Source organism: Monodon monoceros, unplaced genomic scaffold (genome assembly GCF_005190385.1).
Source record: "Monodon monoceros isolate NGI ecotype Baffin Bay Population unplaced genomic scaffold, NGI_Narwhal_1 Super_Scaffold_21, whole genome shotgun sequence".
In the NCBI taxonomy this organism is placed as follows: domain Eukaryota; kingdom Metazoa; phylum Chordata; class Mammalia; order Artiodactyla; family Monodontidae; genus Monodon; species Monodon monoceros.
Genome location: NW_021703778.1, coordinates 152,630,447 through 152,832,602, shown reverse-complemented (window position 1 = coordinate 152,832,602; position 202,156 = coordinate 152,630,447). Strand labels below are relative to the sequence as shown.

At 42.2% G+C, this 202,156-nt stretch overlaps 2 protein-coding genes and 1 pseudogene across 7 annotated transcripts in view; 2 read left to right on the top strand and 1 right to left on the bottom strand.

Moving 5' to 3' along the window:
- The first annotated feature begins 21,609 nt into the window (after positions 1 to 21,609).
- Positions 21,610 to 176,334, top strand: STON2 (stonin 2). 5 transcript variants are annotated; one of them, XM_029238559.1, is made up of 7 exons: positions 29,986 to 30,208; positions 55,971 to 56,251; positions 58,078 to 58,362; positions 83,903 to 84,097; positions 156,482 to 158,320; positions 164,171 to 164,373; positions 165,996 to 176,334. In XM_029238559.1, the coding sequence occupies exons 2-7, from the start codon at positions 56,164 to 56,166 to the stop codon at positions 166,077 to 166,079; spliced, it is 2,694 nt and encodes an 897-aa protein (XP_029094392.1). In that variant the 5' UTR covers positions 29,986 to 30,208; positions 55,971 to 56,163; the 3' UTR covers positions 166,080 to 176,334. The 5 variants fall into 5 exon arrangements, with proteins under 5 accessions (XP_029094391.1, XP_029094392.1, XP_029094390.1 ...); XM_029238558.1 differs by lacking the exon at positions 29,986 to 30,208 and adding an exon at positions 21,610 to 21,665 and having other exon boundaries at positions 164,171 to 176,334; XM_029238557.1 differs by having other exon boundaries at positions 164,171 to 176,334.
- LOC114904519 lies at positions 44,328 to 45,492 on the bottom strand (annotated as a pseudogene).
- Positions 176,335 to 201,528: 25,194 nt separating the features above from the next.
- Positions 201,529 to 202,156, top strand: part of GTF2A1 (general transcription factor IIA subunit 1) — a 54,212-nt gene continuing 53,584 nt past the window's right edge. For both annotated transcript variants that reach the window (XM_029238563.1, XM_029238562.1), the window contains exon 1: positions 201,529 to 201,961. In XM_029238563.1, coding sequence (XP_029094396.1) covers positions 201,932 to 201,961 — 30 coding nt within the window. In that variant the 5' untranslated portion in view covers positions 201,529 to 201,931. The remainder of the gene's footprint in view (positions 201,962 to 202,156) is intronic.

Sequence of the window (202,156 nt, the reverse complement as noted above, 5' to 3'; positions counted from 1 at the left end):
AAAAAAAAAAAAAAAAAAATGGCCTCAACAGAAAAAGAAAAAAATGGCCTCCAGGAGCTTTTTTTTTTAATTAATTCATTTATATAATTTTTGGCTGCATTGGGTCTTCGCTGCTGCACACGGGTTTTCTCTAGTTGCTGAGAATGGAGGCTGCACGGTCTTCTCATTGTGGTGGCTTCTCTTGTTGTGGAGCACGGGCTCTAGGCGCACGGGCTTCAGTAGTTGTGGCTCGTGGGTTCCAGAGCGCAGGCTCAGTAGCTGTGGCGCACGGGCTTAGTTGCTCCGCGGCATGTGGGATCTTCCTGGACCAGGGCTCGAACCCGTGTCCCCTGCATTGGCAGGCAGATTCTTAACCATTGTGCCACCAGGGAAGCCCCTCTAGGAGCTTTTGAAGACCAAAGCTGTCTCCATGATTTCAGTGCTTCTAAGTTAACCCCAACTGCTGCCAAGCCAATCTGTCTATAAATTTAGAACAAGACCTCCCTCATCCATTTACCTGAAACAGCTGAGCTAGTGAAAAGATTAATTAGAGCTAATGGAGGATTATGTGCTTGTGCTGCATTCATCATACCGGCTTTGTTCAAGTCTCCAAACTGCCTTCCTGCCTCCCCTCTGCCCCTTGGCCCCGCCCACTTTCCTCCCATCTCTGCTCAGACTTGCCTGTCCCTGCATTAAATCAAGTGCACCTGTTAGGCAGCCCTCCGTATTTTTCCTTTATAGCACTTCTTATCATTGATTATTTACACTATTTGTTTAATCTTGGTCTTCCTGTTGGTAAATACCTGGAGGACAGACACCATTTCTGTCCTATTCACCAGTGTACACCCAGAGCTTGGCATGATGCCTGACACACCAGGCGATTTGATTGATGTTTGAATTAGTGGATGGACTTAAAAGCAACGTTATAAAAACAGTTAAGATCCAGAGTCAGCTCTTGAGAAAACCCGCCTAAATGCAGATGTAATTGAAGGGTTTATTACTGTGTGATATACCCGCTTGGTGTAAGATTTCCCTGATCTCCCTGACCTATTGTTCCCCTCCCCACGCAGGGAGAGGAAATCCCTGCTGGGAAACAGCTCTAAGGCGAGCAAGAGGAAAGTACGTCTGGAAGTCGCTTTCGTGCGTGGCCCACGGAGGGCCCGGGAATAACAGCTCCCACCCCACAGAGGAGCGGCTGTTCCCCAGAAACAGGGGCAGGAGAGCTCTACACCAGAGGCAGCTCGTGGAAGTGACAAAGCCCTTTTTGCAGATTGAAAAGCAGGAAACATTAGTACATAAGCCACCACTGAAAAGAAACCAAGAAAACCTCTGAGTGGCAGTTCCACTCAGTACTGCCTGGATGCTTTTTATGTCCATGACCCTGTGCCAGGAAGGAGAAGCACTCAGACTGCAGGGGGCCGGGCGGTGAGGATACCTGGACGGCTGGTGCTGTATCAAAGTGTCCACGTGTATACAGTTACCCGGGAAACGGGCCTTTCCACACAAACCTTTCTTCATCCAATAGATGGATACCGTCATGAGAACACTGTGATGAAAAACTGGCAAAGAATATAGCTAGGGGATTCACTTAGGGTTTTTGCAGAAGTCTTTCCAAGTAATATTGTTACGAAAAACCGACGACTAAGAAGTTTTCAAATATCTCTTTATGACTGAAAGTGCCTCGCTCTTTTCTTGGGATATTGACGGGGGAGATACCCGGCCATTTTCATTCTATTTCCTTCCTGCAGGTAGCCTCCTTCGATTAGTTTTCTTTGCGTAAAGGGCCCGGCAGGACCGAGGAGAACCCTAAACCACACGCAGGCATCTCCTCCGACTCTGCCTGGCTTCACTTCTCTCGAGGGTGGGCGGTAAATTGTACTGGGTTATAATATAGACGCTCCAAGTTATGTTTGTTGTTGTTTCATTTCTATCATATGTCTCACCTAGCTAACCATTTTGAATCTGTGAATAGTTTCCTCTGAAAAGTAACTTTGTAGTTACCGCAAGTTCCCACAGGTTCCACTAGAGGGCGCCAAATGGCTACATCTGAGGGAAGATGAAGGAGAAAAAAGTCTTTTCTGGGAATAGGCCAGATCTGAGAGGGGTCTGCTCCCTGGATTTCCACAATAACATCATTGTAACTGCTAGAAGCATCACAAAACTTTAATAAGTACACTGGACCAGCAGTGTGAGTTCTGAAATGCACACCAAGCTTTCTTGTTGTGTCACTGACACGATGTCCCCTGCCACCTCAAATATTTTAGTCATTGTAGGGGGTCCAATGGTGGCGCCCCAAAAGACATTTTCATGTCTTAACCCTGGCACCTGTGAATGTGGCTTTGTCTGGAAAAAGTTAAGGATCTCGAGATGAGATATTCTGAATTATAGGGGCAGGCCCTAAATCCAACGACAGCTGTCCTTGTAAGAGAAAGGCAGAGGGAAATTTGACTCAGACAGAAGGAGGGAAGACACAGAGAAGAGAGTCCCTGTGAGGATGCAGCCACAAACCAACGAACACCTGGTGCCGACAGAGGCTGGAAGAGGCAAGGAAGGATTCTCCCCCAGAGCCTCTGGAGGGAGCACCCCTTGATTTTGGACCTTGGGCCCCAGGACTGTGAGAGTAAATTTCTGTTGTTTTAAACCACCAAGTTGTGTTCATTTGTTACAACAGTCCTAGAAAATGAATACAGTCAGCCTATACCGCACATTCTCAAAGGGGCTTATATGGCACCCAAGGAGGAGAAAATTGGTTTTTAGAGGGGGGCAGGGAATTCCTGAAAAGATCTTAGATACTGCAATGATTTGTCACCCTCCAAAGGACCACAGTACATAAATAGATATGCAGGATATCTGTGGTACTAAACTTTTATTCACGGAGGGGCAGGGAGGAAAAAGACAACCAAGGAAAAAACAAAATCTAAACAATGTTCCTTATGGGAATAGCCATTTTTTTTAAGCTGAGAATCGCTGCCCTACACTTATGCTGCATACATATCAGTGCTACCTTTAAATTTTAAGATGACATGAGGAAAAATTAAGATGTAACAAAAAAGACAGAAGTAAAATACAAGTGGAAACGATGAAATTTTTTTCCTCAGAGAAATGCATTTTAGACTCCTCCCTCTATTCTAGCTCCATAAGTACAAAGAACCTGTGGGCTGGGCACACAATATACCAATAAATATTCAAGCTCACTGCTCTTAAGAGACACACAGCCTAGAGAGGGGATGGACCAGGCCGCACCTACAACCCAATGGCTGAGGGGGATGGCGGAGGGGAGGCCAGGTGGGGTGCACAAGGGGACCCTACCCCTCCCGGCTGGGGAAGGGAGGTAGTAGTCAGGGCGGACTTCCTGAAAGAGGAGTTAGAGTGCATGGGACAAGTTGGACTCAGCCAGGAAAGGAGAGGCAGGGGCTGGAGGCAGAGAGAATACCCCCATATGAAAACAGACGCTTCCTCCGCGCTCTGTCTCAGGTCGTCCAGCCTCTTCATTTCTGCTGTTATCATGTTGCTTAAGATCTTCCAGTCCCATCAGTAGGTCTCCGTGCCATCTCTGCGCCCCTCCCCCGCGATCTCCGGTACCCCAAACTAATCTTCCCTAAACAATCTGCAACAAACATGATCAAGAACCCTCCATGGCTCCCCATTACAGGCTAAAGCCTTCCCCAAGCTTGCTGCCCAGGAGTCCCACAACCTGGCGCTTCTTTCTTCTTCTCTACCTCTCTCCCATCCAGCGAGTCCTGCGTTTCCCCAGACACTGTCACACTTGAGCTAAAAATTTGATCGCGTTGACAGTAACAAAAAGGCTATTTCTTTGGCTCCAGCTCCACCCTTTCTGTGAGAACCTTGGACCATCTCAAATTCCTTCCAGTTAGTTCCTAGAGTCCCCAGGCAGGCTCAGAAGTGGCCTTAGGATCCTCTGCTAACTAGAGTAACATCACCCGTGGGTGAGATTTCTTTTGTGTGACATGGGCCCCTGCGCTGACGAGCCTTGAGGTGCCCCGGTGGAGAATGTGTCCCTCCGCCCCGTCCCAAAGCAGCATCCCCGTAGCCAGTGCGCCCCCACTGGAGAGAAAGTTTCCTGGAGCAGCACCGCCGCCTCACCATGGCCCCGCAACTCCTGCAGGAAGCTGCGTCATAGGAACACACACTGAGGTCCAGACCCAACGGCTCTTCTTAAACTTGTCCCCTCGTCCATCTCTAGCCTGTTGTCTTTGGGACATATACTTTGACTGCTAACTCACAGTGCGTTCTTTCCTCTGAAGATCCTGAGACAAGGCTGATTCTCAGTAAATACAGTTTAGGTTCTCAAACTGAGGCCCCCTCGCGTCCATATATCTGGCTCTTGGGGCACACTGAAAGTGTTCCTTGACCCTCCAACCCAGTCTTTTTTCCAGCCTCCAAAATCATTGTGTTTATCATCTGGGCCTCTATTTAGCATCATCAATGCTGCCTCTGTGCACTGCTGGTACATAGTGTTTGTTTGTCTGTCTGTTTGTTTAAAGCACTGAGAGAGGAGGACAGAGGTTGTCTGACAGCAACGTGACAAGTCATCCTGTCTCCCGGGCTGTTGAGTGCAAAGACCTGAGAAACAAAGATCTGCCCCCGTAGGTCCATCCATGAGATGCTTCCCCAGACCTCCCGGTCTCTCGTCTTGCAGTCTTGCTCTTCCACACCCATGAGAAGCAGAGAGAAGCAGGCACTTGATGTGGGACACGGATGGTGTGCATAGGAAGAGTCTCTACTGCAGAAATGAGCCATGGGAATATCTGCTATATACAGTGATCCTATTTTTCCAACAAGCGTCTCCAGTGTTTCTTTAGTTTGCATTTCTTCTGTGAGTGAGGTTGATTATCCTCCGTGTACGAGAAGTCACATGCAGTTCTTTTTCTGTGAACTGATAGTCATGTTGTTTGCTCACTTTTCCTATCAGATTGTTGATTCTTATTGATGTCAATGAGCTTTTACGTATTAAGGAAATTAACCTCTTTCTGTAAAAGGAATGGCTGTGCTCTCCCAGTCTGATGTGTGTTTGACTGTGGTCTTGGTGGTTTTGGTCATGCGTAATTTTTTGTGACGTAGTCAAATTTGTCATTTTCCTTTATGGCTACAAGACTTTTTTTGTTTTTATTTATTTATTTATTTTTCTTTTGAAATGTGCATTTCCAACAAGAAAGAAAGGATATCTTAGAAAATACAAAAACTGATTAGGGCTGGACCCAGACATCTGAGTGCCCTGGGGAGGCTAACAAGCTAATAGTTTAAATATTTGTTCGAATTCCCTTACAGAACAGGGTGGAAGGTGAGGAGGCAGTGCAGCTGCCCTGAGCAGTTCAGCTCTGGCCCTGAACATGCATACCTCCCACAGGAAACAAATGTTCCATGTTAACGAGACCCAATTCCTGGAAGGCAGCTGGCAGCCAGCAGGGCTTTTGGAGCAGCCCCGTGGTCCTGCCCCTTTCCCCAGACACACCTGAAGCAGCCCTTTGCCAATCACATCTGTACTTTTCCTGAGAGGAACTCTTGTAAATGCAGTTTTCTTCACCTGGTTGTATTTCAAGGGTGGTTCTGGCATTTCAGTGACATTTTCTTGTCCCTTGTGCCCTGAGGGATCTGCCTAGCCAGCCAAAACCTCCACCCTGGCTCTGTCCTGGTGAATGATGAGAACAGACAAAGGAAGCGGGCTCAGCCCCAGGAAGTCCAGGCAGGGTTGGCAATCTTTTGAAGGAAGAAAACAAGTCTGATGGGCAGTGTGAAGGGAAGCAGCTGGGTGTGGTGAGGGACCTGGCCTCCTTGTCCCCTGTGAGCCACAGAAAGGGATTCCAAAAGCGACAGGGAGCTATGCGAGCCCCATAGGTCTTCAGGGATAAAACACTTGTGTGTTAACCAACCCTGAGCCAGAAGAGGACCCCTACTAATTTTATTTTTTTAATTTGAGGGCTTTTAAAAAAAGTTTCAACTTTATTGAGGTATAATTGCCATATGAAATATTTAAAGATATTTAAAGTGTATATCATGATGATTTGTTGTACATACACAAGGGGCAAAGGATTGCCCCCCACCGAGTTACTGAGCACACACATCGTCTCACAAATTTATCTTTTTTTTCCGGGTGGGGTGTGGGGTAGTGGTGGAGGGCATGTGGGTTCTACTCTCTTAGAAAATGCTTTACTCCCTCATGCCTCTTGTCCTTAAAGATTGTCAACTGTAATTATTTACATTCAAGGGAGGTTAAGAATAATAGTGATGAATAATGAAGAATAATAATGATGGTTTAGAATAACCATCATTGCTGGGAGTCTCCTGGTACTCTAGTGGTTAGAATTCGGTGCTTTCACTGCCATGTCCAGGGTTCAATCCCTGGTCAGGGAACTGAGATCCCACAAGCCACGTGACATGGCCAAAACGTAAATAAATAAATAAATAAAAATAAACCATCATTGCTGCCAAACGAGTAAATGAGTGGGGAGGAAGGAATGGACTTTTATTGAGTGAAGACGTTTGCGAGGGTTTTTTAAAATGTAGATAGAGGCTCTAAAATCAAGAGAAAACTTTGTTAATATTTCAAGCATTTCTGAGTAAGTCAAGAAAAAGGCAAGGTTGTCACTGGAAGGCTACGTTCACTCATTCAACCCCTGTCCTATAGGTCACACAGGACAGCAGAGTCTGAGGGAGGCTCCCAGGGTCCCCATGCTCCTGGTAAGACGCCCACCACCACCCCACCAGAAGCTGGAGTCTCAAGACCACAAGCCCTCGGGGATCTCTGACAGTCACCCTTTCCTCTTGCTTCCAGCATCCCGACTTTGCTCCGACATTAATGTGCACATTTCCAGGGGAAGTGCCAGGTCTGAGCCAGTCTTGCATCCTGTATCCTGTTGACAGTGGGGATTGAACTAATGCAGTGTTAGGGTTTCTCCACTTTTTTTCATTGCTGGCTTCCTAAGGAATCATTTTAGATATTTTTTCCCTAATTGCACACTCCTGCCCTCATGCAATTTTAATACCACTGATACAGTCATCCCTTGGTATCTACGCGGCATTGGTTCCAGGACCCACCACTGATACCAAAATTTGGGGATGCTCAAGTCTTTCATGGCCCACCCTCCATATCCGACTGTATAATGAATATGTGTTTATGTACTGTATGTATTGCTGTGCTTTATAAATAAAAAGAGAAAGATTTCTTTGCCCCTGCCAAGAACCCATTTTCAACCACTTTTGAAGGCAATATGATTCTCACTGAGAATGCACAGTGGAAGGGATTTCAACACTGTTGATAATCATAGCAGAAGACTGGAAATCACCTAATGTCCATCAGTAAGGATTATGCTACACCCAAAGAATATGATGCTATGTAGACACGCACACACACACCAAAAGGAGTCCTTCTATGTACTACTATAAGATCTCCAAAACATACTAAGTAAAAAAAAATGCAAGGATCGGAACATTAACAAAATGGTGTCATGCTTTTAAAAGCAGAGAGGAAGAATACGTATCTGTATGCGCCTAAATTATGACAGAAAAGATATATGTTGCACTAGTGACACTGGTGGGCTTAAAGGGAAGAAAACTGAGTGACAGAGATGGGGGATAAACTTTTGACTGTGTACCCTGAACCATGTCATTGTGTTGCCTGTTCAAACGTTAAATTAAGAGTAGAAAAATCTGACTGTAAAGTTAGTGCTTATGCTTTTTGGTGTATCTTCTTAAAATATTGGTGCCAGTCAAATCAGCCGTGTTTCACTTTCATATCACCAACTGAAGGAGTCTCTCGTTAGCAGGATTTAAGCACCTGAGAGACGAGCAAGTGGCTTCTGCCTCCATGTTCTGTTTCTACAACATTGGACTGAGGTTTTATCACCACAGGGTTTTCCATAACACCTCCATGATTGGAAGAAAATTCTGGTGGACCTCGAAAATGGAATTTCCCGGACTCCCCGTTTTCATCTCTCTACTCAAGCACTCAGGTAACTCCCGCATAGCTGTGGGTTGATTACCCCCACTGTGGTTTCTGTAATGCCTTTTCACACCTGCCACAGTAACTTCTGTCCTTGGGCAAAGTGTTCTTGTCCAGTTTGGTGAATATCCTGTGGCCAAAACTTCCCCCAAACATTCCTGCCTTTAATGACTCATTTTCTGGAAATGGAGAAGCATAAGCCAATAAGGAGCCCTTTACATATTCAGTTTCCTGGGTCCTTCCCTTTCTATCATTAAGGTTGTTACCCAGTTGGATGATGCTTCATTAAGCTCTTGTCTAAATTTAGTCATCAGGTTGCCACCAACAAGTATTCAATGAGGACTCATGGACTCAGCACTGGTTCCACTCCTGATAGAACCCGTGGCTTTAGTCCAAAAGTCACTGCCAGGGCATTCTGGTGATGATTAACTTGCACCGAATCATCAACAAAAATAAAAAAACCACAGAGGATCACTGCCATACTTTTCATCAGGTGTGGAAGCACTGTGAGAATAGTAGCATGTTCACAGCAGTTAGCAGTCAACAGTGGTGATGTCATTGTGCTGATAATTATATTTTCACCATTAGTTCATCAATATTCAATTTTTCAATGCTTACAAATTTGACCTTCAGAGATAACTCAGTGCTGCCACCTTAGGTTTTGTTAAAGGACTCTGGTTGATGCCAAGAGTGGGGATGAAATCTGAAGATCTGTGGGTGAAGGATGGGATGTGGCCCTTCCTGTTGAGGTGTTGGGGTCAGTGGGCTTTGTGGTGGGTCAGGAGCATAGGGCTGATAAGAAGGGAGGGACCATAGTGGTGTTGAGGGCCTAGAGTTAGAGGGGCAGCAGACTTCTGCGGGTCTCTCTTGGGTGATGGAGGACCCAGTCACCCAGGCCAGCCTGCTGCAACCATGATTAATGACTGAAGGGCTTTCGATGTGGGGCTTCTCAGCACCAGGATGCTGAACTTCTATTCTTCCAGCTTGAACAGGCACCAGTTTGAAGCTGTTTCACTTTCTTCACAAAGGGCCTCTCTACATCCTCACCTAACAGCTGGTGTCCCAAACATTTAGAGATTACCAAACTAGTCAAACTTCTTCTGAAGACAATTTTGTTCAATAACTGGGGCCTGGCTAATAAATGATGATACATTCTTATATGAGACATGTGAGACTACTAAAAAGCAAGACATTTTGCATAAGAACTACTGGAGATATCATATATCTAAAATGAATACAATGTTATATGGCAATTATACCTCAATTTTGATCAAATTAGCTGTTGGTCGTCATTTTGCCTTCCAGGGAAAAAGAGCTAGCTGTACATTTAGCAAGTGAAAGTCTTCCATTCCTTTGATGCTTATGAGAACTTGTTCAAATTTCCAAAGTGAAGCAGAAGTAAATTAAAATGTATATATTATCTTTTAGATTTATTCTGGAAATAATAAAAGAAAGGAATTTATCATGAGGGTATGGGGTAGGTCTCAGAATCACACAAAAGCTGAAGTTGCAGGCAGCTCTAGTAGTCCAGCTGATTGAAACTGTTAGCACAACTGTTGGAGATGATTCACATCTCTAAGCTGACCCCTCAGCCAGGATAGGGCAGGGCACTTGATTGACAGCCTCACTAAGGCTGTGTAGTTTGGGGGAGAAAGAGAAAAGGATCACTGTATACGGTGATGGATATTAACTAGGCATATTGTGGTAATCATTTCACAATATATACAAATATCGAATCACTATTTTGTACACCTGAAACATACAATGTTATTTCGACTATACCTCAATTAAGAAAAACACACCTGAAGCAGAACCTGAAACTAGGATCTGTTTGTGACTCTCCCTCTGACAGGCTGAGATGCAAGAATCTCCTGCAGTGATTTCCAGCTTTTTCTCAGTATGATTTTTTTTTTTTTAATTTCAAGGACCTCCATGTAATTCTTATACTTTTGTGTACAAATACAGTTAATGAACTAGGAATGCACAAATGCATTTACCTGCAGCTTGCAAAAACTCTAATTTCCACCAGGAGGCATCAGCGCACATGTTTTTAGCCAGAGTACAAAATGGCAAACAGTTTAGATTAGACTGACCATGTGACTTCTAATAATTCAACTAATTTGTTGACAGCTCTCCATGCACCATTAATGTAAGGATGGGCTTTAACTGTGTTGGAGACATCTGTGGAATAAAAGAAAAGACATGATTCTAGTTCTGCCTTTCTGTTTGTTGGCTGTGTGATCTTGGCAAATTATTAACCTCAAACTGAAATAACCCACACCCTGTCTTCCTCATAGAGTTGTTCTGAAGAGAAAATGTCTTTAACCTAAAGTATCATTCAGCTTAATCCTCTGTAAAACTCTCACCTCTCTCTCCAACGCGCTTCTTTGTGAGCAGTTAACAATAACAGATATTAAGTGCTCCTTTAGGGACAAATAGATTGTAACTGCTCCACAATTGTTTTCTCCTTGTCGCCTATAAATATCTCCCAAGTAAAAGAAAAGTTTGAAAGAAAGAAAGAGAGAGAAAGAGAGGGAGGGAGGGAGGGAGGAAGGAAGGAAGGAAGGGAGGGAGGAAGAAAGAAAAGAAGAAAGGTTCTAGACCTGCGCTGTCCAATATAATACCATTTGCCCCATGTGACTATTGAACACTTGAAATGTGGCTAGTCCGAGGTGAGGTGTGCTGTAAAGTGTAAAACTTTACACCAGTTTTCAAGATTTAGCATTAAAAACTGTAAAATATTTCATTAATAATTTTTATTATATGTTGAGATGATAATATTGTTGATATATCAGCTTGAACAAAACTATATTACTATAATGAATTTGACTACTAAAAACTTTAAATGATGTCTCTGACTCACATTATATTTCCATTTCCTCTTAGAGGGAAAAGAAGTTCCAGGTACACCTGGGACTTAGCTCTTCCACAAACTATCCTACAGAAATACACACGTAGGTACCTGTACAATGTGTGTATGTTTGTAGTATTTATAACATGAAGAAAAGAGCTGAAAACAACGTAGATGTTCAATAACTGGAGTCTGGCTAATAAATGATGATACATTCTTATATAAGACATGTGCTACTGCTAAAAAGCAAGACATTTTCCATAAGAACCACTGGAGATATATACCTAAAACGAATACAATGTTATATGGCCATTATATCTCAAATTTTCAAAAATTTAAAATTTAAAAAAAAAAGCCATCTGAGACACTTATTCTGATTCAGCTGGTCTGGGGTGAGACCTCTCAATCTCTATGTTTAAATAATGCCCTCAAGAGATTCTGAGTTCAGATGTTTGAAACATTGAGACACACTAAAATAATTTATAAGTATATGTAACTACATGGAAAAGATATCCATGACAGTGTTTGGAATAATATTACATGATGACTTTAGTTTATAAAATAGTATTTACATGTGTGTATGTGTGTACAAAGACGTATTTATGCATAGAAAAAGATTTGGAAGGATAAGCCCCCAGACTGTTACCTGTGGTTGTCTCGGGGAAGTGGAAGAGGAAGAGAAGACGGATTTTCCATGTTTACTTATATACTTCAGTAGTTGTTTGTTTACACATCATTTAAAGGGAGGAGAAGAACTTGTCATTTCATCATTGTTTCCAAGTGCTGGGGAGGGAGGCTGACTGAGGCTGTCAGGCGCGCTGACAGCCCAGGAGAGGCAGCTCTGGGGGCGGCCCATCGTGGGGTCCCTGGGTGGGGCAGGTCCTTTCCGGTATCCCTAGTCCGGCTCCCCCCCCCCCGCCCCCGCTCTTCCCCCTCGGCTGCCTGGACACAGTGGGGAGCCTGCAGGGACTTGAATCAATGACTTAGGAAGAGAGCTTTCCAGTTCGCAGCTTGGCCCGTGGCAGAGCCGAGACTGTGAGGTCACCCGGCACAGCTGCGAACTATTTCAAGGAAACAGGTGGTGGCTCTGACCTCTTCCTAGGCTGGGAGTTTGCTGCTGCGAGAGGCCTCTTCAAGGGCGACCTCAAAGCCCAGCCCTAGACGCCTCTGCGGTTGGGAAAGGGGAGCACAGGGTGACCTGGCGTCTTCCCTCCAGAACTGCGGCCTCAGCCCTGGTGACACATTCATTCACTGGGAAGATTTAGAACTCCTCTGCTGGGGCTGTACCCCAGATCTACAAAATCCGAAACTCTAGGATGAGGTCTGGGCATCAGCATTTTGAAGGCCCCCAGGTGATCCAATATGCAGCCAAGGTTGAGACCACTGGTCTAACCCTTGCAACAAAAGTCCCTGGATCTGCAGCATCCCTGGGAATTTTGTTAGAAATGCAGAGTCCCAGGCTTCACCCCAGACCTCGTGCATCAGAATCTGCATTTCCACAAGGTCCCGGGAGACTTGTGTGCACCTGAGGGTTTGGAAGTTTTGCTGTAGGCAGGGGCTAAAAGATACACAGGCTCTGGGGCCTTGCAAAAGGAATGGAATACTAGCAAAGCCCCTGCCTCCTGTGTGTCCCTGAGAGACCTCCTTAACCTCTCTGAGCCACATTCTCCGCATGGATACAATGAAGATAAGAAATGCTCCTCAGGGCTGTTGTGATGATTAAGCTCGACGATGCCTATAAAGTGCTGGTCCTTAGCAGCAGTAAATATGAGCTCCGAGTTTGTTAGGATCGTACTGATTTTAGTCCTGAAATGCAACCTGCCCAGTTGGCCAGCCTGCTATGAGTATGTGCTGGCCATGCTTCTTGTCCAGCTCATGCCCCATCCCACCAGCACTGAATGTCTTTTCTTTCCAGGGGCTCAGACATGGGGACCAGAAAGTCCATGGTTCAATCCAGACAGTGTCCAATTCCAGAGTTGTTTTTCCTGTTGAAATCATGTGATTGCTCCATCGTTAGGATAAGAAAAACAGTATAAGGGAGTAGGTTCTCGTAATTGCCATGTAAGCTGCAAATGTGGAGCGTTTCTGTGCCAGCTGGAGAGGAGAAGGGTTTGGGGAAGGGGGTTGCCAAATCTCCGCCTGCCTGGGCTTCTCAATAGCAGATCAACCTCAGCTGGAGAGTATGAGAAGCTGTGTGAAGGCCTGCAGGACGATTTGGGGAATGGTACATCATAAGGACAAGTAGTGGACAACATTCAGCAATGTTGTACTTTCAGAGACAGCACGGCTTCATCCAACAATGGTACTGGCTTTTTATAGCCCTCTTCATTCGCTTAACAAACAGTAAGCATTTTCTAAGTTCCAGGCATTGCACTATTGTCTCATTTCATCATCAAAATTACCCCTGGAGGCTGGTATTACTCTCATTTTATAGGTGAGAAGATAGGCTCAGAGATGTCATTCAAATAGCTGTTGAATGACAGAAATGGGATTCAGACAGAGGCTCTCCGGGGTCCACAGCCCACTCCGGCTCACTCTACCTACATACGGCTTCTCCTCAACCCTGGAGGATGTGGCTATGGGGGCTGGAGCTCTTTCCCGTTAAAGATTAGATTGTTATTCTTGGTGTTTTTTCCTCCTAGTGTTGAGAGGGCCCACCTGCCTAAGTCCTCTGACAATCCCTTCATCTTTTGAGAGGGAGACACAAGTTCCAGTATGAACTATGGTTCTGTATTTGTCTGCAAACTACAAGAGTTTCAAATCATCCTCCTTACTCTCTTTCACCTTTCCATTGAAGAAATATTTACTGAGGACATCGGGAAATACACAGATGAGTAAAAAGGAGAGATGAGTCCTATTTGAGGGTCAGGAGCATGAGAGAGTAAGCCTTGGCCCTGGGGGAGTGGAGAATATGTAGTGGTTTTATGGGCCAAAAAAGGGAGGGTTTTAGGCAAAGGGGCCAGCACAGGTAAAGCCACAAAGACATCAGATGTATCTTTGTGCTCTTCCCCCCACCCCCGCCAATCATCTTGAAATAAAAGCCCATTGGGATTTTCAAGAACAAACTTTATTTTGAATTTTTAAAATAATTCAAAATAATAATATGAATAGTATATAGTAATTCCTAACACTATGTGCCAGCCACCACCCTAAACACTTGATACACATTAACTCATTCACTCCACACAAGAACCCATTTTAGAGGTGAAGAAACTGTGGCACAGAGAGGCTAAATAACTTGTCAAGGGTCTCACAACCATTAAGTGACCTAGCCAAGATTCACACCCAAGCCTCCTGGCTCCCAACTCTGTGCTCTTGCCCACCTGCTGTATTGCCTCTCAAATGCCAGATATTTTGACAGACCACTGCAGCCTCTGGCAATCTCCCTTTAACAATGTTTTCTCATAACTCACTTTTAATGCACAGCAAGGCTGAGATCCAGGAGATCTGTAGCTCTGCTACAAGTATCTGTGTAGTAAAATAATAAGAAGATTAAGTATTTGTCAAGCACCTACTATGTGCCAGGCACAGTGCTAAATTCTTTATAGGCACCTCCTCATTTAATGTTCCCCTAAACCCTCTGATGTAGGTATATTATTATCCCCACTTTATAAATATGGAACTGCGGCTCAGGAACCAACCCAGGATGACACCAAGGAGGTGGCAGAACTGGATGTCAATCCCAAGCTGTCTGAAATCAGTTCTCCCTCTCGACAAAAATCCCATGGTGCCTCTTTATCTCGGGGGGTCATTTAATTTTCCTCTTTTTTAGCTTTCCTATCTGTCAAATGGGACTAATAAAAATAACTAATATCTCTATGCAATCGTGTAGATTATGAAGGATTCCCAGGTGTATAGTCTCATTTGAGTCTCAGCAACCTGATCATGGTAGAATGACACATCTTCCAACCAGGTCTTGGAAGTCCCAAGGTATGATGCTCCATGACAGCAAAAGGAGCTAGGCTCTTTCTTTCTGCTTTTTAGTCCTTGGGTTTTTGGCTTTATTTTAGGTTTGTTGCCTTGTGAACACAAGGAGGTTGCCACAGCTCCGGGTATCTCATCTTTAGAAAAGCATATTAAAAGAAGGAAGAAAGTAGACTGGGCTGAAAAAGAGGCTTTCATTTATATCAAGGAGGAAAATCTTTCTCAAACATTCCCTCCTCCCCATCTGGTAAACTTCCCCTTATATCTCATTGGCTAGAACTAAGCCACATGGCCATCCCTAGCTACAAGCAAGGCTGGAAAACTAGTCCACTATATGACTTTTTCAACCTCAACAGTGAAAAGTAGGTATACTACTGGCAGTACCGTCCTTAGACCAGGCAAATGGGGTGCTGACCCAGGCTCCAGGTCTCAGGGTCCTGTGTTTTGGAATGCCTTCCTCACAATTTTTCAGTTTTGTGCCTGAGACTGGTTGGGGCTGAAAGTGCTATCTGGGCAGGGTACCCTGAGCCTGGGTCAGTCCCCACCTGTTCCCACTTCTCCCCTTGTAAGCACTCTTGGGCTCCCTATGTGCACATGGAATTGATCAGAGCCCCAAGGAGCTCTTAGATTCATACTGCCGGGATTTTTGGTACCCTGTGGCTGGGTGCTCCATCCAGGAGGCTGGCCTGGAGCATGGATTGCTTCACTGGCCTGTGCGCTATTTCTTTTGCAGGATTGCACAAGATGGGCTGCCAGGATGGTCCTGGTGTACTGATTTTGGATGCTCACTCAAATCATACGCAGGATAAGTTCAGGGCTCTGGGCCACTGACAGTTCACTGCCGAATTTTGACTTGAGCTGCACGTGTGGGCCCCTGCATTGGTCTTGACTGGCAATATTCCAACTATGGTGCTGCCTCTGGTCTATGTGAGGCATTCTCTACTCTGTGAGGGCACCCAGGGCAGGGACCCCCTCCTTTTCATGGGTTCCCCGCCCGTCCTCCAGGGTGATCATCCCTATTTCCTTCTGGGGCTTTCCAGCCCATTGCTCCACAATGCCAACAGGCTTCTCTGGTTGATGTCCTCTCTTGTCTCTATCAATGTGGTGACATCGTGCTCTCCCTGATCAATCTTAAGCTGTATCGATGAGGGATGGACATTCGTCGTGTGAATGAGATTGTTCTTCTCATCCATCCTGTCCTCCCCTCTGGGCAGTACGTGGCAGGCAGGGGTGTGGTTGACATTGAAAGAGATCGCATTCTAGGAATGTAGTGAATAGAACCTGGAGTTCAAGAGAAGACCTGGCAATGAAGAGCCACTGAAGGGTTTTGGATAAGAGAGAGAGAAATGATAGCATTTACATGTTAGATCATTCTGATAGCTCTGAGAGGAATGGATCAGAGCAGTGTTTAGCAAAGAAAAAGCAGGGCCTCAAACTCAGAACTTTCAGCAGCCAACAGTATCCAGCTAAGATTAGATAACATGGTTTTATTTTCATTGTACTATTTTTGTGGTCAATGTTCTATTTATGGCAACTGATACTGGTATTCCACTGATGACAATGATATAAAAATTTCCTTTCAATAAAGTTGAGCAAAATGAGAGCCAGTTTAAAGAAACAGTTAAGTATATAATATCGCAGTTGATACATGGAGAATCAGGTACATCTGCAAGAAGGGTGACAGACGGTGAGACACAGATGACTGAAATTTAGGATACATTGGAATAGAAGAAAATAAGATTAAACACAAGAGACCAACGAGAAGGGTATTGCAATAGTACAGGTGAGACATTTTAAACTTCTTGAGATTAGAGAGACATATTTATTTTGTTTTGCTCTCAGGATTAAGCCTTGAGGGCAGCCAGAGTGACTGTCCAGTTAATACCCTTGTTAGCAGTGCAAACCGTTATCACAGATGTTGAGCTGGACTTTGATGTTAATGCATTCTTTCAAACATTGGTCCCCAGAGCTTTTCTTGACATACTGCCTCAAATCCAACTTTGGGAGGTGGACAGTATAAATAAGTGAAAAAATTTTTTAAGTTGTAAAGAAAAAAATAGCATCTTACATTTTAAAAAGTGATAATCATTTCACAGTATATACAAACATTGGATCATTATGTTGTGCACCTGAGACTAATATAATATATGCCAATTATACCTCAATTAAAAAAATAACATCTTACTTAAAAAAATATTTTAAAAACTCTTATTCATCTTTCAAATTTCTTCAGTTCAAATGTCACCTCCTTTGAGAAACTTTCCCTGATTTCTCTATGTATACTCATTTGTTTCTTGCCCTGTGCTTTCCATAAACCTTCTTACACATCTAAGCCAAACTCTGTAGAACAATTTCTTTGTGGGTCTTTTCACTAGGCTCTAAGCTGCCCAGTGACCCTGTCTTTCTTTTCATCCATGGTCCCTAGGACTATTCTGGCACAGAAATAAGCAGGAGTTCAATAAACATTTGTGTAACAAATGAATCTTGCGGTGGGGACACCACATTACAGAAGAACACTTAGAAAGTCATTACGTTCTATTGATTTCAAATTCAATGAGAGTTCACAGAAGGGAAAGAGCAACATGAACTGGAAGGTGTATTGAGGGAGTTAAGGACCTTAAAAGGCTTGAGTGGGAAACAGGAAATCTAAATAAAGATTCTTCAGCATCACTTCAGCATCTTTTTTCTTTCTTTCTTTTTTTTTTTTTTTGCGGTATGTGGGCCTCTCACTGTTTCTCACTGTTGCGGCCTCTTCCTTGCGGAGCACAGGCTCCGGACGCGCAGGCTCAGCGGCCATGGCTCACGGGCCCAGTCGCTCCGCGACACGTGGGATCTTCCCGGACCGGGGCACGAACTCGTGTACCCTGCATTGGCAGGCGGACTCTCAACCACTGCACCACCAGGGGAGCCCCACTTCAGCATCTTAATAGCAAGATTTCCCACTTGGAAGAGTATGTGTATGTATGAGTAGGAGATGTTGGAGGGAAGGAGGAAAGGAACCAGGTCCTTGTAAGGGATTTCTCTTGTCCCTTCATCCTTTCAGCCTTGTCAAGAACAACCCTTGGGAACTTGGCTGACATTGTCTACATACCTTTCTCTTCCCAGAATTCCACAGGGCGCTTGGTCCATAAATATTTATTGAATGGAAGCACCTTGCCATAAAGACAAAACTAAACACTGTATTTTGACTGAAGTTCATTGAGTTCTTAGAAGGGAGGAGGTTGGGAGGAGTGAGATGGTATTGAAGGATTTCTAGTGGGTATATTGTTGGGCTGGGCTTTGGGACATAAAGACACAGACTCTCCCCCTCGGATGCCTTCCAGTGTTGTTCCAAACTGCCAGTGAAGATGGCCCTAGCCCTCTAAACCAGCAAACGCTACCCTGTCAGTAAAGTAGCCACTAGCCACAGGTAGCTATTTAAATACAATTTAAAATTCAGTTATTCAGTCGCACTAACCACATTGCAAGTATCCAATAGCCACATGTGCCTAGTGGCTTTCATAATAAATAGCTCAGATGGAGAACATGTCCATTACCATAGAATGTTCATTTGGACAATACAGATCTAAGGAGTAAATCTCCTCTGGGTTGTGGAAAGCTAGAGTGTGAGGGGAAGACAGTCTGACTTTTAGCTGTTTTTCACAGGCTTTTCTGTTTCTCCACACTTTTATACTTTTAGCTACTACACTTTAGGATTTGACTGACATTTCCTTCATTGACAGTTTCTGCACCCTCAGAATGCATGGTGTGGACTTTTTTAAAAAAACAATTCAGGGACTTCCTTGGTAGCACAGTGGTTAAGAATCCTCTTGCCAATGCAGGGGACACGGGTTCGAGCCCTGGTCCGGGAAGATCCCACATGCCGCAGAGCAACTAAGCCCATGCGCCACAACTACTGAAGCCCACGCGCCTAGAGCCCATGCTCTGCAGCAAGAGAAGCCACAACAATGAGAAGCCCGCGCACCGCAACGAAGACCCAATGCAGCCAAACAAAAAAAATAAATAAATAACAATTCAGTGATTTTTAGTATATTCACAAAGTTGTGCAACCATAACCATTATCTAATTCCAGAATATTTTCATCACCACAAAAGGAAACCCCAGATCCATGAAGCAGTCACTCCTCATTTCTCCTTCCCCTGGCTCCTTGGCAACAACTAATCTGCTTTGTGTCTCTATAAATTTGCCCATTCTGGAAATGTCATCTAAATGGGATCATACAGTATGTGGGCTTTTGTGTCTGGCTTATTTCACTTAGCGCAGTGTTTCCAAGGTTCTTCCATGTTGTAACATGTACTGTATCAGTATTCATTCCTTTTTATAGCTGTATAATATTCCATCATATGGATGCACCACATTTTGTTTATCCATTCATCAGTTGATAAACATTGGGGTGTTTGCACTTTTCAGCTATTATGAATAATGCTACCATGAACATCTGTGTTCACATTTTTGTGTGCACATATGTTTTAAATTCTCTTGAGTATATACCTAGGAGCAAAATTACTGGGTCATATGGTAACTCTATGTTTAATTCTTTGAGGAACTGTCAAATTGTTTTCTAAATCAGCTGCACTATTTTATTTTGCATACATTTAAGAGAGAACTATTATGTTCTTTACCTGATAGTGCTTGACATACAGAATCTCCCTACTCACTGTTGGGTTGGATGGATGATCACTTTGGCCCACACTAAATATCCATTCAGTTTGGAACTGGAGGATGCCCTGTTGACCAGGATAGGGATGTGGCCCCAGTCTCCTTAATACTACCCTATTAACCTGTCAGCGATTTTAGTCAATCAGTTCATGTTTATTGAATACCTATTACTTCCCATTGCCCGACAGCCATGGGAACTAGAATGCTGTAGTGAGGATATAACACAGGTAGGGGGATGACTACCTTTGCCTGGGAGAGTTAGTGAAGGCCTCATGGAGGAAGAGCTACATTAGTTGAGTCTCTAGTGCTAAGTAGAAGTCGCCAGGGAAGAAATGCCACACAGGAATTAGAACTAAGCAAAGCATTCTGCTAGATGACACAGGGCATAGATGGATACATAAAGGGTTCCTGCCCACAGGAAGATTCCAGAGTGAATGTGATGGAATCCAGATTCTTCTTCCACTTATCCTTCCAGAGGGCTGAGTTTAGTGTGATGATACCAGGGTTGATCCATTTAAGAAATCATCTTGGGTCAGCCTAGTTCTTTGCCTGAAGTAGCCTTTCTTCTTTGGAGTGACAGTATGACCAATCCAAATGGAATTTCTGCTTTGGCAAAAGCCACAGCCATGGAAAGTGAAGAACTGATGCTTGGGGAGGGATGCTGGTGAAAGAAACTTCCTCATACGGTCTGTTGTGCCCTCAGGTTTTTACCAGGTGAGGCTTAGGCTTCACCTATGCCCAGTACATCTTTTCAATATAAAGTGAATTGATTGTCCATTGATATAAACTGGAGAAAACGGAGCTAATTTCCTCCAGGAGTCTTGGACTCCTCAAAGTAAATGTCTTTCAGCTCACGCGAGGGCAAAAATCAGGCTGTTTAGAATGGGTCAAGCTGGTTTTCACTAGGATCTTTTATCTTCTTTATCAAACTAAATTTCTCACTCAAGGGTTCTGTCAACATAGGAAGCTAGAACTGGGGGAAATACCTGCAGGAAAATGGTTACATACTTGCTGTCAGGAAGACATTACTGCAACCAAAGTCAAAGTTCCTGAAATAGAAACTGCTATTTATTTCTACTCATTGTCTATCTGGGTGTTTTGCGGGGGCGTCCTTTTATGAGCGGTAGAACAAAGTTCTGGGAGCACCCTGATTTACAGTAGTTTTTAATCTTTAGAAAGGTTCACTGCAGGTGGGAGAAAATGTTGGGAGGACCAAAGACTATGAAATGCAAGAAGAAATGAAGATGGAAATAATTTTATTCCCAACAATCCCTCTCATTCTAACTTGTGCCTCTCCATCGCAGTGTGGAGTTACTGAGTGTGTCTTCCAGATGAAAATCTCTCCATACTCAGAGCTGATGTCAGTTGTCCACACGGGACATGTGGACAGCCTTATGACAGATGTTTCCTGTATTTCTGAATTAATATATGTAAAATACTTGGAAAAGTAACTGGCAAATAATATGCGTCACGGAAACGTTAGGGTTGATGTTGTTGTTATTATTATTATTCAGGCTCATCTCCCTAGCTAGGTATAAATTCCTTGTAAAGGAAGATCTAGTCGTCCTTCTCGCCCTTAATAACTTGTTAACGTGATTAGGACCTTGGACAAGTCGCTTACTCTTTGCAAGCTCTGGTTGCACCACAAAAGATTGCGTGTCAAGTACGATTTGGGTCCACGAACACAATTTGGCACCCACTGTTTATAAGCTACTGCCCTGCGTCCTACGCCCTTTTTATAGTAAAAGTATTAAATGAACGTGAAGTCAAATGTAGGAGCGACACCGGAGAAGCAATGATCTCTACCGTCCTGCCTTGACACGCGGTGTGGGAGAGGCTCCTAGGCGATCTCCACTCCCTGCCATCCCCCTGCTACTTTGCAACAACGCTTTCTGCTCCGCCCCGTGCTTGGACTCCACTCGCGCGGAGAGGAAGGATCCCAGTTTCAGCGTCTGGATTGGGGCATCTGGATGCAGCGGAGATGCGAGGCTGCTGTGCGAGGGTCGCCGGGAGCAGGTCCAGTCGGCGCCCGGCCCGCCCCACCGCCCCGGCTCCCGGCTGCCCAATCAGGGCGCAGCTCGGGCGCGATCTGCGGCCAATCAGGAGCGGCGGGAGCTGCGCCGGGAGCTGGCGGGCGCAGAGCGAGCTCAGACTGTGGAGCGGGCGGCGGGGCTGACTGGGAGCGAGGGCGGCGAGAGCAGCACTGCGGACTGGGAGCCCCGGGCCAGCCCAGCCCGCTTTGCCGCGGCGACCTTCCAGCCGACTCTCTGGACCCTGCGGGCGGCGTCACAGGTAACCGAGTCCGCGCCCCGCACGGGGAGGGTGAGCGTGCCCGGGGAGAGGGGCCCCGCAGGTGGAGCGGGCGGGGGGCGACTTGGCCGCTAGGTCCTAGCGCCGCTGGCGCTGCCCGAGCCCCTAGCGCCCTGACGCCTACCTCGGCCGGAGACCCCGGGAGACGCGTTTCCACCAGCCGCCGGCGTCCAGGGGTGGGAGGGAGTGAGGTGAGTCGGCCTAAGGCGGGCGGGGGTGGAGTGGGGGAAGACAAGACACCTGCGACACCCACACTCATTACACAGACGCTGTTTGCCAGTGGGCGTCTTCCCCGAGATCTGAGTCCCCGGGACGTCTTCATTGGCTTGAGTAAGGGAGGCGACAACAGGTGTACTTGCGGACGGTGCTTTTCTCCCCCAACACCCCCGCCCCCGTCCCCCTGCGCCAGAAATCCCTGTTTGGCATTCTGCCCCACCTTCGGGCTGTCCGGAGACAGGACCCCAGCCTGGCCTCTCAGGCGCGCTGCCCGCTGGACAGCGCCCAGAGGCGGCCTGGACCCGGCGGACCCGGGCTTTGGATGGAGTTTCCTCCTCGCGTTGCCAAGCAATTTGCAGGACACCCGCCTCTCGCTGAGATGAAGAGCGTTGATGTGGTGTGTGTGTGTGTGTGTGTGTGTGTGTCCGTGTGTTGCAGCCTCTACTAAAAGGAGCTGCCCGAGGGCTGTGAGTGAATCATTAACCGTGCTCTTGTGCAGCTAGTGGCTTCTGCCTGTCTCTTTTTCTCTTAGGCAGGTCCTTCGTGCTCTGTGTGCCTCACTCTTCTAATCTGTAAAGCACGACAATGCTTTTACCTGCCTGATGGAGTTGTTTTGAGGAGTAAATGAGCCAATGCTGAAAAACACTCAGGACAGCGCTAAGTACTCATTAAACGCTGGCTCTTAGTATATATTACACGGAGTGGATGGTCTTTTAAAGAGTAAATCAGACGTGTCCAAACCGGCCCAGTGACTATTTGGAGCTCCGAACAGCTTTTTACACTTGAAAGGGAAAAGTACTGTTAATAATGTTAAGGATGGTATCATTTAAAGGTCCTGGGATTAAAAAAAAAACAAAAACCTTCATTGGAATGGTGAGAGAGATAAATGGATTCCAATTAGTATCAGAAAACTTTGTAACATTTGAAAAAAATGGTATGAATGTTCTGTGAAAAGAATATCATGGTACTTTGTTGAATCTTTCATTAATATCGCTGATTTGGGGGGAAACTGTGAAGGTTCTTATACTTCCTACTCCTCCCTTAAACAAGTTTAAAAAGAGAGAGAGAGAAGAAAAGAAGAACAGACAAACAGCCCAACCACACAACAGAATGCCAGCAGCTCATAGAAACCCAAAGTTGCACTTCCCACCTTAGGCGATTTTTTTTTTCCCGTTTTCTACCCGGGTGTTCTGGTTCAGTTCTTTGCCACTGTGTCACTTTCCTTGTTTAATATGAAAAGTCAGATAAACGTTTCACTCCATGAATTTGTCTTTTTAAAAGCTAAAGTATCAATGTGTATCAGACTTGCTGGATTTCTGAGCCCTCTGCTACTTACTTGCTTCCTACCCTCTAACAAACCCAAAAGGACCTTACCAATTCTCTAGGGTGATGTTAGTGGGAACCTGTCTTTTCCACCACATTACCCCCATAATCTGGGACCTGGGGAAAGGGCACAGACAAAGGGCCCCAGTTCTCCTAGGGTCTCCAGCGCATTTGCCAGGAGGCTTAGAATAAATACATCCACTTAGAGATAGTGATTATCTTCTCAGAGGGTAAGAAGCCCACTTCCAGATGCAAATCTTTCAAGTGTCAGATTAATTCAGCAGCCTTTTCAGGTGTTGATGAGGAGACCTACTCTCTTCACCTGAGTGGGAGGATTTGAAAGCTTCGTGCTGGAGGAGGGAGAGAGACGCGTGGGGCAGGGGAAAGATCGCTGAGTTCAGAGCCAGACCCACCCCTGGTGAGAACTCTGTCTCTGTGGCTGATGGCTGGGAAACTTGGACGAGTTGCTTTGTTTATCTGAGCCAAAGTCTCTCACATTGTAAAATGAGGACTCAAAAAAACATTTTTTTTGGACGAGTTCTAAGGATGGTGCTAATGAATAGAAAGCTCCTAGCACCGTTCCGGGCATGTAGTTATAGATCTGTAGCATGCAGAGGAGGTCTGCAAGGTGAGAATGATCAGCTGTACCTGGGAAAGGAAAAAAAAAAAAAAAAGACTTTACTGAGGGGATACACTTGAGCTGAGTGTAGACTAATGAGCAGTTCTCTTGTGCAAACAGAGTTGAGGTGGGATTAGAAGGAAGGGTAGGGCAGAGGGGAGAAGTCCAGATAGAGAGGATATGGGATATCAGAAGTGCTATAATAGTCATCTTAGGGAAAATAAACAAATATCCCCCAAATCTCAGTGGCTTACAATCACCAAAGTTTATTTCTCACATATGCTGCATGTCCAGGGTAGGTCACTCTCGGTTCTGCTTCTCATCTGTCTTTATTTGGGGGTCTATTAAGGTTTAAGAAACAGCCTGTTTCTGGGACAGTACTAATCTTGTTTATGGGAAAGGGAGAAAAAGAGAACATGACAGAACAGAACTATTATAGTACTTAACGTCTGCTTAGAAGTAGTAGTTCTCATGCTGTTGGCCAAGGTAAGTCACGTGGCCAAAACTGATGTCAGTGGCATGGGGACTCGTAAGCCTCCTGCAAACCCGTGAGGCAGAGCTTATTAGGAGGGAAAGTGCAGAAGGAAACAAGGCCAGGAAGGTGTCCTAGAGGCAGGTGATGCAGGGCCCTGGGTTGTGTGCCAGGGTTTTGGGACTTTATCCTATGGGCAGGGAACAGCCGCTGAAGGTTTTTTTTTTTTTTAATTGTTTAATTGAAGTCTAGTTGATTTACAATGTTGTGTTATGCTGAAGGGTTTTAAGTTGGGGTTTGGTATGATCAAATGTTCAGGCTGAGCACACATCTCTCGTAGCAAAGTGGGAAGAATGAAATAGGTGAGACTTACAGGTAATAGATGATGAGGGCTCGGACTAACACAGCAGCCTCAGATCTCTCATTATCTGTCACATGACTTGAGTCCACTCCTAGAAGTGGCTCATTTGGCACTTGGGTGGCTTGTCTTCTTAACAAGTCTTCTCCTAAAATGGATGTCTCTCTCATCTTAAAGTCCTTATTTTATAATTGTCACCTAAAGCAGCTGTTCTCAAAGTTTAGGGTGCATTAGAATCACCTGAAGGGCTTGAAAAAACACAGATTTCTGGGCCCCACCCCCAGAGTCTCTGAACCAGTAGGCCTGGGAACAAGCATTTCTGAGGGGTGCTCAGGTGATATTGCTGCTGCTGGTCGAGAGACCACACTTTGAAAACCACTGAATTAAAGGGAGAAATTAAGACATAGTTGAGGGAAAGGCCGGAATAGAATGGAAGGAGGAAAAAAATCTGGAAGGTCCCAGCATAATCCCTGTGGCAGTTTTGCTGAAGGCTGGCTCTGGCCACAAACAGTGGGGTCTGTAAGAGTGACTGAGTCTCTAGGTGTATATTGAATTGCAGATGCAATTCTCACAATGAGGAAATGAAAAAAGCTCAGATTCTGAGAGGTAAGAAGTATACAAGTGCTGCTTTATCCCCTCCCTTGTGATTCTGCCCTGACTCCCTGTCAGCGAGCACATTGCCTGGTTCCAGACCTTGCACTCAAGTCGGCCAGTGTATTTCCAACCCTGATCCATCTCACTGCTTGTCATCCCAATTCTGATATCTTTTGGAGCTGGGTTGGCCCACTGGGTGGACATTTGGCTGAATTTTAAAGTAGTCAGACCAAGAAATTGCTCTTTTCTCTTGAGGTCACATTCACGAATAAACATCTGTACCGTATGATCATGCAAATTGTGATCAACCCCCCTAGATAAATAACCCCCTGAGAACCCAAAGTCATCCATGGTTTGGCTTATACTAATGGTTGGCGCAAGTTGTGACAGTTCCCTTAGCTGTGACTCACTGCTCCTGTAATGAGAGAGCATTCCTGTAATGAGAGAGCATTCCAAGATCAGACGTTAAGGAGAAAATATGTTGGCATGTACAACGTGACACAAGAAATAAAGCATCGTGAGGGTTTGTTTTCTTTTTGCTGTATTTTTCTCAATCTTGGATGTGACAAAAGTTTGAACTCTACTGGGGTCTGGATAATCAGTGATATGCCTGCTCAACAGACACCATGTGAATGAATGAAATACTTTCAGGGTCAACATTTTGAGTGCGAGCTAGCAGGTTACAGTATTTGTTTCAAGGTGGCATGAGTGTAAAATGGTCCATTGGGGTGTTGAATATACTGGAAATTCTATGCCTATTAAATTTGTATAAAGTAAGAAGTGTCATGGTGGGCCTAAGCTATAATGCAAAGTGAGTGAGATTTGAAAAGATACTTTTCCTAATAGAGATTTTTTAAAAAATAAATTTATTTATTTTATTTATTTACTTTTTGGCTGCATTGGGTCTTCATTGCTGCCTGCGGGCTTTCTCTAGTTGCGGTGAGCGGGGGCTACTCTTCGTTGAGGTGTGCGGGCTTCTCATTGCGGTGGCTTCTCCTGTTGCGGAGCGTGGGCTCTAGGCTCACGGGCTTCAGTAGTTGTAGCACGTGGGCTCAGTAGTTGTGGCTCGTGGGCTCTAGAGTGCAGGCTCAGTAGTTGTGGTGCATGGGCTTGGTTGCTCCGCGGCACGTGGGACCTTCCTGCACCAGGGCTTGAACCCGTGTCCCTTGCATTGGCAGGCGGATTCTTAACCACTGCGCCACCAGAGAAGCCCCCTAATAGAGATTTGACAGACAAATGACACCTTAACGGTGTGCTCTTGGAGACGGGAGAATTCCCCAGGATTCTGGGTACCTCCAGAGGGGGAATGTGAAAGCTTGGAACCATAACCTCTGTCCAGCAGGCCTGAGGCCAACTCTGTTGGTCAGGTCTGTCTGTTTCCCTGTCCAGGTAATTTTGGAAGGCCAGCTGTTTCCCCTCTTCCTGCAGGGTTGGCCTTAGTGCTACCTTCTCTTGGTCAACTGTACGGTGAACTCCTGCAGTTCCCTCAATCTCAGGTCTCCAGGAAACTTGGTCTAAAGTTTCAAAAGATGTAGCAAACAAAACCCTAGACATGAGTGAGAGCCAGTGAGGAAAGGGACACTTAAACTAGCCAGGAGGGACTTAAAACACTGAACGTAGTCATTAGAAAGTGTTACTATTCACTGTTGCTTAGCATTTATCCAGAAATTTGATGTTTAAGTAACATACATATTAAATAACTAGAAAACTAGTATACTCTATGTTTATTTGAATAAATGCTATAATGTATACCATATATATATTCAATGTCTAGCAATTTCTGGTGGTAGATTTCCAGTGCTATTGTTGTCTTTCTGAAATACAATAACGTAGATAGAAACAACCAAAATTCTATAGACAGATAAAAGAAGGGCAGGATTGAAAACTCAAAGTCCCATGAATCTTTTGTCCATTGTGTACACCTCTGGCACTTCAGCCAGCCCTACACCAACGCAGACTTGTGTGCACTGAGGTGGCCTCACCAACAGGTAACAGATGGTCAATGTTCTTTACAATATTTAGTCACAATGAGGAGTGTGAAGCTACTTGGCAGATTGCTAATGGCCCAGTAAAATCTTTGGAAGGTGGCTTCATGTGAATGGCATTGAGCATCTTCTAGGTGCAAGGCTCCGAGGAAGACATTATGAGGAATTCAGAAAAGTGTAATACTTAGTCCTCTGACACGGCCTCTAATCTGAGAGAGAAAAGGCATAATATTTATGCAAAATTAATAATAGGTACATAACAGTGAGGCCAAGAGTAGCCGTATAATAAAAGGGGGTATGCATGCTGTGAATCCAGAGATGGGATCTTTCTGAGGTTGTCCTGGACGGGAAGGCTCATGGAGGAGCAGTCGCACTGGATCGGAGGTAGAAGTAGCATTTGGGGGGAGCATTGGGGTTTAGGGAATGGACCTGAGTGATCTGTGGCTCTGATGGTCAGCACAGGCTCGTTTAGGACTGTGATTCGACTTCTGTATCTGGAGTGAAGGGGTCAAGTAAGAGAGGAGAAGGGAAGCCTGAGCTTCTTGAGGTCTTTCTTTCTTGGCCACCCTCGGACCATCTAATCCAAATATTCTGACGGGGGCTTCCCTGGTGGTGCAGTGCTTGAGAGTCCGCCTGCCGATGCAGGGGACACGTGTTCGTGCCCCGGTCCGGGAAGATCCCACATGCTGCGGAGCGGCTGGGCCCGTGAGCCATGGCCTCTGAGACTGCACGTCCGGAGCCTGTGCTCCGCAACAGGAGAGGCCACAGTAGTGAGAGGCCCGCGCCACAACAGTGAGAGGCCCGCGTACCGCAAAAGAAAAACAAAAACAAAAACGAATATTCTGACGGCTTACACCTACTGACAAATTAAGCCATTCATTGATTCATTAGAAGATGAGTAACACTGGACTCTCATTTGACCTTAACATTTCATTTTATTAATAGGAAGGCACTTTGGAGCTAAGGATGACACACCACTTTATCAATACGATCTAATCCTATCATAAACTCTATCAAACTGGCAGGTGGTTGGTCTCTCTCCACTTGCAAAATGACTTGGGAAAGTCAAGTGACTTGTTTAAAGTCATGCAAGAATACCCTGGCACGTCCACATTCCTGGATTCCACCTCCCTGACATTTGGTGGTTCCCAGCATCATTTGCTTTGCAGATCTCCATAGGGATGGTGGCTCTAAGAACTTGGGTCCTTGACATTTAGTTAAGATTTTCTCCATCTATTATTGTAGCCCATGGAGGCCCTCAACTGTAACCCCAAGAGGTCCTCGTTAATTTTAATCTGGGGATGAGATAATTACGCCCTTCTCTTTCAGGCTTAATCCTGGCTCTCACTGTAAGAAAGTACCATTTCAGTGCTGTGGGTCTGTGCAAACACTCCCATCTGAATGAAACAGCAATCTCAGCACTTTTCATGCCAAATGCCAACCAGTATAGCAGGACTATCAGTGGCTTTCAATCTGCCTGAACTTTGAAGTGAGACACCAGACCCTTACCAGCAGGATAGAATCACTCCATTGGCTGCCTTTTGAAGTTAGCTAATTGCTTTAAAAAAAAAAAAAAAAAGTGAGATGCTTTAAATGAAAACAGATTTTATTTCTGTTTGCTTTAGAAACTGAATATGTTTGTCTGTCTTTCCTGACGTAAGTTTTTAAAAGAGGGAAATTATAATACCGTGGTTAAGTGGATAAGGCTGGGGTGATCCATAGCTTATTCAGTTATACATTGTTTAAATGTCTGTTTCGTGAACCCAGAGCTGTCAGAAATACAGTTTGACTTGTATCTTTGCCAAACATAAAGAATTTTTTAAAAAAATTAATTAATTTATTTTTGGTTGCGTTGTGTCTTCGTTGCTGCGCACGGGCTTTCTCGAGTTGTGTCATGTGGGGGCTACTCTTCGTTGCGGTGCACAGGCTTCTCATTGTGGTGGCTTCTTTTGTTGTGGAGCACGGGCTCTAGGTGCGCGGGCTTCAGTAGTTGTGGCTCACGAGCTCTAGAGCTCAGGCTCAGTAGTTGTGGTGCACGGGCTTAGTTGCTCCGTGGCATGTGGGATCTTCCCGGACCAGGGCTTGAACCTGTGTCTCCTGCATTGGCAGGTGGATTCTTAACCACTGCTCCAACAGGGAAGTCCCAAACATAAAGTATTTTTTTTGACATTACTCCTTGTCCCTCCATCTCCCTCCACTTCAGACTCTGAGCAGTTGAAAGGTGTGAAAAACTTTTTAAATCAAAATTATCAAAATCACTATCAATAGCTATTATTCATTGAGTTTTACTAATTCCAGGTCCTTTGCTAGCAGTTCACTCCGTATTATCTCACTTAATTTCTGTCTCAGCTCTGTACGGTTGGGAAGAGTGGGATCTCAGTTCACAGACGAGACAAGCAGAGGCTGGAGTTGAGTAGTTTGTCAAAGGTTGTAGTGGACCTGGGCTTTGAACCCTCTTTTAATCACTTAGCTCTAGAAACTGTGCCCTTAGTCACTATTGTACTGTATCTGGAAACAAAAGGAAAAGTGCTGGGAAGAGTTAACAGGGGCTGTCTGTGCACTCTGACCACACCCACGGAGATCCCTGTGGGAGGAAACGGCCCTTGTTTTTGCTCCCTCAGTTCACACTATCAGCAGGGCTGTTGAAGCACACTTCCTTCTCTTCTTTTCCCTATCTCTTCCTCCTTAAAATTTTTGTTATAAAGTATCATCCAGAAAGGGGGTGAGTTGGGGAGTGGGGATCTGTTAACGTAAATTCTGCGCGTCTCTGTCACTCACATCAGCCTGATTGGCATAGGTGGGCGGGCGTGTCTGCAGCAGCTCCTCTAGCTGCACCATCCATCACGCACAGCACTGTGCTCATGGGACTAGGGGCTCTGATCCCTGTCACTTGGTTGCTTCTCTCCTGTGAAGAGGACAGAGAACGTACAGCCAGTCCTGGCTGGGCACTTGGCAGAGGTAGGTCCTGGCCATAAGAAAGCCAGATAACACGGTAGGTTCATTTATGCGGACTCTGGAGCCAGACTGTCCAGGTTTGAATTGTGTGGTCTTGGGCATTATTTAACTTCTGTGTGCCTCAGTTTCTTTATCTAAATAAATGGGATAATAATAGTACCTACTTTATAGGGTTCTTTTGAGGAGTGCATGAGTTAGTTAAGTGAGTTGTAAAGCACTTTGAGATCAACGGCTGGGAGATAGGAGGTGTTACATACGTGTTTATCAAATAACACATAAAAAACGAAGTAGTAGGTGAACATCATTGTTTGTAGGTAGACAGTGGATAAAGCTCCATTGTCTACGATGGATAAAGCTCACCTAACTGCTTTAGTAAAGGTACTCATGATGAGTTACATGCAAATGAAATAATTATTAACTGTACTAGTGGAGTTTGCCATTTTAAAGAATCATATGAGAAATATGTTTGTAAACTGCCTTTTTGTGAAATGAACATGAGAGAAACAGTGTAAGAGGAAGAGGGAAGTTCAGGATGACTTGATTTTTTTTTTTTTTTTTTTTTTTTTTCCCCAGAGCTATTGGAAAGATAGAGCTGCCATCATCCTGGGTGGGGAAAGCTTCTGCTGGAGTGGTTTTGGGAGACAGAGAGTAGTTCGATTTTGGATATGTTAAGTTTGAGAGGCCTGTTGGACATTGAAGTAAAGGTGCTCTGTGGGCATCAGTGGTGTCAGGGGAGAAGTCAGGGCTGGAAACCTCTATGTGGTGGTTTATTCCATCTAGCTAGAGATGGCATCCAAAGCCATCGTGAAGGAATGGAAGCAGACAAAGAAGAGTCCGAGGGCTGAACCAGGGGGTATTCCAGCTCCAGTGGAAGAGTCAGGCTGTTTCCAGTTTTCTAGTTTGTTCTTTCCTTCGATTTGCAAGTGTGAAATGAAGGGTGGACCTACTTAATGCTGGTGTTTTCTTTGGCTAGTTTATCATCTTGAGTCCTGTTAATGCTTGGACTTCAGAGTCAATAGACTCTGATCAGATACCAGTTGACCTCATCCTAGCTTTGTGCATTTGGGCAAGCTACTTACCCTCTGACACTCTGTTTTCTTATCTTGAGATGGGAACTGGTAGTAAAAATGCCCATCTCAGAGATTTGAGGGCTCAGTAAGTGCAGCTGTATTAATGCTATGAAGCTGTTAATCGCTTTATCACTGTGAAATTCTCCCTGTTCGTGCCAATGTGTAAGAAGTGAGGAATTTTTAAAGCCCTTTGAATTTTGCCTGAGCTGGAAACCACATTTTAATTTAACCCACACTGCTGCTATTTTCCTTCCTTCTTTTTATTAAAAATAAAAGAGTGAGGTCAAGGAGGTACTGCAGTAAATTTTACATGTCAGCTACTTATACTTCCTCTGTAATTGAAACACTGCATCCAAAGATCAGATCTGGCCTGTAGATGTGGCAACTGGTATGTGATTCACAGACGCACAAGCCGTTAGAGACCTGAAAACAGAAACACGGAAAAAAATGGATATCCCTGGCAGTGTCAGTGTTTCAGTATTATATATGCTAACCTCATACGTGCTCTTTACCACTATGAGCCGGGTAAGAAAGTTCTCACTCTTTTCCAATAAATGAACTGATCCTCCCGACTGTTTTAAATTCGAGTTTTACACTTGGTTGGAAAATGCATCTAAGACACTGAGTTTTCACTCAGCAAATAATACAATTCTGAATTTTTTTAAAAAGTCTCACTCTCAAAGCTCAGTAAGAACCAAGAGATGTGGCGAATGAAATTCTGAAGTCTTGTCTCTCAATTCTCTAATTAGAATGTCTGCCGTGTTTGCATATGTGGTTTATATGCAACGAATTTGTGGCTTTTCTGTTTTGCAAGAGTTACTGTCAGCGAGACGTCTACCAAAAGAAATACTACTATTAGTGGTGACGGGACCAAATATATGTAACGTTGTGGTTGGTGTCTAAATCTCTGCTAGAATTTTTGAGAAACCTTCTCCAGATGGAGGTGGGTGGTGTGAGGACTGAAAGAAAACATTAGAAATAACCAAAGCAGAAGAATTAATAGGCAAGAGTTTGCAGTGATTACATTTTTCTTTCTGGTCTTTCAGGTTGAGGAAGTAAGGAGAATAGGCATAAACTGTGGGAAATTTCCGTCAACTTGGAAAAAACAATAGAATAAATAATTCTTAGCCATGAGGTGAGAGCCCAGGCAGTCACAAGGTCAAAGGATTCTGTCCCATTTGTCTGTGGTGACAGCCTCTGCCCCCCCCCTCCCCGAACCCAAAGGAACTCTTTACCCTTAAACAATAGAAGTGTCCCTGGGAAGCTGAAAAGGTGCATGCAAAGGGAATTTTTAGAAATCATATCATTTCAGAAGTACACCAGTGGTTATACTGGTTTTCTGTATTTTCTAAATTTTGTTTAGTGAGATTGTATTCCTTTTATAATAAATAAATAGGTAGGTAGATAAATAAAAATTAGAAAAATAAATTTAAAAGAAGGAAATACACGAGGAGTGCGGAGATGGGTGTGTTGTCACCATTTCAAGGTGCTGAGTTGCTCACATTTTATAATGTGAGGATTATTTTGTCTACAAGTCATAATTATCTGCTCTCTCCATTTACAATCTGTAAAAATGTGCCAGGTGTCAACAGTGAATGTCACCCATCAAAACCCAAGACCTGCTCTACAAAAGCAGGGCCAGCCCTCAGTGAACAGATACTTCTTCAACTTTCACACTGTGCGAGACCCACCCTGTGTGCCCTGTTCCTTGCCGCTGTCTCTGGCCATTGGAGATGCTCACGTACCCCTGCCTTCATCAGCAGTGTGAACTGGGAGGTCTCTTGTTTGTGAAGGGCCTGCTTCACAGGAATAACGTTGCAATCAGCCCAGGGCCCAGCTGTAGCTGCAGCCCGTGAGGCCCACTGCGGTAGCCTGAGTTTTTAGTGTTTGGCTGGGCTGTTTTGGTTTTATGCCTGTGTGTCTGTTTTGCTGGGGCAAGCGGGAGGGGAGGGATTCTTAGAAAAGGGAAGGAGATATCCTCTGCATTACTGAAAATGGAAATAAGGAATTATCAGTTCAGGGTCAGTAGAAGCCACAGTGCCTGGCTTCCTTCTGCTGTGCTCCTCTGGAATGATTTTGCTTAGTTTGGAAAGGTCTGAAAGTGACATGAGCTAGATAAATTGTTCTAGGGTGGAGCTTTTAGCAGGGAGTACGGAGATCCCTAGGGCATTCATGGAGGGACCTTAGGAAAGATGTCCTGAAATTAAACAGAATGTTGCATGTATGTGTTTTTTACCCAGAGATGAAGACTTAATTTATATCTCAAATAAATCCAGAGAGTCATACTTCAAAAAAAAAAAAAAAAACAACAATGGTTAAGAAGTTCTAGGGGGAGGCCCAGAGTGTATCCTGGCCTTGGCCCTAACTAGAGACCCCTTCCTGATGGATGAATTGCATATGTAGTGGAAGTACCAGTGTGTAAAACATCTTAGGTGAAGCCCCTGCTGCAGAAAGATGAGGAAGGTTTTACTTCCTCCAGTGCTGGAAAGCTGGAAATCCAGAAATGTACGACTCCTGCGCTTCTGTGGAATGCTTGCTGTTCTTCTCCCTCTCTGTGTCTTATCCTGGAGCCTACAGAGCTCCCTGAACTCTGTATTACCTGAAGAGTTCACTAGCTGAAGTGAACGCTAATGTCTCTTTTACCTGGCCTTCCTCTTGATTCAACCAGGTTGAGTTTCCCTGCAATTGGGAGGTTGACTTTGGCCCTGGCCTCCACAATGTGACAGAAGGCATATATAGTGAACTCCTGCCGGGCTCTTTATCCTGAGTCCAGCATGTAAATGTTGATCTTCCCACCCTTGGTTCTTGCTTCTCCTCATATTATACATTCTCTCTGGGTGACCTGTCAGTCTGTGTGATGAACGCTCATCTCACTTCTTCTGAGCGCTCAACCTGTCTATTGAACAGGACCCATAGACATCTCAATGTGGTTGTCCCGTACGCCCATCAAACTCATCAGGTCTAAAATTGAACTCATCATATCCCTACCACCCCTCAAGTATTCTTCCCCCTAAAGTCCTCATCTTGGTGAATAGCACAAAAATCTATCCAGTTTTCCAGGATCCTTTTTATCCACCCACCACTACTCCCTCAATCTAAATGAGCCCCAAATAGACTTTCTCCCCATGTCTTGATGATCTTACATCTTAAATGGCTCATAAAAAACATCCCCCCTTTTTATCGCTCAGCTTGCAATGCCTGATCACAATCCACCTTCCTCATTGCTTCCAGAATGATCTTTGTAAAATACAACTGAATCATGTTATTTCCTCATTTAAAATTGTTTAATTGATCTCCATTGCCTTTATGACAAAACCCAACCTTCTTGGCATGGCCTGCAAGGCTCTGTCTGACCTGACTCCCAGTCTTGCCAGCCTCTTCTCTTACTACTCTCCATCTGACTCATTGCTTCAGTCGAACTGAATTATCTATAGTTCAGAAAACATGTTTTTATTCATCTCCGAGACTTTGTATGAACACATTACACTTTATTACAGCTGTTTGGAGTGGGGGACTTATTAAAAACCATACACTTCAAGGTTCTAAGTCATGTACAAAACAGACACCATCACTTCAGCTCTGCATCACCCCCTCCTCACCTCTCACCCCTTTTCTAACACTAACCCTGAATCTCTGAACTGGAACCTCATTTCTCAGCCCCATCTTCCTTCATACCATGCCTTATCTCCAGATCCTAACCCATCCCTGATACATACTTTGGGAGTTGGGGTCAGTGATGTGTGATGTTTGGCGGGGGGTTAGGTAGGCGGGAGGTCTGGGGGTGAATGTAAGAGCCAGGGATGTCCGTTGTGCACCCTTTTTTGGTAACAAACAGTGGCTTTGCATGTTAACACAATCCATTTAAACAGGGCTAAGTAAAATGGCACCCTCTAATTGACCATATTGTATTGTCCTGTTTTGTTCTTATAGATGCCATTACTGCAAGTCCTTTCCCCCTGCCTCTACTTTCTGTTCACCTTTCAAGCCTCTGCCCAGGTATCATCTTCCCTCAGTTATTCTTCGCTGACCCCAAGACTGGGTGAGGTGCGACTCCTCTGTGTGCTCATGGCACTGCTGGGTTCCCCTGGGGTAGCTCTGATCACACTGTATTGTGATCATCTTTTGTTTGCCTGTCTCCCTCTGCCAGGCAGGGTCTGGGTCTTAGCCCTCTCTCTATCCCTAGGATTTCACTAGAATATGCCTAGCAATAGGTAGCTGCTGAATAAATGCTATTGAATGGGTGAGGAAATTAATGGGTGATGTCCTATGACACCTGCAGAAACTCAATGAGCACAAATAGCCCAGAGTTCAAAAAGACCTATAGATCATCTTCTCTGTGTTCTGTGTATGTGGGATTGCATACCAGCATTGATTCCTGCCTAGGTTTAACCTTCCTGTATTGGCTTCTGCTTAGGTACCACCTCAGATTCTCTTAGCCCCACCTGTCTCTTAGATGCAGTGGTGCCCAGCTCTACTGGCCTCTACCATCCTGCCATCCAAGGCCATGCTGGGGTTCCTCCCACCACTTCTGGACTCAAATGAAGAACCACCCTGCAGGGTATGGGATCTGGCCTCCCCATCTGCTGCCAAAGGGACCAGATGATACATCCCAATTGTGTGGGGAAGTTGGGTCACCATGGAGTGAACTTTGACTAATGGGGAACAAGAAACGGGCAGGAGCTGGCAGATTCATTCCCTCTGCTAGCACCATTTCCTCCGATGGAAGCTTTTGAGATGCTGCGGTTCCTAACAGCCTCTCTGGGGACGTCCCGTATGACCGAGCACGAAGCTATGATTCTTGTGAAGTCACAGCCAGTCCCACTCCGTCGTACTTTTTGCTGCCTCATTTCTCTTCTTCCCTGACTCTTGCTTCCCTGGGATTGCTCTAAAGCCCTGGCATAGAAGCTTGGTCTCAGGCTCTATTTTCTGAGGAATCCAGCCTAACATACATTCAAACTACCACCATTTCTCTAGAAAAACAGGCCAATAAAGGTAGCAGAGAAAGGAACACCACAGGCCAGGTGGTCTCTAGTGTATGGATCTGTCAGGCCTTAGCTGGGAGTCTGAGCCTTCAGTCATGCACCGCTTATCCTTCCTTGTCCATGCTGCATTGGACACCCTCATTTAGGGGAACTGGGAAGATGGGTTCATTAGTAGAAAAAGATCCATCATTTGGAACCTGTGACCTCATTCCTGTGCAGGCTGGCCATCTGTTCCATGATTTCTTATTTGAAGATATCTTTCTAATTAAAAAAACAAACATGTATCTTTAAATGTCAGTGATGCAGTGGAATATTATACATCTATGAAAATTGATCCTTATGAGGATTTGTGATATATTCTGGGTTTAAAGTCTAGCTCCACTTACTACTTGTGTGGCCTTGAGAAAGATCCAAGCCTTGGTTTTCTTATCTGAAAAGTAGACATTAATAATAGCACTGTTATAAACTGTGTAAAGCCTAGATAAGATTATGCATGTAGGGCTTCCCTGGCGGTGCAGTGGTTGAGAGTCCGCCTGCCGATGCAGGGGACACGGGTTCGTGCCCCGGTCCAGGAAGATCCCACATGCCGCGGAGCGGCTGGGCCCGTGAGCCATGGCCGCTGAGCCTGCGCGTCCGGAGCCTGTCCTCTGCAACGGGAGAAGCCACAGCAGTGAGAGGCCTGCGTACCGAAAAAAAAAAAAAAAAAAAAGATTATGCATGTAAGGCCCTCAGCACAGTGTCTTACAGAGGAAGCAGTCAAAAGATATTTGCTGTAGTTACTATCTATTTTTAAAATACAACTTGAGAATGAGAGAGTGTTCGTCTCTATATAGAAAACAAATTTAAGGTGAGATTTTGTAGTTCTTAGGTTTTATTGGGCTTTTAAGAGGTGTTTTCTTGGTAAATCTCAGTTCTAGTTTTAATCTTGCTAAAACAGGTGGGAGGGCCTGGTAAAAAGCTTCCATGGAAGTAGTGTTTACCTGCTAGATATTTTGTTGGAGAAAATGTGAGAACCACATAGAGTCTGAGACCAGTTAAGTCTATTTCTCATCTTCCAGGTATTTTCAATAAATTTATATCAATCCCCAATTAATAAATTTGTGGAAACTAAAGCAGAAAAGTTTTGCAATTTTGTTATGGTCATTCAGAGAATTCATGTCAGGGAAGATCCCAGGAAAGAGCTTCCCCCTCCCCAAGGCAAGTTTCAGTTTGTGCCAGGTAAATAGAAAAGTACTTCCTCCATAGATGCTTGTAATCAGGATTAACAATGTGTACGCTGGTATTTTTTGCCTTCTTTTTACAAAAGCTCTATTAAGAGTCGTAAAACTTTAAACTGTGATCATGGTATATTATTATTATTATTTTTAAATATTTAGTTATTTATTTATTTTTGGCTGTGTTGGGTCTTCGTTGCTGCACGTGGGCTTTCTCTAGTTGCGGTGAGCTGGGGCTACTCTTCGTTGTGGTGCACGGGCTTCTCATTGCGGTGGCTTCTCTTGTTGCGGAGCACAGGTTGTAGGCACGTGGGCTGCATTAGTTGTGGCACTCGGGCTCGGTGGTTGTGGTTCGTGGGCTCTAAAGCACAGGCTCAGTAGTTGTGGCGCATGGGCTTAGTTGCTCCGCAGCATGTGGGATCTTCCCGGGCCAGGGCATTGAACCCATGTCCCTTGCATTGGCAGGTAGATTCTTAACCACTGCGCCACCAGGGAAGCCCGATTGTGGTATATTATTAACTCCTTGCAATCGGGCTTCCAGTCTAGCTGCCTTACTTTATTCCACAAATGCTTGTTGCTTTCCTTCTGTGTAGCCAGCCTGGAGCTTTGGCAGTACTGTGAGAAAGGGCACGGACCATCCCTCAAGGAGCCACCACTCCAGTTAACTTTCTTAAGGGTCAGCAGTGACCATCCGTGCCCCATAACTGTCTCTTTACAGCATTTAACACTAGAGAAACTTACCTTCTTGAAAATTCTCTCTTGTCTTCATGATCCTAGAGGCCTCTGTTTTTTCTCTAACCATCTGACGGACACTCTGCCCCCCACACACACACTTTAGTTCCTCTCACCACACAATCCAAGAGTCAGCCATCTTTTTTTTGTCTTTTTACTTCCTCCATTGATAACCTATTCACTCCCTTGGCTTCATATATCTTCATTTTTAAAATGACTCTAAAATCGAACTTTTTACCCCTAATTTTTCTCTAGGCCCCAAATCTACATTTTCTACACCTACCTTCTGGTTTCACAACCCTTGAATCTCAACGTATCCTAAATTACCTCATTTCCCACCCCCAGTCCCAATTAATTCCACGCTCCTAAATTCTCTAGGCTATTTACTGGGACCTCCTCTGCCCTCAGTTCAGCTGCCATTCTCCTGATTACCCAGGCTTAATTATTATTTCCTATCACTGTTGCTGCACTGGTGAGTGAAGAATAAGCCCAAGGATTCTTATGGCCATAGCCAGTTACTTTCATCTTCTTTCCCAGTGGAGGTTTCCTCCTGAACATTCGACATTTCCTTTCTTTTTCTAAAGTGTGGATGTTGAGGTGGGAGGGCATGTGCTATTTCAGGGCTGCTGGAATTTACACCTGTAGGGCAGCATTCAGATAAGGGGCAGGGTCCCCATTGCTTCGTGCGTGAATGGCGCCACCCAGAGTTGTGCAGCACTGCGTTGTGGGAGTGTTATTTGGGAGAGGATGGAGTGCTCGGGAGGGCTTCTGGGCAGTAGGGATGCTGAACACTGCAGTAGAAAGACTAAAGAGGAGTTGGTAGTTCAGCCCAGGAGGAAAGTTTCATTTCCACAAAAGAAGGATAAGGATATAGTTTTCCTCTTTGTCTTCTACCTGGGGGGAATAAAGCTCTGTGTTTTTCTACACAAATCCATATTGAGCTCACTTTATTATAGAGCCACCCATTGAGCTTGAGATCTATGGCCTAGAGCTCTATTTCCTCTAATCCTTGTTATTCTTGGTATAGGGACCATTGGCAGGAGCTTCTAAAATGAAAGTTCCGTGTTCCTGTAGCTGTGCTGTAAATTGCAATAATCCCACATTCTGTTGTCCCAGCTGGACTCCTTTAGGTAGGGTTTGCATAAGGTCCAAAGAGGTTGGTGGCAGTGCAGGTAATACTGCTGCCCCGCCATGAACTGAGACAGCCCAGCTGATCTGGACACACCAGCAGCGGGACACCCTGCCTGGTGCCTCTCGCAGCGGAGTCTTCTGTTCAGGGACCCTTCGAGCGCCCATCTGGGAAGGTTGCTGCCTTCTGCTACACAGGTTGTGCGATACACACTGCATAGACACCACTCACGTAGGTGACCACATAAATGGGGTCCCAAAGCCGCCCAACGTGGTGTCCCGCCTATGGTACCTTCTTTCACTAGACCTTTCCAGGCCAACGAGTGGCCCACATCCAGCTGGGCAGGCTGTTTCCTGTCTCAGGCTGAAGCTCACACCACTACTTCCTTTTTTCCCCACATTTCTAAGATCTCCCCCTTCCTCCACTTTCACTTCCTGAATGTCAGGACCACAGGAATGAAATCAGCAAGTTCGTGCCTTGTTTCTCCTACTCACCCTTTATTAGTGGAAATAATAATGGTGCTACGTAACATTAATGGAGCACTTATGGTATTCACTGTGCTGAAAGTCTGACATGCAGCATCTTTTTTCATCCTTACAGGAATCTCTGAAACTATCAATACTAGGTGAAATTCAGGTTTAGAGAGTTTGAGACATGCCCATGTTTACAGTTAACGATGGGGGGACTTGGCCTGCTTGACTGCAGAGCTTGTGCTGTTCATTTTCCTAAGACCCAGGCTAGATATAGCCTCTTGCAGGAAGCCTCCCTGGGTGACCGCATCCCACTCCTGTGACCTTTGGTGGTCCTCCATAGTAACCCCTGGTGTTATTTCAAGTTGAGGACCTCTTAGACATAGGGGAGAAAGACCAATATTCCTTCCTGTTTCTGAGGTTTCCAGTATAGTAAAGACTGAAAAACTTCTAAGACAGGGTTAGAAAAGTATTGGGACCTTTTTTGTATATTTACATGAACCAAATTCAAATGTTCAATGTATACTCATACACATAGAAACCCACACTGTAATATAATTTTGCTACATACAAGGTAACTATAGGAGCTATAAATGATACTCATTAAACTCTCTGTGAAGGGTGGTTTGGTAATGGGACATGTATTTAAGGTTGGAGGCACATGTTTCAAACCTTTCAGTGTATTTCTGTGAAGAAACATGTGCTTTCATTTTTATTAGTATTTAAAGTCCTTTGTGAGTATGAGGCCATTGACCTTTCTGGATTCTGTATTATCTACTTCTCTATTCCTAACGTCTAGCACAGAGTCAGGACTTGGAACATAGTAAGCGCTTTTTTTAAAAAAAAATATTTATTTATTTGTGTTGTTTTTGGCCGTGTTGGGTCATCGTTGCTGTGCACGGGCTCTCTCTAGTTGTGGTGAGTGGGGACTACTCTTCGTTGTGGTGCGCGGGCTTCTCATTGCAGTGGCTTCTCTTGTTACGGAGCACGGGCTCTAGGCACGTGGGCTTCAGTAGCTGTGGCACACGGGCTCAGTAGTTGTGGCTCGCGGGCTCTAGAGCACAGGCTCAGTAGTTGTGACGCAAGAGCTTAGTTGCTCCGCGGCATGTGGGATCTTCCCGGACCAGGGCTTGAACCCGTGTACCCTGCATTGGCAGGCGGATTCTTAACCACTGTGCCACCAGGAAAGTCTACATTGTAAGCTCTTATTCCTTGTTGGTTGGTTGAATGAGTCAATGAATTGTTTGAGAAAAGTCTACAAAGTCAGAGCAGTTTTGGTTGGGATCCCAGCACTGCCATTTACTAGCTGTCTGGCCTTGAGCAAGTTACTTAACCTCTCTTTACTCAGCTTTGTCATCTCAAAAATGAAATTTTTTGATTAGTACTAAGAGTACCTACCTCAGAAGGATGGTGGGAGGAACAAAGGAGATGATCTGAGATGACAAAGGTGAGCCTGCACATACGTAGTCCTTGGGTCCAGGGCAAGGAGGTAGGAGATAGGGCTATGGGCATCACTGTTAGAAAGCAAGAGGCACTGCAGCTGCTCCCTTCCCTGTGCCTTTGCTTCCCTGACCAGCCAAGGGGAAGAATGGTTGGTGGCCCCAGGAGAGTCTGCAAAGCACCAGACTTTGTTTTCTGGGCCCCTATCCCTTTCCACATTCTCCTTCTTGATTGACAAAAATATGCAGAGCTTACTTTTTGAATCATGCTCTGCAGTCTACAGAGCACTCTCACCCACATTATCTCGCTTAATAATTATCCAAAATTGTAAAATTGTCTGTGGTTTCAGGAAATTCCTGCCCTTGTTATGGAATGCCTGGTACTTGCCCCTCTCCTGCTGATAGAGTTATCACCAAGGACATTTGTTTCTGTATTTACTGCGTTGTTTAGCAGCATTTTCATTTTTTCCACCCAAGCCTGAGATTCAAAGAATCTCATAGAGAAAAGCCGCATTTCCAACCTTTTTCTAAGCAGCTGGCTATAGTCCAGCCTGCTTGGTCCAGGACCTCTGGCTCCTACATGCCCTTGTATTGAGGGACAGAGCATGGCAGCTCTCCCTAACTTGGGCTCCCTTCTCTTTTCTGTCCATTTGGAGTCACAGGGTCCTAGGGCTTGGCTGGAGCGTCATAGTGTTAAAATATATATAACAAAAAATTTATCATTTAACCTTTTTTAAGTGTATTGTTCTGTGGAATTAGGTACATTCACATTGTTGTGCAATCCTCACCACCATCCATCTCCAGAGGAGCACTTTTCATCTTTCAAAACTGAAACTCTATACCCATTAAATAATAACTCCCTTTCTCCCCACCCCACTCCAGGCCCTGGCAGCCACCATTCTACTTTCTGTTGCTATGAATCCAACTACTCTAGGTACCTCATATGAGTAGAATAGTATAATATTTGTCCTTTTGTGACAGGCTTATTTCACTTAGCACATGTCCTCAAGGTTCATCCGTGTTATAGCATATGTCAGAATTTCCTTCCTATTTAAGGCTGAATAATATTCCATTATTTGTATATACCACATTTTGTTTATCCATTCACCTGTTGATGGATACTTTAGTTGTTTCATTGTCTTTTGTCTCAACTAGTACAGTAGCTTCCTAATTGTTCTCTTTGCTTCCATTCTTTCCTCTTCCAATCTGTTCTCCACTAAGCTTCTAAAGAGGCAAATTGAATTTTGTTACTTTTCTTTAAATCCTTCATTGGCTTTTCATTGTGCTTAGAATGAAATCTAAACATCTAAATCTGGCTCACAAGACCCCATATCTACATAGTTCATAAAGTGAACTACCTTTGCAACCTTATCCCATGCCCCATCCTCCTTGCTCCCTCTATGCTCAGTTCAAGTTTTTTCTTTTTTTTTTTTTTTCTTCTTGTTAATTTTTTCCCATCTCAGACTCTTTGTGTCTTTGGTCTTTTCTACCATGAATACACTCTACTTCTTGTCATGGTCTGGGTCTTCTCATCCTTCAGGTAGTAGTTAAATGTAACCTCTTCAGAGAGCGCTCCTATCACCCTATATATTATAGGATCCCTTGCTATTCCTTGTCTGAACCATTTATCGATTTGCAGGATTCTTATTTGTTTATAGTTGACTTGTCCCATCCCTGTTTTCCCCTCTTGGATAGAAACCTCTTGAAGGCAGGGTCTGTATCTATCTATTTTGTAACCTGAATATCTAGCAGGTCTTTACTAACAATTTGTTGGATGAATTAATACATATCCTATTTTATTTTTTGGAAACATTTATTTTTAATTTTTATTTATTTGATTTATCCTTGTTGCACCAGGTCTTAGTTGCGGTGTGTGTGCTCCTTAGTTGCAGCATGTGGGATCTAGTTCCCTGACCAGGGATCGAACCCAAGTCCCCTACGTTGGAGGGTGAATTCTTAACCGCTGTACCACCATGGAAGTACCTATGTATCCTATTTTTAGAAAGAGTTTGGTGATTCCACAATTGGTTCTACTTTTACTTTCCTTCCTTTGTGCTCACTCTTCCTTCATCCCACCTCTGACACCTTCCAAAATGCTAACATCCCTAATTGAAGAGTCATTGGCATGATATCATCATTCCTTCTCCAGAAAACTGGTTGAATGTTTGTTGGCCTCCTGATTTTCAACGGAAAGGCACCCAAAATTGTCGTTTAACATTTTGCACTGAAAATGATCACCCTTTCAGCTTTGCTCCTTGTCTCTGGAAAGGCAAGCTAATTTTGCAGTGGCCTAAGTAAGCAAGGCAGAAAAAGAAATTAAACTTTCTAGAGAGAGAAATCCATGTAATATGTTCCAAAGTGCTACATGTAAAGCTTAGTGGTATTTTGCTACTGTATTGTTTTTTAATTTACTCCGTACTATGGGCAATTTTTGTTGAAATTCAGTCCCTTATCCATGTTTGGAAATTGTCTAAAGAAGGCTATGCCCAGGCCCTTGAGATTCTGAGCTCTAGAATTAATTCTCCCATTTTTTTTTAAACAGTTTAACATTTTACTAAATCAATTCACACGAATTCCAAATTGTAAATATAATTAAGGACAACAGATTCTGTTCTGCCTTTTAAATCTTTCATTTTCAAATCCATCATTAAGACAAAAAGTAAACAAAAATTAAGTCTGCTGCAAATTCATGATTTTTCTTCTTGAGGGGAAAAAAAGGAACATTATAGTAAAAAGAATGCCACTGGGTATACAATAAAGCACCACGACACACGGTTACAAAATGGACTTCCTGAACTCTGCCCCACGTAGAAGACACTGTTCTTCCTGCTGCTTTGCGTCAAGCAGGATTTCATTAAAATAAAACTATAAAATCTCCTAGGTTACACTAAAGTCAGACACGGTCTGGAACACAGTGCTTAACGACAGTAATGTCAACTATCAGTGCTAACGTAAAAACATTTTAGAAGGTCAAAAACAATTAAACTGGAAACCAAAACCTTATTTTCCCTAGATGAGCAAAACTGAAAAAAATGAAAGGGTTCCTGCCTCCCACTAGGAGTGGAGGGAATCTTTTTTTTTCTTTTCTTTTCTTTCTTTCAAATTGGAGGCGGGGGCACGGTGTGGGCTGGTTCTGCAGTTCCTCAGCCTATGGCGACCAGCTTGGCCATTTCCTGCACGTAGATGCCTATACTCTTGCTGTCAAAAAGCACAAAATACACCGTTTTGATGGAAGAGGACATTGTTGACACGAAGTAACTGGAGATGGCCTTCAGGATCAGCTGAGCTGCCGTCTGCTTCGGAAAACCGTCTGCCGCTGCCGATGGATGGAAAGGCGATGGACTTCAGCTTCTTGTCATCCACCAGGGCCAAGCAGTTCTTCACTGTCTTTTCCAGAAGTTCCTCACACTGCACCCCAGATGGGACTGTTACAGTGGATCACAAACTTGGCGGGCAGGCCATGGACTGCGCTGACAGCGGCTCCAGCTACTTCCAAGGGCCCGTTCTTTTTCTGGAGTTCCAGAACAGCTTCCACAAACTCCTTGCCACCCTTCTTCTCCAGCGTGTTTCCTAGTTCATCTTTAAGGTCAATGTCAGCATTGGTAGGATTGATTATGGCCTCCACCTCAAAGCCGGCTAAATTACTGATTTCACTGTGAATAAGGTTTGGCTTCTGGCCGAGGAAGAGGCTCTTGGTGGAGAGCACAGTGAAGCCATCGGCGGGTGTGCCCTCGGTCGTGCTGTCAGCGCTGGCTGCCTTGCTGACTGCTCCCTGCTTCTTGGATTTCCAGGCCCCGTTCTTGCCCCCTGCTTTCTTAGACACGGGCTTCTTCTGGGACGGAGACCTGGCCTTTTTGGCTGGGGGTGGTGTGATGATGGCTTCCAACTTCCCTTTGGATCCTCGTTTCTTCGCTAGCAACTCTGGATGGATGTTTGGTAACACTCCCCCGCTGGCGATGGTGACTCCTTTTAGCAGCTGATTCAGCTCTTCATCGTTGGCCACAGCCAGCAGGATGTGCCGGGGCGTGACCCGGCCCTTCTTGTTGTCTCTTGCTGCATTGCTAGCCAGCTCCAGAATCTCCGCTGTCAGGTACTCCAGGACGGCGGCCATGTACACAGGCGGGCCCACTCCGATCCTGTACTTGGGGTGGCCTTTCTTGATGTACCGCAGCATCCGGCCCACAGGGAAGATGACTTCTGACTTGGCAGACCGGGACTTTTAGTGGACTTCTTCCCACCCTGGCTGGACATGGCGGTGGCCCTGGAGATGGGTCAGTAAACACAAGTTCTGGAGGCTGGAGAGTCCAAGATCAAGGTTCTGGTACAGTTCAGTTTCTGGTAAAAGCTCTCTTATAGAGCACACGGCCACTTGTCTTCACTTGACCTTTCCTCTGAAGAGCTTGCTGAAATGCAGATTCCTGAAATCCACTCCCAGAATTGATTCAATAAGTCCAGGTTGGGCCCCAAGATGTGCCTTCTTAACCGCGTCCTCTCTTCCGAGAACCTTAACCGCATCTTGTATCTTTTGTCCCATTTTTAAACTGTAGCGCTGGCACAGCCTGGGTGGATCCTCTGCCCAGTACGTGACAGGCTGAAATTAAGGGTTGGTCACTGTGTTCTCACCTGGAACTCAGGATCTCCTCTAAGCTTGTGACTTTTGTTGAGAGAATTCAATTTTTTGTGGTTGTAGGATTGTTGTCTCCTTTATCTTTCTGGCTCTCAGTTGGGTACCACTCTCAGCTCCTAGAGGCTGCCCTCAGATCCTTGCCCTGTGGCCTCCATCTCAGCAGTGGAGAACCTTCCTTTCACACTTTGAATCTTACTTCCTCTTCTGCTACCAGCCAGAGAAAACTCTCTCCTTTTAAAGGGCTCATTGATTAGCTTAAGCTTGCATGGATAGTCACCCTATCTTAAGGTCAGTTGATTAGTAACCTTAATTCTATCTGCAAAATCCCTTTTGCCATGTACTATGACATAATCACAATAGTAACACCAGGGTGTGGAGATTATGGGAGTCATCATAGAATTTTGCTTGCCACAATTTCTCTGTCTTATTTTATTAGAATTGCATTTGCCTGTAAGTATCAGAAAACTTGATTATAATAACTTAAACCAAATTTTTTTTTTTCACATAACAATATATATAGAGATGAGTGATTATTGATTCTGGTTCAGTGGCTCAATGACATCAGGATCAATGACTCTTTGATTCTCTTAGCCTTTCCTTGTGGTTATAGTAGCTCCAGCCAGCCATCATGACTGTATTCAAGGCAGGAAAGAAAGAGAACATGAGTAGGATTAGGACAGCATGAGTAATATCTGTTATCTTCATTGGGGATGCAAAACAGAACATAGATAAAAAACACTTTTCAGAGCTTTATTTCTGACCGTACTTCCATTTATGTCTCATTGGCTGGAACTTAGCCAAGTGGCCACCCATAGGTTCAAGGGAGGCTGGGAAAGCAGGAATAGGAATTATTGTGATTGGCTCAACCAATAATGACCTATCCTCCAGTGCTGGATGATAAGAGGAAATGGATGTTGATGATGTAGCTAACATATCTGTTATACCTGTTTTCTGGAAGGTAGAATGTGGTATAGTGGAAAAAATGCAGAATTTAGAGTCAAGAGACTTTAATCCTGTCCCACCTCTGTCATGGTTAGCTGTGTGACCTTAGACTAGTCAAGCAACCTCTCTGAGCCAGTTCCCTTATCTATCAAGTGAGAGAAATTTCTGCTTTACTTATCTTAGTGTTATTATAAAAATGGATTGAAATTACCCATGAGTTTCTTTGCATCCTGGAAATATATACTAATTGTGGTTTTTGGTAAGTATTTGGTATAAAAATAAGAATGTATTTCATGGATTCTAAGAAATATATGTATGTATATATACAATTTTTAATATTTTTTAATCTCTGAAATTATGACAGCTTCAAAGAAATATAATAACAATATTTTGTTAAGCTTCTTGGAAAGTTTTAGGGTTATGCTTAGGAAATATGGCCATTGGGACCCACAAGACTCCTATAGACTCCTAGGAAACTGACAGTCTCATGATAGAACATCTAAAATATAGATGAAAGGAAATTATCCACACCAACTTCCTACTTTCATACAGGGAGATATTAGTATCTCTATTCCAGATGTAAAACTGAAGTAAGCTGAGATGAGTTTACAAGATGGAGTAAGCCATCTTCTAAGAGTTCAAGGTGCTAGAAAGTATTCCACAAACTTTAAAGCTTGACCTCCTACCAGGGTTATTCACTGAATGTGACATACTGTTCAGCTACCTAGGGATGTCATTACGGGTCACTGCCTCAGGAATGCACCGAGATCAGAGGCAACCTGTTTTGCAAGTCAAGTGTGACATAGATCCTTGACTCTGAATGTGGAGCCATGAAGTTGTTGGATAGCACAGCCATCAAGATTGTTTATTTTGAAGAAAAATCACATGATAGAATAATTATCTATCTAACATGAATTCTGTTCTTTCACAAAGGAAAAGAATTTTAAAGAAGAAGGAAAAGAAGCAGTGTTCCAAGTCCTTAATCTGATTTAGGTCTTTGTTACAGGGTAATCAGGCCTTCCAGGCTTCTGCTTATTCTGAGAATTTATGAAGCAAGCAACATTGTTACTTTAACTTCCTGACTAAACTTTTGTGATTTCTTCTTTTTTTTTTTTAAAGATGTTGGGGGTAGGAGTTTATTAATTAATTTATTTTTGCTGTGTTGCATCTTCGTTTCTGTGTGAGGGCTTTCTCTAGTTGTGGCAAGCGGGGGCCACTTTTCATCGCCATGCGCGGGCCTCTCACTATGGTGGCCTCTCTTGTTGCGGAGCACAGGCTCCAGATGTGCAGGCTCAGTAGGTGTGGCTCACGGGCCTAGTTGCTCTGCGCCATGTGGGATCCTCCCAGACCAGGGCTCGAACCCGTGTCCCCTGCATTAGCAGGCAGATTCTCAACCACTGCGCCACAGGGAAGCCCTAACTTTTGTGATTTCTGTAGCCCACTGTGACAGAGGCTGCAGAGTGTAAAACCATGCTTGATATTATTTTGTGTGACTGTACTGAGCACAATTCTGAGTGCTTAGTAGATGCTCAGTGTAAGTTTGTTGAATGTCTTATTTTAGAAGAAAGTTCTAAAGAAATACAAAGAATTCACACAGTCTTATTTTTTCCCATTCTTCCTTTCTTCCCAGTTTTCCTTTTGACCTTTAGTTGCTTTTCCTTGACCAGGAAAAATTTGAGGCTTTACTTTGGAGTTTGGAATTGGCACCAGGATCTAGTTTAAGATGTATTTGCATAAACCCCTGATAGCAGGCTGGATAGCATTTGTCAGTAACCTCAAAACCCAACAAGTGGATGCGGAGATTTTTAAAGTAACTGTCTAGTTGAATACATATGACAAAGAGATATAGAAGGAAGATCACTAAATTCTCAGATTTAAATAACCTCTAACCAAGCAAGAATTATTTTATGATATTTTATAGCATAGCTAACCTAACAAAATAGAACATTGTCCCAGCTCTGAAGGGATGGATTTAATCCATATGGCTATATGAAACCCTCCTTTCCTTCTCATATGATTTATAAATGTTCTGTAAAACTTCTTATTAATATTTCCAGGACATTAGTATAAAATCACCCTAGTATAGATGATCTGCACTAGTGTCTTTTTCTTTTTTTAAAAATGAGCACAAGTCAGTAAGGAATGTTTCAGGGGAGGACTTTCAGTTCTTGCTATAACTGGTTAACAAACTGGTCCTTCTGCAGTAAACAACCACAAAACCAGGCAAAATGTATCAGGTAACTGTTTTCAGGTATTGGTCAACAGAAAGCACAGTATTTCCATCCTGAGTGAAGGAAAACTCATGAGGTGAGCCTGATGCTCACCTTGGCTGTCTTCCAGGGGCGGGTTTCCTGATTGCAGTGGAGTATGCCAGAGTCTCAGCTGAGCACAGCACTCCTGCTGAACTAAGGAAACACAGATCTGAGTTTGGGGCAATTGAAGCAGCTAGAATCCACAGGGCAGTGCACTAGAGAGGAGAGGGTTGCATAGGGCTGGGGGGGAACGGGACTCCCTGGGTACACTCTCTGGGTGTACCCAGGGAGTCCTTGGCCAGGCTAGAGTGCCCATGAACAGATCGAAACTATATGAGATTTACCAAAAATGGCGGCTCCAGGGTTGAGAATTGGACAGAGATACTAAAGGTCAAGCAGCTGATACCGAGGGACACTGGTGGTCCAGCCCAGAAACAGGGGAAAAACCTTTTTAACACCTTAATAATATCCCAAGCATCCAGAAGAGACACAGACAATCTGTGTCTTAGGGGCAAAAGTCTATGCTTTCAAGCAGGGTTGGTAAATTTCTTTTTTTTTTTTTTTAATATAAAGGGCTAGATGGTAATTATTTTAAGCCCTGTGAACCATTCAATATTTCTCATACCTACTCAACTCTGCTATTGTAGAGCAAAAGCATCCAAAGACAACATGTAAATGAATGGGCATGGTTTTGTTCCAGTGTCACTTTTTTTTTTAACAAAAAAAGGCAGGGCTTCCCTGGTGGTGCAGTGGTTGAGAGTCCGCCTGCCAATGCAGGGGACACGGGTTCGTGCCCTGGTCCGGGAAGATCCCACATGCTGCGGAGCGGCTGGGCCTGTGAGCCATGGCCGCTGAGTCTGCACGTCCGGAGCCTGTGCTCCGCAACGGGAGAGGCCACAACAGTGAGAGGCCCGTGTACCGCAAAAAAAAAAAAAAAAAAGGCAGAGGGCCAGACTTGGTTCATTGCTATAGTTTGCCAACACTTGCTGTAGAGTAAGGCCTACTTTAAATCTACCCTAACAAAGCTTAGAGCCAAGTGCTGTCAAGAAAAATTGCAAGGGAAATTGAGTTTGGAAGTTGAGTCCTGCGGTAGTTAGAGGAGGTTGGGGAACATCTTTGACTTTGCAAAGATTCATCCAACAAAGTGGAAGACCAAGCTTATGCAAGCCTATGCAAGATCAAGGTGGGCAGACAGTTTGACTTCTGGCAAAAATCAACTCTGCAGAGGAAGATCAAACCTAGAATGTCTTCATGTATCCTCAACAATTGTTAGGTATGCAAAGAAACAGGAAAATATTATCCATAGTAAAAAAAAAAAAAAAAAGTCAATAGAAACTAATCCCCAAATGGTCCAGATGTTGGATTTGGCAGACATAGCTTTTAAAGAAACTATTATAAATATGTTCAAAGAACTAAAGGAAAATATTGTCAGAATGAATGAATAGAAAGGCATCTCAGCAGAGAAATAGAAACTATAAAAGAATTTAATTTAGTTTGGACTAACCACATTTCAATAGTTACCTGTGTCTAGTGGCTGCTGTTGGAATTGAATAGCACAGTGTTAGATCAAAGAGAAAGGGGAATGGACAAGTTGCCCTATATCCAGGTTGTTTCCCAAGCTATCTTATACATAGTGTTTATTTATTTTTTATTTTTTTAAAAATTTATTTATTTACTTATTTTTGGCTGCGTTGGGTATTTGTTGCTGCGCGCGGGCTTTCTCTAGTTGTGGCGAGTGGGGGCTACTCTTCGTTGCGTTGTGCGGGCTTCTCCTGTTGTGGAGCACGGGCTCTAGTCGTGTGGGCTTCAGTAGTTGTGGCACACGGGCTCAGTAGTTGTGGTTTACGGGCTCTAGAGTGCCAACTCAGTAGTTGCGGCGCATGGGCTTAGTTGCTCCGCTGCATGTGGGATCTTCCTGGACCAGGGCTCAAACCTGTGTCCCTTGCATTGGCAAGCGGATGCTTAACCACTGCACCACCAGGAAAGTGCTACATGGTGTTTAAATTAACCTTTCTAAAACATTTGCCAGCTCAGAAGACCTGAAGAAGCTACCTACTATGTGGTAAAACAAGTTAATTTGTCCATTCTTTCATTCATTCGTTCAGCTATTTACTCAATAAACATTTCCTAAATGCCAGACCCTAGTCAAAGAGTTGGAGATATCCACAAGAACAAAATCCAGTCGCTTTCCTCAGGGAGCTCACAGGCTAATTGACATGATAGCCATATTAGCAAACAGGTTCATTATCATTTGATAAATGAGAGTAGGTAAGATACTACCAGCATACAGAAGACATGGTGGATAAGGAACAAGTGGGATTAGTGGGAGTCAAGGAAGGGTACCGTGTATCAGAGTTCTTCATTGCAAACAACAAAAACTGACTCTGGCTAACACAGGAAGAAAGGAGCCACTGAGGACTTTTTAAGCAGAGCTGTGGCATGGGCATCTTCAGGTTTTAAGCAGACCACGCTGGCATAATTGTTTGGATAATAGGTTAGAGGGGATAATGCTGAAGGCAGGGAGAGAGGTAATAGACTAGTAACTGTCTGAATGAGAGACATTGAGGGGCTGAACCAAGGCAATGGCTGTGGGAACTGAAAGGGTAGTTTCAAGAGTTCAAACTCATCCTAAAATTGAGAACTGTCACTGTCCCAACCCCTCCTTTTCCAGTGCACTCAACTCACTCCCACCCTCTTCAGATAAACAGAGCGTAACTCACTGTGAACTAGACATGCCATTTCTGCTCCTTCTTCCTCGAATGCCTTTGGCCCTCTGCTCATTTTCTCAGAGCCCTCCCTTCCCATTTAAGATGCAGCTCATGACCACCTACTGCTCAAGCCCTTGGTAGTCTCTTAACACCCTAGCTCTCTATAAGGTTGCTGTCATTGTTTTGATGGCTAACTTGTCACAGTAGGTTAAAGAGCCTATTGTGTTATTATGTCACTGTCATACCTCCCTGCATTCTACTGTAAGCTACTAGAGGCTAGTGATGCCGTCTCAGTCTTCCTTGTACTGTCAGGCCCTAGAATGGGTCCAGCACAGAGTACCCAGTACATGTTCCTGATGATGCTGGCCCCTGGCTCTGTGCGACACATTAGGGTCCTGTTGTGGCTGATAGCTTCCATCACCAAATTCCTGCTCAGTACAGTCTGAGGAATGTTTATCTCCCATAAGCACATCTCTTGGGTCACTGTCTGCTCGTAGACTTTCACCAACTTCCCATTTCCCACTGAGCTCTTCTCCTCAGCTGTTAAGGTCCATCAGTCCATTCTCCCCACATTTCCCCAGTAGATACCTCAGCAGTCATCAGACTGACCTCTTTACTGGTCCAAAAACAAGTCCCATGAAGGTCTGATTCTTAATTGTCACTTAGACTAACCCCTGTCCCAAGGATGTCCTTACTCTTCCCTTCCAGTGTTTCAGAACCAAGGATGTCCTTCAAATCCAAAAACCTGCTTAGTCCCTTATGGTTCCAGCCCTTGCAGATCTATGACCATACTGTCACGGCATTTCTGGTGTGTCTTCCAGCAAGCAGTTGTTTCCAGATTTGTTGTGTTTGCTATCCTGAGCATCTTCATCTCCACAGCTAGATTGCAAGCTGCTTGATCGCTCAATATCCCAAGGGTGCCAGATACGTTTCTGGACACCTAGGGCTCCTGAATGCATATTAGAAGATTGGCATAAGGCAGAACTATTTCTCGGACTCCCATCTTCTCAGTCAACTGCATTCTCCACCCGCCACCCCCACCCCCGCCCCATTTTAGCGTGTAAGGGAAGCCGAGGAAGAAGCTTCTCTCTGGAATGGCAGCCCAGAGACTTTAGTGAGATTTTTAGTGTCTCTTGGTCAGCACTGCTACTGATAGTGAGTCACTGCTCGTTTGTGGTGATTCTAAGCCTCACTTTATGATTCATGTTCTAAAAACGGGGTGAGGTTTTTACAGAGAAACCAATTCCGTTGTGAACGTAGCCTCACAATGATCAGGTTCCTTTGAGGGCTTCCAGCTGCTCGCCCAGCACTCCTCAAGGTCAGGCATCTCAGGGTTCACTGGATATAGCTGTTTCATGGCAAATACCTAGAATCCATTTCACAGGGTTATGATAGGCGGTTCCCAGTGATAAATTTGTTCCCCCAGCCTTTCTTGAGACTTTTCATGGTCTGTAACCAGCCATGTCTGGATCTGGGATGGGCAAGTTGAGGAAGGGTAGATAAACCTTGGGGGCTCTTCTTTTGTTCATACTTCTGAGTAGTAGTCTTGGTTCCTCAGCCAGAAAGCGCTTGCATCTATAAAGAGGGAGTTGAGTGCGTGACTCTGTTTAGCATCTGGGAGAACTGCTCTAAAAAGCACTGAAAAGGGAAATCACTAAAATCAGAATGTGTAAGTGACAGAAACGGGGTGGTTTTGTGAAATTTGTGTTCTGGTCCCAAGACTTCGACTAGCAAACAGTGTACCTTTGTGTGAGTCATTTACCTACGGCAGCGATGACCATAGTTGACATTTATAAAGAGCTTGGATTGGGGCCTGGCATACAGTAAGCCCTCTGTAAGCTCACCTGCTATGATCATCATCATTGTTACATAGGGTTTTCCAGTCCCAGTACTAAGCACTTGGTGTATGTTATCTTATTTAATCCTTAAAATTATGACATGAGTTTTGCTGCAGAGGGGTGAGCTGAGGCTTAAAGACCGTACAGTACTCAAATCCAGACAGTGGAACTCCCGAGCCCATTTCAGTCTCTGTTGTTACTATGCCTGATTTCCTTAGGCCTCAGTTTTTTTGGGTTTTTTTTCCATCTGTAAAACTTGAGAGCTGGACTACTGGTCTTTAAAATCTTGGAGCTCTAAAATTTCTAGATATTTTCTCCATTATTTTCACCCTTTTCCTTCTCTCCTTCCCCTTCCCCTCATCCACCCACACTCATCCGTGAATTTCGCTGGATTCATCATCATGGGATGGGCAGGATGTTTTCCCCATTGAGCTATGATGCTGCAAATGTCAGCACGTGGACTTGTAGTATTGTGGCTTTGTGGTGGTTGTTGGAACTGGTTTGCATGCTGCTGTTGTTGGGAGAGGGGGAATCTGACTCTTCAATTTTACTGTCTTATCTTGGCCTGCAGCCATTGCCACATTGAGTGATGCTAACATTTGACGGGCTTGAGAAAGGCTTAATGGGAGAAGCCCACTGGAATCAGCTCTTTGGGTCCGTGGGCCCTGCCTGGTTCTCTGGTGAGATCTGGTTTGGAGCACTCACTCTCCAGGCTGTTAGCACATGTCTGGTCCTGTGATTGGTAAGGATCTTAGGAGAGGAACTTGGAAGAGAGGTTTCTGGACTTTCCATTCTGCGCACAGCTTGGATTCCCTGGCAGATTTCCAGTGAGGAGTTTCACCGATCATTTCATTATGGTTCCATTGTCATTAATGTCTGTAAAGTACTTTAGTTGGTGGTAGTCTATATATATTCTCTAGTATTTTTCTTTGTGGCTATGACCCAAAGATTAGAGTGTTTCGGCATCAGAAGACCTGGGCTCAAGTGTTGCATCTGTTACTTCCTAGCTTGGTGCATCTAACACACCTGCTTGTTATGACCTCTACTTGATCATTTTTTTGGTGGTCTCTTACTATGGAATAAAAAGAGTCCATTTGTCACTATCCTAGGATGTGTGAATTCTTCCACTTAGAAACTTGGGAGAAACATCTTAGAATCTTAGGGCACCAAACAAAGGCTTTGAAACAGCAAAAGTGTTGGATAAGTCACTTAACTTCTCTCAGCCCAGATTTCTTCCTCTGTGAAAGAATTATAATAATACTTACCCAACTACAATGGCTATTCAGTCAAAGTATGGTATGAAAATAGGTTTCTGAAAATTATAGATTCTGTGGGAAACATTACTCGTTTTTAGGAAGCATCATGCAAAAAAACTAATTGTTTTAATTACCAAAACAAAAGCTATTAAATGTTTCTATTCTCTTTATCGTTAGCATAGATTATTTACTGCAGATAATAACCTGTAGTAAAATTTCAATGTTTTCTTTTTATTGTGCACCAGCTAGAAGGCTATAAGTTAAATTATTCTAGACTAAAGTGAATATTGTGAGTATTCAGTTAATAAGAACTGATGCTGTTCAAGGTGGATAGTAGCTCTTATGTGGAAACATTAATTCAGATTTTACTAATTCATTATAAGATCAAGAGTTAGGTTCCAGTTGTAAAAAGACATTAATTGTACAAGCAGTATTATGAGTCTATTAAGTATCCTTACATGGAACATAATTGCAATGTGAGTAAAGGCTAGACTTTTACATACTAATTCAAACTGTCCTAGAGTGAAAATGTGTTTCTTTAACTCACATTTTCCACTAAAGTAAATATGCCCTACCCCCTTACTCCAAATGAATAAGATGACTCCTTTTCTGTTTTTCTTGATTGGTAAATCATGCTTGGAGATACCATCTGGAGATGGTTGGGTTTCTGCCAAAGATTTAAATCAGGCTTGCAAAGAGCTACCTGCCTAAGGCAACAAACCACACTGATTTAATAGGAAAGAACATGCTTTTATTTTGCCATCTGGTAAAGGAAAGTGAAAGCACTTTGAAAAATTTTAATATTTGTTCTACAATGATGGCCTTATAGATAAAAGTATTTCCAAAATATAGTAACTGGGAAAATTGGAGAATCTAATTGCTAAAACCTGCGTGATTATTTATGTCTGATTTGAAGGCACATACAGAGATCTTGATGCTAAACGCAGATATTTCTGTAAGAGAAGTGAAGGCAAGACAGGGATAGAGAAAGGTAAATAGGTTGGAAACGACCCAGACCTCCTTGTGGGCAGTGTTGAAAGCTCAAGACCTGTGTGGATTGGTTATAATGTGATGGTTATCCCTTTTAATTTTTATTTTTTAAACAGATTTCCACTTGGCAGATTAACCAAAGGCAAGAGAGGCTAATCTGTCTACGTTCTGAGTGCCACTCTCCACGAGACCCCCATAACAGACCCCAGGCCCAAGTCCACTGTGCTACCAGACCCCCACCCCACCCCAGGCATTGCTCTGGGGTCTGCCTGAGGCCAGCAGTGTGAAGATGACCAGCACCTTCCTAGCATGACGACCTTGGACCATGTGATCGCTACCCACCAGTCGGAGTGGGTCTCTTTCAATGAGGAGCCGCTCTTTCCTGTCCCTTCTGAGGGTAAGGAGAACTTCCATCGCCTAAGTGAAAAGATTAACAAAGAACCACACCTGCTTGTTATGGCTTCTATTTCATCATTCTTTTGGGGGGGGATCTTGATACGGGAAACAGAGCCAGTTTGTCACTTTCTTGAGGTCCAGATTCTTCCACTTAGAAGCCTGGAGGAAACATCTTAGAACCTAGGGCCCCAAACAAGGACCTGGAAACACCAAAAGTATTGGCTGCTTTCTTCCAATGAACATTAACTTCCTATTTCCAAAGTACTTTATGCTCAGTCTTTTCGGTTATTATTCCCAACAGCAATTCGGATTGTCTCAATTTTTAAAGCATAATTGTCAAGAGTGACAGGAGCTGGAGCCAGATCCCTTGGACTCAAATCCTGGCTCCATTATGGATGAATGATGTGTCCTTGGGTGGATAATTGATTTAACCTCCCTGGGTGGTGGTTCATCTGTGCAGTACGGGTAATCACAGTACCTACCTCAGGGTGGTTGTGAGGATTAAATGAATTAACATGTAAAGTGCTTACAGCAGTGACTGGCACGTGGAAAGAGCTCATAATTGTCACCCGTGATCATGATGAAGGTGGCTAGATTGACTTCTGGGGAACTGTGCTGAGGGATGAAGGTCAAGGTAGGATGCGGGAGCTATTTACAGAACCACGTCAGCTGCTTCTGTTCCATGGCCGCTGCTACTGCCACCTGAAATCGTCCCAGCTTCATTTACAGCACCTGGAAAGTGTGAGTTTACAGGTGTGCTGTCCAATACAGTAGCCATGTGGCTATCGAGTCTTTGAAATGTGGCTAGTCTGAATTGAGATGTGCTATAAATGTGAAATACCCACAGTGAATTTTGAGGACCTAGTAAAAGTTAAATGTTTTATTAACAGTTTTTTATCAATTACATGTTGATATTACACATTTTCAACATGCTGAGTTGAAATACGTATTATTAAAAGTAGTTTTGCCTGTTTCTTTTTAGTTTTAAAATGTGGCTACTAGAAAATTTAAAATTCATATATGGCCCACCTTTTACTTTTTTAGGACAGTGCTTATCTAAATAATTACATTCAGGTAGACCTGTTTGTTTGGCTAGTGATGGGAGAAAGGAGTTTCACATCAGTACTTTTATTTTTTAAACACTTTCATACAGTAAAATTGACCATTTTTGGTCTACAGTTGATGAATTTTAACACACGTATAGGTTTGTGTAATCACCACCACAATTGGGATCTAGTTCTGTTATTTAAAAACAAATTTTTGAAGGCTCTTAAATGTTCCAGGACCAATGCAGTGATACAAAAGCTAGAGGAAGGGCCTCTGTGCCATATTTAGCTGGTCATTAGTGCGAGGTTTGCACATGGTGGCTCGCAGATGTGTGTTGTTTGGACGGCGCAGAGTTTGAATTTGAATGTTTTTAGTCCAGACAGAAGCTCTCCTGTTGAGCCACAGTCTCCACCATTCCCCATTGCCTTTCGCTTTTCTAATTTGACCTAGTTCTATCTGTTGCTCGGCCTCTGTAGGAATTTTGTTTGTGACCCCTAAGCACTGGAGTAGATGGTAGGATAAGAATAGTGAACAAGACTCCCAGTCTCAGCCTGCATGGAGACTGCTATGGACATCCTAGGGTATAGTTTTTATACATTTTAAGGTAAACACTCTTTAAGCATAGAGGCAGGTGGGCATGGCTGTTTTTCTGCCCTCACACCCTGTAATGGTGAGTCCTTTGATCACTGCTTGCCTGTCCTTTGTTTTTCCTCCACGAGACAGTTCTGAAGAGTGGCCTTCCTCGCATGATGTGATGGTAGTTTCTGGTATCTGTTTCAGGGGGCACTGAAGAGCACCTCCCAGGACCATCGTCTTCCTCAGACCAGTCCGAGATCTCTTCTGGGGAGAACCGTGTGGTGGATGGAGGCTCTCAGGACCTTTCCCCCTCAGAGCACGATGACTCTTCTGAAAAGATGGGCCTCATCTCTGAAGCGGCCTCCCGTCCCCTGAGCCCTGAGCAGCCTCAACCTGACCTGGCTTCAGCCATCAGCAGCTGGGTTCAGTTTGAAGATGACACACCCTGGGCCAGCACATTACCACCTCATAAAGAAGCAGGTGGGACAGGTAGGACAGGTGGGGTGCTGTGCTCACCAGGGACACTTTTTCATGAGAGGTCTGCAGGGCTGCCAGCATTCTGTTTTGCCTGCTCCAGAGCCCTGAAGCACTGGAGGGAGCAGACAGTGATCTCATCTGGCTTAATTCTATGACACGTTTTTATTAACATAGGCATGTGGAAGGATTTATGTGTTCTGGGCCATTTCCAGCCTTTTACCCTTGCCCTGGCTGTTAATTTCTCTTTGGAAGTATGCATATTTATTCATCTATTATGGACCAGAATTCTATTTACTTAGCACCTAAATTGTAAGCTCCTGTGAGTAAAATGAATGTCTCTCAAAGTGTGGCCCACCAACCATCTCTAATAGAGTCACCAGTTATACATAGATGTTCTTGTGTCCCAGACCTTTAGAATCCAAATCTTCAGGGGTGGGAACTGTCATTAATGGTCAGTCTCTTACTTTGTGGCATTTAAATGGCCAGAAGCTGCACTGGGAAGCTGAGTGAAGCCAAGGGAATGATTAGTTCCTAGCCTGGTGACCTGGCTACTTATTTTATTGTGCACTGAAGCATACCAAGGGTGATTGGGATAACCTTTGGGACTGTATTAGTTTTCTGTTTGCTGCTGTAACAAATTACTACAAACTTAGTGGCTTAACCAACACAACTTTATTATCTTACAATTCTGTAGTTCAGAAGTCTGACATGGGTGTCACTGAGCTAAAATCAAGGTGTTGGTGGGTCTGCATTCCTTTCAGGAGGCTCTAGGGGAGAATCTGTGTCCTTGCCCTTTCTAGCTTCTAGAGGCTGCCCACATTTCTTGGCACGTGGCCTCTTCCTCAGTCTCCAAAGCCAGCAATGTTGTATCTCTCTGTGCCTTTCTTCTATAGTCAAATCTTCCCCTGCCTGACTTCTGCTTTCTTCTTCTGTTTTTTTTTTTTTTTTTTTTTTAAATCTGTATTGGAGTATAACTGCTTCACAAGACTGCACTAGCCTCTGTCGCACAACAAAGTGAATCAGCCACATGCACACACATACATCCCCATATCCCCTCCCTCTTGAGCCTCCCTCCCACCCTCCCTATCCCACCCCTCTAGGTCGTCGCAAAGCACGGAGCTGATCTCCCTGTGCTATGCGGCTGCTTCCCGCTAGCTATCTATTTTACATTTGGTGGAGTATGTATGTCCATGCTACTCTCACTTCACCCCAGCTTCCCCCTCCCCCACTGTGTCCTCAAGTCCATTCTCTATGTCTACATCTTTATTCCTGCCCTGCCTGCCACTAGGTTCATCAGTACCATTTTTTTTTTATCCCATATATATGCGTTAGCATACGGTATTTGTTTTTCTCTTTCTGACTTACTTCACTCTGTATGACAGACTCTAGGTCCATCCACCTCACTACAAGTAACTCAATTTCATTTCGTTTTATGGCTGAGTAATATTCCATTGTATATACAGGCCACATCTTTACCCATTCATCTGTTGATGGACATTTAGGTTGGTTCCATGACCTGGCTATTGTAAATAGAGCTGCAGTGAACATTGTGGTACATGTCTCTTTTTGAATTATGGTTTTCTCAGGGTATATGCCCAGTAGTGGGATTGCTGGGTCATATGGTAGTTCTATTTTTAGTTTTTTAAGGAACCTCCATACTGTTCTCGATAGTGGTTGTATCAATTTACATTCCCACCAGCAGTGCAAGAGGGTTCCCTTTTCTCCATACCCTCTCCAGCATTTATTGTTTGTAGGGTTTTTGATAATGGCCATTCTGACTGCTGACTGGTGTGAGGTGATACCTCATTGTAGTTTTGATTTGCATTTCTCTGATAATTAGTGATGTTGAGCATCTTTTCACGTGCCTCTTGACCATCTGTATGTCTTCTTTGGTGAAATGTCTGTTTTTAAGGACCCTTGTGATTACACTGGGCCCACAAGGATAATCCAGGATAATTTCCCCATCTCAGGGTTTTTAACTGAATCACATCTGCAAAGTCTCTTTTGCCATGTAAAAGGACATATTCACTGGTTCTGGGGATTAGGATGTGGACACCTTTGTAGGGGAGCATTATTTTGTCTACCACAGAGACCTCTTAGCAAAGCCAGGTTGATGTTTTTCTGTTGGTGGGTTAAATGTTTTGCTAGCTTTGATGTTTAAAAACAATTCCTTTGCTTTTCAAACGTATTTTCAACATCAATAAAAATAAATTTTAAGAAAATATAAGGCATAATTCTACTGTATAACAAACATTTCCATTTTTATATAACAATTTGCACATTGATACACTTTTTCACATTTAAGCATCAGATTTCTCAGTGAATTGTTGGTGAGAAAGCCATGACACTCAAAGCAGCATGGGTGAAATGACAGGTCTAGACAGGCTTCCCAGTCTGGCTGGAGGGAGGACGTAGCCTTTACTGAACACCTAACACAGTAAGACAGTGGGCTGGCTAATTAAGCATTTGTGCATTTGAGGGAAAGTTACTGAACACAGGGCAATGAATCAGTACAGAAGTATGCTTGTTTTCAGTAAGTTACATTCATTAAATATTTATTCTCTCAGACACTGTGCTCAGTGCTTTACGTCATCTCATGAACTCTCTACAACGATCATATGAGGAAGGTATATTTAATATTATATTCATATTACACATGAGAAGACTGAGACAGATAGTGGTTTGGGAATTTGCCCACAGTTGTATGCTAGGAAGTGGCAGGAGAGAGCTTTACTACCAGGCAGACTGGCCCCAGGATCTTTGAACAGCCTAGGGATGCTGTGTGTGGTATGTTTGCCTTAATCTTCCTGCTATTGCTATAGTTTCCTCTGCTTCCTCATTCCCCGGAGGCAGGGGAGGCGAGGGATGGGTTGCCCTAAAATGGCCCTGCTTTCAGATCACTGATTATATTCAAGGCATTCAGATTCTTTTACATATTGTTCATACCTTACCTTTAGTTTCAAAGATCTCCTAATTGCTTAGTACTGTTTATATGACAGATGGATCAATTTGCTTTAACTCTTCACTTATTTTTGCAAAACTAACTTTGGAGTAAGTCATAATTATGTTGCCCCCATCTGACTGAGGATTTTAGCTTGTTATTGATAATGGTTTTGACCTTTAATGGTTTTAACCTTTAAATCATTAAAACCTTATCCTTTAAGGCAGCAGTTTTCAAAGTGTGGTCTATAGATCTCTGGAGTTTCCCAAGACCCTCTCAAGGGGTGTGTGGGACCAAAAGTATTTTCATAATAATTCTAAGATTTTTTGGGTCTTTTTTACTATATTGGCATTTGCATTAATGGTGTAAAAGTAATGGCAAGTAAAACTTATGGCCACTGTGTACACATAGTAAAAAAAAAAGTCAATTTCACATAATATCCTTCATGAAGTAGTAAAGATTATTAATTTTATTAAATCTGGATTCTTTTTTTTTTAAATAAATTTATTTATTTTATTTATTTCTTTTTGGCTGCGTTGGGTCTTTGTTGCTGCATGCAGGCTTTCTCTAGTTGCGGCGAGCCGGGGCTACTCTTCATTGTGGTGCGCGGGCTTCTCATTGCAGTGGCTTCTCTTGTTGCAGAGCATGGACTCTAGGCGTGCGGGCTTCAGTAGTTGTGGCTCGCAGGCTCTAGAGAGCAGGCTCAGTAGTTGTGGTGCACGGGCTTAGTTGCTCCGCAGCACGTGGGATCTTCCGGACCAGGGCTCGAACCCGTGTCCCCTGAATTGGCAGGTGGATTCTTAACCACTGTGCCACCAGGGAAGCCCTAAGTCTGGATTCTTAAGTACATCTTTTTAATATTTTCTGTGACAATTTGGGAAATATGCATAAAACACTTGTGTTCCATACCAAGATATAATGGTTGTCTTGAAGAAAAATGGCTATCTTGAAAAAAACTGGGTTTGAAAAATATTTTAATTTAAAAATTAAATTTAAAAATCAAAATTACTTAAAAATTATTTGAGAAAGTCAAAACAATGCAAAAAAAAAAAACCTTGATGAACAAAATATCAGCATTTTAAAGACAAAATTCAACCAATACCTTCATGACTGCCACCCTGCACCCTAATCCTAGCCCTGGTTCCAGTAAAACTCTATGTACAAAAATAGGTAGCTAGCCTGTGGGCCACAGTTTGCTGATTTTATATTTTTTAAATATTGTATTTAAAATGTTATTTGATTACTAAGTTTTTTGGTACCCTTTTAAATTTTGCACCTGAGGTGAGTGCCTCACTTGCCTCGCCCTAGTGCCAGCCTTGTACTGCACTAAGGATATGGGATTCATTGATATCACTAGAGAACAAATCAAGAAATGACAACTTCCAAATGTGTGAAAGCATAATTGTGGCCTGAAAACTGCCCAAACGTTCATTACAGTTCCATCTGTTTCCTCATATGAACATTTAACTCAGCTCTGTGGAGATGGAGCTCTCTGCTGCAGGAAGAGCCTGTTGGCTGGTTTCCCAGCAGACGTGAGGCCCAATGTGTAGGGTCAGCCCCACCTCAGCAAGTGTTTCTAACCCAGGGACCCAAGAACCATAGAGGACTCTGCAGAGCATCAGGGTGGTAAAGAAAATGGTAATAAATCCAAGGCTCCTATCTCAACTCTCCTGCTGATACCCAATTGCCCATCAAGGAACCCCCCAAATAAAGGACTGCCGGGTACATCCCTCATACCCAAACTAGCCTCACCAACTAGGCCAGCTCCCTCATGGGTTTCCTCACACAGACTGTGTTTAACAATAAGGAAGAGTGAGTGGTTGGTAGAGCTAAGACCAGGTGGTAAGCAGGAGAAACTAGGCTTCAGGTCACTCAACAAAGAAAATGCAGGCAGTTCCATCCTGGAGGCTGTTGAGCAGCTCAGATTTTAAAAATTTGAATCCAAAAGGTTTGAATACCTGTGCTGTGTCAATGATATCACATACGTTAACTGCAGGCATTACACCAAACTAGTGCAGTGTGGACAGCAAGTATCTTCATGGTGATAGAGACAGCCTGAGGCTTCTTGCAGTCACCGCTCCCTGCTCTATTCTTTGGATAATGCTAAGTTTTCCTGGTGTGGCAGGCCGAATAATGGCCCCCAAAGACATCAGGTCCTAGGCCCCCTGGAACCTGTAAACTTTATCTTATTTGTAGAAAGGATCTTTGCAGATTGATTGTGTTAAGGATTTTGAGATAGGGAGATAATCCTGGATTATCTGGGTGTGTCCTAAATACAATCACATATGTAAGAGGGAGATAGAGGGAGAATTTGCCCACACAGAGAAGGCAATGAGAAGACAGAACAGAAAGGGATTTGAAGATGCTGGCCCTGAAGATTGGAGTCATGAGGCCACAGCCAAGGAATGCCAGCAGACACCAGAAGCTGGAAGATGCAAGGAATGAATTCTCCCCTAGAGCTTCTGGAGGGAGCATTGCCCTGTTGACATCTTAATTTTGGCCCAGTGATTCTGATTTCAGACTACTGGCTTCCAGAACTAGGAGAGAATAAATTTCTGTTGTTTAAAGCCACCAGGTTTTTGGTATAGCAGCCACAGTTAATATATCACGTCTCCAAAATCTTAAAATGGAACCAGACTGAGAATGAGTCAATCTGGGCTAGTGGAGCATCTCTAATAGTGCAGGCCATTTACCAAGCAGATGTTCTGTGCTAGCCACTATGCGTCATCTCCAAAGTTTGCAGCCCTTTACAAACTTTTTAAAGTTTACATCACCATGCATGCAGATGGTGAAGTTCAGCCAGAACAAAGGTTCCATGGAAACTGATTTTCGGCTTCAGCCCTCTTCCCAGTCACATAAGTATCACCCAAACAAACGGACTCTTTCCTATAACGGAGTTACAGTTTCTCAGTTTATTCCCATTTTCCTCACGTTTGTCCTATTTGCTTCTAGCAAATGCCTAGCACCCTCTGGTCAGATGTCTTTGTGTCAGGAGAAAGGGAAAAATGTGTATCTTGGACTCATCCCATGCAGCCTTTCTATGAGTATCCTTTTATGAGAAAATCATCGTGGCCTCAGAGAAATAGGTGGGAAGACGACAAAGGAGGACTGATTAGTGACATTCCTAGTCTGGATTCCTGGAAGCAAAAAGTGGAGCCTTACTCAGCCAGCTTTTTTCATACCTTAACATCCTGGCTTGCAAAGAGAAGTTGGGAAAGAAATGATCACACACACAGGAGTGCCTAGGTAGAGAAATGTTATCTGGGATACTCCTTTCCCCTCCCCCAGTCCCCATTCCTCCACTCCTCCACAGTTTTCTTGACAGAAGAAAAGCAAAACAAAACAAAACACCAAAAAACCCCACAAAATAATTTATCTTTTAAGTTGTGCCACCTAAGAATAAAGTCAAGGGGGCATTGGATTTCAGCCTGGAAGGGGAATGTGCAATTTGCCTTCATTAAAATGCAGGAGGCTGTAGGCATGGGGAGTAAGGGACAAAGAGACTGTCATTAGTGTTAAATCTCTTGTTTTTGTGGCATTAAATGCCAGAAGGTGCACAGGGAACTTAGAGAAGCCAGGGAGTAGTTAGTCCCCACCCTGGTGACCTGGCTACTTTTTATTGTTCACTGACACATACCAAGGGTGACTGGATAGCCAGGAGTAACAGCTAGAGGGGAAAACAACTCCAGAGATGCTTAAATCCATCAAGGGAACAACTTTCTTTTGAACTTCAACTAGGGCAGGGTTTGAAGTGAGTAAGTGCCATCATGGTTGGTCTGGGAAAAAAGGAGCTACCTGATCTCCCTCAGAAAAATATGAATAAAATCAATTGAGTGACAGAGCCTTTCTATAACTACATATATAGGAAAGAGGGCTGGCACCAGTTCTTTGGACCTGAGGATACTAGGAATGAGAGAGCATATAAAATCATGCCTTTTGATTCTTTTGTAAAAATTGTTTCTTCCATTAAGACCCCTGAAATTTGGTGAAGGCCAAATGTAGAATTCACATATCTGATTTAACAGGACCACTTTGGCTCAGGCTGTGTTGATAAATATCCTCTTTTGAAAGATTTTTATTAGAATCTTAACTGTCAAACACTTAAACTTTGGACTTAAATTAACACAAGAGTACTGTTCACGCCTCCAGTTTGAAGATGCTGTGTGAACGATCTGGGTTACATGGTGAAAAATGTCAAAAAACTTAACTGAAAACTTGTTTGCCAAACTCTGAACTAAATGCACAGATATTCTGTTAAACCATGAGCAGAACCAAAGTTTTTTTTTTTTTTTAAACCTTATGGTGGATCTATTCAAATCAAAATTGAATCTTTATATTGTTCTCTTAAAGAAGTATTTTTGAGAATGAACCTAAACCCAAGTGTGTTTTATTCACATTGGTTCCTTTAGCAATAGTGTTTCTGAGGTTGCCTAGTTGCACAAAGCTTTCCTAACTTAGTATTTTGCCTGCTCTGACTTTAAAATTCTACCGTGCACCAGGAATGTAGTAGTTAGCTTCCCTGTCACCTAAAATCTTTACAAAGATTCTCTCAGACCCAAGGCTGATTTCACAGATGTGCATTTTACAGGTGTATGGGTATGCTTAGAATATGTTTGCAAATGCATGCAAATTGACTGACAGAGCAAAGGTCATCCCCAAATTAAAACAAAACAAAACAAAAAATTAAGGCACTATTATCCACATGAGGCTTCCTGTTCACTCATCATGTTATGCGCTGACCTTCATCCAGGGACATGGCAGTTTTGTGGCAAGGCCAAGGCTGAATTGGACCCATTATGCAGATACTGCAGGATATGCATAATTACAAACATAAAAAAAAATTTGATTTCCGGAACATTTGTCCCACAGCCCAAGCAAAACACTAGTATTAGCTTGTCCTTCAAATGTCTTCCCTCACAACTTGGACTGAGGCCTTCCCATTGTGTCTGGGGAAGCTAATTATTTGGGACCAGAGAAAGAGCCACTTGTTTGGGGGAGGACCAGAGATGCCGTCAGCCATTTAAGAGGGAGGCAGGGGTGACAGCTGAGAGACTTAATCCTGCAGAAGACTAGTCCATTGGTTAATTTCTGTTATGTTTTTCATTCTGGCTACTGGGGGCGGGTGGGTGAGTGGTGGATGGGGGTGGGATAAGATCCCAGCCATTTGGTGAATACAGAGACGAGACGCCCTGCATTTGACATGCATATATATTTCTCTCCTCAACAGAGGAGGTCTTATTTTCTTTTAATACCTTAAATTATTCTTCTCTGCCTTTAAATGTAATTAATGACCTTTCTGGAATCCATCTCAGACCATGATGCACTCAGGAATGAATTTAACAGAGCCCTTCTTCCTCAGGGGTCTGCCACCTCTCTGCCCCTCTCCACTGAGCTCCACTCTGCTCCAATTGTCACCTCTCCTGCTGTTCCCCAAAGTGCATTTCTGCTCTTACTGTCCCCTCAGCCTTTAAAGCTCTTCCCCTACATTTTCACTCAGAGCTCTGCTCAGCATCACCTCCGTTCACCAACTCCCTGCTTTTTCTTTTTTTTTTAGATAGATAGATAGGTAAATATTTTAAAAAAATAAAGTAAAAATGAACTTGCATCCTTCTGGGTGGGAAGTGTCCCTTTTTGATGGAACAGGGAGTTTCTCTGTGTTCTGGGTGAGACTGGGTGCTCTGGGAGCAGTGTTTTGGGGGGTCCCTCCTCAGACAACGTTCAGGGCCCAGCTGCCCTTGGGGAGGGGGTAGCTGAGCTATCGAAAACCCCCCACTCACCCCATTTTCAACTAGAGCTGTTCCAGCCATGCTTGTTTCACATGTTGGATGTCTTAAATGATTTCGTTTGAAGAAAGAAATATTTGGGGTTTAAAAAAAAGGGAGAGAGAGAGCTGGAAAGCCACTCATCTGAGGAAGAAGCACTAGGCTAGGAATCAGGAAGCCTGGTTTCTCTGCTTTTTCTGGCTTTATATGTCTTTACAGCCCATGTCTCTACCTGAAATTAGGTTGTATGCTTATTTGTTTACTGTCTCTCTTCCCCACTAGAGGAAAGGGACTTTGTCTCTCTCACTTACTCTTTATCCCAGAATACGGTGCATGGACCTTAGTAGGTGCTCACTTTGATTTATTGGATTAATGAATGAAAAGGTGAAAGATGTACATGGAATCTAAAGCAGAAACATTATTGTTTATGTGGGCAATGAGCAGCTAGTAGAACTTGAAGGATGGCTTCCTCAGTGAAGTGAATTTTTTTTTTTTTAATAAGCAAACTATAACAGCCTCTTCTCCATCATGCCTTTCTCTTATCAGCTGGTTGTTATCATCAGTTTTTGATTTTCCACTGTTATGCACATAGTGCATGTATAAACATACCACATACATATACGTAGATACACACATACACAGACATACACATGTAACATGTACTCATACACATACATTTACATATACGCACATATAACATGTACACTTACATATATACACATACACACGTACAACATATACGCCTAACATACATATTTTATTAAAACTCCAGAATTCTCCTCTTCCAGAGAATATGCTAGCTCACTCAGGGAGCCGTGTGGCCTATCTCACCCTCACCCTCAGTGTGGGACACAAAACACAATAAGCTGCCCAAGCATGCATTAATTAACTGGTTCATTCATGCAAAGAATATTTAGGTGCTGGGAATGCAATTATGAGAAAGTTGGACACCGTCCCTGTTCTCCCCAAGCTGAGGTTAATCCAGCGGTCGGGCAATCTGTTACCCATGAAGCCTTCTGGGGTGAGCAGGCGCTCTTCTGAGTCAGTCCTGGGGCAGCTGCTTTGTATTGCCAGCTATGAAATAGCGTGAAAGCCACAAATGAAGAGTCAAATTAGATCTATTTTGTATTCATGGATGGGCATGTTTACGGCATTGGAAACATCACTTAGCCCTGGTGAGTAAACATTCAAGTATAAATAAAGGACATGACATCAAAATGTATATAAGTATTTGAAGTTTTAGTCTACCCAGGATTCCAAAGTATAAAAAGAGAGAACAGTATTTGCTGTATTGTTTCAGCAGACAACTTGTAAGTTTATTATTTATTCAATCAATGGCGCTTTGAGCCCCCACTATTTACCAGTCACTGTTCAAGGCACCGGGGATACAGTGGGATATTCCTGCCTCATGGAGCATCCATTCTGCTGGGGAAGCCACACCAGAAACACGATCAAGAAGTAGATGCAATGTAAGTGTGTTAGATAATGTAAGTGGGAAGAAGAGAAAAATGAGGCAAAGAAAGGGAATAGGGTGAGGGAGGATGTGAAATTTTACAGAAGGTCAGGGCATGACTCTCTGAGCAGTAACTTTTGAGCAAAGACTTGAGGGGAGTGAGGAGTGAGCCTTGCAGAAATCAGGGAAGGAGCCTTCTAGGAGGAAGGAACAGCAAGTGATGGGACTCTGGGGAGGTGGCCGTGTTCGTGGGATGTGATTGGAGTGGAGTGAATTAGGGAGAAGTTCGAGAAGAAGATGAGACAGAGAAGTTGAGGGGTCTCAGACCACGTAGGTCCTTGAAAACACAATGAGGACATTCTCACCTTTACTATGGGTGAGATGGGAAGCTGTGGGAGGGTGTTGAGCCAGAGGTGTGGTGTGATCCCACTAGGCTTGCACAGATAATTCTATTAAGACTGTGTGGCTGCTATGTTGAGAGCAGACTGAGAGGACAGGAGACCAGGGGACAGCCACTGTGATGATCCAGGAGAGGATGGTATCTTGGACCAGGGTGGTAGCTTGAAGATGGTGGGAAGTGATTGGATTCCAGGTATATTTTGAAGGTAGGACTAACAGAAGCTGGGATGGACCAAATGTAAGAAGAATCAAGGTTTCATTCTGAACATCTGAAAGGGTGAAGGAGCTGGTGTGGAAGGGATAGTAGGAACTTAGTTTCTGACTTGTAAAGTTAGAGATCTAAGTTTCTGACTTGTAAAGTTAGAGATCTACGTCAAGATTTCAAGTAGATTTGGACATAAGTTTATGTCTGGAAGTAATAACAACCACTTAACGCTTTTTGAGTACTTCCTTTGTGCCAAGAATTTTTCCAAGTGCTCTGTCAGTATTAGCCTAATCCCTTTATGAGACGGGCACTGTTTTCATCTCCATTTTACAGGTGAAAACACAGAAGAACAGATGTATTAAGTAACTTGTCCCAGGCTACAGGGCTGAATGTGAACCAGGCAGTCTGGATCCAGAGTCCTTGTGCACAACCTCATAGGAAAGGAGAGAAGGCAGATTTCTATCTGTTTTTCACTTTATTCCTTGAGGGGTGGATGCGGCTCTGAAGCATCGTGATGATAGCAGCCTGCTGTTCCACCGGCCAGGCTGTCGGAGGTCTGGTCCCTGGGAGAAGAGTCAGCTCCAGACCCAGTACTTTCTCTCACCGTTCAACTGATCTTGTGGCCTGAGGATAATCAATTCAGAACCTAAGTAAAATGATTTATCCAAGATTTCTAAGCTGATAAATAAAGTGTATGAGACCAAATGAGAACAGTTTGTAGGATGTAGGGACTTTGCCTCTCCCAGCTGCATTATTCTTAGTTTCTCTTTCAAGGGAAACTTTGGAGTTTTATCTAAGAAATGTAAAGAGCTAATGTGAAAATACAAATAGTTAAAATAGCTTCCTTTCTTGAATAATTAGTCTTTTGATATGTGGTCTTAATAAGCTTTATTATCTACCAAATAAACACAAAGGAACATATTTAAAATGTGTATTAAATTAAAAGGACGACAGTACAACCCACCACCCAGTTTAATAAATAGAACACTGTCATCACCCAGAAGCTGCATATTTCCCTGCTGATCATGACATCCTTTTTCCAGACATCCTTTTCCCTCCCTCCTCTGTCACCCACTTCCTGGGTTTTGTGATAACTGCTTTACTTCTTTTTTAAAAAATATTTATTTATTTGGTTGCACCTGGTCTTAGTTGCAGCAAGCAGGCTCCTTAGTTGTGGCATGCGAACTCTTAGTTGCAGCATGCATGTGGTATCTAGTTCCCTCTCCAGGGATTGAACTGGGGCTCCCTGCATTGGGAGTGAGGAATCTTAACCACTGTGCCACCAGGGAAGTCCCTGCTTTACTTTTCTTAACAGCTTTCCTACCTACATATGCATCGAGAATGACATAAGTGAATTTCCTCTGTTTTTGAACCTTATGTAAGTGGAGTAATACTGCATGTATTATTCTGTGGCTTGCTCCTTTTACACAACATTATTTGTGAGATTTTTCCATGTTATTACCTGTAGGTATAGTTCCTTTAGTGTTTATTGCAATGTATTCCTTCTTAGTAATATTCCACAATTCATTTACCCATTCTATGAGCGATGGATGTTAGAGTTATTTCTACTTTTCCGCAATTAAGAACGTGCTTCTGGGCTTCCCTGGTGGCGCAGTGGTTGAGAGTCCGCCTGCCGATGCATGGGACACGGGTTTGTGCCCCGGTCTGGGAAGATCCCACATGCCGCGGAGCAGCTGGACCCGTGAGCCATGGCCGCTGAGCCTGCGCGTCCGGAGCCTGTGCTCCGCAACGGGAGAGGCCACAACAGTGAGAGGCCTGCGTACCGCAAAAAAAAAACACAAAAAAACGTGCTTCTATGAGCATACTTTTTGTCTTTTCTATGAGCATTCCTATCGTGGTGAACAAGTGCAAGTGATTCTCTTGTATAAAAAAAAGTTGGAGGGGAATTGCTATGCTAAAGAGTGTGTTTATTTCCCACTTTCTCAGATAACTTTAACATCAACTCTTTTACTACGGTGATTCCAGTTTACTCTTCTACCAGCCACATATGAAAGATGCTGCGGCTCCACTTCCCCGCCTACACTGGGATAGTCATGTTGCACTATTTTTGTCACAGGGAGGCAGGGAGAGAGGGAAGGGGGAAGAGTAATGGTATCTCATGTGGTTTTAATCTGCATTTCCTAGATTACTAATGAGGTTGAGTTTCTTTTTTTTCCTTTTCTTTACTTTTTTTTTCATTTAGATTTTTTCTTTCATAAAATGCCTAGTGGCGTACTTTTTTGTTGAGGGTATTTTCCTTTATCTTGCTGATTTCTAGGAGTTCCTTGTGGATATGATGTGTGGCAGATATTATTTCCTACCGTGTGGGTGGTCTTTTGACTCTTTATGGTGCCTTTTAGAGAAAAGTTCTTAATTTTAATTTTACGAAACTTGTTTATTTTTCTTGTATGCTTGGTACTTTCTTTGTCTTGGTAAAGGAAATCTTTCCCTACCCCAAAGTCATGACCATATTAAGCTATATGCCTTCTAAAATGCATCTTATGTAGCCTTTCACACTTTGACATTCAATCCACTTAGAACTGATTTTTCTGTATGGTGTGAAGTAGGAGTCTAATTTCATTTTTTTCCATATAGTAGTATTTTCCCAATATTATTTCTGTTGTTTTATTTATTTTAATATATATTTACAAATATATTTATATTATTAAACATTTGATTTCATTCATATCTAAATAGTGTATTCTGCTTAATATGAGGAAAAAAACCATGCTAGGATTGTGATTGAGAGGCAAAACTCTATAATCCAATTTAGGGAGAATCAACATCTTTACCTCATTAATTCTTTCAGTCCTTAAATATAGTATATCTCTCCATCTAATAAGGTCTTCCCTATGGTCTGTTAATACACTTTACAAGTATCTCCTCTGGGGCCTTTCCTATCTTCTGTTAAATTTATTACTATATATGCTTCATATTTTTTGTTGTTTTTATAGATGCTCTCTTGTTTTCTTGCTGGTTAAAGACTTTTAAAACTTTTAATACTTTTGCTTTGCAAAAGACCCTGTTAAGAAAATAAGGAGACACTCATGTATGCTGGTGGGAATGTAAAATGGTACAACTTTGGAAAACAGTTTGGTAGGTTCTTATAAAACTAAACATGCAATTACCATGTAACTCAGCAGTTGTACTCTTGGGCATTTATCCCAGTGAAATGGAAACTTATGTTCATACAAAAACCTGTACATGAACGTTCATAGCACCTTTATTTATAATAGCCAAGAACTGGAAACAGCCCAGATGTCCTTTAGCAGGTGAATGGTGAAACTAACTGTAGTACATCCATACTATGGAATACTGCTCAGCAGTAAAAAGAAATGAAGTATTGATATGTTCAGCAACGTCAGTGAATGTCAAAGGCGTTATGCTGCGTGATAAAAGCCAATTGTAAAAGGTTACATACTGCATGATTCCATTTATAAAGCATTCTTGAAATGACAAAATTATAGAAATGAAAAACAAATTAGTGGTTGCCAGGGGTTTAGGAACAGGGCATGAGGGGAAGAGGTGGGATTGAATATAAAAGGGCAACAGGCAGGATCCTTGTGGTGGTGGAGCTGTTGTGTATCTTGACTGTAGTGTGGATACATAAACCTACACGTTGATGACATTACATAGAAATAAATACAACACAGACACGTACCACATGTAAAACTGGGGAATAGGAATAAGACTGGTAATCTTATTTTCTCTTTGCTAGCTCTTAAGATCTTCTGTATGTCTTTGGTCTTGCTGTCGAAAACTCAGCCTCTGTGCACCAGTGCCGAATCGAATTTCGGAAACAGAGTTTGGGGTGAAGTAGAAAAGAATAGCTTTATTGCTTTTCCAGGCAAAGGGGGACACAGTGGGCTTGTGTCCCTCAAAAACTGTGTGTCCCAACCTGGGGGGATTTGGTGACGACTTACAGCAATGATTCAAGGGCAGGGTTGCTGATAAGGATCAGGGTGTGCGCAGGGCCTGCACCCCTTTAATCTGGTCTCAGGTGGTCTCTTGAAGAGTTTCTCTGGTTCCTTTAATTGGAAATGAAGAATGCTAAGTCTTCCATTTGTAGGGGGTTTTAGTTCTGTGAAGAGCTCAAAGATATGTTTATGTGTATCCCTGCCCCAAGGCTGCACTACTGTTTCTAGACTGTTCCTCCCTTGTCTTTGCAACCCCTCCCGTCCCTGATTAGCAACCATTCGAGTCTGCCCTGCGGAACTCAGGGAAGGTCATGGAGGCTGGAATCTATTCCCTACAAACAGGAAATGGGGGACACTGAAAGGCTTCTGTGCCCAGGAGCCCCATAGGGTCCTGCTTGGTTTCAGTCTTATATAGTTTTTTTTTTTTTTTTTTGTTTTTGCGGTTCGTGGGCCTCTCACTGTTGTGGCCTCTCCCATTGCAGAGCACAGGCTCCAGAAGCGCAGGCTCCGGATGAGCAGGCTCAGCGGCCATGGCTCATGGGCCCAGCCACTCTGCAGCATGTGGGATCTTCCCGGACCAGGGCACGAACCGGTGTCCCCTGCATCGGCAGGCGGACTCTCAACCACTGCGCCATCAGGGAAGCCCCAGTCTTACATAGTTTTGATATCTACTTATGGAGTTATTTTTGGTTACCCTCCTTGAGACACTTTGTGATTTTTTAATCTGACAAATAAAATCTTTCATAAATTCTGGGAAATTCTCAGCCAGCATTTTTTCAGATATTGCCTTCATTCTCTCTCTCTTCTCTTTAGGAACTCAGATTAGATATCTATGGGACCTTCTCACTCTATCCTCCATGGCTTTTACTCTCTTTCCACTATCAAAGTGGAAATACTTCGACCAGGTTCTCAGACTGGAAGTTTTTCTGACCACACAAGTAGTTTTAGCTGCAAACCCCTATATGGGACAGCTTGTGGTTATAAAATCTCAGATTTTTTTTTCCCCCCTCTATCTTGCACCCTTAGCATGGGTTTACTAGTGGGGGTTATTCCTAATTTACCCTTTAACTGAGCCCTTTGAGAATTCTAACTTTAGGCACCAGATCTTCTGTTAGATTTTCCATCTTGGGTAAGTCCTAGGTTTTTTTCCCTTTGCCTTGTCAGGGAGGAAGAAATTTTCCTCTACCCTTCTAGGTTCTTCAGACTGGTCTAAGAATTAAATTAACATGAGACAGATTAACAGGAGAAAATCAAACGATTTTGATTAATGACACGTATACATGGGAGAGACCCAGAAAAACTGAGTAACTCGTCTTAATGGCTGAAGCCCTCACCTTATATACCATCCTTAGCTAAAGACGAAAGAGGATGTTGAGGGTGGTGAGAGTCTTTGGTGGGAGGTGACCAGGAAAAGCAGAGTAAACAAGGCTGATTATGACGCAGATTTAAGTCCAAACCTTCTCCACTGATAAGAGTTTCTGGAGATTTGGTCATCCTCCTCTTGGTATGAGGTACAGCATGAGGGACAAACCCTTACAGATAAGATTTCCCTTACAAATGGAAATTTTTTTTACAAAAGGGTAACTCTTACTTGGTTTTCAGAGTACTTCTCATGTCTGCTGTTTCTTAGAAAATGATCAGTTTAAGACAATTAATATGCCACAGAGACATATTTTAGGGTGGCAAATTCTGTTCCCCTACACCTTCTTCACAAGAGATTGAAAAAACTCAAACTTAGGAGTCTCCCTGGTTTGTACAAAATCCTCAGGGTATAAAAATCAGGTTGTGTGCTCTGCTTACCATTTCTGGGTTCCAGCTTTCACTTGGCCTCTGATAACTCTTTACTTTCTTGCTTACCCTGTAATGTATTGTAAATATTGTTGTTAACATTTTACCTAATATTTTACTTTTATTTCCATAATAATTAAGTGTCTAATCCATGATACTGTAGGAGATGGCAATCCTGTGATAAGCTTTTACAAGTCCAGCTTTGCTTTTTTAAAAAATTGTTTTATTATTATTATAATTATTATTATTGGCTGTGCTATGCAGCTTGCACAATCTTAGTTCCCCGACTAGGGATCAAAGCCAGGACCCAGTAGTGAAAGCACCGAGTCCTAACCACTGGACTCCCAGGGAATTCCCTTTGCTTTTGTTTTTTTTCTTGGTTGTTTCTTTTTATTTTCAGTGTTTAGATTTTTTTTCCTATGTTTGTGTGGGAGTTTTATTTTAACAGTCTGTATTTAATATAGAATGTCTGTGTATAGACTGTTATGGACATAACCAACAAATCCTTACTGAGTGCCTACTTTACACAAGGCACTATTCTAGAAATGGGGATTTGAAGGGGAGGAACAATAATTTTTCCTCTACCCTTCTAGGTTCTTAGCTGAGAAACCCCTGTGATAAAAAATTAACAAGAGAAAAACAATTTTTTTTTTAACGTCTTTATTGGAATATAATTGCTTTTCCATGGTGTGTTAGTTTCTGCTGTATAACAAAGTGAATCAGCTATACATATACATATATCCCCACATCTCCTCCATCTTGCGTCTCCCTCCCATCCTTCCTATCCCACCCTTCTAGATGGTCACAAAGCACCGAGCTGATCTCCCTGTGCTATGTGGCTGCTTCCCACTAGCTATCTGTTTTACATTTGGGAGTGTATATATGTCCATGCCACTCTCTCACTTCGTCCCAGCTTACCTTTCCCACTCCCTGTGGCCTCAAGTCCATTCTCTACATCTGTGTCTTTATTCCTGTCCTGCCCCTCTGTTCTTCAGAACCTTTTTTTTTTTTAGATTCCATATATATGTGTTAGCGTACAGTATTTGTTTTTCTCTTTCTGACTTACTTCATTCTGTATGACAGACTCTAGGTCCATCCACCTCACTACAGATAACTCAGTTTTGTTTCTTTTTATGGCTGAGTAATATTCCATTGTATATATGTGCCACATCTTTATCCATTCATCTGTCGATGGACACTTAGGTTGCTTCCATGTCCTGGCTTTGTAAATAGTGCTGCAGTGAACATTGTGGTATATGACTTTTTTTTGAATTATGGTCTCCTAAGGGTATATACCCAGTAGTGTGATTGCTGGGTCGTATGGTAGTTCTAGTTTTAGTTTTTTAAGGAACCTCCATACTGTCCTCCATAGTGTCTGTGTCAATTTACATTCCCATCAACAGTGCAAGAGGGTTCCCTTTTCTCCACACCCTCACCAGCATTTATTTGTAGATTTTTTGATGATGGCCATTTTGACTGGTATGAGGTGATAACCTCACTGTAGTTTTGATTTGCATTTCTCTAATGATGAGTGACGTTCAGCATCCTTTCACGTGTTTGTTGGCAATGTGTACATCTTCTTTGGAGAAATGTCTATTTAGCTATTCTGCCCACTTTTCGATTGGGTTGTTTGTTTCTTTGATATTGAGCTGCATGAGCTGCTTGTAAATTTTGGAGATTAATCCTTTGTCAGTTGCTTCAGTTGCAAATATTTTCTCCCATTCTGAGGGTTGTCTTTTCGTCTTCTTTATGTTTTCCTTTGCTGTGCAAAAACTTTGTTTCATAGGTCCCATTTGTTTATTTTTCTTTTTATTTCCATTTCTCTACAAGGTGGTTCAAAAAGGATCTTGCTGTGATTTATGTCATAGAGTGTTCTGCCTCTGTTTTCCTCTAAGAGTTTTATAGTGTTTGGCCTTAAATTTAGGTCTTTAATCAATTTTGAGTTTATTTTTGTGTGTGGTGTTAGGGAGTGTTCTAATTTCATTCTTTTACATGTAGCTGTCCAGTTTTTCCCAACACCACTTATTGAAGAGACTGTCTTTTCTCCATTGTATATTCTTGCCTCCTTTATCAAAAATAAGGTGACCATATGTGTGTGGGTTTACCTCTGGGCTTTCTATCCTGTTCCATTGATCTATATTTCTGTTTTTGTGCCAGTACCATACTATCTTGATTACTGTAGCTTTGTAGTATAGTCTGAAGTCTGGGAGCCTGGTTCCTCCAGCTCTGTTTTTCTTTCTCAAGATAGCTTTGGCTATTCGGGGTCTTTTGTGTTTCCATACAAATTGTGAAATTTTTTGTTCTAGTTCTGTGAAAAATGCCATTGGTAGTTTGATAGGGATTGCATTGAATCTGTAGATTGCTTTGGGTAGTAGAGTCATTTTCACAATGTTGATTCTTCCAATCCAAGAACATGGTATATGTCTCCATCTGTTTGTATCATCTTTAATTTCTTTCATCAGTGTCTTATAGTTTTCTGTATATAGGTCTTTTGTCTCCCTAGGTAGGTTTATTCCTAGGTATTTTATTCTTTTTGTTGCAGTGATAAGTGGGAGTGTTTCCTTAATTTCTCTTTCAGATTTTTCATCATTAGTGTATAGGAATGCAAGAGATTTCTGTGCATTAATTTTATATCCTGCTACTTTACCAAATTCATTGATTAGCTCTAGTAATTTTCTGGTAGCATCTTTAGGGTTCTCTATGTATAGTATCATGTCATCTGCAAAACAGTGACACCTCTTGTTTTCCGATTTGGATTCCTTTTATTTGTTTTTCTTCTCTGATTGCTCTGGCTAAAACTTCCAAGGTATGTTTAATAATAGTGGTGAGAGTGGACAGCCTTGTCTTGTTCCTGATCTTAGAGGAAATGGTTTCAGTTTTTCACCATTGAGCATGATGGTGGCTGTGGGTTTGTCATATATGGCTTTTATTATGTTGAGGTAAGTTCCCTCTATGCCTACTTTCTGGAGGGTTTTTGTCATAAATGGATGTTGAATTTTGTCAAAAGCTTTTTCTGCATCTATTGAGATGATCATATGGTTTTTCTCCTTCAATTTGTTAATATGGTTTACCACATTGATTGATTTGCATATATTGAAGAATCCTTGCATTCCTGGGATAAACCCCACTTGATCATGGTATATGATCCTTTTAATGTGCTGTTGGATTCTGTTTGCTAGTATTTTGTTGAGGATTTTTGCATCTATGTTCATCAGTGCTATCGGCCATTAGTTTTCTTTCTTTGTGGCATCTTTGTCTGGTTTTGGTATCAGCGTGATGGTGGCCTCGTAGAATGAGTTTGGGAGTGTTCCTCCCTGTGTTATATTTTGGAAGAGTTTGAGAAGGATAGGTGTTAGCTCTTCTCTAAATGTTTGATAGAATTCGTCAGTGACGCCATCTGGTCCTGGGCTTTTGTTGGTTGGAAGATTTTTAATCACAGTCTCAATTTCAGTGCTTGTGATTGGTCTGTTTGTATTTTCTATTTCTTCCTGGTTCAGTCTTGGAAGGTTGTGCTTTTCAAAGAATTTGTCCATTTCTTCCAGGTTGTCCATTTTATTGGCATAGAGTTGCTTGTAGTAATCTCTCGTGATCCTTTGTATTTCTGCAGTGTCAGTTGTTACTTCTCCTTTTTCATTTCTAATTCTACTGATTTGAATCGTCTCTCTTTTTTTCTTGATGAGTGTGGCTAATGGTTTATCAATTTTGTTTACCTTCTCAAAGAACCAGCTTTTAGTTTTACTGACATTTGCTACTGTTTCCTTCATTTCTTTCTGATCTGATCTTTATGATTTCTTTCCTTCTGCTAACTTTGGGGTTTTTTGTTCTTCTTTCTCTAATTGCTTTAGGTGTAAGTTTAGGTTGTTTATTTGAGATGTTTCTTGTTTCTTGAGGTAGGATTATATTGCTATAAACTTCCCCTTAGAACTGCTTTTGCTGTATCCCATAGGTTTTGGGTCGTCATATTTTCATTGTCATTTGTTTCTAGGTATTTTTTGATTTCTTCTTTGATTTCTTCAGTGATCTCTTGGTTATTTAGTAGTGTATTGTTTAGCCTCCATGTGTTTGTATTTTTTACAGATTTTTTTCCAGTAAATGATATCTAGTCTCGTAGCGTTGTGGTTGGAAAAGATACTTGATATGATTTCAGTTTTCTTAAGTTTATCAAGGCTTGATTTGTGACCCAAGATATGATCTATCCTGGAGAATGTTCCATGAGCACTTGAGAAGAAAGTGTATTCTGTTGATTTTGGATGGAATGTCCTGTTAATATCCATTAAGTCCATCTTGTTTAATGTATTATTTAAAGCTTGTGTTTCCTTATTTATTTTCATTTTGGATGATCTGTCCATTGGTGAAAGTGGGGTGTTAAAGTCCCCTAGTATGATTGTGTTACTGTTGATTTCCCCTTTTATGGCTATTAGCATTTGCCTTATGTATTGAGGTGCTCCTATGTTGGGTGCGTAAATATTTATAATTGTTCTATGTTCTTCTTGGGTTGATCCCTTGATCGTTATGTAGTGTCCTTCTTTGTCTCTTGTAGTAGTCTTTATTTTAAAGTCTATTTTGGGGCTTCCCTGGTGGCGCAGTGGTTGAGAGTCCTCCTGCTGATGTAGGGGACATGGGTTCGTGCCCCGGTCTGGGAAGATCCCACATGCCACGCAGTGGCTGGGCCCGTGAGCCATGGCTGCTGAGCCTGCGCGTCCGGAGCCTGTGCTCCGCAACGGGAGAGGCCACAACAGTGAGAGGCCCGCGTACCACAAAAACAAAAAGAAAAATAGGGCTTCCCTGGTGGCACAGTGGTTGAGAGTCCGCCTGCCGATGCAGGGGACATGGGTTTGTGCCCCGGTCCCGGAAGATCCCACATGCCGCTGAGCGGCTGGGCCCGTGAGCCATGGCCGCTGAGCCTGCGCGTCCAGAGCCTGTGCTCCGCAACGGGAGAGACCACAACAGTGAGAGGCCCGCGTACTGCAAAAAAAAAAAAAAAAGAAAAAGAAAGTCTATTTTGTCTGATATGAGAATTGCTACTCCAGCTTTCTTTTGATTTCCGTTTGCATGCAATAACTTTTTCCATCCTCTCACTTTCAGTCTGTATGTGTCCCTAGGTCTGAAGTGGGCCTCTTGTAGACAGCATATGTATGGGTCTTGTTTTTATATCCATTCAGCCAGTCTATGTCTTTTGGTTGGAGCATTTAAGCCAATGTAAGTAAATAGCTACATTTAAGGTAGCTTTTGATATGCATGTTCCTATTACCATTTTCTTAATTGTTTTGGGTTTGTTATTGTAGGTCTTTTCCTTCTCTTGTGTTTCCTGCCTAGAGAAGTTCCTTTAGCATTTGCTGTAAAGCTGGCTTGGTGGTGCTGAATTCTCTTTGCTTTTGCTTGTCTATAAAGGTTTTAATTTCTCCGTTGAATCTGAATGAGATCCTTGCTGGGTAGAGTAATTTTGGTTGTAAGTTTTCCCCTTTTATCACTTTAAATATGTCCTGCCACTCCCTTCTGGCTTGTAGGGTTTCTGCTGAGAGATCAGCTGCTAAGCTTATGGTGATTCCCTTGTATGTTGTTTGTTGTTTTTCCTTTGCTGCTTTTAATATTTTTTCTTTGTATTTTAATTTTTGATAGTTTGATTAATATGTGTCTTGGCCTGTTTCTCCTTGGATTTATCCTGTATGGGACTCTCTGTGCTTCCTGGACTTGATTGACTATTTATTTTACCGTATTAGGGAAGTTTTCAACTATAATCTCTTCAAATATTTTCTCAGTTCCTTTCTTTTTCTCTTCTTCTTCTGGGACCACTATAGTTCGAATGTTGGTGCATTTAATGTTGTCCCAGAGGTCTCTGAGACTGTCCTCAATTCTTTTCGTTGTTTATTCTGCTCTGTGGTAGTTATTTCCACTATTATATCTTCTAGGTCATTTATCTGTTATTCCCCTATTGATTCCTTCTAGAGAATTTTTAATTTCATTTATTGTGTTGTTCATCATTGTTTGTTTCCTCGTTAGTTCTTCTAGGTCCTTGTTAAACATTTCTTGTATTTTTTCCATTTTATATCCAAGATTTTGGATCATCTTTACTATCATTACTCTGAATTCTTTTTCAATTAGACTGCCTATTTCCTCTTCATTTGTTAGGTCTGGTTTTTTTTTCTTTTTTTTTTTTTTTTGTGGTATGCAGGCCTCTCACTGTTGTGGCCTCTTCCGTTGCAGAGCACAGGCTCCGGACGCGCAGGCTCAGTGGCCATGGCTCACGGGCCCAGCCGCTCTGCGGCATGTGAGATCTTCCTGGACCGGGGCACAAACCCGTGTCTCCTGCATCGGCAGGTGGACTCTCGACCACTGTGCCACCAGGGAAGCCCCTGGTGGGTTTTTACCTTGCTCTTTCCTCTGCTGTGTGTTTCTCTGTCTTCTCATTTTGCTTAACTTACTGTGTTTGGGGTCTCCTTTTCGCAGGCTGCAGGTTTGTAGTTCCCATTGTTTTTGGTGTCTGCCCCCAGTGGGTGAGGTTGGTTCAGTGGGTTGTGTAGGATTCCTGGTGGAGGGGACTCGTGCCTGTGTTCTGGTGGATGAGGCTGGATCTTGTCTTTCTGGTGGGCAGGACCGCATCCATTGGTGTGTTTTGGGGTGTCTGTGACCTTATGATTTTAGGCAGCCTCTCTACTAATGGGTGTGGTTGTGTTCCTGTCTTGCTAGTTGTTTGGCATAGGGCGTCCAGCACTGTAACTTGCTGGTGATTGAGTGGAGTTGGGTCGTAGCGTTGAGATGGAGATCTCTGGGAGAGCTTTCCCCGTTTGATATTATGTGAAGCCAGGAGGTCTCTGGTGTACTACTGTCCTGAACTCGGCTGTCCCACTTCAGCGGCACAGGCCTGACACCCAGCTGAAGCACCAAGAGCCTGTCCGCCACACTGCTGCCTGCAGTCCCAAGTCCCTGGGACGTAGCTCTGAGCAGCTCCCCAGAAGTTTAATAAACATGTATACTCCTATATACATGGGAGGTACCCAGAAAAAAAATGAATAACTCCCTGAAATGGCCCAAGCCACCACCTTAAATACTAGCTAAAGACAAAAGAGGATGTTGGGGGAGGGAATAGGCCAGTTTGGGTAAGTTACCAGGTTACCCTGGTAAACAAGGGTAAGGTTGTTTTGCAGATTTAAGTCCAGGCCTTCTCTGCTGGTAAAGGGTCTCTAGAGATTTGGACCTCCTCCTATTCCTGGTACAGAGAGACAGCTTTACAAATGGAGATTTCCCTTATAAATGTAAATGTCCCTTACAATAGGGTAACTTTCACTGAGTTTTCAGAGCTTCTCCCTCATCAGCTGTTACTAAAATATAATAAACCTAAAATAATCCTTATGCCAAAAAGGCATATTTTGGGGTAGCAAATCCTTCTGGCCTTCAGGGCAGAAGAGTGAACAATAATCACCAAAATCCTTGCCCCCAAGGAGCTTGAATTCTAGCGAGGAAGACATGGGACATATAGGCTGTTAGAGATAACGTTAAGGAGAAATAAAGCAGGGAAGGGGACTTGCATCTTTGGAGAGAATAGCTCAGGAGAAGGTCACATTTTTACGGAAAATGGGGTGTGAGCCATAAGCATTCCAGATAGAGAAAAGATCTCTATGTTTTATAAATGCCTAAGAAAATAAAATGAAAATTCTCTGTAGTTTCATATTTACACCATGTCACAGATATTGCTATTTATTTATTCATTTTCCTCTTAAATCTCAGTATCTCTTCCTGTTTCTGAACCCAACACCATAATTTCGATTCTCCAGCCAGGAGGCCTGACTGACTCTATGTTTTTGGACAAGCTACTTAACCTCTTTGAGTCTTTTACCCCCTGTGTAAAGGAAGACCACTGTCTAACTCTCAGGACCCATGGGCAAGATGAGATAACATTTGTACGAGTGTCTGACATTTCATGGGTACTCAATAATTGCTAGTTTCTTTTTTTTTAATTCTTGCTTCCCTGTCCACACTCTTTTCAGCACTTGTTTTCAGTACTTGTCAGTAAATTTGCGATCAGATTCTTATGCAACACGGTGGAGAAACCATGTGATAGGCAATTAACCAAAGACAAATTAGGAACATTAGGAAACTTGATTTTAAAAAAAGAAACTTTCCGAAGTGGTTTTTGCTAAATTTGGTGCTCAAGGTTACAGAGATAAAGCCAAGCCCTGTGCACTTCCCCCTTAAAGATATTTTTCATTGTATGCCAGGTCAGCAGTCCTAGTAGATCTCAATTTGTGTATGGAACAGTCTACAGATTCTCCAGTTACAGTCAAACTCAAGGCAAGCGGAGACATATCACATTCATCTGCAAATACATCTATATTCACATTCTTATCCCTTAATCCACCCTAGCTCTAATTTTGCAGTGCAAATTGGTAAGTTTTCTTGAGAGTGTTGGTGTGCCACTAAAAATGGAGGAAATGTAAGGGTAGGGGTGAAACCGCATGTAGTTTAGGTCTGAATGAAACCGAAACCTAGGTTTAGAAATAAAAGTAGAGCCTAGGGACTTCGCAGTGGCACAGTGGTTAAGAATCCTCCTGCCAATGCAGGGGACACAGGTTTGAGCCCTGGTCTGGGGAGATCCCACATGCTGCGGAGCAACTAAGCCTGTGTGCCACAACTACTAAGCCTGCGCGCCTATAGTCCGTGCTCCGCAAGAAGAGAAGCCACCGCAATGAGAAGCCCACGCACCGCAACAAAGAGTAGCTCCCGTTCGCCACAACTAGAAAAAGCCCATGGGCAGCAACAAAGACCCAATGCAGCCAAAAAAGAAAAAAAAAAGTAGAGCCTAAAATCACTCATATTCTTTGGTGAGCTTATCTTTGATTTGAGGGTCATTAGACCTTAATTGTAGTACCGGTTTTGATACTGGCTCACTGTGGGGTCTCAGTCAATTAGTTTTCCCTGTCTATATCATGAGTGACACTTCCTTGCCTTGTACGGCTGTTGAGATTTCATAGTGCTTGTGTTGTTTTAGTGCTTGTCTGACTTTCATAACATCAAAGTCAGACAAGCACTAAAGATAAACAAAGTACAACTATTTATACTGTATGTTTTTGGTTTTCCGTCTGTCCCCAGCCATATCATTGACCATGCCCTGCTGGACGTGCCCTTCCTTCAACTCCCTGAGGAGATGCCCTCTGCCTTCCGAGAGCAGCTGGACCACACATTCTGAAGACACCAGTAGTCCTAGTTTTGGCCCTTCGTACACAGGCCTGCAGCTCATCAGTGCTGAGGAGCAGAGTGGCCTGGCTTCCAGGGCCGACTCGACTGGTAAGATGGAGCCCCAAGCCAGAGGGCTCTGCAAATCACTTTTGGTGACCTGTTGCCACTCATCAAATCTCTGCAGCCAGCTTTGTTTGCAGAATGAGTTCAGGCATAGTCATCCAGTCAAAAAGCTAGAATCCTGAGTGGTTCAAAATTGCACTGGAAAAAAACATGCACACAGATTGGCTAGTTGGTTGGCAAGGTTATCAATACTGGGAAACCATTTGACAGTATATCTTAAGGGGCTGTTTTCTGACTGTTCTGTACAAGTACGGTTCCCTGTCAGTTTATTTTCTCCTTGGTTAACCGAACTATGTGTAATATGAACAAGGCTGAATCTTTCATCCTACCACCCACGCACCTTCCCTATTCAGCAAGAGGGAGGTTACATTTAAGCAGAGAAAAAGGAAATGTTAGGTGAAGTGGAATGAGAATCAGGATGCAGCCACTGTGTCCAGAGTACAGATCATTTTGCAGTTCTGTTTTTTCTGTTGTGCCTGGATTGAGCTATGCACCAGTGTATAACATCCCATGTTCTCATTTATTACATTTCCGGTAGGTGTAGGGTGGAATGCTGGCTGGCTTTGCAGGTAGAATATGGGCCTGTCAGCAAGCACTGTATTATGGGTTGGGTTTAGGGCAGCATTGGAAGGATGTTGTGTGTGGTTAGTGTTTTGGTTATTTGGCCCAAGGGATTGCTTTCCTTTGAAAGTGATAGAGTTACTGATGGTTTCTCTGTAGATGAATTTACCCAGGGTGTCCAACAATATTTGTTTTTCCTTCTCAAAGGTGTGCTTTAGGAATTTGTCTCTGGATCATTTTTCAAATTTGGGTAACATTTGTCCTCACGGTGTGTGCTACTGGGAGGTTCTACAAGTAAGAGTGATCCCTCTTGCAGACTAAAGGGTTCAGACAGGATTTGGTTTGGTATTTGATAATATTGCAAGGAATCCTAGTTTACGATGGTCTCTCTCTCTCTCTCTTCACAAGCCACAGTTCTTTATTGCACTTTGTTCGCACTGACACACTCAGTTCTGGTTGATGCTCTCTGACGGATGATCTTGATCAGCAGCTGAAATATGCCCTCATACCCCTCTCTCCACCCTGGGGAGCATTTCATGGATGGGAGCATCTTGTGGATGGGAAGTCACAAGCTGAGGTGGTGAGGAAGAGAGGCGGTGCTTGCCTCCCGTTTGCATCTCCTTGCTCTCAACCTCTTTGCCAAGCCTTCCCGTGGAGGAGGCTCAGAGCACACAGACGCTGGAGTCAGACTGCTCAGGTTCAGATCCTCCTTCTGCCATTGTGACCTTGGGCAAGATTCTTAGTATCTTTACGACTCAGTTTCCTCATCTGAAAAATGGCCGTAATAATAGTTCTTACCTCAGCCAAATTATTACTCACTCCAAGTGAGACAGTTTATGTACAACGTCTTAACATAATGCCTGACACAGAATGAATGATCGTCAAGGATGTGATTTCTTCTCTCTCCTGCCGCAGGGTTCTTATTGCTTTAGAGAAGTAGAGGTGGGCTCCTCACTGCAGCAAAAGTCAAGATCTCTAGGCTCAGGCTGTTCTTTTTGGTGGCCTCTTTACTTAGGTGAAAATTGCTTTAATTCCTAGAGGTTCAAATGATGAAGATCAGAGTCGTAGCCTGAACTGGACATTGTTAAGCTGTCCCCAAAGCTTATAATTATGTTTAGTATCTCCCTTTTCATTGTGAAAGCCTCCTGCCCTGTGTTGTTTTGGTCAGGGTCCTAGCAGGAAGCAGATGGTGCCCTCAGAGGGGTTTATCTGAAGAGAGTTTAATGAAAGAACTGCTTACAGAGGCAACAAGACCTCGATTCATGGAAGAGGGGCTGCCCCACAGGTGCTATGGCTATAGAAAGAACACCACCACTGCCAGAGACTTGGCAAAGTGGGGAGAATAACTACCCAGATCTTGTGTTGGTCCTCGCATCAGCAGATCTTGTCGGAAACCAAAGGGCATGGAGCCCTGGTGAGGCAGCCCACAGCAGTCAGCCACCAGGCCACAGAGCAGGTGTAGAGAGGTGGAGAATGGCTTTGGAGTGAGGGGTGGTGGTGAAGCAAATGGAGAATAGCCAACACACTTTGGTCCCTACCAGGAACTAAATGTCCTGCAGGCTGAGGTCACTCCAGAGACACAAATGCAAAACCAGGACTAGAGAATGATGAGTAATGCTCTCGGTTCCCTCCTTCAGCAGGAGGCGGTTTCTGCAGCTACAGGGAGGCTAGAGGTATGGCCTTTTAGCAGCCGTCCTCTTTTGCAGAAGTAGTAATAATCATAGCCAGGACTTACTGAGTGTGTGCTGTGTGTCAGATGTGGATTGTCTCTGCCTTTGCAAGAATCCTGCTGGCAGGCATCATTCTCATATCCTAGTTGACCCTGAGTCTGTAGAAGGTTAAGAGACTTGTCTAAGAGAACACCGCTAAGGAATGGACAAATCTGTGTCTTAGTCAAAGTTCCAAAGCCTTTTCCAGTGGCTCCCAAACCTGGCACTGCCAGAGTCATCATGTTATCAGTTTGCTGTTACCTTCCAGACCTGCTGTACAGATAGGTATAGAGGAAATACATATATATACCTGACCGGTGCCAACAGGGTGGAGTTCTGGCTTTGAAAAGCCTTTAACTCATCCTGGGTCCCAGGATAGAAGGAAGGTAAGGAAAAACAAGGTTTAGGAGGATGACCAAGTATTTTTGAAGCCTGTGGCACTTACCCATCTACCCCAGCAATGGGCAATTTACAGCTGCTTTCAGTTGAGCTATTGAGAGCTTCAAAGAAATTGATAAACATGGAAAAGTGCCCCCAGCCAGGTGGCTACCCATCCTCTGCCCAGCACCGGGCCTGTGGCACTGGCCAGCCTCTGGGAGAGCCCTACTTTGAGACTGGATGTTTCAGTCAGGGTAAACTGAATCCTTCAGGCTGGGGAGCAGATTCTCATCCACCTCTGTCTCCCCTCCCTGGAGCTTCTCTTCCTCATCTGTGAAATGGGGCTGGGCACCCCTGCACAGGCAGGGTGACAGGGTGTGTGCAGAGGTGCTTCGTACAGCGCCCTAGGAGTAAAAAAACAATCCTAATTGAATAGCCCTGTGCCTTATTTCCCTTTAACATGGGAAATGAGGGTAATTATTGCCTACTCCTTTATTGCCCCAAAGAGGACTGTAAACCATATGCGTTGTGGGATGGGATCCAAGAGGGGCTTCGCGGTCCTCAGCAGTGAGCTGGGGTAAGTGGAGAGACGCTGCGGGGTTTCAGGATGATGGGTTCCTGTGCTGAGGGCTTGGGGGTCCTTGGGAGGACCTTCCTTGGGGAGACTTCTGTCATTTATCTGCCCACTCTCGACCCCCATGTCCTTTAGCATTGTGGAGGGAAGAAGAGGGTGAAGAGAAGTTGCCCCGCCAGCCCAGGGGTTTCCCTGCGGATGCGGCTGGGGCAGATGCTCCGCGATTCATCTCCTGTGTGGAGCGGGATTATGGTGGCCCAGGGCTGGCCTGTCTGCCTGGCTCTGTTGCTCTGTACGAGGCCACTGCATGCCATACCTCCTCGCTGTCCTTTGTGGCAGGAGTCCTGCAAGAAGCTGGCATCCCCACAGGGCAATCCCGATTCCCAGCATAATTGTGCAGGGAAAGACTCTGTGATCAGCCTACACTTTCTTCTCGTTTTCTCACTAAGGGGATAATTAGCAGGAGGAAGGCAAACAAATCCCAAATCCCCTCACCTTGGTTAAATCACAGGGTGTGGGCAGAGCTGGAGAGCAGTGTAGAGGTTTGCTCTGGGGTTCGGCTTTCCAGTGCAAATGGCAAAAGTGGGACTAGGCAAGATCCCTAATAGCACCCCCTGTCTCCCCAGGGTCCCCTTTCCCTAGATGACAGGCACACCCTGTCATCTTCACCAGTCACAGTAGCTCTGTAATGCCCCTAGTTTTACCTGAGTTGATAAATGGTAGGAGGGTCGAAGGAATAAAAATAAGCCTTCTGCCTTGGAAGTCCATTGCAACCAAGAGAAGAGAAAACACAAAAATGTTTACAGTAGCACAAGCTGCTGTTAAGTAGTGGGCCTCCATTTTGGTTGCACAGGCTCCGGACGTGCAGGCTCAGCGGCCATGGCTCACGGGCCCACCTGCTCCGCGGCATGTGGGATCTTCCCGGACCGGGGCACGAACCCGTGTCCCCTGCATCGGCAGGCGGACTCTCAACCACTGAGCCACCAGGGAAGCCCTTGGGTTTCTTTTATGCATAAGAAAGGTGTCAGTTTACGTGTGGGATGGCAATGCTCAGGTGTATATGCAAACTGAGAAACTTGATGCTGGGTGAAGCACATAGCAGGTGTTTAATAGTTGTCTGTTGAATGGATCCTTGCATGAAAGGAGTGGGATTCCAGGTGGTGAGAGTCATCTGCATCCCAGACATCTGTATCCCATTTGGGTTTAAGAGTCCAGCATTTCTCCCAAGTGTGTCCCATGCAGCTGCCTAAGAAAAGCCAGGATGCTGGGGCCAACAAGTTAGGTCATGACCTGCCACCTTTGTTTTTTTTTTTTAAATATTTATTTTATTTTTTAATTTTCGGCTGCGTCAGGTCTTAGTTGCGGCACACGGGATCTTTCGTTGCTGTGTGCAGGCTCTTTGTTGTGGTGTGCGGGCTTCTCTCTAGTTGTGGCACGAGGCTCCCAGAGCACGCGGGCTCTGTAGTTGTGGCGCATGGGCTCTGTAGTTTGCGGCATGCGGGCTCTCTAGTTGCGGCACGTGGGCTCAGTAGTTGTGGGGCACAGGCTTAGTTGCCATGCAGCATGTGGGAATCTTAGTTCCCTGACCAGGGATCGAACCCATATCCCCTGCATTGGAAGGCGGATTCATAACCACTGGACCACCAGGGAAGTCCCCCTGCCACCTTTGCTGGAGATTCATAACATGTATTAGCTTATTAAAGATTTTGACAAGTCCTGAAATGTTATGGTATTTATGTATGTATCTATGTATATGTATAATTTATATTTATATGTGTGTGTATATATATATATATACACACACACATATATATTTATATACACATACACACATATATATATTTATATACATCTACAAATCATTTTAGTCTTTCATTAACCCATAGTGCCTATCTGGTTACCTGGTCAGATCTCAAGGTATAGAAACCCAAACATACATAAATTAGCAAATTTGAGTTGGAAGTGCATGCCATTGCTAAAGTGTTGGGAAACCAGAGAAACCAGAAAGAAATATTTTGACAAACTTTCCTGGATTTACAAAGGTAGCTCTACTTTGTCTCATGCTCTCCTGTACCTCTTGGCCTTTTTTAAAAATTCTAATTCAATAGACTCAGGAATACATTTTGCCAAACGTTCTTTGTATTTAAACCCTCGTGGGCTTTAAAACAAATGTAGACCAGATGTTCTTGATTTATTTGCATTTAACTGATCACAATGGAATTCTGCCAGAGCAGTAGGAGATCCCCAGGGATTTGGGCCTCTTCTTTTTTTTTTTTTTTCCCCTCCCTCAGAAACAAGTGTTTATGATGGGTAGAAACCTATGGACTCGGGAGTTCAATTTTTGTGACAAGCACTTTTTATATGCTTAGAAAGTTTCTGTTGTCATGATTGGTTAAGGATAGAATGAGAACATCACCGGGGCTGTGTGCCTCTTTATAAGATGTAACGTTTCTCTGTTGCCTGTTTTGTCGTAATCCTGCTGCAGCTGGTAGAACACTAGACCAGGGGGCCCAGATTCCCAGTAAACAGTAATTATCATTGTGCATGATGGGGCTACAGGGGATTCTTGTTATTCTTAAGGCACATTTGTATTTTATGATTCTTTTTCACCTTGAATATATTTTGCTTGGAAAACAAAATGAGCTAACTTATTTTAAAATTTCTTTTGCCTAACTATGAATTTCAGTGATAATTTGTATCCCTCCTGAGTAATAGTGCCCTCCTCAAAATCGAAGAACAGTAGAACATATTTTTAAAACAAATTACATCTTTTTCTCTTTCATTAACAAATAGAAATTTGGCCCCATTTCTGTTATTAGGGTGCCCCAGGATCCTTGATATTCTTGTTCCCATTAAGTTGTACATTTTGGATTTTTTTTTTTTTTTGCGGTACGCAGGCCTCTCACTGTTGCGGCCTCTCCCGTTGCGGAGCACAGGCTCCGGACGCGCAGGCTTAGCGGCCACGGCCCACGGGCCCAGCTGCTCCGCGGCACGTGGGATCCTCCTGGACCGGGGCATGAACCTGTGTCCCCTGCATCGGCAGGCGGACTCTCAACCACTGCGCCACCAGGGAAGCCCTACATTTTGGATTTAAATCAGTATTTTAAAACTCTAATGATTGCTTTCTTTGAAAATTTCAAAGAGGTTCAAAAGTTTCTCAGAAACACAAATTTTTATTGAGTAAAACTGGTATTTTGCCAGTCATTGCAAATACAGAAAAAGTGAAGTGTATGACATCTGTCTATGAAGAACGGATAACCTACAAATTTTTGCTGTTAAAAGGATCATTATATATAACTTAAAAAATAGTTTTTAGCTATGGAACATCTACTGTATGCTAGGAATGTGTTACACACATGCACATACACATTTAATCTTCATAATCTTAAGAGTAGATATTACTACCCCATTTTGTAGAAGCAGAAACACAGCTAAGGAGATTAAATGATTTGGCCAAAGTCACACAACTGAAAAGGGTAGTGTTGGGATTCAGTCCAAGCCTCTCTCCTCAGTTTCCCTGCCTGGTGCCTGGTAATGAGAGGCTGGTGTTTGTGAATGCAGTGAGTTGTGGGCAGCAGTTATAGAGAGCCTTCTGGGGGCCCAGCGCTGCTTCCTCTGCATCCCGGGAGCTATGTACAAACCTCCCTCATGAGTTTATCTCATTGGGTGGCAGTGACTTGTTCAGGAGTCCCCACTACACTGAGGCCTTCTTGGAAGCAGGAACCACATATTCATTTTATGTTCCCAGAACACTGCCTGGCACGTTGAACTTACGCAGTGGGTATTTGTGGAATAAATTAACTATTCTGATATAGGGCTAGAAGACCCTTGTTCCCAATCCTGTTCTCCAGTTATCTAGGCTTAAGTGTATTTGCTAATTGAAATGTAACTTCATGACAGGGAAGAACTAAAAGAGAACAGATAGGTGCAGCCAGTGTGTAAATAAGACTTTTTTCCTGTGTTTTCACACGTTAGCCATTTATCCAGTCGTGTCCATTCATTTTGTTTTCCTGTTCTTATTTGGGTTTTACTATAGTCTTTTAAATTTTCTAAAAAACAATTGACGTATGTGCGTGGGTGCAGTGGGGGGTTCTCTCTCTGTCTGGGTATCTCAGAATTTCACTTATCCTATATGTTCTTTGACCAAAGCAGCCATATTTTCCTTTCCTATTTATTTAGCTCAGAGAGTGCAAAGAAGGTGATTTGGGGAAAGCTTTTCTGTGATATTGAAATAGGTCCTTGTGATTATTGAACCATCTATGTAGACCAAAATCTGAGAAAGAGTGGTAGAGTTTAAGATGCTGTGCTACATACAGATTATCTAAACTAGATATTTTTTAAGTACTTAATAAAAAAACCTGTGACCTCCAACCAGAGATTTTGCAAGTTCCTTTTAGAATTGCTAATGCACTAGTCTTGAAGAGGAGGTGACAACTGTAGTGCCTTTTATTCATTACTTTCTGTGGTGTTCTTTGTAGTGTTATGATCTTCCTTTTATAGATGACAACACCAATGCCCAGAGCCACACATTAGTTAAGGGACAGAATTAGGATTGATGTCCAGGCTTGTTGACGCTGTGCAGCTCTGCCCGTCCTGTGGCTGAGCTCTCTGCAAGGACCACTTCACTGCACCCAGTCCTACAGGGCGGAGTTTAAGAGGACGGACATGTGGACACAGGGTGGGAAGAGGAGGGCGGGACAAATTGGAAGATTAGGCTTGACATAAATACATTACCATGTGTAAGATAGATAGCTAGTGGGAACATGATGTATAGCACAGGGACCTCCGCTCTGTGAGAATGAAAATACTTCCACTTAGAAAATTAAATATGTTACTAGAGCATTTTAAAATTTCTTCTGTGCTATTTGTGTTTGTTTGGGGGCTGGCCTGTTTGTTTGGGGGTTGAGTGCTGGCCTGTTTGCTTTGTGGGGGAGGCCATTGTTTCAAACATTGCTGTCATATACTTGTGATTTTTCGCTGGCATGATGCTAGTTGCTTACTCTTTGCAGGAAGTAGATATAGAGTGATGGAAAGCCATGATCTTCTGAGTTTGACAGACCAAAGACCACTCCTGCTACTCCCCTGCTCTGTGACATTCGGCAGATTATTTAACCTCAGTGACCTTTAGTTTCCTCAACTGTAGAATGGAAATAATAATGATAATACTGAGCTTGCAGGTTTATTTTGAGGGTTCAGTGAGTAAAATAAGGAGTAGTCATTATGATGATAGCGATATAATGCGGTTTTCAGAATTCCTCATGTTTTAGAGCTAGGACTTAGTCAATGGGAGGAAAATTCTTTTAAGTTGTGGAAAAACGGCCAAGTGGAACTCCGAAGAGGTTCTCCTTTATGTCCTTGGCTAGTTTCTGTAAACTGCCTTTACAGAAAGGCAGTTTCTTTTATTCTTTCTGTTCTCATTGACTGAAGGGTGGGCTCACTCAGCATGCTTTGTGAAACCACTTGTGTCTATGGCATTTTTCTGCAGAATTAGAATCAGGAAGAAAAGCTTCCCTGAGAAGAGGAGGGAGGGAGGGAGGGTGGGGGGAGGGGGAGGGCTGGATGGGGGTAGGGAGCCCATGCCAGGTTTACTTTCATGAGGTGCCTCGCCCCTCCTCCTCTTCAGAATTGGTTTGTTTGGACAAATTGGTTGCCTCAAGCAACACATTATTAGTTTGAGCCGGAATGTATCCCGGGAGACTTGCTGCTTTCCCTTTGCCAAGTAATTGTCCTTTTCCCAAAGAGGATGCTGGGACTGTGGAGGCATTTTCCACTGTGGCATATTTCAATCCAGTCCCCCCACCTCCCTTACACTGAGTGTCTGCTGCTTGCACTACGCATTTAGAAAGCAACCAGTTGTGAGCTGTTAATCTTTGTTTTCAACTCCAGGATTTTGTCATCCTTCCTTAAACCCTCAGTACTGGTGTCTAAGGAAAGAAGATTGTACAGGCAGACCTCGGAGACATTTCAGCTTCCCTTCCAGACCACTGCAACAAAGTGAATATTGCAATAAAGCGAGTCAGGCAAAGTGTTTGGTTTCCCAGTACATATAAAAGTTATGTTCACACTCTAGTATGTTATGTGTGCAATAGCATTATGTCTAAAAAACAAGATAGATACCTTAATTAAAAAATCCTTTGGGGGCTTCCCTGGTGGTGCAGTGGTTAAGAATCTGCCTGCCAATGCAGGGGACATGGGTTTGAGCCCTGGTCCAGGAAGATCCCACATGCCACGGAGGAACTGAGTCTGTGTGCCACAACTACCGAGCCTGCGCTCTAGAGCCCATGAGCCACAACGACTGAGCCCATGTGCCACAATTACTGAAGCCCGAGCACCTAGAGCCTGTGCTCTGCAACAAGAGAAGCCACTGCAATGAAAAGCCTGTGCACTGCAACCAACAGTAGCCCCCGCTCGCCACAGCTAGAGAAAGCCTGCGTGCAGCAACAAAGACCCAACGCAGCCAAAAATAAATAAATAAAATTTAAAAAAAGCTTTGTTGCTAAAAAATGCGAACCATCATCTGAGCCTTCAGCGAATTGTGATCTTTTTGCTGGTGGAGGGTCTTGCCTTGATGCTGACTGATCAGGATGGTGGTTGCTGAAGGATGGGTTGCTGTGGCAACTTCTTAAAGCTAGACAGCCATGAAGTCTGCCACGTTGGTTGACTCTTCCTTTCAGGAATGATTTCTCTGCAGCATGCAGTGCTGTTTGATAGCATTTTACCCACTGTAGAACTTCTTTCAAAACGGGAGTCAATCCTCTCTAACCCTGCCACTGCTTTATCAACTAAATTTATGCAATATTCTGAATGCTGTTGTCATTAGATACATTATCGCAAATGTGTTGTCATTTCAACCGTCTTCACAGCATCTTCACCAAGAGTAGTTTCCATCTCAAGAAACCACTTTCTTTGCTCATCTGTAGGAAGCAACTCCTCATCTGTTAAGGTTTTATTATGAGATTGCAGCAATTCAGTGACATCTTCAGGCTCCCCTTCTAATTCTAGTTCTCTTGCCCTTTCTACCACAGTTATAATAGTAACTTCAAAAATCACTGATCACAGATCACCATGACAAATGTAATAATGAAAAAGTTTGAGATATTGTGAGAACTAGCAAAACGTGACACAGAGACATGAAATGAGCAAATGCTATTGGAAAAAATGGCGCCGATAGACTTGCTAGATTCAGGGTCACCACACACCTTCAATCTGTAAAAAACAAAATATATCTGTATATCTTTAAATATGGTATTGGCAGAACTTTTTGTTATCGTATGTATGGTAGTGCTACCCAGAAGAGCCTGGATGAAATCCCGGGAGTTGACTGGAGTTCTGTGACTGGGCAGGTATGTGCCCTCTGCACTCCAGTTGCTCGCATTTCTGTTCCTGAATTGCTAACATTCAGTGCGCTTTGAGGCTCCTTTTCCAGTAGTGATGGTTTGGGTTATCAATACATCTACCTTGCTTCACTCTCTTTGTGACCCTCCAGAAATAGAATTCAGGGCCACATCTTGGTAAAAAATTTATAAAATGAGAGAATATAAATAAAGCCCCTAATGTGAAGAAGAGCAGATAGTATTTTTATTTTTTAAAGTATCCATTATTTGTGAATTTACATTTGAATGTATCTACCTATCCATTTCCCATCTTGTACCAGAAAGAATTATCCCTATGAATGGTTTTCAGGTCATGTCTGCTCAGATTATATCAAATATGAGGCACTTACTAGAGCTGAGAGTCTTTCTGAGTTGGAACAAAGAAAAGTCATCTGGTCCTTGCTGGAGGTAATACTATGAACTTGGCCTAAGGATATCAAATATGGACATTTTTAATGGCAGTTAAGGTAATTCTATTGTAGGTAAAAACACACTTGTTTTCAAAAAGCTTTCAAATACATACATAATTTTATTCACTCTTTATTATAGCCTGTGAGATAAGGAGAAAACTATCCTGCCTTTTCACAGAGGAGGAAACTAAGGCTTATTAATTTTCATGACATATCAATACTTTATATTATACCTCATATATATTTGATATACTTATATATTGATATTAATAATACTGAAATAATTTATATAATGTCCTTATATAAATTATACATAGGCGGCTAACTGCTTTAACAACTCCAAGATTTCAGTGGATTAGCACAGTTCAAGTTTATTTCTCATCCACTCGACTGTGAGTGCAGGGTGGCGACAGGGTGCTGTGCTCCAGAGTTCAGGGACCCATTGCTGTGCTCAGAGTCTCCTCTGTTCAGGTGGCGGGTGGGAAGTGGACGTGCACGATCTGTTGGCCAGAACGCGGGGCCTGGCCATGCCTTCCTGCCAGAGAGGCTGGAGAATGTGGCCTCGTTACATGCCTGGAAAGCAGAGAACACAAATGTTCATGAACACAAGAGGCTGTGCCACAAAACGTATAGAAATCTGTAGTGTTTATCTCCCCTGATTATAGGGACCCTGTTTAAGATCTGTAGACCATTATGTTTTTCCTCCAGCTTTATTGAGGTATAATAGACACACAATAAACGAAACACTTTTAAAGGGTACAGTGTGATGAGCTTTGAAACATGTCTACATCCGTGAAGTCATCGCTAGAATCAAGATAATGAACGTATCTTCCACCGAAAGTTCCTGCTATCTATTTGTATTCCTCCTTTCTCACTACCCCCCCATCTCCTGCCCCAGGCACCCACTACTCTGCCTACAAAGATTCGCTTGAGATTTTAAGAATCTTGTATAAATGGAATCATACAGTAGGTTCTGTAATTTGGCTTCTTTCACTCAACATTATTATTTGGGATTCATCCATGTTGCATAAATTCATTCCTTTCTATTGATGAGTAGTGTTTTATTGTATTGTTACACCACAATTTGCTTTATTTGAAAAAACAAACAAATCCAGCTTTTCAAAGATTGAGGACCTTCTTGATACTTTGCCTTACAGTTTGAAAAGTCTAAGAAAAGCCTTCTTTGGGCAGGTCTGAAAGAACAGCCCTAAGTCTCTCATATGGAACATGAGTCCCAAGAAAAGAAGGACTAGATTGAGCAGGTGCTGTGCTTTTCTTGTTTCTGAACTTCAAATTGGGTGGGCTATTAATCAAGTACTGGCAACCTAATATAGACCAATCACTATGCCCCGTGACCTTGGGAATACAGTCATCCCTTGGTATCTGCAGGGACCACAGGAGCCCCTGTGGATACCAAAATCTGCAGATGCTCAAGTCCCTTGTGTAAAATGACGTAATATAATGAATACAGTCTGTGCTCCATATCCGCTGTTTCTCATCCTTGGATGCAAAAAGGCCGACTATACAAAAGAAACAAGACAGTTAATCCCGTCAGTTGGTAGTCCGAGGTCTGTACCATCATTTGCTTGTCCCCGACCCTGGAACCACACTCCACACTGTGTTCATCCCAGGGTGGCACAGTGCTGCCTGTGTCCCTCCTGTGTCCACAAACCTTCCATGACTTCCCTGCCTAAACTCTGACCTCCTTACTGTGGCATCCATGGCTCACTCTTGGGTTTAACCTAGCTTCAGTTTGTCATCTTTAGCATGAGCTTGGCAATGTGTATTAGGAGCTACTTACTAAAAGAAATATTTATTTTGTTTAATGGAAGAAATTTTTATTTACTGAAATAAATAATAAGTGAAATCATATAAAGTACCTATCCTCATGCCTGATGGATAGTTCAAAAATTGTATGTTTCCTTCCCTTCTGCCCTTTCTCCCTCCCTCCACATTTTGGTCTTATCTTACCTTTCCTTCCTGATTGTCAACCACTGCCCTCTATCAGATGTGCTGTCCATCCAAACCAAACGGTTCTTTGTCCCCCACGCACGTCCTTTGCTTTTCTCCTTTTGGGCTTTGATTGACAGTGTTCTTTGCCATGGGTCCAAATAGTTCCTCCATCATGGTCCATCTCAGATGCCAGTACCTCCAGGAAGCCTGCCTTGATTCCTCATCATGCTCTCCCCAAATACACCAACACCCCAAGGCGGGAGTAACTTCTCTACCACAGCAGCTTCACTGTATCACTTACTACCTTCTGCTTTATCATATTCATTCAGAACTGGCTCATGTGCTTTTCTTTGCTTTGGGGCTTTTTCTCTTGCTATTCCCTCTGTCTGGAAGACTGTTCTTCAAGACTGTCACACATCTCACTCCCTTACTCCATTCAGGTCTCTGCTCAGTTGTCACCTCCTCATGGAGGCCTTCCCAGATCACCCCATCTGACACAGGGCCTTCTGTGCCCTATTTACTCTCTATCTCCCTACCCTGCTTTGTGTTTTCCATTGCACTTAACCCCACTTGATAATATTTGTCTGTTTCTAATTGTCTATTTTGCCCACATGAACTCCTTGTTCACAGGGACTTTCTGTTGTCACTGGTGCATCACCAAGTGCCTGGCACATAATAGATGCTCAATAATTATTTGCTGAACAAGTGAATATTCACCATCAGATTACGCTGTAGTCTCTATCAGTGTGCCTTGAGGCTAAAAGCAGTGTCAATGTCTGATTCATTATTAGATCACCTCAAACACGTTGCTGTAATAGTATACAGTAAGTATTTGGCTGAAAGACAAAAGTCAACAGTGAGGAGAAAATTTCCCGAAGTCCACATGACTTAACTTCAGTTTCAACCAAAGGTTAATCAAGCACCTGCTCTTTGCCAGGTACCATCAGGTACTTTTATACACATTGTCTCATCTAAAGCTCACAGTGATGTTCACATCCTCACACTAATACTCCAGTTAGAACCCTGGGACTAGGACTTGGAACCTTGGGAATGTTCCACAGCTTCTGTAGCAACTACTCCTTTCCTGTCACTGTCACAGCCCCACCCCCTCCTGACCCATGGTCTCCCTCATCCTTGCTGTCGCTCATTATTCATCTGAGGCCAGAGCCCCTTTGCCCTGCTCCTTTGCCTTTCATTCATTCACTCATTCCAACCTGAGCCATCTTGTATCTTTCAAACTCTTGTTGATGGTGAGAAAATAGTCTACGTCCTCTACCTGTACATTGTTCTCCTTATACTTTCTTGTCCTAAAGTCATCTGGCTTCCCTTCCCTGTGGCTCTAATTTCCTCAACCTTGGAAGGACTGGCATCATCTCCTTGCCCCCTGGTTACTTTCATGCCATTATGGAGCTGCCACTGTTCCACAATTTTAAATAAACCTCCATGTCCACTTCCACCATCCTCTGCCCAGGTTGTGCATGTGCATTGCTGACTCTGGCCCTTGACTGTCTTGTCCAAGCCCATCCTCCCCTTAATGTTATTTCCAGTGATGTGGAGTCCTTGGCTAGTGGAACGAGCATTGGACTAGTAGTCAGAAGAGCTCATTTGGAGGCCTCACTCTCCCACTTAGCAGTGATAAGATTTTGGGAAATCACTTGTGCCTCTCAGCCTCAGTTTCTTCATCTGGAACATGGCCATAATGATACCTAGTCGATGTAACTACTTCCCAGGTTTTATTGAGGAATAAAATGAGGTATGCATGGTCAAGTTAACTTCTAAACCATGAATACTATGTAGAGGGCAGGTATTATGGGCAGTTGCCCTCTCAGCTGTCCAGTGGCATGCCAAACTTTGGGTCTCACTGCTGCCTGGAACTTCTCTCAGTGATCTTCTGGCTTCACTTTCCTTCCTACCCAGCCTGGACCCCAAGGGTAATTTTCTTCAGTGTTCTACCAACAGCCTTAGAATCGTTAGCTCTTTGACTTGCCACTATATCCCTTTGGCCAGTTCTCAATCCTGAGTAACCCCTACCACATATGTGTAACCTCTGTGCCCCTGAGCTCTACTGAAAACCAAAAAGCCTTGAATTAATCCTATTGCCTCTTCAAGAACCTTGCTCTTTCAGTGTCTGCCTTGCATATTGTGTATCTGTCTCTCTTCACCACCCCCAAATTCTCTTTCTTCTAAATATGCTCCATTAACAAATAATACTCTTAACAAATAATTTATTTTGATCTTGCTTCCTCTCATGCTGACATTTTTTGATGACTTTCCTCAACTAGGTTACACATCCCCTTGTAAATTTTGGCAGGACTGACTCCATAGTAAATCCAAGAGTATTATTTATGAAACTTGCAGAACCCATAGCCGTGGTATGAATTCCTGGTCTTCCTTTAATTTAGACCTTTGTCTCTCCCTTCAGTCTGTCCAGCATGACCGACAGTCTAGCTGTATCCACAGAACCAAAATTAGAAACAGCTCTTGAGAGGTGAAGCAGTGGATATTCCTCACTCAGCACCTTCCTGTCCTGTTCTGTCCATCTCTCTAGACCATCTCTGCACATCTTGTTAGATGGATATGACAGGAAGCGTTTGGGGTGAAGAGGGACATGATTAGGGCTTGTAGTGAGACCTCTTCCCCCTCCCTTTTTCTTTCTTCTAGTTTCTTCTCTCTTCCTTTTTCCTTTCCATTCCATTAGCACACAGATGGTTATTGGGTAGTGTCTTGGAGAGTGTCTCTGGTCAGTCTTCATGCAGAGAATGGGTCACTCTCGTTAGTGCTGACTCTTGTATCTAAAATCAGCGGCAAGGGCTTCCCTGGTGGCGCAGTGGTTGAGAGTCCGCCTGCCGATGCAGGGGACACGGGTTCGTGCCCCGGTCCGGGAAGATCCCACATGCCGCAGAGCAGCTGGGCCCGTGAGCCATGGCCGCTGAGCCTGTGCGTCCGGAGCCTGTGCTCCGCAACGGGAGAGGCCGCAACAGTGAGAGGCCCGTGTACTGCAAAAAAAAAAAAAATCGGCAGCAAGTCTTTGTTCAGAAGAGCTGCCTGGCTCCCTGGGATGGCGCACCCGTTGCTGTAGGGTGTTCCTACTCCACGTGTCTTGCCCCTTCCCCATCTTCCTTCTGCATTATTTCTGACTTAGGCTTGCCAGTGGTTCCTTGTGCCAGCCTCGCTTGTGGAAGTAACATCAGCCAAAGTGCTTCAGCTCCTGATAAACAAGATATGTCCCTCTTTCCTTCCAGGTGCCCAGGGAGGGTGTTTTGGCAAAGTTGAGAAAGACGTGGAAGTAGAAAGAGAGGAAGGTATGAAGAGCTTGCTTGAGGCCTAAAATCCTAGCTGTCGGCCCTCATAATAATAATAGGTGGTGGTTGTCACTGTTTTAGAGGTTCTAGAAAGTTGGTCAAGATTCTAAATTATTTCAAGCCTGGATGATGAAATTAGCACCTTTCCCAAGTCCTTTGTTTTGAAAGCTCCATAGTGTGTGGTGGGATTTGAATTGTGGCCTAATATTTAAGTAAGTGAAGTGAAGGAAAAAAGTAGTCAAGCCAGACAAAATAAGCAGTCTTTCAACAAATCGAATATTTCACTTCTCCATTATAGATGCTTCTTAGATGCACGCTTCCAGCAGAAAGGAAGTGGGTATCGGATTTGGCCAACTACTAACGCCCTGGCACAGTCACTTCCCGAAGGCTGGCTGGCTGGTTTGACGGAATCGTCTCTGGCCTCACTGCCACGCGTGAACCTTGACATCCCTTCTAACTGGGGCTCGCTTAAGAGTAGAGTGAGCTGCAGGTGCTGTGTAGCATCCTTCTCACTGATGAGCCTCTTGGCTTTAGAACAGAAACTTTGACCAAGACATATTTTACCATCTGCTTCCAAGAAGAAGAAAGGGAAGTCATTTGGGAACAGGTGTGCAAACCAAGCTCTTTTCTTTAGACAGAAATGTGAATATCATGTGTGACGACAAACGGATTCTCTGCTTTTTGAATGACCTACGAACTTCCTGATAAATGTGGGAAAATGGAACTAGAGAATCTGTTCAAATCTGGAAAATAAAATCATATTGCTACTAAGTAGCTCAGTATCATGGAATCTGAAGAACTGAGCCTCACCGGGGACCAGAGCAGATAGTTTGCCAAGGTCCCAAGTGAAGCTCTTTGTAAAAAATTATTTATTGGAGTATAGTTGATTTATAGTGTTGTGTTAGTTTCAGGTGTCCAGATAGTGAATCAGTTATACATGTACATATATGCACTCTTTTTAAGATTCTTTTCCCATATAGGTCATTACAGAGTATCGAGTAGAGTTCCCTGTGCTATATAGTAGGTCCTTATTGGTTATCTATTTTATAAATAATAATGTGTATATGAGTCCTTAGTATGGCAGTTCCTGCCTGAATACCTAACTTTGAAGGATGCAGTCACTAGAGAGGCAGCCCATTCCATGTTCAAGCCATGTTTACTATCTACCCACTAGTCCTTTGGCAACTAACTGCCTGGTTTGAACACTGGCTTCCATACTTATTAGCAGTTTGACCTTGTAGAAAACACTTAACTTTTCTGAGCTTCAGTTTCTTTGTCTACAAAATTAGAACAATCATAGTAGTAATTTCATAGGATTGATAAGGTGAATGAGAAATGTATTTAATGTATTTAATACATTGCTTGATACTATAGGTGTGCTTAATAGATGTCAGTTCTTCCAGTATACTGATAACTGTTATTATAGTTATTGTCACCACGCCTTGGATCTATAAAGGATAAACCCAATCTTTTTTCTGTATGACATCTTCTTCCTTATCTGAAAAGAGCTATATATCGTCAGTCTCAGAAACAGTTTACAGTTCAGCTTAGTTCTACAAAGGTGACAAAAGAAGTTCAAGGCGCTGAGGTAGGTTTAATATACTCACGCCCATTTGGAGACCTCAACAGTAAAATATGTTTAATTTTCGAATAATGATGACTTTTTTCCTGGAATTTATATCCCCAGAAGAGCGATTTTAAAACGCATAAATAAAATAAGTCTAACAAGGCAATGGTTCAGTTTTCTTTGCTGGATTAAAAAATAGTGCTTGCTTATGATGTATACAAAGTACTCTTTTTTTTGTCATTTATGTGCTTAGAATCTTGGACATTTTAGAGTGTAAATGTGACTTTTTTCAGAATCATCTCAAATCTGCAAAGCCAGCTGGATATCCTCATTTGCTAATAAATGATATCAGACAAATACGCCCATCACTTTGAGACCACAGGGGATGTGGCCTAAGAGAGCTGTTTGTGGCAGCAGCCCTGTGAGAGCCATGGACTCCACCAACCTCGCCGTCCCCAGTGGTGACATGGGGAACTTGCTCAGGAATTTGGTTTTGACAGACCCCGGGGGGCTGGGAGAAATCCAGCCACTTTAGAGTAGTTGGGGGGTTATAACCCCATACACATGTTTATGATCCATTTTATTGCTGACTTTTGGTTTTAAAGGAGGATCTGCTGTGTTGTTTGAGAATAAAAATCAATCTCAGACAGCCATGGGGTTTGTTCCCTGGGAAGATGACAGGCCAAATCTTCATTAAGCTGTTGAGGAATGAAGGAGGGCGGGCGCTCCCTTTTCCCTTCCCACAGTGGCTGGCAGCAGTGAGGCGAGGATGTGTGGGCTCCTGGGAGCCTTTTGTTTGGTTTCTATGGCTGTGACCTCGATTAGCTGCTCTGTGTGGAGAGGAGGGAGGATGCAGCTTTTAACCCTCATTCGGCAGCTTCAACGAGGTCATCTTTTTCTCCTCTGTCCAAGCATAGAGAGATGCATAGAGGCAGCTTTGTGGCATCATTTAAGGGTCTCTGGTCAGAGTTCATTGCTCATACTGGTGAGTGATGGATGCAAGTAGGGGAGAAAAAGGGCTAGGGACTAACAACTTTACTTAATACTTTTCTCTCCCCTCCCTCCCAATAGGGTGGAACTGTGGTCACGCAGAAAATCTATGCTGGGGTCACCAAGACAGGAGATGCATACCAGCTCTGCCCTTTCTAGGCAGCTTCCCAACCCCTGAAACAGGGTTAGTGCTACCTGAGGTGAGAGCCTCTGAATGGAGTAAGTAGAGGAGCAGATCTAAAGTACTTAGCACAGTGGCTTGCACATAGTACTCCTGTCCACATTTCCAAAGATGGGAGGGGCTAAATTATCCTGGTTGCTTCCAGCAAGCATCCAAAGCATTTGTGGCAGTCGTGAAGGAACAATAAAATTCCAGAGGCCTTTTATTTGCTCCAGCCCTCCAGTATTATACACATGGCAGTGTACACATGCACACACACACACACACACACACACACACATCTCTTTTTCAGGTGCTGGTGCCTCACAGGTGGCTCTTGCTATGTTTTGCCCTGTGGTCTTGGTGGTGCCATTTCAGGGTGAACCAATAGGAAGTGAAGAAGCAGACCCTATATGTGAGCAGAACTCTTAGTCATACTCTCTTCTGCTTCCTTCCTTGACTTAACATAATCACTAGGCAACTTGTTATGGCTTGTTTTCCAGAAAGGTCCAAAGAAGTCTATTGCATCGTCTAGTTTGTAAGGCCAGCTAATCCTGGGGCATGGTGGGCTTTTGAGTGGGTGCTAACAGATGGTGTGAAAGGAGGTAATTCCTGCCCTGGGGGAACTAACCTGGGAAAATAAAACTAGCACACCTGAAATAATTAGCCACCAATTACGTGCTAAATCATGTGCTACTGACCCAGTGTTAGTGCAGTGGGGGTGAGGGTAAATTGGAGATTGGTGAGGGTACCCGTCTCCCGAGGCACCTAGTGCTGTGCCTTGTGGGAGGATTGAGCAATGTGTGTGTGTGTGTGTGTGTGGATATATACGTATATATATAAACTACATGCGTATATACACATACACGTGTGGCAGCTTTTCCCACATCTTTTTTTTTAAATTAGATCAGAGTTTTAATTTTAAGTATTTCATTATAAAACATTATTATAAAATTAAAAGACATTTTAAGGGAAACAAAAAAAGGAGCCATCCCCAATCCCACATCCCCAAGACAATTAATTTATCAAAAAGTGTAGCTCATTCTTAGTCTCTTCAGCATCCAGCCCAGTTCCCCGGCACGGAAAAGGGGCTGAGTGGATGTCTGTGAATGGCCATACCACTAGTTCCTATACCAGGTATCTAGACAGTGACGTTACAGAGGGTGCCAGCCCAGCACCTCTCACAGGCTGAGTTCTTTACTGCATTATTGTGTTGACCTCTTTTCATAGTGTGAGGGGGGCAGTAGCAGAGGCTCAGCATGGCTAGGTAACTAGGGGAGTGCTTAGCAGCTTTTCCGTTAGGCCATCGAGCCTTCCTGAGATACAATAAATGTAGAGAGGTAGGTGCCTAGGGTAGAATGTTTCTCCCACTGCATCTGGGCAGTGTTAGTGTTTCTCCTTTACCCTGTAGAAGAGGATGTCACTGTTTCCCCCGCCAAACTTCTCAAAGAACATTCTCATTCCTCAGGTATCAGTGCCAACAAGTTCTGTGGCTTCTGTCTACCTGCTTTTCAGGTAAAGCAGGCTTACCTGTTGGTACTTGCACAGCTTTGAAGAGTCCGTCATGGGCCTAGTTGATGTAAGATGAACTAAAACTGATTCAACTTCTCCTGTCTAGGACCCCCTCCCCTCACCTTTGCTCTCTTTATCCCACTAAACAGTTTGAGCCGCAAGTAGGCTGACTGGTCCAGATCTTTGGTCTGGGTTCACTGGATGTATTAGCTTCCTAGAGCTGCCCGAAAAAGTTACCACAAACTGGGTGGCCTAAAACAAGGGAAATTTATTCTCTCATAGTTCTGGAGGCTAGAAATCCGAGGTCAGTGTGTCAGGAGGGCCGTGCGCTCTCACAAGGCTGTGGGGAAGAATCCTTTCTTGCCTCTTCTAGTATCTGGTGCTATTGGCAATCCTTGGCATTTCTTGGTTTATGGTAGCATAACATCAATCTCTGAGTCCATCCCCACATGGTCTTCCCCGTGTATCTCTGTGTCTCCCTGTCCCTTATAAGGACACCAGTGATTGGATTTAGAGCCCACTCTAATCTGGTATGACCTTATCTTAAATAGATTACGTTTGCAAAGACTGTATTTCCACATAAGGTCATATTCACAGGTTCTGGGGGTTAGGACATCAACCTACCTTTTGGGAAGATACAGTTGAACCCAGTACACTAGGTGAGCCTTCAGTGTACCTCAGGCCAAGTCAAAGGTAATAACAGTACTGATTTATCGTTCTTATGGAGAAAATTGATTCCTTCTTACGTCTCTAGTGATGTAATTGAGTTGATCCTGTTCCTCTCTCTTGCCCCAACCCTGTGGGTCACCAACAGTACTTATTTTCAAAATAGCCAACTGGAATAATTATTATCCTGGAACAAATAATGCCCATTTCCATTCCTTTATACGATTAAATGTAAATTCATGAGCAGAGACTTTGTTTTGTTCACTTCTATGTCCCCAGCATCTTAAAGCCATCATCAGCTTGGGACAAAGTAAACCCAACGTCCCTTTATTTATTCATCCAGGATTTATTAAGCAACTAGGTCTGGAGGAGACAGTGCTGCAACTAGTAGTAACTACATTTTATTGAGCATCTACTCATTTTTTGGACACTGGAACAGGCTCTTTGCATACTTTATCATGAATCCTCACAGAAACCACAAAGTAGGTATTGTATCCCTATTTTATAGATGAGAAAACTGGGTGTCAAAATGTTAAACTTTGACCAAAATCATAGAACTCATAAGAATCAAGTATGAATCTGAATGATGTACTGTGGACCCGTCTTTCTCTACCCTTGGAGTGAAGATTTCGGGATGATGTTTCCCAGTTGTTTTCCCCAGAAATCTAATTGAGTAGTTTTTTTTTTTTTAACTTGATCATCTTTTCAGTATAATAGATTTTAATAAAATATGTAGATAGAAAGGAACTCTGATATACTGCTAACATAAAGCCTCATGGCCAAAAGCAGAAGTGGGAAATAGATGCTTTCATTTCAGGCAAATATAAACCTTTAATAATAATAGCATCCCAATTAATAAATGAAAAAGTAATGGGAGAAAATCACCATTTTCCAATCCCTATGAAATAATACCTAGGCACTGATTCTCAATGGCCGCTAAGAGGTAATCGAAAATCAGAGGTAATCGATATGAGTTGCCTCCTGATGGAAGTACACAATGCCACCTATCAATTTGCTATTCTATCCAGAAATCAAATATGAATTTCATCAAGCCTCTAGATCTAACTATGAATTCATGGAAACACGGGGGGCAGAGGAACTTGTTAAATCACAACATCATTAAAATGTGGATTGTGGGACAAACTATATGAAAAAAGAACCAGGTTCTTTAATAAATAGAAAGGAAAAAAAAGATGAAAAAAGAACTTTTATATTAAAAAAGACAACATTTATCAACTAATTGCAGAATTGATTTGAACAAAGTGCAAAAAAAATCTTTGAGACATTTGGAGAAATTTTAATACTTACTAGATATTGGATAATATAAAGTAATTATAGTTTTTTGCTGTAATATTTTGGTTAGGCTTATAAACAGAATCCTTATCTTTTGGAGATACATGCGGAAATGTTTTTGGATAAAATGATGTGATACTGGGAACTTGCTTCAAAATAATGCAGAGTGGGTAGGGATATAGGTGAAACAAGGTTTGAATGCGTTGATAATTAAGCTGGTGATACATACGTGGAGGTTTGTTACACCTTTCTCTCCACTTTTATATATGTTTGAAATTTTCCATCACAAAAAAATTTTTAAAAACGTTTTATAATTATTGCTAAAAGGAAGTAGTTCAGAGGGTCTGATAAAACAAGAGGAATGAAGGAAAAAAATCTGTGTCCATATGAAAAATAAGCTGGTCCATTTTCTACTGGAATTGTGTTCACCTACTAGTTAGTATTCTGATGGACCTGCTCTGGGAACAGCAGCTGAGTAGGCCATGGGCTGGGTGATCAGGAACAGCAGAAACAACTTAGTTCCTCTTTTAAAGCAATTGTCATGCTCTACCGCCAGCACATTTAGAGCTGAGAGCAGTGATGGTCACTACTGATATTCATGCTGTTACCTGGAACTCTGCCGTTTAAACAATGTTTCACATACTTCTTTCAGTTAATCGTCAATCACAGCCAGTGAGGTAGATGATATTATCGTCACTCGAGAGACCAGGAAGCTGGAGTTCCGACCTGTGAGTTGACCAGAACATACGTAGCGGAGCTGGCACCCCAGCCCTGTCTCGGATGCCATTAAGCACTGCTGTTCCTTCCTTACTCCTGATCTCACAGCAGCCAAAGCAAGCATTTCTTTTAAACGTGTGCCTTTGTCAGAGCAGGGCTGCGCTACCTGACTTCTTTCTGGATGGACAGTCGTTACTGAATATAATTGAGAGTAAGAAACAATGCACTGGACATGAAGGTTATGCTAAATTAGAGGGCAGGACAGGGGACAAATACCCCCCACTTGAATAAGCTCCTACCATCTTCTAGGTGCTGTGCTGAAATCTATCTTCTAGCACTGGGGGTGGGAGTCAAAGCGGAAGAGGGAAGGAGTTAGATCCTCCGTCCTTTTTTTTTTTTTTTTAACCCTTAGGGTAAAATGCATAGCATGCAGTCAACTGTAACCACATTAAGGGAATGAGAGTCTCTCCTCTTCCTCCCTTCTCTCAGTTGGCCCCTCTGTGACTTACCTCACCTTCAAGGCTTTCCTTGCTGGGGAAGAAGGATGGGGAATAAAAAGAGAGAGAGAGATTGGCAGGAGGACCAGGTCAAAGCATGGGCACCCCAAACCAAGCTAAGACCCTGAGTGATTTCCCAAACTATAGAGGTGTTCTGCAACTATGTTAGGGGAAAAAACCTGGTGGACTGATGTTGAAGGTCTCTGGCTTTTTTAGGAAAACGTATTGAGAGGGTAAGAAGGTATTGATTCCCTTTTTCCCTAGACAGTTTTTCTAAGAGAAATGAGTCAGTCAAATCATTTCTCAAATGACCTTTTAAATTCTAAGGAGGCAAGAAAAGCTATTTCTAATTAAATATTTAATGCTTGTTCTAACTTGTGTACTAATATTATGTCAGGTTTGTGATACAATATATTCTGTGATACAATGTACGTATAGAATATGTTGGAGTCCCTTGTGTAGTCATATGGGGTTCAAATGTGTGCACATTTAAAAATTGTTTCATGACTGAGACAATGTAACAGGGTATGTGCCCAGAAGTGACCCACACATTTTCTGGATGTTATTTCATTAATCAGTAAAAAGGAAGGGTTGTAGGGACTAATCTCTCAAAAACTCTGAGGCATGGAACATCATTCTGCTATTTTAAATGAGATTTGTATCTCTGTTTTACAAGATCTTATTATATCTGGAATTTATAGGAAGCCAAGGTCAGGTGTTGGAACAGAACCCCCAATTATCAATACATTATCCTAAGGGAAAATGGCCCCCACTTTCTAGTGCTACTTTGAGGAATATATCGTGGCAAAGATTGGGGTTGCTGACATCATGTTTACTTTGTTGATAGAACTTCAGGCACTTACTGTGCACTCAGAGATGGCTCACTCAATCTGAAAATGGGGATAATAATAGCACATCTTCAAAGGATTGTTGCAAGTAAGGATTCATCGAATTAATATGTACAAGAAATATGCTCGAGTGGTTGCTGCGGTGTCATTGTCATCATCGTTGTTGATCCTCACAATGGCTGGTAGTGTGGCTTAGGTCTTAGGGTCCTCTCCATCCTGTACACAAGGGTCAAGTGTGGGGTTAGACAGAGCTGGGAAGGGAATCCAGGCATTCTGACACTGAGTCACCAAGCATCCTGTGACCCACGTAGGGGACCCTTTAGTAAAGCAGTAATCCTATATTATAGATCTACCTTTTACTTTTTTTGACTCTGACTTGCTAGTAGCAATTCTATATGCTGATACGGAAAATCCCAAATACATTATTAAGTTTAAAAAAAAAGTGCCAAATAACACACCCTGGTTATACTTTAATCCCAGTTGTGTTATTTTTAAAAGGGTATTCATATATGCTTTACAAACACAAACATTTCTGAAGCGGGTACATAAAAAATTCCTAACAGTGGTTACCCCTGGGGAATGGGAATGATTGCTAGAATAGGTAGATTTTTACTTTTTATTTTATATCCTTATATACTGTTTGAAATTGTTTGTCATGAGTTTTTTTATGTTTAAAAAATTTTAAAAAAAAGAAAAGAAAAAGGAAGCTGTGTTAGTCTGTTCAGGCTGCTATAACAAAATACCACAGACTGGGTGACTTATTATATAAACAACAGAAATAAGTTATTTCTCATAATTCTGGAGGCTGGAAGTCTGAGATCAGGTAAGGGTCCTCCTTGTTGTATCCTCACGTGGTGGAAGGGCTCCTTTATAAGAGCACTAATGCCATTCATGAGGGCTCCACCCTCATTACTTAAGCATGTTCCAAAGGCCCCACCTCCTAACGCCATCACAGTGGGAACTGGGTTCCAGCATGGGAGTTTTGGGAGGACATCAACATTCAGAGTAGAGCAAAGGGGGAGAAGAGTCCAACAAATAACCCATTTCTGTAAGTGTTTCGCAAACCCAGAAGATCTCCTTGTCCCAAGTAGACAACCTTTGGGAAAGGAAACATGACACTCGAAGTCTGGAGCTAGGAGATTCACAATATATATATTAGCATATTAAAGGTTGTGAGGAGCTACAGTAAAGAAACCTGCACAGCACTTTTTTTTCATCTTTATTACACCTATTAGTATCCTGTAGAATTACATTTCATGGCACAGCAGTTTTGGAAATGGTATAAAAATTTAAGAAAAGGTGACTTAGCCTTCTGTCAACTGCGAGTAGAAGAAAGGTGAGTATTTCTTCAGGAATGGTGGGAGAGGTGCCTGGTGGTCCAGTGGGACGATGCTGGGTCTTAGATTCAGACACACCTGGGTCCAAATCCTGAGTTTTCCATTCACTAGCTGCCTGAGCTCTAGCTAGGTTACCTAACCTCTGGGTCTCAGCGTGCTCACCTGTGAAAGAGGAAGAGGAATTCCTGAGGATGTTTTCAGGCATAAATGAGATAAGTACCTGGTTCTAATAGGTGTTAGTTCTCCTCACCCTTCTTCATCTATCTCCTTCTATTGTGATACCGCTGTGCCTTTGTTCATGAACACCCACCTTTACCAAAACAAAATACTGAAGGATTCCCTCCATTTATATCAAAGGCCAGGCTCTCAGGTAACAAGTTCTTGCATTTTCAATGTGACTCCATTTCTAAAATCTTGATTTTCAGATACCTGTTTCAAGAATGTGCCTGATAGAGAAATTCATTCTCTAAATCGCATCTGGGTTTGCCTGCTCCGGGTCATTCCAGGCCCAGCACCAAGGTTGCCTGTTACTCTCATTTTCTGTGCCAGGATTAATGCTCAGAAACAGTGGAAACAAATTTCAGGGTTAAATGTAAAAGTATGTGCAGGAAAGCATGGCCTTTTCAGAGTAACCTTTGCATTGAGCTCTTGGAATCTAATTTCCCAAGTGTTGTTTGCCTCCCCAAAGTACCCACGCTTGTGCAGATTGAGTTGAAAGTTCAGGAAGTATTAACAAAAGGAATCGGAAGCAAGATCTCTGAAGAATCTGCCTATCTGCGCCTGGCCTCTCTCTCCTCCTGGGTGTGCCCGCCCCGCCTGGGAAGGCCAGTGAGTAACCTGCGCATTTTTTTTTCCATCTTGGCCCTTCCCACCCAGACTAGAGAACTGAGTGGCAGACAGGCAGGCAGGCAGGAGGCGGTGAGTCCTGTTCAAGCATGCATGGAGCATACCTCTACCTGCACCCAAGTCCTGGACTCCTCGCCACCCTTCCCCCGCCCCAGGAGGAGCCAGAGCCCCGGCCACGGTCCACAGGGGGTTTTTGCCCCCCACGGTAAGGGTTGCCAGCAGTGGAACCACTTCATTTTATTTGCTTTGGTGTTGGCTTTCCTTTTCCATTGTGTTTAGATGGGAGAGTTTCTGATAGAATTGAAGGTGTTTTGTTTTGTTGATTGGCTAGTTCTCAATGGTCCCAAGACAAAGGCACGTCTTCTCGCGGCAGGGTTTATTAGGACTTGTAATCTGATAGCCTGGCCTTGAGCAAAATTTAACCTTCTAATTACCTCTGGTTAGTATAGTTTACCCTTAGGAAAAACTATACTACTATAGGAAAAAAAATTACATTGCTTACCAAATGGGTTTTGGAGAAGGAAAAGTGGTAAGAATTGTGAGCATTTTAATACATGGGCACCTCTGACTAATTGAAAAGTAGCTTAATTGTTACCATAGCTTTAAAATAGACCAAGATGACATTTTGTCTCAAAACTAAAACTAGTCAACAGAAAACCCTATTTTCAGTGTCCAATGAAAGATACCAGCAGAAGGGTTTGAGTCAAAGAGTTAAAAGATAAGGTGGTTCCATTAAATATACAGGAACATGGAAGTATTGAATTAAATCTGTGGTGCTCTGGGAAGAAAAGTCAGATGTTCAATGTGGGATTCATGTGGCATTTAACGGAGAAAACTGAGACCTTTGTGTGGTGTGTGGAGAATTCTTTGAAGAGAGAGTCAGAAGGCAGATGGAGGAGGCTGGGAAGCAGGTTTTTTGCATGGAGCTAGTGCCAAGGACTTCTCCCTTGATTGCTGTGGGTGAGAGTAATTCAGAGCAATCAAGCGCTGCATTGTTAACAGGCTTCTGAGTTTCAAATATTTATTCTAAACACAAGCCGTTGATTGCACTGGCATGTGAAGGAATAAAACTGTTGCCTCTGGGTCCTGGCCTCACCCAAACTTTAATACCTAAGGAGATTTCAAGAAAAATGTCACAGGAAAGACAACATTTGTGTATGTGTCACGTGAATTTGGTACTATACCAGTATAGTACTGTATATTTGAGACGGCCCTATTCTTTTAACAGCCACGAGGAATTACATCGTCATTAGAGAGTGAAGATGATGCACTAAGCGATTTTGTAGGAGCACGGCCTGGGAAGCTGTAATAGAAATTGCCCAAACTGGAGGCACTTACAAGACACATGTGCAAGTTTGGCCAGTGCCCAGGTATCTGCAGAGGCAGCCCAGGTTCTTTCTTGGCACCGCTCTGCAGGCAACTGAAGGATTCTCTATAAGGAGCAACCTGTACTTCACATGTCTTGGTTTTTAGAGCAGCAGTAAACAATAGCCCTGAAAAGTACTGTACCCAGAGGGTATGAAGTCGTGGTATGTGTGTACTGCAGTGGGAAGGGGCACAGGCAAGGTGACTGTCCCCTTCTTAGATAGCATACCTCTCTTCTAAGTTTCAGGAAAGTACAGGGTGGCTTTTGCTGAGCAGAAATCAGTAATTCTTCATCATTGTCATTATCACTGTTCCTGTGGTGATAATGCCAGTAGTTTGCTTTCTTACAGCTCTGGATTCCCCTTGGCTAATGAATCAAAAGCATAGATTGACTGGGGCCCAATCAGCCAGCTCATTAGAAGACGTCCAGGAACGCCACTTATTTTGTTGCCAAGTGAGCAAGAGATGGGGGTGGGAACCCTTATGATGATTTTACCTAGAGATGCAGGGTTTCAATTTGTGACTCTTTTCAGTGATGATTGAAAAACAAACAGACACCGCTTCAGGCCGCCTGTGGAGTTAACAGTACTGATAGCCATTCTGGGTCTCACAGGCACTTGCGCTTTGGATCCCAAGCATTACAGTATAAAAACATCACCATTCTTACCAAACCTCCTTCTCTCCCAGATCCAGTGCTTAGGAAGAGGATAAAGTTCTGAAGAGTGTGGGTAACGTTTCTTCCTATAGAGGGCCTGTTCTAAATGTTTTCAGAACTTCCTGGAATTTCTACATAAACTAAAATGAATGCAATATCTTCTTGAATCTGGCTTTTCTGAGGCATCTTTATGGTAAATTTATCATTTCTTTTTATTTCATTGTGTTTTTCATCCACTCCTGTTTGTTAGTCTTTGAAGCAGTGATCCTACCAAGCAGAATGAAAACTGGCTGTATTAAACGGGAACCAAACCGTGCACTTGAGACAGCTTTGCATTTGAGCAGGGTCTGCTTTCTCCTACACTCTCTAAAGAGCCTTCAGGTACTACCCAGCCCTGGCCACTTCTCTGCCAGCCTGTGTTTTCTGGTTTCTGCAGCTCTTTTCTCTACCACCTCCTGCTGTCCCAGACCTCACAAGTAGGTATTTAGAGAATTCAAGGGGAGTTAACCAAAAGGTCCTGGTGATTTTTCCAAAACACAGAAAGCAGCACCTTAGTGGTAGGGATGCTATAATAGCTGCTGCTACATCCCAGCCAGGCTGCATACATCTTAGGGCCTGGGGCAAGGAAGATAGTTGTGGATTCAGCCATTGTAGTTTAGTGCATTTCCTCGACAGTCACAGTCAGGGCAAGGGTGATGAAGTAGGGAAGTGGAATGAAGAGGGCTTTGCCAGCAGCTGGTGGCAAAAATATAATTAGCCTCAGCCTGTAATCTTCAGTGAGCTCCAGCTTCCTGCTCCTCAAGACTATTTGCTCCTTTTGTGTTATCTCTTTTTCTGTCATATTTCTTCTGCGTTGCTTCTCCTCGTGTTAACGGTTTGGGGTCCCTTGGAGGATGTAGCCCTGGTAATCATTCAGTCACCTTTCATCTGTAGGCATATCCTCAGCCAGGAAGAGACATCACAGAGAGATCTGTCCTAAAACAAATCCTCGTAAGGGTGGCATGTCATCTAGCATCATCTTTAAAAACATCAAAGGATAAAATAAAATGTGCTAATAGATTTCTTTTGCTTTAGTTTGAGACCAAGATCGTGAGGATTAAGATGTGTGTGTGTGTGTGTGTGTGCGTGTGTGCGTGCGCGCAGGCAGGAGTGGAAATGAGGAATATCAGATGAAATGTCAACCTGAGAATTTTATAACTTTGTGAGCTTAGGGTGAAAACTTTGGCCCACACGTAGAAATCACATTTGGCTGGAGCCGATATTTTTCTTCCACTAGGTTGTATAGTAAATTGATTGAAAAAATGGCCCCAATTATTTCCCTCTTTGAATCTAGACCCTTGTGATGTGATTTTGTAGCTTCTCTTACCAAGGAGTGGAGTCTCTTTCCCCAGCCCTTGAATCTGTGCTTGGCCTCATAACTTACTTTGGCCAACAGAATGTGCAGAAGTAAAGGTGTGCTTGTGTACTGGTCCCCAGCCTAGGTGGTTTTTTTTTTAAAACATCTTTATTAGAGTATAATTGCTTTACCATGGTGTGTTAGTTTCCGCTTTATAACAAAGTGAATCAGTTATACATATACATATGTCCCTATATCTCTTCCCTCTTGCATCTCCCTGCCTCCCACCCGCCCTATCCCACCCCTCTAGGTGGTCACAAAGCACCCAGCTGATCTCCCTGTGCTATGCAGCGGCTTCCCACTAGCTATTTTACATTTGGTAGTGTATATATGTCCATGCCACTCTCTCACTTAGTCCCAGCTTACCCTTCCCCCTTCCCGTGTCCACAAGTCCATACACTATGTCTGCGTCTTCATTCCTGTCCTGCCCCTCTGTTCTACAGAACCTTTTTTTTTTTTTTTAGATTCCATATATATAATATGTTAGCATACGGTATTTGTTTTTCTCTCTCTGACTTACTTCACTCTGTATGACAGACTCTAGGTCCATCCACCTCACTACAAATAACTCAATTTCATTTCTTTTTATGGCTGAGTAATATTCCATTGTATATATGTGCCACATGTTCTTTATCCGTTCATCTGTTGATGGACACTTAGGTTGCTTCCATGTCCTAGCTATTATAAATAGAGCTGCAGTGAACATTGTGGTACATGACTCTTTTTGAATTATGGTTTTCTCAGAGTATATGCCCAGGAGTGGGATTGCTGGGTTGTGTGGTAGTTCTATTTTTAGTTTTTTAAGGAACCTCCATACTGTTCTCCATAGTGGCTGTATCAATTTACATTCCCACCAACAGTGCAAGAGGGTTCCCTTTTCTCCACACTCTCTCCAGCATTTATTGTTTGTAGGGTTTTTGATGATGGCCATTCTGACTGGTGTGAGGTGCTGCCTCATTGTAGTTTTCATTTGCATTTCTCTAATGATTAATGATGTTGAGCATTCTTTCATGTGTTTGTTGGCAGTCTGCATATCTTCTTTGGAGAAATGTCTGTTTAGGTCTTCTGCCCATTTTTGGATTGGGTTGTTTGTTTCTTTGATATTGAGCTGCATGAGCTGCTTGTAAATTTTGGAGATTAATCCTTTGTCAGTTGCTTCAGTTGCAAATATTTTCTCCCATTCTGAGGGTTGTCTTTTCGTCTTGTTTATGGTTTCCTTTGCTGTGCAAAAGCTTTTAGTTTCATTAAGTCACATTTGTTTATTTTTGTTTTTATTTCCATTTCTCTAGGAGGTGGGTCAAAAAGGATCTTGCTGTGATGTATGTCATAGAGTGTTCTGCCTCTGTTTTCCTCTAAGAATTTTATAGTGTCTGGCCTTTCATTTAGGTCTTTAATCCATTTTGAGTTTATTTTTGTGTATGGTGTTAGGGAGTGTTCTAATTTCATTCTTTTACATGTAGCTGTCCAGTTTTCCCAACACCACTTATTGAAGAGACTGTCTTTTCTGCATTGTATATTCTTGCCTCCTTTATCAAAAATAAGGTGACCATATGTGTGTGGGTTTATCTCTGGGCTTTCTATCCTGTTCCATTGATCTATATTTCTGTTTTTGTGCCAGTACCATACTGTCTTGATTACTCTAGCTTTGTAGTATAGTCTGATGTCTGGGAGCCTGATTCCTCCAGCTCTGTTTTTCTTTCTCAAGATAGCTTTGGCTATTCGGGGTCTTTTCTATTTCCATACAAATTGTGAAATTTTTTGTTCTAGTTCTGTGAAAAATGCCATTGGTAGTTTGATAGGGATTGCATTGAATCTGTAGATTGCTTTGGGTAGAAGAGTCATTTTCACAATGTTGATTCTTCCAATCCAAGAACATGGTATATGTCTCCATCTGTTTGTATCATCTTTAATTTCTTTCATCAGTGTCTTATAGTTTTCTGTATACAGGTCTTTTGTCTCCCTAGGTAGGTTTATTCCTAGGTATTTTATTCTTTTTGTTGCATTGGTAAATGGGAATGTTTCCTGAATTTCTCTTTCAGACTTTTCATCATTAGTGTATAGGAATGCAAGAGATTTCTGTGCATTAATTTTGTATCCTGCTACTTTACCAAGTGCATTGATTGGCTCTAGTAGTTTTCTGGTAGCATCTTTAGGATTTTCTATGTATCGTATCATATCATCTGCAAACAGTGACAGCTTTACTTCTTGTTTTCCGATTTGGATTCCTTTTGTCTCTTTTTCTTCTCTGGTTGCTGTGGCTAAAACTTTCAAAACTATGTTGAATAATAGTGGTGAGAGAGGACAACCTTGTCTTGTTCCTGATGTTAAAGGAAATGGTTTCAGTTTTTTGCCATTGAGAATGATGTTGGCTGTGGGTTTGTCATATATGGCCTTTATTATGTTGAGGTAAGTTCCCTCTATGCCTACTTTCTGGAGGGTTTTTATCATAAATGGTTGTTGAATTTTGTTGAGAGCTTTTACTGCACCTATTGAGATGATCATATGTTTTTTCTCCTTAGTTTTTTAATATGGTTTATCACGTGCATATATTGAAGAATCGTTGCATTCTTGGGATAAACCCCACTTGATCATGGTGTATGATCCTTTTAATGTGCTGTTGGATTCTGTTTGCTAGTATTTTGTTGAGGATTTTTGCATCTATGTTCATTGGTGATATTGGCCTGTGGTTTTCTTTCTCTGTGACATCTTTGTCTGGTTTTGGTATCAGCGTGATGGTGGCCTCATAGAATGAGTTTGGGAGTGTTCCTCCCTCTGCTATATTTTGGAAGAGTTTGAGAAGGATAGGTGTTAGCTCTTCTCTAAATGTTTGATAGAATTCGTTGGTGACGCCATCTGGTCCTGGGCTTTTGTTGGTTGGAAGATTTTTAATCACAGTCTCAATTTCAGTGCTTGTGATTGGTCTGTTTATATATTCTGTTTCTTCCTGATTCAGTCTCGGAAGGTTGTGCTTTTCTAAGAAATTGTCCATTTCTTCCAGGTTGTCCATTTTATTGGCATAGAGTTGCTTGTAGTAATCTCTCGTGATCCTTTGTATTTCTGCAGTGTCAGTTGTTTCTTCTCCTTTTTCATTTCTAATTCTATTGATTTGAGTCTTCTCCCTTTTTTCCTTGATGGTCTGGCTAATGGTTTATCAATTTTGTTTATCTTCTGAAAGAACCAGCTTTTAGTTTTATTGATCTTTGCTATTGTTTCATTTATTTCTTTTTCATTTATTTCTGATCTGATCTTTATGATTTCTTTCCTTCTGGTAACTTTGGGGCTTTTTTGTTGTTCTTTCTCTAATTGCTTTAGGTGTAAGGTTACGTTGTTTATTTGTGATGTTTCTGTTTCTTTTTTGTTTGTTTGTTTTTGCAGTACGCGGCCTCTCACTGCTGTGGCCTCTCCCGTTGCGGAGCACAGGCTCCGGACGCGCAGGCTCAGCGGCCATGGCTCATGGGCCCAGCCGCTCCACAGCATGTGGGATCTTCCCGGGCCGGGGCACGAACCTGTGTCCCCTGCATCGGCAGGAGGACTCTCAACAACTGCGCCACCAGGGAAGCCGTTTCGTGTTTCTTGAGGTAGGGTTGTATTGCTATAAACTTCCCTCTTAGAACTGCTTTTGCTGCATCCCATAAGTTTTGGGTCATCGTGTTTTCATTGTCATTTGTTTTAGGTATTTTTTGATTTCCTCTTTGATTTCTTCAGTGATCTCTTGGTTCTTTAGTAGTGTATTGTTCAGCCTCCATGTGTTAGTATTTGTTACAGATTTTTTCCTGTAATTGATATCTAGTCTTGTAGCATTGTGGTTGGAAAAGATACTTGATATGATTTCAGTTTTCTTAAGTTTACCAAGGCTTGATTTGTGACCCAAGATATGATCTATCCTGGAGAATGTTCCATGAGCACTTGAGAAGAAAGTGTATTCTGTTGATTTTGGATGGAATGTCCTGTTAATATCCATTAAGTCCATCTTGTTTAGTGTATCATTTAAAGCTTGTGTTTTCTTATTTATTTTCATTTTGGATGATCTGTCCATTGATGAAAGTGGGTTGTTAAAGTCCCCTACTATGATTGTGTTACTGTCCATTTCCCCTTTTATGGCTGTTAGCATTTTCCTTATGTATTGAGGTGCTCCTATGTTGGGTGCATAAATATTTACAATTATTATATGTTCTTCTTGGATTGATCCCTTGATCATTATGTAGTGTCCTTCTTTTGTCTCTTGAAATAGTCTTTATTTTAAAGTCTATTTTGTCTGATATGAGAATTGCTACTCCAGCTTTTTTTTGATTTTCATTTGCATGGAATATCTTTTTCCATCCCCTCACTTTCAGTCTGTATGTGTCCCTAGGTCTGAAGTGGGTCTCTTGTAGACAGCATATGTATGGGTCTTGTTTTTATATCCATTCAGCCAGTCTGTGTCTTTTGGTTGGAGCATTTAAGCCATTTACATTTAAGGTAGCTATCGATATGCATGTTCCTATTACCATTTTCTTAACTGTTTTGGGTTTGTTATTGTAGATCTTTTCCTTCTCTTGTGTTTCCTGCCTAGAGAAGTTCATTTAGCATTTGCTGTAAAGCTGGCTTGGTGGTGCTGAATTCTCTTCGCTTTTGCTTGTCTGTAAAGGTTTTAATTTCTCCATTGAATCTGAATGAGATCCTTGCTGGGTAGAGTAATCTTGGTTGTAGGTTTTTCCCTTTCATCACTTTAAATATGTCCTGCCACTCCCTTCTGGCTTGCACAGTTTCTGCTGAAAGATCAGCTGTTAGCGTTAATATGTGTCTTGGCATGTTTCTCCTTGGATTTATCCTGTATGGGACTCTCTGTGCTTCCTGGACTTGATTGACTATTTCCTTTCCTTTCCTTTCCCATATTAGGGAAGTTTTCAACTATAATGTTTTCAAATATTTTCACAGTCCCTTTCTTTTTCTCTTCTTCTTCTGGGACCGCTATAATTCGAATGTTGGTGCGTTCAGTGTTGTCCCAGAGGTCTCTGAGACTGTCCTCCATTCTTTTCCTTCTTTTTTCTTTATTCTGCTGTGCGGTAGTTATTTCCACTATTATATCTTCCAGGTCACTTATCCGTTATTCTCCTATTGATTTCTTCTAGAGAAGTTTTAATTCATTTATTGTGTTGTTCATCATTGTTTGTTTTCTCTTCAGTTCTTCTAGGTCCTTGTTAAACATTTCTTATATTTTCTCCATTCTATTTCCAAGATTTTGGATCATCTTTACTATCATTACTCTGAATTCTTTTTCAGGTAGACTGCCTGTTTCCTTTTCATTTGTTTGACCTGGTGGGTTTTTACCTTGCTCCTTCATCTGCTGTGTGTTTCTCTGTCTTCTCATTTTGCTTAACTTACTGTGTTTCGGGTCTCCTTTTCACAGGCTGCAGGTTCGTAGTTCCCGTTGTTTTTGGTGTCTGCCCCCAGTGGGTGAGGTTGGTTCAGTGGGTTGTATAGGCTTCCTGGTGGAGGGGAGTGGTGCCTGTGTTCTGGTGGATGAGGCTGGATCTTGTGTTCCTGGTGGGCAGCATTGCATCCAGTAGTGTGTTTTGGGGTGTCTGTGACCTTATTATGATATTAGGCAGCCTCTCTCCTAATGGGTGTGGTTGTGTTCCTGTCTTGCTAGTTGTTTGGCATAGGGTGTCCCGCACTCTAGCTTGCTGGTGATTGAGTGGAGCTGGGTCTTAGCGTTGAGATGGAGATCTCTGGGAGAGCTTTCACCATTTGATATTATGTGGAGCTGCGAGGTCTCTGGTGGACCAATGCCCTGAACTCGGCTCTGCCATCTGAGAGGCCCAGGCCTGACACCCAGCTGGAGCATGAAAATCCTGTCAGCCACATGGCTCAGAAGAAAAGGGAGGAAAAAAATAAAATAAAATAAAGTTATCAAAATAAAAATTTTTTAAAAAGTAATTAAAAAAAGAAAAGAAACAAAAAGAGAGCAACCAAACCAAAAAATAAATCCACCAATGATAACAAGTGCTAAAAACTGTACTAAAAAAAAGGAAACAAAAAATGGGCAGACCGACCCTAGGACAAATGGTAAAGGCAAAGCTATACAGACAAATTCACACAAAGAAGCATACACATACACACTCACAAAAAGAGAAAAAGCAAAAAATAATATGTATCTATATATATATAAAAAGGGAAGAGAGCAACCAAATTAATAAACAAAGTTACCAATGATAATATCCTCTAAATACTAAACTAAGAGAAACATAAGACCAGAAATAAATTAGATGCAGACAGCAAACCCCAAGTCTACAGTTGCTTCCAAAGTTCACTGCCTCAATTTTGGGATGACTCGTTGTCTATTCAGGCATTCCACAGATGCAGGGTACATCAAGTTGATTGTGGAGATTTAATCCTCTGCTCCTGAGGCTGCTGGGAGAGATTTCCCTTTCTCTTCTTTGTTCGCACAACTCCTGGGGTTCAGCTGTGGATTTGGCTCCGCCTCTGCATGTAGGTCACCTGAGGGTGCCTGTTCTTTGCTCAGACGGGACGGAGTTAAAGTAGCAGCTGATTCGGGAGCTCTGGCTCATTCAGGCCAGGGGGAGGGAGGGGTACGGATGCAGGGTGAGCCTGCGGCTGCAGAGGCCAACATGACATTGCAACAGCCTGAGGCGCACCGTGTGTTCTCCCTGGGAAGTTGTCTCTGGATCACGGGACCCTGGCAGTGGCAGGCTGCACAGGCTCCCGGGAGGGGCGGTGTGGAGAGTGACCTGTGCTCGCACACAGGGTTCTAGGTGGCTGCAGCAGCAGCCTTAGTGTCTCATGCCCGTCTCTGGCGTCCGAGCTGATAGCCGCAGCTCGCGCCCTTCTCTGGAGCTCACTTAGGCAATGCTCTGAATCCCCTCTTCTCGTGTACCCCAAAACAGTGGTCTCTTGCCTCTTCGGCAGGTCCAGACTTTTTCCTGGCCTCCCTCCCGGCTAGCTCTGGTGCACTAGCCACCTCAGCCCAGCCTAGGTCTTAAATGGCCTTGTATACCTTTGCTTGCTCCCTTGGAATCCAGTCTAGTGACCATAGGGACAACTCCTGGTCTCGCTTTCTGTGGCACTAAGACCCTTATCACCCCAGCTGATAGTGGTCTTCTACCAGACATGTGAGTGAAGCAGCCCTAGACCAGCTATCTGACCTTAGACACATGAGTGGATCCAGCAGAGATCAGACAAACTGATCCAGCTCCATAGACTCTTGAACAATAATTAGTGCTTATTGTTTCAAGCTACTGAGTTCTGGAATGGGTTATCATGCTAACAGTAAGTAATGGATACATGTGGTCATCTGGAAATAGTCCCTCTGTGTTCACTTTTGGGTCTTTTAATGTCATCACAAATGCTTAGTGCAACTCAGCGTAAGAGATTCAGTCATATTGGATGGAGAGGTTCTATTAGGTGGGTGCATGGGTGGGGTTCCAGTGCTTATCATTATCGGCATTACTTTGAGACCTTTTTAACAACACAGACACCTGGGCCTTGTGCCAGAGTATTCAACTAAATATCTATAGATGGGAACCAGGAATCTATAATTTAGAAAGCTCTGGTGATTGGCTAAGATTGAAAACCAATAATCCAATGGTCTTGTCAATTCCTTCCATTACTGAAAGAGGTTATGATTCCAGTTCACCTGTACTTAGGCAAAGAACACTCAAGTGGTTCAGAGTTCACTACTGACTTGGTGTACTTCCAGCTGCATAAGTAAACTTTATAATCACCTTTGAGCTAAAGCACATTGACCTGGTCTTAGATTGGAAAAAATTCACAGGTGCAGACTGATGCTGGCTGGAATTGTGTATCGTTCATCATTGCATCCCCTGGGATTTAGAACATGGTATGGACTCCATGAATAAATCTTGCGCATTAGGGATGTCATAGTACCCTGCTTTGAGGACCTTGTCGTGTAATGGGGGCAAAAATCAGAGATCCATTACTTGTTATGTGTTAAGACAACAAAGCAAAAAAAAAGCAAACTGTTTTAATTAATAAATTACAGATTAATTTTTGCTATGGTGGATGTATCAGTTAGTTGTCAATACACTAATGCTGAGTTACAAGCAACCACAAATCTCAGTGGCATCCAATAATATGCTTTTATTAACCCCCATAACTGTAGGTTGGGGTGGGGAGAATCAGCTGATCTTGACTGGACTTACTCGGGGGTGGCTTTACTCCACATGTCCCTCATCCTCCCCCTGGGACCAGCTGTTAGCTTGGGCATGTTCTTATCATGGTTGATGGCAGAGATACAAGAGCACAAGCCACAATGAGCAAACTCATTTCAGTCCTCTGGCTGTGTCATTAGTCTGTTAACATCCTGTTGGCCAAAGCAAGTCACATGGCCAAGACCATTGTCAAAGGTCAGGGAAATATATGTTTGCAGGGAGAAACTGTAAAGTCATGTGGCAAAGGACATGGATACTGAGAGGGGTGAAGAATTAGGGCTATTAAAAGTAAGATTCCATAGTGGGGGAGTGGCATATGAGGGGGGTTGTACTTTTTCCTGCTTAGAAAAGCTGGTGAAATCATAGGTAGATCCCAGAGTAACCAAGAGGCAGAAAGTGTCCATCTTCTGAAACTAGCCTGTTCCTTGTAATGAGGAAGTAAGCATCAGACTCTTTGCTACTATGATCTAGCCAATGGAATTTTAAAGGGAAAACAATTCCTGCAGGTACTTCAGACTTGATAGATACAGACATGGCACTGGAGTTCCAACAAAATGCTTCCATTTCCATTCTTGCTCTGTCCTCCAAAATGTCAAGGGTTTGGGTCACTGGGCTTGGCTGTGTATTTCCAGGATGGGCATTATTTGGGTGGAGTCATTAATTTATTGATACATCACACCATATCCCTTTGCTATCATCACTTTTTTCTCAGGCAAACAGAAACCAGTTTCCCATCTAGTCTGAACACTTGGGACCTTTTCCTTTTTGACTGAAGTGAAAATGCACAATGTAAAAGTTGTGAGTTAAGTTTTATTTGGGGACCTTACTGAGGACTATAGCTTGGGAGACAGCCTCTCAGATAGCTCTGAGGAACTGCTCTGAAGAGGTGAGGGAGGAGCCAGGATATATATGACTTCTTTTGCTGGAAAAAAACTTGTAGTCGAACATCCAAAGATTACTGCTAATCACAAAGAACAGACATCTCAAATTAATGATTTTAGTGTTTTTCTATGTATGGGAAGATGCAAGAATCTGGGGTCATTAAATACTTTTCTTAAATATGCATCTTAACTATATAGGGGCCAGTATATCCAAAGCACAGAATGCTTCCTGTTTTTCTCCATTCTGAATTCCCCTCAGGGTTCACTGTCAGTGCATGACTAGAGTGGCCAAAGACTTGATCCTTGTAGAAGTGGATTGGCATGCACCATTCTTTTCTTTACGTCCCAAACCCTACTCCAGCGTTGCAGTGGTTAAAAGAGATTTGGGTGAATATCCCTTCCTGATGGCCCATTTTCCCTGATGTGTTTCGTGAAAGGCTTATACCCTGTGCCTCTGGTTGAAGCCAGTGTTCTAAAAGATGATTGAGGTTCTCAGGGCAGAAACCCTGTTTTACAGCGCTACTAAGAATGATAACAGAGTACTTTATTTCAGGCATTGCTGTTGATCCATGTGCCTTTGGATCTATGTGGTATATCAAATTTACCTTTGAGGAAACTGAGGTACAGAGGTTTATGTGACTTCCCTGAGACTGCATCTTACTAGCCAATCGAAATTAGTTACCTGTCTTCTTGGTTTTTCAGCTTTTGCTTGGCAATCCGCTCGATGCTGCCTTGTTTCACAAAAAGCATATGAGGATATCATTACCTACCGAGTTCATCCTCCTAAGATAACCTGCCTTCCTAGTATTTGTGCTCCATGGGAAACAAGGAAGTCTAGCAGGAAGGTATTCAATAACATGAGATTTTACACCACAAAGTTAGGGAGAGTAGGCTGGATTTCAGGTCATTTCTAAATTGTATTTCCTGAGGTTTCTTTGTTACTCCCTCTTGACCAGAGAAATCAATTGGGGTGAAGGCTGTTTAGAAGTCCTCCCAGGGTTCTTAGGACTGTGCTTCTTTCATGTATTTTCTGAGCCCTAACCTGCTATTTCTGTTCCCTGGTGACAGGTCAGCAACTGCTTGCTATGTTCTCCAACAAACAATCCTGTTTCTATTTTATGTGGAAAACTGATTTGATTAAATAGCTCATTTAAACTAATGCTTTGTAGGAGGCATGATGTGATTGGAATATACATTACTAGTGGTATTTTTGTCAAATGAACACATGTAAACAATCAAATAATTGCAGTTGTCTGCTGCAACTAATGTATAAGCTGGTTTTCTTGGGTAGGTTGTTTCCATTCTGGTGATGGCTTTGCTGAAAACTGGTGCCTCCCATGTAACACTGATGTTGCATAGTATATTGTTATTTGAGCAGTGATTTAATATCTTAGTCCTCCTCTTAACACCAAGGGCCATGTTTGCATTGTTTGCCACTGAAAACCTAGGAACCAGCATAACAGAATCTAAATGAATGGCTGTTGGATGAATGAATGAGTGAGTGAATATTAATACTACAATATCCAGCTCCTAGAATAATTAAGGATTCGTCCCAGGTGGTTCTGCCCCTGAAAAGGGACAGCGAAGGGTTAATGTTCTCTTTGGGAGCTGGTGGGATTTGGATCTGAATCTCTGCAGAGCTGCTGGAATCACATTCTTTCTGCTACTATAGCAACAGGTTGAGAATTCTGCCGGCATTGTGGCCTGCCTATTTTGGAGATGCCTGTGTGCAGGCGACTTCATTGTCTGGGGGACAACTGTTTTTTTTCTGTGATGTTTCAATGAAGCAGCTTCTTTGCAGGAACAAAGAGGCCAACACAAAGCAGGGGCTAAGAATCATGGAAAGGCAGAGAGAGATCTTGTTTTGATTGGAACATTTCCAATCTTTTGTCCCCTGAAGAGGTGTGAGGAGGGGAAGGAATTGACATTTAATCTGTACTCAGTAGAACTTTTTCTCCCTTCTTAATGAGACCTCTCTTCTGAGAGATATCCTCACCCCACCGCATTTGGAAGTGAAGGAAGGACAAAGTAACTGAGAAAGAGAAGTGGCAGTGTTAGTTTTTCCTTGGTGTAGCAGTGTCACAGAGAGGAAAGAAAATAGGGAAGCTGCTGAGAAAGGCACTTAGGTGGTGTTGACTTCCCACGAGGCTTCACAGGCACTTAAAAAATGCTCCGTCTGTCACTCGGGGCTGCTGCTTGTCATCTCAGGGGTGGTGATTGAGTTTAGTGCTAATTGTAGTTCTCACTGGGCTAATGGATGAAATCACTAGACCTTAAATATCAACTTTGGATTGATTTATCACATTGCCCCATTGCTGTTATCACTTCTACGTCTTGTTTTCACTTTGCATGCAGATGGGGAAATCTGCCTGGCTCACTCTTTGTTCCTGATTTACAAATAACTTTTGGTCAAAAAAACCTTGCACAATATCAAGCCATTCTTCAGAAGCAGTGCTGAGTTCTTTTTATTAAAAGTTAAATTTTTTTTTTTTTTTTTTTTTTGCTGTTCGCGGGCCTCTCACTGTTGTGGCCTCTCCCATTGCAGAGCACAGGCTCTGGACGCACAGGCTCAGCGGCCATGGCTCATGGGCCCAGCCGCTCTGCGGCATGTGGGATCCTCCCGGACCAGGGCACGAACCCATGTCCCGTGCATCGGCAGGCGGACTCTCAACCACTGAGCCACCAGGGAAGCCCTAAAAGTTCAATTTTAAAAACCTTTTATCCCCAGCCCATTACATACCATTTGAATATGGGATAAGCCCTCTATCTTTATGTCTCAGAGTCCCATCCGTCACTGCCTTTAAGTCCATTGTGGTCACTGAAATGCCATTCTTGTTGCCGTGTAGTCCACAGCGTGCTCCAGGGAGCTCTGGGCTGGGAGCCAGGAGCCCAGGGTCTAGTTCTAGGTGGAGTGGCCTTCGGCAGCTCATACAAGGATTTGAATTCTATTACATGTTAAAATGAAAGATTTGGATGACATTCCTAAGATTTCTTTCATGTCTCCCCCCCACACAAAAAAAGTGGTACTCCAGTTGTTTCAGAAGTAGGAAAGCCCTTTGCTTTGCCGACCGTCTTATAATTTGCAACTCCCTTAACTCCTACTCAGACTTTGTATCTCTGTTTCAGTGTCCCTTCCTCAAGGGAGCCTACTCTGACCCCCAGGCTAGATCAGGACTGGGCATATGTTCCCTGATAGTGTGTTCTTTTCTTTCACCACACTTATCAAAGTTTGTAGTGATCTATTTCTCTCTTTCTTTCTTTTTTTCAATTAATTTTCTCTCTCATCATGAGTCTGAGGGCTCTCTGAGGCAAGCACCCAGTCTGTTTTGGTCACCACTGGTTCTTTATATTGAAGCCACTCACTAAACACTGTTGTGTGGCTGACTTAGGCTCTATGGAGAGTGCAAGGTGATTATATCACAGTCTCTGCCCTCAAGGGTCTTCAGATTGGCTCTCCCTGTTTTTCTTCTCTACCATCCCACTCCACACCCAAACTATGCTTCAAGAAATTAAAACGAAACCAAAAACCCTGGGTTCTGGTCATTGATCTGATCATTCGATAGGTTTTCATTTTCCTTGATTGGACCGATTAGCCTCTTGTGTCACAATCCATGAAATGGAGCAAGGCCTTGGAAGGAGATTTTAGAAGACAGTATAAAGAATGGAAGTGGTGGACCAAAAAAGAAGGAAAGAAAGAGAGAGAGGGAGGGAGAAAGAGATGAGGAGGAAGAAGAGGTGAAGGTAAGAAGAGCAGTGAAAACATGGGCTGTGTCTTTTTTTTTTTTTTGCGGTACGGGGGCCTCACTGCTGTGGCCTCTCCCGTTGTGGAGCACAGGCTCCGGACGCGCAGGCTCAGCGGCCATGGCTCACGGGCTCGGCTGCTCCGCGGCATGTGGGATCTTCCCGGACCGGGGCACGAACCCGTGTCCCCTGCATCGGCAGGCGGACTCTCAACCACTGGGCCACCAGGGAAGCCCCTGGGCTGTGTCTTTTTATTTAATTTGCCAGTAAGTGTCTTTTTTTTTTGACTGCCAGGCTTCACAAGCAAGGACAAGTTTCTTAAGCAGAATTCTTACCCGAAGTGTTGAGTAATGGTACAAAGAGGTTGCCACCAAAAGGTGATTATAAATACACGGAAAGATGACTGGACTCCAGAAATCTCTTTGCCTTAAAAACCAGAAAGGTACTAATTTTCAAAAGGATTGGCAGGTTCCTGTAGACCAATACAGTTATGATCAATACAGGCCAATGCATCATGAAACCAGAGCTAGCTATTACATGATTAAACAGCCAGGAGCAATTTGATTTTAAACAGCAAGCCTAGTCTAGATGACGCCAGGAGGGAAGAGCAAGAATTCCTTAGGTTGGAGGTGTGATGGATGCTCATCAGCCAGGTACAGGAGGCGTTGGGGGTGGGAAGAGATTGAATTAGAAGATACAACTCCTTTTGGTCTCAGTGAATTTGCAGTTTGTAGGGGAGGCAGCTTCAGGGAGTTTTACTAATTAAGCTTCAGTAGAAAGCATGAAATCAGGAGCTTCAAAAAGCCAAAGCAGCCTCAGTTTATCTTGAGAACAGGTATAGAGAGAGCATATGGGTGGGTGAGACAGGTAAAGTTTCTCTTCTGATCCTCTCCCTTGAGAGTTCAGCTTTAATGGCAAAGGACAGCCTTTTCCTGCAGAGTTGTCCCTGCTTCCTTTTCTCACCAACACCCACAGACACAGAGGGTGTCAGTAGCCTGCCTTTATGCTTGGTCCAGTTGGGAGCTTAAACCCCAGCCAGACTGTATCTGTCCCAAAGCCGTTTCAGGAAGAGAAGAATGACTAAAACAATCACATGATCTCTCTTCTTTATGGGGAGGAAGGAATGTGCGCCGAGAATGCAAGGAGTGCCTGTGGCTTTGTGCCTACACTGCATAAATCCCCCCCCCACACACACACACATCCATTTTGCTTATTCACGGACTTAGGCGGAGATAATATGGTATATGCTGTGCTGGCCAAAGACCAGGAAATAACTGTGTTGGGATATAACAAGCAGCCAAGCCGTAAGGCTCGTGTGTCTCACTGGGCGATATAAATTGACCACTCCTTCATTTACCAAAAATAGACACAACAAAGGTTATCTATGGGTTATGGTGCTTTCCTATCTGATGTCTCCTGGCTAGTTAGTTCCAGAGAAGGTTGGCTATAAGGAGTCTCTTGGTTTCCTAGGGATTTGCCTTTTTCTAGAGCTGCTAGGAACAAATTCCACTTTAACAAACTTCTTTACAAAGCAAACCCCTTGTTTTCAGTTTCGGTGTTTTCAGCCTCTCTTCAGTCTCAGCTCTGCCGCTTCCTAACTGGACACCTTGGGCATTTTATTTAACCTCTGGGTGCCCCATTTTCTTCCTCTTTTATGTGGCATTGATAATAGTATCGCCCTCATAGGATTCTTGTGAGAGGCAAATAAGATCAACTAAAAAAAGTTTTTTCACTGTGCCTGGCACATAGTATGATTTAAAAATTATTATTGTTTTTAATTCCATGAAGAGATATTTCAGCTTTTTCTCCTTTTTTCCCTCCAGAATTAGAAACACCCCTTGACATTTGGTGCTTCTCAGTATCAAGGTTTTATCCCAGTGTTGGGGGCGGGAAGGAGAGCAGAGCAGAGATGGTTGGGCAGGAATGGGGGTGATGGAGACCTATGCCCATGTTCTTCCACTCTCTCCTATTCTGCTGCTCTGTCCAGTATGCTGTTCTACTTCTTTAACTGTTGATTGATTGGTATAAAACTAGGTGCAATATGTAAAGCAATACAAATTCAGCTCTATCTTGCAAGAAGTGGTAATCTCAGTTACAAGCTTGCTTTCTTCTGTTCCCCAAGTGCTTTACATGCACTTGCTGTTCCACCCAAATGCATGCACTAATGCCTGACACATAACAAGCACTCTAGGGATATCAGTGCTACCAGTTGACTTGATCATGGGAGACAGAGGTAGTCGCCGAACCATTTGGTGCTTAGAGGAAAACACTTTTAAAAAGTTAAAGAGTGGGACTTCCCTGGTGGCGCAGTGGATAAGACTCTGCACTCCCGGGCTTCCCTGGTGGCACAGTGTTTGAGAGTCTGCCTGCCGATGCAGGGGACAAGGGTTCGTGCCCTGGTCTGGGAAGATCCCACGTGCCGTGGAGCGGCTGGGCCCGTGAGCCATGGCCGTTGAGCCTGCACGTCCGGAGCCTGTGCTCTGCAACGGGAGAGGCCACAACAGTGAGAGGCCTGTGTACCGCAAAAAAAAAAAGAAAAGACTCTGTGCTCCCAACACAGGAGGCCCTGGTTCAATCCCTGGTCAGGGAACTAGATCCCACACGTGTGCCACAACTAAGAGTTCACATGCCACAACCAAGGAGCCCATGTGCTGCAACTAAGGAGTTGGAAAGCCTCAACTAAGGAGACCTGGAGCTGTAACTAAGGAGCCCACCCAAGTGCTGCAACTAAGGATCCAGTGAGCCACAACTAAGGAGCCCTGGAACCGCAACTAAGGAGATTGTGAGCCACAACTAAGGAGCCCGCCTGCCTCAGCTAAGGAGCCTGCCTGCTGCAACTAAGACCCAGTGCAAACAAAAAAAAAAAAAAAAAAAAAAGAGTAGATCAAGTATCAAACTTCCCAAGCCAGCCAATCTCTCGGGACTTTTCAGACCTGAGAGGAAAGGATGTGAATTACTGGACCAGGAAAAAAGGCACAGGGGAAAGGAAATAGATTTCCTGTTCGTCTTCACTGTGAAAGAGCTGTCAACACAATTTGGTTGAGTAGCATGGCCAGGACCCTGAGCTTCTGTAGCCCTAGTTTCCTGGCCCATAAAATAGGAGTGATAATCAAATATTTAGATTATATGTATGTGTGTGTGTATACACACACACACACACACACATACATATGTACAGCACATGGCTTTAAGGCCAGGCATATAGTAAGTACTCAATAAATGTTATCCATGATTAGCTCATGAATAACACCTGGATAATTAGCTATTTAGAGGCCAGTTAGACTTCTCAGTCCTATATAATTTAAACCTCACCACCTGCCCCTGAGGCTGCCATTACTCACCTGTTGACCACAGAGGTGCTCTATCTGTCTGCAGCTCTGGTTAGTCTTGACAGTTCCTAAGTTGGTATTGAATGACCCTTTTTGAGGGTTCACAGCTATTTTTCCTTCATTGCCATAGATGAGAGAGAAAGAGCGTATGACAAGCAGGCACATCACACGGTGAGCAGACAGCTCTCTGGTAATGACTGCAGGATGGCACTGTATATTTTTATCTTTAACATGAATTCATATTTTATCATTTATTTGTGATCTCATCAAAGCAATGTCATATCCTTTGTTCTAGTCGAAGAGAGGTGGCTTACACTGTTCTCTTTCACAATAAAAAAGTAGAAGAATGGATATGAATTATAGGGTTTTAAAGACAAGACAAATTCAGGATCATCTAATGCAAACCCTTTACTTTACAGATGTGGAAATTGAGGCCTATGGGTATTAAATGGATTCTCCGAGTGGCAGAAGGACAGGTCTTCCAGCCGTAATGCAGGCCCTGAATATGTGGCCTCTTGGTTTATCACTCTTTCAAAGTGACCATGGACATAAAATGATTTGAGAGCCATCGTTTTGAAATGTGAGGGTGGTCATCAGTGAGGGATTCTCAAACAAGATGACACCTTTGACCCAGTCTCTTCCTGTCTTTGGCACATTATCCCTGACTCTCTGTAGGAAATTTACATTTACCTATTATGTGAAAGAGGCAGTGATGACAAAGTGAACAGTTCCTGTTTTTCCCTCTGAAGGATATCTCCTCCACAAACCCCGTGCCCTTAGATACAGTCATGATCAAAGCAGAGCCAGATCCCTGAGCTTCACACATGGTCCAGGGGATTGATGGTTCCACAGTGGAACGTCATCCTCCAGCTCTGCAACTTCAAGAAAGTGTCAGATCTGCAGAGCATAAGACCCAGATATTTATGAATAGATTTTATCAAGGATAATTGATTAAGTGATTATTTTGTTCTTTTAATGAAGTAAAATTGTATGACATATGTAGATAGATAAAAAGGTATAGAGAATGTATTTTAAGAAAATATACATTGAAGCTATAATAGCAATTGCTCAAAATTCAGGATTCAGAAAATTCTAGAATTATCCAGACTAGAACTAATTTTTCTCTCAGTCTATAGATTATTATCTTCCTTATAGTTCAGCTCCAAATATTTGGCATCTTTTTGTATAAAGCCAATAATAATAGTAATTTGTATTTATCAGGCAACTGCTATGTGCCAGACACTGTAATAAATGCTTTTTATGAGATCTCACTTAACTTGCATAGTACTGTGAGGTAGGCATGAGTTGCCTCATCTTATTGATAAGGACCCTAAGGCTCAGGGGTCAAGGTAACAAAATTTTGTGGACGTTTTGATGACCTGTTTCTGTTCCCACAGAAGCAGAGCAGAGCAAAATTTTAGGCAAACACCAAGGAAAGGTTGCTAATCCAGTTGCTGAACCAAATAAAGTTTTTCTACCAGAAGACCAGCCTGTTCTACCTGGCTAGCACTACGCTAGAAACCAGCCCTTCTGAACTTTGAAATTCTGATTTTTGCTTATTAAATCAGCCTTTTTGTCCCTAATCCTCCCAGAGTCCCTCACTTTATATGTCCTTGGGTAAAACATGTCTCTGGGTGAATCTGGTTGTCCCTTGAGAATTTCTGTTTCCTCCATCAGTTCTTTCATTTTTCCCTTCACCACAGTTAACCTGTCTTCACGGCCTGCTTCACCTCCCACGAGTTGCTAGAGATGAACTTAGAATTAGAGCATGAGTGGCTAGGCTTTGTCGGTCACCAAGAAGCCACCTGTGAATAAATATCCCAGCTTTAGTACATGGACTCTGTGATTGTGTGCTTAGAGTCCTTTTAAAAATAATTTCTGGGTCTGAGCTGGATTGCATAAATCCAGAGACAGTTTAAGTCTTGACACTCACAAATGACTATGCTAATGCATAAAAGTTGTAAACTTCTTTTCGGGAAGCCCTTTCAGAACCAATTCACATTCCATAAACAAAAGTCATTCTCCTTCCTTAGTCATAATAATAAAAGTTAAAGATATAATAGCTTCAGTTACATTATCTAATTTACCAGCCACACCCATCAGATAGACTGCTAGCCGCCCCCCCTTATTTTTTACGGAAGTATAGTTGATTTACAACGTTATATTAGTTTCAGGTGTACACCATGGTGATTCAATATTTTTATAGATTATACTCCATTTAGAGTTATTACAAACTAATGGCTATATATCCCTGTGCTATGGAGTATATCCTTCTTGCTTGTTAGTCCCTTCTGATGCATAAAGAAATTGAGGCTCAAATAGACTGTTTTGTATTCAAGATCACACATCAGCAAGTGTCAGAATCCAGATTTCTCTAAAAGTCAGTACTCTTTTTTTTTTTTTTTTTTTTTTGTGGTACGCGGGCCTCTCACTGTTGTGGCCTCTCCCGTTGCGGAGCACAGGCTCCAGACGCGCAGGCTCAGCGGTCATGGCTCATGGGCCTAGCCGCTCCACGGCATGTGGGATCCTCCCGGACTGGGACACGAACCCGTGTCCCCTGCACCGGCAGGCGGACTCTCAACCACTGCGGCACCAAGGAAGCCCTAAAAGTCAGTACTCTTAACTGCTATGTTGCATTGTCTCTTTTTTTAAAAAAGGAAATAAATTTATAGAAATTTACTCAACAGCTTTGACTCCTAGTGAGTTTTGACTGTTTCGAAAAATCAAACCCAGTTGACCTCGAGGAATAAAGATTTGCCACCACTTGGGTCACACTGAAGACAGCACTGCAGGTTCTGAAAACACTGCCCAAAGATGTAATCTGGAATGCCTAATGTTATAATTACTTCAGTGCAATATGTGTATGGCTTACCATTTTAGACTAATTTGTAGTTATAACTTCTGTTTCTTTTTTTACTTTAAATTAAAAAAAATTTTTAATTTATGTTTTTAACATTTATTTATTTATTTGGTTGTGCCAGGCTTAGTTGTGGCAGGCCAGCTCCTTAGTTGTGTCATGCGAACTCTTAGTTGTGGCATGTATGTGGGATCTAGTTCCCTGACCAGGGATCGAACCCGGGCCCTCTGTGCCAACAGGGAAGTCTCTGTTTGTTTTTTTAAAATCTCTCTTGTTAATGTTGGCCCGTGCTCATATTTTGTGAAATGTGAACGGTCTAAGAGAGCAATCGCTGAGATGATTCCCCAGACACCCTTCTAGTTTTCTTTTTTTTTTTTTTTGTGGTACGCGGGCCTCTCACTGTTGTGGCCTCTTCCTTTGCAGAGCACAGGCTCCGGACGGGCAGGCTCAGCGGCCATGGCTCACGGGCCCAGCCGCTCTGCGGCACGTGGGATCCTCCCGGACCGGGGCACGATCCCGTGTCCCCTGCATCGGCAGGCGGACTCTCCACCACTGTGCCACCAGGGAAGCCCACCCTTCCAGTTTTAACAGTGTTTCTGTAGATTGGCTTTTCAGGATAAATTTGGTTTTTAGAAGTGCTCCTTATTCAAACAATATTCTACCCAAAGTATTGTTTGCTCTTCCATTTAAATTATCAGTGCTCGTTATTATACCTACCAGCTAGAAGAGATAGTAATTATCATGCTTAGGCACAGCTACAGAGCTGCCTTTGCTTGATAATTTGTTAAGGGGTTCAGGCCCTATTTGACCTTTTTATTGTCAGCTTTACTGGAGAATGTCCAGTTTTAGCTAGATTTCCCCTTCTTCATTTCCCTAAGAGCCAATGAGTTGAAAATGCCATTGTTTTTCCTAATGTGGTGAGTGTCAAGGCAGAGCCAGCTCTGGGATGCCAGAAAGCTCATAGCTTTCAAAAATTATACTGGAATCATGAAAGTGTGTGAAACGGATCAAGCTATACTTCTGTGCTTAGTGCCATATATAAAAAGAGAGAGAGCGAAGAAAGGAATAGATAGGATTTTTTTGTTTGCAAGTAGTAGATTCTGCAAGAAGTAGATTCTGCCTAATTAGAAATAAAAAAGGAGGGTTTATTGAAAGGATATGGGGATTGGGGAGGAGGGTGTGCTCACAGAATTGAAGGAAAGGCTAAGAAATCAAACCGAAAAGCCAGCTGCAGAAAGGACAGGAGCTAGAACGGCATTTGGGTCTTTGACAAGGACTTGCAGATGGTTTCTTCCAGTGCTACCGTTGTCATGAGTGAATGATAACCATCTTCAATTTTATTTTCAAAGGAGTCGAATTCCAGGGAAAGAGCTTTGCAGTGGCTTAGCTTAGCTCATGTGGCTCCAGGAAGGCAGAGAACCTTGACTGCTTAGTCCCACTAGGGAATCTCTAATGAGGCAGTCCCTAAAAAAAAAAGCGCATGTTAAACAAGACCCCAAAAGTACTAACTATAAAGGGAAAAAAAACCTGATAAATTAGACTCCATTAAGATTGCCTGTTAATCAGTAGATAGTATTAAGAGAGTTAAGGGTGGGCTTCCCTGGTGGCGCGGTGGTTGAGAGTCCACCTGCCAATGCAGGGGACACGGGTTCGTGCCTCGGTCTGGGAGGATCCCACATGCCGCGGAGCGGCTGGGCCCGTGAGCCATGGCCGCTGAGCCCGCGCGTCCGGAGCCTGTGCTCCGCAACCGGAGAAGCCACAAAGGTGAGAGGCCCGTGAACCGCAAAAAAAAAAAAAAAAAAGAGAGTTAAAGGTAAGCCACAGCGTGAAAGAGGATATTTACAATAGATACATCTGACAAAAAACTCATATCCAGAATATATAAAGAACTTCTACTTCTACAAATCAACTTCTACAAAACAGCAGATCACTCAATCAGCAAAAGCCTTGAAAAGGTACTTCACAGAGAGGATATCCAAATGGCCAATAAACATATGAAAAGGTGTACACCGTCATTTGTCATCAGTGAAAGCCCAATTAAAGCCACAATATGATGCAACTACACATCCACCAGCATAGCTAAACTGAAAAGAATGGACAATATCAAGTGGCAAAGATGTAGAGCAACCAGAACTCTCAAACACTGCAAATGAGAATGTAAACTGGTGCGGTCACTTTGCATACTCAAGGACAGAACAGTTCCACACCTGGGTATGTACCCAAGAAAAATACATGCATATGCCAAAAGACATTAAGAATGTTCACAGAAGCACTAGCTACAGTTATGCAAATCTAGAATATATCAACTGTCTAATAACACCAGAATGGATAAATTATGTCACATTCACACAATTGAATACAATACCACAGTACACATTAATCATACGACATGCAACAGAATGAATGACTGTCGTGAATATAAAGAGGACATACTGTATGGTTCATTTTTATAGTTTAAAAACAGGTAAACTAATATATGGTGTTAGGAATCAGGACAGTGGGTACCCTGGGGGGGTATTTAGTGACTGGGATGGGGCGTGAAGGGGTCTTCCGGGCTGTTGGCCATGTTGTCTCTTGATCTAGGTGTGAGTTACCTAAGTGTCTTCACTTTGTGAAAACTTGTTGAACTTTAAATGTGTGATTTATGTGGTTTTCTTTCTACATGTGTTTTATACTTTAGGACACAATTTATGAAAAGGGGACAAAATCATGAGAGGCCTCCAATCTATGCATGCCCTGGAGTAATGATGCCTGAGTTTGAACCTTACTCCATCCCTCCCTGTGTGACCTTGGGCCAGTTACTTCTTTATGCCTCAGTTTTGTCATATGTAAAAGGGAGATGATTGGGTTGTTGGGAGGATTAAATGAAATCAGGTAGAGTGCTTAAAATAGCATCAGATGTGTGTAGAAAGCAGAAAATAACTGTTAGGTACATGTATTTTGGAGTAATTGTTTCATACTAGATGTGCTAGGGGGATGTAAAAAGTATAAAAACCCTGGCCTCAAGGAATTTATAGTAATAATTAAAAAGACAAGATACGTAAAGGAACAAATAGTTGACACTACAAGAGAGTATTGGGAAATTCCAGATGGGTGGTACACATAAGAAAAACCTAAGGATTCAGTGGGAGGAGAGATTGTCGTCAAGTGTTCTGGGTAAAACTCATATAGACTTGTGAGTGTATTGGCTACCACTGGAGCGGGGGAGTGATGAGATAGGAGTACAGGGGACTTGTTTCCTATCTGGGCAGTGGTTACATTAATGTGCTCAGTTTGTGAAAATTTAGTTATACACTTATGCACACCTTTCTGTATGTGTATTCTACTTCAAGTATGTGAAAAGGGCATTGGTTTGAAACCTGGTGAAGTATTTGACCTCAGGCCAGTTACTTAACCCCTGTGAATTTCATTTTCTTACCTATCAGCTATCACTATTACCTCCCATAGGGCTGTCCTGAGGATTAATGGGAACAGTGTATACGGAACACCTAGAACCGGTAAAGTATTTAATGCGCCTGATCTGCTCATTAGCGTAGAGGGTGACCTGTGTTAGGATTTGGAGCCTCCATCTGGGGTTTATTGCTTTGTTGGGGGAATGACCTCATGTCATTATTGTTGTTGTCAATGGAACCTGTCACAGTGCTCCAGTGCGGTGGTACAGTGACTCAACTGCTGGGACAAAGGGCACTTCTGCGTGTCAGAGCCACCGCTTGGCAAGTGTCCCTCACCACCACCGCTGGCTTCCTTTTCCTGTGTTTAGTCACAGCCACGCCTGCAAGTGAGAGTGCAGCGCCTGGTCCGGGAAATGTTTACCGAGTGCCTGCTGGGTGCCAGGCGTTATGGTAGATTCTGATGGAGCATGGAACAGTGACTAAAAACAGGGCTGAAAGTGAAATAAAATAAAGCAGAGGCCTTGCCTTCAAATAGCTTATGGTCTAGGAACAAGACGTACGTGTTTCTTCTCAAAGCTCTTTTTCCCTTCTCTTCTGATATCCTCCACTCACTTAGTACATATTCTCATATTCTCTCTCTCTCTCTCTCTCTCTCTCTCACACACACACACCCTTCACTGAACTCCATGTACACAGGCTAAAAGCCATTTAACATGGCCTCTATCCAACAAAACAATCCACTCTTAGTATATATCTTTCCCTTGGCTCCCCCCAAACTATAGACGACCATGCCTTACATTAGTTAAGTAACAGAAATGACCATTTACTAGGTGTCCACTACCCACAAGGCGCTGTGCCAGGCACCTGTCTACATGATGTAACTCTCACAGCATCCTGCAGGGCATCATCCCACTTTATAGGCGAGGAAGCTGAGGCTTGGAGAGCTCTATGTAATTTGCCCAGCGCCGCCCACAGCCGCTGTGCCCTGTGACGCAGTGCGAGCCCGCTCTCTCTCCGTGTGCCGCGCTCCTTGTAGAGTCGTCTGCAGTGTTTGCCCTGATGATTAAACCATGCAGACACCCTTCTGCGTTAGTTTGTCAGTCAGCTGTGCACATATAAACCCATGTGGTTAGGAGAGGTCGGCACTCTGGTCGCTCTTGCTGTAATTATTCCACTCTGACTGGAAATGTCAATAAAGAGCTGGTCAGCCTTGCAAACAACTTCTGAGCTCTTGTTTTGTAAATGCCTCAATGTTCAGCCGCACTAACCTGTGTGCTGTGCCACCAGGAAGGATACTGGGCCTATTGCATTATCTATATTAAAATCTTGGATGCAGGCACCACGGGAAGAGCCTCTATGTATCGAAAAAGTTCTGCCATTTTGGTCCTTCCCTTACTGGGCTGTCTCTCTCAGATTAATTTAATACTTATTGCTAACCCCTGTTCTGGAAATTTGTAGACCGATATGGGTATCTGATACAGATTAAAGTGAGTGTTGCTGTGAGCTGGGTACAGAGGAGACAGCTGATAAAGTGCATGTTCTGAGCGGTTTTGTGCAAAGAGGCACAGTGCAGAGTGGCTGCTACTCCCACTGGTCCGAATGTTTCTGGGTCCCAGCCTCTAACCTTCCATAAGCCAGTCTAACTGAGACAGCCAACTCTACTTTACCCACAGTCTCATATATTGGGGCTCAGGTCATGTTCAGATGAGGAGAAAGGTCAAAAGCCAGCAGATTGCCATGGGTTTAAGATAGAGTCTTAAGCTTTTCGGCCTCAGAAAGTGAATCATATTCTTGTATTGAGAGGTGAGACTTTCTGGGATTGACACAAATTTACAGCAGGGGATGTATATTAGCAAGATGACTGTCCCCAGTGATTTGTTCCAAAACTAAAAGCTACTGTGAATTGAGTGTCTTCTGCATGTGCTTGGATCTTTACAGGTATTATTTCCAGTTCTCACAACAACCCTTCAAGTTGTTGGGTATTCACATTTCACAAATGTAAATCCTGAGCAGGCATCTTAGCCAGGTGTATTTAGTTACAAATCAAGTCCTTCCACTCTACCTCAGTGCCTGAAGGCATTCTGTCTGTTGTTACATTACCAGCTCAAATGTTTGCCAGGTTGGCTTCAATCAACTCTGCAGAATTATCAGTCATTTCCCTTTTTGAGTACACACAGCACTTTGCATATACCTGTAAGAACACTTTGTGTTAATTTGTAATTGCGTTTACTGCACTGTAAATGGTTATCTGCCAGTTTCTTCTGCTAGATTCTGAACTTCTTTAAAAAAATTTTTTTTTCTAATTAAAGTATAGTTGATGTTGTGTTAGATTCTGGTGTACAGCTGGACTCTGAACTTAAAGGTAGTGATGGTCTTATTTTTTTTTTTCATGACAGGCCCATCATATTACCTGGCAGTATTGTGTAGAGGAAGGACTGGGTCTAGTTTTGCTAACATTATATCCTCAGCACATGCTCCACTGCCTGTCGGCAAACAGTATGTGCTCAGTAAATATCGAATGAACTAATATAATCTTGGAGATTACTTTTCCTCTATGAATCTTTTTCATTATTAAAAGAGGGATAACAGTATCTACTTTATAGTGTTGGTATGAGATTAAATGAATGAATGAAACCAAGGTGAGCGACAGTGTGATAGGACTCTTAAGATTCAGACGGTGGTTTAATGATTCATTATGCTGCTGCATGTCTAAATAATTCACTTATGTTTATCACTGTAGTGGTGTTCTGTTATCACACTTTCTAAGCCATTCTAGTGGATGTGTAGTATCTCATTGTAGCTTCATCTACCCTTCCCTGGTATCTAATGATGTTGAGCACCTTTTCATGTGTTATATGGCCATTCATATAGCTTCTTTTATTCCCTTTTATTACCTTGTTGCGATGCCTAAGGACTCTAGTACAATATGGAATAGAGTGGTGAGCTTGGATGAAAGCATTCAATATTTCACCATTATGATGTTAGCTGAGCTTTTTGCGATACATGCCCTTTATCAGACTGAAGAGTTCTCTTCCATTCCTAGTATGCTGAAAGTTTTTATTACTAATGGGTATTAAATTTTACTAGATACCTTTTCTTAATTTTTTGAGATGGTGTCACAGTATATTCTTGTACAACACTATTCTGTGCATGTATGGATAAATTTTATAATATTCCTGAGAGGTGAAGAGGGGTTGCCTAAGAGGACAGAAGTCCAGGCATGTATATGAAAGTGACCACCAGATCCCAGTACTATACATGGTTTAGTGTCACATGACAGTTAACTTTTGAACACTCCTGGCTGTTACTTTCATTTTCTCCTTCATCAACCTTCATAACAGCACAGATGTCTCATATTTTGGTGGTAAACGTGGAACTTTGGGTGCTTTTTATTATTTTTTTCGCTTTTCTGTATTTTGTAAATTTTCTTCAATGGACATGGATTATTTGTGTTTAAAAAAAAGTTTTTAAACTTCTATGTAATTAGATTATGAATAGTAGACTATAATGAATAGTAGACTTTAGACTCACTCCTATCAAATCTTTCTGAAATTATATCCAAGTCACCTTTGATTGGTTTTAGGTGTTTCCTAAATCTCTGAGAGCAGCACATTCACAAACCATTTAATGGTGGATGACTAAACTCTTCTTTCTTGATCCTTTTATCATTTAATTTCAGGAGAGGCTCATTTTTCCCTCTGTCCCAACATTGGGTTCCTAGATGAAGTCCCTAGTGCAATTCAGTTCAAAAGGCTTTTATGTAGCTTCTCTTCTCTAGGAACTTACTGGCCATATTTGGAAAATAAACACAAAGGGATCTGCCTGTGTGTGCTGTGATAGAGGTATGGACCAGGGACTCCAGGCCTGCTTGGGAGTTGAATGACTTCCAACAGATCAAGTCTGAGTGCAGCGTGACTTTGCCCAGAGGTAACTCTTGTAACTCTTTCTAACCTTGGCTTTTAAATTCTGGCATTTTTGTCTATCTCTGGAATAGTGAGGCTTTAGAGGCCTGGAGCTGGAGAAGCCTCCTTCAGACCAGACTAAGAATGGCAGCCCTAGGATGTTGAATAGGGACCAGAGATAGGTTGTTATTTCAGCGGCTGGGCTTTGTTTTTGTGGAGCAGGAAGTCATTATCTGGAGAGTCACAAATCCTTGAGAGTTCATTTCCATTTCCGGAAAGGGAAGTGTCACTTGTCCGCCAGCAGTTAGAGGAGCTTTATCACCAGAGCTACCAAGCCCCACAAAGAGCTATTCTAAGTCACTGTCCTGTCAAAATAATCACTGTTTTTTTTTTTTTCTTTCTTAATCACAGGTTCCTGATACAGGGAGTGTTTTCTGCTTTTTATCAATACTTAATGTACCTACTAGTGCATATCAGTTATTTTCATTGCCTTATGTTGATTGTTAAAATTTTTATACTAAGCCAAAATAAAAAACCCAAACCCTCAAAATGAAGAAATCAGTACTCTCTTTCTCTTCCTTTCATCAGTAATAATAAAAATAATTTAAACTGTAGAGCATGCCATATTCTACAAATGGCAATCGCGTGCATTCACGTGTCTCATTTGATCCTCACAACCGTACTGTGGTAGATAGACTGGATTATTATTATCCTCTTTAAAAGCGAGGAAACTGAGACAGAAATTGGGTTACTTGTTCAAGATTAGATAGTTCTAAAGACACTGAGCTGCAGTATACGGGAGGGGTCAAGCTGAGGGTTGTGAATTCGAACCTCCAGGGTTTAGATCCTAATGCCACCACTTGCTTGTCTGTGACATTGATTTAGTCATCTAACCTCTATGCCTGTGTCCCCATCAATAGAATAGGGATAATGGTAGGAGCTACCTCATGTAGGTGTCTCCAGGATCAAATGAGATGGTTTTGGTACAGGCCTAGGCAGAGCACCTGACAGGTAATACATGACATGTGATACGTGACTGGTGAGTGTCAGCTTTGCCACTGCTGTTGTCTTGGAGGTGGTGGCCATGGTGAGCTATTATCCTCTCTCCTTCCAGCAACCTCTCCTGCCCTAAAACCCAAAGTCTACTCCTGAAATCACCAGAATACTCCAGACACACTCCAAAAGTCCCCATGGGCTCTGTAGGGTTAGATAATCCAATCCCAAATTAAATGCTTTGAAGAAAAACTAACACCATAAAGATCTCTTTCCCTGACTCAGTTTCGCCCTGATTCTAAAGACAGTTTGTACCTATCTCCTCATACACACTCCTAACCCCTCTTAATCTTAATCAGAAATCTTAAGGATTTAGAGTACATTCTTCCTCTTTAAATATTTTTGGGACTATTTATTCTTTATTTGCTAACAACCTTTATTAAATCCATGCTGACTAGTGTATTTACCACAGTCTGCTCTTAAAGATAGGATGGCAATTCCTATGCTATATGGCATGCTTTTAAAAAGTCTTTGAGGCAGCAAACCTCCGTGTTTTAGGTTGTGCGCCCCACCCTATGATGTAACTGAGGTTCTGGCTTAGAGGTGGGCTGATGCTTCTGGCTTTATGTCCTTCACTTGACTTCTGTCATATATGCAAAGAAGAAGAGGCAACAAGTAACCACGTGTACCGATCAGCCGGCTGTGTGTCCAGCTGCAGAAGAGATTCATTATGACCCCCAGGAAAGGCCCTCCGTGAGGACACAAAGGGTACTGTTTTTACAGAATGGAAGGCAGCATGTTTGTCAACATCTCTGTGTGTCACAGCGGGGCAAGAAGCTTTAGGTTTGGAGATAGAAGTCCTAATCCCATTACCTCATCCCTGTCTACTGCAGTCCCTGACTTTAAATGTCAACAGGAGTCAAATTTACTTCATGAAACAAATCATCAGCATTGATCATCCTTCATCCGGTGTCATACTTTCTTATTACTTTACTGCATATCCCCCCTGATATGGAATTTCTGCATATCCCCCCTGAGGCGGCTAGACATTGAATACATGAACTGGAATTAATATATTTTCATGCTCTGCAGTCCAAACTCTTTTAGCAAACATAATGCTCATACTAACACCTCCGTCAGATCCTGCCAACAATTACTGGCACTTACTTGTTTTGAATGGTGTCCCATGAAAATTCTCATCTGAGAACATTAAGCCAAAACACCTAGGCCCTAAAACTGCATATGCAGAATAATCCCTACTTTGTAGAGAGGTGTGTGTTCATGAATGTGTTATGTGCAGAGTGAGAGAGCTTGAAGGAAGCACACTATGATGGTGACATCAGTCATATCAGGTGGCGGCAAGATTCAGGTGCTTTTAATTGTCTGTATTTCTGCACCATCCAAGTTTTCTAAAATACAACTTCTTTCTTAAAATTATCAAAACGTTTTACCTTCTTTGTATTATAGAAACGAAATTTATTTACTTTAGAACTTGGTGACTGGAACATTCATGAAAATGGTTTGTTTTAAAATGAACTCACATGGGAGTACATTAGGTTCTGTGGGCCTTAAACCTTGAGCTGTCCCCAGCTGAGGTAAAGAACACTCAGCCTTGGTCCCTGGGACAGTTGGGGAGCAAGTCAATTAAAGGACATCTGTCAGTTCAGGATGTATAAGGGTATGAAAGTGTTCTTGTCCTTCTACTTTCCTCTGTTCTCTAGTTACTTGATTTCATTTCCCTTCTTAGAAACACTTAACACTTTCTGGGAGACTTTTGAAAAGGCCATGGCCTCTTCAATCTGATATGTAACCAAGCCTCTCAACACACAAGTTTTGGTTTAATATCTTTGTAAAGAAGTCTTTATTCCAAGACTGCTTTCTGCACTTTTATGGTCTTCTATCTCTAAAATGCAATAACTGCCCACCTCAGACCCACTCACACAGCGTGAAGAATTGTAGGACTCACTTGGAACCTAAAACTACCTCACTATGTGAAAAGTAATCACAGGCGTTACCAAACAGTGGTTGAGCACTTCTGAATGTTTAGAAGCATGCTTACATGTGTTATTTCATATTTGCTTCCAAACTAGAATGGGGATTATGATTATCCCATGTTAAATGGGGAAATGGCACAGAGAGACTTACCCAAAACCACAGGGGGTTTTCGGCAGAGCCAGGACTAGAAATAAAACCTTCTGTTCTGTGGCTTTATCAAAGTTCCCACAATGCCAAATGTCTCTTTTCAAAATCTTCCCCAAGGGTACCTGGACTCTAAGGAATAATTGTGATAATAACACTACTAAATATTTATATAATGTTTGCTATGCAAACGTTAAATACATTAACTCAGTCCTCACCACAACTTAAGAGGTAAGTACTATTATTATCTCCATTTTAGAGTTGAGGGAACTGAAGCCTGCATTAAGTAACTTGCCCAAGGTCACAGAGCGAGAAGGAGTAGCCAGGATATGAGCCAGCCTGAAGCTGGAGTCCGTACTCTTGACCACTTGACAATGCACTCAGGGCCTATCCACTTCCTACCTGTTTATGCCTAGGGTGACCTGGGCCAAAGATGACAATTCTAGGGATGAGAGTCTTAAAATTCCTTCCTTCCAAACTTACAGAGTTTGAAGTAAGTGTCTTGTATTATATAAGCAAGAAGAATACTGTTCTATTTCCTTGTGAAAAGAGCAAGGGAGAGTAAAGAGGAGCAATAAAATGGAAATATTTTTGCTCAATAGCCAGACGAGTTTGGAAGGTTCTAGGAATTTATGTCTGCCCATGGTTCCTACAAAGATCTTTTCATCTGTCTTCTGCCTGGTTGCTAAGGAGCTTGGATTGCAAGGAACAGAAGCCAACTGTACTACCTTTAAGTGACAGGAATTTATTTTAAGGATATAGTTGTTTACAGAATCAGAAGAAAAGCTGAGAACTGAAGCTTCAGGAAGTTGGTGTATCAGCTTTTACTATGTTACAAACCACCCTGAAAACTAGTGGCCCCCCTAAACAACCCTTTGTTTATTAGCTCAAGATGCTGCAAATCAGCAATCTGGGCACGCTTGAGCAATTCCCCGTCTATACTAGGCTGAGCTGATCTCCTTAGGCGCTCACTCGTGCGTCTGCGATCAGCTGCCTGGTTGGCTAGGGCGCCTTACTTCTCCATGTGGTCACTCATCTCCCTGTAGGCTTGTTTGAATGATGGTCTCGGGGTTCCAAGTAGAGCAAAAGAGGGCAAGCCGCAGCATGCAAGCACTTTTCAAGTTTCTGCTAGTGATGTATTTGATCTTGACTAAAGCAAATCACATGCTGTAGCTCAAAGTCAATGTAATCACATGCCCTAGCTCAGAGTCAATGTGGTGGGGGTGTGGGGGACTGCCCAAGAGCACGGATAGAGAAAGGAAGAATCTGTGGCCATTTTTGCCGTCTCCCACAGATGGCCGGGAACCTTAGCATCCTTCAGGATCAAGTCAGCAAGGACCTATGTGCAGACTCTTCAGGGTGCCTCCATCTGAATAACTCGGCTCCCACCACTTTCTTGCACTTGAGTTAGTCCATTCAAAATTTCCAACAAGAATCTGACTTTTCTTGGGTCATATGCATCCTGGGTGGGGCACCTTCACTGACACTTCAGAAAGACATGCATGAGAGGAGAAAAGTTCAGTTGTGATGCTGTTACCCCAAGGAGCAGGGGAGGGCTGCAGGGAAGGTAATACAGTATTCCTTCCCTGTATATTGTTTGCTGTATCGACTTTGTTCTTCCCCTCTGAATCGTGTGGGTTGACTTTTCCTCTAAGACTCATTGAAAGCAAAAGTAACAGTCTCAACCTGTTATTTGAGCAATAGGAGAGTTAAAGCATTTAATTCAATAGATATTTGCTATAAAGCTAGTGATGACCCTGGCATGAGTCAAGATCTCACAGACAGACCCTCTTCCTTCCATTGCTATGTATTTATTGGACACCAAGAGTATAACCAAGAAAGGGACATCAAAAGACCTTTGTTGTGATAGTGAGGTCGCATAATCCTTGGCCCTGGCAGCAACTCCAATAGTTACTTGTTTCGGCCAGTTTTATAATTTTTGCAGAATTGGAAGACTGGTTTTAAAACTTTCTAGAGAGCAAGGTGGGTGGTGGTCAAGTCATGCTTAGCTAGATTCAAAGCAACATGGAAAGGCCAGGATAGGTTGTTAGCATGGCCACCAGGGAGCTGGAGCATGTATGAGTCAATTATTGCCCAAATCATGGGAGAGTTTAAGGGAGTAATAGATCCTTCTTATTTGCCAAAGCACCTTTCCCTTTGGACTGACAACCACGGCCATTTTTCTGGTTACAATGGCCAACTCTTACAGAGGACAGGGAAGAGGTGAGAGCTTTGTGTGTGTGTGCACCCATGCTGAGTATTTGAAATATGCCTAGTGCACTGAACTAGCCTTCTCCAAATGTTTGGTCGTGATCTCCAAAGGTTTGATTGTGAGCCTCTAATATTTGTATGTTTATAAATATACTATATTATAAATATATTTATAAATTACAAGCAAGTATTTTAGTATATGGTTTCTAACATATAAACAAAAGTTAGAAATGTTTAAAGGATGGGTTAAAAAGTCAACAATCCAGAAAAGAGGGGAGATATATATATATATATATATATATATATATATACATATAGCTGATTCACTTTGCTGTACAGTAGAAACTAACACAACATTGTAAAGCAACTATACTCCAATAAAAATTAATTTAAAAAAAAGTCAACAAAAATAGAAGTTCTGATATTTTCTCCCTCCACCCCAGTGGATCATCCTGTACCTCCTTCGGTGTGCTGCTCTCCTTTGGGGACTGCTTCTCTGGAATACTATAACATCTTAGACCTGCCCAGCAATTACAAAGGCAATTCTTAGGGGTAATAGAAAGTTGCATGTCCTATCTTGACCAGAGTGTACTCATGACTTAGCACTTCCGTTATATGGTAGATTCTAGTGCTGTTTTGTTACAATCACAGTGACTTCACGAATGCAGACTCTTACATCTCTTGTAATTCCCAAGCCTTTGCAATAATTATGGAAAGATTTGGATTCATGGACTCATAACCTGAGACAAACATTCTTCTTTCTTTCTCCATCCCACTTTCCCTTGATTCTAATGAAACTTCAAAGGCATTTTTTTCTCCCACTTCTTCCCCTCTTTCCTCTTTTTTGCTTCCTTAAGAATTCTGAAATAATAATAATATTTACATATTTTTTATTGTGACAGCTAACATTTATTGTGCTACGGGTTAATTAAATTCAATGTCCTTTAACGATCTCTGTTACCCTCACAACAACTCTACAAAGTGGGTACTATTATTATTCCCCCTTAAGAGGTGATAAATATGAAGTTTAGAGAGGGTTAAGTAATGTGCCCAAGATCACACAGTTTTCTAAAGCAGGGCCAGGTCAATCTGACTCCAGAGCCCAAGTCCAAGCTTTCCCCTCTGCTGCCTGCAGTGGCACAAAATAGGTGGTGAAGACAAGCATGGGGCCTGGAGCTCAAGCCAGCATTAGTACAAGCCACTTTTAAGCCGTCTTTTCTATTATGGGCCTTGTGTCCACCCAGGAGACACTGGTGTATATATGCTGGATGGTGAGGGTCCTGGAGCAAGTGAGGAAAAGTACTGAGTCTGTGTATGAATCATCTGGAAATAGCTTTTCACTCTGTTTGCCTTATGAGTTCTTCTGAAAAACTTGACAGGTTCAGGAGTACAAAGAGATCTCTACCTGCCAGAATAAATCTGTTGTCATGCTAGAAATTAGTTGTTTTCCTACTAGGTTATTTTAATTTGGTATGTTTACAGTTTATAAATCGCACCTACTGTCAGTCTGTAAGAATGTCTCCTTTGATCTTGGTAACTAAAAGGGAGCTGGACAAGTACTGAAATGAAATCGAATTACCTACTCGAAATTCAATAGAAAAGAAGTGGCTTACGGCATACAGGAGCTGTTTGGTTATTTTGTTGCTGTTGCCATCGCTGGAAAATCCACATAAAGAGCAGTGAGCTTTGGGTAATATAGGTGAAAGGAGATCATTTGTACGGATCCTTTCAGCTTGCAAGAATTCCCCCTAACCTTTCTATGGGTGAGCTTAGCCCAGCTGACTATACCCCCATCCCAACAGACCTTTTGAATTCCTCCTGCAGGGTGTGTTATAGCCTAGCCAAGTTAACAAATGGAAGATAGGCCTGATACAGACTCAGTCAGAATGCCTGCTCTTCTCATTCCCAATAAATACACATGTACACAAGCAAATGTAATAATGCATGAGAGCCCCCAGTGCTGTTTCTTTGCCGCCTGACCAAATTTACAGAATCAGCTGTGGAGAAGTAGCACTTCCCATCGCTAAGGTTCAAAATGATCAGACTTTGAATCTGGTCTACAGTAGAATGGCTCTGCCTGTAACTGTTTCAGGACAGTGAAGGGAAAGAAGGCATTGCTGTGTGTGCTTAAAGTGTGTAAGTTCATCAGGGTTAGGTGAGACTCCCAAGCTCCACCCCCAGAATAAGTAGGCAGGGGTCCATGCCCATGGTGCAGGTGCTCCATGACCCGTGCAGTGGACGTCAGAGTTAGAAGTATTATATGCAAAGAGGATGATGAGTCCCAGCTCTGTAGACTGATTGGCAGGACATTAGTACCAGTTAAAAGTAGACCCGTGTATTGAAGGGAGCAGAGAGGGAGATGACAAAGCCATTGGTGAGACTGAACCTCTAGGTGAATTCCATTTGGCCGCTTTGACATGCTCTCTGAGGCATAGTTCTGTTTTCTGTTACTCACCAACATAACAGGGAGGACAGTCAAGCCCTTATCCTTGGGTGCTCCCTAATCCTTCATAAGTCTGGTCCTTTTCTCTGTTTCTTACTACTGGAGTTAAGAAATGGTAAAAGTAGTAAGATGTGTCTTTACCTTCCTCAGAAGTTCCAGGATTTGGGGATCATCCTGCCAAACGTGAAACCTGATTTTACCTGTTCATGTAAGAGTGATGAGGCTCTTAAAAACTGAGATCTCTGGGCTTCCCTGGTGGCGCAGTGGTTGAGAGTCCGCCTGCCGATGCAGGGGACACGGGTTCATGCCCCGGTCCGGGAAGATCCCACATGCCGTGGAGCGGCTGGGCCCGTGAGCCATGGCCGCTGAGCCTGCACGTCTGGAGCCTGTGCTCCGCAGCGGGAGAGGCCACAACAGTGACAGGCCCGCGTACCGCAAAAAAAAAAAACCAAACAAAAACTGAGATCTCTGACCAAATGTAACAGCATGTACGGTTTAGTCCCTTTTAACCCTAATTTAGGGCATACTGATTCACCCTAGTTCTTCACTCAAGCCCAGGACCTTGTCTGTTCCCTCACCCGCTTAGGGGTCCAGTGGTTCCTTGGAGCTTACAAGTATCCTGGCTTGTTGCTGCGGTGTGTCCTCACGTGGTGACCAGGTGAATAGTGAGTAAGGACCTGGGGGCACACGCAAGTGAGACTTCCACTGTGGCAGTGGGACAGGCAGTCCCGGGGAGTGACCTGTCCTGGTCACAGTAAGGGCACGAGCACTGTAGGCTTGCCACTGTTTCTAGGAACTTACCCAGTGCCCCTCCAGGCAGTCGTTTTCCCAGTCCCCAGCGCTGGCACTTCCTAGGCATAAGAACTATGCTCAAATCAGAGTCAGGATGAAGACCCCTTTTTTCCCTTGCCTCTACCATACGTTCTCCCTGACAGTAACATCTGGATGCTACTCCCTTCTCTTTTAAGCTCCTGAACCAAAAGAGCCCTTTCCACTCTCTTGTCACATCATAGAAGAGTTTGACAGGCCATTAAGCAGAGAGTTTCACAGTCCATCCAAAAGGGCTCAGACCCTAGAAACTCCTCTTTGTTTACTCCTCTTTGGTGGGCTTGGAAAATAGTTTAGGATGGGAAGGAAATGCAGGGGGCTTTTTGCTATGGCAATAAAAAATAAATAAAACACAGGTTAGGTTAGGTCAGCAGGTATCATCACTAGTTAAGCCTCTGAGATGCCCTGATATATAAAATGTTAAGAGATTGATTTATGTTAAGAGATTAATTTATTAAATGGATTGCCAGTTTTTCAATTTACCGTAGATATTGGAATCCAGCCCTGCCCCTTGCCTATGACCTCTGCTGGGGAACTGAAGTTGGGCCTGTCAGACAACAGCAAGGGGTTCCAGTGGGATCTCTGCCCAGGTGGGAGAATAGAGCCTTCATCTAAGACAACATAAGAAGCTGATATCAGAAAGGCAAATTAAGCCAGGGAAACCAGTAAGCCAGTTGAGTGGAAGTTCAGTTGTTAGAGGAAGAAGCCAAAAGCAGGGATCCAAAGGTTGAATATTGAAGAAGCCATGGGGAAATGGGCAATGGTAAAACAGGCAAAAGTTTAGAACCAGATTTAAAAAATTTAGAACAGACTTGGAACACAAGATATTGGGGATGTTCCTGGGCCATTCATCAAACTTAAAGTCTGATGCTTGCTTTTATGAGAGAAAAAAAAAGGGTGATGAAATGTATTAGGTCAGTCTTGATAAGCAGGGAGGGAGTTGGCAGGGTGAGCTGGACCAGTCATTTGAAGGTGCTCAGTACCGCTTCTTAGGTCCTCTTAGCAAATAAAACCCAGAATGCAGTGTAAAATGTTCTTGATAGGGATTCTGTCAAGTAGTGGTTAAGTGGTAGTTTGATGAATTGACTTCTTCACTTTGGGGATATCTCTGACCAGCATCAAAGCATCCCCTCTCCGCGACAATGCGGAAGGACAGATAAATAGACTCAGACCCTCTGACTCTCCTTTTTATCAGTGTATTGTGATGATTAAGCAGGCCTCAGCTTATTTTATCCAAGTTAGAAGCTCCCTTGATAAGGTTCAGATGAGTAACTCCTTTCTCTCACCCATACACATTCACATTATCAGGGGAAGACTTTATGCCCAGAGGCTTCCCTGTATAAATGCCAATCCTGTTTAGTTAACTTCTTTTCTACCACTGAACAACGCTCCTAAAAAGTTTTGTGTCAAGATGACTCTTGCCAATCTCAAAGGTAAGTTAATCGGATTTTAATCTAATGAACAAGCATTAAGAAATTACCAGTTAATGAATATTAAAAGTGGGACTTGACTTTTAATTTCATCTTGGGCAGTTGAATTAAACTCGCTGAGCCTTGGTCTTCTCAGCAAAATGAAGGGGTCGAGTTTTATTATTTCTAAAATCTCTTCAAGCCTGAAAATTCTGTGTTCCTCCTCTTGCTTTGCAGATTACTACTCAAATATTTAAGTGCCTACTGTGCATCTGAGTCTGGTCATACAGTGTATGCTCTCTTGCAACAGTGACTGTTATCTCATGTTGAGAAAACCACAGTAATCTGAGAATATTTGTTCTTGCCACTGCTCGTAAATTCCAGCGAACAGCTCTCAATAAGTTTTTTGCACTTGTCATTGCATTTAACAAATTAGGTTAACAAATGGGGGAGGAAGATGGCAGACTGTCTGCTGTATTCAAAATATCATAGAATCTGATTTTTTTCCCCATAGTGCTTACTTTTTCTTCAGTTTGGTGGTTTTGATTGCCGTTGTAATCAATTAATTTAATCTTTGTGGTATTTAAAGTAGATAGTGGTCGGGCTTCCCTGGTGGCACAGTGGTTGAGAGTCCGCCTGCCGATGCAGGGGACACGGGTTCGTGCCCCGGTCCGGGAAGATCCCACATGCCGCGGAGTGGCTGGGCCCGTGAGCCATGGCCGCTGAGCCTGTGTGTCCGGAGCCTGTGCTCCACAACGGGAGACGCCACAACAGTGAGAGGCCTGCATACCGCAAAAAAAAAAAAAAAAAATAAAAAGATAGTGGTCTAACATTAAAAGAATCCACCATTTCTCTTTAGTTTGCATCAGTAAAGGCATTAAGGAAGCTCTTAGGTACTGGAAATTCTCCCTGTGGTGTAGAATAAGAACCTAATCTTCATCCATGGATTTTATTCGGCAGAGGCCAACTCATAATACTAAAAGCAATATGGAAGAGAGAGTAATTAAAATGATGCTGGAGTTTTGGTTATATTTTAATAAGTCAGTAAAACGGAATTGTGGATGATAGTTAATGTTGTTCTAAAGATCATTAGTTTTTGCCGATTTCTTAGTGGAGAAATTTTCCAGACTTTTTCCCCCCTTATTGTTTCCCTTACCAGCCACACCAGTCATAAGTGTCTTAGGGATCTAACTGCTGCATTATCAACATGGACTACAGTGAAGCTGTTGGCTTTCTTGCTCTAAGGTCAATCAGTGGGAGGAATAAAGATAGGTTTTGACTTCTTAATATTTCTTTATTTTGTAAGCAATACAGCATTTTTTAAAAAAGAATACAGATTTAGAATTTTAAAGATCACCTCTTACCCCACATGAGACATTTGTTTTCACATCAAAAAGCTTTTTAGTACATATATACACTTTATATCATGAATATGTATCATTCTAGCAGCAGTAGCAACAGCAGCAGTAGTTATAGCAGCTAACATCTACTGAACATTTATTATTTGCCAAATACAATTCTAACATCTGTATTAAATTTTCACAGCAACCCTGTTAGGTAGGATTTAATATTCTTCTAGTTTCATAGGTGGGAAAGCTGAGACGCAGAGAAATTAAACAACTTGCCCAGTCACATAGCTAATAAGCTGCAGACACGGAATTGAAACCCAGGCAGCCTGACTCCACACTGTAGGCTCTTGTTATTCACTCAACAATATATATCATGATCAGCTTCCAGTGAATTAACATCATCAATAGCATTGTCTTGATTGATGCATGAGATTCCATTTAACCAATCTCCCATTATTGGACATTTGTTTCCAATTTTTCCATGATACAAATACTGCTATGATAAACATACCACTATATACATCATTACATGTCTGTCCTGTTCTTTCCTTAGATAAAGCCTATAAGTAGAATTCTTGGATTATTTTTTTTGAGACTTTTGTACAAATTTTCAAATTGCCTTCCAGAAAGATTTCTTTTTAACGCTTACATTATAGAGTGTAAATTTCCATGTGTCACCAGTAATGATTATTATTCTTTCTAAGTCTTTGTCTCTCTGACACAGGGAGAATTGTATTTATTCTTTTTTTTAAAAAAATGTTTAGGGCTTCCCTGGTGGCGCAGTGGTTGGGAGTCCGCCTGCCGATGCAGGGGACACGGGTTCGTGCCCCGGTCCGGGAGGATCCCACATGCCGCGGAGCAGCTGGGCCCGTGAGCCATGGCCACTGGGCCTGCGCGTCCGGAGCCTGTGCTTCGCAACGGGAGAGGCCGCAGCAGTGAGAGGCCCGTGTACTGCCAAAAAGAATGTTTACTTAATTAATTTATTTTTAATTTATTTTTGGCTGCGTTGGGTCTTAGTTGTGGCACGTGGGATCTTTCGTCGTAGCGCGCGGGCTTCTCTCTCTCTAGTTGTGGCACGTAGGCTCCAGAGCACATGGACTCTGTAGTTTGTAGCACTTGGGCTCTCTAGCTGAGGTGCACGGGCTTAGTTGCCCTGCAGCATGTGGGATCTTAGTTCCCCGACCAGGGATCAAACCGCATCCCCTGCAATGGAAGGCGGATTCTTTACCACTGGACCACCAGGGAAGTCCTGTATTTATTCTTTTATAAGGTTAAACTCTTTTTTCCAATGAGTTATTAGATATTTATATTTCTTCATTAGTGAATAGTCTGTTTTCATCCTATTTTATTGTGAGGGTGTATGATTTTTATTAAGGATACACTGTCATTATATATTAAAGAGGTTGAATTTTTGTCTTATACAAATACTTTCCCCAAGGAATTTTACATACAGATTGTCATTTTCTTCATATGTGAAAGTCTCAAAGACCATTCTTTAATAAAAAGAGGCTCAGAAAATATATGACTTAACCTTTATAAAAACAATTGAGGATGTCCTTCAGTCAGTGATAAATGAAAAAAAAAATTAGAACTCACAAATAGGGAAGTCAGTGTTAACAGGGGATAATTTTTAAAAGTACTATTTGGCGGTCCTTAGGTTCACCTCAAGAAATGCTTTATTTTCATATGAAAATATGAACCACTATGACCTATATGAACTATGGATCACTTTTGCTTTTCATCTATAAAAGTGTCTTTTTTTTTTTTTTTGGCTGCGCTTCAGTAGTCATGGGGCGGTCTCAGTAGTTGTGGCTCGTGGGCTCTAGAGCGCAGGCTCAGTAGCTGTGGTGCACGGGCTTAGTTGCTCCGCGGCATGTGGGATCTTCCCGGACCAGGCATCGAACCTGTGTCCCCTGCATTGGCAGGCGGATTCTCAACCACTGAGCCACCAAGGAAGCCCTATAAAAGTGTCTTTATTAAGATATTTTTTCTTTATAAGTGATTTTGTAGAAAAACAAATTCTCATTTTCAGAAATTTGACCTATACCCCACTATCATCCCAAAGGATGGATTTTTAAAACAGGTTGTAATCATGGAAGATGAAAATGCCAAAGGAGAGACTTTATAAGTCTTTTGAAACTTTTTGATGGCTGTCTAAGAGAATGTAGAATCTCTAGAAATTAATTTAATTCAAAAAATTTCCCCCCAAATTTAAAGATACTTCATTTAAATTGTATTAAGAGTCAAATGCTTCACAACTGTGTAGGACTTGGTGTGATCTCAAGTAACTTGGCTTAAAAACAAATTTATTGTAAGAAAATTATCTTCAGTGGAGACAGCGGCCTTTTTCCCCCCTTTTTTTGGTTTGGGAGAGGAAGATGAGAAGTGCTATTTTGGGGACAAGTCTCCCAACAGAAGAGAATCCTTTAGCAGCAAGAATAAACAGCTTTGGCAGAAAGCCACCCTCCAAAGGAAAAGGACTTAGGGCACGTTTTGAACTAGGGAGTAGTAATGAGCTCCAAGGCAAAAAGGATATCCCTGGCACAAGGGGTGGGTCAATACCAGACTGTCTGGGTGGAAATACTGCTTACAAAAGCTCCATAGAGCTGCTTCATTAGAAAGTGATGCATTTTGCGATACACCCCTTTTGCCAGTTCTCTAGGGAGGATTAGTTACTGTTCCAAGGAAGTGATTGTATTTTACTCAGGGCCACATTGTTCCCTTTAGGCTTCATTACAACAACAACAGCAGCAGTTGTAGTAGTAATAAAATATAAGTCCTACAAACCTGGATTGTTTTCTGACCCTTTTCCCTTCATTTTCTAGAAAATAAATCACTTATGCATCTACAAAAGTGGATTAATGATTAATTTGAAGGAGAGTCTCATCTTTCATTTTATAATGCTTTGAAATTCTTTTGTGATGCTGCATATATAGAAAATACTTTTTGCTCATTATATTTCTGGGGCGAATGTGGGTATGTATGTATGCTCACTCATGCATGCATTTAGCTTATATTTTCAAACTGATGTTTTCAGTAGAGGTAATTGCTATTTGTTTGAATAAATATACTTTGAGAGATGGATGAGAGGCAGCCATCCCATCCATGTGTAATTACATGTTTAATTATATGTGACATTGCTCATTTGGTGTGGTTGGATATGATATTCGTGAAGATTTAGCAGGATGGTAAGAAAAGCCAACTATTTGACTTAACCATTTGAGTATTCATTTCTCTTTGATTCCAAATTTCTGGCAGTAAAAACAGTGGGTGGAATGGCGGCAGAGATCCCCATACACATTCCTCCAGAGACAGAGAGAATAGAACTGCTCCAAAGCAAAGTTTCTTTTCTCACTCATTCAATTAACAGTCCTTCACTGAGCATTTACTATATGCCAAATACAGATTTGTTTTCTGTGCCATTCCTTCCTCAGAATCCACTCCTTGCTTTATAAAGGCCTCATTTCCTCCTCCTTCCCATAACCCCAGCAGACACACAGCGTCTTTACTGAAAAGGTCTGGGTCTTCCTGCATCGAAACTCAACTCCTGTATCTCCTTCCTCGAAGGCCTTGCTAGGGTGGAGTTTTATTTGTAATAATCTTTTTTTTTTTTCCCATAAATTAAACCCCAAGATGGAAAAGTATTTTAGAGAAAAAAGAAGAGATTAATGTCAGGAGCATTTTCTCATGTTATATGAACTTGTAAACATTTTAATGGCTGCTTGTTATTCCATTGTATGCCTCAGTTTCTTAACGTTCACCCAAAACTTGGTTCCTAATTTGGATTTATTTCCTTAGGGTGAGATTACTAAGTCATTGTTCATGAATATTTGTAAGACCCTTAATACAAATTGCCAAACCATTTTCAGAGAGTTTGTAGCAACTTATGGTCCCATTAAGGGTCTATTTACTGTTCATATTATAGCACCTTTACCCTCATCGAATACTAAAACTTTAAAAATCTTCACTGATTTTTGGGGTTTAATTTACGTTTTTCTTATTACTAGTGAGACTGAACATTTTCTACATGGTTATTAGACATTTTTCCTTTCTCTTTCCTGGGTTGTCTGTATATGTCCTTTGCCTGTATTTCAAGATTTTGTATTTTTGTTATTCACTTGTGTAAATTTATTTCATATTAAGGATGTTAACATTGTGTCTTTAATATTTATTTACCACATTTGGGTAAAAATCTCTCCGATTACATTATTTGCAATCATATTATCACTTAGAGCATATGGCTTATTTTGTTCAGTGAGATCAGCTTTATATCATTTTATGTAGGAGGTAGTTTTCAATGTTTAAAATATAAGAATACATACTTTAGAGTCAAGGAAAAAAAATCTATTCCAGAAACTTCGATAAAATAAAGGGAGACTGTATAAGAGTTAAATTGCAAGGGACCTGGGTCCTATCAGTGCTTCTGTATTGACATTTGTATTCTTACTGCTTATTACAAAACTGTGAGAGCTATGCCCAGACGAAACACTTGAGGACAAGTAATGAAATGCTTTGGAATTTACTGGATTCCATATAAAATTCTAGTCATCCCTCATTCCTATACCTCTAGAGGCCCTGAATAGCAGCCCTTCATATGTTCTCCTTTTCCTTTTAGACAATTCTTCCTCTCTTCAGGAAGATGAAGAGGTAGAGATGGAGGCCATCAACTGGCAGGCCAGCAGTCCAGCTATGAACGGACACCCCGCCACTCTAGTGACCTCTGCTCGTTTCCCTAGCTGGGTCACTTTTGATGACAATGAAGTCAGCAGCCCTTTGCCACCAATCACCTCTCCTCTGAAGCCGAAAACACCACCTCTTCCATCTGTGATCCCAGATGTACCTTGTAACTCAACTGGGTCATTTAAGAAGAGGGAACGTCCCAAGAGCACTTTGATGAACTTCTCCAAAGTTCAGAAGCTGGACATTTCCTCCTTAAACCATCCGCCTTCCGTGCCTGAGGCTCCTCTTTGGAGGGCAACCAATCCTTTTCTGAATGAGACTCTACAGGATGTACAACCCTCCCCTATAAACCCTTTCCGCACTTTCTTTGAGGAGCAGGAGAGGCGCTCCCAAGACAATTCCATGTCTGGTACCACAGGCAAAAGCCAAAGAGATTCTCTCATTGTCATCTACAAGGATGCCATCAGTTTTGATGATTCAAGCAAAAACCAGTCACACTGTGATGCTGTTGAAAAACTCAAACGACTCCAACTTGAGGATCCCGATCACTTAGGGAGTACAACACTCCCTGATGATGACCCAATAGCCTGGACTGAACTAGATGACCACCCACCAGGTTCCGCACTGTCCCAGCCCAAGGATGGTTGGCCCATGATGCTTAGGATCCCTGAGAAGAAAAACATCATGTCCTCTAGGCACTGGGGACCCATCTACATCAAACTGACAGACAGTGGGTATCTGCAGCTGTATTATGAGAAGGGCTTAGAAAAGCCATTCCGTGAGTTCAAGCTGGAGATCTGCCATGAGATTTCAGAGCCCCGGCTCCAAAACTATGATGAGAATGGCAGGATCCACAGCTTGCGGATAGACCGCGTCACCTACAAGGAGAAGAAGAAATACCAGCCTAAACCTGCCGTGGCCCACGTGGCCGAGAGGGAACAAGTGATTAAGCTGGGCACCACCAATTACGATGACTTCCTGAGCTTCATCCGTGCAGTTCAGGACCGTCTCATGGACCTGCCGGTGTTGTCAATGGACTTGTGCACAGTTGGCTTGAACTACCTTGAAGAGGAGATTGCAGTGGATGTCCGAGATGAATTCTCTGGCCTTGTGAGCAAAGGAGACAACCAGATTCTCCAGCACCGTGTCTTGACACGGGTCCACATCCTGAGTTTCCTCTCTGGCCTTGCCGAGTGCCGCTTGGGTCTCAATGACGTCCTTGTCAAAGGCAACGAAATCGTTTCCCGGCAAGACATCATGCCCACCACCACCACAAAGTGGATCAAGCTCCACGAGTGCCATTTTCACAGGTGTGTGGATGAGGATGTATTCAACAGCTCACGGGTTATTCTGTTCAACCCTTTGGACGCCTGCCGACTTGAGCTAATGAGGTTCAGGACAGTATTTGCCGAGAAGACCTTGCCATTCACACTCAGGACTGTGGCAAGCATCAGTGGGGCAGAGGTGGAGGTGCAGAGCTGGCTGAGGATGTCATCTGGCTTCTCCTCTAACTGTGATCCTCTCACTCAGGTTCCCTGTGAGAATGTGATGGTTCGCTACCCTGTGCCCAGTGAGTGGGTGAAAAACTTCCGCAGGGAAAGTGTCCTGGGGGAAAAGTCTCTGAAAGCCAAAGTGAACCGGGGGGCAAGTTTTGGCTCAACTAGCTTGTCTGGCTCTGAGCCTGTCATGAGAGTAACTCTGGGAACTGCGAAGTATGAGCATGCCTTCAACTCCATTGTGTGGAGGATAAACCGACTGCCTGACAAAAACTCAGGTAGGCAGAGCTTTCTCTTCTGTGAAAACCGCCACATGGTTGTGAAAGAGCTGGGATCAAAGTTCCACGTTCTCTTGCCCTATGAAGTGCTGGTTTTTGTTATGTGATAGGAATGATGATGGGGAGGGATGGGGGAATGGGGGACCAGAAAAACAAAAATATTTGCACAAAGTACTTAACAAGCATGCATGACCCAGTTCACTCCATCTTTCTACTCTCTTACTATCACAGTTCTTCCATAAAACTACGCATTCTTCTTCTCAGCTGGGCTGCTGAGCAGATTTCCAAGGCAGCTTATGGTTCTGTATTCTTTTCTGACTCATTAAAGTTTTATCTGGTGTTGGAAGCTATCCTTTTCCAGATCCTAGAAGGCTTCTGGGCTTTGAAGAGATGTCTGTTGCCCCAAGTATAGGTAAAAGAGCCAGTTTATGGCCAATCATGTGTACAGTACAGGCCAAGAGTTAGATTTATGATTCCAGTCACCCTGTGCAAGGCCTGTCAATCATAACATCCCAAGTTCAGAGCCAGGATCTGGAGATGGGGAAGGGGCTTCTGATCAGACTGAAGATCCAGCCAGGACATGAAGGTCCAAAAGGACTGAAATCCAAAAGGACAGAAAGTAAGGGAAGGGATGTTTAATTTAAACAAAGGAGACCGTTTACCAGCCCTAGCTGGCCTGCTCACAGCTAGCAGGGGTGCTTCTGTGCTTGAGTGAGCCTGAAGGCAATGACTTTCCTCATGGCTCCAGTGAGATTTGGTGAAATGACAAAACTAAGGAGTAATCAAACCAGCTCTAATAGCTTTGTTTCTTAGAGTAAGTCTGGGTGACCCCAGTGGTAGGCAATAAGCCCATGATCCCGTGACCCTTTAAATCACTTTTCTTCTTGTTTATAATAAACTTCGCCCATCTGTTAAAAAAGTGGGTATTTGGGCCAGAAAAAAAAAAAGAAAAAGAAAAAAGAGAGAGGTTTGGAAAAACTGTTGGTTAAAGTCTTTCTCTTATGCAGATATTCTTTTTTCCATTCTCACCATTAAATCCTAACAGTATGATTGGAGTCTTCATTTCCTGTTCTGAGTGTGGAGTGGCTGTGTTACCCTAAATGTAAAACAGTGTGAAGCCAAGAAGCAATACGATCTGGCCAACTCCCTAGGCAGGCCAGGCAGTGGACACACACCAGGGCTTTCTTGTCAGACACTGGGTATAGCAGTGCAAACTGAAAAGACAATTGGACCTCTGTGTTTGAGGCTGGATTTGCCACCCCCTATTTCTAAACTGACAGAATTTTTAACATAAAGTCTTCCTCTCTGAGCTTGCTTATTCATTTCCCTAAAATCAGCACTGTATTCTCCTGGTGATAGCACTGTGATTTCTGCCTCAGCCATGAGGCCGATGTGAACTGATGGCAGAAAGGAGAAACCCTCAATTCTCCTTTGGCACGGATGCCCTTGAGAAGAGAACTGAGGTAACGGGGAAAATTACTGTTTAACCCGCAAGAGGCTTGACATGAGAAAAGACCTCAGGTTTATGCTTACTGGAATTTTTAGCTCTGCAATTTACTAAGCATGTATTCAGATCACTTCATTATGGAATAATTGGATTTTCGAGCTGGAAAGGACCTTGGGGATAACTTAGTCAAACCTCTCCATTCCACAGATGAGAAAATTAAGGACCGGGAGTGACGTGACTCATCACATCCAGGGGTCTTTTTTTCTCCATACCACAGCTGCCTCTTAGTAGATGACACAAAACAGACACAAACTCAAAGTTACTTCCACTATGAGAACAGAGATTTTCAGTTTTCTCAGTGTGTACACACATACCCCATTTGTTTCAAAGTTCTTTCTCTCAAATATTTAAAAGTACCATGTGAGGGGCTTTATAAGCAGCAAAGACTGACTGGCTTCTTTTAGCAAAAAGAAATAAATTGTTGGAAAGATACAGGTAGCTCACAGAACTGAAGGAAGAAACAGGCTTCAGAAAGGATAGCTCTTGATAGCAGGAACTGTGGATGTCTCCTCAGGCTGCAGCCTTTGGGACAAACCATCACAGGCCATTTTCTGTCCTTGTGCCACTTCCCAAGAGTAAAAGGGAGGACAGGGCATTTTGACTGACATGACCACCAAGATAACATGCAGTGCTGGGGAAGAGTATTTCTCGAAGAGGAAGAAAAAAGAAAAAAAAAAAAAAAGATTGTTACCAGAATAAAAAGGGAGCAGATGCAGGGCATGGAATAAATAGTCCTCAGCAATGACTTTCCTTAATGCTTCCCAGCGGGGTAGTGTTAAGTAGGCTCAAGGCCAAGTAAATGCAGCCTATATACTACATATGTATTTCTAGATTACTGGAACCTTATTTGTCAATGATTTTTAAAATACATAAGGACAGCATAAGGATATTTGGGGATATTTCTCACTTAAACCTACCCCCCACTCAATTACTGCTTTTGCTGTCATGGTTGTGTATTTTTAGACATGAAATCCCCCCAAGAGCTTCTTATTTCTACTTCTGGCCAATGGTATATTTCTGTATCAGTTCAGGAAATTAATAGCACCCTTTTTCTGGAAACTTGAGATGTACAGGATCTGAATTCCAGTCAGAATGCGAGTTCTTACCATTGCTGGTATTCTCTGTGCCCAGCCCCTGCCCTCCCCATCCACTGCTCCATCCATGAAGCCAGAGAATTGACGATGATCTGTTAGTAACTGTCCCTTTTCTGAGCTCTTCTTAGTCTTGAGATAGCTCTGGGAAGGTGCCTTTCATAGGCCATTTTTCATAATCCTCACACCTCTATTTACAGTGAAAGAGGACTGAACCTCTGCACATCTGCTCCCACCTGCAGTGGCCCTGCAACCCTAGCCCCAACAGGTAGGATGGTCAGACTGCAGGGCAGCATGGGCCAGCAGGCTGGCATCCTGGGCTTTGTCGGCACCTCAAGTCTGCAGCCACAGCAGGCTTATCCCAATCAAGCCATCAAAAGGCTAACAAGCTGCCATTGGATTCCAACATGGCTCCCACCAGCAGGGTCCCTCTATCTGTGCTCTCCCAGGACCCCTCCCGTCCTAATCCCAAGAGCTTCCCTTTAATCCTAGAAGGCACCAGAACAAGTTTCTGTGCTTTCCCAGATTGTCTGCCAGGAAACAGAACATTCTGTTCTGCATAGGTAGCTTTCTTTGCTGGAATTCCAGTTCTCATTAGATCAGGTGAAGGGAAAACAATTCTAATATGATTCCCCTTCTATGGAAAATAGAAATCTGAATTTTAATATTAAATTTTCTCAGCTTCATCAAGGAAGATGACATAATGTGAGCTCATTAGTTCATTAACATGAATTAAATTATACTAGCTTTCAAAATTGTACTTCCCTATCTGTCCACTAGCCCTACACATGCATTAGCTGATGCTAGAACTCAAGAGAGAATGTTGCTTTCATAGAATTTTCTGTGAATATGCTTTGGTGGGGTGAGAAGAGGGGGGTCAGTTTTGTGGAAAGTTATGATTTTCAGTGTTCCAACCATGTGTAAATAAGGGTAATTAGATAAAACTGTTGTTCAGGTTGCTATTGAATTAAGAAACTCCTCTAAATACTTTGTAATGATCTAAATCTATAGCAATATATTGAGAGGAGTGTAGGACATAATTTGGAGTCAGTTAGATAATGAGTTTTATTCCCAGTACTACAAGTTAATGGCTGTGTGACCTCAGGCAATTTACTTAAACCTTTCAGAGAAATCTCAAGTTTCCTCTTTTATAAAATAGGGTTATTAACACCTAGCTAATTAAGAATGGAATTAGTAATGTTTTTAAGTGTTTAGCACAGTCTCTGGCCTGTAATAAGTGTTCAGTAAGTGACAGCTATATAATTACATCTGTGGTACACAATTTAAAAAAATTGGATTCATTTTCAAATAATGTAATTTTTACTACTACATATATCTTAAATTCCTTTCCTAAAAAACTGCAATTTTTTCAATTAATTTTCCAAAGTATTACTCTCTAGAAAGACCCATTGAAATATGTTACATTTGTGAAACAGAGCAAAACAAATACTTCACTCTGTTATGTTTTCCTTGGAGAGCGGGTGTGTATGTCCTCAGGCTCCGAGATTAAAAAGTCCTGCCCAGACCAATAAAGGAAATTGGAACTGTTTATTTGGGGAAACTCGGATAAGTAAGGGCTGTTTCAGTTACATAATGAAGTCAGAGTCACATGGTTTATCCACAGTGAGTTACTTTATGGGTTTCTTACAGCTTCCTTTTTCTCCACCCCTGTCACCCTGCAAACCTGTCTTGAGGTTTGAGGACTGTGAGGTTGTGACTCAGACAAATGGGTTAAGAACATCTGGGAGTCAGACTGCTGGGTCCAGTTCTTGGCTCTGCCACTTTCTAGCTATGACCTTGGGCAGTTGACCTTACCTTCCGAAGCCTTAGTTTCCTCATTTGTGCAGCGTAATAATTATGGCCTCAAGGGACTGTTATGAAGAGAGAGAAGTGAGAGAATCTGCATAAAGCACAGTACTTGGCTTAGAGTTATCAACAAACGTTTCCTGTTACATCTGATGAACGAGGACGATGCTGCAGTGGTGATCGTCATAGAACTAAGTTCTCTTTTCCCTCAAATAATCTAATAACAATCCTCAAATGAAAATCAAACCGTAAGTTTGCCTTCCAAATACAGTAGAACTAGCCATAGATTTATAGAGTTAAATAGCAGTAAGGGACGATGCCTGGCATTATCCAGCCCACCCTTTTCCACCACCGCCCAACTCGCCACTTCACACGTGAGGAATTGAGGCCTGGAGAGAACAAAAAGGACTTGGGTGTGGGATCTCTGCACTTAGGAGAGCTGCAGGTCAAACCCAGGTATCCTGACTATTAGTCTGTATTCTCTCCAGCGTTCCACATGCTTCCCTAAAGCATATGTGCTGTTTCTAAGCGCTTTGTCATTTTTATATGCCGTTCACCAAAAAAACATGCCAAAAGCATTTTAAAAAAAATAACAGGGCTTCCCTGGTGGCGCAGCGGTTGAGAGTCCGCCTGCCGATGCAGGGGACACGGGTTCGTGCCCTGGTCCGGGAGGATCCCACATGCCGCGGAGCAGCTGGGCCTGTGAGCCATGGCCGCTGAGCCTGCACGTCCAAAGCCTGTGCTCCGCAACGGGAGAGGCCACAACAGTGAGAGGCCTGCGTACCGAAAAAAAAAAAAGAAAAAAAAATCAAATGCTGGGCTTCCCTGGTGGCGCAGTGGTTGAACGACTCCGCCTGCCGACGCTGGGGACATGGGTTCGTGCCCTGGTCTGGGAAGATCCCACATGCCGCGGAGCGGCTGGGCCCGTGAGCCATGGCTGCTGGGCCTGCGCGTCCAGAGCCTGTGCTCCGCAGCAGGAGAGGCCACAACAGTGGGAGGCCTGCATACCGGAAAAAAAAAAAAAAACATCAAATGCTATTAAGAAAATTCATCTTCCAAAGGAAATTGATGATTTTGCTCCAGGTGGCCATCTTTGATGTTTTAGTAGGTGCTAAGTGCTGATCTCTTTTATTCCTTTCTGCCAATCTACAACCTCTATTTCATAGTATTTATACTGTGTTCACGTAGCACTCTGACCTGAGCAGGCAGAATGCACTCCATTTCTCAGGTCATGGGTTTTATTGCTAGGATACCAGGCTACTGTAGTCAGATAGTGTTATGTCAAAGGGTCTGAAGCACATGCAGTGTGATTTCTGCCGAGGCAGATCCTCTGCTCAGCGTTGGATGCTCTTAAAGACTGCCAGGCCTCCTTTTGTTTGTTATTGAGGCTCTTCCACTTCCTCCCCAAAGAACCTGAACCCTAGATTCTTTGTCTTTCTTTCATAGCTTCTGGTCACCCACACTGTTTCTTCTGCCATCTTGAACTTGGCTCTGACCGGGAAGTGCCTTCCAGATTTGCCAATCACATTAACGTCGAGTTCAGCATGCCTACAACTTCTGCCTCCAAAGCTGCCGTAAGATCCATCTCTGTGGAAGACAAGACCGACGTCAGGAAGTGGGTCAATTATTCTGCACACTACAGCTACAAGGTAGCCTCAGGAGGCATCTGGCTCATGTTTCCAAGTCTGTCTGTGCACCCCCATGCCCTCCCCCTTCTCATTCCTTTTAGCAGTGCCTGCCCAGGGTGCAGGGTATTCTCCTACCACCTTGCAGGCGGTTTACCATGCATAGCTGTGGTTGAGTCTGCTCTGAGTTAAATGAATAATCTCTCTAGCAGGCAAGAGAAAGGTCGGAAAGAGAAGTACAGGCTGATGAAGGAGGAGTATATAATGTCTTTCAGTCATCATGAACAACAACAGAGTAATGGGGTAATGGGATTATTATTACTCATTTGTCATATAATTTATGTGCAGGGGAGTGAGTTTGGAAGTGGAGAGAGGGTCAGGAAAATGCTAACCCAAAGCATATATTTCAGCTACAGGTGTTGATGAAGTGGATCTGAATGAAGTTTACATAGTGAAGTATGACACAATGTATGACAGTATGTCATAGTGAAGTATGACATATACCAAGTCATACAACCTGGTCACTGGGCCATAACTGGACAAACTCAAAAGCCAGGCAAGCTTCTATAATAGTAACAGGATCAGGGCTGTGAAGGAGGAAATGAAGTTGGAGATTTCCGACACAAACAGTGATTGTATCCTGAGTAGTTAGAAATTCAATAGGAGATTATATGCCAAAGACGGAAAACAGGGGGTTACTGAAGAAGGATTTGGCAAAGTGGTTTAATAATTTTCTATTCGTAATAACATCCTTAGATTTATATGATCATTTAATTGTTCTTTAAATATTTCCTTACTTGTGTGATTTAAAACATTAAACTACCAAAAAGAACAAATACTCCATCTTGTGGCCAGGAAAAAACCCAGCACTTTCCTCAAACATGACCCTAGTCAACTGTTCTGTCTTGAATTGTTTCCCTCATCATAAATATCCAAGTGGTATTGAGAAGAGCGGCTTTAATTATGAAACTCCTTCAGCTCAAAGGATTCCCTGCCTGATTTATCAAAGGCTTCAGATGAGGTATATCACTCTCAAGGCAAGATTAATTTATTAATCTCTTTACAGTTATAGCTACAGTATTTTCCAAAAGATATAGGCAGAACCGTAAACACTACAATACTTATCCATTTGGAGACTTTTTAAAGGGATAAAATAACAGAGAGTGTAAAGAGCCAGCTGCAAAGGAATTCATTCATTTGATAAACCTTTGTGATTGCCTGCTGTATGCCCATATTATAGGGGTACAATAGTGAACAAGGGCCTGCCCTGTCCTACGAAGTCTGTGGTGTAGCGGGTACAGGGTGTAGTGGGAATATACACAGAGGAGCACCTGACTCTACCTGGTGAGTCAAGAATAGCTTCACAGAAGAGGTGACCTTTGAGTAGCTGTGTAAGGCAAAGAATAAGAATTTTCCAGGTGGACTGAGAGGGAGAGGAAATCCAGACCAAGCAAAGGGCATGTGCAAAGACAGAGCCATAATATACACATGGCCAGTAGCTTGGTGTGACTAAAGCCCAGAACATTAACCAAATTACAAGGACTCTCAAAGAACCTAGTGAGCTTTTCTCTTTTGGTTTATTTATTTGTTGGGATGTTTTCCTGATATTTCTTCCGATATTTCTCTCCAACTTCTATTCTTGACAGGTGGAAATTGAGCAAAAAAAGAGTTTGAAGCCAGACTTTGAAGGAGATGAAATGGAAAATCCCAAGGAGTGTGGGGTCCAGTGATGAAGCCCTACTGCAGGGGGCCCTGACCTAAGCATCACGACAGGATGTCTTCCTGAATAGCTGAAGTTCAAGGCACTGCCTACCATGGCTACTCCACGTTGGGAACAGTGTATTGGACCTCCCTGTTTGTAGTTACCTGTATTCTAACAGGAAGCCCTAAGGTGCTTGCTTTGGAGAGGCTCTGATCATGCCTGAAGCACCTGCATCACCTGACTTTTTGGAGCTTACTGTATAATTAAGCCTCCTCTCCACTCTGCTTATCTCACAGCACTTGGGTATGGTTTGTGACTGATAAAGTCAGGAAAAGAAACTCCCAACATCACTGTTGGCGTGATTTCCTTCCGATGTTCATCTGTCACTTACATCAGTTTCTGGAAAACAATCTTGAGAAGTTAATTAACTAAGACTCCATCCCTGTCACTCCCCTTAGAAAAAGTTGAGAAAAGGTACAAAACCGGTTTCCTCTTTGGGTCTGCTAGACCTTTCATAGGTGTCTCCATTCTTCAAATGTTAACACTGTGCAACAGAAGTTTTTGAGATGCTTCCCTCCTGGTTCTAGATAGTGTTGACTGAAACACTTTTTCCATCTTTCTAAGGCATCAGTCCCAGGGTTCATCACCCTGAGTCACAGTAGACAATGGAAAAAAGGCACAAGAGGACACTTCTAAATTCTGTGAGTAGCCCCACATTCTGCAAAGAGTGGCTATTGATGGGAAAGCAAAATTGAGCTTACTTTTCTTCATTCTGGGGAAAAAGAACATTCATTGTAAGATTATCTTCAATTCAGGAGACAGCTTAAATCTCAGTGAATTTCCAAATTCACACTGAAAAGTATAGGCCATTTTTGTATCTCAGGCATCTGTCAGGGGCATTTGGGAACTCTTTTTATACCTCATAGCCAATAGACAGCTGCGTGTCTCTTTAACTCAAACTTTACAGGAAATATAAGTTGAAAAGATCATTTTAAAAGCCGTTTCAAAACTGAGCTTGTATGAGCTTTTCCTAAAAATTCAGAGTTTGATAATCACAGTATTGTAATAGATCTAAAAGGCAGAAGACTCTAGGGTAGAGATGAGGGAAAGCCATATTTTTCTAATGTTGGGAACACTAAATCCTGATTCCAAGAATCTAGGACACTCAATATTCTTTCTCTTCATCTGTTCCAGCTCACATTCTGTACCTCTGCATCCCAAAGAGGATACGAGCTCAACAATTTAAAGGCAGCTTTAACCTGCCTTCCTGTTTCTCCCATGAAGAATAGAGTAAGGGTTATCTGATTTGTAGATGACATAGAAATAGACATATAACTTAGTCTGTTGACTGGCAGATTCGGGATTAGTTCATTCCATGAATATTCACTGAATTCTATGTATTGACATTAGGATATAGAAATCATTGTAATTTTTTGAAATACCTGAACATAAGACTGAAACTAAAAGGATGAAATTAAATAGGCATTAATGAGAAACTCTATATTCTGAGTTTCTTAAATGCAGCCCACTAAGTACAAAATGGGGTACCTATGTGTGTACGGATGTGTGTGTTTAACTGTGTGTGTTAATGGGAAGGGTGTTGGAAAGTCCTGGTTTCACAGCAGTTTTTGTATAAAATTTTTCTTGGGGAGATGAGTTCAGTTTTGAATCAGGAGTATATCATAGCTATTCACAGAACTAATGCATTCAGCCTGTGGTAACAGAAGTCTAGGGAGTCCTGCATGCTGCACTGGTCAGTCCACATCTGGATGAAGGGCTGGGTTCAATTCTGGGAACCACATTTTAAGAGAGATGTTAATAAATTGATTGTGTCCAGTCAGGTGGCCAGGGTTGTGGAGAGTGTGATTATACATGGAATAGGGGAATACTTCCTCTGAAGAACAGAAGGTATAGCTGGAAAGGGAAAAAGAGGGAATGATACAGTAGCTGCCTTGAAATCTCTGTTGAGCTATAAAAGGGGAGAGGAACGGGACTTTTCCTGTGTTGCTTCAAAGGGCAAAAAGAGGAGCTTTATAGATGACAGATGTTTGCTTCAATATAAGAAAGAACTTTGTAATGAGTTGTTCTAAAGAGGAATGGACTCAAACAGTAAAACTTCCCGTTGCTGCAAATGCCCAAAGGCTAAAATAACCCATCCTAAATGCTATGAAAGGGACTCTTAGATTGGATTTGGGCTAGATTCTTAACAAGATCCCTTCTACATATAGGTTTCATTTCAACAGTATTAGGACTCTGTTTTTAGTTTGATAAGTGGTTTTTCATGCTCTTTGAAAGTCCCCTAGAGGTCTTTGTCAACTGAGGACTTTGTCAGTGGAGTCCCCTAGAGGTCTTTGTCAACTGAGGACTCCAAGGCCTAGCCCTTCCCCTGTTGTGCTAAAAGCACATGAGATTCCTTATAAAAACATTGAAATGGGTTGAAGAGTTGGCAAGGTGAAGGTCATTCTACCACCTTCTTTACCCAAGGTTAGCACCTGTGCACCCTCTCAAGATCTGTGCTTCACCTGCTAGCATCACATGTGTATCGGTGGTTGGACCCTTTTTTCCTGTTGGTTAATTCTCATTGCCTTTGTACTTTCACCTGGACATTTTTTTTTTTAAACCAAGGGATGGGGAAATCCCTTCCATGCTATCTACATTCAGCAATCATTATCATTCATTTTTAAAAACCTACCACCTTGATTTCATCAGATTTGTTTTCCCTCTACTGTTTTTTGGAAGTTGATTATGGGTAGCATTTAGGGGGGTGGGAAATATAATACTGTATATTTTTAGATGTAGTTTTGTTAATAGCCTACATAGAAAACACTGTTGGGCAAATACCTTTTTGATATGCAGATGCTAAGTTTGCCACCCTGGACATGGATTTTGTGTGTGTGGCCACAAATAATCCTTGTCTATGTTATCAGTAATGTGAAAATATTAGAAGTGAGTTCATTTTACCAATACATAGTCTTACTATTACTATTAGAATATAAATTAGATGTCCCATGATATTAAGAGCTGTGCTTTTTTTTTTGAGACTGGTGACTTCCTTTTTTGACTTTATAGTAAAGGAGGATGAGAGATGTACTCATGATATATCAAACGAGACTATGAGGTACTTTGTGGGTGCACCATTAAACTCCCTTTGCCACTCTTGTAAATATACTAGTTATGCCTTATCAAAATTGTGTTATTTTACTTATATGAAATATAATCTGGACAGTTTTTTTTTTCTCTTCTATTTTCTTCTCCCCGCCACCCCCCACCCCATGCAACCCTCCTGCATTATTGGCAGGGCTCATAACCCTTGAGAACATTTTTTTTCTTTTTGGCTGTGCTGCACGGCTTGCGGGATCTCAGTTTTCTGATGAGGGATTGAATCCAGGCGACTGCATTGAAAGCGCCGAGTTCTAACCACTGGACTGCCAGGGAATTCCCAAGAACATTCTTTTAATGTAAAATATTTCTTATTTGAAATTAGAGCAATTTCCTTTCAAATCCTGTAGATGAGGGCAGGAGCTTATTTCCCTAGAAATTCATATTCCCAAGAAATGTGATCCATGGAGGCAAGAAATGGCTCTTATTCTTTGTTTCTAGTACCTACCACCAAGTTAGTTTGGAATATAATAAGTTTCAGCTACCTTAAATCCTGTGCTGATAGGACAAACAGATATTAATGAAAGAAAGGAAAATTACTTAGGTATTCAATAAATGTTTGCTGAATGCATACTGACGCTTAGACTCTAAGGCTACCTAACCCTTACTTATCATCAAACACATTAAAGCACACAAGCATGCTTCTATTTCCTGGAGAACTTAAATAATTTTTCTTTCCTTGCCTCCACTGTCAACTAGTGATAACTGTCAGCACTTAAGCACTTAATGTGCATCTGAACTTAAACTACAGTATATCTTATTCATATTGAAAAACATTTTTATGCCCAAAGATAACAGTAGCACAGATGCTGTCACAGTCCAGATTATTGATTCAGTTTTGTTCTTGCAAGTCAGACAGCTCTGTGAGCCTAAGCCTTGACCATTCGAATGGTGAGAGGGAGAAGAAAGCATTTAATAGAGTACATGGACAGTCTTGGTGTGCTAGGTCTTTGTTTTCCCCAACATTAACCACTGACCAATGTTACTGCGCATTTATTTTGTCACCATAGTAAGAAAGATGGAGGCCTGGGGTAGTAAGGCTGAAACGTGTGAAGTGACATCATGATTTCAGAGCTGCTTTAAATCTCATAATAAGTTTCGTGGTGGGAAAACAGAGAATGATCTGAAATTTCTCTTAAAAACCTTTGAAATATTAAGTTGATTTGACTAGGAAGCACTGCCATTTAGCGTACTTTAAAAATTTTTCCCAGGTGGGAATGGTAACTTTAACTCTTCTACGAATGATGATTATAAGTTAATTCTAGCATATCTAGAGTTTAGGTCATGTTAAGAATGCAACAGGAAATTCAAACAAAACTGACCAAAAAGCTAAATCCACAAAAAATATTATCTAGTAAAGGAATTATCTCTTAACATTTCACTAACAAGTGTCATTCAAAACATGACAGCTCTTATATAAAATTAGTCATAGCATTTTCACCAACTTCTAAACATATTGTCATTACCAATGTCTAAGTGCCAATTCCCTACAAGTCACCATCTCTTTACCATTTAATTATGTTCTTTTTAAATGAAACTTGCTTTGGATATTGTGACTCATATTTATGTATTTAAAGAATTAAAAGTGAAAGAGACATAAATGTAGAAAATAAATGTGTGTGTCAGTAGTATTTTCCCATGTATTAACTAAGGTAGGAATATGGAATTTTTACATTTCTTATACTGTGCCTTAGCAAACCTGATTTAGAGTCTAGTCCTTTTAACAATTGGGGAAAAAAAAAAAAGTATCTCTGAATTTGCAATTCCAGGCCTGTAAAGGCAGAAGCTATCCATAGCAATGTGTTTGGTAGTGCCTGGAGAGAGGCAAATAATAACTGCATGTAATGAAAAGCTATAAAAGAACAGAATCAAAAAACAGAATGGCAATATGAAAAAATATAGAGAAATGACAAATACAGCACTGGCCACCAAACCTCAAAATACTTGAACTAGGGGCTTCCCTGGTGGCGCAGCGGTTGAGAGTCCGCCTGCCTATGCAGGGGACACGGGTTCTTGCCCCGGTCCGGGAAGATCCCACTTGCCGCGGAGCAGCTGGGCCCGTGAGCCATGGCTGCTGAGCCTGCGCGTCCGGAGCCTGTGCTCCGCAACGGGAGGGGCCGCGACAGTGAGAGGCCTGCGTACCGCAAATAAATAAATAAATAAAAATACCTGAACTAGAGGCCATCCCTTAAATGTAAGGAGCTCCAGGAATAATAAAAGATTGCCTAGCAGGGATAAACAACAGAATTAATTCAGTTCAATAAGTATTTGGTCAAGGTGCTGTCCCAGTAACCAGCTTCCCTAAAGGGAGCTAAGGCCAAACACAAGGACACGGAGGACTGTTGATGTAAAGACATTGGTGGGCGTGCCCTTTATCAAGGGAGAATTGGGGTTTCTCTGAATCTTTAAAGGACACAGTCATGAAGACAATCATCATGTTAAGTCACTTGCAATTTTCCCAGTTGGGCTTCAGAAACCTCAGCTAAAAAAGTGAGGATGCTGGACTGACTGTTCCCTCAGATCCTTTCCAGCTCCAGTGTTACGGATTATTTTACAAACTGTCTTTGGTGCCACTGTCAGTGATACTTCATGTCAATAGGACTCTTCATATAATCTTAAGAACCAAGAAGTTTAAAATTTGAATACTGGGAAAAGCAGCTGGCCCATCTTTTCTCTTTTAATGTCTCTATCCTTTACCATCTGCCCAGACAACCCTGCAGTCCTCTATTTTGTAGTTGCCTTCAAAACACAGATAAACATGGAGGATCAAAAGGACAGTGAAGATCAGTTGGAACACTGCTCTGGAAGTTCCTCTGGCATCACCCAGCACAACAGTGGTGTGAAGGTGAAGAGGAACTGATAGGATTTGGGTACTACCTGAAGTAGAAGTCGGTCTAACCCTCCAAGGGGCTATGTCGGGATGATCAACAATTTACAGATATATCCTTTTATACAAAAGACTGCAGAAATCGAGGGAGGAAAACAAACTTAGTAAACATTCTGGGACTATCTGTAACACAGTTATGGCAAAAGGAGATGAAAGGGTCGGTCCTCCCTATCCTCACAGTCTCTTAGTAACATGAAAATGTAATTATTTTTTTTAAATGTGTACAAGCTACAAAATAGCATCTCTTTTGTGGTATGTGTTAGTTTGATTCTAGGTTCCTATACTAGGAGTTGCTCAAATATAATGGCTCAATTCCAGCCGGACAAAGTAAAGGAATTTTAGCATCCTCTTCCTGTTCAGTCCCACCTTCTGCCTCAGATCAAACCCTCAGTGCTGGCTGTGGACACCATCTAGCTGCACTGTGACTGAAGCCTTAAGCACCGCTGTCTGGCCTCTGTGTGCTTCAGGGTCAGCACCCACACGTGGTTTCCAATGGGAGCGGTTCTGGGAAAGCAGATGTGCAATCAGATCCTGACAGCAACCTGTCGGACCAAAGCATCTAAGGGTTTTGAAGTACTGGGGTGATAGAGGGAAGAATATGAACTCCTCTGACCCTAAGTCAGCATGCATTTAACCTTTGTGTCAGTCAACCTGCCAACAGAACCTGGAGAAAGTTTACCATATTCAAGAAATGAAACAGAATCAATCAGTGTTTTAAGCCAGGGAGCGCTAAAAGAGCACCCCCTCCTCACTCTCCATTTTTGTAACGCTCATAGAGCATTTCAATGTGTCAGGATGGAGGGACCCAAGATCCAGTGAATGATTCAGCTGATCCAAGGCTTGGCTTTTCCTTCCTTCATCATCTATCCTCATTCAATGTAACTTCTTGTACTATGTGATTTATTTTATGTTAAAAACAGCTTACTTAAAAAAAATGTGCCTATGTAATAAAGTCTACACACTGGCTAACTCTATAGAGGTGAGGTTTTGTTTTTAATTGTTCTGCTGATTATCATCTGTAATACCCTTTTTGAGCTAGGAAAAAGAGCTGTTAATAAAAAATTTAAACAATATCTGTCACTATGCAAGATTTAATGAGGTCAAGCATAATAAAAAATATTTATTATTAAAAAGATTCATCACCCTGTTAATATAGTTAGTGATCATAAGCTGACAAGTTAACAAGTGACCTGTATCCTAGTTAAGTTTATCATGAATATACTTCAGTCAATTCAAGATATATTTATTGCATTGATATTTTGGGTCTAATTCTGTGAGAAAACAAACAGTTCCTAAGGTGGTTTGTTTTTGGCAGTAAGTACATATACATATAAGTAAGTTAGAAATGTAACAGAGCACATAATCAATAACAGTATTTGCATTATGTTCTTGGCATACTGTCAGCACTCAACAAATAACTGTTCAACTGATTGGTGAATCCAAGAGACCAATGTCAACATACACAGAAAAAAAATCAATATGGACTAGAATACTTGGGAGATTTTCACAAGAAAGATGGTTTTTCAGTGAGATCTGGAGGTGGGGGTAAAATTTAGCTCAGTGGCAAGAGGAAGGGAGTTTAGGGTTGGGAAGAGGCAGGTGTAAAAGTGGTTGGATTAGCAGGTGAGCCTGACCTGGGTGAGGGGTTCATGCACATCAACAGGTAAGAATGACAGTGAGGCCATGCTGTGGAAGAGCTGGCCTCCAGGTTGAGCGTGGACTCAATCTAATAAAGGCTATGAAGCCACTTCAGAATCTGGGCAATAGAGCATTATTCTAGAAAGACTAATCTGTCTACAATGTGCAGGGTATTTTGGTCTAGGGAAAGGATTAAACGCAAGGAAAACAAAGGTTTTTTGGAGTAAAGAAGAAAGAAACAGAGCTTTGTGTTTTGTTTAGTTCAGACAGACCATAGACATTGCAAAGTACAGTTATCTACAAGGGGATAACTCAGGCCAGTTCAGTGGCCCCCTGCCATTGAGAGAACTCTATCCTGAACACACAGAATTTTATAGCCTATTTGGTACAAAATTACCTGATACTAGTAACTTATCAGGTGCACAATAGTGTTAAAAGCCAAACAAGAGCATAAAATTTTCTTAAGTTGTGGATTCTGAAGAATATTCTACTCCTTCCCCCTATTCTTCCATCCCTATCTGCCCAGAGTCCTCTTGAACAAGTTTTGAGACTTAATTGTCTAGGTCCCACATTATCACAAGGTTTTAGCCTCTAAGGTCCCCCTTTCCTTTTAATATCCAAGTGGAATAACTACTCAAGTAACTGTTTGAAGCTAAGTATGCTCCCTAATGTTCCTCAGGATTTGGGGGAGGGGGAGTTGAGAATGAGGGGAAGTGAGGATGAGGATTGAAATGTCCTCAGTGTCATTTGTCAGCTCTTATTCTAAACTCCCAACCCAGCTCCTCTCTGATCACCTCCGACTGCCTCCTCTGTATTTCTCCACACTGGGCAGCTTTCTGTATTCCCAAAGCATAATAATATGACCTAACACTTAGGTAGTGCTTATACTCTGGTGCAGCGACCTGTAGTAAGTATTTTAGATGCATTATCTTATTTAATGAAGGCAGCCCCCCCCCCTCCATTCTGCAAGGCACTAATAACTCAAGGCTGGTGGTACAACCAATGTTTACTGAAGGTTAGCAATCAATGGTGAGTATTTACAGCACAAAACAGGAAAAGAACTTAAAACTGAATATCAGGTATCCCTGTTTTTAAATTTCATTACCCATACCCCAAGAGGAAGTCCTTCTTAAACATCTTTCTTGCTCACCTCTAGCCTGAGTAAATGGAACCAATCCCTCAAGTCCCCAAACGACTGTCTCACTGCCAAGGGAAAACTCAAAACTCTTCTTAAAAATCCCATCTTAAATGAGAATTAAGTTCTAAAGTTCAACACTCTTGAAAATCACTTAAATTGTCTATAAAATAAAGCAGACTACAGTGTCAGTCTTCTTTAATGAAAGTCGCTCTATGACCCTCAATTAACTTTTCAATTTCTTCATTGAGGATACCAACAGGAGTCATCACCACCAAAAATGCCGGCCACCTGAACAATGCCTTCCAGTGCATGGTCAATGTGGGGAAGTCATAAAAATGAGTCGCACAATTATTCCCTGAGTTTTACCAACATGAATTGACTGTTTCAGTCTTGACAGCATCTTTTATCTGCCTCACAGACCCACTGAGTGGAATGGCAGACCAAATAACTTGAATAGAAGTATAATGTCTCCATTGTACTTCACTTTATTATGCAAAGCAATTTTCAGTTCCACTCTATCACATCCTGTTATGGACCCACTGAAGTATCTTTCCAAATTGAAGAGAATTATATCTTAGCTCTCCAGAAAAGAACTTACAAAAACTCACAATTTTTCTCTAGTGGGGTCAAAATTACAGATAATATTTTTCAAAAGGAGTTAAAATCAAAATACATGTACTTCCCTCCTCAGCACAGTCTAGGTCAACAGAAAAGAACAGGATAAAATCTATTCTCCACCTGTCAAGAGCACACCCCAGGGGTCAAGACTTTTCTCTCATCGCCCTCTTGCTCTCCTCCCCTCTCTTCTTTTCACTAATAGGCATAAAGTCCTGACAGCCTAGCCTAATCTGGTGGCAGTGGCACAGAAAGGGACATACCTCAGAGACTGGGACAGTCTCCAGTTATTTCTTCCCGTATCGAACTCTTTTGAACAAACCCCTGTTGTACATCTCTTCTACTGCCTTTATCACTTGTGTGCTGCCTTTTAATGTTTTATATTTATTAGGTTTATCCTCCTCATTAAAAAGCAATAGAGGGCTTCCCTGGTGGCGCAGTGGTTGAGAGTCCACCCGCCGATGCAGGGGACATGGGTTTGTGCCCCGGTCTGGGAAGATCCCACATGCCGCGGAGCGGCAGGGCCCGTGAGCCATGGCCGTTGAGCCTGCGTGTCCGGAGCCTGCGCGTCCAAAGCCTGCGCGTCTGGAGCCTGTGCTCCGCAGTGGGAGAGGCCACAACAGTGAGAGGCCCGCGTACCGCAAAAAAAAAAAAAAGCAATAGAGAACTGGCTTTCTCAGCATGTGGCCAAAAGGCACCAAAAGCAATAAGACAGTCTCTTCAATAAGTGGTGCTGGGAAAACTGGACAGCTAGCTACATGTAAAACAATGAAATTAGAACACTCCCTAACACCATACACAAAAAGAAGCTCAAAATGGATTAAAGACCTAAATGTAAGACCAGAGGCTATAAAATTCTTAGAGGAAAACATAGGAAGAACACATTTTGACATAAATCACAGCAAGATCTTTTTTGATTCACCTTCTAGAGTAATGGAAATAAAAACAAAAATAGGACTTCCCTGGTGGCGCAGTGGTTGACAGTCCACCTGCTGATGCAGGGGACATGGGTTCGTGCCCCAGTCCGGGAGGATTCCACATGCCGCAGAGCGGCTGGGCCTGTGAGCCATGGCCGCTGAGCCTGCGCGTCCGGAGCCTGTGGTCTGCAACGGGAGAGGCCACAACAGTGAGAGGCCCGCGTACTGCAAAAAAACAAAACAACAACAACAAAAAAACAAAAATAAACAGATGGAACCTAACAAAACAAAAGCTTTTGCAAACCAAAGGAAACCACAAATAAGATGAAAAGACAACCCTCAGAATGGGAGAAAATATTTTCAAATGGAACAACTGACAAAGGATTAATCTCCAAAATATACAAGCAGCTCATGCAGCTCAATATTAAAAAAACAAACAACCCAATCAAAAAATGGGCAGAAGACCTAAATAGACATTTCTCCAAAGAAGACATACAGATGGCCAAGAAGCATATGAAAAGCTGCGCAACATCACTAATTATCAGAGAAATGCAAATAAAAACTACAATGAGGTATCACCTCACACCAGTTAGAATGGGCATCATCAGAAAATCTACAAACAACAAATGCTGGAGGGGGTGTGGAGAAAAGGGAACCCTCTTGCACTGTTGGTGGGAATGTAAATTGATACAGCCACTATGGAGAACAGTATGGATGTTCCTTAAAAAACTAAAAACAGAATTACCATATGACCCAGCAATTCCACTACTGGGCATATACCCAGAAAAAACCATAATTCAAAAAGACACATGCATCCCAATGTTCACTGAAGCACTATTTACAATAGCCAGGTCACGGAAGTAACCTAACTGCCCATTGACAGACGAATGGATAAAAAAGATGTGGTACATATATACAATGGAATATTACTCAGCCATAAAAAGGAACGAAATTCGGTCATCTGTAGAGACGTGGATGAATCTAGAGACTGTCATACAGAGTGAAGTAAGTCAGAAAGAGAAAAACAAATATCGTATATTAACGCGTATATGTGGAATCTAGAAAAATGGTACAGATGAACCGGTTTGCAGGGCAGAAATTGAGACACAGACGTAGAGAACAAATGTATGGACACCAAGTGGGGGAAGGCAGCAGGGTGGTGGTGGTGGTGGTGGTATGAATTGGGAGATTGGGATTGACATGTATACATTATAATATGTATATAATAGATAACTAATAAGAACCTGCTGTATAAAAATAAATAAAATTTTAAAAGAAACATTTATGCTGACTAAAATATATTTATGCTGTTCTCTCAAAGAGAGAATATAGTATATGATTCCAATTTATATAAAACTCTAGGAACTGCAATTTAATCCACAGTGACAAAAAGCAGATAAATGAATGTCTGGCAGAGGGAGGTGGATTAAGAGTGGGAGGGAGGGAAAAAAAAAAAAGGATGTGTGGAGCTCACTTCCTCCCACAAATACATCAATAATACATCTATATCTGGAAAAATTCTCACAGAATACCTAGTGAACACTGGCAGAATTTCTCAAATACCCCAAATCACAAGAAAGATCTCCATGTAACCAGGTAGAATGAAAGAAAGAAAAAAAAAAAAAAAAAGAAATCAGGAAAGGACTTGCACTCCTGGGAGGGAGGTGTGAAAGAGGAAATGTTCCTGCACCCTGGGAAGCTCCTTCACTGGCGGGGAGGTCAGCTGGACAGAGAGGGAGTTTCAGAGGCTTGGAGGAGAATGCAGCAGTCAGTTTGTGGCAGGCAGAACAGACAGAGACCTGCACAGATGATCTGGGCCCTTGCCCTGTGCTCCTGAGCCTGAGACGTGTGTCCACTGGTGTGGGTGGGGGCTGGGTGCTGAAACTCGGGCTTAAGAGCACAGACCTGAGGAGAGGACTGGGGTTGGCCGTGTGGAGACAGCCTGAAGGGGCTGGAGCATGGTACAGGCCGCAACCAGGGGTGTATGTGGAAGCCTGGGCCCACCATAGAAGCGAAGCACCTTTGTTAAGGAGTGTGGAAGGAAGGAAGGGGGCACCCATAAAAACCTCTTTCTCTCTTTCTCTCAGATGACTTGGCGCCACCTCTACGAGTTCTAGGAGTGCGCCAGCGGGTTGGCCACACATGGTAGGGCAGAAATCTGAGTTGAAGATAGAATAATGGAAATCACCCAATCAGAACAGCAGATAGAAAACCAGATTTAAAAAAATGAAAGCAATATAAGAGCCTATGAGATAATATAAAGCTTACCAATCTACACATAATAGGGATTCCAGCAAGAGAAGAAAGAGAAAAGGGGATCAAAAATGTGCTTGAAAAAATTATGGCTGAAAACTTCCCAAACCTGAAGAAGGAAAGAGACATCCAGGTACAGGAAGCACAGAGGGTCCCAAACAAGATGAACCCAAACAGACCTATACCAAGACATCGTATAAAATGGAAAAAGTTAAAGATAAGGAGAATTCTAAAGGCAGAATGAGAAGAAGAGTTAATTACAAGGGACCCCCCATAAGACTCTCAGCTGATATCTCTACAGAAATACTGCAGGCCAGAAGAGAGTGGCAAAATATATTTAAAGTCCTGAAAGGGAAAAATCTGCAACCTAGAATACTCTACCCAGCAAGATTACCATTTAGAATAGAAGAAGAGATAAGTTCTCAGACAACCAAAAACTAAAAGAATACAGCAATATTAAACCTATCCTAAAAGAAATATTTAAAGATCTTCTTTAAATAGAAGAAAAGCAAGAATCTATAGGAAAGAGAAAATCACAACTGTAAAGTAAATCACTTATTAAACCAGTATTCAGATTTAAAAAAATCAAAAAGTTTTTGTGAAGTGATGATAACCACAATGAACAGCAAAAGAATAAACACGAAAATACAAAAGAGGACGTCAAAATCATAAAATGTGGAGGAAGAGAGTAAGAAAATGTAGATTCTTTTTTTTAGAATGTATTTGAGCCTATTTGACTAACAGTCTAAAGCAAGTAGATATAAGAAGGGGTTAAAGGGGTTCTGTTACTTGAAAACAGAGTAACCACAGATTCACAAAAGTCAAAAAGAGAACACAAGCATGATACAAAAGAAAATCATCAAACCACAAAAGGAAAAACAAAGAGAAAAGGAAGAAATACAAAATCAACTGGAAAACAAGGCCTAAAATGGCGATAAATATATATCTATCAATAATTACCTTAAATGCCAATGAACTAAAGGCTCCAATCAAAAGATTGGATAGAAAAACAACAGCCTATAATATCCTGCCTACAAGAGGCTCAATTTAGGGCAAAGGACACACATCAACTGAAAGTGAGGGGATGGGAAAAGATATTTCATGCAAATGGAAATGACAAGAAAGCAGGGGTCACAATACTCATATCAGACAAAATAGACTTTAAAACAAAGGCCATAAAGAAAGATAAAGAAGGACACTATATAATAATAAAAGGATCAATAAATACAAGAAGAGGATATTACACTCGTCAACATATATGCACCCAATCTATGAGCACCCAAATACATAAAACAAATACTAACCCACATAAAGGGAGAAATGATGGGAATATAATAATAGTAGGAGGACCTCCCTGGTGGTGCAGTGGTTAAGAATCTGCCTGCCAGTGCAGGGGACACGGGTTCAAGCCCTGGTCCGGGAAGATCCCACATGCCGTGGAGTAACTAAGCCCGTACGCCACAACTACTGAGCCTGTGCTCTAGAGCCCACGAGCCACAACTACTGAGCAGGAGTGCCACAACTACTGAAGCCTGAGCGCCTAGAACCTGTGCTCTGCAACAAGAGAAGCCACCCAATGAGAGGCCCGTGAACCGCAATGAAGAGTAGCCCCTGCTCGCCGCAACTAGAGAAAAGACAGTGCACAGCAACAAAGACCCAAGGCAGCCAAAAATAAAAAAATTAATTTAAAAAAAATCGTAGGAGACTTGCACACCCTACTCATATCAATGGACAGATCTTCTGAACAGAAAATCAATAAGCCAACAGAGATCCTAATTGACACCACTGAACAGTTAGACTTAATATTTTTAGGACATTACATGCAATGTAATGGATGTAATTGCAAATCCTTTTCAAGTACACATGGAATGGTCTCTGGGACTGACCACATATTAGGGCACAAAACAAGCCTCAATAAATTTTAGAGTACAGAAATTATTTCAAGCATCTTTTCTGACCACAAAGGCATGAAACTAGAAATCAACCACAGAAAAAGAAACGAGAAAAAAATGATTACATGGAGACTAAACAACAAGCTACTAAAAAAATCAATGGTCAACAATGAAATCAAAGAAGAAATTAAAAAATACTTTGAGACAAATGACAATGAAAACACAACTAAACAAAATCTATGGGATGCAGCAAAAGCAGTTCTTAGAGGGAAGTTCATAATGATACAGGCCTTCTTCAAGGAATAAGAAAAATCTCAAATAAACAACCTAACCCACCACCTAAAAGAATTAGAAAAAGAAGAACAAACAAAACCTAAAGTCAGCAGAAGGAAGGAAATAAAAAAGATCAGAGGAAATAAATAATATAGAGATTTTTAAAAATAGAAAAAAGTCGATAAAACCAAGATCTGGTTCTTTGAAAGGATAAACAAAATTGATAAAACTCTGGCCAGGCTCACAAAGAAGAAAAGAAAAAGACCCAAACAAACAAAATACGAAATGAAAGAGAAGAAATCACAACTGATACCACAGAAATACAAAAAACGCTAAGAGAATACTATGAAAAATTATATGCCAACAAATTTGACAACCTGTAAGAAAAGGCCAAGTTTCTAGAAACATACAGCCCACCAAAACTGAATCAAGAAGAGATAACTTGGTAACTGATTACTACAAGTGAATTAGAATCTGTAATTTTAAAAACTCCCTAAAAACAAAAGTCCAGGACCAGATGGCTTCATAGGTGAATTCTAACAAACAAAGAAACAAGAATTTATACTGATCTTTCTCAAACTCTTCCAAAATACTGAAGAGGAAGAAACACTCCCAAAGGCATTCTATGAAGCCACCATCAACCTGATACCAAAACCAGAAAAACACACCACCAAAAAAAGAAAATAGAAGGACAATATCTTCGATGAATCTAGATGCAAAAATTCTCAACAAGATATTAGCAAACCGAATCCAACAGTACATAAAAAAGATCATATGCCACGGCCGAGCTGGACTCATCCCAAGTTCACAAGGATGGTTCAACACATGCAAATCAATCAGTGTGATACATCACATCATCATCAACAACAACAAAAAGACAAAAACCACATGGTCATCTCAATAGATGCAGAAAAAGCATTTGACAAACTTCAACATCCAGTCATCATAAAAACTCTCACTAAAGTGGGTACAGAGGGAACACATCTCAACATAACAAAAGCTATTTATGACAAAGCCACAACTAACGTAGTACTCAATGGTGAAAAGGCAAAAGCCTTCCTGCTAAAATCTGGAACAAGACAAGGATATATCTACATATGTATATATAGGCATATATCTATATCTCTCTTTCTCTCTTTCTCTCCCTCTCTCTCTCTCTCTCTCTCTCTCTCTCTCTCTCTCTCTCTCTCTATATATATATATATATATATATATATACCACAATGGAATACTACTCAGCCATAAAAAAGAATGAAAAAATCCCATTTGCAGCAACATGGATGAAACTAGAGATTATCATACTAAGTGAAGTAAGTCAGGAAGAGAAAGATAAATACCATATAATATCTCTTATATGTGGAATCTAAAATATGCCATAAATGAACATATCTATGAAACAGAAACAGACTCACAGATTTAGAAAACAGACTTGTAGTTGCCAAGGGGAGTGGGGGAGGGAAAGATTAGGAGTTTGGGATTAGCAGATGCAAACTATGATATATGGATAAACAACAAGGTCCTACTGTATAGTACAGGGAACTATATTCAATATCCTGTGATAAGCCATAATGGAAAAAAATATGAAAAAGAACATATATGTATAACTGAATCACTTTGCTGTACAGAGTAATTAACACAAAATTATAAATCAACTATATTTCAATTAAAAAAAATCATCTATATGCAAACCTAGTAGGAAGGTTAAAAGACAAAAGTAGTAAAATCTTCTATATCTACAATAAGCAGTTAAGGAATACACAAAACACTTAGATGTAAAATATGACATAAAAAAACCGTAATCATGAGGGGAGGAGAGTACAAATGCAGGGTTGTTAAAATGCATTTGAAATTAAGAGATAAGCAACTTAAAACAATCATATATATGTATATGTATGTCTGTATATATATAGCTATATAAAAACCTCATAATAAATAGAAACCAAAAAAATCTAAAATAGATACACACACACATAATGAATCCAAATATAACATTAAGATAGTCATCAAATCACAAGAGAAGAGAAAAAAGGAAAAAAGACCTACAGAAACAACCCCCAAATAATTAACAAAATGGCAATAAGAACATACATATCAATTACCTTAAATGTAAATGGACAAAATGCTCCAATCAAAAGACACAGACAGGCTGAATGAACACAAAAACAAGACCCATATACATGGTGCCTACAAGAGACTCACTTCAGATCTAAAGACACACACAAAATGGCAGGGAGGGGATGGAAAAAGGTATTCCATGCAAAGGAAATCTAAAGATAGCTGGGGCAGCAATACTTATATCAGACAAAATAGATTTTAAAATAAAGCTGTTACAAGAGATAAAGAAGGACACTACATCATTATCAAGGGATCAATCCAAAAAGAAGAAATAACAATTGTAATGATATAGACACCCAACATAGGAGCATATAAATATATAAAGCAAATAAAGGGAGAAATCGACAGTAACACAATAATAGTAGGGGACTTTAATATCTCACTTACATCAATGGACAGATCATCCAGACAGAAAATCAATATGGAAACACTGGCCTTAAATGACACATTAGACCAGCTGTACTGAATTGATATTTATAGAGCATTCCATCTGAAAGCAGCAGAATACACATTCTTTTCAAGTGCACATGGAATATTCTCCAGGACAGATCACATGTTAGGCCACAAGACAAACCTTAAAAATTTAAGAAACCTGAAATCATATCAAGGATCTTTTCTGACCACAACAGTAGGAGAACAGAAATCAACTAACAAAAAATATGCAAAAAACACAAATATGTGAAGGCTAAACAATATGCTAATAATAAACTAATGGATCACTTACAAAGTTAAAGAGGAAATCAAAAAATACCTAGAGACAAATGAAAACGAAAACATGGTGATCCAAAACCTATGGGACACAGCAAAAGCAGCTATAAGAGGGAAGTTTATAGTTTATACAAGCTTACCTCAGGAAACAAGAAACGTATCAAATAAACAACCTAAACTTACACCTAAAGGAACTAGAGAAAGAAGAACAAAGCACAAAGTTAGTTGAAGGAAAGAAATCATAAAGATCAGAGCAGAAATAAATGAAATAGAGACAAAGAAAACAATAAAAAAGATCAATGAAATTAAAAGCTGGTTCTTTGAAAAGATAAAATTGACAAATATTTAGCCAGACTCATCAAGAAAAAAAGGGAGAGGGCAATTGATAAAATCAGAAATGAAAAAGAAGTTACAACTGATACCACAGAAATACAAAGAATCATAAAAGACTACTAAGAATAAATACATGAAAATAATATGGACAACCTAGAAGAAATGGAAAAATTCTAAGAAATGTACAATCTCCCAAGACTGAAACAGGAAGAAATAGAAAATATGAACTGACCAGTTACCAGTAATACAACTAAATCAGTAATTAAAAACTCCCAACAAACAAAAGCCCAAGACCGGATGGCCTCACAGGTGAATTCTACCAAACATTTAGAGAAGGGTTAACACCTATCTTTCTGAAACTATTTCAAAAAACTACAAAGGAAGGAACACTTCCAAACTCATTCTATGAGGCCAGCATCACCCTGATACCAAAACCAGACAAAGATATCACACACACACAAATTTACAGGCCAATATCACTGATGAACATAGAGGTAAAAATCCTCAACAAAATATTAGTAAATCGAATCCAACAATATATTAAAAGAATCATACATTATGATCAAGTTGGATTTATTCCAAGAATGTAAGCATTTTTCAATATTCACAAATCAATGTGATACACCACATTAAGAAAGTGAAGAATAGGGTTTCCTGGTGGTGCAGTGGTTGAGAGTCCGCCTGCTGATGCAGGGGACACGGGTTTGTGCCCTGGTCCGGGAAGATCCCACATGCCACGGAGCGGCTGGGCCCGTGAACCATGGCTGCTGAGCCTGTGTGTCCGGAGCCTGTGCTCCGCAACGGGAGAGGCCACAAGAGTGAGAGGCCCACATACCGCCAAAAAAAAAAAAAAAAAAGAAAGTGAAGAATAAAAACTATATAATCAGACAAATAGATGAAAAAAAGCTATTGACAAAATTCAACATGCATTTGTGATAAAAAAACTCTCTAGAAAGTGGGCATAGAGGGAACATACCTCAACATAAGGCCATATAACAACCCCCCAGTTAACATCATGTTCAATGGTGAAAACCTGAATGCATTTTCTCTAAGATCAGGAACAAGACAAGGATGCCCACTCTTGCCACTTTTATTCAACACAGTATTGGAAGTCCTCGCCATAGCAATCAGACAAGAAAAAGAAAAGGAATCCAAATTCGAAAGGAAGAAGCAAAACTGTCGCTGTTTGCAGATGACATGATTACTATACATAGAAAATCCTAAAGACACCACCAGAAAACTAGTAGAGCTATCAATAAATTGGGTAAAGTTGCTGGATACAAAATTAATATACAGAAATCTTTTGCATTTCTATACACTAACAATGAACTACCAGAAAGAGAAACAAAGGAAACAATCCCATTTACCATCACATCAAAAAGAATTAAATACCTAGATATAAACCTACCTAAGGAAGTAAAAGACCTGTACTTGGAAAACTATAAGACACTGATGAAAGAAACTGAAGATGACACAAACAGATGGAAAGATATACCATGTACTTGGACTGGAAGAATTAATATTGTTAAAATGACCATACTACGCAATAATCTACAGATTCAATGTGATCCCTATTAAAATACCAACCGCATTTTTCACAGAACTAGAATAAATAATTTTAAAACATGTATGGAAACACGGAAGATCCCAAAAGAGCCAAAACAATCTTGAGAAAGAACAGAGCTGGAGGAATCAGGCTCCCTGACTTCAGACTATACTACAAAGCTACAGTAATCAAAACAGTATGGTACTGGCACAGAAATAGACACAGATTAATGGAACAGAACAGAGAACCCAGAGAAAAACCCATGCACTTATGGTCAATTAACTATGACAAAGAAGGCAAGAATATACAATGGGGAAAATACAGTCTCTTCAATAAGTGGTGCTGGGAAAACTGGACAGCTACATGTAAAATAATGAAATTAGAATATTCTCTAACACTATATACAAAAATAAACTCAAAATGGATTAAAGACCTAAATGTATGACTGCATAGTATAAAACTCTTAGAGGAAAACATAGGCAGAACACTCTTTGACATAAATCACAGCAATATTTTTTTGGATCCCACAGCAAAGGAAATAAAAGGAAAAAAAAAAAAAAAAGGGACCCAATCAGACTTAAAAGCTTTTGCACAGGAAAGGAAACCACTGATAAAATGAAAAGACAACCTACTGAACGGGGGGAAATTTTTGCAAATTATATGATTGATAAGTGGTTAATATCCAAAATATATATACAGCTCATACAACTCAGCATCAAAACAACAACAACAAACCAAACAACCCAATTTAAAAATCTGCAGGACTGAATAGACATTATTACAAAGAATACATGCAGATGGCTAACAGGCACATGATAAGATGCTCAACATTGCTAATCATCAGAGAAACTCAAATCAAAACCACAATAAGGGACTTCCCTGGTTGCACAGTGGTTAAGAATCTGCCTGCCAATGCAGGGGACACGGGTTCGAGCTCTGGTCCAGGAAGATCCCACATGCCGTGGAGCAACTAATCCCATGTGCCGCAACTACTGAGCCTGTGTTCTAGAGCCTGTGCACCACAGCTACTGAAGCCCGCACGCCTAGAGCCCTGCTCCACAACAAGAGAAGCCACCGCAATGAGAAGCCCGTGCACTGCGATGAAGAGTAGGCCCCGCTCATTGCAACTAGAGAAAGCCCATGTGCAGCAACAAAGACCCAACGCAGCTAAAAAATAAAAAATAAGTAAATAAATTTATATATTAAAAAAACCCACAATGAGATATCACCTCACACCTGCCAGGATGGTTACCACCAAAAGGAACACAAATAACAAATACTGGCAAGGATGTGGAGAAAAGGGAACTTTTGCTCACTGTTGTTGGGAATGTTAATTCATGTAGCCACTGTGGAAAACAGTATGGAGGTTTCTCAAAAACTAAAAGTAGAACCACCACATGACTAGCAATTCCATTCCTATATACCTGAAAAAAATGAAAACACTAATTTGAAAAGATATATGCACCCCAATGTTCACAGCAGTATTACTTATAATTGTCAAGATATGGAGGCAAACTAAGTGTCCCTCAATAGATGAACGGATAAAGAAAACATGGTATATATATATATATAACAGAATACTACTCAGCCATAAAAAAGAAGGGAATTTTGCCATTTGCAACAACATGCATGGATTTGGAGGGTACTTTGCTAAGTGAAATAAGTCAGATAGAGAAAGACAAATACTGTATGATTTCACTTATATGTGTAATCTAAAAAATTAAACTAATGAATATAGCAAAAAAGAAACAGATTCACAGATACAGAGAACTAACTAGTGGTTACTAGTGGGGAGGAAGGGCAATATAGGGGTAGGAGATTAAGAGATATAAACGATTATATAAAAAATAAGCTATAAGGATATACTGTACAACACAGGAAATATAGCCAATATTTTATAACTGTAAATGGAGTGTAGCCTTTAAAAATTGTGAACCACTATATTGTACACCTGTAACTTACATAATATTATACATCAACAATAATTCAATAAAAAAAGAACAAATATTGTATGATCTCACTTATATGAGGTACTTAGTGTAGTCAAAATCATACAGACACAATGTAGAATGATGGTTGCCAGGGGCTGGGGTTAGAGGGGAATGGGAAATTATTTTTTAATGTACAAAGAGTTTCAGTTCTGCAAGATGAAGTGTTCTGGAGATAGATGGTGGTAACAGTTGCACAATATGAATACACTTAATATCACTGACCTGTACACTTAAAAATGGTTAAGATGGTAAATTTTATGTGTATTTTACCACAGTAAAAACCATTGAAAAAAAAATCAATTGACCTCTTTAACCCCACCAAATACAATCCTATTTCTGTGAGCTAACAACAAAGCTTCTCAAAAAGTTGTCTATATTTGCTCTCACCATTTTTTTTAATTTTCTTCTCAATTCACTATAATTTATCTTCCATCTCCATCACTACACTATAATGGCTTTTAAAATAAATAAATAAATAAAATTATTTATTTTTGGCCACGGTGGGTCTTCGTTGCTGCGTGTGGATTTTCTCTACTTGCGGTGAGCGGGGTTACTCTTCATTGCGGTGCGTGGGCTTCTCACTGCAGTGGCTTCTCTTGTTGCGGAGCACGGGCTCTAGGTGCGCGGGCTCAGTAGTTGTGGCTCGCAGGCTCTAGAGCACAGGCTCAGTAGTGGTGGTGCACGCGCTTAGTTGCTCCATGGCATGTGGGACCTTCCCAGACCAGGGCTCGAACCCGTGTCCCCTATGTTGGCAGGCGGATTCTTAACCACTGCACCACGAGGGAAGTCCCTATAATGGCTTTCGTCAATGTCCTTCAACTTGATAAATCCAAGATCTTTTCTATCATTATCTTATTTGCTTCTCAGAAGCAGTGGACAGCAGTAACCACTTTTTGAAACATTCTCTTCCCTTGGTGCCTGTGTCCACCCCTTATCCTTACTCCTATTCTCCTGGTTCATACGCTACATCATTTCCTGCCCCTTCCCAGTCTTGTTTTTTGGCTGTTCCTCCTTGGCCCATTTTCTAAATATCAGCATGCTTCCCCTTTCTCCCCTTACACTCCTCCCATGATCTCATACATTCCATGGCTATAAATACCTATACATGCTAAGTGATTCACAAATCTTTATCTCCAGGTCAGCTTACTGAGTTCTAAACTCATATTCAACAGTTTATTATCGTCTCCAGTTGAACGTTCAACAGATGTCTAAACCTAACCAAAACAGAAATTTTCTCACCCAAACATGTCTTTCCCTCAATTTTCCCCAACCTTAGCAACATCCTCCCACTTACTTAACAGAAACCTGAGGGGTTTTTTTTGGCTGTGCCGTGCCTGCGGCATGCAGGATCTTAGCTCCCCAACCACGGACTGAACTCGTGCCCCCTGCAGTGGAAGTGCAGCGAATTAACCGCTGGACTGCCAGGGAAGTCCCAGAAACCTTTGAGGTATTTTTGATAGTTCCTTTATCTAAACCTCATGTTCTACCCAAAGCAAGCCTAACTTGATCTCTTTTCAAAACATATGATGAATCTTTCTTTCCATCTCCACTCTTCTCACCTGAATTTCTACAATTACCTAACATGTTATATAATATTTACTTAGTTATTTCGTCTATTATCTCACCAGTCTTATGAGCTTCAGGAGTGAAGGGAATTTTGTCTGTTTTGTTCTGTGCTGTACCCTCCTGGCCTAGAATAGGACTTGATGTGCCATAAATATCTGCTGAATGAATGGAAGAAAAGTCTAGTGGGAATCAGACAAAAAGTAATTATAATGCTTTTTTAAAAAAGGAGAAACTATGTACAAAATTTAGAAAAGACAATATTTCCAGGCCTTAGAATTAGGCACAGCTTAATCTTTCCCTTTGTATGAAAGGAAAATAAGTACCAGAATAAAGAACACTGGGGAAATGTTTGTTTTAGTTTTCCCTTTAAAATGTATGTTGAAACAAAATGCACAAGTAATTATATCAAATATTATTACTTTCCAAATAATTAAAAAAATATAGAGAAATAATGATAGGGGAAATGATGGAAGGAATTAAAGGTTTCAAGAGCTGATTTCTCCAGAAAGGAAGAAAGGATAGATATGTGAAGAAAAACATTATAAGTGTGTAGTATGAAGAAAGATACAGAAACAAATTTTAAAAGGCAAAGAACTTTTTCTGGAGGAATGAGAAAGGAAGTTGGTCTCAACTTTATAGGACAGCTACATGGGATCTCTATAAAGTCAGAGATAGGAGGGACAACCTATAGCGTGGGTAACTTGTGACTATCAATTAATACTTAACAGGTGGAAATCCTAAGACTCATCAACTCCATTTCTTAGAATCCACCCTACAAAGATAGTAACAAAAGCATATATAGGGGCACGCACAAGGATATTGTTGCAACAATGTTTAAAATAGCAAAAAAGGAAAGAGTCTAACTGCACTTTCAAGTTAAATAAATTATTGTATACTCATACTATGAAATTCCATGCAGCCACTAAAAAACACCTGAGTCAGCTTGAAATTTACTAGCCTAGGAAGAGACAGACTGGGTCTATGAAAAAAGCAAGTTGCATATAAAATTTAAAGCATGATTCCATTATCTAGAGATAGGTACAGGGAAAACACAGGTGTGATTGAGAGGTGTGAGTAGAGACAAGAACACAAGAGTTTCATTTTTATTTTCTATAGTTTTCCTTTGATGGTTTTGGTAATTTAATTTCCCTCATTTTGTGGTCCCCCCCCCACCCCCAATAAAATATTTTTTAAATGTTATGATTGGTTAAGGTTAAAATTAAGAGGGCTAAGTATGGAGACTAAGAACATACTGAGACTTTCAAAATGGTCTGTATTTGATAATCATCCAATCACATTTGTAAAAAGTCAGACAGAAATTCTGATTTCATTTTTTAAGCCAATACTGGAATGATGAAATTACATCAACGTCACCGAACAGAGGCTATGTTTGGTATTCTGTAACTATTGCATTAAAAAGGATAAATAAAAGCAAAGGAAGAAAGGGAGACTGAGAAGAGAAGGGAGGGAGAAAGGAAAGTACATAAAGGGAGGTTAAGCGAAAAGGGGAGACAGAAAGAAGGGATTTGGACTTGATTGTGTTGTCGTTTGCTAAAATTAGAACTAAGAAGCAAATATGTGATGAATTCTATCGTTTGAAAATAAAACCATTGTTAGTGGTAAATGTCACTAAGCAGGCAGCAAAATATATGAAGAGGAGATGAAACACCATTCTAGGGACTGTGGTTTCCTAGTCCTGTATTCTATCTGGGTTCAGGTGTATTTTGCCATTCTGTGGTCAAATAACAGTATTGATTTTTATCACACACTACAACATATCTGAAGCCTGAAAACTTATCATTTTAATTTGAGATTTACTGAGGAATGGTAATGCATTCTATACTTCACAAATGAGCAATTATAACTCTTGACTAGAGTTTATATAAAGCCTCAGTTTTAAACAATCTGAGTCATTTCAGGAAAGTGATGATTTTCAACTGATGTTGAGACAGAGAAATCAGTTATTCAAATGATCTATCCTCAAGAACTGGTATTAAAAAATGTACTTATCTAGAGTGTAGTATGTGTTTTATCTCAAACTTGGAATTGCTTTCTTCTTTGATTCTAATTTTACCGATGGAAAAAACTTACACATTCAAAAGATAGATATGAACTTGCACTATCACAACACTGTTAATCAACTATACTCCAATATAAAATAAAAAGTTAAAAAAAAAAAGCCCAAAAGATAGGTATGAGCTTGCTTAATTGGTGAACTCAGTTCAGAAGTGTTCTGATTCCTAATTTTTGTTCCACTCCACTGCTTACCATAATCTAGACAAAGACAAAATAGAACCCATTTTCATTACCATCAAAATTATTATTATTATCCCTGATCTTTATGGAGGACCTACTATGTGCCAATCACTGTGCTAAGTGGCTTTACATGTATTAACTCTTAATTCTCCCACAACTCTCTAAAGTAGAGAGAGTTACTAATATTACTGCCATTTTACAGATGAGGTAACTTGCCTATGACTGGAACAAGGACAAGCATCTTGGTCTATCTGATTACAAAGCTCATGCTCTTGCGTACTGCTGTACCACTATCCCTGTCAATACACATGGCCTCTTCTAATTTATTGTGCAATGACATAGGCACAGGCCCAATTTCATTTATTTTTTTATTTTTTATTTTTTTGCGGTACGCGAGCCTCTCACTGTCGCGGCCCCTCCCGTTGCGGAGCACAGGCTCCGGACACGCAGGCTCAGCGGCCATGGCCCATGGGCCCAGCCACTCCGCGGCATGCGGGATCCTCCCGTACCGGGGCACGAACCCGTGACCCCTGCATCGGCAGGCGGACTCTCAACCACTGCGCCACCAGGGAAGCCCCTCATTTATTTTTCTATCTACACAATGGGAGTTATACCACTGGTCCATGAGGTAAAATAGAAAGACTTCCCCTTCCCAATGTTCTACCACTAAAAATGGTAACCCTCCATTTTCTTGTTTTATGAACGCATTTAAAATATAATTATAAAGTTAGACAGAAATGTTTTGATTATAGAGACTCTTGCTAGAAAAATGACAATTCTCACCAAATTCAATAATTAAGTAAGTGCTATTTGGAATGGCAAATGGATGATTTTCAACTAATGTAGAAACAGAGACATCAGTTATTTAAATGATTTAATAAATGTGTTTTGATGATGCTTTTACAAAGGTAATCACATTTAATCGGGACTAATCTCACTTTCCACTCTCCAATTTTTATGTTATAGTTTCTTCTCCCAAATGAAGTTTAACACATATATAATTAATATATATTTGACAAGCTTAACTACCAACATAATTTGATTCAAAACCTTCACATCCTCCTGGATTGATAGCTTCTTATTTCTAAGACAGGTGGAAAGAGCCTTGAACCTGGAGCTCTAAAATTTCATGAGTAAACAGCAGTATAACCTTGGGCAAGTCACTGCTTAACCTGAGTCTCAGTTTCCTATCCATAACAAAGGGATAATATTACTCGTCTCATTGGACTGTTAAAAGTTTTAAAGGAGGTACCTTGTGATTAAATCTTTTAGACTAAGTCCATTATAATTATTATTGTCTCTCAACTTGGCAGGGAACACAAAATGGCAAATTCCTCTTCTTTTTTAAATCTCCGTTTTTCCCGTTTAAACATCCTTTTTTTCCCCCTAGTTGCTATCTCCTTACTTTGAAGAACCATCCTACATTAATGCAGATCCTTGTTCTCAAGGAGGTATTTGAACTGCACCTCCTGATTTTCTCCCAGAAACCCTTGTTAAATCAAAGACCAGCCCTCAGTATTTATGCAAATTCCTTACTTCCATTATGGCCTGGAAGCTACAATAATCTTTCTGCCACCTCCCCTTTCATAATCTCTACTACCTTTACTATCAGAGGAAGGTAGGTTCTGGAGAAGAACTGAAATTGAGCCATCTACTTCCAGTTTCTATAATAATTCTCTAAGATATAGTTTGTAGATTAACTCAGATTTAATTTATCCACTATGATATATTTCATTAGAAAATTGTCTGTGTATAATTATCTTTCATATCAGAAGCCTCTATCAAGTTAAAGATATATGAGTAAGAAGGTAAAGTTGGTAGGTAAATCAAAGATAACTTGGCCATTAGAAGAATATTTTTATAAAAACATCTGAGCAAGCACCTTACTTTTCACCACTTTTAACTGTCCCAAATCACAGCTGTTCAACTTGTAAATCAAGATAAGGCATATGTAGCTAAGATGTAAGAATCAGAGAACGAGGAAACCCACGTAATTAAACACAATGCTTAATATTAATTACATTTATAACACAATACCTACCAGGCCTTCTTGGGAATACCAACGGTCTTTCCACCGGAAGACAAGCTGTATGGATAAAGAACTGCTACTGATTGTAAATAAGGATCCATTGGCTTATTTTTAATTTTTTAATGGAAGATTTCATTTAATTCAATAATTCTTTAATTTCATCATATATCCAGTAAGTGTTTGAATTTCCAATTGTCTCATAATTGTCATCTTTCTTTTACAGTTTATTTGAATTAGGATCTAAATAAGTTCCATATACTGTGATTGACTGATATGTCTTTCAAGTGTCTTTCTCTGTAGGCTCCTTTCTCTTTCTGAATTTGTTTAAGAAATTACATCATTTATCCTGTGGCTTCCCAGGGTCTGGATTTTGCTGACTGCATTTCTGATACATAGATGAAAATGTCCCTGAAACCTGTGTATTTTTTGTACATTGTTAGTTGGATACAGAAGCTTGATCACATTCAGGGTATATATTTTGGGGTGGGAGTGTGGGTAAGACTACCTTACAGGTGGTAGCATGCTCTTCGTCAAGAAGCACATAATACCTGGGTATTTTATTTCTTTTATGATGTTGGCAGATGTCAGTGCTTAACACCTCCATTTCTTAATTCATTAGAGGTTGCAAAATAGTGATATTCTATTATTCTTCATTCACTTATTAGCTGTAATACTTCTTTAAAGAGAAACTTCCTCTTATCTACTGCATTAGTTTCTTGAGGCTTTTGTAATAAATAACCACAAATGTGGTAGCTTAAAAACAACAGAAATTTATTCTCTCATAGTTCTGGAGGCCAGAAGTCCAAAACAAAAACGTTGGCAGGGCCATACTCCCTCCAGATCCTCTAAGGGAGAATCTGTTCTTTGCTTCTTCCAACTTCTGGTGGCTGTTGGCATTCCTTGTTGCTGCATTGCTCTAATTTCTTCCACTATGGTTACATTTCCTCCTCCTCTTCTGTTTGTTCACCTCCGTGTCTCTTATAAAGATACTTGTCAATAAATGTAGGGCCTAACACAGTAAAGATTTCATCACAAAATCCTTAACTTAATTATACCTGCAGAGACTCTTTTTCCAAATAACATTTACAGTTTCTGAGGATTAGAACATGAACGTATCTTTCGGTGGGCTACCATTCAAACCACTACATCTACTATTTGATAATTGGTACAATTCATGTTGGAAAGGCTGGAAACGCTTGATTATATTTCTTTATTTACCAGTCTTCAAAATGATGAGTCGTTTCCCTACCGTTCTCCAATGGTGACCAATCAGAATTTTCATGTTTTTTGTTTTTTTTTTTCGGTACGCAGGCCTCTCACTGCTGTGGCCTCTCCCGTTGCTGAGCACAGGCTCTGGATGCGCAGGCTCAGCGGCCAAGGCTCACGGGCCCAGCTGCTCTGCGGCATGTGGGATCTTCCTGGACCGGGGCACAAACCCGTGTCCCCTGCAGCGGTAGGCGGACTCTCAACCACTGCGCCACCAGGGAAGCCCTAATGTTTTGTTTTTTAGCAGCATTATAAATTAATGGATTTAAATATTTGATGCAATTCAACTTGCTGCACGTACTATCCTATTGATACTCAAAGTGTCTCATCTTTGGCCAGTGGGAGCCTCTTCATGTTGGCTCCTAAATTATTTTGACATGACACTAGAAGTCTTTGATATCTTCTGTTATGAGTTGAATTACCTCCTCCCAAAGAGATATGTTGAAATCCTAACCCCCAGTACCTTAGAAAGTGACCTTATTTAGAAATAGTGTCTTAACAGAGGCAATCAAGTTAAAATGAGGTCATTAGGATAAGCCTTAATCCAATATGATTGGTATCCTTATAAAAAGGGGAAATTTGGACACAGAGATAGACATGAACTGAAGGAAAACAATGTAAAGACACAGGGAAAATGCTATGTAAAGATGGAGACAGAGATTGGAGAGATGAGACCAAGGCAAGGAATTCCAAGGGTTGCTGGCCACCACCAGAGGCTGGGAAGAGGCAAGGAAAGATTCTACCCATAGTGTCAGACAGAGCATGGCCCTGCTGACACCTTGATTTCAGACTTACAGCTCCCAGAACTATGAGGCAATAAATTTCTATTGTTTTAAGTCACCCAGTTTGTGATACTTTGTTGCAACAGCTCTAGGACACTAATACACTTTCATGCTATCTGTATGAAAATATATTCTAGATTCATTTTGCATTAGGTAAGGCAATAATAGGCAATTCATTTAGTTTAAATTAATATGTTTCTTGCCCCAGTCCTGGAGTGAGAAATATTTCCAAGGAGCTCTAATTCCTTTTAGTGGAAAATGGTACTTCAAGATCATAATCCGGGAGCTAGTAGTGCTCACAGATACTGGGCTGATCACCAGTGAGGTGTTCAGACTTTTTCAGAACTATGTATTCAATATATTTTATAAGTTAAAATGTATTGAGTTTGGGTTTTTGTTGCTTAAAAAAAAAAAAAGACATTTCCTGCTTTTGACCTAGAATCAGAATAAGATATTTCTCCAAGGAGCATTGGTCTTAAAGTACCATAATCTAGGTACCAGGTATACACATTGTTAATGGGTTGGTTATTGTTTCTAGGACTTTTCAGAGCCAGGGAGAAATATTTGAGACAAAATACACCGTGACACTTCTAATTTAAATTCAGGACTACAGAATTTTCATTTATCCTCTTCTGTCTTAAATCTGAATTTCATTTCTCCTATGTTGGGAATCCCGCTTCTCAACAATGACTGGGATGGTATAATTACATCATATAATTACTCATCTTCTTTATCCCACATATCACATTCAAAAAAAAAAAAAAAAAGAGGGCTTCCCTGGTGGCACAGTGGTTGAGAGTCCGCCTGCCGATGCAGGGGACACAGGTTTGTGCCCCGGTCTGGGAAGATCCCACGTGCCATGGAGCGGCTAGGCCTGTGAGCCATGGCCACTGAGCCTGCATGTCCGGAGCCTGTGCTCCGCAATGGGAGAGGCCACAACAGTGAGAGGCCCACGTACCACAAAAAAAAAAGAATACATATACTATACAACATTACCGCCACAAATAAGAATATTGAGAGCAGTGAAAAAAACTTTTCATATTTTTGTCCTTAGAGAATATCCCACTACAGATATATATAGTTTAATGACTGTGTTTTAAAGTCACTTGAAAAAGTTCCTCTTTGTGTGTTATGGAATACACTGTTAGGTTAATTTGCTTCATTTTATTTTCAATTTTGGGATTTCTTTTCAAAAGTTAACTTTGTTTTATAATCTACCACCTAGAAGAATTAGAAAAAGAAGAACAAACAAAACATAAAGTCAGCAGAATGAAGGAAATAATAAAGACCAGACAGGAAATAAATAAAACAGAGATTAAAAAACAGAAAAGATCAATAAAACCTTTTTTTTTTTGAAAGGATAAACAAAATTGACAAACCTCTAGCCAGGCTCACCAAGAAGAAAAGAGAGAGGACCCAAATAAACAAAATAAGAAAAGAGGAGAAATAACAGCTCATACCATAGATACATAAAAAATCATAAAAGAATACTATAAACAGTTATATGCCAACAAATTGGACAACCTATAAGAAACGGACGTTTCTAGAAATATACAGCTTGCCAAAACTGAGTCAAAAAGAAACATAATTTGAACAGACTGATTACTACAAGTGAAATAGAATCTGCAAAAACAAAAACAAAAAAAACCAAAAAACCCTCTGAAAACAGAAGTCCAGGACCAGACGGCTTCACTGGGGAATTCTACCAAATAAAGGAGAACTTATACCTAGCATTCTCAAACTATTCCAAAAAACTGAAAAGGAAGGAACACTCCCAAATTCATTCTATGAAGCCACCATCACCCTGATACCAAAACCAGATAATGACACTACAAAAAAAAAAAAAAAATTACAGGATATGTTTGATGAATATAGATGTGAAAATCCTCAACAAATATTAGCAAACCTAATTCAACAATACACAGAAAGGAACATACACCATGATTAAGTTGGATTTATTCCAGGGTTACAAGGATGGTTCAACATATGCAATTCAATCAGTGTGATACACCACATTAACAAAAGAAAAGACAAAACCACATGATTAATTCAACAGCATAGAAAAAGCGTTTGACAAAATTCAACATCCATTCATGACAAAAACTCTCACCGAAGTGGGTATAGAGGTAACATATCTTAACATAATGAAAGCTATTTATGACAAACCCACAGCCAACATAATATTCAATGATGAAAAGCTGAAAGCCTTCCTACTAAATTCAGGAACAAGATTAGGATGCCCACTCTCACTACTTCTATTCAACATAATATTGGAAGACCTAGACACAGCAATCAGACAAGAAAAAGAAATAAAAGGTATCCAAATTAGAAGGGAAGAGGTAAAACTGTCACTATTTGCAGAAGACATGATACTCTATATAGAGAACCCTAAAATCTCCACACAAAAACTATTAGAAGTAATAAATGAATTCAGCAAGGTAGCAAGATACAAGATTAATATACAGAAATCAGTTGCATTTCTTTACACTAACAATAAAATATCAAAAAAAGTAAGAAAACAATCCTGTTTAAAATCACATCAAAAAAATATTTAGGAATAAACCTAACCAAGGAGGTAGCTATACTTTAAAAGTATAAGACATTGATAAAACAAACTTAAGATGATTCAGAGAGGGATTCTCTGGTGGCGCAGTGGTTAAGAATTCGCCTGCCAATGCAGGGGACACAGGTTCAAGCCCTGCTCCAGGAACATCCCACATGCCGCCGAGCAACTAAGCCCATGCACCACAACTACTCAGCCTGTGCTCTAGAGCCCACGAGTCACAACTACTGAACCCACATGCCACAACTACTGAAGCCTATGTGCCTAGAGCCCGTGCTCCACAACAAGACAAGCCACCGCAATGAGAAGCCCGCACAACACAACGAAAAGTAGCCCCCGCTCGTCACAACTAGAGAAAGCCCGCACAGCAAGGAAGACCCAGTGCAGCCAAAAATAAATAAATTATATAAATAAATTAAAAAAAAAAAAAGATTCAGAGAAATGAAAAGATATCCCATGCTCTTGGACTGGAATAATTAATATGTTAAAATGGCCATACTACCCAAAGCAACCTACAGATCGAATGCAATCACTATCAAAATACCCAAGATATTTTTCACAGAACTAGAAAAAATAATACTAAAATTTACATGGAATGACAAAAGACCCAGAATTGCCAAAACAATCCTGAGGAAAAAGAATAAAGTTGAAGACATAACCCTTCCAGACTTCAGACAATACTACAAACTATAGTAATCAAAACAGCATGGTACTGGCAGAAAAAAACAGATCAATGGAACAGAATAGATAGTGCAGAAATAAACCCACACACCTATTAATCTACAACAAAGAATATAAAAGAATATACAATACAGAAAGGACAGTCTCTTCAAGTGGTGTTGGGCAAGCAGAACAGCTCCATGTAAATCAATGAAATTGTAACAGTCCCTCACACTATATACAAAAATAAGCTCAAAATGGTTTAAAGACCTAACTATAAGATATGCCACCATAAAACTCAGGAAGAGAACATAGGCAAAACATTCTCAAACATAAATAGTAACAATATTTTCTTAGATCTCCCAAGGCAGAAGAAATAAAAGCCAAAGTAAGCAAACGGAACTTAATCAAACTTAAAAGCTTTTACACAGCAAAGGAAACCATCAACAAAATGAAAAGACAACCTATGGAATGGGAGAAAATATTTGCAAACAATGTGATCAACAAGGAGTTAATATCCAAAATACACAAACAGCTCATATAACTCAATATCGAGAAAACAAACAATCCAATAAAAAAATGGGCAGAAGACCTAAGGGAGGGTGGAGAGATAAATTAGTAGTATGGAATTAACAGATACAAACTAAATAGATAAACAACAAGGATTTACTGTATAGCACAAGGAACTATATTCAATACCTTGTAATAACCATAATGGAAAAAACCTGAAAAAAATTACATATATATAACTGAATCACTTTGCTGGACACCTGAAACTAACACAATATTGTAAATCAACTATACTTCAAATAAAAATTAGGTGAAACCTGATTATAATTTTATTTGGTAGGAATGAAATATATCAGTGCTTTTTATACCTTGAATGAATGCTGTAATTATGCAGTATACTTTACAATAAGACTTCCATTAGGATTAGCAAGTTTGAGATATAAGATCTTTCCTCTCAACTTCTGTATTCTCCGAAACAGCAGTCCCCAACCTTTTTGGCACCAGGGACCAGTTTCATGGAAGACAATTTTTCCACGGACTGGGGAGGGGGGGTGGCGTGCAGGGGGGGTGCGGTTTCGGGATGATTCAAGCACATTACATTTATTGTGCACTTTATTTCTATTATTATTACATTGTAATACATAATGAAATAATTATACAACTCACCATCATGTTGACAGGAAGTGGAGCTCAGGCGGTAATGCAAGCAATGGGGAGCAGCTATAAATACAGATGAAGCTTTGATTGCCAGCCACTCACCTCCTGCTGTGCAGCCTGGTTCCTAACAAGCCGCGCACTGCAATGAAGAGTAGCCGCCGCTGGGGGCAACTAGAGAAAGCCGGCAGGCGGCAACCAAGACCCAATGCGGCCAAAAATAAATAAATTAATAAATTAATTTTTTTAAAAAAGTAGTACTTACATAAGGAGGTAACAAGTCCTCTTAAAATAGTAAGAAGTGAAAAGTATTAGTATAACTTTTCCGCCTAATGGTCACCCGACTATTAAATGAATTACAAATGTTGATGGAATCATAATTTTATATAATACATAAAGAACACTATGATTTCCTGTGATTTTTTTTTTGTTGTTGTTCTTTTGATGCTCCCAAACAAGCAGCTGTGCAGGGAACTGAGAAGCAACTGATATTCCTTAACTATGGTTTCAGAGGCATACAAGTTTGACATTTTGTTTTGCTTTGCTTTTTGAGGATAAACTCCCTCACTTGTCCAGACTACATTCCATGTCTCTGGAAATTCCTAGGGACAAGAAAATTAGGTACTGTGAGCTCTGCCTTCTAAACAGAGCATTCTCTGTTCTGCGTGAAATGTTGATATAAAAGCGATATTAGCTTGGGCAGAACAGGTCAAAAGCCTACTGAGTTGCAGTCCAAGACATGGACATTTTCCGCCCCTCTTCCGCAGCGAGAGGCCATGTGACTTGGTGTGTCAAATGCCAAGTATTTCAGATGTTAGTATGTCCTGACCATGTGGAATCACTGAATTTTGGCAGTATTTTTTAAAACCGGGAAAAGTTGTGCGATTGTAATTCCAATTATCAGTGTTTCGGGTTGGCGGTGGGTGGGGTGGGGTGGCATTTCCACCACCTTCATTTAAAGTACGTGGGATAGTAGAGGCCGGACCTTTGGGGAACTTAAACCCAGAGACTTTGTAGCTTACTGATGGAGAGAACTCATACGGCTTCAGGTGTTATTAATTCTGGAATGTGTTTACGGGGGGCCCAAATCAGCTTTCATCCCTTTTAGGAACTCGTACACAATTCTGCAAGCTAAAGGCCCATCCTAGGCAAGAGATGCCAACGCCTCGGAAATCGGAATCTGAGTCGAGCCCGTTCTCGGAGATGACTCCGCATTTGAAACTTCCCTCAGTCCGAGCGCGCCAGGGCCAGGAAGCTGGGCCACGTGACCGGCCCTCCTCCGCGGCCATTCCTAGCGGGGCAACAGCCAGCGCCCCTTCCGCATTTCGTATCCCCTCCAGCGCGCGACGGCGCATAAATGCCCGACGGGAGGCGATCCCAGCTAGCTCTGGACTCCTGTGTCACCAGAACTCACGCGTTTTCCAGCAATGCTTACCAAGTTCCTCATCCCAAAGCAGGTGCAGGAGACTTCCGCCTGGGTGCCGACCACGTGATCACGCGAGACTTGGGGAGACAGCAGTCCAACTTCACTACTTAAGTCCCCGGGCCCTGCCCTCACAACAGCCTTCACTGCGCGTGACGAGGCGCGGCGTCCTCCGCCCCGGCGCGCCTGCGCACGCGGCTCTCGCGGTGTCTCGCGCTCAGACCCGCCCACCTCTGCCCCCGCCCCTTCCGCCCCTCCCTCCCCCTCCGCCCTGTCTCTCGGCGGCAGCGGCGGTGGCGGCGGCTCGCGCAGCTTGTTGGCTCACTATATAAAGGGGAGAAGCGGGCGGACCGGACGGCTGGAGCTGCAGCCGGTGGCGGCAGCGGCGGCGCGGGGAGCGGCGACCGGTGGTGGTTTCCCTCCTTGGTGCGGGGTGGGGAGCGGGCAACGCCCCCCAGGACCCCTGAAGGGTCGTGGCCTTTTTTTTTTAAGGGCGATTCTCGAGTTTTTAGCTCCGAGGACTGCTCTCTTCCTCTACCTCCTCTCACCGCTCCCCTCTCCTCCGTCAGGATACGATTTTGTTTGAAAAATTTTTCCCCCCAATTTTGCGGTGGCTTGGGTCACCCTCCGGGTGTTCTTTTTTTGTTTGTTTTTGTTTTTATCTTTTCTCGGGGTTGCCCCCCTCTTGTTTGTGTTGTGTGTGGAAATGGCGAACTCGGCAAATACAAACACCGTGGTAAGGACGTGGTTGGTGGCCGGCGGGGGCTTCGTTCAGGCGGCAGCAACGGCCGGACCGGGCGGGGGCGGGGACGGCCGCGACTCCCGGCCTCGACTCTCTTCAGCCGCCCGCGCGGCCGCCGCCGCCGCCGCCGCTTCCCGCCTCAGGCGGAGCGGGCCGGTGCGCCGGGCGGCGGGCGCGGGGGGGTGCCGA

Coding starts and splice junctions, on each gene's coding strand:
- STON2 (XM_029238558.1), top strand. CDS start 56,164: ATGACGACCTTGGACCATGTGATCGCTACCCACCAGTCGGAGTGGGTC. Junction 58,363..83,902: donor TAAAGAAGCAGGTGGGACAG/GTAGGACAGGTG, acceptor GTCTGTCCCCAG/CCATATCATTGACCATGCCC. Junction 158,321..164,170: donor ACTGCCTGACAAAAACTCAG/GTAGGCAGAGCT, acceptor TTTCTTTCATAG/CTTCTGGTCACCCACACTGT.